Here is a 270,555-nt window from a genome sequence, read left to right on the forward strand (position 1 = left end):
GGTTTCCAAGACTATAAATCTTTAGGTAAGCAGACTGCCACATCTTTCTCCCACAGAGGGGCTGGTTGAGTTGGAACCACCAACTTTTCAGTTAGCAGCCGAGTACTTTAACCAGTGCGCCACCAGGTCTCCTCCATTCTTTACTCAGCAACAGTTGTTTTAAATATCTTAGCCTTTGTATATGAAGATGCTTTTCTGACCTGTCAAAGGGGCGTGTGGATTTTTCTTCCCTTTGGCAAGAATACAATTCGTCATGGGCCAATGACATCTGTTTTGGGGTGTAGTATTGTTCATACGGAGCCCCTGGGTGGTGCAAATAGTTCATGCACTTGGCTGCTAAACAAGAGGCTGGTGCTCAAATCCACCCACAGGTACCTCGGAAGAAAGGCCTGGCAATCTACTTCCAAAAACTCAGCCATTGAAAACCCTATGGAGCATAGTTCTACTCTGGCACGAGTCAAGGTTGATTCAACAGCAAGTGGCTTATTGTTAGTATAACCCTTCAGTGGGATATGGCAAGACTGTTATGTTTATAAAGGTTCTGCAAATGAATAATAATAAAATCCCAGTCACATTTTGCAACCAGGAGGGCTTGTGGGCACTTGGTGTCCCCAAATGCTACCCAATGTCCCACATGGATGTGGAGGACAGTTCAGGGCAGCCGGAGCTGGACTCTGAGCCCGTAGCTGCAGCAGGGTGTCCAGGTGCAGCTCCCCAGCTCTGCTCCTTTCTGTACCTGTCCTACTGGCATTCTGGGAGGCACCGCCCTGGTATTGGGGGCACAATCTCTCACTCCCCAGTAAGCACGGCAGTCATGTCCTTGGGACATTCCTGAGTTTTCCTGCTTTGCTGCCTGTACACTGACATGACAACCACATTCTCCATTCAGGCAGCGGTGACGTCAGCTCGGTTAGTAATTCATCACGCATTCTGGAGAGCCCCCCGTCCTTCGCGCTGTGTCAGTGCTTGGATGAGCCCCAAGGATGATGAAAACACAGCCCAGTCTAACCCCAGGAAGCCTGCTGTCAAGCGTTGGTCCCAGACACACCACACCCACGAATGGGTGAGAGGAGGGGTTGCAGAAGGGGACACAGTTCAGGGGAGCCCGGAGCTCCAGAAGTGACGGACACAAGGATCGTCAAGCCCAGCACAAGCACGGCTCCGCCACCACTGAATCGCCTCCCAACCCCAGAACGCTCCAGCTTTAACATCCCAGGGGTCCACGGGATCCTTCACGGGCTCGCTCACCAGCACATCCATCACCCAACGTTCTGTCAGATACATGATGTCTCACGTTTGCAAAGATGTTTGACAGTGCACTTGAAGTTTTTTTTAAAAATAGGACAGTCCTATAAATATTTTGCTAATATTTTTGAGTAGATGAATGTAATCTTCAAAAGTTGGTGGGCAAGTTTTCTTCTGTCTTACCAGCACTTTGGTTTTATTTACGCCCCAATGATTCAAAAGGTACTTTATTAATATGAACATCCTTACAACAGGTAGAAATAATATAAGGTACCTGTATCTCTCTTTTATATTTTTCCAAGTATTTTCAGACTTTTTTTTTTTCTTAATGTAATCCTATCACAAGAAACTTACCCATTATACGGATAAGAAACTAAAGAAGGAGTAGGCTATTTATTTAAGGTCATAAAATGAATTAATGAGGAAATGGATGAAGAACCTAACTATTTTAGTCTAGAATTCTCCCCAGTACATGATTTGTTTTATTTAAAACAAATTAGAGTAGTATTAGATAGTAAACGCCCAAAAGTAAAGTGTTTTTCCCTGATGATCTTAGAATGATAACACGGTCTTAGTTTTTAGTTCATGAGATTAAATTTGTTGAATGCAACGGATTGTCACTTGAGCAGGACATTTGGGAAAGAGGGGCACTTTGATTTACTGGATACGTAATATGTGTGGATAGCCAATTCTGAACAAGTAAAATAAATGGCATTGAACACCGAAATGTGACTGACTGTGCGGACGCTGTTTGATCCAGCTCATGACTTGGATGTGTTCACTCTGCGTCTGCCGAGAGCCACGTGCTGTGCCGGGTACCACCGGGAGGCCGGGAACATATCTCTGGCTCTTCCTGGGCCACACAGCTGTGTTCTAAGCTCAGCTGGGCACCTGCCACTTACCTTTGTTGAGAATGCTCAATAAACCCAGGTGTTGAGTTCCCTAACTGTGTGGCCCTTTTGGGTTCAGATTAAGAGTAGCTGGCAATACATTTTAAAATCTCACTTCATCTATGCTTTTCACGTCATCTCAATAAATACACCCTTTCCATTTACTTGTGTTTTCTGAAATATTGAAAAGTGAGTGTCTTGGTGTCCTACGTTGGCAGTAACAAAATGCCACAAAGCAGGTGGCTTTAAAGATCAGAAACTTGTTTTCTCACAGTTCTGGAGGCTAGGAGACCCAATTCAGGATGTGGGACCAAATTCAGCAGAGCAATGCTCTCTCTGTGTGGGCTCTAGGAGAAAATCCTTCCTTGTCTCTTCCAGCTTCTGTAGCCCTGGGCATTTCTTGGCATTCCTTGGCTTGTAGGCTGATCCTCACGTGCTGTTTCTCCCCGTCTGTGACTCTGTCTCGTGTCTGTCCTCTTTTATAGGATACCACTGAGAAGGGATTCGGAACGGGACCCATTTTACTGTGATATGACTTCCTTAATTTAACTGATAACAGCTGCAAAGTAAAACCTTATTTCCCCAAGTAGGTCACACTCTCAGGAGTTAGGACTTCAGCATAGCTTTTGTTGTTGCTGTTGTTAGGGGCCATCAAGTTGGTTCTAATTCATAGCCACCCCATGAACAACAGAACAAAACACTGCCTGGTCCTGCACCATCCTCACAATCGTTGATATGTGTGAGCTCACTGTTGCAGCCACTGTTGTCAATACATTTCGTTCTGGGTCTTCCTCTTTTTTGCTGACCCTCTACTTTACCAAGCATGATGTCCATCTCCAGGGACTGATCCCTCCTGATAACATGTCCAAAGTATGTGAGATGAAGTCTCGCCATCCTTGCTTCTAAGGAGCATTCTGGCTGTAATTCTTCCAAGACAGATTTATTCATTCTTTTGGCAGTCCGTGGTATATCAATAGTCTTCACCAACACCGTAATTCAAAGGCATCAATTCTTCTTCAGTCTTCCTTATTCATTGTCCAGCTTTCACATGCATGTGAGGTGACTGAAAATGTCATAGCGTGGGTCAGGCGCACCTTAGTCCTCAAAGTGACGTCTTTGCTTTTTGACACTTTAAAGAGGTCTTTTGCAGCAGATCTGCCCAACACAAAAGTGCGTGAGGGGCAGGCCTCGTGCTTTTCTTCCCTTGACGTTACTGGGGTCCTCCTTAAGGGACCACTGCTCATGACAGGAAGTCAGATGCCCTAGGCCCAGGGAGGATTACCCAGTAAGCAAAGCTTACTTGTACTTACTTATTAATCTGTGGTGCACAATTTCCCATGGGTTTCACCACATCTTGGTGGCAGAGGCCTCCCGGCAGACTCTGGATCAAGGCTGCAGCAGCTTTCCCACCATCCTGCTCTGGCTGCTCCTTGGCTTCGAAGCTCTGCCCACCTGCCCGGGCTGGCCCCACCCTGTGGGGGGAGATTTTGTTGTCCCAGGAGGCACTGTGCCCAGAAAATGCCTTCACCGTGACTTGAGGCTTCATAATTTAATATGTAATTTATAAAGGTTATTTTAATAAATATTTTATTGTATTTTTGGTGACAGTATACACAGCAAAATCGGTTCCTGTTCAATAATTTCTACACATGATGTTCAGGGACATTGGTTACATTCTGCATTGTGTCACCATTCTCCTTATTTCCATTCTACTTGTTTCATTCCTATTAACTTAGTCTCACCACCCCCCTCCACCCCCCACCTACCATCCATGCTTTAGAGTAACTGTTGTCCATCTGGCCTCATACAGATAATTGTTTAAAAGAGTGCAGTACAAGAGAGTGACATTCTTTACTTTTTGAGTTAAAAGGTGACTTCAGGGGATACTTTTGGTTCAAGGTTTAAAGAATATCTCAGAGCAATAGTCTCGGGAATTCCTCCAGCCTCAACGGGTTCAATAATTCTGTATTCTTTGAGAATTTGAAGTTCTGTTCCACATTCGCCTCCCTTTCTTCCAGGATCCATCTATTGTGATCCAAGGCATTGTGCCTAGAAAACACCTTCACCGTGACTTGAGGCTTTATAATTTAATATGTAATTTATTAAGATTAAGACTGATTTTTAAAATTAGTTTTCCTCAAGTAAAATTAACTTGTGGATCTTTTTCTTTTGTTGACTGTAATCTTTATGGAAGCAGATCGCCAGGCCTTTCTCTCTGTTTTTTTAAAAAATTTGCATATATTTGGTAACTTTTAACCATCACTCTTTTTATTGTGGTAAAATACATATACATAAAATCTGTCATTTTAGCCACTTTTAAATACACTTCAGTGGCATTAGTTACATTCACCATGCTGTACAACCATCATCACTATTTCCGAAACATTTTAGCACCCCACACAGAAACTCTACAGCCCTTAAGCAATAACTCCCATTTCCCGTACCCACCACCCCCCCCCACCCCGCCCCACCAACCCCCTGGCAACCACTAATCTATTTTCTGTTTCTTTGCATTTGCCTATTTCAAATATTTCACGTAAGTGGCATCACACAATGTCCTTTCGGGTCTGACATTTCACTCAGCATAACGTTTTCAAGGTTCATCTACATCATAGCATGTGTTAGAGCTTCATTTCTTTTTATGACAGAGTAACATTCCATGTTTGGACAGACCACGTTTTGCTTGTCCAGTCATCTGTTGATGAAGACTTGGGTTGTTCCTACATTTTGGTTACTGTGACTAATGCTGCAGTGGACACTGATACACACATATCTGACTTTAACAATCACTTTTAAGGAGGCCTTTCTCTGATTAATGTTGGATGAACTCAAGCGACCCAAACCCCTTCAAGAATCGGTCCTATTTACAACCTAGTTAATTAGATTCTCTCGACCATTTTAAACTGTATTTATAAATGTATGCATTTGATTTTCTTTTTAAGGCACTTCAACTGTCTAATCCAACAAGCAATACTTTCCCAAGTACTTTAAAAAAACTCTAGTAAAGCCAATAAAAACTTAAAACTTATAAACACAGTGAGGTAACAGTAAACATTCTGATCCTGTTTACAAATTTAACCCGATCGTCACCGAATTATTTTATGTTTGTAATTTTTTTGGTGACGTCATGTTTTTCCACTAATTGGATGCATGCTGAATCCCTGAGTGTTGGTAATTTTTTGTTATGTATTATGGATTTTAAGAAATACTATGTGGGATACATATGTCCCTCTGGAGGTGGGATATTTGGAATGAGGCAGGGAAAAATCGTTCTTTCTTAGTAATTTTATTTTGAATGAAAATTCTAAAAACACAGGGTAATACATAAAGACACCTTCCACTGGCTGCACGTGCCTTGTTCAAGCCAGCTGCTTCTTAGTGCTGCCTTCTCTGCCTCGCCTTCTGGTTGACTTTACAGGTAAATGGTTTCCAACCTGTAGGAGCCAGACGTCATCTGGCACCCCGCTGGCTCCTTGCTTGTTCCTGACAAGATATGAGGGTCTTCCTTCCTCTGCTTTTGGTTTCCCGGCCCACGCTAAGCTGTCTAACGAGGCGAGTTGGTCACATCTACCCCCATGGGTCACAGTTCCACATTGTAAAACTGTCTAGAAGGCGGAGGAGCGAAAAATAAAAATGGCACGTATCTCTACCATTGGGAACCAAGAACGTCAAGAACGTGTGCTTACTGCTTTGAGCCATAAAAGAACTTACTTGAATATTGCCTAATCCTGGGAACCGCACCTTCCCAACAACACAAGGAAAGAATAAATAAGCTTACAAGTCCTATCTCGCTGTTTAGAATGACAAGAGACGAAAAATAAAAATGACACTTATCTGTAAAACAGGAAACGACGTACGTCAAATATGCGCCCTTGCACAGTTCTGAGCCTGTAAATAACTCCTTAGTTTGAATATTATCGAATCACGGAAGCCGTACCTTCCCACTAACACACGGGAAATAGGGAAGGTACTTACAAGCCTTATCTCATGGTACAGAACCCCCAAAAGTCACCAAACTTTCACAAAACCGCTCTTCCACGACGCACCCCCTCATACAACTGCCTCCCACCACTTAAACGTGGCGCCGACCTACTTCCTGGGTTTTTACGTAATTACGTATTACGTATCTCCGTAAGCCCCAGCCCACACCGGCACGTAGTTAACGCCTGCCAATTAGCCTCCCGAGACAGGAAACGTGCTTCATGTGTGTCGTTTGTTATGAAAGTTAAATTTCTATTACGTCTTTCAACTCGAAACCATTAGCCCAAAACAATAGGCACATTTTAAACTAGAATCACAAAGGTATTCTATTGGTGCCTCTAATACGCTTCATTCTCATGAACGTTACATTTTAAAACACGTATGCATTTTGGGTGTGTATTTTCACCACAATTAAAAAAAAATTTTAAACGTGATTGTAAAATACACATGCAGACAATTCTTAAACTTAATAGGAAAGTGTTAATACAATCAGTTTGATGTACTTTATCCTCATTTGATCCTAAGCCTTCCTGGAGTTAAAAAAGAGTCTTCACCATGGAAACAATTTCTCCGTATCAAAAAGGAAGGAGGCTCCCCTCTCTAGGTGTGAGAGCTTCTGGTCCGAGACTGCAGATATTCAATATGTTTCTATCATGCCACTGATCAGACCTTGTAAGAGTCACACTGATGGATCCAGGACTCCAGTCCTACAGATGATCTCCCAGTCCGTGCCCTTCTCTGGGGTGGCTTCACCACTGATTAGATTCAATTTCTCTACTTCTTTCCCGGGTAGTATAAAGGGTTAAGCACTCAACTACTGGCCAAAAGAGTGGCAGTTTGAACCCCCCCCAGAGGCACCACGGAAGAAAGGCCTGGCAATCTGCTTCTGAAAGGTCACAGTCTTAAAAACCCTACGGACTAATTCTACTCTGCACACATAGGGTCACCATGAGTTAGAATCGACTTGATGGCAACTAACAACAATAACTTCTTCCCTGATCTGAATCTAAATTATTTTCAAGTCCTTCCCATCTGGAGGGGTCGCAGCTCTTACAGTCAGATGGACATATCAGTATCTTTGGCTGGTTCTGTGGTTCCTGAGTTGACATCATGGTAACCATACTCCCTGATCCTTTGATGCACCTGGTGGGCTACCCCTGACTCCACAACCGTCTCCAGATCCTCTGCTGCTCTCCCAGGTTTATTCATGCTTCTGGAAAGAACACCGGCCCATCCATTCTAAACCAAAACCCAACTGCCTGGTCAATCCATGTGAGCATACAGTCCAGCACAACTTGTGGTTTGCGTAGTACTTTAGACTTTTGAGACCTTGTTACGGTCTGTGCCTCACCCCCCAGCCCCACCCCACGATTATGTATTGAAATCCTAACCCCTGTACCTATAAAGGACCCCTGGTGGCACAGCGGTTAAGAGCTTGATTGCTAACCAAAAGGTCAGCCGTTTGAATCTACCAGCTGCTCCTTAGAAACCCTATGGGGCAGTTCTACTCTGTCCTACTGGGTTGCCATGAGTTGGAATCCACTCGATGGCAACAGGTTTTTTTTTGTAACAAACCCCACTGCCGTTGAGTCGATTCTGACTCATAGAGTCGATTCCTACTCATAGCATGGGCACCTATAAATATGACCCTGTTTGGAAATAGGGGTTTTCCTTTTGTTATGTTAATGAGGCCATACCACTGTAGGGTGGATACTAAACCTAATCACTTCTGAGTTATCAAAGGACCAGGATAGACACAGAGACACACAAAGGGAAAGAGGAAGAAAGATAATGGAGGCTGATGTGTCTACAAGCCCAGGAATGCCAAGGATGGCTGGCAGCTACTAGAAGCTGAAGTAGACAAGAAAGGACCCTCCCCTAGAGCCATGCCCTGTATTTGGACTTCTGGCCTCCTGATCTGTGAAACAATATACTTCTGTTCCTTAAAGCCACCCACTTGTGGTATTTCTTGTTACAGCAGCACTGAGAAACTGAGGCAGACCTCTGCTCACAGTATGTCATTAAAAAACCAAACCAAACCAAACCCATTGCCGTGAGTTGATTCTGACTCATAGTGACCCTGTAGGACAGAGTAGATCTGCCCCATAGGGTTTCCAAGGAGTGGCTCATGGATTTGAACTGCCAACCTTTTGATCAGCAGCCAAATTCTTAACCACTGTGCCACCAAGGGTACATTATGTCATTGGATCCTCACAAAAACCTTGTAGGTAGTTGGCATTTTGCCAGTGACATAGATGAGGAAATTGATGCTAAGACCTGTTAAGGGACCTAATCAAGGTCACATAACTAGCGCCTTGTAGGACTTTGATAGTCACATGGATATTTATGGGCTACATTGTGCTGGAGGCTGGTTAGGAAGTTTACACATTTATTTCAATCCTGCCCCCAACAACCCTGTGCTGTAGGAGCTGTTACTATCACATCCTGCAGATGGACAATCAGGGGCTTGCAGAGATTAAGTACTTGGGTGACATTGTGATCCCAGCTCAGACCTCCTCTCTCAGAGCCCAAGCCATCTCGTGGCACTGCCGTCCTCTGACATCAGCCCAGTCGGTACCAGTTGATGTGACTTAAGACATGGTTATGGGTAGCTTGGTTAGCCACAGCTGGAGGAGACCATATCAGGAAGGACCCTGGGGGTGGTCCCAGCTGCAGGTGCTAGGCAGATGTCCCCCTCCAGCAGGCAGACCTCAGTCCTCAGTGGGAGTGGCCACAGCACGGAAGATAACAAGACAGAGGGAGCATAGTGGCACTGTGGTGGGGGCGGGGGGCGGTGCATGCAGCATCAAGGCCACCCCACTTTGCAGGACAGGTGGGCGGGTAGCTTGGAGACACTTTCCAGAGGCAGCAAGGCATCAGATGCCAGCCTTGGTGATTAGGTTGCAGGAATGGGACTCGAGTCTCTGATATGAGTGTACTGAACTTTTACTAGGTGCCATGTACTGTGCCATGCACTTCTCATAGGTGGTACTGCTTAATCCTTTGAGACAGGAACCATCACCCTCGTCCTTCAGCCAGAGACATTGAGCACAGAGAGGATGTGAAGGTTAAGGCTGTGTGTCAACTTGCTGGGCCACGATTTTCAGTGTTTATATGTGATCACTCCCATGAGGGAATCTGCTATGAGTAGCCAGTCAGCTGAAACGGAGTTTCTTTGGGGGTGTGGCCTGCATCCAAATATAAGCAGAGGTTCTGGCTTCTTTGCTCATTCTGGATTCTGTGCTGCCTCCTCTTCGTCTGACCTCCAGCTCTTGGGACTTGAGCTATTAGCTTATCTGCAGATCTTGGAATTCATCGATCTTCACAGCTTGAGAGTGGGAACCCCACTCTCCGACCTGCCAATCTTCGGTTTGCCAGCCCTTGTGGCTACCTGAATTGAGAGAAGCCTCTATCCTGATATGGTCGTTTCAGCCTCTAGAATCGTGTGAGCTGCTTCCTTGATATAAATTTCTCTACATATATTCATACTCTTTACTGGTTTTCTTCTCTAGAGAACCCAGCCTAAGGCAGAGGGTGTCTTAGTACTGAGTGCTGCCATAACAAAAAATACCTTGAGTGAGTGGCTTTAAAGAACAATAACTTATTGTTTCACAGTTCAGGAGGCTGTTGTTGTTAGGTGCCGTCAAGTCAGTTCCAACTCATAGTGACCTTATGCACAACAGAAAGAAACATTGTCTGGTCCTCCGCCATCCTTAAAATTGCTGTTATACTTGAGCCCATTGTTGCAGCCGCTGTGTCAATCCACCTCGTTGAGGGTCTTCCTCTTTTCCACTGACCCTGTACTCTGCCAAGCATGATGTCCTTCTCCAGGGACTGATCCCTCCTGACAACATGTCCAAAGTATGTAAGACGCAGTCTTGACATCCTTGCTTCTAAGGAGCATTCTGGTTGTACTTCTTCCTAGACAGATTTGTTCATTCTTCTGGCAGTCCATGGTATATTCATTATTCTTTGCCAACACCACAATTCAAAGGCATCAATTCTTCTTCAGTCTTCCTTATTCATTGTCCAGCTTTCACATGCATATTAATGCGATTGAAAATACCATGGCTCGGGTCAGGCGCACCTTAGTCTTCAAGGTGACATCTTTGCTTTTCATCACTTTAAAGAGGTCTTTTGCAGCAGATTTACCCAATGCAGTGCGTCGTTTGATCTCTTGGCTGCTGCTTCCATGGCTGTTGATTGTGGGTGGATCCAAGTAAAATGAAATCCTTGAGTTCAGGAGGCTAGATGTCCAAATTTAGGGTGTGGTCAAGGGAAGGTCCTTGTTCATCTATTTCAGCTTCCAGTATCCTGGCAATCCTTGAAGTTCCTGAGCTTGTAAATGCATCTGGCATGAGTACCTGTCTTCATATAGTGTCTTCTCCGCGTGTATCTCTGTATCTGTTCTGCTCTTGTTATAACACAGAAGTGATTAGGTTTAGGACCCAACCGCTTGGATATGACCTTATTAACATAACAAAAGAAAACCCCTATTTCCAAACAGGATCACATCTACAGGTACAGGAATGGAACACTTTAATACATAATTTTGAGGTGACACAATTCAATCCATAAGAGAGGGAGAGTAATTTGCCCAAGGTTGTTCATGAACATTAGTGGGGTCAGGCTTCTAACTCAGTACTCAATGCCTATAGGACTGCTACCAAGGAAAGTTTAGTGGAAACCTAGGATTGAGAGTAAGACCCAGCCATTATCAGAACCAGCATCAGGCTGCTCAGGATAAGCCCTGAAACACAGGGCACCCTCTTTTTCTTGGGGATGATCATGGGGATTGGAGCTGGTCTGAATCTGCCTGGAAACTCAAGGAGCCTTGGCAGAGGTGAGAGGAGGCAGAGGAGACTGGAGCACTCTGTTCTTCTCCTCACCTCCCTACAGCTACCCGACCTACTCTGTTGTTACCTTAAGCCAAAACAAACACACAAACCAGTTGCCATGGAGCCAATTCCAACTCATGGCAGCCTCATGTGTGTCAGGGTAGAACTGCTCCATAGGGTTTTTTTGGCTGTAATCTTTATAGAAACAGATTGCAGACCTTTCTTCTGTGATGCCACTGGGTGGGTTTGATCCATCAACCTTCAGGTTAGTAGTGAAGCACAAACCGTTTGTGCCACCCATGGACCTTATTGGTAACGAATACCTTTCTCTCATAAAGGAGCAGGAAGCATTAATCCTGTTCCAAATGAGGCATCAGTCAGGGACTTTTTTGGGAGGGAGAAGGTGTGTCATAGGTCCCCAAGACCACCCTCGGGTTTGATGATTTACTAGAAGGACTCACAGAATGCAGAGATTATGGATTATCATGGCAAAAGTATACAGACTAAGGTCAGCCAAGGAAAAAGGTGCACAGGCCAGAGTCCAGGGGAACCAGGCATGAGCTTCCAGTTGTCCTCTCCCAATAGAATTGTATGCACAGCCTTTAATTCTCCCAGCAACAACGCATGACAAATATGCATGAAGTATTGCCAACCAGGAAAGCTCACCCAAACCTCGGAGTCCAGGATTTTTATGGGGATTGATGCCCTAGGCATGGAACACCTGTATGACTAATGTTAACTACTCTGTCTCCAGTCCCCAGAGGTCAACCTGATACAGCATAGTCTCACCATAAGTCACACTGTGGGCATAGGCTATCTACACGGCCCAAGGCCCCAGGTGTGTAAACTCTTATTATTTCAAGAGATATTTCAAGAGATTAGAGGTTATCTCCCAGGAGCCAGAATAGGCTAGTACCAGCTTTAGAATGTGCAGGGTCTGAGCAGCTCAGGTCTGCGGCATTAACCCTTTACTGCACAGAGGACTTATGGCACAGAAAGGAAAAGAGCAAGCGTTTGATAGTGCCCATTGAATGTCCCACAGAGTACTGAATTTTCATATAAGACACATCCTGGCTGCCAGGCAAGTCATCCCAATCCAGAGACACAGACAGAGTTGACTGAGGAAACAAGGGATACTTCTGCTCAGGATTTCCCTGTTTTTAGCTATGTAAAAACTAAGTGCCAGCTGGCGGAGACAAGAGCGAAATTGGGAAGAGGCTTTCCTAAGTCCTTTTTGGCTGTATCATATTTTACACATCTCTAAAAGTGCTTATAAATATTCTTTTTAAAGTAGCAGAAATCACTGTCAGCCTAGCAGAAAGGAGCTCCACAGGAACCACGGCTGACTTATACATTGACACCAGGCAGGAAGGACCTCAGGCTATTCAGGGGAATTGCCACTTCAGCATTTTGGAGTCAATCACAGAGATCCTGGTTTTCTGGTAAACATTTACTGAGCACCTAGTATATACAAAGCAAAGGAGGACATTCTGAGGAGAGAAAGGAACGAGACACACAGCCCTGTCCCCAAAGAACTTCTGATGGAGTAGGGAGGATGAGAGAGACATGATGTTAGAATTCAGGTCAGAGCATGATACCTGCTGAGGAGTGGCAGGAATAACAGTTAGGGAGGGCAGAAGAAGAGGAGGCTCCTAGTCTGAGTCCCCCAAACCAAACTAAAACAAAGCCAATTGCTGTTGAGTTGATTCTGACTCATGGAGACCCTGCATGTGTCAGAGTAGAGCTGTGCTCCATAGTGTTTTCAATGACTGATTTTTTGAAAGTAGATTGCCAGGCCTTTCTTCCAAGGTGCCTCCGGGTAGACCTTTCAGTTAATAGCTAAGCAATTAACTGTTTGTGCCACCTAGGAAGGGCTCTGAGCCCCAAAGTGTGTAGCATGTTAGCAAGTGGTCCTGAACTCTCTCTCTCCCACGGCATACAGCATACTCTCAGAGTACTTTGAGAAGTGGCAGTCTGAGGTTTCTCCTCCCTGACTGCCTTGTAATTAGAATTCCCTGCACAGTCATGGCTACCTATTCCATGGGCAAGAACAAGGCAGCACGACTCTTCTTTTCTGCAGTGAGCATCTGTGCCCTTGGTGAGACCGTAGCTGTGGGTCCCCTGTGACTTTGGACAACATGGACACTGTGCTGCTGGGCCCATGAACACACCCCAAACCCTGCTCCCCTGGACAGTCTATCCATTGCCCGACCCACAGTTGCCAGGGTCTGACCTATGCTAGGAACTCTCCAGATGGCTTCACCAAAGAAAGCTTTCATTTCCCCCTAAGGCCTAAACCTTCCCCTGGGGGAGGAAGAGCCATTTTGGACCAGAGCTGGCACAGCAGACAAGGCTCCCAGCTTAAGGGCCACCCTCTGGCTCTGGATCTGCCTGGGTGTGGATTAGGCTGGGAAGGTGAGCAGGTGGGAGACACCAGACCTTGAGTGGGAGGAGGAGGGGCCAAGAGGAAGAGTAGAAAGGGGAGCCTCAGCCCCAAAGGTGATATCCCCCAACTTTTCACTTTGTCTAAGTTGGCCCTGCTGGCAGCAAGGTTCATGATGTGGATTTTTCCAGACTTTGAGGACTGTATCTTGAAACTCCACCACCTGTCTGTTAGTTTATCATACTGTGGTGTCTTGTGTGTTGCTGTGATGCTGGAAGCTATGTCATCAATATTTCAAAACTCAGCAGGGTCGCCCATGGTGGACAGGTTTCAGGGGAGCTTCCAGACTAAGACAGACTAGAAAGGCCTGGTGCTCTACTTCTGAAAATTAGCCAATGAAAACCCTATGGATCACAACAGAATACTGTCCAGTACAGTGCTGGAAGATGAGCCCCCTAGACAGGAAAAAAAAAAAAAAAAATTTTTTTTTTTTTTTTGAAGGCACTCAAAATATACAGTGGCCAAAACAATGGACTTGAGCATACCAACCATCATGAAGATGGCACAGGACTGGGCAACATTTCATTCTGTTGTACATGGGATTGCCATGAGATGGCACCACAGTAACCAACAACAACCACTTTGAAGCTGAAAGGACTCAGAGACTTGGCAAGGACTAGAGGGAGAAGGAGGAGCCCTGGTGGTGCAGTGGTTAAGTGCTCGGCTGCTAACCGAAAGGCCTGTGGTTCGAATCCACCAGCTGCTCCTCGGGAGAAAAGACCTGGTGGTCTGCTCCTGTAAAGATTTCAGCCTAGGAAACCCTGCGGGGGCAGTTCTACTCTATCCTATAGTGTTGCTATGAGTTGGAATTGACTCAATGGCACACAACAAAAACAGAAGAAGAAGAAGGAAGTCTGTGGAGGTGAGGAAATAGGAGGAGCTGCCCCTGAAACAGTCATCCTGGTTTCTGATCTTTATCCCTCACACTCCTAGCAGGTGATTTGTGAACCTCAGTTCTGATTGTCCATGTCCCCTTTCTGCCTCTGGGGCTCAAGGGCAGTTATAACTGCCTTTCCTTGTCCCCACCCTCTCTCCAGTGGACGTCAACACAAGGCTGGAAAGAAGCTTCTAGAGGCTTCTCCTAGAGGCTCACACCACACATTCAAGGCCAATTCACCTGGAACCTTGAGATGCCAGCTCCATGGATTGGGGGTGGGGGCATTGATATCCCCTGTCCAGCTGTGGCCAAGAAAAGGGGCATTTTCTGCTTTGTGACCTGCCTGAAAGGAATAGCGCCCAGCGATGGCTTTCTCCCAAGTCATTAAGGGACAAAGACACAAACAAAAACACCAGTGGCCTTGCCAGCTCTGGGCTGTGACCGCTGGGAATTAAGCAGATTACAAGGGTGGCATCTGGTGAGACTGAATGCAAGTAGCCTTTGTCCTGAGGATTTGGGCTGTTTTCAACCACTGCTGCTTCTGGAAACACAGAACTTAGGCTTCCATGAGGACCCGGCTTGACATGGACTCAGCCCTTCATGCCGTTCTCTTCTGTAGCAGTGATAACAACCATAGCTCTCATCTATGTAATCCTGGACCCTGGAGTAGGCACTTCCTGTGTATGATCTTACTTAATCTTTGTACAAACCTGATGAGGTAAATACTGCTGTGGCACAAATAGCTGAAAGGTTGGCTGTTCAAACCCACCCAGAGGTGCCTTAGAAGACAGGCCTGGCAATCTACTTCTGAAGGTCCCAGCCATTGAGAACCTGATGGAGCAGTTCAATTCTACATGCATGGTTTCACCGTGAGTCAGAATAACTACAGTGAAGCTACATAACTGCCCACAGAGTAGTTCAGTGTAGGGCTGGGTCAATCCACCCAAGTCTCCCAACTGTTATTCCTTGCAGCCCAGTGATGGTGGTGAAGGAATGTAGTTGTTAGGTGCCATCTGGTTGCCTCTGGCTCACAGCAACCCTAGGTATAACAGAGTGAAAACTTGTCTGATCCTGTGCCATTCTCACAACTGTTGGTATTTCTGAGCTCATTGTTGCAGCTATTGTGTCAATCTATCTCATGGAAGGTTTCCTCACTTTCTCTGACCCTCTACCAAACATGACGTCCTTCTCTAGCAATAAATGTGGAGGGTTTGTGTATTTGCTTCCTGTTGCTGCTGTAACAAGTAAGTACAATATGGTGGCTTAAGACAACACAAATTTATTATCCTAGAATCCTGGAGGTCAGAGGTTCAACCCGGGTCTCACGGGGCAGCATTCCTTCTGAAGGCTTCAGGGCAGATCCATTTCCTTGACTTTTCCAGCTTCTGGAGGCTGCTCTGTTTTTTAGCTGGTAGCTCCCTCCTCCATCTTCAAAGCTAGTGATGGTGATCTGGCCCTTCTCATGTTGCATCACTCTGACGCTGGCACTCCTGCCTCCCTGGTGATCACATTGTGGCCACCTGGATAACCCAATTGCTGTCCAGTCAGCTCTGACTCATGGCAACCCCATGTGTGCAGAGTAGAACTGCGCTCCGTAGGGTTTTCGAAGGTTGATATTTTGAAAATAGATCACCAGGCTTTCTTCCAAGGTGCCTTTGGGTAGACTCAACTGCCAACCTTCCGGTAAGCAGCAGAGCATGTTAACTGTTTGCACCGCCCAGTAGGGACTCATTAACCCAGGATACTCTCCCTGTTTTAACAGCAGTCAATCAGCAGCTTTAATTCCATCTGCTACGTGAATTACCCTTTGCCACGTAATGTAGCATATTCATAGGTTCCGGGGATTAGGACATGGACATCTTTGGGGGAGGGTCATTATCCTGCCTACCACAGTTTATTTCCCCTTCAGCTCACAAATTTGCTGTTCAGAGATTCTTATAAGGTAGAGAAATGTTATCTTCCTTCTGCTTTAGCACAGCCATCTCTCTAAGCGTCCATGTTTACACACCCGACTGCCACCGGACATGCCATCTGATGGTCCACGCCTTTCCCTGCTCCCTTTGCCTCCTCCCACCTTCCTTCTCACCCCCCTTTCCTGCTGCTCCTCTGGGATTTATTACTGCAGAGATACAGAGGTCTCTAATCCGCCTCCCTTTCCCCCCCTCCCCGACCATTTTCTCCAGGGCCAGGAGGCTGCCTGACCCCAGGGTGGGTGAAGCACCCATCTTATCGCCGCACCCTGCAGCTTCTCCCCATCACAGCACCTGTTATTCTCCTCTGTGTTTACACAAGGTGGTGACTGCACATGGGCAAGACGGGGTGCTTGTTCCTCTTTTGCCCCAGAATCCAACACAATTCTACATAGTAGGTGCTCAATAAACACTTAACTCAGAGAAAAGTGCAGAATATTTTATGTAAGGAGTTGGAATTTGTCTCCACTAGATAAAGCCTCTCTTAGAGCACAAAAGGAAATGAAGGCATCTATACCTATGTCTTTATCTATCTATCTGTCTGTCTGTCTGTCTCAGGCTGTGTTCTCTAGAGGAGCAAAACCAGTGAAGCGTATATATAAAAATATATTAAAAACCAAATCCATTGCCATTGAGTCAATCCTGACTCATAGAGATCCTACAGGACAGAGTAGAACTTCCCTATGGGGTTTCCAAGGAGTGGTTGGTGGATTCGAACTACTGACCTTTTGGTTAGCAGCTGAGCTCTAAACCACTGCACCACCAGTGCTCTGTAAATATATAGAAAGAGATTTGTTTCAAGCAAATGGCTCACGCAATTGTGGAGGCTGGCAAGCACCAAATCTGTGCATCAGGTAACAGGCTGGAGGCTTCTCCTTACTCATGTGGTTGCAGGGGCTGAAGAGCCCAAAACCTGCTGGTCAGGGGGTTGCTGGAGCTGGAAAATCCAAAATCTGCAGGTCGGACAGCAGGCTGAAGGCTTCTCACGTCCCAAGAACCAGAGGTCAAAGGATGATGAAATGAATGCAGGTTCGAGAAAGCACCAATGTTGCTAGAACATCCATATATATTGGATGCAGACCACACCCCCAAAGAAGCTCCCCTGCCAACTGATTGGCTGCTTGCATTAGATAACAAAACGGAGGATGATTACATAATGTTTACCAAACACTGAGAATCATGGCCTAGTCAAGTTGACCCATAACCTTAACCGTCTATCTGTCTGTCTATCTATCTATCTATCCTTGTCTACCTATTTAATTCTGAAGAGGGCCATGTTCCTGGCAGGTGAGGTCTTCTGGGCACATGAGAGTCCATCCGGGAATCCCACATATCAGCCCCCCAAGTGGTGGGGTTGCTGTCCTGGCCTAGTCCCAACCCCACCAAGGTGCGAATGCCTACATGCTGGGAGGCTGCCATGGAGTTTTGCATCAGGGGAGACCACCCTGGAGACAGAATTCAGCATTGTCACCTGCACCCATGTATTCTGTGAGCACAGTGGGTGGGGGGGGCAGGATAACTGAGGCCCTCAGACTTAGCAGGCCTGTGTGTCTCCTCCAAGTTGTGTGGCTGGGAGCAAACCATTAACCTTCCAGCCTGCACTCACAGCAGCAGAACACGCGTGATAAGACCTGCGACAGGGAATGCAGCAACCAGGTAAAATGCCCAACATTAATGGGTGAAGTATCGGGTGTATTTGTAACGGTTCTCAGACCTGGGGGTTTTAAATTAGCACTAGCCACTGGAGAACGTGGAACAGCTTGGCTGGGAACTTCACCAGAGTTTTCAACAATTTTGCAAACAGTCAGAGAGGCAACAGGTTTGAGGAGGCAGCAACCCTGGGCAAGAGTCACGGCTTGTTTGTTTATTTTTCCTAAGCTGCTTACACACATGTGCATGTACACACATATGCACACATGCACACACCCATACTCACACACAAACACACACAGCCACATGCACACATGAACATGTGTACACACAGCCACACATACGAACACATACACACATACACACATGCCCACACACAACCACATGTACAAACATGCACATGCACACACACACGTGTACACACACACAGAGCCCAGTGACCATGACAGGGGCATGCTGTTTAACACCATCCTCCTCACAGGCTGCTCTCCTTTGGGCAAGCACTACCTAACACAAATTCTTGTGGCTCTAATAGTGTCACTCCAACCATCTCTTGAGGAAGGCTCTGTTATCCCCAGTTTATTTTCCAGATGAAGAAATACAGATTCAAGGAGACCCCTGAGAGGAGCGGGTTGGGGAAAGAAGACAGTGAGTGGCAGAAGCAGGTGGGAGGGAGACAGGACGGTCAAGCACCTCAGAGATGGTGGGAAGAGGTGAGAGGATGGAGAGGTTGATGTGAAGGCTGCAGAGAGGCCAGCAAGGGCGAGAGCAGAGGAACAGCCACCGAATCCAGCAGCCGGACTTGTGAGGACAGTGGCCAGCTGAACTAAGGGGGCACCATTCCGCAGGCTGGGCGAGGAGTGAGCTGGTAAGGGGGGAATGAGGCCCAGGAACAGAATGGCCCTGAGGGAGAGTTGGTGCTGGACAGTAGAGCAAAGCCAGCTGCTGATGAAAAAGACTTGTCTAGAGTAAAGGTTTGTTTTACCCTTGAACAGATAAGCAGGTTTGGAGGCAGTGGGAAGGAGCCAACGGGGCCAGCAAGATGGAGAAGGAGGAGAGAGGGGCTGAGGGAAGAGATGCTGGAGACACGTAATGGGGCAGGGGCATATTCCTGGAGGAATCGGGATCTCCAAGAGCAGAGGGGGCACCTTCAACTCCAGAATGGAGAAGACATAGGTAAAGGAGGGAGGTAAGTGGAGATACAGAAACCTTTGGATTCACTGGGGAAGGTGTGTGCCAGGTGGAAAGGTAGAAATCGGCTAAGGAGCTTGAGCCAGGTGGGGTGAGGTCATGAGCTCAGAATGGGGCAGAGCCTGGGGGGTATGATGGGCAGTTAATGATTTGGAGATAATTGTAGGTTCACTTTGGAAACCCTGGTGGCATAGTGGTTAAGAGCTACAGCTTCTAACGATAAAGGTCGGCAGTTTGAATCCACCAGGTGCTCCTTGGAAACCCTATGGGGCAGTTCTACTCCGTCCTATAGGGTCGCTATAAGTCGGAATCTGCTCGACAGCAACAGGTTATTTTTGGTAGATTCACATGCAGTTGTAAGAAACAACACAGAGAGGCCTCATGTACCCTTCACCCAGTTTCCCCCAATGGGAACAAGTATAACCAGAATGACCCTCAGAAGCAAGGATGGCAAGATTACATCTCCCACACTTTGGGCATGTTGTCAGGAGGGATCAGTCCTTGGAGAAGGACATCGTGCTTGGTAAAGTAGAGGGTCAGCGAGAAAGAGGAAGACCCTCAGTGAGATGGATTGACACAGTGGCTGTAACAATGGTTTTAGGCATAACGATTGTGAGGATGGCACAGGACCAGGCAGAGTTTTGTTCCGTTGTACATAGGGTTGCTATGAGTGGGAACTGACTGGATGGCACCTAACAACAACGTGGGAACATCTTGCCATGTTTTGTTGGTATCTGGGCTCTCCCGGCCCTTCCCCATCCTACCTTTCCTGCTGGTGGCCATGCTTCCAACCTTCTTGCCCTGGATTTCTAAGCCATTTTTAGCTTAATTAGAAAACCTGGCTGGCCTACTTGTTGTCTCACCTGGGAGGATCCTTTATGGCCTAACTTGGTGTTTGTTATGGACCTCTGGGTACTAGGATGGGACTTGCAATTGGCTGAGCCAATCAGGGGTCTTTGGTTGCAAGCAGCAGAACTGAATCTGGCTCAGAAGCCAAACATGAACTGGAGAAAAAAGGCCCTTTCTAGGGTGGTTACCAGGGCAGCTGTGGGGATCCAGGTACTTGAGTCTCCCCAGAACACCGCCCCTGGGAAGAATTGATTCTAGCCGTTTCCCCCATCCCTATATCGCCCTGATCAAGGTTCCAGGATAGAAAGTTAGATTGGCCTGGCTTGGGTCCAAGCCCCATCCTTGGCCAGAGTGTTGGGGATCCTGATTGACAGCCCCTAAGCCTGCCCACAGGAGTCCCTGGGTGGCACACTTGGCTAAGCATTTGGCTACTAACTGGAAGGTTGGTGGTTCAAATTCACCCAAGACACTTCAGAAGAAAGCCTTGGAGATGTATTTCCGAAATGTCAGCTACTGAAAATGCCATAGAGCACAGTTCTACCCTGGCACACATGGGGTCACCAGAGTCAAAGTCAACTCAATGGCAATCTTTTTTTTTTCCCCCTAAGCTTACCCACAGTGGGCAACAGAACTATCACCAGAAGAAGGGGATAAAAACAGACAAATCTGACACCCCCCGACCTTGATTCAGTGTTGGGTAAAATTATAGCCAGAACCAGGTGGACATGATGACAGGATGAACATGATCCGATGGTGTACAGATAAGCAGCGAGTGCTAAAAACATGTACAAATCAAGCACGCAGAAGAAAAAGAACTTTAGCTACCCGGTGACTGTATTTAAAGTTAAATCTGCATTTGGTTGGTATCTTGCTGCCATAAAACTGAGACAGTTGTTAGAATTTCCTCAGATATTCTGTTTCAACTACTGTAGTTTGTTTTAAAACCAACCAAACCAAACTCATTGCCGTTGAGTCAATTCCAACCCATAGTGACCCTATAGGACAGAGTAGAACTACTCCATAGGATTTCCAAGGAGCGGCTGCTGGATTCAAACTGCTTACTTTTTGGTTAACAGCCAAACTCTTAACCACTATGCCACCAGAGTTTCCTGGTTTGTTTTATGTAACTCTGTTGTTTTTTATAAAATAATATTTTACTGTGTTTTTGGTGGAAGTTTACATGGTAAATTAGGTTTCCATATGACGTTTCTATACAAATTGTTTGGTGACATTAGTTACATTTTTCACAATGTGTCGACATTCTCTTTAATTGTGTTCTGGTTGCACCGTTTCCATTACTGTAGTTTCCGTGCCCCCTTACTGTCTCATCTTTGCTTTAGAGTAGATGTTGAACTCATGGTCTCATATAGATGGTCGTTTTTAATATAGCACTGTACTTCTGGGTAATATCTTTTATTTTGTGTGCCACTTTATTTTGCTAAAAGGTGAATTCAGGGGATAGTTTGAATTCAGGGCTTGAAGAATATCTCAGGGCAATAGTCTTAGGGAGTCCTCTGGTCTCCCCAGTCCAGTTAGTCTGGATTTTTTTTTTTTTTTAAGAATATGAGTTTTGGGCAGGGCCAAGATGGCTGATTAGGTAGATGCTACCTCGGATCCCTCTTGCAACAAAGACTCGGAAAAACAAGTGAATCGATCACATACATGACAATCTACGAACCCTGACCATAAAATACAGATCTAAAGAGTTGACCCGAGTGACAGGTGAGTGAAAAGCTGCACCCTGAACCAGCGACCGCTTCTGGAACCCGCGACCCACTCCACAGCCTTGAGCCCTCGCGGTTCCCTGGTGCCGAGTGGCAGGGCTGATAGCGGCTTGCTGAGGCAGGGCAGGCACAGGACACAGCCCTAACCCCTAGCCCCCTGGGGTAACCTCCGTATATTCTCAGCAATCATAAGCAGGCTGCACACTGACGGGGCTAATGAGAGAACGAACGAACAACCACAGGGAAGCAGAGACTGTTTTCGGAGCCTAAAGCCAGCGTCCCAGTCAGAAATCCTTGGCACCAGGTTTTGGACTGGGCGCAGGAGAGCGGAGCACGGAATCCTTAGACGGCGCAAACACGGGACGCAGCCCTAGCCCCCAGAAGTGACCTTGGGGGAAGCTCAGCCAGTCCACGCAGGCAGCACAGTGACACGGCTGACAAGAGGAGAAGTCACTGGGAGGCAGCGACTGGTTTTGGAGCCCGGAGTGTGGCATCCCAGCCAGGGAACCTTGGCACTGGGCTTTGGACTGGGAGTGGAGGAACTGACCACGGCCTCTGAGACAGCACAAGCACAGGATGCGGGCCTGGCCCTCAGGGGCAATCTCAACCCAGCCAACACACACAGGCTACACACTCCTCAGGAATCTCAGATAAAACAGTCCTCACCAAGCAAGATAAGTAACTTTGTCTATATTCCTGGGTGCTACTCTCTTCTATCTGATCCCTCCCCTCCCCTTCCCAGGTGGCTTCATTAACATTGGAATTTCCTGGGCCAGAGAGTGAAGTGCTCTGCGGTTTGTTTTTTTGTTTGTTTGTTAGGTCTTTTCCTAACCCATTCTCCTGGCCTGAGAGAAGCAGCTACAAAAAACCCAGGGACAAAAAATCTTTCCCTGACTTCCCAAAATTAGACTGAAAATACACAACCAGCTCCAGCCAAGCATATGAGATCCACAGTCTTGGGCTTTCATCCCTACAGTGAGCATGATGGCTATTATAACGCAAAGGCAATTCTGATAGTGATCTGACTGTAATTGTTTTAGCCGATTACTGGAAAGACAAGTTTCCCAGGTCTGATATATCTACCTATTAAACAGAGCCCTTACTGACCCACAATGGGGAACTGAGGGCTGAAGCTCCACCCAAACCACCTAACCTCCTGCCATAGGGGTCTTAGGATAGTGACTTCCACCAATCTGTAGAGGTACATGCATTGGGTGCCTAAGGTACAGCTGCAGAGCCCAACCACCAAAGTGCTTTAGGACTAGAGACACATCTACCTCACTGGCACTTGGGGGAAGCCTGTGAGCATCCTGCCCGCCCCCCCCGGAATATGACCCCCTGCTGCTACTAGGATCTGGTGCACACAACTATCACCACTACTCCTCTAAGTGAATAGGTGACAGTCTACCCCACACATTTGGTGACCCAAAATCAGATTCTACTCAAGAATAGTGAATGGACTCTTAGGCTTATATTTCTGGTAATGGCCTAAACCAGCTGGTAAGAGGACATAAGTGATTCAAAGGCTACAACCATCAAGACAGCACAATCTAGTAGCCCATCTACGTATATTGAAAGAAAACAAAACAAGATAAGACTCAGTGAACAAATATAAAATAAATCACTACAATATCTTATAGATGGCTCGGAGACTGCAGTTGATATCAGACCACATAAAGAAGCAGACCATGATTGCTTCTACAACTCCCCAAATTAAAGAATCAAAATCTTTCCCAAATGAAGATACAATCCTGGAATTGCCAGATGCAGAATATAAAAAACTAATTTACAGAATGCTTCAAGACATCAGGGATGACCTGGAAAATGAAATAAGGCAATCTACAGAAAAAGCCAAGGAACACACTGATAAAGCAGTTGAAGAAATAAAAAAGATTATTCAAGAACATAGTGGAAAAATTACTAAGCTACAAGAATCCATAGAGAGACAGCATTCAGAAACCCAAAAGATTAACAGTAAAATTACAGAATTAGACAACTCAGTAGGAAGTCAGAGGAGCGGAATCGAGCAATTGGAATGCAGAGTGGGGGAGGGGGAGGATAAGGCAATTGACATCAATATAGCTGAAGAAAAATCAGATAAAAGAATTTAAAAAAGGGAAGAAACCCTAAGAATCATGTGGGACTCTATCAAGAAGAATAACTTGCGTGGGATTGGGGTTCCAGAACAGGGAGGGATAACAGAAAACACAGAGAGAATAGTTGAAGATCTGTTGGCAGAAAACCTCCCTGACATCATGAAAGACGAAAGGATATCTATCCAAGATGCTCATCGAACCCCATTTAAGATTGATCCAAAAAGAAAGTCACCAAGACATATTATCATCAAACTTGCCAAAACCAAAGATAAAGGAGAAAATTTTAAAAGCAGCCAGGGATAAAAGAAAGGTCTCTTACAAAGGAGAATCAATAAGAATAAGTTCAGACTACTCAGCAGAAACCATGCAGGCAAGAAGGCAATGGGATGACATATACAGAGCACTGAAGGAGAAAAACTGCCAGCCAACGATCATTTATCCAGCAAAACTCTGTCTCAAATATGAAGGCGAAATTAAAACATTTACAGATAAACACAAGCTTAGAGAATTTGCAAAAACCAAACCAAAGCTACAAGAAATACTAAAGGAAATTGTTTGGTCAGAAAATCAATAACATCAAATAACGACAAAACACAAAGTCACAGAACAGAACATCCTGATATCATCTCAAATAAGGAAATCACAAAAACAAATTAAGATTAATTTTAAAAAGAAAAAAATGCTCAAAACAGGGAATCACTGAAGTCATTATGTAAAAGATCACAATAATCAAAAAGAGGGACTAAATACAGGTGGCATAGAACTGCCATATGGAGAGGAAAACAACGCGATATAAGACGATACAAGTTAGGTTTTTGCGTAGAAAAATAGGGGTAAATATTAAGGTAACCACAAAGAGGTCTAACAATTCCATAACTCAAAATAAAAACCAAGAAAAACATAACGACTCAGCAAACATAAATTTGACTACTATGAAAATGAGGAACACACAATTTACAAAGAAAAACATCTCAGCACAAAAAAGTAAGTGGAAAAATGAAATTGTCAACAACACACACAAAAAGGCATCAAAATGACAGCACTAAACACATACTTATCTATAATTACACTGAATGTAAATGGACTAAATGCACCAATAAAGAGACAGAGAGTCTTAGACTGGATAAAGAAACACAATCTGTCTATATGCTGCCTACAAGAGACACACCTTAGACTTAGAGACACAAACAAGCTAAAACTCAAAGGATGGAAAAAAATATATCAAGCAAACAAAAATCAAAAAAGAGCAGGAGTAGCAATATTAATTTCTGACAAAATAGACTTCAAAGTTAAATCCACCACAAAGGATAAAGAAGCACACTACATAATGATTAAAGGGACAATTGATCAGGAAGACATAACCATATTAAATATTTATGCACCCAATGACAGGGCTGCAAGATACATAAAACAAACTTTAGCAGAACTGAAAAGTGAGGTAGACACCTCCACATTTATAGTAGGAGACTTCAACACACCCCTTTAGGAGAAGGATAGGACTTCCAGTAAGAAGCTCAATAGAGACACGGAAGACCTAATTGCTACAATCAACCAACCTGACCTCATAGACCTACACAGAACACTCCACCCAACAGCTGCAAAATATACTTTTTTTTCTAGCACACATAGAACATTCTCTAGAATAGATCACATATAAGGTCATAAAACAAACCTTTGCAGAATCCAAAACATCGAAATATTACAAAGCATCTTCTCAGACCGCAAGGCCATAAAAGTGGAAATCAATAGGGAAAATTAGGGAAAAGAAATCAAATACTCGGAAACTGAACAATATCCTGCTCAAAAAAGACTGGGTTATAGAAGACATTAAGGAGGCAATAAAGAAATTCATAGAATGCAATGAGAATGAAAACACTTCCTATCAAAACCTCTGGGACACAGCAAAAGCAGAGCTCAGAGGTCAATTTATATGGATAAATGCACACATTCAAAGAGAAGAAAGAGCCAAAATCAGAGAACTGTCCCTACAACTTGAACAAATAGAAAGAGAGCAGCAAAAGAATCCATCAGGCACTAGAAGAAGACAAATAATAAAAATTAGAGCTGAACTAAATGAAATAGAGAACAGAAAAACAATTAAAAGAATTAACAAAGCCAAAAGCTGGTTCTTTGAAAAAATTAACAAAATTGATAAACTAGAGAAATACAAGAAAGGAAACAAATAACCTGAATAAGAAACGAGATGGGCCATATCACAACAGACCCAACTGAAATTAAAAGAATCATATCAGATTATTACAAAAAATTGTACTCTAACAAATTTGCATTTCCATTGTGTGAATATACCATAATTTGTTTATTCATTCGTCCATTGATGGACACCTAGGATGTTTCCATCTTTTTGCTATTGTGAACAGTGCTGCAATGAACATGGGTGTGAATATATCTATTTGTGTGATACTCTTATTTCTCTAGGATGTATTTCAAGGAGTGGGATTACTAGATCGTGTGATACTTCCATTTCTAGCTTTTGAAGGAGGTGTCAAATCGATTTCCAAAGTGGTTGTACCATTTTACATTCCCACCAGCTGCGTATAAGTGTTCCAGTCTCTCCAACATTTATTATTTCGTTTTTCGGATTAATGCCAGCCTTGTTGGGGTGAGATGGTATCTCATTGTAGTTTTGATTTGCATTTCCCTAATGATCATGAGCATTTCCTCATGTATCTGTTAGCTACCTGAATGCCTTCTTTAGTGAAGTGCCTCTTCATATCCTTTGCGCATTTTTCAGTTGTGTTATCTGTGTTTTTGTTGTTGAAGTTTTGCCGTATCTTGTAGATTTCAGAGAGCAGACCCTGGTTAGATTAGTTGTAGCTAAAAATTTTTTCCCAGTCTGTAGGTTCTCTTTTTATTCCTTTGGTGAAGTCTTTGGATGAGTATAAGTGTTTGATTTTTAGGAGCTTGCCGTTATCTAGCTTCTTTTCTGGTGTTTGTGCATTGTTAGTAATGTTTTGTATTCTGTTTATGCCATGTCTTAGGGCTCCTAGTGTTGTCCCTATTTTTTCTTCCATGATCTTTATCATTTTAGATTTTATATTATTTAGGTCTTTGATCCATTTCGAGTTAGTTTTTGTGCATGGTGTGAGGTATTGCTCTTGTTTCTTTTCTTTTTTTTTTTTTTGCAGATGGATATCCAGCTATGCCAGCACCATTTGTTAAAGAGATTCTCTTTTCCCCACTTAAGAGGCTCTGGACCTTTGTCAAATATCAGCTGCTCATAGGTGGCTGGATTTACATCTGGATTCTCAATTCTGTTCCATTGGTCTATGCCTCTGTTATTGTTCCAGTACCAGGCTGTTTTGACTACTGTAGCAGTATAATAGGTTCTAAAATCAGGTCATGTGAGGCCTCCCACTTTGTTCTTCTTCTTCAGTAATGCTTTACTTATCCAGGGCCTTTTCCCTTTCCATATGATGTTGGTGATTTGTTTCTCCATCAAAAAAATGTCTTTGGAATTTGGATAGGGATTGCATTGTATATGTAGATCACTTTGAGTAGAATTGACATGTTCGCAATGTTGAATCTTCCTATCCAAAATGAGCAAGTATATTTTTCCACTTATGTGGTCTCTTTCGGTTACTTGCAGTAGTGTCTTGTATTTTTCTTTGTATAGGTCTTTTACTCCTCTGGTTAGATTTATTCCTAAGTATTGCATCTTCTTGGGGGTTATTGTAAGTGGCATTGATTTAGTGACTTTCTCTTTGACACTCTCTTTGTTGGTGTAGAGGAATCCAACCGATTTTTTTATGTTTATCTTGTATCCTGATACTTTGCTGAAATCTCCTATTTGTTCCAGTAGTTTTCTTGTGTATTCTCTGGAGTTTTCTGTGTATAAGATCATTTCATCTGCAAATAGGGATACTTTTACTTCTTCCTTACCAATTTGGATGCTCTTAATTTCTTTTTCTTGCCTAATTGCTACGGCTAGGACTTCAGCACAATGTTGAATAAGAGCAGTGATAAAAGACATCCTTGTCTGGTTTCCATTCTCAAGGGGAATGCTTTCAGACTTTCTTCATTTAGGATGATGTTGGCTGTTGGCTTTGTATAAATGCCCTTTATTATGTTGAGGAATTTCCCTTCTATTCCCATTTTGCTGAGTGTTTTTTTATCATGAATGGGTGTTGGACTTCGTCAAATACCTTTTCTGCATCAATTGATGAGATCATATGGTTCTTGTCTTTTATTTAAGCGATGGATTACATTGATTGTTTTTCTAATGTTGAACCATCTCTGCATACCTGGTATGAATCCCATTTGGTCATGGTGATTATTTTTTTGATATGTTGTTGAATTCTACTTCCTAGAATTTTGTTGAGGGTTTTCGTGTCTATGTTTATGAGGGATATTGGACTGTAATTTTCTTTCTTTTCTTTTTTTTTTTTTTGGTAGTGTCTTTACCTGGTTTTTGTATCAGGGTTATGCTGGCTTCAGAGAATGAGTTTGGGAGTATTCCATCCTTTTATATGCTCTGAAATACCTTTAGTAGTAGTGGTGTTAACTCTTTGAAAGTTTGGTAGAATTCTCCAGTGAAGTCATCAGGGCCAGGGCTTTTTTTTGTTGGTAGTTTTTAAATTACCTCTTCAATCTCTTCTTTTGTTATAGGTTTATTTAGTTGTTCTACCTTTGTTTGTGTTAGTTTAGGTTGGCAGTGTGTTTCTAGAAATTTGTCCATTTCTGCTAGGTTTTCAAATTAGTTGGAGTATAATTTTTTGTAGTATTCTATTATGATTCTTTTAATTTTAGTGGAGTCTGTTCTGATATTGCCCATCTCATTTCTTACTCAGGTTATTTTCTTCCTCTCCAGTTTTTCTTTTGTCGGTTTGTCCAGAGGTTTATCAATTTTGTTGATCTTTTCAAAGAACCTGCTTTTGGTCTTGCTCACTCTTTCAATTGTTTTTCTATTCTCTATTTCATTTATTTCCCCTTTAAGTATTATTATTTCCTTTCTTCTGGTGCCCAAGGGCTCCTTTTGCAGCTCTTTTTTCTTTTTGTTCGAGTTGCACGGCTAATGTTTTGATTTTGGCCCTTTCTTCCTTTTGAATGTGTGCATTTATTGCTATAAATTGACCTCTGAATACCACCTTTGCTGTGTCCCAAAGGTTCTGGTAGAATGTCTTTTCATTTTCATTTGATTCTGTGAATTTCTTTATTTCATCCTTGATTTCTTCTATAACCTAGTAGTTTTTGAGCAAGGTGTTGTTCAGTTTCCGTATATTTGATTTTTTTTCCCCTTGCTTTTTCTGTTATTGATTTCTACTCTTATGGCTTTATGGTCAGAAGAGATGCTTTGTAATATTTTGATGTACTGGATTTTTTTAAGGCTTGCTTTCTGGCCTAACATGTGGTCTATTCTGGAGAATTTTCCATTTACATTGGAAAAGAAGGTATACTTGGCTGCTGTTGGTTGGAGTGTTCTGTATATGTCTGTGAGATCAAGTTGGTTGATTGTGGCATTTAGATCTTACGTGTCTTTACGGAGCTTCTTTCTGGATGTTCTGTCCTTCACTGGAAGTGGTGTGTTGAAGTCCCCTACTATTATTGTGGAGCTGTCTATTTCTCTTTTCAATGCTGTTAGAGTTTGCTTTATGTATTTAGAAACACTGTGTTCTAGTCTTGGGTTGTTATCTGATGTTATGGATTTTCTAATCAGAGGACAGTCTTTTAAATGGACAGTTCAATGACTATCATGTGAGGTAAGATTTTTTTCTTCCCCGTATGGACATCCTGCTTTTCTAGCACCATTTGTTGAGAAGACAATCTTTTCCCTCACTGAATTTCTTTGGCCCCTTTGTCAAAAATTAATTGGCCATATACGTGAAGGTCTGTTTCTGGACTCTCCATTCTGTTCCATGGATCTACCTGTATGTCTATCTTTACAGCAATACCACAATGTCTTGCTTACTGTGGCTTTATAGTAATTCTTAAAATCTAGTAGCATAAGTCCTTTAATTTTGTCATTTTCAAAATTGTTTTTGGTGGTTACTTTGCATTTCCATGTTAAATTTTAGAATCAGTTTATCAGTTACTACAAAAAAGACTGCTAGGATTTGGGGGAAGAGTTTGTATAGAATTGATATTATTTCTTCCTAAAATGTTTAGTAGAATTCACAAATGAAGCCATCTGGGACTAGAGCTTTCTGTGAGGGGAGGTTTTTAAACTGTAAATTAGATGTATTTAATAGATATAAGGATATTCAGGCTATTTATTTTTCCAGAGTGAGCTTTGATTGTTTTTCAAGAGATTTATTCATTTCAAATAGGTTGTCAAATTTATTAGCACATAATAATTCCTTATTATTCACATTCTTTTAATGTTGATAGAATCTATAGTGATGCCTTCTTTATAATGCCTGTATTCATAATTTATATCTTCTCTCATTTTCCCCCATGCTTATTATGTATTTTGAAACCCTGTAATTAGGTCTATACACATTTAGGATTGTTATGTCCCCTTGATAAAGAAACTTATTCCTTTATCATTCTGAAATGTCCCTCTTTATCCCTGGTAACCTTCCTTTTTCTGGAATTCACTGATATTAATACAGCCACTCCAGATATCTTATAATTAGTGTTTGCATGAAGTATCATTTTCCATTCTATACTTTTAACCTATTTTTGTATTTATGTTTAACTTGGGTTCCTTGTAGACAGTATATACTTGGGTTCTGGTTTTTTTTTTTTTTTTTTTTTGTCCACTCTGACAAGTTCTGCCACTTAGCTACAATGTTCACCTCATTTAATTTTGAATGTGGGGGAGTTGAAACCCATCATCTTGCTACTTGCTTTCTGTTTGTCCCATGTATTTTTTGTTTGTTTTCCCTGCTTTATTTTGATCAACTGAGTTTTTTTTTTTTTTTTTCAGTATTCTGTTTTATCTCCGCTGTTGGCTTATTAATGGTACTGCTTTGGTTTTTTAGTGGTTGCTCTGTGGGTTTTTTTTTTTTTTGGTATTATGCTGTAAGGCATTTTTAACTTCTCACAGTCTGCTTTCAAAGAAGCATCACACCACCTGACCTGCACAATAAGAACCTTACAATTGCAACTATATATTTTTGTTTCCCCCACCTTTTCCTTTGAGCTATTACTTTCAAATATTTTATATATGTCAAAATGCCACAAAACAGGGCCATCATTTTTAAGCAGGCCTTTTCAAATCACAATTTAAAGGAGAAATAATTTTCACATAAAAATACCGCTAACATAAAAGGCCAAAATGATGTAGCAAATGTATTGCTTCTGCCTCTTGCTTCCAGAGTGTACTCTTTGTACTTTGATTGTAGCAGTTTTTTTTATGCTGTTTTTTTATTTGCCTTTTTCTTGCCTTAGACAATAAGATCCTTGAAAACAGAAACAATATCTATTCATCTTGGAACCTTAGCACAATGCCTGGCACTCGGCAGGAGGTCAACAATTGTGGTCCACTCACTGATTTCCTGAGACCGAGACTGACTGCCTCAGGGAATAAGGAAAGATGAGGCAATTGAGATACAAACACTGAACACAGGCTGGAGCATGCTTTAGCAGAGAGAACCAGAGACGCACACTGCCCCTCAGCTACATGTATGTATTCCTCTTCCCCTCTGTCCTCACCTCTCAGCATCAACTTCCCTTTCAAAATCTGGCATGAAGGAAAAAGAATACATAGACCATCAAAGCATGCTTCCAAGAGACCTGATTTTAAAAGGTCACAAGTCAGGACACCAGGTTGAACCTGCGGGGGTCCTTTTGGACCAGACTCCACCCAGTATCATCGGAGAAACTGAGGCAGCTTAGCAGCTTCATCAAATGCAAGGTGTTCTCTGAAACTGAACTAAAGAATGGAATGCTTAATAACGTGGGTGATATTAAGAATTTGGGATGTGGAAATTTCGTCGCTAAAACTTTAAAATTATATATCGAATGTTTTCTAAAGTGTCGGGTGGCAGGGGGATGGTTAAAGCTAGTTTACAATAGGGGACAGTGTTCTCAGTTTTGAAAATGACGGTGTGGAAATATTTCTCTTCTGGTGTTTTGAATTTAGAACAATCACAGCGTTATGACTTTTGCTCTGCTTTGCTGAACTTTCTCTAATTTTCTAGTCCTTGAAATGTTGGGAGGGCTATAAAAATGTTCACAATGTGCTTTAACAAACATTTCTACATAAATGAACAAAACACTAAAAATAATATTTCTCTCTCCCAGCTAGCTTTAACTATCTATGACAGAAGAGAACTTCCTTATTTCAAAGAGGGATCTTTAAGGCATTCATACATTTCAAAAAATCTAAGACATTTTATTTCAAACTTATAATTAAGTCCAGCAATCTTCCTGTTTTATATTTTATTTATTTAGCACTTAATTATTAAGCACGGTAAGGCAGACATGCCCATACAGAGGGATGGGACAATTCCTGCCAAATGCTCACTGGTTTGCCCCATGTTTGTTTTTGTCTTTCTGACACATTTATGGATTAGTCATTAGTTTCCTCATGCACTGAATCACAGAACTAGAAGGTCTTCCATGTGGTGTTTTTTAAGTGTTCTTTTTTAGCCAAGGAACCCACTGTGAACAGTGATTCTTATGGAAATGGAATGGCCCCATTTGGAGAGGAAGTGGGGGCTTGCAGCTCTGCCCACCACCACCACCATCCCTCTAGAGTGCATACAGTAGACAGTTGGAAGACCACTGACCTAGTGTAATCACTTCAATTATACACGGGAAGATTGTGGCCCAGAGAAATTAAGCGACTTGCCCAAGGTCCCATACCGTCCAGTGGCAGAACTGGCCTAGATATTGGCCTCCTGACTCCTAGACTAGTACTACCTCCACAACAACCTGCATTCTTGAAGTTTGTCCCTCTGTGACCTGTTGGGCCACAGTTCCACAGAACTCTAGTGGTGAGGGGTAGGAATGAGAAGAGAAGCAACTGGTCTGACGGTTAAAGTTATGTGTCACCCTGGCTGGACCATGATTCTCAGTGGTTTGGCAGTTACATAATGAGGTAGTTTAGCTTTTATGTAATGATGTAATTTGGCAGTTATGTAACAGTAATGATGTAGTCATCCTCCATGATGTGATCTGATATGATCAGCCAGTCAGATGTAAGGGGAGGTTCCTCAGGAGTGTAGCCTATATCCAATATACATGAATATTGTGAAAAAGCTTGGTGACTTTTGCTCATTCTGGACCCTGCATCTGGCTTGTCATAATCTGACCTTCGGTTATAGGGACTGGAGCCAGTGGCCTGCCATATTGCCTTTCAGTCTTGGGATTCATCTGCCTCCACATCCTATGAGCCAGTGGTCTGCCGTCTTACCTGCTGATCTTAAGTTTGTCAGCCCTTGCAGCTACACGAGTCAAGGGAAGCCCCTAGCCTGATGCCTAACCCACAGACTTGGAACTTGCCAAACTCTACAGCTGTGTGTACCATTTCCTTGAGATAAATCTCTCTCTCTCTATGTGTGTGTGTATATATATATATACATATATATATATATGTATATATATATATATATATTGTTGTTAGGTGCTGTGAAGTCGGTTCTGACTCACAGCCACCCTATGCACAACAGAACGAAACACCGCCCAGTTCTGAGCCATCCTTTCAATCGTTGTTATGCTTGAGTTCATCATTGCAGCCACTGTGTCAATCCACCTTGTTGAGGGTCTTCCTCTTTTCCGCTGACCCTGTACTCTGCCAAGCATGATGTCCTTCTCCAGGGACTCATCCCTCCTGACAACATGTCCAAAGTATGTATGACGCAGTCTCACCATCCTTGCCTCTAAGGAGCATTCTGGCTGTACTTCTTCTAAGACAGGTTTGTTCGTTCTTTTGGCAGTCCATGGTATATTCAATATTCTTTGCCAACACCACAATTCAAAGGTGTCAATTCTTCTTCAGTCTTCCTTATTCATTGTCCAGCTTTCACATGCATATGATGCCATTGATAATACCATAGCTTGGGTCAGGCACACTTTAGTCTTCAAGGTGACATCTTTGCTCTTCAACACTTTGAAGAGGTCTTTTGCAGCAGATTTGCCCAATGCAATGCATCTTTTGATTTCTTGACAGCTTCTTCCATGGCTGTTGATTATGGATCCAAGTAAAATGAAATCCTTGACAACTTCAATCTTTTCTCCATTTATCATGATGTTGCTCATTGGTCCAGTTGTGAGGATTTTTGTTTTCTTTATGTTGAGGTGTAATCCATACTGAAGGCTGTCATCTTTGATCTTCATTAGTAAGTGGTTCAAGTCCTCTTCACTTTCAGCAAGCAAGGTTGTGTCATCTGCATAATACAGGTTGTTAATGAGTCTTCCTTCCATCCTGATGCCCATTCTTCTTCATATAGTCCAGCTTATAGTATTATTTGCTCAGCATACAGATTAAATAGGTATGGTGAAAGAACACAACCCTGACGCACACCTTTCCTGACTTTAAACCATGCAGTATCCCCTTGTTCTGTCCGAACAACCGCCTCTTGATCTATGTAAAGGTTTCTCATGAGCACAATTAAGTGTTCTGGAATTCTCATTCTTTGCAAAGTTATCTATAGTTTGTTATGATCCACACAGTCGAATGCTTTAGCATAGTCAATAAAACACAGGTAAACATCCTTCTGGTATGCTCTGCTTTCAGCCAGGATCCATCTGACATCACCAATGATATCCCTGGTTCCACGTCCTCTTCTGAAACCTGCCTGAATTTCTGGGAGTTCCCTGTCGATATACGGCTGCAGCCGTTTTTGGATATATATACATATACACACTTCACTGGCTTTGCTTCTCTAGAGAATCCAGCCTAAGACATCTGGTACTGAGAGTGGTTTTAGAGAAACAAAATTGTAAGGATGACTTTTCTAAATTGGTTTTCAAATCTGACTAGTCTTAAAGGCACTCACGACTCAGCCTCCAGTAGTAAAGAGGGTGCTGCTAAGCCATGGCATAAGGTAACTATATTAATACACAAAATATCACCACAAATAGATCAAGAATTGGTAAGAAGGTGGTAACATGTTTAATAATTTTCTACAATTTTGTCACAAATAAGAAGTATAGGGAAGTCGTTTGGTTGGTCCTGCTTTTGCTAGACAAAGTAACTGGAGAAAGAGATGAGCTCAGGTGCCACATAAAAGACCTCAAGGTTTCCACTTGTCCCCTGAAAGAAAGTCTTGTTTCTTGTAGTAACAGAGCTGATATTGCTGAAAACCAAACCCAGAGTCTTATCATAAGAGTGGCTGAATTACAACGCCAACTGAACTCCCAACCTGAAATGGTGTTAAAGTTAAAGTGAGGGCAGTGATTGGGAAAAACTGGAATTTTCAAACTTGAGATGAGAACATATGGGGAGAAAATCAGGAAGCTGGGGACACTGAACCCCTAAATTCCATTGAATCACTCCTGCCAACAGAACCAGTCCTCTTACTCCCATCTGAAGAGATCACTCCATCTTTGTCTGCTGAGCCACCCTCCCCGGTAAAACCATTATCCCTTCTACCCCCATCTGATGAAGTTAACTCAGCTGTGCCTGAAGACTCTGTCTAAGAAATCACCTGAGGTGGCATGTGGGGCGTTGCTTGAGGTAGATGCCTTACAAAACACTGCTGAATGTTCCCAGGACTCACCCCACCACCCATTTTTGCTTATAGACCTATAACTAAACTTATGTCCCAGTGAACTCCAAAAGGTGAAGTACAATATGTGACCCAGGATGAGGTATGCTACACTCCAAAAGAACTGCTTGACTTTTCTAATATGTATAAACAGAAACCTGGGAAATGTATGTGGGAATGGCTATTAAGGGTGTGAGATAATGGTGTAAGGAACATAAAGTTGGATCAGTCTGAGTTTATTGATATGGGCCCACTAAGCACAGACTCTTCATTCAGTGTTTCAGCTTGAGAGGTTAGGAAAAGATCTAATAGTTTATTAGGTTAGTTAGCTAAAGCATGGATTATATGGTGGCCTACACTAAATCAAGTTGCAGTACCAGACCTGCCTTGCTATACTGTAGAAGAAAGTATCCAAAGGCTTAGGGAAATTGGCATGTTAGAATGATTTATCAGGTGAAACCCACAGACCCACACATGGTGTACACAAAGGACACACCTTTTACCATAACAATGAGGAACAAATTTGTGAAGGGCACCCCAGCACCCTTGAAAACTGCTGTGATTGCTATTTTATGTAGGTCAGATTTAACACTGGGAACAGCCCTAACAGAATTAAGACACCTAACTACAATGGGGTGGTCATGATAGTAGGGGCCAATTGGCAGCACTTAATCAACAAAGACAAGGTGGGTGTGATTACTGTAAAGGACAACAGAGTTAGAGCAGTAATTCAAAGTCTAATTCATCTGGACTTATGACATTGGCCACTTAGTCATGATGTCCTCAGCAGTGAAATAAATGGGAAATCTACTAAATACTTATTTAATCTGTGCAAGCAGAAAATTCTAGGTCAAGTGAATTCCAGTCTAACTTGAATCTCCAGAATAGTTATGGCTCCTCAATTATTCCCAGATTTGAGGCAGTTTACAGAGTATCAATGACCCTGAACTTACTGGTAAAACATTTGGGTGCTTTTTTTGTTGTTGTTAGGTGCCATCAAGTCAGTTCATTTGAGTTCTAGGGGGTGGAATTCAGGCCCCTTCCACCTAGGTGAAATTTCTAGGAGTTCGGTTGAGATAGTCCTTCTAAAATGAGGGATACATTGTTACATCTGGCCCCTCCTACACTAAAAAAAAGGGGCACAATGCCTGGTGGACTCTTTGGATTTTTGAGGCAGCACATCCTTCATTTGGGTGAGCTACTCTGGCCTATTTATCAAGTGACTCAAAAAGCTGCTGGTTTTGACTGGAAACCTGATCAAGAAAAGGCTATGCAACAGGTTGAAGCTGCTGTGCAAGCCGCTCTGTCACTTTGGCCATATGCTCCAGCTGAAGTGTCAGTGGCAGATAGAGATGTTGTTTGGAGCCTTTGGCAGGCCCCTATTGGTGAATCACAGCACAGACCCTTAGGATTTTGAAGTAAAGTCCTGCCATCCTCTGCAGATAACTGTTCTCCTTTTGAGAAACAGCTTTTTTCTTATTATTTGGCCTTAGTAGAGACTGAACACTTACCCATGGGCCACCAAGTCACCATGTGGCCTGAGCTGCCCATCTTGAATTGGGTGTTGTCTGACTCACAAAGCCATAAAGTCAGATGTGCACAGCAGCACTCTATCACTAAATGAGAGTGGCATATACGAGATCTGGCCCAAGCGGGACCTGAAGGCACAAGTAAGTTGCATGAGAAAGTGCCCCAAATGCCCCTGCTGTCCACTCCTGTCACATTACCTTCTTTCTCCCAGTCTGCACCTATGGCCTTGTGGGGAGTTCCTTATGATCAGTTAACTGAAGAAGAGAAAACTCAGTGCCTGGTTTACAGATGGTTCTGTGCAATATGCACCACTCAAAAATGGACAGCAGCAACAATATAGCCCCTTTCTGGGACCTCCCTGAAGGACAATGGTGAAGGTACATCCTCCTGATGGGCAGAACTTTGAACAGTGCACCTGGTTGTTCATTTTGCTTGTAAGGAGAGATGGCCTGATGTGTAACTGTATACTGATATATGGGCTGTGGCCAATTGTTTGGCTGAATGGTCAGGGAAGGAACATGATTGGAAATTTGGTGACGAGGAGGTATGGGGAAGGATTATGTGGATAGACCTCTCTGAATGGGCCAAAGAAGTGAAGATATTTGTGTCTCATGTGTATGATCACCAAAGGGTGACCTCAGCAGAGGAAGATTTTAACAATCAAGTGCATAGGATGACATGTTCTGTGGATAACAGTTAGCCTCTTTCCCTAGCCACTCCTGTCAATTGCTCAATGGGCTCTTGAAAAAAGTTGCCGTGGTGCAGGGATGGAGGTTATGCATGGGCTCTGCGATATGGACTTCCACTCACCAAGGCCGACTTGGCCACAGCCATTACTGAGTGCCCAATCTATCAGCAGCAGAAACCAACACTGAGTCTCCAGTATGGCATCATCCCGAGGGGTGATCAGCCATCAACCTAGTGGCAGACTGATTACATTAGACCATTTTCATCATGGAAAGGGCAGCATTTCCTTTTTACCGGAATAGATACTTACTCTGGATACAGATTTGCTTTCCCTGCACTCAATGTCTCTGCCAAAACTACCATCTGTGGACTCACTGAATACCTTATCCACCGTCATGGTATCCCACACAGCATAGCTTCGGGTCTAGGAACTCACTTCACAGCAAATGCAATACCATAATAGGCACATGCTCATGTAATTCGCTGGTCTTACCACGTTCCCATCATCGTGAAGCAGCTGGCTTGATAGAGTGGTGGGATGGGATACTGTAATTGTGTCTTCTAAAGATACAATTACAGTATCAGCTAGGTGGCAACACTTTGCAGTGTTGGGACAGTGTTCTCTGGGAGACTGTATATGCTCTAAAAAAAAAAAAAAAATGCTCTAAACTAGCATCCAATATATGGTGCTGTTTCTCCCAGAGCCAAGATTCACAGGTCCAGGTATCAAGGGGTAAATTTGGGAGTGGCATCTCTCACTAGTACTCCTAGTGACCCACTGACAAAATTTTTACTTCCCACCCCCACGACCCTATGCTTTGTTGAGTCTTGAGGCCTTAGTTCCAAAGGGAGGAATGCTTCCACCTGCACAGATTCCATTGAACTAGAAGTTGAGAATGTCACCTGGCCCCCTTGGGCTCCTCACGCCTCTGATCATCAGGAAAAGAAGGGAGTTACCATATTGGCTGGCGTGATTTACTCTGACTACCAATGGGAAATCAGATTGATGTTGTATAATCGAGATTAAGAAGAGTGTGCCTGGAATATAGAAGATCCCTTAGGGTGTCTCTTAGTACCACAGTGCCCTGTGATTAAAGTCAGTGAAAATTACAGCAACCAAATTCTGAAATGACTACTAATGGACCAGACCCTTAATAAAAGAAGTTTTTGGTCACCCCACCAGGCAAAGAACCATGGCAAGCTGAGGTGCTTGCTGAGGGTAAAGGGAATATGGAATAGGTGGTGGAAGAAGGTAGTTCTAAATACCAGTTATGACCACGTGACCAGTTTCAGAAATGAGGGCTGTAATTGTTATGAGTATTTCTTCCTTGTATGTGTGCATTGAATATTTTTGTTTTCTTCACTTGTAAAAATAAGATGCAAATGAGGCTAGTGTGTTTTATGTTGTACACGTATTAGGACAGGTATGATTTTGTAGTTGTCTTTATTTAGAGATTGTGTATAGATGCCAAGTTGACAAGGGGTGCACTGTGATGGTTAAGACTGTATTACAGTTAAGGTTGGCTGGGCCATGAATCTCAGTGGTTTGGCCATTAGGTAATGATGTAATTTGGCAGTTATATAATAATGTAGCCATCCTCCATGATGTGATCTCAAGTTATCAACCAATCAGCTGTAAGGGAAGTTTCTTTGAGGGTATGGCCTGTGTCCCGTATATATGTGGGTGTTCTGGCAAAGCTCGCTTGCTTGCTCTGGGTCTTCGTCCTGTTCAACATCATCTGACCTCTGGTTCTTGGGACTTGAGCCAGCAGCCTGCCGTCTGATCTGCTGATCTTGCTTTCATCAGCCTCTGCAGCTATGTGAGTGAGGAGAAGCCTCCAGCTTGACATCTGACTCATGGACTTGGTACTTGCCAGTCTCTACCATTGTGTGAGCCATTTCCTTGAGATAAATCTCTCTCTATATATGTATAGGCTTCACTGATTTCGCTTCTTTTGAGAACCCAGCCTAAGGCAGCTGGGCAACAGAGCAATAGCCTAGTGAAGAACAACAGTGATGAGTGGCTGAATCAGTGACCAGGACTCCAAGCATCCAGGTGGCCTTGGAACTGGGCCTCTCTCTGAGTCTGAAGGATGATGCTAGGATTCAATGAAAAAGCCCATTCTGGGTTTGTTTGGACCCTTCCCAGTAGGGAGAGCTGCGAGGTGTGACTGGAAGGGGCAAGGAGGCCTCTAATTTAGAGGACCTACAGGGATGTCCCAAAAGCAGAATCTAGGCTGGATTTTTTCCTCAGGAAATGTTCCATATGGCTCATCAGGGAGAAGAGGCAGTGTGTCTGCTCTGGACAAACTTTCCATATTGTCACCTGAGACCCCAATAAATCTTCCATACGAAATAGTGTCATTCTCTCTTTTGCATTTAAAGTGGCAGTCTACCCACAGAGCTTAGAGTTTTCTGGAAGTATGCAGCCTGATTCAAAAACTGGTACACAACGTGAGCCAGGTATTGTTTTAGAAGTTCCATTAACTCTTCCAAAATGATGAGGTACCATCCAGTAAATTACTACTCTGGGGTACTTAATGACATTCTAGCACTTGGGAAAATCGACTTCATCTTGTTATGCTCTTTAAAGCGTATGTGTATGTGTGTGAAAGAGAAAATTTAACAGTATGCAAATGCAAAAGTTTATGTGTAACTCTAGAATCTAGATCATTCCTCTCTCAATGGGCTGAATTAAAGCTAGTTTTATTTCCCTTTGAGGGAATTATCAGCTATGATCCATTTAGAATGCCATTTTAAAATCCATTAAAATAAAAGGCTGTATTATTCAGCTCTCTCTCTGAGCTGCAACCACCTCTAACTAGATCAAGCAAACTAAGGAGTTTATTAGCTCCATAAATGGAAATTTCTGGCCCCAGGCCAGGCTAGAAGGACATCACTGGTCTTCTGTCATCCCTCTCACACCTTCCCCACCTCTCAGCCTGGAGATAATACCAGCCTGGAGAGATGGTAGCAGAACGACATGGAGAGAGCAACTTCCACCAGCTCCAGCTGCGGTTGCCCAGGAGGGACTCGGATTAGTTCAACTCGAGTAACATGAGCATGCTCAGAGCAATCACTGCAGTAGGGAGGTAGGGTGCACTGACTGGTCAGGGATAGACCACAAGGCTGGAGAGAAGTTGGCCCTATTCGGACCACATGGAAAGGATTCCTCCCAGGAAAGAAGGTCTTGGTTAACTGAAGAAAGGCAGGATAGGGTGCTGGACAAACAAAAATTACGATGGTCCATCCAGAGTTAGACCCTGTGTTTCTGGCCCCTAATTGTGGTCATTGGAATCTCTGGGTGGTACAAATGGTTAACACGCTCACTGCTAATCAAAAGGTTGGCAGTTAAGTCCACCTAGGGGCATCTCAGAAGAAGTCCTGGTGATCTACTTCTGTAAAAGCAGCCAACTGAAAACCTTATGGAGCACAGCTCTACTCTGACACAAATGGAATTGCCATGAGTTAGGGTAGGAGTTGGCAACTGGTTAGTCATGGATATTGCTGGTTCAGTGGTATCATTCCCACCTTCCGTGTGAGAGATCTGGATCCAATTCCCAGCCCATGTACTTCATGCGCAGCCAGCACCCATCTGTCAGTGGAGGGTAATGTCTTTCTGTGATGCTGAACAGGTTTAAGCAGAGCTTCCAGACTAAGACAGATTAGGAAGAAAGGCCTGGTGGTCTACTTCTGAAAATAAGCCAATGGCAATCGTATGGTTCACTACTATCTGACCCACAACTGATCCTGGTGATGGCACAGGACCAGGCAGTATTTTGTTCCATTGAGCATGAGGTTGCCATGAATCAAGCATCGGCTCAATGGCAGCTAAAAACAACAATTTATCTTTTAAATTATATTGATGTTGATAATGTACATACAACACATATTATACCACCCTAATCCTTTCTGGAACAAAGCTAGGTATCAATACATAAATGTATCATGTATTATTTTTAAATCTCAGTGCCTGCTGTCTTTGTTGCTGGTGCATGAATTGTATTTGATTTGTAGCCCTGCTGCATTTTTTCATAGATAGGCCATTTGTCTAGCTCTACACTTCAACTTGGATTTCAAGAATTCAGATAGATGTAGCAAAGCTCTCCCCTCTAAGTAATGAGTTTTAACTCTGAAACATCTTTCCATTTTGTATTTTTCCACCTCCTGTCCTTGACTACCTGGATCTCTGTCTTAGGCTGTGTTCTCTAGAGGAGCAAAACCAGTGAAACATATATATATATAAACAAAAAGCAAACTCTATTGCAGTTGAGTCGATTCTGACAGAGTGGAACTACATCATAAGATTTCCATGGAGTGGCTGGTGGATTCAAACTGCCAACATTTTGGTTAGCAGCTGAGCTCTTAACCACTGTGCCACTAGGGCTCCTATGTATGTGTATATCTATATTTATCTGTCTATATCTATATATATCAAGGAAATGGCTCCACACAGTTGTGGAGGCTGACAAGTCCCAAATCTGTGGATCAGATGTCAGGCTGGAATTTCTTCAGACTCACATCGTTGCAGGGGCTGACAACCCCAAACTGGCAGGTAAAATGGCAGGCTGCTGGCTCACAGGGCTGCAGAAACTGGCAAATCCAAATATCTGCAGGTCAGATGGTAGGCTACTGGCTCACATCCCAAGAACCATAAATCAGAGAACGATGAGTTGGATGCAGGATCCAGAGAGAGAGAGCACTTTGCCAGAACATTCATATATATTGGATGCAGGCCACACCCACATGGAAACAAACTACCCTTACACCAGATCACAAAATGGAGGATAATTACATAATACTGAAAATCATGGCCTAGCCAAGTTGACACATAACATTAACCATCACAGTCCACCCCTTTTCAACTTGGCGTCTATACACATCTCCTTAAACCATGCATAATCTCTAAATAAAGACAATTATAAAGTAATATTTGTGCTTAACATGATACAGCTAGTCTGCATACAACCAAAAATGCACTAGCCCTGTTTACATCTTATATTTTATAATATGTAATAGAATGAGCGAGGCAAGAAAACAAAGACATTTGCAGTATATATACATACATATTAGGCAGGTTTGGGGATTCTGGTTTCTGGTCATCAAAGACTTTTTTAACTCGTGAAAAATATTCCTTAGAGTATTGGACTGAAGATTGACAATATTTCAGTAATTCTGTTTCAACTGTATTGAAGTCAACACAAGCAACATGAAGGAGGGCTATGGGCCTTCCGGAAACTATTTTGTATAGGTTAAGCTTATGGAATCCAAATGGGGTAGACCTTAAATTTAAAAGGACCAAGTGAAAGACCTTGGTCCAAGATAAATTCAGGGCTTCGCAAAGCTTGGCTGTATGAGTTTTTATTATCCCATTATTTCTTTCTACTAGGCCAGAAGATTGAGGGTCTTACGGAAAATGTAGTCTTTGAACTATGGGGAAATTTTGGCATATTTCTTGAATAACCTGACCAATAAAGTGAGTCCTCCTATCACTACAAAGAATCTTTGGTGTTCCAAAAGTAGTGGTGATATTTTCAAGAAATTTCTTTGGGAGAATGTTTGTTTCATTTCTCTCTGCCCCACTGTCCCCACTCCTCATTGATTAGTAGTTCTGTGATCACCTGCCATGCCCACTCACTCCCACCCCTGTGTTTACCCCAGGCCAGTCTTGCTTCTTTCCCAGTGGGTTGGGGCTCCTGTCCAGCAGGGCTATCGGGGGTTCCCATGGTGCCATTTTCTGTCCATTCATTACCTTCCTAGGCCCAGGTATCCTCCTCTTAGAAACCAAAGCCCAGCAAAACAGGCAGCAGCGGCCTTTTCCCAGGTGCATTTCATTGCAAGGGGGGTCTAATCTATACCCTGGCTCTAGGCAGTGACCCTGGCTCCACTACCTCACCTTACTCTTGGCCTTTAGCACAGACTTCAACCCCAGAGCCCCACTCAAGCTGTGGAGAGCTCAGGTCTGGCTTTGGCTGTGGTTTTCTCTTTTAGATTCTATTTTTGGAGCAGCAGGGAGGACATCACTACATCAGACTCCTGCTCCCTCTTCCTGGAAATCCCCTCTCCTTGTAGCTGAAGGCACTGAGGTCCACGGGAATGAAGCACTTGTCCAAGAAGACATGTTTGTGGTTCTTGGGACAAGCACAGGAATCCAGGTTTTTCCACACCCACCCTTAGAGTTCTCTTCACTCTGCCCTGTAACTCAATGGCATTAAATATGGGCTTTATAATAGTCACAGAGTAAGCTGACAACTGCAAAACCTTATATAAATCATTATGAAACTGCTTAATAAATAAGCTAGTCAAGGTCAATGATTTGTTTATCAGAGAAGGTGAAAATGTGTGTACGTGTGTGTGCATGTGTGTATGTGAGATAGAGATATTGAGAGAAAGAAGAGAGAGGGTTGGAGGGAGGGAGAGAGACTATAAAAGAAAAGAGTTAACTTCTTGAGTTAATTAATATATATCAGAGCTCACTGAAAAATTTAACCTAGAGTTTTCTTTTAAACCTTAATAGCTAGGAGTTTGGAAAATAGTTATTCAAAACTATGTATTGTGCCCAGAAGTGAGGAATTCCTTGGGCAGCTATTTCATTGTGCCAGTAGATGTCCCATTTACAACTGTTGTACATTTGGCCAGCGGGGGCAAGAAGAGCATACAATCAAGCTGCATACAATCAAGCTGCTGGGGACACAAATCCAGTAATGTTGGAGTTGACTACTTCCTGACAGCAAGAAACAATTGTTAAATACAATCATTATTTAAAATTAAATTATTTTAAAACCACAGGTGATTTCCAGTCTTACCACTTCCTAATTATTTTACCACATTACCTATGCTCTTGAGGCTATTTATATCAATTGTACCTCTGATGGAAATCACTCCATCATGGTGTGCTATTGCACATCTCTTTCTAACTCTGTGTTCAGTGATTTGTGTTGGTACCTTGAAATCAAATAATGGAGGGAGTATTTACACCATGGAAATTGGCAAGCTCTACTACAAGTTAGGACTCTTTCCGCCAAGAGCCAGTTGTTAAACATTTATCAGCTGTTGTTGTTAGGTGCCGTCGAGTCAGTTCTGACTCATAGCAACCCTATGCACAACAGAACGAAACACTGCCCGGTCCTGCACCATCCTTACAATCGTTGTTATGCCTGAGCTCATTGTTGCAGCCACTGTGTCAATCCACCTTGTTGAGGGTCTTCCTCTTTTCCGCTGACCCTGTACTCTGCCAAGCATGATGTGCTTCTCCAGGGATTGATCCCTCCTCACAACATGTCCAAAATATGTAAGACGCAGTCTCGCCATCCTTGCCTCTAAGGAGCATTCTGGCTGCACTTCTTCCAAGACAGATTTATTCATTCTTTTGGCAGTCCGTGGCATACTTAATATTCTTTGCCAATGCCAGAATTCAAAAGCTTCAACTCTTCTTCGGTCTTCCTTATTCATTGTCCAGCTTTCACATGCATATGATGCGATCGAAAATACCATGGCTTGGGTCAGACACACCTTAGTCTTCAGGGTGACATCTTTGCTCTTCAACACTTTGAAGAGGTCCTTTGCAGCACATTTGCCCAGTGCAATGCGTCTTTTGATTTCTTGACTGCTGCTTCCATGGCTGTTGATTGTGGATCCAAGTAAAATGAAATCCTTAACAACTTCAATCTTTTCTCCATTTATCATGATGTTGCTCATTGGTCCAGTTGTGAGGATTTTTGTTTTCTTTATGTTGAGGTGTAATCCATACTGAAGGCCGTGGTCTTTGCTCTTCATTAGTAAGTGCTTCAGGTCCTCTCCACTTTCAGCAAGCAAGGTTGTGTCATCTGCATAACGCAGGTTGTTAATGAGTCTTCCTCCAATCCTGATGCCCCGTTCTTCTTCATATAGTCCAGCTTCTCGGATTATTTGCTCAGCATACAGATTAAATAGGTATGGTGAAAGAATACAACCCTGATGCACACCTTTCCTGACTTTAAACCAATCAGTATCCCCTTGTTCTGTCTGAACAACTGCCTCTTGATCTGTGTAAAGGTTCCTCACGAGCACAATTAAGTGTTCTGGAATTCCCATCTTCGCAGTGTTATCCATAGTTTGTTATGATCCACACAGTCGAATGCTTTAGCATAGTCAATAAAACACAGGTAAACATCCTTCTGGTATTCTCTGCTTTCAGCCAGGATCCATCTGACATCACCAATGATATCCCTGGTTCCACGTCCTCTTTATCATTTATCAGCAACCACTGTATAATGCTTTGGCTTATTGGGTGGTGAGGCCTCACTAATCACTCATACCTATGCCATCTGGGTCAGAATAGGAGCTTAGCCATGTAGGTAATTACTCTCTTATTAAAAGGTGAATGTCTCAGCATCTTAGGTGAACTTGGGATAAACAGGCTATCCTTCAAAAATAAAAACAAGCCAAACTGTTTCAAATGTAAGGGGAAAAATCGATGTAAAAGAAAAACTTTAATTTCTTCAAAAGAAACTACTAAGGCAAGGAATAAACCATGGCTGACAGAGAAATAATACAATATGATTGATCATTTTCAGAACCAAGCTAGGATGTAAGTGACGTTTAGGTTGGCTGAGAAAACGAGAAGAAAAAAGAAGTAGCTGGGACTGCCTGTATTAGCAAAATCTTGGCAGCAAATTTCGTGTTCATCCATCAGAGAATGGCTGAATAAATTAGGGCATTTATGTACAAGGGAAGATTATGTGTCTGAGAAAACAATGGATTAGATTTCTATACACTGCTGTGGGATGCCTTTCATGGTGGAGAAAAAGGTAACATGCCTAGTATAATTCCATTTTTATTTAAAAGTAAACAAACCTACCTTTTAAACATCATATGCACATACACACACACAAGCACACACACAATTGCTTATGTTTTATGACTAAAGAGAATATTATGGAAGAATATACACCAAATTTTTAACATTCGTTAGCTCAACATTGTGTGTTGGGGATAAAGAAAGCTATAAACCTTTTTTTTCTTTCATATATCTTAATCTTGTTACAATAAGCGTGCATGATTTATTGTATTTTTTAAAAAAGAATCTTCCTCTTACTTTCCGTTTTTGAGCAATTTGGTCCTAAAGTCATTAAGTGGGCTGAGCAAGGTAGGTATCTGCACCAGTGATGGGCTGGGGATGGGGGGACAGCCAGGGTTCAGAGCCTGGTGAGGGGTTCTCTACATAGAGGGAGGCCAGGCCTGGGTGTCAGAGTCTGTGCAAGGTAAGGAAATGTCCATGTTGGGGCAGTCTGGCACAGTCATCGGTGGGTATTCAAGCAGGATGAGGAGATGTCCCCAGTGGAGGCTGCACGGTGTGCCTTGTCTCCTGGCAAGTCTATTATGCTTTCTTATCCTTTTATCTTCTGGATTAATTTAAGACTTGAAAGAGACGTTCTTGGTACACTCTCCGTTTGTGTCTGGACCGTGAGCAAAGATGATTTGATAGTCTGTCTAAATATGTGTGGGGTATGGAATTTAACTTCACCCTCCAAAATTTGGTCTTTGTCCTTGGTTCCTGTGAAATAACTTCTAAAACTTTTGCGCCCAGTGATTGGAGAGTCTTTGATGAGGCTCCAGACATACCTGAGAGTTTATACAAATGAAGAGCCTCTTGGGTGTGGGCTGGCCAGTTCAGCCAGAGTTCAGGGGAGGTGGGCTGACTCAATTAATCATACCTATTTTTTTTTTTTTTTTTTTTATGTGATGAAGCCCCAGTAAAGCCTCTGGACATGGAAGCTCCAGGGGCTTCCTGACTGGTAAAAGAAGTTTGTGCACAGGAGGGAGTAGCACACTTTTTGGGACACAGAAGCTCTCTTCTGGTAATCCTTCCAGAGCTCTACGTGTCTCTTCATTTGTATATTTTTTGCTGTAATAACATTGTAATTGTAAGTATAATGCCTTTCTAAGTTTTGTGAGTTGTTCTAGCAACTTATCAAATCCAAGGGAGTAGTGGGAGCCAGTAGATCAGAAGTTGGGGGACCCCTGGGGACTCCCAAGCCTGTAGCTAGCATATGAAGTCTTGGGCAGACTTGGCAGTCTGGAGGACTGTGCCCTTTAACTTGTGAAGTCTGACCTATCTCTGGGTGATTAGGGTCAGAGGAAGAAACATTGCAAGTGTAGTTGAACTGGAATTGATCTGAGAAGTGGAATTTGGTTTTCCCAGAAATAAGCAGTAGTAGGAAGAAGTCTGGGCTTCTAGACTCAAAATCAACTGGGTAAGGATCCAATTTACCCACTTGCTGTGTGTCCTGGTCAAGCTACTGATTTCTTTTGCCTCAGTTGCCTCATCTGTAAAGTGAGGTAACATTAAGGTGACCAACTCAGCCTGTTTTCAGCATTAAAAGTCCCATGTTCCAGGGACTTTCTCTGTCCTGGGCAAACCCTGACAGTTGGTCACTCTAAATAAGACCCACATCTGTAGGTCATTCTGAAGACTGAAGTGCATGACACACCAAACAACCAGGTTAAATCCTTCATCCTGGTGGGGAGCACTGTCTGTGTTCACATCACCAGCCCTTGCTTGTGTAGGAGGTTGGAAACTTTAGCACAGTGCTCAGGACTACAGGAACCCCCACCTTTGGAAATTACTGTACTAATTTTTTTTTTTTTAACATGTTATGTATGAGAGGCTGTCTCAGCCTAGGACTCAGCTCCTCCTATCCCTTCCTTCCCCCTTCTCCTCCTTCATTCCTGGGGTTGCCATGGCGGCCCTGGACCCCCCTCCAGGTGATGCTGGACCACCCTCCAGGTGATGCTGGGCCACCCTCCAGGTGATGCTGGACCACCCTCCAGGTGATGCTGGGCTGCAGCAGTCCCTGTGCAACCCCACCTGGACCCACCTGAACCCCTGGGGCCTGGGATGCTGGACCTTTGTGCAGAGGAGGACCAAGCCCTCTACCCCACTCCCTGGAGACCGGGGGCTAATCTGGGAATATTTCCAACAAACGCAGGGTTGTCTGTGATGATCTGTGTGGTAGAGCTCAGTATACTGCATTTGAAGAACAATGAAGAACCACAATGAAATAATTTCTATACAAAGGAAACAAAAACGGACTTTTAGGGACTGGCCTGGGAACCTGACCCCTGTGTCTATGGGAAAATGCACTGCAAATTCCCCACAATAGGCCCACGGAAATGCTGGCACACCCAGCCTGAGGCCTGCCAGCACTCCAGAGAGGGTGCGCTGCTATGAGCCAGGAGCCCGGAGTGGGGATGCGGGGGAGCTGGTATTGCCCATGCGGATGAGCACTGGGTCTTACATTGCAGAGTGGAATGAGGGCAGAGCGAGAGAGCTGAGTGTCCACTGACAGCAATTTAAAAAGTCCTTTCTCTTTAACAAATGGTGCTGGCATAACTGGATATCCATCTGCAAAAAATGAAACAAGACCCGTACCTCACTCCATGCACAAAGACGAGCTCAAAATGGATCAAAGACCTAAATATAAAATCTAAAACGATAAAGATCAGGGAAGAAAAAACAGGGACAACGTTAGGAGCTCTAATACATGGCATAAACAGTATTAAAAACAAACAAACAAAAATAAATGGTATACAAAACATTATTAAGAATGCAGAAGAAAAACTAGATAACTGGGAGCTCCTAAAAATCAAACACCTATGCTCATCCAAAGACTTCTCCAAAAGAGTAAAAAGACTACCTACAGACTGGGAAAAAGTTTTTAGCTATGACATTTCCGATCAGTGCCTGATTGCTAAAATCTGCATAAGACCGCAAAAACTCAACTACAAAAAGACAACCCAATTAAGAAATGGGCAAAAGATATGAACAGACACTTGATTAAAGAAGACATTCAGGTAGCTAACAGATACATGAGGGAACGCTCATGATCATTAGACATTAGAGAAATGCAAATCAAAACTACAATGAGATTTCATCTCACTCCAACAAGGCTGGCATTAATCCAAAAAACACAAAATTGTAAATGTTGGAGAGGCTGTGGAGAGATTGGAACACTTATACACTGATGGTGGGAATGTAAAATGGTACAACCACTTTGGAAATCAATTTGGTGCTTCCTTAAAAAGCTAGAAATAGAAATACCATATGATCCAGTCATCCCACTCCTCAGAATATATCCTAGGCAAATAAGAGCCTTTACACGAACAGATATATGCACACCCATGTTTATTGCAGCACTATTTACAATAGCAAATCGTTAGAAGCAACCAAGGTGCCCATCAACAGATGAATGGATAAATGAATTATGGTATATTCACACAATGGAATACTATGCATCGATAAAGAACAGGGATGAATCTGTGAAACATTTTATAACATGGAGAAATCTGGAAGGCATTATGGTGAGTAAAATTAGTCAGTTGCAAAAGGACAAATATTGTATAAGGCCACTATTATAAGAACTTGAGAAATAGTTTACACTGAGAAGAAAACATTCTTTTGTGGTTATGAGAGGGGGGAGGGAGGGTGGGAGAGGGGCATTCACTAATTAGATAGTAGATAAGAAGTACTTTAGGTGAAGGGAGAGACAGCACACAATACAGGGGAGGTCAGCACACTGTACTAAACCAAAAGCAGTTTCCTGAATAAACTGAATGCTTCGAAGGTCAGTGTAGCAGGGGCAGGGGTCTGGGGACCATGGTTTCAGGGGAGATCTAAGTCAATTGGCATAATAAAATCTATTAAGAAAACATTCTGCATCCCACTTTGAAGAGTGGCGTCTGGGGTCTTAAACACTAGCAAACGGCCATCTAAGATGCATCAATGAGTCTCGACCCACCTAGATCAAAGGAGAATGAAGAACACCAAGGACACAAGGTAATTATGAGCCCAAGGGACAGAAAGGGCCACATAAACCAGAGACTACATCATCCTGAGACCAGAAGAACTAGATGGTGCCTGGCTACAACTGATGACTACCCTGACAGGGAACACAACAGGGAACCCCTGAGGGAGCAGGAGAGCAGTGGGATGCAGACCCCAAATTCTTGTAAAAAGACAAGACTTAATGGTCTAACTGAGACTAGAAGGGCCCTGGTGGTCATGGCCCCCAGACCTTCTGTTGGCCCAGGACAGGAACCATTCCCAAAGCCAACTCTTCAGACAGGGATTGGATTGGACAATGGGTTGGAGAGGGATGCTGGTGAGGAGTGAGCTTCTTGGATCAGGTGGACGCTTGAGACTATGTTGGCATCTCCTGCCTGGAGGGGAGATGAGAGGGTAGAGGGGGTTAGAAGCTGGCAAAATGGACACGAAAAGAGAGAGTGGAGGGAGGGAGCGGGCTGTCTCATTACGGGGAGAGCAATTGGGAGTATGTAGCAAGGTGTATATAATTTTGTGTGAGAGACTGACTTGATTTGTAAACTAACACTTAAAGCACAATAAAAATTATATGTATATTTTAAAAAGTCCTTTCTCCCGTGCTCCAGCATGATTTTATAGACAGAGTATAATATTCAAATATTTTAAGGTTTCTATGATTTCAAATGACAAAAGCCACTGGAAGCTGCTGTTTTGATAACGAGGCATAATTTCAACCAGGATCCAATTGGGTTCTTAAAGAGCAACCTGGGAGAACATACAGCTGACTTTGAATCACATGGTTTAGTCCTTTGGCTTTGGTGGGCAGCAGAACAATGGTCTCCAAAGACAACCATGTCCTAATCCTCAGAACCTGTGAATACATTATCTTATATGACTAAAGGGGCTTTGCAGATGCAATCAAGTTAAGGATCTTGAGATGGGAGATTGCCCTGGATTATCCAGCTGGTGATCACATGGATCCTATAAGAGGGAGACAGGAGCATCAGAGTCAGAGAAGTCCATGTGACAACAGAAGCAGAATCAGACAGAGGAGATGCTACCACACCGGCTTTTAAGATAGAGGAGGGGCCACGAGCCAAGGCATATGGGGCCTCTAGAACCTGGAAAAGGAAAGGATTCTCCCTTAGAGTATCCAGAAGGAACCAACTTGATTTTTGGATTTCTGACCTCCATAATTTGCACTGTTTTAAAGCAGCAAGTTGGTGGTCATTTGTTACAGCAGCAACAGGAAGCTCATACAGCGCATTCCCAGCTCTGTTGCTGTTAGAACTGTCTGCTGACCTGGTGGAATTTTCTTATAGACTCACCAGTCATGGTTCTCAGAAGCTCTAGAAGTCAGGCCAGCTTTCCATGGGCCCGTCCACAAGCTGTTGCATACACTATGCCACCTTGTGTGACCTACCCCACTTGGCTCAGCTCTCCCCTATGGACACTGCAGTCATCATTTGGGGACCTGGCTGTGACAGGATGCTGCCCAGCATGGAGAGCACAGCACACTGGGTGAGGAACACTCCTCCACACCCCTGGCCTTCTGACATCACTGACTTCAGAATCCTCCTGGCCCGTGAGAGGTACCTGATAGCTTTGGTTTTGTCTTTCCTCTTGGCACTGGGCCTTTCCTCTAGCCATTGGGACTCTCCTGGCCTAGTAATTAGGACCTGGACTACCTTGTGAGCATATCTGAGATTTGGCCAACATCCTTGCGATTTATATCAAATTGCAGCTACCATGCTCAGCCACTGACTGAAAGTCTGGTGTTTCAAGTCCACCCAGAGGCAACTTGGAAGAAAGGCCTGGTGATCTACTTCTGAAAAAAATTGGCCACTGAAAACCCTATGGACTGTGAGCAGCCATCTAAGATACTCCACTGGTCTCAACCCTTTGGGAGCAAGGGAGAACGAAGAAAACTAAAGACACAAGGAAAAGATTAGCCCAAAGGACTAATGGGCCACAACTACCACAGCCTCCACCAGACTGAGTCCAGTACATCTAGATGGTGCCCAGCTACCACCACTGACTGCTCTGACAGGAATTAAAATAGAGGGTCCCAAGCAGAGCTGGAGAAAAATGTAGAACAAACTTCTAACTCACAAAAAAAGATCAGGCTTAGTGGCCTGACAGAGACTGGAGAAACCCAAGGCTATTGCCCCTGGACACCCTTTTAGCTCAGTAATGAAGTCACTCTTGAAGTTCAGCCTCCATCACAAGATAAGCAGGCCCATAAAACAAAATGAGACTGAAGGGGCACACCAGCCCAGGGGCAAGGACTAGAAGGTAGGAGAGGACAGGAAAGCTGGTAATAGGGAACCCAGGGTTGAGAAGGGAAAGTGTTTACATGTCGTGGGGTTGTTACCAGTGAAGAAAAAAAAAAGAGAGAGAGAGAGAAAGAAAACCCTTTGGAGCACAGTTCTACTCTGACACACATGGGGTCGCCATGAGTCGGAGTTGACTCGATGGCAACTGGTTTTTTATACATATGTATATATTTCCCTCCCAACCATGTGAGATATCCTTATGCGGTTTTCCACATCCTGAAACCCTTCAGTAGATCAAAGTGGCTGTGAGAATCCGCAGCTGTCAGTTGGGAACCCCTACGGCCCTTCTTCTCTTGTCAAAAAACCAAATGTTCTGCTTATTGTTTTGATGGTCGTTGTTTTTCTTTCTTTGTAGCCCGTAGCTACTTTGCCTGCTCTGGACAGGTTTAGCTGTGTGGCTGCTTCTCTATAGAAGATAAAATATAAGACATACAGTAAATATCCCGCTGCCAACAATATTGTCAGGAGATAATGAGTTCAGAGACATTTGTTCCCACCCTGGGACGAGGAAACAGCACTGCCAGAAAGCTAACCCATGCAAAAGCAGGGTTTGCTTGTCTTCACTTCAGCTCAGTGCTGACCTGCTCTGAATTCCTCAAAAGTACACAAATGAACTAATGCGGAGGCCTTATTCTTTCTCATTCTCTGGCTCCAGGAGGCTCCTAAAGGGACTACATTGAAAGGGAACCGTTGTTGATACACCTGAATTCACCCAAGGTTTCCAGTAGCTCCGAGGCAAAATCCAGGCTTCGTTGCACACGTCTGTTCACTGCCAAGGCTGTATGTTATATTTACTGGAGAGGCTGCCTGGGCAGGTTCTCCGGAGAGTGGAGTGTGGCAGGCCAGGAGAGCTGGCCTCAGGAAAAATTGGTGAAGCCACTGGATTCGATTTCAGTCCCCTGCTGTCCTCTCCTCCCCCTCTCTTGCTGTCTCTTCTTCTCTCCCTATATCTGTTTTAAAGCAATAGTAATGTGCATCAATTCTATTATGGCAGATGGTGTGGCCCTATAACTTCCCCATTCCTATACCACCCTCTCTGCCTCCTCCCCATAGATGCCAATTCTTCATTTCCTCCTTTCTATTCCTCTAGCTTGCTTTCCTCTTTTTTATAACACCTTCGCAATTTCTGTTTTCTTGAGGAGGGACAGATTCAGAGACTTTGGAGCTCTCTTTGTGAATTAAAAAGGAATGGTGGGTCAAGCCAGGAGCTGACCTCCTAAATTCCAGTAGGGTCCTTCTCTGGCTTTTCCTTACTAATGAGAAAAAAACAGAACCCCCAAATTGCAAGCTCTCTTCTTGCCAGCTTCGGCAAAATCTCCCGTCCCCCCCCCCCATCAAGGCATTTATAATTATCTTGTTCTCTGTTAGGCCTCCTCTTGCCTAGAATATTCCAGGATGTAGACTGAAGGAGAACTATGGACAATAATCCAACAGAATTTTTTGTGCTAAAAACACTAATTGTCATTAACCAAATTATTCTCTATTCATCTGAACTCTTTGTATTGGGAGGACCATGTTTGTTCCAGGGCTTGTTCCCTGGCATGTTAGCAAAGTGATGCCCCTGCTTAAGACAGCTTCCCCACTGTTTCTGGTTCCCAATGCCTTTACATGGAAGACCTCAGCTGACAACAGACAGCACAACTGAAATGCAAATGTCCCTGAGAGAACTGAGGGCCAAACAGCAGATCTCAGATGCCCAGAGCAAGTTCTGGAAGGCAGAGGGAGAGGGTGAGCCTAGGGACAACAGAGAGAGTGGGTAACTGGAGCAGACTGCCACAGAAGGGTTGGGAGAGAGCCCCATGAAGAAACAGTCCCTCCCCTTGGTGGTCCTTGGCCACCACTGATGTGCGATGGCTCCAACAGGGAAGCCACTGGGCAGCGTGTCCTTCCATCAGGCCCCTGGCTGCCAAGCTGCCAACTGCCTTATTTATTTGGAGACCCTGGAGTTCTTGAGCCCATTGAGCCTTTGGCATAAGAAGAAAATATTCCAGGACACTCTTTCAGAAGAGCAAATAAGGCAGTTGGCTTGAGATCCTGCATTTCTTCTCACTTATTATCCTATGGTTTACTAAGGGAGAGCCCTGGTGGTACAGTGGTTAAAGCCCTCAGCTGCTAACTAAAAGGTCAGCAGTTCGAACCCTCCAGCCACTCCAAGGGAGAAAGATTTGGCGGTCTGCTTCAGTAAAGATTCACAGCCTTGCAAACCCTATGGGGCAGTTCTAATCTGTCTTATAGTGTCACTATGATTTGGAATTGACTGATGGCAGTGGGTGGGGTTGGGTTTATCAGGGAAAAACTCTCATGCTCACGTCCTCGCGCGGCTAACCCACATAAACCACAGTCCTGCCCAGCAGTAACCTATGACCACACTGCCATGTGGGCCGGGCCCCGAGGGCCGGGCAGTTGGACAAATGCGGAACAAGGTCAAGTGAAGAAGGAAGGAAGGTTACTTGCAGCAGGGGTGCAAAGCTACTAGGGATCTGCGTGGTGGGGACTGATAAAGGGTTGTGAAAGAGATGGGGTGGGCAAGAGTGCACCTGGGTCCTCAGCTGGGCCATCTCCAATGGCCCAGGAAAAGCTCTGGGTATTGTCCCCTAGATCCTACACCTAGAGTCCTGATTCAGTGGGTCTGGGTTGGTGTGTAGGTAGGCAGGTGATTCTAATGGGCAGCCTGGGTTTAGAACTACTTACTGCATTGTCTTTAGTTACCCATGCAAGGGGGAAGAGAGACCTGGTCATGTTGAGTATATGTTAGGGTTGGGCTGCCAGGTTAGATATAAATGAAGAAACCAGAGAAAGGAGTCAGCAAATTCCCTACCAGGTAAGACTTTAAAACCACTCCATACTCAAAGGGCATATATTAGTGCTACAGACACTTAACATACCAACAATCACGAAGATGGCTCAGGGGGTCACTATGAGTTGGAGTCAACTTGATGGCAACTAACAAAACAAGTGGCACTTAGATCTGAGAAGCTAGTTAAAAACACACAGTCCTGCACACACAGAATCAGAATGTGGGACAGTCTTTGGCAAGCTTCCAGGTGATTCTTAAGAATGTTCAAGTCTGGGAGTTGGTATAGGGCCGAGTTCTCTGTTTTGGAGGTATAGTTGAATCACCTGGGGAACTATTCAAACTCCTGATGCCCAGGCCACACCCCAGACCAAGCACATCCAAGTCTCTAATCCGGGATCCAGTGAGTCCAGTGCACAGCCCAGATGTGGCCACTGATAGAGGGCAGAAGGGAGGGAGTAGAGTTCGCGGAGTGGAGGAGCCATTGGGGCGGTGGGGACATCATGGGACTGGATTCTGGCAGTGAGACGGGAAGCAGGTTGGCATGCTTTGCAAAGATGGCAGCAGCACATGTGGAGCTCCATCAAAGAGGAGGGAGTATGGAGTCCTGGAGAATTCAGTTCCTCTCTAGTGAGTCCCCAGACTATGAGGCCTTCATGTTTCTGCGACTGGGCTCACAAATGTCTACCAATACTCCCTGTCCCCAAATTCAGCGACCACACCAGAGGGGACAGCAGCAGAAACTGAGAGTGGCCCTACGTTTTCTGACTCTCTGCCTCTCTCAGGAGAAAATTGACAAGTCCCTAAAGTGAGTTAATATGTCGGGTCATTCCCAGACAGAGTTACACACGTGGTCCTCTATGGGTCAAGACACTGGTTAGAGCCATTAGCAACCGCTACTATCCCAGCTCGGAGAGGAGAGGTAATGGGCTGGAGGAAGGCCAAGATCCACAGCTACAAGGGGCCAACAATCAAGTGATGAACTTGACCTTGACACCCAGAGCTAAAGCCAGCTGCTAAAGGAGCCAATTTGATATCAGGCTTCAAAAATGGTGTCCACCTCAGAGAAGGAGTCCAGGGCCCATAGGGAGAGCACTGTGTGGACGCAGCTTCTTGACTGGGAGGTGGGGAACCCATTCAAATCTGCAGGAAGGTGGCCAGAGAATAATGGGTCTGAGGCCACACCCTGTGAGGGATGAACGAAGGCACCAAGAATTTTAAGCTGGAGCTGTGTGAAGGGCAGCATGAGGACAATGATGGTTGCTGGTCAGGGAAGGGGATGAGATTGGCAGGTAGAAAAACCTTATGCTGATGCGTTTATTCCAACTCATGGTGACACCATATGTGCCAGAGTAGATCTGTGCTCCACAGGGTTTTCAATTGCTGATTTTTTGGAACTAGATTGCCAGCCTTTCTTTTGGTGGGTTCGAACCACCAACTTTTTGGTTAGTAGTAGAGTACTCAACCATTTGCACCACCAGGGACTCTGCGGGCCCAAAAAGGCCTGGGGTTCACTAAGCATTGCAAACCACTCCCCATGGAGTCCTTGGGTCTACAGGGCCTGCAGGCCATTTCCGATGGCCTCTGCTCCCAGGTCTAAATCCTTGATTGGCTTTGAGTTTTTCCTTTTCTTCCACTTCCTGGACATGGCCACCTGATATCCAGGCATTTCCTCTTATCTTTCATGTGTAAGAACTAAAAACTTGGTACAATTGAAATAGTAAAATATCTACACTGTCAAATTCTAAATGGTACAGTGGTTAAATAGACATAAAGCCCCCTCAAGTTCTTTGATAGCAGGTATTGATCACACATCTCTCAATTGCACACCCTGAGGCTTGTTCTTAATTTCTCAGAAACTTGACAGAATCCCTTGAAGTCCTCCACCAGTAAAAACAGACACAAATCCCGATGAACCAGTAGTAGTTTTATGCCTCAGAATCCCAGTTGACTTTAATATGAACAACTCTTTATGACTAACATACATTGTTTTCCATCATGATGTTACTTTTGCAACACACACAACATGCTATTTTAATGAAATTATCAGGCAAGCCATTTAGGCCGTTTTTTACAAAATAAAGGGCCTTTCACTCAAATTGTGGATTATAATTGGGTGAGGTTGGCAATCTTCAATGTGGATTGGGCAATTCAAGGAAAAAGGTGAAACTTATTTTTGTATATAGATCAGGTGTTGCCCAAGACAGCTTTCCAAATTGTTTGTGGGAAAGGAAAGATGTCTCCTTGACTTCTAGTCATAAGGCAATGGACTCATGACAGTCTGGGTTATTGCCTTGGTGTTATTACTAAAAGGTCCCTGTATGGTGCAAGCAGCTTGTGCTTGACTACTGACCTAAAGGTTGGGGCAATGTTTATCTACTGGCTTGTTTCCTGGCAGAGTAATAGAACTCTAAGAAATTGTGCACACATGAAAGACAAAACCAACCCAAATAGCAACACATCATAGTGAGGGGTAACGCAATTGTAGAAGCAGCAGAAGTCAGGGGATGGGATGCATCTCATTTCCTCAGTGGAAGTGGCCTGCATGTCTAGAAGCCAAACTTCAGAGAATTAGATCTAGGTAATGGAATTAGCTGGTTAAGAGCTACGGCTGCTAACCTCTAGGTCGGCAGCTCGAATCTACCAGGCAGTCCTTGGAAACTCTATGGGGCAGTTCTACTCTGTCCTATGGGGTCGCTATGAGTCGATTTCTACTTGAACGGCAACGAGTTTGGTTTTTGGCTTTGGAATGGAATTAGCAGCCAAAGACTTCAAAATAACATGATAAATATGTTTTCTAAAAATAAAAAAGAGTAAATGATAAATGAAATGTACGCAAAGGGGGAGTGCTTCAGTGGAGAATTGGAATCTACAAAAATAATCAAATGGACATCCTAGAAGTGTAAATAAATATCTGAAAATTTGGATATTTCAGATGACTTGAGCAGCAAGCTAGACACAGCAGAACACAAGGTTAATAGACTTGAGGACAGATCAGTAGGTAATATTCAAATAGAATCACAGAGAGAAGAAAATGCTAAAACAGAATAAAGTATAAGACATGTAGAACATGATCAACCTAGGTATATCAGTCTTAGAAGAAATACAACCAGACTTAGAAGTGAAGATGGCAAAACTTTGGCTCTCTTTGGGCACATCATCAATACCAATCGTTAGAAAAGGACATCATAGTTGGTAAAGTAGAGGGTCATCAAAAATGAGGGAAACTCTTTGGAGCTCTGGTGGTATAGTGATTGAGAGCTTGGCTATTAACCAAAAGGCTGGCAGTTCGAATCCACCAGCTGCTCCTTGGAAACCACATGGGGCAGTTCTACTCTGTCCTATAGGGTTTCTATGAGTCTGAACTGACTTAATGACAAAGGGTTCTTTTTTTTTTCTTTTTCTTCTTGATGAGATAGATTAACACAATAGTCACAACAATGGACTCAAACATGCCAATGATCATGAAGATGGCACAGGATCAGGCAATGTTTCATTCTGTTACAAAGTTGCCATGAATTAAAGCCAATGCAACAGCAATGAACAGTAACAACAATAAAGAGAGAAGTGAGAGGTAATATTTGAAGAAATAATTGCCACATATTTCCTAAGTTTTATGAAAGAGCAACCCACAGACTCAAGAAACTAACTGAATAGAAGCAGGACGTGTAATTAAGAAAATGTCATTCATAGCACATCATAATCAAACTATAAGCTACTATCATTTCTAAATGATTTTAGGAAATCCACAAGTATGTGGAAATTTAACAACCCACTCCTAAATAATCAATAGGCTATAGAAGAAAATCACAAGGGAAATTACAAAATGCTTTGGGATGAATTAAAATAAAAACACAACATGCCAAAACTTATGGGATACAGAGAAAACAGTGCTGAGAGGAAAATTTATAGCAGTAAATGCCAACATTAAAAAAGAAGATCTCAAATAAATAACCTAACATTTCACCTTAAGAAACTAGAAAAAGAAGAACAAATTAAATCTAAAGCAAGCAGAGGGAAATAATAAAGATTAGAGTGATTTTAGCAAGATTGCAGGATACAAAGTCAATATACAAAAATCAATTATATTTTTATGTACTAGCAACCAATGAATAAGGAAGACTGAAAAAGAATTGACACCTTTTAATTGTGGTGTTGGTGAAGAATATTGGATATACCATGGACTGCCAAAAGAACGAACAAATCTGTCTTGGAAGAAGTACAACCAGAATGCTCTTTAGAAGCAAGGATGGGGAGACTGAGTCTTACATATTTTGGACATGTTGTCAGGAGGGATCAGGCCCTGGAGAAGGACATTATGTTTGGTAAAGTACAGGGTCAACGGAAAAGAGGAAGACCCTCAACGAGGTGGATTGACACAGTGGCTGCAACAATGGGCTCAAGTAGAACGATTGTGAGGATGGCGCAGGACTGGGCAGTGTTTCATTCTGTGGTATACAGGGTCACTATGAGTCGGAACTGACTCGAGGGCACCTAACAACAACAGCAACAACAACAACAGCAACCAACAATTGGACATGATCTTAAAATGTATCGTTTATAATAATATTAAAAATATATAACACTTAAGAATAAATTTAACTAAAGATGAGTAAGAACTCTACACTGATAACTTTCTAACACTACTGAGAGAAATTAAAAAGGACCTGAATAAATGGACACAGTCCATATTCATAGATTAGAATATTTAATGTTGTTAAAATGTCTGTTCTCCCCAAATTGATCTTGAGATTCAAGGTAATCACAGTCACATCTGCAATGGGCTTCTTTCTTTCTCTCCCTCCCCCTTTTTTGGTGACTACTGTCAAGGTGATTCTAAAATTTGTATGACAGTACAAAGGACTCAAAGAGCTAAGATGCTCTTGATGAAAAACAAGGTTGGAGGTCTTACACTATCAGACTTTAAAGACTTGTTTTTAAGCAACAGTAATTAAGATGGTGTGGTATTGATGCAAGGCCAGACTAGTAGACCAACAGAAAAGGATAGTCCAGAAATATATCTCCATACTTCTTCACTCGATTTACATCATGGTACCAATGCAATTCAATGGAGAAAGGATGCTGTTTCCAATAAATAGCTGGAGGAATTGAATAGGCATATGGAAACATAAAAATTAATCCTATCTGGAGAACAGATTTACATGTGAAAACTAAAACCATCAAGCTTCTAGAATAAAACATAGAATATTTCCATGTTCTTGAGGTAGGCAGAGATTTCTTGTAGAGGACATATATGCAAAACACACATACATACAACCTACTAACAAAAGAATACATTGATAAATTGAATTTCATTAAAACTAAGAACTTTCATTGCCAACAATCACCATTAAGAAAGTGAATGACAAGCTATAGACTGGAAAAAAATATTCACAATACATATATGTGGCAGAGAACTTATATTTGGAATACCTCAAAAAATCCTACAAATCAATACTAGAAATAAAGCAGTTCAATTAAAAGCAGGGAAAAATTAAACCGGCACATCATTAGTCAGTACAGAAAGGCAAATTAAAACCCTGATGCTGTCTACAATCAGCACACACCTATCAGAATGGCTAAATTAAAACAAACAAACAAACAAAAACTGACAGTATGAAGTGATGGCAAAGATGTAGAGCAACTGAAATTGGTATAAATCTGGGAAACTGGTTGATAGTATTTAACAAAGATTAATACATACCTATCCCATGATCCAGCAATTTCATTGTTAGGTATATATTAAAAAAAAAAAAAAAGAAGGGTGTATATGTGTCCAGTAAAAGACGTACAAGAATGTTGATAGCAGCTCTATTCAAAATAGCCAAAAGCTGGAAACAACTCAAATGTCTATCAATAATAAAAAATGGAAAAATAAACCGTGGCATAAAATAATGAACTAGTGATACATTGACAATATGGATGAATCTCAAAAACAAAATGTTGAGTGAAAGAAGCCAGTACAAAGTAATATATACTGTAGTCCTTTGAAATGAAGATCAAGATTAAATAAAACTAATAGAAGCCAGAAGAGCATTTACTTCTAGAGATAGGAATTGATTGGGAGAGCACTCAAGAAACATTTTCACATGATGGAAATGTTCTATATCATTATCTGCATGGTGAATGTGCAGGTGGGTAGAGAGAGAGAGAGAGAGAGATAGAAAGATGGGTAGGTGGATGCATGGGTGGATGGGTGGATGGGTGGATGGGTGGTTGGGTGGATGGGTGGATGGGTGGATGGGTGGATGGGTGGATGGGTGGATGGGTGGATGGGTGGATGGGTGGATGGGTGGATGGGTGGATGGATGGATGGATGGATGGATGGGTAGGTAGGTAGATAGATGGACAGACAGACAGATAGATTGATAGATAAGTAGGTAGGTGGTTAAGTAGATAGATAGCTGCCATCAAGTGAACTCTGACTCATCTTGACCTTACGTACAGCAGAAGGAAACGTTTCCTTGATCCTGCATCATTCTCACAATTGCCAGCACATTTGAGTACGTCATTACAGCTATTGTGCCAATTCATTTCACGAGGGTCTCCCTTCCCCTCTCTGGCCCTCTACTTCGCCAAACATGATACCCTCCCCCAGCTATTGAGCCCTCCTGATGACCTGTCCAAAGCAAGCAAGCTGGACAAACTTCTGTTGTGATCCAAAGGTTTTCATTGGCTAATTTGCAGAAGTAGATTGCCAGGCCTTTCTTCTTGGCCTCCTTAGTCTGGAAGTTCTGGTGAAACCTGTCCACCATGGATGATCTTGCTGGTATTTGAGATAATGGTGGCTGGTATTTGAGATACTGGTGGCATAGTTTCCAGCATCACAGCAACATGCAAGCTACCACAGGACATCACACTGATAGATGAGGGGGTGGACACAGGTGTATACATATGTAAAATCAATCAAACTTTGCATTAAAATTTGTGCACTTTAATTAAAAAAAAAAATCCTTGCAGTCTTCGGAGCCAGGTCTGCCTGTTTGGAATCCCAATTACGTACTGTCTTGCTATGTGACCTTGGGCAAGTTACATAACCTCTCTGTGCCTTGCTGCCCCATTGTGGATAATGAAAGTGAAGATTAAGTGAAGTAACGAATCTAAAGGTCTCAGGATGGTGCCAGGCACCTCACACGCACTCCGTATCTATTAGTCCTTGTTACCAGGTAATGGCTAAGTGTCCTTCCATCCCTGAGCCTTCAGATGCTTCTCCAACTCACTTTCCCACTTTGCAACAACAATCATTGGCTAGAAATACCATTCAAACCCGTGGTCGTCGAGCTGATTCCAACTCATAGCAACCCTAGAGGACAGAGCAGAGCTGCCCCATAGGGTTTCCAAGAGTGGCTGGTGGATTCAAACTGCCAACCTTTCAGTTAGCAGCTGAACTCTTAACCACTACGTCACCAGGGCTCGAGAAATACTATTAGATGATGCTATTTAACTTATTCTAAACCTTCCTCCAGAAAATAATTTACCCTTAAGTACTATCTAATAGATCCTGACGAATTTCAGCTTTTGCCATCATTGTTTTCCTCGTGTGCTATAGAATATAAACGTCAAAAGACACACTCAAGAAAGGCAAAAGCTGGGAGGGGATAGGAAAGCCGGTAATAGGGAACCCAAGGTCAATAAGGGAGAGTGTTGACACGTTGTGGGGTTGTTAACCAACGTCATAAAACAGTCTTGTACTAACTGTTTAAGGAGAAGGTAGTTGGTTCTGTAAATCTTCATCTACAGTACACTAATTAAAAAAAAATTAAAAGAATAACAAAGAAAAAAAAAAACAAGCAAAACCAAAAGCTGATCAAAAGTGGGAAACGGGTAGATTTTTGGTATTCATGTCAATCTGTGGATAGGTAGTCAGTGCCTAGTAGCCTCAGAGGGAACACAACTGCCCTTTAGTAACCTCACTCACTTCCTGGTTTCTGCAGTAACAATTACATGGGGCATTATTGTTACACACGAGATTGCATCATGCTTATTTTAAAACAATTCTCCTTGTGGCATAGGGCACAAAGCAATTCATCCTTAGTGGTGTGTGTGTGTGTGTGGTTTTTTTTTTTTTACCACTCTGCGGTGGTGAAAGCTTAAATGCTGCCCCACCTAAGAAGGGTCTTCTTCCTTTATTAATTGCAGAATAAACATACTTCGTTGCTGATTATGGTAGGGGTGGATCTCTCTTGTGTGACTGTTTTGCAGCAGAAGGGGTCCTTGAGAGCTGTGTACCCTAAAGTTTGTGGGTGAGTCATTGACAAAATGCCTTTTAGTGAAAGTATATGTTTTAAATATAAATGTATGTTGTGTGCCATCAAGTAGATTCCGACTCGTGGGGTAAATGTAACTAATTAAATGCGGATCAAGCAAGGTGTAAGTTATTTCCCCTTGCTGAAACAGCAAATGATTTGTGACTTATCCTGTGACTTAAAGTATCTTAAATGTCTTGTGATTTAAAGGGGAGTCGCTGCGTGGCACAGATGGTTAAGTGCTCCACTACTAACCTAACGGTTTGAACCCACCTGAGGCACTTTGGAAGAAAGACCTGGAGATCTACTTTCAAAAGCTCACAGTCTTGAAAACCCTATGGAGCACAGTTCTCTGACCCATGGGTCACCATGATTAGGGATCAGCTCAATGACAATGGATTTGGTTTGGTTTTAGTGATTTGAATCAGTTTGCCAACAAATATTTGAAAGCCAGGCATTTGCTAGATGCTAGGGATCAAGTGGAAACCCTGGTGGCATGGTGATTAAGTGCTATGGATGCTAACCAAAAAGTCAGCGGTTCAAACCCACCAGCTGCTCCTTGGAAACCCTATGGGGCAGTTCTACTCTGTCTTATGGGGTCGCTATGAGCCGGAATCAACTCAACAGCTACGGGTTTGGTTTTTTTTTATTTGAGGGATCAAGTGAGAAGGAATCGGAGCCTTCTCTGTCCTCCTGGAGCCCAGAGACTAGTGAGGGCAAGCAAATACATAGCTTCAGATGGGTTGAGTGTCACTGAAAAGTAAGAAGCTTTATTGTTTTGTATTGGGATGTTGTACAATCTGAAGTTGGTGGCCGAGGAGTTCCTTTGCACATTTATGCACCCATTTCCCCTTGCAGAAGTACCTACACTTGCTGAACTAGGGGGAGTGACGAAGAGAAAAGCCATTTCATTAGCAGTGAGCAGTAGAAATAATTGCGGAGGGGGGTGGGAGGAGGGCCGTGGTCGTCTCATGACATGGAAGAAATCTGTTAGATGCGTACAAGTTTCCCTTTCTTCTCTCTTCTTGGCTCCCGGGCATCTTAAAAGCCTCATTCTCATTAAAAAAAAAAAAAAAATTGCCGTAGAGATGATACCAACTCATGGCGACCCCATACGTTACAGAGTAAAACTGTTCCATAGGGTTTTCTTGGCTCTAATCTTTATGGAAGCAGATTGGCAGGCCTTTTCTTCCATGGTACTGCTGGAAGGGCTCGAAGTGCCAACCTTTAGGTTAGCAGCTGAGCACTAACTGTTCGTGCCACCCGGGGACATTACCCTCACAATAACCCGTTGCCGTTGAGTCAAATCCAACTCACAGTGACCCTATAGGACACAGTAGAACTGCCCCGTAGGATTTCCAAGGAGTGGCTGATGGATTTGAGCAGCCAACCTCTTGGTTAGCTGCCATCACTCTTAACCACTGTGCCACCAGGGCTCCACCATCATAATAAACCAACAACAACAAAAAAAAGACCATTCTTCTCAAGTCAATTCCGACTTATAGCAACCCTAGAGGACAGAGTAGAACTGCTCGATATGGTTTCCAAGGAGTGGCTGATGGATTCGGACTGCCGACCGTTTTTTTTGGGGGGAGGATCTTTTTTTTAAATTTTTATAGTGCTTTAAGTGAAAGTTTACAAATCAAGTCAGTCTCTCACACAAAACTTATATACACCTTGCTACATACTCCCAATTGCTCTCCCCGTAATGAGACAGCCCGCTCCCTCCCTCCACTCTCTCTTTTCGTGTCCATTTTGCCAGCTTCTAAACCCCTCTGCCCTCTCATCTCCCCTCCAGGTAGGAGATGCCAACATAGTCTCAAGTGTCCACCTGATCCAAGAAGCTCACTCCTCACCAGCATCCCTCTCCAACCCATTGTCCAGTCCAATCCATGTCTAAAGAGTTGGCTTTGGGAATAGCTTCTGTCCTGGGGCAACAGAAGGTCTGGGGGCCATGACCACCAGGGTCCTTCTAGCCTCAGTCAGACCATTAACCCTGGTCTTCTTATGAGAATTTGGGGTCTGCATCCCACTGCTCTCCTGCTCCCTCAGGAGTTCTGTGTTGTGTTCCCTGTCATGGCAGTCATCAGTTGTAGCTGGGCACCATCTAGTTCTTCTGGTCTCAGGCTGATGTAGCCTCTGGTTTATGTGGCCCTTTCTGTCTCTTGGACTCGTAATTACCTTGTGTCCTTGGTGTTCTTCATTCTCCTCTGATCCAGGTGGGTTGAGACCAATTGATGCATCTTAGATGGCCGATTGCTAGCATTTAAGACCCCATATGCCTCTCTCTGAGGTGGGATGTTGAATGCTTTCTTAATAGATTTTATTCTGCCAATTGACTTAGAAGTCGCCTGAAACCATGGCCCCCAAACCTCTGCCCCTGCTACGCTGGCCTTCGAAGTATTCAGTTTATTCAGGAAGCTTCTTTGCTTTTGGTTTAGTCCAGTTGTGCTGACCTTGCCTATATTGTGTGTTGTCTTTCCGTCTCCTAAAGTAGTTCTTATCAACTATCTAATTAGTGAATACCCCTCTCCCATCCTCCCTCCCTCTCCCCTCTCATAACCATCAAAGAATATTTTCTGCTCTGTTTAAACTATTTGTTTTCTTATAATAGTGGTCTTATACAATTTGTCCTTTTGCAACTGACTAATTTTACTCAGCATAATGCCTTCCAGGTTCCTCCATGTTATGAAATGTTTTACAGATTCATCCCTGTTCTTTATCGATGTATAGTATTCCATTGTGTGAATATACCATAATTTATTTACCCATTCATCCATTGATGGGCACCTTGGTTTCTTCCATCTTTTTGCTTACAGTGCTGCACAAACTGCCGACCTTTTGATTAGCAGCTGAGCTTTTAACCCCTATGATGCCACGGTTCCTCTTTTATTCCATTTTATCAATGAAGACTGAGGCTTTGAGAGTTTAAGCAACTTGCCCAGTGTCACAGGTAGCTAGTGATGGGAGCTGACATCCCACCCATTGCTGTGTGCCAACAGATGTCTTGGGAGCAAATTTTGTGCTATGGTTTGAATTGTGTCCCCCCCTCCACAGACACCTCCCCCTCCCACACACACACACAAGTTATGTTGAAGCTCTAAGCCCTGTTACCTGTGAATGTGTCCTTATTTGGAAATAGGATCTTTGAAGACGTTATCAGTCAAATTCACAGGAGGTCATACTGGTGCAGGTTGGGCTCTAATCCAATATGAGTGATGTCCTTATGAAAAGAGAAGAGACAGGGAGAAGGAAGACAGAAGGTGGCGATGGAGGCAGGGGTTGGGGTTACATCTACAAGCCAAGGAACGCCGAGGGCTGCCAGGAACTGCCAGAGGCTAAGCAGTGGCAGGAAGGGTGTTTCTCTAGAGACTTCAGGAGAGCGTGGCCCCGCTGACATCTTGGTTTTGGACTTCCAGCCTCTGAAAGTGTGAGAGAATAGACTGCTGTTGCTTTAAGCCCTCCAGTTTGCGGCATGTGAAGGCAGCCCTGGAAATGTAACATACTTTGCTTACACACACATACGTCTACTGAGTACACAAAGCATCTTGATTTTACTTTGTGTTCTCCTGTTTTGATTTTGGGGCCACTCTCTCTCCTCCGGAAGCCCTGGTGGTGTAGGGGTTAAGTGCTATGGCTGCTAACCAAAAGGTTGGCAGTTCAAATCCACCAGGCACTTCTTGGAAACTCCATGGGGCAGTTCTACTCTGTCCTATAGGGTCGCTGTGAGTCGGAATCGACTCAACGGCAATGAGTTTGGTTTTTTTTTTTTTTTTTTTTTTTTTGTTTCTCTCTCCTCCTTCCTTACACAGCTGTGTCTGCTTTTGTGTCCTTCTTATCAAAAGAGAGTCCTGTCCTCACCTTACCAAGTGGACATTTGACAAAGGCGGTCACAGATGCTCTCTTGCTTGGCAGGCCGGTATGCGTTTGTTCCTGGGGCTCTGGTACTCTCCAGTTCCCTGTCCTCTCCCCACTTCCCCTCCACCCCCCTCAACACTCCCCACGCTCTCTGTGACATCTCCCTGCCACCCATTTGACCCAAGACAGCTGCATCCAAAGTGGCCTCACTCAGAACTGTCTGGTGACTTTTTTAATGAAACTCTGTTTTGAAATAAAATAAGTTTTTTTATGCAGTTGTAAGAGAGATCTAGTGTATCCTGTACCCAGTTTTCCCAATGGTAACATCTTCTGGAACTATAGTACAATATCACAACCAGGATATTGACATTAATATCGCCAAGATACAGAATGGAATGTTTCCTTCCACCCGTACAGGGACCTTTTGTGTGGCCCTTTTACAGCCGCAGCGACTTCGCTCCTGCCCTCACCTCCTCCTTTACACCTGTTGTTGTTAGGTGCCCTTAAGTCGGCTCTGACTCATAGCGACCCCATGTACAACAGAATGGGAAGTCGCCCTGTCCTGAGCCATCCTTACAATTGTTGCTATGTTCGAGCCCATTGTTGCAGCCACTGTGTCACTCCATCTCGTTGAGGGTCTTCCTCTTTTCTGCTGACCCTCTACTTTACCAAGCATGATGTCCTTCTCCAGGGACTGATCCATCCTGATAACATGTCCAAAGTATGTAGATAAAGTCTCGCCATCCTCGCTTCTAAGAAGCATTCTGGTTGTACTTCCTCCAAAACAGACTGGTTCGTTCTTCTGGCATTTTATGGTATATTCAATATTCTTTGCCAATACTATAATTCAAATGCATCAATTCTTCTTTAGTCTTCCTTATTCATTGTCCATATTTTCATGCATATGAGGCAATTGAAAATACCATGGCTTGGGTCAGGTGCACCTTAGTCCTCAAAATGACATCCTTGCCTTTTGAGATTTTGAAGAAGCCTTTTGCAACAGATTTGCCCAATGCACTAAGTCATTTGATTTCTTGACTGCTGCTTCCATAGACATTGATTGTTGATCCAAGTAAAATGAAATCCTTGATAACTTCAATATTTTGTCCCTGTATCATTCATTTATGCCTAGTAACCACTGTTCTTTAGTCCAATGATTTTGCCATTTCATAATGTTAAAGAAGTTCAATCATACAGTATGTACCTTCTTGGGATTGGGTTTTCTCAGCATAACTCTCTGGAGATCCATCCAGGTTGTAGTGGGTATCAATAGTTCATTCTTTTTTTATTGCTGAGTAATATTCCATGTATGGATGGACCACAACTTTTTTAACCACTCACTCATTGAAGGAAATCTGAGTTGTCTCCGGTTTTTGGACTATTATGAATACAGCAGCTTTAAATATTCATGTACAGGTTTTTGTGTGAACCTACGTCTGTGAGTCAGAATTGACTTGACGGCAATGGGCTTGTTTCTTTCTTTAAAAAAAATGATCAGCAGTGCAATTGCTGGGTCGTATAATAGTTGCATGTTTAGTTTTGTAAGAAACTGCCAATTTTCCAGAGAGTCAGCACCATTACACATCCCCACCAGCAATGTCTGAGTTACCCAGTTCCTCCACAGCCTCGTCAGCATTTGTGTTTTAGCCATTCTGATGGTGTGTAGTGAGATCTCACTGTGGTTTTAATTTGCATTTCCCTGATGGCTAATGATGTTGAACATCATTTCACGTGCTCATTTACCATCTGTGGTGAAATGTCTGTTTGTGTCTTTTGACCATATTCTAATTGTTTTTTGTTTTTTAACTGTTGAGTTTTGAGAGTTCTTTATACATTCTAGATATTAGTATTTTGTTGGGTGTGTAATTTGAAAGCATTTCCTCCCAGTATGTAGCTTGTCTTTTCATTTTCTTAAGAGAGTCTTTCTCAAAGCCAAAGTTTTTAATTTTTTTTCAACTATATATATATTTTTTCTTTTTTATTGTGGTGAAAATATACACACCGAAACATTCACCGGCACAACACAAAGTTTTTAATTTTGATGAAGACTGATGTAGCAATTATGGATTTTACTTTTGCTGTCAAGTCTAGGAGCTCTTTACCTGCCCTAGATCCCAAAGATTTGCTCCCGTGTTTTCTTTTCTAAAAGTTTTATTATTTTACATTTAAGTCTGCAATCCATTTTGAGTTAGTTTTGTATAAAGTGTGAGACTTAGGTCATAATTCATTTTTTTCTTTGCCTATGGATTTCCAGCTGCTCTCCATTTGTTGAAAAGACTACCCCTTCTTCCACTGAATTGCTTTTGCACCTATGTAAATAATCATGTGGGCTATCAGAGTGGCTCTATTTCTGGGTTCTATGTTCTGTTCTATTGATCTATGTAGTTATCCCTCTGCCAATACCACACAATCTTGATTACTGTATCTATATATAATAAGTCTTCAAAACTGGTAGAGTGATTCCTTCCACTTAATCTTCTTTTTCAAAAGAGTTTTAACTCTTCTAGTTCCTTTTCATTTCCATGTAAATTATAGAATAATCTTGTATGAATCTAGAAAAAATCTTGCTGGGATTTTGATATAATTTTTGCTAAGTTGTATATCAATTTGGGGGAGAATTGACACCTTCACTATGTTTAGCCCTCCAATCCATGAACATGGTATGTCTCTCCATTTATTTAGGTCTTCGATTTCTTTCATCAGCATTTTACAGTTTTCAGTATATAAGTCCTATACATGTTTTGTTGAATTTACATATTAGTATTTCATTTTGTTTGAGCAATTATAAATGGTTGTTGTTGTTAGGTGCTGTCTAGTTAGGATCTATCTTCCCTCTATTTATGCTTCCTTCTGTGTCTTATCTTTTATTTTTATAAAGCAAGAGTTATTAGGGTTAGGACACACCCTACATTGGAAATGACTCATTAACATAACAAAGAAAGCCCTGTTTCCAAAAGGCATGCCAGATAATGCATGCCTTCTATGTTTGTTTGCCAGCTGCACACTCCCCAGTCAGGTATTTTCACAAGCCTTGCTATGTCAATTTTTTTACATGTTCCTGCAAAAAAAAAAAAAAAAAAAATTAGCATAGTGTGCTTATGAAAATATCTCATATGGTGAGGGCACAACTGGCAAGCAAACATAGAAGGCATTTGTTATTTGTGTAAAAATAAAATATATCCACAGGTACAGGGTTTAGAATTCCAGCTCAAATTTTGGGGGGACATGATTCAATCCATAATAGGGATCATCCTCATTATGGCAGCAGGAGTTGGAAGGGGCTCTTCATTACTTCCTGGTGGGGATGGGAGTTCAGACTCCCTACTTAGCCTTCTCTGGCACCACTTTGGCTGGAGGGGAGAGTGTTTCGAATGCCTCATTACAGCCTGATGGGGATGGAAATCTAGGCTCCCCACTCATTCTTTGCTGACATAGGTGGTGAGGTAGCCATGTTTTTTTCTGTGGTGTTTGGCCATAGTGGAGAAATTATTTTCTAAAAATTTTCTATCCCGATGTGTTGTTTCTTTTTTTGGCCTTTGGCTAGAGAAAGCAGGCTTTTGTTAAGGCTTTTTTTTTTAATGGTCTGCACCTGTTGATGTTTCTGAGTTATCGGCTTATTCAGGCTCCAAGTCTGGGATACCAAGACAAAAAGAAAACCCAGGGAACTCACTACTGTGTCACTCCTCAGGTCCAGAGATCTCTAGTCAGTCTACCTTCTTCTATCCACTTTTTGGAGTCTTCTTATGTTTGTACTACATGTAATTTCTGGGGTTTTTAGTTGTATTTAGTGGGAGGAATAAGAAAAAGTGCACTCACTCTATCTTCTCAGAAGCATGTCCCATGACTTTTAACAGATTGAACTTGGGCTTCTCGTAGGTCTCTTTCCCCTCTCTTGAAATAAGTCTGGCCTATTTACTCAACAAATATTTGACAATGGTGGGATAGTGAAAAGTGTGCTCAGCCAGGAGTCAGAAGACTTGGGTCCTTGTCTGGGCATTGTGATCCTAAGCATGTTATATACCCCATGGATCCTCCATTTCCTTATTTTTATGGGTCAGGATAGCTTGCTGAGATAATTTCTGATTTTAAGTTTCCTTGCTCAAAATAGTTTCCCCTCCCCTCCCTTAAAAAGTAGCCAAGTCTTTTTTTTTTTTTTTTAATTGAGTTAGTTTTCTTTCCTTGGAGACTCTGAGTTACAGAAGATTCCAGGCATAGAACATAGGAAAATAATCTCCCTAACAAGACCTTTGTTTTCAAGTCTGGACTCTGAGGGGACTGCCCCAGGTCTTCATGGAGGGAAGGGAATGGAGAACTGGGGTTCTGGAGGATGGGGACAAGAGGCTCAGGCATATTTTCCCAGAACCTCGTGAGGGGAGACATGGAGTGTATTAGACTCCTAGTTCTGCCATAACAAATACTACAGCCCGGTGGCTTACAGGAACAGAAATTTGTCTTACAGTTCTGGGAGCTACGAGTCTGCCATCAGGGTGTCGGCTGTGTTGATTCCTTCTGAGTACTCTGAGGGAGAATACGTTCCATGCCTCTCTCCTGGCTTCTGGTGACAGCTAGCAATCCTTGATGTTCCTTGGCTTGTAGATGCATCACTCCAATCTTCCTCCTTCATTGTCACATTGTCATCTTCCCTCTGTGTCTTTGTGTGTCTGTTTATCTTCTTTTTTTATAAGGGCACTGCTCTGATAGAATTGGAACCCATCCTACTGCAGCATGGCCTCATATTATCTAACTAATCGCATCTTTAAAGACGCTATTTACAAACAAGGTCACATCCCCAGGTACGGGGGTTATGACTTCAACATATCTTTTTAGGGGACAGAATTCTACCCATAACATGGGATTTAGAGATTCTGGGAACACTCAGGCGTCTCAGGAGGCAAGAGAACTTCTGCTGGGGTGGATCAGGATGCTGAGTATGCTAAAGACTTGAGCTTTGTTCTCTGGAGCCAGAGACAGTCTGATTCGTGCCCACCTGGGTGTGGCAGGGAGAAGCTGCCTTCAGAGGACAGCCAATTGCTGTCGAGTCATCCCTGACTCATACCAAACCCAAGTGTGTCATAGTAGAACTGTGCTCCATAGGGTTTTCAATGGCTGATTTTTCAGAAGTAGATCACCAAGCCTTTCTTCTAAAGTGCCTCTAAGAGCACTACAACCTCCAAGCTTTTGTTTAGCAGCCAAGTGTGTTAACCATTTGTATCACCCAGGGACTCCTTCAAAGTACTAGAGGTGAATTACCTGACAGACAAAAAGATAAAGAAGTGTGGCCTGCCCTGCACGTGGTGCTGAGGAGTAACATTCATACGCCAGCAACGCACCTTCCCTCCTCCCCTGCAGGAGTGTTCGGAGAGACACATATGATAATGCCCATTACAGCATTTTCCAACCCATTAGAGGTTGTTCAAAGATAACCAATGATTTTTGTTGAGCACCTAACCTGGCTGGAGTGATGCTCATGCTAACAATGATGTGGAGAATAAGAGATACAGATACACTAGGGAAGCAGAAGATTAGACAACACAGCTTCACGGGGTTGATCTGTTAAGGACTCATAAGGATGTTCTTGTCAACTGGGTTTGGGCCCTTGACTTTCAACTCTTTTGTCAGACTGTTTATCCTAGCTTGGACTTTCTAGACTGCAAGTGACTGTAATCTTATTCATGCTAGATCATGTAAGCAAAACCCAAAACAAAATCCATTACTGTCGAGTTGATTCCAATTCATAGGGACCTCATGTGTGTCAGGGTAGAGCTGCACTCCTTGGGGTTTTCTTTGCTGTGACCATTACAAAGAAGGTTGCCAGGCTTTTTTTGTGAGACACCTCTTGGTGGGTTCGAACAGCCGATACTTTCAGTTGGTAGCTCAGTGTTCCAACAGGGAATAATAATAATAGTCATAACCAACATGTATAAAATGCACAGTGTGTGCCAGACACTGTTCTAAGTACTCTTAAATATGGACTCATTTGACTCTCAGAACAATCCCATGAGGGGTGCAATCATGACCCTGCTTTATAGCTAAGGGTGCAAGACCCTGAGATATGCAGGCTTGCTCAGGGAGCTCAAGCTAATAAGGGACAACGCTGAGTCCAGACCCTACAGACTGCATCAGCACTGTGCTTCCTAGCCTCTTGGGAAGAGCCGATGACAAATTGAAACTAAGGAAGGCTGGATGTAGGAGGTCAGGCAATGAAAAAAAAAGAAAGAAAGAAAGAAAGAAAGGGCTCCATCAATTCCTCCATCTCTCATTTCTCATTCTCAGTTGGGCACTCTTCTGATGGCAAGGAAAACGCTCACTCCATGGCTTATCAACCCCGAAAGCAAAAAAACTCCCTGGGTCCAGACATGCCCCAGAGAGAACTCTTAGGGCACCTTTGGGTCCATAAGTCCTTCCCGGAACCAATGACAGTAGCCAGAAGGATGGAGTATTCTGGTTGGTCCTGGTGGGGGATTGAGTCTTGTGGTTGACTGCACAGACCTGGGGGAGGGAAGCTCTGCAGAGGAAGTGGGGTGCCCCATGGCCCACGGATTACCAGTCATTCCTGAAATGGGACCTTTTGTGGGGGTGACAAGAGACTCAATTTTGCATGGGAGGGAGGCCTCCAGTAATTTTCCAGTGTCTGTCTCTGAGACTTCTGTCCAGATTTTCACCGCGGAAGGTCATCCATTGCCAGATGTGAATTTATTCATTCTTACCTGGAGGGGACTGTTTCTTAGATCTTTCCCAACTATTCTTTGTTACATGGTAGTGGAAAAAAAAAAAAAAAAAAAAAAAAAACAGAAACAACCTGTCTATAATACTTAACATACTTTAGGAAAGATTTGTTTGCATTTTTTTCCCCCTGAAAACATCCGTCACTGGTCTCATCTTTCCATCTCCCTTCTGGGCAAACCTCCTCTCCTCCCCTCCACCCTCCACCCTCCACCACCCTCCCCTCTTTTCTTTTCCCACCTCATGGCTCCTTCTTTGCCCCAACCTCCTGTTGGGAGTCTGAGTGCTGGGGAGGACCAAGGTCAGCCTTCTGGTCCACTGGTCTTCTCTGAGGCTCCTCTCTGGAGACGGTGAGCTGGAGAGGATGTGATGGTGGCATATCTGAACACTGGGGACAGAACTGCGTCTAAGTCAAGAGGGCTGGCAAAGCGAACTGAAATTAAAGAAATATGTTTCTTTAAATGAAGCAAGTAACAGTGTTCCCATTTGGTGTGCTCCCGACCTTTGCTGTCACTCTGTGTGACACAATTTATCTCTGTGTTTGTGTCCCTTTCCCATTAAGGGCTAAGGTGCATTTTCCTCTACATGTATTCCTGCCTTTTAAGGTTCTTTCTCTCCGTTCTTTTACTTCCCCCCCCTTTCCTCTCTTTCTTTCTTTCTCTTCCTTCCTTTCCTTTCTCTCTCCCTCCCTCCCTTCCTTACTTCCTTTCTCTCTCTCCCTCTTCCTTCCTTCTGTTCTTTCTTCCTTCCTTTTTTTCTTTCTCTTCCTTCCTTCTTCTCTCTCTTCTCTCCTCCCCCCCGCCCCCCACTCTCTTCCTATCTCTTTCTCTTTCTTTTTTAATGGAAGCCACACCTTGTGTGAACAGAGGTAGAAGAGAGCTGGTGACCTTTGCTTTCTGCTAGCACCACGTGGAGGGCTCAGGGAAGATGCTAACAAGGCCAGGGGCCACCTGACCAGTGGGCTGGTCTCCAGGCCTGGCCCAGGTCAAGATTAGCAATAGGGCTGCCTTTGATAATGAGCAGCTGCTGTTTGCAGCCTGTTGCCTTAAGCTCTGGGGGTAAAACAGGTGCCTTACTCCCCCTCTCCACAAGTCTGCTTCCTGTTTCTCACCCACTGCCAACCAGGGAGCAAGGACCCACTGCCAGCCAGGGAGATAGGTCAGCCCCTCTTTCCCATTACCTGTGGCAGCACCATATTCTGCTTTTATCTGACTGGAAATTTTTACCTTCAGAGTCAGAGCTTTCGGTTGTAAAAATCCGACAAATGAATATACACATCACCTCACTTGCCCTCCAAAAACCAGTTTGGTTGAGGCTTTGGGGGCAGAAATCCCATAAACCTCATATTGCCACTAGGTAGCCCTGGGCATGGAGGAAAGGGAGTTGAGGGTGAGGAGCAGAGGGGCCAGTCTTCACCTTAGTTTTGTTTTCTTCTGTGAAACGGGGACTTCTCCAATGGGCGAGATGTTCCCTCAGCCACTGTGGATGCACAAGAACCTGAGGGTGCAGCCGGCAGGACAGGTGTTTCCCATACTGGGAGACCATGTGTACACTGGGAAAAGGCCAGGGCAGTGGAGCCTGAGGGAGTTGGTGTGCGACCTTGGCTCACCAAGTTTATAGCTGAGAGAGTCTGGACAAAATCCTCCCCTAGGCACTGTTCCTGGTGCTGGACGTTTGTATTTGGATAAATGCTCCTGCCTGCATGGAGCTCCTCCTAGAGGGGCATGATGGGCAGTAAGAATACTAAACAGTTCCTTATGTGGTGCTCAGACTTCAAGACAGCACATTGTTGAGGACAAGGTGGTCTGGGAGGACGTAACTGCAGAGATCAGGTCCCTAAGGTGGAGCACCTGAATGGTTGATTCCAAAAAAGCAGGAGCAGCTTGAAGGCCATGCAACTTGTGTTCCCTGTTTGCCTCTGGCTCACGGTCCCCCTAAACACACAGCCTGAGTTGCTGCAACCTGAGCAAAGAATCCACCACCCGTCTGTCAGTTTGTCATACAGTGGTGGCTTCTGTGTTGCTGTGATGCTGGAAGCTATGCTACCAGTATTTCAAATACCAACAGGGTCACCCATGGTGGACATGTTTCAGCAGAGCTTCCAGACTAAGACAGACTAGGAAAAAAGGCCTAGTGACCTATTTCTGAAAGTTAGCCAGTGAGTGTCCTATGGATTACAGCAGAACATTGTCTGACTCACTTGCTTTGGACACGTCTTCAGGAGGCATCATACTGCGAGAGCGGACATCATGCTTGGTGAACTAGAGGGCTAGCGAGGGCCAAGGGAAACTTTGGTGAGATGGAAGGGCACGATAGCTGCAAAGATGGACTCAAATATGCCAGTTATCAAAAAGATGACGCAGGCCTGGGTGATGATTTGTTCTCTTGCACATAAGGTCATCATGAGTTGGAGATGACTTGATGGTAGCTATCTACCTATCTGGAGTGCATGAGTGTTGTTAAGAGCTTGACTACTAACTGAAAGGTTGGTGCTTTGAAATAAAGGCCTGGCAATCTGTTTATAAAAGATCACATCCTTGAAAATCCTATGGAACAGGTCTATTCTGCAACACATGAGTTGTAATTGACTCACTGGCAACTATTTTTGTTTTTTATTTATCTATCTATCTATCTGTCTGTCTGTCTGTCTGTCTGTCTGTCTGTCTAAGCAAAGATTATCTCTAAAATAGGTTAAGCTATGGAACAAGTTAAGACACACCCAGTCTGTTTTAGAGCATTACCTTTCAAATCTTCCCCAGCCCTTGGCTCCTTAGTTAGCCAGGGGAGGGAATACAATGACCAGTCAGTGCCCAGACTGGGAGGATGGAGTGACTCAGGAATAAAATTAACAGAGAGAAATGTGAAGCCTGAAGCAAGGTTCTGAAAAAACAGTTTAATATGTATGCAACGGGGAGACCAGGCAGAGTAGTAGGTCTTTACAAAGACCTAGATTTTGAATTGGCAAAAACATCAATCTACATCAGCTGGGTGCGCTGCTACAGGAAAAATGAATGCCAACTTGGGCTGCACTAACAGAAGCAGAGTGTCCAGAATGAGGGAGCCAATTATCTCTCCCTGCTCTGCCCTGATCAGACGTACATTGAGTAGGTGTTCAGCTTTGGACTCCAAATTGTACACTAAGGAACTGGAACTCCTCCAGAGAAGAGTAAGCAGGGTGGAGGGGCATCTTCTAGGAAGAGATGATGGAGGGACTGGGGATATATGGTCCAGGGAAGAGAGATTTGGAGAGGAACATAGTCCCCTGACTGAAGAGCTAAAGGTGTATCCTGCAGAAGAGGAACAAATGATTTTGTTGCTCCAGAACACAGAGCAGTCAGAGTAACAGGGAGTCCGATTAGGCACAGGAATAACTTGCTAACAATTATAACTATTTAGTGATGGATGAGCTGCCTACTGAAGAAGGGAGTGGCTTCCCACTGGAAGTTCTCAAGCTTCTCCTGGCTGACCACCTGCCAGTGAAGTCTCAGCAGAAATTCCAGTTGGGATTGGAGTCTGGATTGGATAGTCCTGTGATGAGTTCCTCTGGGGTTTGCCTGCTCTGAGCACTTCAAAATGGCCTTGGTGAAGCACCCATGCCCCAATCTTTCCTCCTGGTTTCATTTGGGCTGACTTTCCCATTGGCCTGTTTGAGCCATTTGACCCAGGCAGGGCCAATCAGGGCACAAGCAGTTAAGTACTCAGCTACTAACCGAAAGGTTGGTGGCTTGAGTCCCCCCAGAGGTGCCTCAGAAGAGAGGCCTGGCGATCTACCTCCAAAAACATCAGCCACTGAGAACCGTATGGAGCACAGTTCTACTCTGATATACATGGGATTACCATGAGTTGGTGTCAACTGGACAGCAACTGGTTGTGGTTTTTGTGTGTGTGTGCCAGTCAGTGTTTGGCACCCCCCCTGGGCAGAATGGTTCGCTGCCAGCTGATAGGATGCAAGCCTCGCAGGGAGAGCCATGTGGAGATAGCCCACCTGTGGGGAAGTCATCTTTTGGAAAGCAGAGCCATGGCCAGAGCAGGAGAACAAGGTCTGAGGACATCTGTTAGGCTCTAGGTTCCCTCAGGCCTGAAACCAGCATACCTTGAACCTGTTACCTAAGACAATACCTTCCCTTCTAGCTTAAAGATATGGATTGGACAAGAAGGGGGTTGAGACTGTAGGGTGTCCTTCCTGGACAGAAAATGGAGGGGAAAGATGAGAGAGTCAAGGGTCAGTATTAAGCTCTGCAGTGTTATCTCTGTAAAAAAGTGTTGACCACTGGACTTCATTCCCAAAAGAGAAAATAGACTCATCAGTTTCCTCATCAGTAAATAGGGATAATAAAAGTATCTGCCTTATAGATTTTTCTTTGTGACGATAATGTAAGGTAACATATACAAAGCAGAGGCAGAGCCAACTTGGCATCATCCCATCCCGCCACAGCAAAGACCCAAAACACTAAGTAAACGGAGACAAACATCAATCCTGGAACCCTAAGTGTCAAATGAAGAGATAAAGAACTCAACCAAGCACCAAATGGAATAAGAAACTGACAGGCAACAGAGAGAGAGGAGAGATACGAGCAGAGGTCCCCTATCAGCTAATGCAGTACAGATTCACCATCTTGGACTTCTGTTGGAGATTGGTGGGCGGGGAGTACAGGAAAGCAGCTTCCCGGAGCTCCCAGCAGGAGACAGAGAAGCTGGTAGCCAGCAATATATGCATTACCACCCCCCATCCTCTCCCTGCTGCTCTACCTCTGCCGCTTCTCGGCTGGCCAAGTGACTGCAGCCCAGGAGACACCAGCTTCATGCTGCTTGGATTCACCCCACCCACACTGCGGGCTCCTTCAATGCCATTTCATTGTTGCTGGTGTTGCTTTTTTTGGCTTCTTTTGGTTTCTTCCCTGCCTCTCACTTCCTGCCCCTGCTTTCTCTTGAACACCTTGCTCCATGTGCCATTTTTGCTTCTTCTTGACAGGCTGTGAAGTGCTGCTCGGCTGGGGAACTGCTTCCCTGGTCTAAGCTGCCACTCTGGTAGAGTCCCCAGGCCTTTTGTTTGTTTGTTTTCTTTTTGTGGCTAGAAAGCCCCTTCTAGCTGGGCTGTACTGCGCAGCTTGGAATCTACTTCCCCAGTCTGCGAATCCATGCCAGTGGGATCCCTGGGGGCATTTCTTTTCTTTTCTTTCTTTTTTCCTTTTTGTCTTTCTTCATTTCTCAGTTTCTTATCTCTCTCTACTTACCTTCTTTTCCTGGTTCCTGAATACCTGGTGCTGTGTGCCATCTCTGCCCCTTATAGCCAGGCTGTACTGCAAGGCTTGGGAGCCACTTACCCGGACTGCGAAGGCATGAGAGTGGGGGTCCCTGGGGACTTTCCTGTGGGCTTTTCTTTTTTCAGAGCATTTTTTACCAATCTATTCTGTTTTATTTTATTTTTAATTTTTATTGTGCTTTAAGTGAAAATTTACAAATCAAGTCAGTCTCTCACACAAAACTTATACACGCCTTGCTACATATTCCCAATTGCTCTCTCCCTAATGAGACAGCCCCCTTCCTCCCTCCACTCTCTCTTTTTGTGTCCATTTTGCCAGCTTCTAACCCCCTCTACCCTCTCATCCCCCCTCCAGGCAGGAGATGCCAACATAGTCTCAAGTGTTCACCTGATCCAAGAAGCTCACTCCTCACCAGCATCCCTCTCCATTCCACTGTCCAGTCCAATCCCTGTCTGGGAATGTTTCCTGTCCTGGGCCAACAGAAGATCTGGGGGCCATGACCACCAGGGTCCTTCTAGCCTCAGTCAGACCATTAAGTCTGGTCTTTTTAAGAGAATATGGGGTCTGCATCCCACTGCTCTCCTGCTCCCTCAGGGGTTCCCTGTTGTGTCCCCTGTCATGGCAGTCATCAGTTGTAGCCGGGCACCATCTAGTTCTTCTGGTCTCAGGCTGATGTAGTCTCTGGTTTATATGGCCCTTTCTGTCTCTTGGGCTCATAATTGCCTTGTGTCCTTGGTGTTCTTCATTCTCCTTTGGTCCAGGTGAGTTGAGACCAATTGAAGCATCTTAGATGGCTGCTTGCTAGCATTTAGGGGCTTTTCTTATTTATTTGTTTTTTCTTTTCTCTTTTCCTTTTTGTTTTTCTTCATTTCTCAGTTTCTTACCTCTTTCTGCTTTCCTTCTTTTCCTGTCTCCTGAAAACCTTGTGCTAGGTGCCATCTTCACTCCTTCTAGATGGGCTGTGCCCCAAGGACTGGGAGCTACTTCCGTGGTTGTCGGTGGGATTCCTGGAGGAACTTCTTTCATTTTTTGAAAAATTAAATTTTTTTCCCTTTTTCTTGTGTTTTTCTTCATTTCTTAGTTTCTCATCTCTCCACTCCAATGGCAAGCTCCCTCAGCACTTTTTGTTTGTTTGGCTCCTGTTTCTCTTTCCTTTCTCTCTTCTTTCCTATACCCATTTTAGCTCCACACATCACAACCTCCCTCCTTGCTCCTGGCAACCTGCACCACATGCTGAACATTACACCCCCGAGCAGCACAGGCATGGCCTACCAGAACCCGCCCTGCAACAACCACTGGCCTGCCCTGTGGACCCCAGTACATGCCACAAACAACCCATCCCAGCCCCTCCCCTTCAGCTGTGCCTGTCTTGCTGCACCACAGCTGAGCGACTGGCCCAGCCCATTGGACAAGGAGGTGAAAATTATCGTTCCCACAGAGGAGCAAACAACAGAAAATGCATAGCCCGCCTGCTCAGACATAACCAAATAAAACAAAAAATCAGGACAAAACAAACAAATCTAGAGTCATTAAATGAAGCAAATAACTACTGAATGTCCCTAAGACAGCAGACAATATCCGAACATATTTTTTAAAAAATGATAGGATGGTTCCAGTAGCCATCCAACATAAAACACTAGATGACTTTTCAGTAGGAAAAAAGGCACTAGAACTACCTGATAGGGAATTCAAATGTCTAATACTCAGAGCTATCCAAGAGTTGAAGCAAAAAGCAGACAGAAATGAGAAAAAATAGACAAATTCATGGAAAATACGGACAAAAAAAAGGGGAGGAATTCAGGAAAATAATACAGGAACAAAATGCCAAAATAAATTCACAACTAGAAATCATACAAAAACAACTAGAAATCCAAAAGATAAACAAGATTTCAGAAATGGACTGTATCATAGAAGGTCTGAGGAGCAAGTTTGAAGCAATGGAAGACAGAATCAGGAAAATTGATGACAAATACTTGGATTTAATTTTGTTTCAGAAAGAATGAAAAAAAAAATGAAGAAACCCTGCAAATACATGGGATGCAATCAAAAGCAAAAATTTGCAAGTGATCGGAGTTCCAGAAAAGGAGAGAAAATAGAAAACAGAGAGGATCATTGAAGAATTGCTGACAAAAAACTTCCCTAATACCATGAAAGATGAAAAGCTGACCATCGAAGAAGCTCAACAAACCTCACATAGGATAGACCCCAAAGGAAATCACCAAGGCATATCATAATCACACTCACTAAAACCAAAGACAAAGAATCCTGAGAGCAGCTTGAGAAAAATGAAAAGTCACCCCCAAATGACAGGGCTCCAAAATACATAAAACAAACTGTAACAGCACTGAAAAGGGAAATTGACGGTTCCACAATAATAGTAGGAGACTTGAACACACCACTCTTGGTAAAGGACAGAACATCTAGAAAGAAACTCAACAAATAGGGAAGATCTAAAGGACACAATCAGCCAACGTGACCCCACAGACATATATAGGACACTCCACCCAACAGCTGCAAAGTACACATTCTTTTCCAATGCACATGGAATGTTCTCCAGAATAGACCACATCATAGGCCACAGAACAACCCTCAACAAAATCCAAAACACTGAGAAATACAAAGTACCTTCTCTGACCAAAACACATCAAAGTAGAAATTAACAATAGGAAGAACAAGGAAAAAAAAAATGAATTACATGGAAACTGAATAACACCCTTTTTAAAAACCAGTGGGTAATAGAAGAAATCAAAGATGAAATCTAAAAATTTCTAGAAGCAAACAAGAATGAAAACACATCGTACCAAAACCTTGGGACACAGCAAAGGCAGCATTCAGGGGTCAATATATAGCAATAGATGCACACATCAAAAAAGAAGAAAGGGACAAAATCAAAACATTAGCTACACAACTTGAACAAATAGAGAACAGCAAAAGAAGCCCACAGCCTCCAGAAAACAGGGAAATAATAAAAATCAGAGCAGAAATAAATGAAATAGAGAATAGAAAAACAATAGAGAGAATCAACAATACCAAAAGTTGTTTCTTTGAAAAGATCAACAAAATCGATAAACCACTGGCCAAATTGACAAAAGAAAAATAGGAGAGAATGCAAATAGCCCAAATAAGGAATTAAATGGGGGACATTACAACAGACCCAACTGAGATAAAAAGGATCATAACAGAGTATTATGAAAAACTATACTGAAACAAATTTGAAAACCTAGAGGAAATGAACTAATTTCTAGAAACATACTACCTACCCAACCTAACACAAAATGATGTTGAAAATATGAACAGACCCATAACAACAGCAGAGAATGAAAAGGCAATTAAAAAAACCCTCAACAAAGTAAAGCCCTGACCCAGATGGATTCACTGGAGAATTCTATCAAACATTCAGAGAAGAGCTTACTCCACTACTACTCAAACTATTTCAGAACATAGAAAAGGAAGCAATACTCCTGAATTCATCCTATGAAGCCAACATAACCCTGATACCAAAACCAGGCAAAGAAACCACAAAAAAATAAAATAAAAATTACAGACCAATATCTCTCATGAATACAGATGCAAAAATTCTGGCCAATAGATTCAGCATCATATCAAAAACAAACCAAAAATATATACCATGACCAAGGAGGATTCATACCAGGTATGGAAGGATGGTTCAACATTAGCAAATCAATCAACGTAATCCACCACATAAATAAAAGAATCACATGATTGTCTCAATTGATGCAGAAAAGGCATTCCGCAAAGTCGAACACCCATTCCTGATAAAAACTCTCAATAAAATAGGTATAGAAGGACAATTCCTCAACATAATAAAGGCCATCTATACAAAACCAACAACCAACGTCATTCTTAATGGAGAGAGGCTGAAAACATTCCCCTTAAGAAAAGGAATAAGACAAGGATGCCCTTTGTCACTACTCCTATTTAACATTATGCTGGAAGTCCTATCTAGAGCAATAAGGCAAAAAAAAAAAAAAAAAAAAAAAGGAATAAAGGGCATCCAAATTAGTAATGAAGAAGTTAGACTGTCCCTATTTGTGGATGATACGATAGTATACATAGAAAACCCAAAAGGCTCCGTGAGAAAACTAGTGGAACTAATAGAAAGTTTCAGCAGAGTAGTGGGATACAAGATAAACATACAAAAATAAGTTGGATTCCTGTATACCAATAAAGAGAATTATGAAAAGGAAATCAGAAAACAATATTATTTATATTAGCTCCTAAAAAAATAAAATACCTGGAAATAAATCTAACCAGGGATGTAAAAGACCTATACCAAGGAAACCACAAAACACTACTGCAAGAAATCAAAAGAGAACTACATAAATGGAAAAACATACTGTATTCATGGATACAATGTTCACTCAACATTGTGAAAATGACAATTCTACTCAAAGGAATCTACAAATATAATGCAATCCCGATCCAAAGACCAACAGTATTCTTTAAAGAGATGGAAAAACTAATCATTAACTTTATATGGAAAGGGAAGAAGCCCCAGATAAGTAAAGTACTACTGAAGAAGAATAAAGTAGGAGGGCTCGCACTATCTGACCTCAGAACCCACTATACCACTATAGTAGTCAAAACAGCCTAGTACTGGTACAACAACAGCTATATTGACCAATGGAATAGAATTCAGAACCCAGATGTAAATTCATCCACCTTTGATCATCTGATCTTCGACAAGGGACCAAAGTCCATCAAATGAGGAAAAGATAGTCTTTTTAACAAATGGTGCTGGAAAAACTGGATGTCCATCTGCAAAAAAATGAAACACGACCCATACACACCCAACCACACCATACCCAAAAACTAATTCAAAATGGATCAAAGACCTAAATATAAAGCCAAAAACTATAAAGATCATAGAAGAAAAAATAGGATCAATGCTAGAGGCCCTAACAGACAGTATTAACAGGATACAAAACATAACTAACAACACACAAACTCCAGAAGATAAGCTAGGTAACTGGGATCTTCTAAAATTTAAACACTTATGCTCATCAAAGGCTTCACCAGAAGAGTAAAAAGAGAACCTAGAGACTGGAAAAAAAAAAAATTGAGTATTACAAATCTGACAAAGGTCTAATCTCTAAAATCTACAGAAAAGTCCAACACCTCTACAACAAAAAGACAAGTAACCCAATTAAAAAACGGGCAAAGGAAATGAACAGACAGTTCACCAAAGAACACATTTAAGCAGCTAATAGACACACAAGGAAATGATTGAGATCACTAGCCATTAAAGGAATGCAAATCAAAACCACAATGAGATACCAACTCACTCCAGCATTACTGGCATAAAAAAAAAAATAAATAACAAATGTTGGAGAGGCTGCAGGGAGATAAGAACTATTATGCACTGCTGGCGGGGATGCAAAATGATACAACCATTTTGGAATTTGATATGGTGCTTCCTTAGAAAGCTAGAAATAGAAATATCATATGATCCAGCAATTCCACTCCTAGGCCTATATCCTAGAGAAATAAGAGCCGTCACATGAATAGACATACACACACCCATGTTCATTGCAGCATTGTTCACAAGAGCAAAAAGATGGAAACAACCAGGATGCCCATCAACAGATGAACGGGTAAATAAACTATGGTACATACACACAATGGAGTACTACACAATGCTAAAGAAGAATGATGAATCTGTGAAGTGTCTCACAACATGGATGAATCTGGAGGGCATCATGCTTAATGAAACCAGTCATTCACTAAAGGACAAATACTGCATGAGATCACTGCTATAAAAATTCATGAAAAGGTTTACACACGAAAAGAAAAAATCTTTGAGGGAGAGGAGGGATGTGGATGGAAAAACACTAGACAATAGATAAGTGGTAACTTTGGTGAAGGGTAAGACAGCATGCAATACTGGGGAAGCCAGCACAACTTGTCCAAGGCAAGGTCATGGAAGCTCCATAGACACATCCAAACTCTCTGAGGGACCTAATTGCTGGGCTGAGGGCTGTGGGGACTATCTTCTCGGGGAACATCTAGCTCAACTGGCATAACACAGTTTATAAAGAAAATGTTCTACACTCTACTTTGGTGAGTAGCATCTGGGGTCTTAAAAGCCTGTGAGCAGCCATCTAAAATACTCCACTGGTCTCACCCACTTGGGAGCAAGAGAGAATGAAGAAAACTAAAGACACAAGGGAAAGATTAGTCCAAAGGTCTAATGGACCACAACTACCATGGCCTTCACCAGACAGTCCAGTAAAGCTAGATGGTGCCCGACTACCACCACTGACTGCTCTGACAGGGATCATGATAGAGGGTCCCAGACAGAGCTGGAGAAAAATGTGGAACAAAATTCTAACTCACAAAAAAAGATCAGGTTTACTGGCCTGACAGAGACTGGGGAAAACCGGAGAGTTTGGGCCCCGGACGCCCTTTTAGCTCAGTAATGAAGTCACTCCTGAGGTTCATCCTCCAGCCAAAGACTGGACAGGCCCATAAAACAAAACGAGACTAAAGGGGCACAGCAGCCCAGGGGCAAGGACTAAAAGGCAGGAGGGGACAGGAAAGCCGAGGTCGAGAAGGAAGAATGTTGACATGTCGTGGGGTTGTTAGCCAATGTCATAAAACAGTATGTGTACTAAGTGTTTAAGGAGAAGCTAGTTTGTTCTGTAAACTTTCATCTGAAGTACAATAAAAAAAAATATGTGTATATATACATATATATATACATACACAAAGCACCTAGAATATTACCTGGCACATAGTGGGTGCTCTGTGTTTGTTCTCACTCAAAGGACCAGTTTATTACTTTACCACCAGGTTCCCATTGGATGGAGCACTGTTTGAGCCTCAGGAGGGCATACAAAAGAAGAGAAGGCAGAACCTCCAGGATCTTAGGGTTTATTAGTGTTGGGAAGGGTGAATTAAAGGGTGGAAGATGAGACAGTCAAGAACGAAACAATACAAGAAATAAAATACAATGAACATAGGCAAATCCATAGATAAAGTAGATCAGAGGTTGTCAGGCTCTCTTTCCATTAGCAACTGCTAATGGCTACAGGGTTCCTTTTTAGGGTGATGAAATGTTCTAAAATTAGATTGTCGTGGTGGTTGCACAACTCTGTGGACATACTAAAAAGCATTGTATTGTATACTTTAAATGGATGAAATGTTTGGTGTATGAATTATATCACAACAAAACTATTTTTAAAAAGGAAAATGCAATGGATAAATAACTTCGTAATGCAGAAATGAGAGTTAATGACGGCTAACACTTACATGGTGCTTCCTAGAGGCTAGGGGCTGTTCCAAGAGCTTTGCTTAAATTAACTCATTTAATTCTCACAACTCCAAGAGGTAGGTACTATTATTATAACGCCCATTTTATAGAGAAGAAAACAGGTTCAGCAAGGTTTCTTGAAGAAGGTCACACAGCTAGTTCATGTGACAGTTGGGATTTGAATTCACCTCATCTGGTTTCTGGGGCTGAGCTCGTAACCACAACACTACACTGTATTTTAAGGTGCCACAACTTAGTATAGGACTAAATAACTCTTAACTGAATAGGCAGATAAATCGACTTTACCTGTTAACCACTGCTGTCAAGTTAATTCCAACTCGTAGTGACCCTATAGAACAGAGTAGAATTGCCCCATAGGTTTTCCAAGGAGCAGGTGATGGATTCTAACTGCCAACGTTTTGGTTAGCAGCTGAGCTCTTAACCACTGTGCCACCCTGGCCTCAGCCACAGAGGAGGGATGTGAGCTGGGTGTTGAAGAATGCATTGCCCTAAACTAAGCAGAAAGGAGAGTATTGGGCATTTCCTTCTATTCCATCAATGTCTTAGTTCCTTAGTGCTGCCCTAACAGAAATGCTACAAGTGGGTGGCTTTAAAGAAGAGAATTTATTTTCTCACGGTTCTAGAGGCTCAAAGTCCAAATCAGGTCTTAGCCATGTGGATTCCTTCTGTGGGCCTCTTTCCTAGTTTCTGGTGTCTGCTGGTGATCCCGAGAGTTCCTTTACTTGTAGAAAATGATCGCACATTATCTATCTTCTCCCTGTGAATGTGTGTGTGTCTATTATGGTCCTTTTATATCTCAGAAGTGATTATGTTTAGGATCCACCCTACACTGGTAAGACTCAAACTGACTGACTGATTACCTTATATTACATTATGGAAAGTGATTACATTAAACTAGATACAAGGTTGTTGTTGGTAGCTGCCATCAAGTTGGCTCTGACTCATGGCAACCTTATGTATAACAGAATGAAACATTGCCCGGTTTTGCACCATCCTCACAATCATTGCTATGTTCGAGCCCATATAAGGAAATTACATTACGTTAGATTGCATTATGGAAGGTAAACTCCTCTACCCAAGGCTACCTGATTTAATCACATGCTAACAGCAACTAGACTAGTGTTTGATCAAACCACTGGGAGCCATAGCCTAGCCAAGTTGACACACAAAAAATTAACCATCACGATCAGCATAAAGCTCTTAAGCCCTGTTCTAGGCACAGGGGACATAGTAGTAACAAAATACCCAAATCCTTACCCTCATAGAACTACATTCTAGTGTGGGGAAACAGACAATAAACACATAAATGAATGTGGGGAGTGGCTAAAGCCTTACTTGCATCATACTTCAAATTTTTTATCAAGTATTAGTTGCAATTTCCCTGAGTCTGCCATGCTGGGAGGAAGCCCAAAGTAACCCATATGGAGAGACTTAATGGAGAGAGATGTCCAGCTACCCTCAGTTACTCCAGTCCCCACTATTTCAGTGCCAATCGCCATCCTACTTGAACCACATGAGAAATCTCAACCAGAATTGCCCAGCCAAGCCCTTCACAAGTTATTGACCCACAGAAACTATAAGGGGTAAAAATTACTGTTGTTTTAACCACTAAGTTTGTTGCTGATTTGTTATGCAACAACAGTAATCAGAAGAGTTGTTTAATTAAAAATAATCTGAAGATAAAAGTAAAGATCACCCTGGTAGAATGGGTCTAAGAGAAAAACTTCTTAAAGCAGGGTGACCCCTTAGGAAGCTTCTGGAATTTTCTAGCTGGAAGAGGACTTGGGCCAGCACTGTGAGGTGGTAGAAAGGAGTCAGGTTCCAGGCAGGTTTAGAAGGTTAAGCTGGTTGGAGTTGGTTTCTGTCACTTACAACCAGAAGAGCCCTGATACAGACCCCACAGATCTGCCCTATTTCCACATTATCTCTTATTCTGTGATTGGACACAAGAGGAATAGCAATAACAAGGACTAAAGTTGAAACCCTTGCTTTGTGCTGGGCACCAGGAACAGTGCTTTCTGTGATTTACGTCATATTCTCCCCAACAACCACACATGGTTGAGTTTATTACTGCTCATTGCACTTATGTATCAGTGAGAACTCTGTCAGTGGCAGGAAATCCAGCAGCTCCAGTCACACCACCAAGGGCCCACTTTATCACTGTGTTTCCTCTCTGGCTTCATCCTCAAGCTCCACACAAGACTCCTGGCCACTCCTAGAAGCCCAGCAAGTAACATCCATCTCCCATTCCTGGCCAACCACCGTGGCCAGGCTGAATGGGAGATCCAAATTGGGTGAAACCAGTTGGCCTCCCCTGGAGCTGGAGATTGGTCAATCCTGCACTAATCACAGGGCAGAGAGCTGGGGGGTGGCTAACTCCAGACGGACATTCTGGGCCCATTCACAGAAATGAGGAGAGTGGATATTGAGCAGAAAATAGATGCCCATGACAACAGGCTGTGTCTTCCTCTCCTCGCTTATGCCCGTTCTGCTTGTCTTAGTCTCCTAGAGCTGCCGTAACACAAATACCACAAGTGGGTGGATTTAAAGAAGAACAATTTATTTTTTTACAGTTTTGGAGGCTAAATGTCCAAATCAGGGTCTCAGCCTTGTCAATTCCTACCTTGTCGGTAGCTCTGGGCATTCCTTGGTTCCTTGGCTCGTAGACAACTCTCAAATGTCACCTGTCTTCCCCCACGTATGTGTGTCTCTGTGTCCATTCTTTTCTTCTTGTGGTTAGGTTTAGGTTTAGAATTCATCTTACTTGGGTATGACCTCATTAACATAACAAAGAAAACCATATTTCCAAACAGGATTACATCCACAGGTAGAGGGCTTAGGATTCCAACACATGTTTTGGGGGGACACAATTCACTCCATAACACTGCCCCTGGAGCCAGTGGCAGAGTGGCAGGGCTGGGTAGCAATCCTGGTCCCCAGAGGTGAGGCACCTCTTCCCTCTGCCTTTTGCCCTAAACCCTCCCCAGAGGTTTGTGAATTTCAATCCTCCTTCTGGAACACATGGTCTTTGCTATTGTTTCTGTTCAGTACCTTCAAGGCCCTCTACACACCACCCTGTGCCTGGCACCCACAAAGTGGCACCTAGAACTACAGCTGTTTTATGTCCCTTGCCACAGCCAAGGGTAAAATAGAGGTAATTGATCAACTCTTCAAGCAAAACTGTTCAGAACACACAAGGTGAGTTCCTCCGCAAACTCAAAATGAGTTTGAACTCAAAAAGAGATCATACCCCATTTTTCTCTTTGAGTTGAGGGGGAGAATTTGGCTATGGTCTTCAGGCCTGTGGGTGTGAAGTTCACCTGTCTGGTGTGAAAAGCCTAGTGTGAGGAGGAGGGGTGAGGCTTTGATCATCTGAGGTGTGGTGGGAACAGTGACCCAGGTGTGGCAGAGGTGAGAAGAAACACATTTGTGTCTGTGGTTCCAAATCACTGAACACAAGCCTTTGAGTCTGAGACTGGGAGTCCGGAAGGCCTGTCACCATGGTTACCAAGAAATGAGATTCTATGGAGAAAAAAATGAATGACGCAGGAAACGTCAAAAGAAAATGGACGGAATATACAGAGTCACTGTACCAAGAAGAATTCGTCAACATTCAACAATTTCAGGAGATAGCATATGATCAAGAATTGATGCTGCTAAAGGAAGAAGTCCAAGCTGCACTGAAGGCATTGGTGAAAAACAAGGCTCCAGGAATTAGTGGAACACCAACTGAAATGTTTCAACAAATGGATGCAATGCTGGAAGCTCTCACACATCTATGCCAAGAAATTTGGGAGACAGCTACCTGGCCAACTGACTGGAAGAGATCCATATTTTTGCCCATTCCAAAGAAAAGTGATCCAACGGAATGCAGAAAATTATCAAATAATATCATTAATATTACATGCAAGTAAAATTACGCTGAAGATCATTCAAAAACAGTTGCAGCAGTACATTGATAGGGAACTTAGAGAAATTCAAGCCAGATTCAGAAGAGAAAGTGGAAAGAGGGATATCAGTGCTGATGTCAGATGGATCTTGGCTAAAAGCAGAGAATACCATGAAGATGTTTACCTATATTTTATTGATTATGTGAAGACACTACACTGTGTGAATCATAACAAATTATGAATAACATTGAGAAGAATGAGAATTCCAGAACACTTAATTACGCTCATGGGGAAGCCTTACATAGACCTAGACCAACAGACAGTCATTTGAACAGATCAAGAGGATACTTGGTGATTTAAAATCAGGAAAGGTGGGCGTTAGGGTTGTATCTTGTCACCAGATTTATTCAGGCTCTATGCTGAGCAAATAATCCGAGAAACTGGACTATAGGAAGAAGAACGCAGCATCAGGATTGGAGGAAGACTCATTAACAACTTGCATTATACAGATGCCACAACCTTGTTTACTTAAGTGAAGAGGGCTTGAAGCACTTACTGATGAAGATCAAAAACTACAGCCTTCAGCAGGGATTACACCTCAACATGAAGAAAACAAAAATCCTCACAACTGGATCAATAAGCAACATCATGATAAATGAGAAAATACTGAAGTTGTCAAGGATTTCAGTTTATTTGGATCCACAATCAACACCCGTGGAAGCAGCAGTCAAGAAACTGAACGTTGTATTGCATTGGGCAAATCTGCTGCAAAAGACCGTTTTAAAGTGTTAAAAGGCAAAGATGTCACTTTGAGGACTAAGGTGTGCCTGATGGTATTTTCAGTCATCTCATATGCATGCAAAAGCTGGATAATGGAAAACTGAAGAAGAAATGATGCATTTGAATTATGGTGTTGGTGAAAATACTGAATATACACCATGGACTGTCAGAAGAATGAACAAATCTGTCTTGGAAGAAGTACAGTCAGAGTGCTCCTTAGAAGCAAGGGTAGTGAGACTTAGCCTTGCTTACTTTGGACATGTTATCAGGAGGGACCAGTCCATGAAGACGGACATCACGTCTGATAGTAGAGGGTCAGTGAAAAAGAGGAAGACCCTGCATGAGATGGATTGACACAGTGGCTGCAACGATGGGCTCAAACATAGCAGCGTTGTGAGTATCACGCAGGGCCAGGCAGTGTCTAGCTGTGTGTGGGGTGGCTATGAGTTGGAACCTACTCTACCGCCCCTAACAACAACAACAATATATAATAAGGGCTTTAGCAGATGTCAGGCCACCTGATATTCCCTTCTGGGGCAAAAAGGGTGGGTACCTGAGGCCCACTGCTTATGCAGGTACAATGAACACAGGTATGGGCTGGGTACTGAGCCGGGTACTGGCACAAGCGCTGGAGAAACACCTCAGTCTACAAAAATAAGCCTTTTCTTTGGTGGCGGTGGGGTGGAAGGCAGAGGCTTGGCCATCTTTACCTAGCACCCCTTGCTCCCCAGCACTTAATACTCTGGTGTGCAGATAATGTTGCACGTATGAGTGCCTGCGTAGCCTTGAGGAGGGTGGGGACCCCACATATGGCTCTGCCTCAGCTCATCTGGTGGCACAGTAGTTAAGAGTTTGGCTGCTAACCAAAAGATCAGCAGTTCGAATCCACCAGCCGCTTCTTGGAAAACCTATGGGGCAGTTTCACTCTGTCTTATAGGGTCGCTATGAGTCAGAATTGGCTAGAGAGCAACGTTTTTTTGTTTTTGTTTTTCCCCTCGTCTTTAGTCCTAGCAGCAGTAAGGCCTCAAGCTGCTACATGGCAGAGAGGTGCCCAGGAACTAAAAAAGAAAAGAAAAAAGAAAGCCCTGCCCCTCCCCGCTTCCCACCAGGACGCCCCTCTGGCTCCATCTACACAACCCTCCGGACTTGGAGGCGGTGGTCCTGAGTCCTGGGAACTGCGTGTCTGTCCAGACGCCCTGCGGTCTCGTCCGAGGCGCTCTGGCCAGCCCCCGCGGTTTTCTGAACTGTAGGGGCAATGGCTTTCCGGAAAACCGCAGCTAGAGGCGGCCGAGCCCCTGGTCTCCCCGCAGGAGCACAACAAGAGCACGCGCACCTGCCCGCGGCCCCACCCCCTGGGCGCCGGCCAATCGCGGGCGTGGGGCGGAGCCGGAGCCCGAGCCCGAGCCCGAGCCCGAGCTGGAGCCCCAGCGGTGCGGGCGCCGCAGCTGAGCCAGGCCGAGCGCAGCCTCGTCCCCGCCGCCCGTGCCCGCCGTTTCTTCCCCGGCGCCCGCAGCTCCATCCCTGCCGCCGCCGCCGCCCCCGGGGCATGGCCTGTCTGATGGCCGCTTTCTCGGTCGGCACCGCCATGGTGAGTGCGCGGATCCTTCGCCCGCGAGCTTGGCTTTCTTGTCCAGGAGAGCAAGAAACCTACAAAGACCCTCGCCGTAAACCCGCTCCGCACTCGCTCTGCGGCTCCCGGGAGCGCGTCCTCCGGCGGTGACCTAGGCGCCCCGCCCGGCTTCTATAGCGTTTTCCCTGGCCACCTGGCATCTCAGGATGTTCCTGGGCCGACCGGGGACAGGAGGGGCGGGAGGCAGCCGGACAGCCCCGCGAGTGGACTGATGGCCTTGACCTTGTCCGCGTGCAGAAGAGGGGCTTGCAGCCTGGGGTGCCCTGAGCGCGCTGGGAGTGGCCGCAGCCTGCGCCGGAGGGAAGGGAGGTCCGATCCCTCTGCCGGCTGGCTCGGCCAGGGCGCGGGGAGCAGAGACTCCTTGTGCCACCTCCGGAGCGCCGATCAAGGGAACAAAAAGAGGGAGCTGCTCCCTGAGAGCTGGAGCCTGCGCTCCCCCTGCGCTCTGGTGGGGGGCAGGGGAACAGACAGCTTTTGCCAGACCTAATGGGGGACAGGGCGGCGGAGTTCCCAGGGAGGCAGACATGGGGCGAGGTGGATGCCTGCTGGCCCCCTTTCTGCACCCTGGAGAGAGATGGGGTGTAAAGAGAGGCGCACACCTCACTTCTTCTGAGGGTGCTAGCTCCGGAGTGGTTTGTGGCTAGACACAATGAAAGCAAGCGCTTTTCCAAGCGAAAGGTAAGAGACGCCTCTTGCGCGTTTGTAACATCTCCATAAACTCATATTGGAGAAACAAAAACAAAACTAATCATGCTTGCTTTACTGTCAACCCCGCACCCACCCCACCCCGCCTGGGGCCTTTCATTTCCATGGTTAGCACATTAACGTTGCCGTTAGTTAGTTACGGACTAGATTTTAGGTTGTCTGAAGTACCCGCAGGAGCCCTGGTGGCGCAGTGGTTAAAGCCCTCAGTTGCTAACCGAGAGGTCGGCGGTTCGAACTCACCAGCCGCTCCGCTCCGAGGGAGAAAGATTTCCATAAAGATTATAATTTGGAAACCCTGGGGCAGTTCTTCTCTGCCCTGCAGGGTCGCTATGAGTAGGAATAACTCCATGGCAACTTTTTTTTTTAAGTACCCATAGAAAGTATTCGGTATTTCTGTTGGTATCGCACTATCCATCCATCCATCTTTCTTTTTGTATTTACTATCCTGCTAGTTACTTCCCTTAGGCTGTGCGCCCACAGTGCACAGCACGCACTGGGTTTTCATCGTCTCCGCCCCCCTCCCCCTTTATTTCATTTTTAGCAGGATGCTATTTGAAGTCAGCTGGGCTCAGCAGGGTTTGACCGACAGTTACCTCTTGCCTTATGCTCAAGGAAAAAAAAAAAAAAAACACACTGTAGCCGGGTTTCTGCGCATGCTCTGTTCTGACAACTGCATCCTAGGATTCCAAACAGGTTAGTGTAGAACATACCGAGCCTCGCCAGCTCATTATGTAATGATTTTGTGTAAACTGATAGAATGCGGCCGCCAGAACCCTTAAGTCCGTTGGCAGAGGAGGGGAAGCCCAGGGGCAGAGGGAACTCGCCGGCCAGCCCCCATCTCTGGGAGTACTCTGTCTTTGTTACTTAAGAGACAATGAAAAACTTAGAAGCCAGTCTCCTCAGATTATTTGCTTTTATCTGGTTGGATGTTTGGGTAACATTTCCTTGGAAGTCTTCCTTTTACACTGGTTTATTTGGAAATCCTAAATGATGTGGAGAATGGAAGATTAAGGAGATCATTGATGCTCGTTTTACGTAAGGAAAATTTCAGATCTTTTCGTTGCTGAATGGCCACTGAAATCCTTTTAGGGAGGCAAAGGAGGCTTGTACACATGGAAAAGAAAAAAAAAAACGAATGAATCCAAATATTTTCAGATGTAGATCGTTCTTGTAGGTCAAGTAATGTTGGGTTTTGCTACAGCCCTGGAACTCAAGTGTTTTGTCCTTGCTTGTAGACAGTTTAGGGCTGGGCTCATTCTTTTCATTTCAGAGAACAATCTTTTGTTTGAAAGTCATTCCCCTTCCTGAAAACCTTGTACTTTGTTTATCAAAAAATATTTTACCCAAATTATAAACAAAGAGCCCTTGAAAGATACTCAGGATCTTGAGCTTGGTGTTTTCACCTTCCACACCCTTCCTCCTTCAGGTCCAGCTGTGTAGTGGCCCCAGGAAGTGTGTGTCTGGAGAAGGCGTTCTGGAGAATGAGAGAAGCATCTAGAAGAGGTGCTGGAATCCCCGAGCTGGGGGCCTAGAAGGGTGGGCACAGGTTTCCCAGTGGGATGGTGGGATTTAGGGCTGCTTGAAGAGCACTCTTGTTGATGGTGAGATTGGTGTTCTGAGTGGCAACCCAAGTGGAATCTGCCCTTGTCGCTTAGTTAAAGGGGCGATATTTTGGTGATTTTCCCATGGGCAGTCACATGGAAGATACTTGGTCAGACACTATGGACCCAGTGCTGCGGAATGCCAGGGAGGGATCTGCCCATCAAATAGCAAAGCCCACTGTCTAAGTGGACACCAAAGCTGGCAGTGATGAAGTAGACATGCCGAGCCCCCAGTGCCCACTTGTTTGTCTTCCTTTTGCCTCTTTTCCCCATGATGCTAAGGAAAGAGTTTCTGTCTCTAACTCTGCTTCCTGGACTCAACAGAGCAAACTAGTGTCCAAATGGAAACCCTGGTGGCGTAGTGGTTAAGAGCTACGGCTGCTGACCAAGAGGTCAGCAGTTCAAACTCACCAGGTGCTCCTTGGAAACCCTACAGGGCAGTTCTACTCTGTCCTACAGGGCCGCTATGAGTCAGAATCTACTTGATGGCAACTTTTTTTTTTAGTCTCCAAATGGCCTGGGGGTGGCTAACTGATCCTGAGAGATCCCTCTCTATATGTCCAGCATTGAAACAGAAATTCTGGGTCACTCTGCTTCATGCCCACGAAAATATTCTCATGACCAGCAGCCAGGAAAGCTCCAAACAGGGTCTCTGCATTCAACCTCCATGAATGAACCTACTATTATTTGCAATGTATTATGCAGCACAAAGTGTGTGTGGAGGGGGAAGGTCATAGACGACAGGGAAACAGAGCAATGAAAGGAAATAAATGAGAAGGGAAGTGGTACTTGTTTTCTTTTTAATGAGCTCAGGAGGCAAAGCAAAAGCTAGCTGCAACCTGCATTGCTGGCAGCTCTCGTCTGAGGGTGTTCTTCCAGAGAACGAGTCCATTTCAGAGTGACGGGCCCCTGCCCCACATCATACCGATTTTTCTGATTTTATTAATTGAGCAAGGCTCTCTGGCACCTAGGTGGAAAGGCAGGAAAGGCAGGAACCTATGTGCATAGCTTGGGGTTGGTTTCTTTGGAGGTGGGGACGGATGATTTCCTAAGTGTGTTGTGGCTTTCCCTATAATGGTCATCCTGTAAAGGGCTGACCCAGGGTCACCTACAACTTGCCTATAGAAAGCTCAGCAATGTTCAGACCATTGGACAGGAGCTGAGAAGGCTTCTGTTGTTAGGGAGGTCAGGTGGAAGGAGGGGATATAGAGTTGGAAGCCCCACTGGAGCTGGACCCCAGGGAGCCAGGATGCCTGGCTACTCACCAACTGGGGGATCTTATGCCAGTCCAGCAGTCTCTCCATTCCTTTGAGTCCTTCTCGGAAATGGAGATGGTAATACCCACCTTCTAGAGTTGGGGAGAGAATTAGAGGTATGGTTTATACACTATGGAGTTTTCAATGGGTACATTGTAATTGCTGAATCAGTAGTAGCTGTTGTTTATAATCATTTATCTAGGATACATGAGGTGTTATTATTTAATATTTCAAATAGTAAGTGCTTGACTCTATGGCTTCTCTCTCTCTCACTCCTGAATCAGTTTAGTCACCTAACTTTGTCCTACTGACCTGCCCACTTGTCTCCGTCTCGACAGCCACCATTGCCCCTCTGCCAAAGCAGCAGCCACCTGTCTGTCCCCCACCACTCCCTCTCCACGGCACTGCAGGAGCCACCATTCACAGCTGCAAATCTGGTTCTCTTACTCCCTGGCATTAGACCCAGTCCTGGCTGCTTGGAGACCACCAGATGAAGTCCAAAATCCTTAACACGGTTGGCCAGTGGGGGAAGTCAGACCCTCATCAGAATATAGGTCAGACTGGTATATCTGCCAGTCAGTAGATCAATGGAGTAATGCTGTCATCCCTACACATTATTTTGGGTTTCTTCAATGAGGAAAGAAATGACCCGACAGATGCCTGAGGTGGGTTCCTGGGGGGAGGGTATGGATGTCCATGGCACCTGGAACGCTGAGTGTAGAGCTTGAGGGGGTCCTACGACTGGAGAGGAGCTTGCTGGATCATCTCCACCCCCTGCCTCCACAACTGAGCGCACAGCCATTGGGGATCTCCAGAGTTAGAGCCCCAAGCCTATGGCAGAATATGGGTTTGGAACCAGCCCTTTTTGCCTTTCCATTTCTGTGGCCAAGAGCTAATTGTCTTGTCCCACTGCTCCCTCCCCCACTCCCCAAAGCCAGGATTTGGAGTTCCCAGGGCTCCTTTGAAGTCAAAGTGGGTTATAAGCCTGTGATAGCAGCATGTGGTCTCCAGAGAGCAGGGTGAATGGGCAAAGGGGTGGCATTCGGTGCCCTGCTCTGTTGCCAGAGCCAAGGGTATACCTGAGCAGGAGTGGGATTGTCTATTAATCCTCCAAGTTGCCCAACACAGAAGGCAGAGGCTGCACCGTAACCCTCTGTCCAGGATCCTTTAGCCACACGGTCACCCCAAGGCTATGGGGAGTCCTGTTGACAAACAAAGACAAATCTTCACTAACTTCGTTTCAGGAATTGATGAGCCTACTTACTTTTGTGTCTGAAGCGTTTCATATCCTCTGTGCCGGCAGGCAGCTGAGCCTCATTTTGTCAGCGTTGTATTCTGCACCTTTATTTTTATCCACAGAATGTTACAGTCCATGAGCTAGTTTTTTATTTGGTTCAGGTTTTCAGAAGCAGGCAACGCCCGTGAGGAGTGCATGTGCGTGTGTGCCTGTGTGTGTGCGCATGCATGCATTTGTGTGTGTCCATGTATTTGTGCATTGTGTACGTGTGTGTTTGCATGTCTTTTTCTTAAAATGGCAAAACTACATTTTCAACTATCAAAAGAATCTGTGCCCACTTCTCCTCAGCCCCGCATTTGAAACCTTCAAGCTTAGACATGGATTTTTGAGTCCTTAAACACCATAAGGGAAATCATGCCAGCTCTTCAGTGATACAGTTGTCTGCCCTAAAGAAGGCATTCTAATAGGGAAGTTGTTTTTGATCCCTTGAGTTGCTGGGGTTTGTGGGCTCTCTTTGTTTGTTTGTTTTTTCTTGGGTGATTCATTCTTTGTTTTGGTTTTGGCTTTTTGATTAGATACACTAGTGACCAAAGCTAGCAACTCTAAAAGAAATAGTTACCAAAGCTATGGAAAAACCCAGTGCATTGTGGCTCCTCTTCAGGACAAACAGCGACCTGGTGGTGTCTCTTCAGTCCCCAGGGCAGTCAGAATAGCTTGATTTATCCAAGATGGCTTTTGATGGGCTCTTCTGTTGGGGGAAAAAAAAAAATTTTTTTTTTTTTTTTCTGTTGAGGCCTTCAACAGTATGGTGGACTGATGCAGAAGGCCCATGCTTTTAGAACCGTGGACCTGTGGAGGCAGCTAGAAAAAGTACAACATAATATTTGTCTACCCCAGGGTTCTTCTGTGTTTAGGAGATACCTGGGCATATTGATTGGTTCGGAGTGCCAAGCCATTAGAAGAGGATATTCCTTTCTTTGCATAAATACTTTCGGTTCTTGGCACATCTGTTACAGTTCATTTGACTCCCAATGGAATCGTTAAAAGCCAATGCTAGCTACAAAATATTAGGCACTCTTACGATGCAGTAGAAAGAACACCTATTTTCTGATGACTCAAACTCTTGGAACAACCCTTACTTGTTTGTAGGGCATGGGGTGGGTTCCTTAAATTGTCTGTGCCCCAGTTCCCTTGTCCATATAATGGAGAAAAAAATACCAACATTTCTGACTTTTCAGTGCTATTGTGAAGATACAATGAAAGAGTAGAGTTGTAAGTGATTTGGAAAATTTAAAAGTAAAATGCAAAAACCAACCCCCACAAAACCCGGGAGCTCAGTGGTGTTATTTCTCTTGAGAATTTTTATGAGATCATGGAGGAAAGCATTAAAATAGCTCATTTTAAGGAAGACTTTTTCAGTTATACATTTCTCAGGAGCTAGTCTCATGCCTCCATACTGAGTATTTTATAAGTGGACTGCAAATCCACTACCACCACTAGTTGCCTTCAAGTCGACTCTGACTCATGGAGACGTTGTGTCAGAATAGAGCTGTGCTCCAAAGGGTTGGTTTCCAGTGGCTTATTTTTTGGAAGTAGAACACCAGGCCTTTCTCCTGAGGTGCCTCTGGGTGGGTTCATACCTCCAACTAGGAGGCTGCTTCAAGAGCTGAGTGCTTACAAGGGAAAGATTAGTCCAAAGGACTAAAGGACCGCATCTACCACGGCCTCCACGAGACTGAGTCCAGTACAACTAGATGGTGCCTGACTACCACCACTGACTGCCCTGTCAGGGATCACGATAGAGGGTCCCAGACAAGCTGGAGAAAAATGTAGAACTAAATTCTAACTCAAAAAGAAAGAGCAGACTTGCTGGCCTGACAGAGGCTTGAGAAACCCTGAGAGTATGGCCCCCGGCCACCCTTTCAGCTCAGTAATGAGGTCGCTCCCAAGGTTTACCCTTCAGCCAAAGATTAAACAGACCCACGGACCAAAACAGGACTAAAGGGGCACACCAACCCTGGGGCAGGGACTGGAAGGCAGGAGATAACAGGAAAGCTGGTAATGGGGAAGCCAGGGTTGAGAAGGGAGAGTGTTGACATCTCATGGTGTTGTTAACCAGTGTCATACAACAATGTGTATACTGTTTCATGAGAAACTAGTTTGTTCTGTAAACCTTCATCTAAAGTACAATTAAAGAAAAAAAAAAGAGCCGAGTGCTTAACCATTTGAACTGCCCAGGGACTGCAAATAATCATTTTTGATGGTGGCCCTTGTTATTTTCTTTGAGGCAAAAAAGCAAATAATTACTTTATTACAGTTTTGTGATTAGATTTTATGATTCCCGTGTAAGACTGGTAGATCAGCTTAACATTTTATCTTCAGCATTTTTTGAATAGAAGATAAAATGTCAGACAGAGATGACAGATTCCTTTAAGTAAGCACCTTTGTTCTTGTGCCAAAGGCACTCTCGTAGTTGCGGAAGTGTCGTAATTAATAATCAGTGACCTTGGGCCTGATGGTGGATCTCTTGATGTAGCTGATAACATATCGTGTTGCTCCCTCCCTGTTTTTAGAACGCCAGCAGTTACTCTGCAGCAATGATGGAGCCAAAGTCGGTGTGCGTCTCAGTGGACGAGGTGGTCTCCAGCAGCATGGATGCTAGTGAGACAGAGCTGCTGAATGGGCACCTGAAAAAAGTGGACAACAACCTCACTGAGGCCCAGCGCCTCTCCTCCTTGCCTCGGAGGGCAGCTGTGAACATTGAATTCAAGGACCTCTCCTACTCCGTTCCTGAAGGTCCCTGGTGGAGGAAGAAAGGTAGGGAGGGAGGCCACTTTGTTCATTAAGAGATGGGAGGGTCCTGTGAAGGAAACAACAGGTTGTTTGAGGAAAATCTTGGGTCTGGAAGCTGAGAGGCCAAGAGTCTTTTCCCAAGTTTGTTACTGCTAAGGCAACTTATTTAATTCTTCAGGCCCTATTTTTCTCAGCTATAAAATGAAGAAGTTGGATTAGGTGACCTCAAAGTTCACGGTGATGCTAAAATTCTGTGATGTTGTTACAAATGACCTGTAGTTGGAAAAAAAAAAAAAAAGAACAGCACCAAGGTTGACCATAGTCAATGTGTGCTTGTTTCCGTTTGTGCTCCAAGGGTCAACTTCTGTGAATGCTGTTTATGTTAGTCTTTCAAGATGGAACTATTCTTTAACACTTCAGATCAAATGGAAAATGGCACTACCTCCTGAGTTCGAAGTGTTCAAAAGTAGCCTGTGACCTAGAGTGGCATCCCTGGAAACCAATTATTTGTGTTAAGGATCTTGTAAGGACTTTTTAGTGGTTGGTGTTGGTATGCACTAAATATAAATAAACTGTATTAAAAGGAGTCATATAGACACAAATGGAAGAAACAGAGAGGGCTGGAATTTAGGAGGTCTCTGAAAAAACACACAGTACAGGAATTTGCCATAGGCATGTTGCACGTTATAGGGAATTGACAACTGGCTTGTATTTTGAGTTTTCTCAGCAACTTGGTTGCTTCCTTTCCCAGCTGTATATTTTCACAACGTCTAGAGTTAATCTCTCCTTAGGTTGACACTTCTTCTTCCAGCCAGACCTAGCTCTTCCTATGGGATATATTCCTCATCTCCCTCTGGTCTGTGTGACCATAATCTGTCCAGGAGTGCTCTGTCTTTCAGGTGGGAGGGAGAGCTGATGGGAAGACAACTTGTTGGCCATCACCAAGATATGAGGGTCCCTAGTTTCTAATGAATCAATTAAAACAACTTGAACATATATGAGGAATTCTGAACAATGAAAGTGACTCCGGTACCACTGGAAAATTGTTAATTTTTTAAGACTCTCAACTTAAATCTAGATTCAATCCTACTTTCTTTTTGAAGAAGAATGATCAACCAAGACTTGCTTTGTTTATTTTTAATTTTTCTTTTTTTTTCTGTTACCTTCATTTTGTTTGCCTACTCTCTTGACACCTAAACCTCTAAGACCACAGATGCAGGCACTGGAGGTAATTTAGAAACTAGATGGACTTGTCTCTGGGATCTGCCAGCCCGGGTTGGTTGTGGATGATTTTATGTCTATGTAAGGATTAGGAACAGCTCCCATACCTTCTCAACGGTCAATTGTACAGTATTGTTATCTGATACATTTTTAGAGAATGCCAGGCTGTTTTGTGAAGAAAGAAATTCTGTGGCTGGCTTAGGGCTGGGTCCATGTGTTTATAGAGGGACAGCCTTTTCCTTCTCAACTTAAGAAAGATTTTATAGAAAAATGCACTGATAAGTCAGGAGGACAATTTTTTTTTTTGGCTCCATGTGTGTTTATAAATCTATGCACTGTGGCAAACCTGTGAATGACATGGAGTGATTTCTGTCTATCTGTCAGGTGTGACCTGGAAAACATTGTCCTGGTGGTTGAAAATGCCTGCACAGGTATCCTGTAAGTGGAAGGTGGTTTGCAATGCAGAAACACAAACACTTGAAAACTGTAGCAGAATCTTGGTTTGAAATCCAACACTTAAGCTGTGGCATAAAACAGGTGCTCAGTCAATGTTTGCAAAGGGAAAAAACTCATTCTCAGCCATGCATGTGGTTGGCAAACCATATATTCTCTAAGAGTTAAAATCTGTCAGGGTAGTAGTCAAAAAGTTAACGAATGGGTGATGGTCTCTTATCAGCACGGGAGGGGCCATAACCAGTTTGTTCTAGGTGACTCTCTAGGAAGCTCAGCCCAGGTGGCCACCAGATAAACACTTGCCCTGCAGTAACCCTGTGTGGGCTCAGGAGGGGGAGGAGTAGGAAATGGGCATGAGGGACCTGCCCATGAGTCAGAGATGGTTACAGCCAGAGGGGATTACAGACATGATCGGTCTGGTGTGTCACAGCTGCTGGTTTCTCAATCTGTGGCCGGCTTCCTGCCCAGCTCTCATTCTCAGCAGCAACAGCAGCTGTGTCTGAGTTCTCACCTTTTGCCACCTCCTCTTTACATCCCATCCCCTTTGTTTCCCTGTTCCTGAAATTGAGAACTTAGGTGATTTCTCACTCCAGTGTGAACTTAGGGTGGAAAATACTTGCCCACCTCCTTGTGGGATAGAAAGGAAACTGAGACTGAGTGGTTTAGGGGCTTGTCCATGCTCCGGATCTGGTGAGAGGCAAGCCTGAGACTAGAGCGGAGGTCTCTACCTCTTTGTAGCCCAACAGAGTGACCCTGCCTTGCCTCGAGCAGGGCCTTCAAGGGTCCCAGTGTCCCTGAGTCCACGTGGCCACTGGGGAAGCAGGGCTCTTCCTGGAGGCTTGGTTGCCCATAATGCCCTGTCCTGCTGTTGTGGCCACATCGGGTTGGAGGCTGCAGCCAGGAAAATCTAGAATTATCCCTGCTGAGGGAGTTAGCTGCAGAAGCTCCTCTCAGAGCTCACCACTCTCTCATGACCACCATGTTCTTGGGTGCTACCTCCAGTTGACTCTGAACTTGAATAATGCATCTTCCCAACTAATAGCCACCCCTAGGCTGAAGAATAAAGCATGTATTAGGTATGGGCCCCACAGCAGGGCTGCTCACTTGGAGTTCCTCCATGGCCCTGGTCCAACATGCAAATTCCATTTATGCCTTTCCACAGTTGACTGGTCTCTTTGTCTGCTTCTGTTCTGGCTGATTCTGGAAGTCTCCTTTGGTCCAACATGGGTTCTTCCCTTTCCCGTTTTTGTCCCTCTGATAGTTGGTGAGTGTCTCAGTCCTCACGGATGATTAGGTCAAGCTGAGCGGTTGAATCCCCGTCACTGTCTGCATTTTCCTTTTCTTACTGTGGCGATTTTATAGTTGGCATCATCTCTGTGTGACTCCAAGTACAGCCTTTGAGACGGAGGTGGCTTCTCTTCTTGCTTCTTTCATCCTAGTAGTTTTACTATCTACGGAAAGCTGATTGTTCTTAATTTTTTTAATTCAGCTTTATGTGTTGAGATAATTATGATGATCATGCTGGAATTGGGCACCGTGGCATCGCTTAGGGGCAGAGCATCTCCAAGTAAAATAGCTGAAGGAGTTTTTCAAGCTCCTGGTCCAACCCCGTCATTGAATAGCTAAGGAAACAGGAGCCTGCAAGCAGAAGTGATTTACTCAAGGTGAAAGCCAATGCTGGCACCCAGCTGTTCTGAGTTACAGTCTAGATTTCTTTCCATTATAAAGATGTTGGACCACTCACCATAAATTCCAGGAAAGCCCTTTCCCACACTCTTTTACTCAGAACATGGTGCTAGGACACAAACTCAACACAGAATATTCTAGCAAAGTTCGGCATTGTGACTAGAATAGCATTATAAACTCCTACGTAATTATTTTAAAAAAGGAAGACAAGATGAAGAGGACTTCACAATCCTTAGAAAAAAGGTGACGAGTGAATAAACAGTATTTCTGAGCAAAAGATGCCAAAGACAGATTCTCTAAATCAGTCTTTGAGCTTGATGATTGCCAAGCACTGAATATGGTGTTTCACAAAACATCTTGTGTTTTCAATTGTAGTCACATTTTCACCATATGATTAATGATGTCTTTGGAGGAGAAACTAGATCATGTAATAGATTCCTAGTAGAGAACATAATTCTGAAAGGAGCTATTCTCAGGGGAGAGAAGTATACCCCAAGGATAATTTCACATGCTTCTGATACAGTAATTACTTTCCCTCAAGGAATTCCCTCTTGTAGCATAAGTTTGGTGGGACGAAGGACTTGGAACAGTAGTGGCTTCAGTGCTGCCCCAAAACAAACTCTTATGTCAGGGGACGTACTAGAAAAATATGCTTTAGCTGTTCTCCCTCACCCCCTCCGTGTAACTTTCTTTTGAAAGCAGCTTTCGCTTCCTGTAAGGTAGATATTGGGTTGGTGACTCTGAAAACTTCTTCTTAAAAAGAGAATCCACATAATGAAATACTTCTTAGGTGAAGATGATGGTGATGAGGAGAAGACGTTATGTTTAAATAGTGCAATCTGGCTTTCAGCTCCCATTCACCCAGGAATCTCGTTTACTAGGGGGTGATGAGTCTCAATTAATAAATGGAGCACGTGGGGGTATTCTGTATACTGTCCCCTCCTCAAAGAGATCTGAACAGTTTCCGAGTACAGTTGACCAAACCTAAAGCAGTTCTTTGGTCCACTTGGCTCATAGGGTTGATTCGGGGGGAAGGGGAGTATGCCTACTTTACCAGTGGAAAACTGTGACGTGAGGCTCAGGGACATGCCCAAGGTCATAGTGGTGGACAAGATGGGACTTGAAATCAAGGCTACAGGATCTCAGGCCAAGATAAGTCACCAGCAGGGTTTACAAGGAAATTGGTTAAGTGCTTAGCCCAGATGTGGGCACACCAGTAGACCGCCCAGGCCATGGATGTGCCTTATCCTTTTTTTACAGAATGGTTAGGGGTTGCCTTGAATGTTAACTCTGACTTATTTTTCTTTCCGTTGGTCTTCTTCAATGCCTGTTACCTTTTGTCATTCATAAGTTTGCATAAAGGAATTTTACAGTCCTTGGGAGGCAGACACTCTAGCCATCCTGTTCCCTTACCAGTGTGGCAGGGCTGATATGTACGGTGTGACTGCTCTCACACAAGTGACACGTTCTTAGAAATTAAATACACCTCCCAAGATTACCTTGTGATGAAGTTCAGGTTGAGAACAAAAGTAATCATATCTGGGGCTTTACAGAGTTCTCTTTACTATTCTTCAGTTAGGCCCTTGTCTCAAAGTGGTAACACCCCTCGTGGAATGGAATATCATCTTCTGCTCTGAAATCCAATTCTTCAGCCTCATGCTTGCCAAAACCCAGGAAGGAGTTAAACATTCTGTGCAGCTTCAAGCCAGATTATCTTTATTGGTTTGCTTCTAAGCTATAAAAACGTGTTTAACACCCTTTTCAAATTAGTGTTCGCTTTCTCTTAGTTTCCATAACTATTTCACAAGGCAGGTGCCTGTAATGACAGGTTGGCCAAAATGAATGGAATGTGTTATTAATAAATCCCTTTCAGGAATTCCATTAAGGGAAGACTGGATCCCAACCAAGTGCTGGGTGACTTGATCCAATCCTCTGGAACAGAGACAGGAAGTGAAGTCCAGTTACAGGAAGACTGCAAAGATCCTGAGAGAGCTATGGGTTTTCAGAGAGGCAGGTTGCTCAGGTTTGAAGGGGATTTGTAGTCCCTTAGAATGAATTTTTTTTTTTAATGCGTTTTTTGGGTTTAGAATGAATGAGTCCCTGAGTAATGCAGACGATTAATGTGCTTGGCTGCTAACTGAAAGGTTGGAGCTTAGAGTCCACTCAGAGACACCTCAAAAGAAAGGCCCAGCAATCTGCTTTAGAAAAATCGACCATTGAAAACCCTATGAAGCACAGTTCTGTTCTGACACACGGGGTCTCCAGGAGTCAGAATCTACTCAGTGGCAACTGGTTATTTATTTTTAGAATAATGAATTACTTTTGTGCTTCTTGGGAGCTATCACAGGTCCAAAAAGAAATTGCTTTTAATCCTTTTGTCTTTGTCTTCATCTCAGGTGTAGCTCATGTTTTAGTGCAGTGTGGTGGCCCCAGTCTGCTTGCACGGACTCATGGCTTGGGGCTGGGGGGTTGACAAAGGGGAGCCAAATGGCCCTAGGTTGCCTTGGTGGAATCCAGAGGACTGGATAGCTCCTCTCTCCCCGCAGGGGTTCTCAGTACTTGGGGCTCCCTAGGGCAGGCAGATAGGCAGGCCACCTACTTGGGCCCCCAGGTCAGCATCCCTTTGGGTGAGGAGGTTTTCCAAGCTGATTCTGATCCTCTTCCCTATAGGTTTAAAAACAGGCCTTGCAAAAATCTTTAGCGTGGACCAGTTCTCAGGGCTGACTGCATGTCAGATGAACTCATTTTGACTGATATACAAAACCAAGAGAGTAGTTTGCTAGTGTACGGAGAGAATGTGAACATCCAGAGGGGCAGCCAGCACATCCTCTCCCCACTGGCACACTGCTTCAGAAGCCAAACCCTCATCATCTGGGATTGGATCGGAGCTCCATGATCCAAACGTGTGGCACCATCAGGCTCAACTGCCCACGCTCTCCCTGGACATGGCTTAGATGGCCCTTCCAACATTGGCCTTGGGTCTTTATTCACCATGCTACTACTTTATCATTTTCCCCAGGGGGTCCTCCTATTCTTGGAACTCTGGCCTCTTCAGTGCGATCTTGCAGAACTATGCTCTGCTCAGTGGGACGGTTGGCTTCACTAACTTTCTGAGGTCAGTCTTGCCACATTCATTTTCACTCACCTGGAAGGTGCCCTCCTGCCTTCCTTTAACACCTCAAATGTACTTGTCTCTTGAAAACTGCCCATTCTTGAACAAAGCTCCTCCCTCTAAACCAGAACCGAATTCACTACACCCAAGAAATAAGGTGACATTTTACTGAACATGATGCCATTTCTTTTGTTTTTAAATTGGCAGAAAAAAATGTCGAGTAACCATATACCTGCTCTGTTCCTGTTCGGTTCTAGAATCAACAGATTAGTTTATTTAAGGAACAAAGGTAACCATGTGGGTCAGATCAAATACATTTAGAAAGACTTAACTGTGCAAAATAAGAGTTGGTAATAGGGGTGCCTTCTCAATCAAATCCATGCTGATGAACTTCCAAAACCTGTACAGAAAAGGTTACCTTCAAATCGAATATATCTCAGTGCTTTGGCCAATGTCGTGAGAAAAGGCATCACAAAGTGTTTTGGAGGTCAGGAGGATTGCTGATCCCCCTTCATGCTCCAGCCCGATGCAGAACCATTAGTTTCTCTTCTCACCTCATCAGCTGTGTTATTAGTCACCTTTGTGCTCCGCAGGGTAAATGGCATGTGGTGTCAAAAATAAAGACATGCCAGGGTGACTTCAAGACTGTGATTACATCCAACTGACACCTATGTTTAGAGCCTGAGTCTTGGGGCTTTAAGGGAACTTGGCGCTCCCCTTTCTGACCGCCCACCCTGGGGAAGAATCCCTCTTGCCCTACTCCTCTCAGCCAGCAGTCAGTCTCCATCTGAGCACTTCTAGCAACCAGGAATTGACACCTCCAGGCAGGCAGTCTATGTTTGCACAATTCTAATTCTTAGAAAATGCTACTGGATGGGGAGCTGAAATCCGAATTTGAGTAATGTTCATTTGTGGATCCAAGGTCTGATTTCTGGAACTCCACAGAACAAGTATAATCATTGTCTTGAACAGACAAATTGAGGAGGATAGGGAACCTAACCAAGTGCAAAAAAACAATAAGGGGATCAAAATCCAGGGCTACCTGGAAAGGAAGAAATAAGATGCAAGCCTGTGGCCCCTGGAGGACACGGGGCCAGAGTCCTGCTTTGGGAGGTGGGCATCACAGTGGCATCCATAGGGGGGGGGGGCGGGGCAGTGAGCAGGAGCCCTTGCTGGAACATTCTTGCTGTCTGTAAACTGGTAAGGGTGGAGCCCCATACAAGAGCAGAATGAGTCACTCTGTTTCTTTTACTGTCAAATGGCAAACTGATGTGCTTAGACCAAAAGTCCCCTCAGCTGTCTATCTTGAAAGTGGACCTTATTGCAGAAGTTTCATGGGATTTCTCAGTTGGTATCTCTCCCCCATCTCCCTTTTTTGGAGAAGTGTTTATTTTTAAATTGAAAACAACTGATGTTCACTGAGCAAATGCTGTTTGTGTTAGCGCATTGTCTCATTAAGTCCTCGCAGGAACCCCGTGGTTGGGGGAACGTTATCAGTAGGGCCATCATACACAGGAGGGAAGGAGGTTTGGAGAAAGAGGGACTTGCCCAGCACCACTCGCAGGTAAGGGCAGATCTAGGACTCAGATGTCAACCTCAGTTCTCTAACTACCTGCCTCTCAAGAAGCTCCACTGAGAATTCATCTTGGTTGGGTATTTCCCAGACCCTCGTAAAATGAGCTATTCGATTTACTTCCAACACAAGTTTTCTTTGCCTGGGAAATAAACCACTATCCGCTTCCAGCCTGGTCTAAACCACCACTGCTAGACAGTAAGGGGCTTTAAAATGCCTCGCTACCTTCTGGGATTTCAACTTTGGCCGTGGCTGAGTCCCTGAACTACCCGCACCAGGCTGGGAGTTGCACTGGGCACCTGGGCCCGCCCTGGCTCTGCAGGAATGGGGTTATTAGGCCGTCTGTCTTCCACCCAAAAGAAGCTGCAAAGGCGATACACTGGTTTGTCACCAAGAAGCGAGTTCATTCCGTCCAGTTGTTACCTCACCCTCGGGAAGGTGAGCTCTGGCCGGCTGAGAGGTAGGTCTTTCAGCTTTAAATCTTGAGTAAACCACGGATCCTGTCTCTGGCTGGTGCAGGTGCTGCCTTGAGCTGTCGGGGGCTCAGACGGGGATCCAGGGCGAGGTTTCCGCCGTTCCCGGCCAGGCTCAGGCGAAGGGACACACTCGCTGCGACATCGTTGCCTTTTGCTCCGCTGCAGATCTGGCTGTAGGCTGGGTGGAGGTTGCCTGGAGGATTTCTGTGCTCCTTGGAACTTTAAATTCTGAAGGACTGGGAGAATTAACTGGAAGAAATCCCAGTCCTGCCGGTCCCTCTCCTGTGGTCAGGTGCGGGCGGGGCTGGTGCGGCGCCTGGCGCGTGCGCAGTGCCCGCCTGCCCGTCGGCGGCCGCCGCCGCGCGCCCGCGCTAGGGTTACTGTCGGTCAACGCTCGCTGGTAACCTCGGCGCCGCTTCTGCTTTAGCGGCGGCGCGGCGGCGGCGGGGAGCGACCTGATTGGCTGCGCGCGCGGGCGCTGTTGCTAAGATGAAGAGGAGAGGATGCTGAGCAGCGGGAGGCAGCCCCTCCCGTCTGGCGGCGGCACGTTCCGGGTTGCCGGTTAGGGACCGCCCTGTGCACACGGGGTCACAGACGGGTTCAAATCTCACAGCTCCGCGGGTGTGAGCATGTTGGCAAACCTGGGTCTAGTGAACAGCCAGGACCCAGAAATGGCGAGAACCGTTCCAGTAGCATAATTTCGCTCTGGAAGACTTGACTAAAATGGATCTGAGGGAGCCCTTTATTACTCGATTATTACTATTTTTATGTCCCAGTTTGCTCAGACTTAATTGGAAGACTTCCTTGGAATGGAAATAACAGACAAATATTTAGAATTACCACCATCCTCAGGAAAAAGGCTGGTGTTCCCTATAGTAGCTGTATCTTGGCAGCTCTCAACCCAGTACAGACCAGTCATGAATTTTCCAGACTTCTATTTAAAGTAGGAGACCCTGGGTGGCGCAAATGGTTAAGTGCTCAACTCCTAACCGAAGGTTGAAGGTTGGAGTCCACCCAGAGACATCTCAGAAATAAAGGCCTGGCAATCTACTTTTGAAAAAATCAGCCACCGAAAATCCTGCGGAGCACAGTTCTACTCTGACACGCACATGGGGTTGCCGTCAGTTGGAGCCAACTCCACAGCTACTGGGTTGGGTTTTTTTTGGTTTTCTATTTAAAATGACTTCAGTCACACAGATCTGCTGAGATAATTGATTTCTGATTCCATATAAAATCTTGCTTCACTATAGGGTGAGGTGCTCAGAGGGTTGGGCCAGGCAGGTGTGGGAGGAAGCAACCAGCCATTCTTCGTGGTCAGCATTTAAAAATGTCCAGGGTGTTTTTGCAGCCCTAGGATTCCCTTGGGAATCTGCGGTGGTGGATCTAGTAAGCCAGCTGTAATTCAGAGGGGTCATGCTGCCAGATTAGAGCCTCCCAGACTGCCTGCTGAGTCACCTCCATCATGGGTGTGTTTGATGAGGTAAGGATAAATGATAGCTGAGCTGTAAGGTGTGTTTTCCGTAGCATCTATTACATGAATTATTGTGAACTGCCACATGTGATAATAAACATGCTTTCTGCCAATTGTGCTTCCTTCAAATATTTTAAGGCCTGGGAACACCTTGGTGGACCTGAAGGTGCCACATTTTTCCCTCCATGGGGACCATCGCCTTCTCTAGACACCTGGATTGACTCATTCCTTTGGGCTTAATTTAGGTGTGTCGTGAAGGGTTAAACACGATCATTCAAATGCTTGGCTCACCCTTTTGGGCTCCTGACCAAAAGGCTCTTAATTTTTCTCATCACCTTGGGTTTTAGTTGTTTGCTTGCTTATTTGGTTTTGTGATTGTGAGTTCTCTGTAAGTCTGTGTACAGAGTGTGGAGCCCTGGTGGCACAGTGGTTAAGACCTCAGCTGCTAACCAAAAGGTTGGTGGTTCGCGCCCACCAGCTGCTCCTTTGAAGCCCTATGGGGCAGGTCTACTCTGTCCTCTTGGAATCGACTAGATGGTTTGGTTTATTGGGTTTTATGTACAGATTTTAGTTTTCATGTCTAAACTCAGTGAGCTAAAGGTAAGTATGGGAAGCCAGAGATGATGGTGGATAACTTTTATGCAGGAGATTTCCTTTTATTTTGTCCTGGGGTTTTCCTGGTGAGTTGGGTGAAAAGCTTTGTAAAAAGAAGGAAGTATACATTTCTGGTAGCTGTGATGTTACATTACTAAAGGCAATTACAATGCATATTGCTAACATGAAAACGTACTCTATGCAAAAGTTTGGCTAAAAAGTAGAGAGTTCTGAGTTTCATATTTTATCAACGTTTCCATTAAAAACTGGAGAGGAAGCTTGTGGGTTTCCTGTTTCTAAAGACCTGCATATCAGTTTGCTCAGAATGGTTCCTTCTTCAATGGTTTGAGCAGAGAACTGTTGTCACAGATGCGCCATGTGCCCTGGGCCAAAGTGCAACCTTTCCTCACTGTGGATTTTTATCTGCTTTAGAGATGTTGATGGCCATTGTCATCTGGTCACTTTCTCTCTTCCTGGCGTTCTGTGGTTTTTTGAGAACCATACATGGGTTTCTGAATTGTATATATCCCTGTCTGTTTAAAACTGCTTAAAAAAAAGATTTTAAAAAATCTCTCTTAGCCTAGACAAAAGAGCTCTTCATGGTCCTCGCCCTGCCGTTCTCCCAGCCTCCTCTCTTCCCTGCAGCCTCTCCCATGTGCTAGCCGGATCGAAATGCCTCCTGGGAGAGGGGTCTGCTCACTCAAGCATTTCTGTTTTCTTTACCTGGGCCATACCCTCTGCAAGGATCCCACCTCTCCTCCCCTGACTGGGAACAGGGCTCTGTCTATTCTCTCTGTATCCCTGTTGCGAGCCCAGTACCTGGCTCAGAGCAGGTGCTCAATAGGTGTTTGCCAAATGAATGAATAAAATAAGAAAAACCCAAATCACTGTAGAAGAGCATGCCTTTACTCCAGAAGAGATCTTAGGAAAAGTGGGGAGAAAAACAAGAACCCTGAGGAGATGGAGTGCCCTGATCTTCCCTACTAAGTCAGAAACATGAGCCACCTCTGATTAACCATCAGGGAGGGGGCTTCTAGGTGCCATTTCCTGGCGTCATCCCCAGCCACTGGGCTCACCTACACCATCATGGATGGGTGGACAGGCTATTGAGTGGTGGCGAGAGCCTAGATTCTGGGTCAGGCAGCAACGTGCTCTTGAACCCTGGCTCTGCCTTTTATTAACCATATGACCTTGAGCCTTGGTGTGTGCATCTGCAGAGTGGGAGTGAAAAGAATGCCAACCTCAGAGGGCCAGAGTGAGAACAGTGGCTGGTGCGAAGTGGTGTGCAATGCATTTTTTATAGTTGTAGGTCAGATTTTGCTCAAGGGTTGGTTATTGAGTTGTTGGCTTTATTAAAGATTAAACTTATGGAAAAAAGTCATCCCTGGTGGTTCAACAGTTAAATGCCCAGCTGCTAACTGAAAGGGTGGCTGTTTGAACCCACTCAGCGGTCTGGCAAGCTGCCTCTGTAAGGATTACAGTTGAGAAAACCCTATGGGGCAGTTCTACTCTGTCACATGGGGTTGCTAAGAGTCAGAATCAACTCAACAGCACTCAACAACAACAACATACTTATAAACAATAATAATAATAACAATGGTAATACTAACTTGATGTTTATTAGCTAATGAACAGTTAAGTTATCCAGTCCTCCCAAAAACCCTGTAGGAAGATTTTCTTACTCTTCTCATGTGAGGGACAAGGATCGTGTGGCTCAGAGCAGTGAACTATCTTGCCCAGGCTGCACAGAGAGGGAGAGATGGCACCAGCATTTCACCCTGGTCTTCTCTTACTGAGAGCCTGGGATTTCTAATCTTGCTGCCCTGAGTCCCCAGCTCTCCCCAGATAAGACAGTTTATATGCTTCCTGGAATTGTTTTTATACGGTTCCTTCTCTAAGCCTTCCCTGGATTCTTGCTCATAGCTAATATTAGGACTAAACCAATCCCTAACATTACAAAGACATTCATGTTTCTGATTTAAGACTTGTGCACTTACGTGTACAACACAGATAGAGTTTTCATTATTTTGGGGAGGCCGTAAAGAACTTTGAGATCGCTGGATGATGAGTTTTTCAACTTTGAGACTATTTATATTTAAGCATCTACATTCGTTAGTTATTGGATGGAAATTTCCACCTTTGAAACAAAGCCTTGCAGCAACATCACACTTCACAGTTTGGCTCACGAGAGAGGTTACTCCAGGGTATCTCAGGAGGATGTGAGATTTTATCCGGTCCTGTGTATTTTGGTCTCGTGGCTAGATCTTCATGACTGAAAATTAAAGATGTGGTACCCACTGCTCCCACTGGAAGGCTGTGATGGGGAGCGGCTGTGGCCCAGGTGCAGGTGGTCAGCCCTGTATAAGCTAGGGGAGGAGACACCATAGCCGTGTCACTGGTGTATGGATGTTGCTCTTGGATTTATAAATACTTATGAAATCTACTCATGCTGTAGTTTTGGATTAAATAGGTTAATACATATGAAGCACTGTGCCTGGTATGCAGTGTTTAATAAATAATAACTAGAGAGCCCTGGTGGCTGAGTGGTTAAGTGCTCAGCTGCTAACCAAAAGGTCAGCGGTTCGAATCCACCAGCTGCTCCTTGGAAACCCTATGGGGCAGTTCTCCTCTGTCCTGTAGGGTCACTATGGATCAGAATCAACTCAACAGCAATGGGTTTTGGTTTTTATGGAGTCCTAGTGGCGCAGTGTTAAGTGCTCCACTGCTAACCAAAGGTCAGTGGTTCAAACCCACCGGCTGCTCCATGGGACAAAGATGTGGCAGTCTGCTTCCGTAAAAATTACAGCCTGGAAAACCCTATGGGGCAGTTGTACTCTGTCTTATAGGGTTGCATTGAGTCAGAATAGACCCAATGACAATGGGTTTTTTTTGTTTGCTTATTTTATAATTCATATGAATGATATGATTTGTATATATAATGAAATAATAATAACCTAGGATCAACAGAATGAATCTAAGCCTTTTCATTAACATTCTAAAAGTAAGTTTGGGGCAAAACTCGAAGCTTTAAAAATAAAAGGGAATAAGCTGGCATACAGTTTATGGTGCAAGTTGACTTACTGGGTGTTTCCTAGGCACCAGGTGTTCTTCTAAATGCCTCACACGTATGTGATCACACCAAACTCACTACAGCCTGTGAAGGAGAAAAGGGACGGAGCAGAGGCCTACAGAACTCAGGGAGGTCGCACAGTGGGAGGGGGCTGGGCAGCCTATCTCCAGAGCTGGGGTCGGTCCCCCAGCCCAGCTGCATCCCGCCTCTGTACGTTTGGGTAGCATGTGCTCCTAGAGTACCTTCTGAGGCTAGAGGAGAAGAGCCACAGGGCCCCTGCCATGGTTAACCAGCTGTCTGCTATTTACTCCCCGTGTGGCTGATTTTAGGTAGATGTTGAAGGACACTCTTGACATTAAAGTGATGAGGCCCTTGTTACCTGGTGTCATGGATTGAATTGTGCTCCTCAAAAATGTGTATGAACTTGGCTAGGCCATAATTCCGAGTATTGTATGGTTGTCCTTCATTTTGTGATCTGATGTAATTTTCCTGTGTATTGTAAGTCCTACCTCGATGATGTTAATGAGGCAGGATTAGAGGCAGTTATGTTAATGAGGCAGGACACAATCTACAGGATTAGGTTGTATCTTGAGTCAGTGTCTTTTGAGACACAGAAGAGAGAATGGAGGAGAGGGACCTCTTACCACCAAGAAAGAAGAGCCAGGGAAATGACACATCCTTTGGACCCGGGGTCCCTGAGTTGATAAGCTCCCAGACCAGGGAAAGATTGATGACAAGGACCTTCCCTCAGAGCCAACAAGAGAGAGAAAGCCTTCCTCTGGAGTTGCCACCCTGAATTCTGACTTCTAGCCTCCTAAACTGTGAGAGACTAAGCTTCTTTTTGTTAACAACATCCACGGTGGTATTTTCTGTTATAGCAGCGCTAGATAACTAAGACACATGGTATCTTAAAAATGAGGGAGTTAGGTGAGGGTCATTAGACCCAGAAGATTCCTCTTTGGTCATTTTTGGGGTGTCTGGTGATTGCAGGCTGCCAATATTTGACCCTCCAAATGTGAACCAAAAGAGGGAAGCCTGATGTCATGTCAGTTACCTGCACTGGGGTCTTGGGAGCCAGTGGGCCTTCTGGAGGGTGCTGAGCCTTATGAAGGAGGGGACCAACCCTGTGTGTGTTGATCCTGGGCTGTGCAGGCTTCCTGAACAGATAGGAGAGGAGGTGGGGACACAACCTGTAAGTCCTGCTCTATTGCAAAGGCGGTCACGCCTACCCTGCCACATTCTTGCTTGTCCTAGTGCCCAGCACCAGCATGGGGCCTTGTTCCCATGCTGTCAAAGAGGAAACCATGGCTTGGAGAGGTGGAGAGGTGTAAGCAACATGTTCAGAGTCACTGTCAGGACCAGAAACGGAACCTGGGACCACTCCAGTCCGAGTGACCCCAGCTCCATCCTCTCTGCCTTGGTAATGTGAAATGAATCCAGGGACCTTCTAAGTCCACATTTTGTTTTTAGTAAAATGAAGACATTAAAGTTTTTACTTCTTGCATGCTTGTGCCTTAAAAAGCTATTTTCTATGTTCTACATCCCACTTTGTTCAGTGGCATCTGGGGTCTTAAAAGATAGCAAGTGGCCATCTAAAATTCATCAATTGGTCTCAACCCACCTGGAGCAGAGGAGCATGAAGAACACCAAAGACACAAGGGAAATAAGAACCCAAGAGACAGAAAGGGCCACATAAACCAGAGACTCCATCAGCCTGAGACCGGAAGAAGTAGATGGTACCCGGCCACCACCAGTGACTGCCATGATAGGGAACACAACAGAGAATCCATGATGGAGCAGGAGAAAAGTGGGATGCAGACCTCAAATTCTAGTAGAAAGACCAGACTTAATGGTCTGACTGAGACTGGAGGGACCTCAAGGGTCATGGCCCCCGGACCCTCTGTTAGCCCCAAACTTAAAACCATTCCCAAAGCCAACTCTTCAGACAAAGATTAGATTGGACTTTAAGACATAAAATGACACTGGTGAGGTATGTGCTTCTTGGGTTAAGTAGACACATGAGACTAAGGGGCCAGCTCCTGTCTGGAGGTGAGATGAGAAGGCAGAGAGGGACAGGAGCTGGTCGAATGGACACAGGAAATACAGGGCGGAGAGGAGGAGTGTGCCGTCACATTGTAGGGAGAGCAGCTAGGGTCATATAACCATGTGTGTGTGAGTGTTTGTATGAGAAACTGACTTGAGTTGTAAACTTTCACTCAAAGCACAATAAAAAAAAAAAAAAGCTGTTTCCTGGGAGAGGGAGCAGTGGTAGAGAGGAATAGGGTAAGTGTGGAAGGCTGTGGAGTGGTGGAGGCTGCCTGCCAAGTGGGCCTTAGGTCCTGACCCAGATTAAACTCTGCTTCCCATCTTCAAGATGAACGGCAGCCATGACTAACACACACCACTGTCGCTTATGCGGCTGCTGGTGCCCTCAGTGCCCCGCTGAGCCTGCCCTGCTTGACTGAGGGGCACACATGGGCATTTAAGAGTGACCGCAGCTGCTTAAGAGGGGACGTGGGCAGGTTCTCCAGAGGGAAACAGGGCTGGACTCTACCACTCCTGTGGTCTTCAGTCCCAGGTATTTAACATTGTTGGTCGTTGGGCTGTTATACTGACTTCAGCGGACATATTGGGAGAACATTGCCCATGCTCAAAGGTGGTTGCCTCTCAGGACGATGACCGAGGCAGCGCAAGCTGGCCACCAGCTCTCAGTAGGATCTAATGAAAACCAATGTCTGTCTGGCGGAAACTCTTCTTTGACCATGAACTCAATAAAAACTGAAAGAGGAGAATGCGAGGAGCCTAAAAATCCATAGGCCATTAATTATTTCCTGCTATTTCTTAAAAACTCAGTTGTGTGAAGAATTACCCCATTGTTCGCTGGGTTACTCTTTTACAACTGTGCCTGCCATTGAAAATGTAGAAGAATGAGATCCATTTCTAAGGACCACCTGGAAGGGAGACTCGCCTGAAGAGTTATCAAAGCACACGCAGTTTTACTGCTGTGTTCTGACAAGTTTCCATTAGGGAATACTGGCTTTTATTTTTTCTTTTAACCATGCAATGAGGGGAACAAGGGGGTGCTGTAGCAATTAACAACATAGATTTCTGATATCCAGAGCCAAATGGTAAGTCCAGGGATGGAGGAATGACTACAGATAAATGAAGTGAATTTGCTGAGAAAAGAATACTGACCTTCTAGGGGCTCATTTACTTTGGTCTCACTTGTCAGTTACTTTTTCATACTGTGTGGCACGTGTGTTGCTATGATGCTGGAAGCTATGCCACTAGCATTTCAAATACCAGCAGGGTCACCTGTGATAGACAGGTTTCAGCAGACTAGGAAGAAAGGCCTGGTGATCTACATCTGAAAATATGGCGGTGAAAACCCTATGGATCATAACAGAATATTGTCCAATATGATTCTAGAAGATCAGCCGCCTAGGTTGGAGGGCACTCAAAATACGCAATGGCCACAACAATGGACTCAAGCAGACCAACGATCGTGAAGATGGTCCAGGATGGGGCAGCATTTCATTCTGTTGTATGTGGGGTCGCCATGAGTCAGAGCCGAGTCCACAACAACTAACTCATGAGCTAATGAACTGAGTACCTAACTTGTTATCTCACACCTGCCACATCTACAGTTCCTCTTAGAACTGATCATCCAAGCAGGGCAGTACACCAGAGAGTTGTTTCCTGTTGTTTGCTTGTGGTGCTTTCAGAAGCTGAGGTGAAATGAAGCAATCGGTGCAGCGGTCCCAAACCTGGGTGTACATCCAAATCACCCAGAAGGCTGGGAGAACAGAGTTGGATGGCCCCACCCCAGAGTTCCTGATTCAGTAGGCCTCCAAGGGTCTGAAATTTGCATTTCCAACAAGGGCCCAGCTGATGCTAATGCTGCTGGTCTGGGGACCCCACTTTGAGAACTGCTGGATTAGAGCAAAGGGGAGCTGATGGCCACTTGAGAGCCTCACTTGACCCTGTACAAGCTGGGGCAGGAAAGGGCTTGTGCACAGGCCCTGGGAGGTAGGAGGCATTGGCAGGTGTCTTGCTGGGGAGAGGAGGGCTGTTCTCCGAGGCCAGGGGTCTCAGAGTCTCAGCAGCTCCCCGGACCTCAAAGTCAGCTTTCACTGTGAGTCTGGGACAGTTGAACAAATATGCAGACCGTAGCTCTGTGCAAGGGTAGCAGGGCCAGGACACAGTCTATGAGCCCCACTGTGGATTTTGGGGTGCTTGTCTGCCCCTTCCATCTTCAAGGACCCTCGTAAGATCTCACTCTCCTCCAGGACACCTGTGTGGGGAGAGCGAGCTTTTGATTGTGGGATGTAAGGGTTGTTAGTTGCCGTTGAGTTGATTCCAAGCAGAACTGTGCTCCATAGGGTTTTCAAGGCGGTGATCTCTCAGAAGCAGATTGCCAGGCCTGTCTTCTGAGGCACCTCCGGGTGGGTTCAAACCACCAACCTTTAGGCTAGCTGTCGAGTGCTTAACCATTTGTACCACTTGGGGATGCCACAATAGGGTAGAAATGCCTGGATTCAGCAGCTTGCACTTATCTAAGAGAGTGCAGGTTTTATTTTGATCTGACCCAGAGAACCACATTTTTAGATAGCCCCACGTGTATGTTGACGTGTGTAGGTTTGCAGTCTGACCTGTATGGGATAAAGAAAATAATGTTTCCTTCTGCTTATTTGTAAACCTGTTCAAACCCCCAATAAGGCAGTGTGATCTCCATCACCATATGACGTATCCACTGGCCAGCTGCTCTGTAAATTCTAGAAAGAGAGCTCAGAGTCAGGGGCTGCCACAGAGCATCATAGTGTAATTAGAGATGTGTCTGTTGAGGCCTCCTTTGGGTCCTGTCGAGACAGAGGGGGCGAGAGAGAGGCTGAGAGAGGTACAGTTCTCACCCGGTACTTGCTTTCCTTGTCTGTAAACCCCCTGGGAACCCGAGTGGTACAAATGGTTAGTGCTCTTGGCTGCTGACCAAAGATTGGAGATTCACATCCACTCAAAGGCACCTCAGAAGAAAGGCCTGGCAATCACTTTCCAAAAAATCAGCCACTGAAAACCATATAGAGCACAGTTCTACTCTGACATACAGGGGGTCGCCATGAATTCAGTCAACTTAACAGCACCTGGTAACAAGTAAACCTTCCTTATCTTTGCTCTTTCCTGGCTAAGAAAGTGTAAGCAACATTGTTTGCGTTGGCTGGAGGGTGAGGTTGGTCTGGGTTGAGGAGAGCATGGCCAAAGTGGACGCGGGCACTCGCGGAGGATGGGGGCAGCTGGACTCTGGGCTCCCCTTGCCCCTTCCCAGTGCCAGGTTCTATTATGAGCCCATTTCATTTTCTCAGTCTTTATGAACATGTGATTGTAAGAGAATAAGGCCAGACATTTCCACATCCTCTGCACCTGCCCTAGAGACGAGATAAGAAACACAGGCAGGAAACAGTCCCTGCTTTGCCATTAAATCCGTGCTTCTAAGAGACCGCACGCAGCCTTGGTCCTCTTCCACACAGCCTTCCCAAAGCCCAAGTTTCACTGTCCTTGGATATTGCAATCCCTACTCTGTTTTTGGTACAGCAAAGAACTTGAGGTTCTTCCTTGTCTAAACAATGGCAGATTCCCGAACGGGAGGACCGTAATGAATGAATTTTAACAATTATGCCTGGAACATGGGTGTGGTCATAATTGTTAGAGGGAGAGCTGGGTGATGTATTCTTGCCAATGCTGTTGAAAGGGAAGGGCTGTTTGCATAATATCCATTTCCCTGCCACAAAGGGCTGGGAAAACACCCACATAGAGCTGAGAGTGCCCTATGGCCAGGGAAACTCCCACAGAGAACCACGGCAGGCCAACACAGTCCCCCAGCTGCTGCAGAGCTTCCAGTTCAGAGAGGCCTGTGGATTTGGCTGGAGTCACACAGTGACATGGACTCCCCCTGTGATCCCACCATTTCCTGACTGGCCGTACTGAGCATGACCCCAGAGTAAGATGACTCCAGGCCTGGCAGTGTCCTGGGTCCCGCAGTCATCACCCCAACTCTGCCTTCCAGGCACTACTTAAGGCCCTGAGGTGGGAGCCGAGCATCTGAAATGGAGTGCGGTGTTTGCCCTGGGTAGTGCAAACTGTAACACGTTTGGCTGCTAACTGAAAGGTTGGAGGTTCAAGTCTACTCAGAGCCTCCTCAGAATAAAGGCCTGGTGATCTACTTCCAAAAAGTCAGCCATTGAAAACCCTATGAAGCAGGTATACTCTGACACACATGGGGTTGCCATGAGGCAAAATCAACTGGATAGCATCTGCTCATTGTTTCTGGTTTTCTGTGTTCCCTGGTGTTATGGATTGAATTGTATCCCCCCAAAATCACTTGGCTAGGCCATGATTCCCAGTATTGTGCCTACCATTTTGTCATCTGATGTGATTTTCCTATGTGTTATAAGTCCTACCTCTGTGATGTTGATGAGGCAGGATTAGAGGCAGTTATGTTAATAAGGCAGGACTCAATTACAGGATTAGGTTGTGTTTTAAGCCAAGCTCTTTTGAGATAGAGAAGTGAGCAGGGAGACGGGGGACCTCATACCACCAAGAAAGCAGCACTAGGAGCAAAGTACATCCTTTGGACCTGGGGTCCCTGTGCTGGGAAGCTCCTCAACTGGGGAAGATTGATGACAAGGACCTTCCCCCAGAGGCAACAGAAAGAGAAAGCCTTCCCCTGGAGCTGGCACCTTGAGTTCGGACTTCTAGCCTCCTAGACTGTGAGAGAATAAATTTCTGTTTGCTACTGCCATCCACTTGTGGTATTTCTGTTACAGCAGCACCGGATGACTAAGACACCTGGGGCTGCTTCTGCAGCCTCCCCCAGTGAATTCTGGATGTCCTCTCTTTGCACCAGAGTGTGGGTAGGATGGAGGAAATGTCGGGATCTGAGGGCTTTTGGCAATCAACACATACCAGAGCCAAAGAAAGTGGGATTATTTAAAAAATGTGAGCTTGTCCATTGGATGGGGAATAAGTCCGATTTGTCTGGAAACTCTTGGGTTGAGGCTTTTGTAGTCATAAGAACTATTGTTGTTAGTTGCTGTCGAGTTGGCTTTGACTCCTGGTGACCCACACACAACAGAACGAAAAGTCGCTCAGTCCTGTGCCATCCTCAGGGTCGTTGGTATGCTGGAGCCCGTTGTTGGGCCGTTGTATATTTTGAGGGCCTTCCAACCTAGGTGTGCCATCTTCCAGCACTGTATTGGACAATATTCCGTTGAGTTCCTTGGGCTTTTCAATGGCTAATTTTTGAAAGTGGATCGCCAGGCCTTTCTTCCTAGTCTGAGCCTGGAAGCTTCACTGAAACCTGTCTACCATGAGTGATCCTACTGGTATCTAAAATACAGGAGGCATAGCTCCCAGCATCAGAGCAACACACAAGCCACCACAGTGTGACAGACTGACAGACGGGTGGTGGATAAGAACTACTAAGGAACCATAAAACTATCTTGCTGCCGTTGGCTTTAGGCATTCAGTCTAAATTAAAAGAAATACGAAGCATGTGAAACAGAGTGTTTTAACCCCAACATGCCTTCTGATGCTGCCTGGTTAGATGGCTTTCCTGGAGAGCGGGCCGTTTGATTTGGAGAAGGGCCTTACATCACATCCTGAAATCCAGTGCCTTCGAGGTGGTCTCCCCAGCCAATCAGTGGGGCAGGGCAACGACAGGACAGATGGCCAAGGGCAGAGACTCCGACAGTGCCGAGTTTGCGTTTGTGTGAGGGAAGCAGGGAGAGGTCCTGCAGGCTGGATATGCCAACAGGAGTTGCAGTAGGGGCAGAGGGAGAGCAGCTGGTGGGTCAGAGCCGAGATGAGACAAGGGAAGTTTGGGTGAGTCATGAGTTCATAGGCCAAGCCTCTGTGGGGAAAACCAAGGAACTCAAACTTTCCCCATATCTGCCCCTGAGGCCCACTCCTTTCTTGAAGTCCTCTTTACATTGGATTGTATGGGAGGGGCCCTGATAAAGGAGCAGACAGGGGCACGAGCCAGGTGCACATGCCATGTCAGCTGCTCAGGGCAACAGTCTCTGCTCTCTTCTTCCACCGAATGTTCTGGAATTAGATCTCAAACAGCGGTCCTCAGCAGGAGAGCCCTTGAGAGGCCAGGGGCAGGCGGGTGGAGATAGTGTATGTATGGGAGAGGGTGGGAGGTTACTTCTCCTCCAGTTAGCTCTGACATCTGGACAACTCATGTAAGTTGTTGTGAAATGGCTTTAATTGAATTTGCTGTCCAAACACTGCAAGGAGGCAAATGTGGGGTTTTTACAGAGGCTGGATATATAAAGCAGTTTCCTGCCCTGGTGGTGCAGTGGTTAAGAGCTACGGCTGCTAACCAAAAGATCGGCAGTTCACATCCACCAGGCGCTCCCTGGAAACTCTATGGGACGGTTCTACTCTCATATCGGGTTGCTGTGAGTCGGAATCAGCTCGACGGCAGCGAGTTTGGTCTTGTGTTTGAAGATAGGTACAGGGCAAGTGCCACCATGTGCAGGGAGGAAGATAAATGGACTTTCAGGGAGCTGCCGGAGGCCAGTATGTAGGATGCTGTGAAGGAAGAGGCTGGAAGCCTGGCAAAGAACATTTTGGAACAATTTGGGTGAAGATCTTAGACTAGGATACTGATAATGGTACAGCCGCTTGAGTGCTGACCCTCCGAAAATATGTCCAGGTCCTAGCCCCTAAAAAAAAAAGAAAACCCCTTGCCGTTAGTCAATTCTGACTCGTAGACAACCTAGAGGACAGAGTAGAACTATCCCCACAGAGTTTCCAACGCTGCAGTCTTTACGGAACCAGACTGCCACACCTTTCTCCTGTGGAGCGGCTGGTGAGTTCGAACCGCTGACCTTTCCGTTCTCAGGAGAGTGCTTAAACGCTGCACCACCAGGGCTCCTAGCCCCTGTAAATATGACCTAATTTAGCAAAAGGGGCTTTGCAGATGTTAAATTAAGGGTCTTGAGCTGTGATCATCTTGGATTAGAGTGGGCCCTAAATCCAGTGACAAGTCCTGATAAGATAAGGGGAAACACACACATACACAGAGGGAAGATAACCTTGTGAAGACGGAGGCAGAGCGTGGAGAGAAGCACCACAAGCCAAGAAAAGCCTGGGGCCACCAGATGCTGGAAGAGACAAGGAAAGATTCTCCCCTGGAGCCTGCGGAGGGAGCATGGCCCTGCTGACACCTTGATTTCAGACTTACAGCCTCCAGAACTTTGAGAGAATAAACTTTTGTTGTTTTACGCCACTAAAATTTTGGGGTCATTTTTTTTTTTTTACAGTAGCCCTAGGAAACTAATAAAAATGAGAATAAAGGATCAATATGAGAATATATCAATAAGACATTGTGGAAAAAGAACTGTAGTACTAAGTCTTGGCAAGGATACGGGTGACAGACTTATGCACTGCTGATGAGAGTGTACCTGGTACAAACATTTAAAACATATTTCGGCTTCATTAAGACAAGCTAAAGATGCATGCATTCCATGGTCCAGCAGTTTCACTCTTGAAAGTGCTGTTTACAACAGTGAAGAGACTGGAAACAACCCAGATGATCATAAGAAGAAGAACAGGTTAGCACACTGCACCTAGGCGCACAGTGAAACGTCATAGAGCTGTGAAAACGAATGAAGCACAGTTAGAGGTATTGAGAAGAATGAGTCTCACAGACAAAATGAAAGAGAGTGAAACAAAGCAACTCTTGGGAGAATACATACATTATGATGCCATTTATATAAGTTTCAGAAACACGCAAGACTTAACCAAAACTGTTGAAGGATAAACAGAAATGTGATACAATTGGAAGAAAAACCAGGAAATGATAAAATCCAAGACTGGTGATGTCTAGGGTGGAGAGAGGGGACTGACATCAAGGAGGGCACGGGTGCTCGGAGTATTGCTGAGGTTCCGTTTCTTAGGCTGGGTGGTGGGCACTTGCATTTTCATTTATTTTTCTTCTGTAAATATCACAGGTATTAAATATTAAAGTCACTATAGTGTTATGTATGCAGTCTGGAGTCAGATTGCTTGGTTCAAGCCTTGGCTTTCCCACTTACTAGCTACGGTACCTTGGGCAAGTTATTTTAGCTGTCTGTGCCTCACTTTTCTCATCTATAAAATGGGAGTGTTAAAAGTAGGAACTTCCTTGGCTTGTGGTGAAAATTAAATTAATTACTACATGTAAGAGCTAAGAATAGTGCCAGAGCCAGAAAAACAAAACCAGTAAGTACTATATAAGCATTAGCTGTTATTGTTGTCGTTATGGTTGTTATCTTCATCATTATCATTTGGTAAGTGTAAAGTAGTTTGAGATCAAAAAGAAGGAAAGATGGAACTGTAAAGAAAAGAGGCAGAATGACGAGTTTTTGTTAAGTGATGCCAGACACACGTACAGGTACATGACATGGTATACAATGCAGGTACACACAGGGAGAGGAGGGCCAGCTTTAAAGGAATTCTGAGATATAAGCCTGAGTGACTGAGGACAAGATGAAACTGAGACTATATGAAGATGGAAGGAAAAACAAGAAGCAGAAGGAGCTGATGATTTGTGTTTGGGCATGTTGACTTTCTCTTGAGACAAATTCCACCACTCACCTGGTAGTGAAGGATGGCCTATTGAAGCCATATTCCCAGGGGGGAAAGCAGGGACCTAGGCTACAGTTGATCTGGGACTTTGGGGAGCTTGGCGCCTCTCGTCACATTCTGAACCCATTATAAATGGGCAGGAGCCAAACTGGTTTGCAGTGTGTGAGAATATGAGAGAAAGTACAAAACTTGAACTGCCTGTTCAGTGTGTAATGCAAATCTAGCCTGGCTGATTTAGAGTTCGTCCTGTAGGGAGACAGTGGGGACCCACTTGGAACAGCAGAAAGGGCATGACAGATAACCCAAAGATAGCTGAGAGATGCTCAGAATCCCACTGGTCCGGAATGCACCATGTCAGAATTCCTTCTGGAGAAGAGCGGTTCACCTGAGTCGTGCTTTGACCCGAGATATTTATTTTACAAGATAAATCAAGAAGCCACACTTGGTGGTGGTATCCTTTCCATGTTTGTCTAATCTACAAAACCAGGGAAAATTCACAAGGCAGGTGCGGGAGGGGAAGGATTTGTTGCGTCCTTTAACTTGGGGGCCACCTTGGTCATGCCACTGGGTTGTCAGAAATCCCAACTGGGGACATACAGCAATCCCTGGGCCAGTTCTTCTGAAGCTTCTCCAAAATGCTTCTTGGGTGTGGCCATGCATGGTGGTGAGTGGCTGATGAGAGTATCTCCAGTTCTCCATGGTTTGACCCAGCTGTTGACTGCTATTTTCTGTTTGAGGAACTTCATTAATGTAAATATCCAAGGAGAGCGATAAAGCCCAGTCAGTGATTTTCAGCCAATCCTGCTTCTGGGAGCCATCCAAAGCTCCCTGCACTTAAAATTATGCATGTGTGAGGGTTTTTTTTTTGCCTTGTTTTTTCTTTTTCTTTCAGAGTTTAAATTTAGGCTTGGGAACACAGTGATTTAATAGTGACCATGGTTTTCATCACTGTCCTTGTATGGATGTATTAAGTACCAATAAGCCAAATCAGTTTGTAAAGCCTGAAAGCACAAGAGAAGCACAGAGGTTGGGCTGCTTGTTAAGTGTTTTATTCAAGTCTAGGTAGAATTCTCACCTCCCATGTGGGAGATCTGGGTTTGATTCCAGCCAGTGCACCTCATATGTAGCCGCTTCCTGTGTGTCACCGGAGGCTTGCATGTTGCTGTGATGCTGAACAGGTTTCAGCAGAGCTTCCAGACTAAGATGGACTAGGAAGAAAGGCCGTCAGTCTACTTCTGAAAATCAACCAATGAAAATAACATTTGGATTCCCAAGCGATCATGAGGAGGTCACAGGACTTGGCAGTGTTTTGTTGCAGGGGGTACCATGAGTCAGGCCAACCGGACAGCAGCTAACAACAACAACAGCCTGGCTGATGGGGCAGCTTAACTAAATTTCTTTTTGGTGTTTGAGAGTCTCTCTCGGGCCTTTTTGAGGGATTATAGCTTCTGATAAGTGTTGTACTGTGATCTTAGCAGAGGGTGGCTCTGAGGTCATCCAGCTTTAAAATGTGTCCTAAGACAAACCTCCATCCTGGAAAAGCTGCTTGGAAGAACATAGGGGCAACTTCCTGGCACAAGGGACTGCAATTTAGGGGTGACCTGCTGTGAGATTTACAATGAATTCTCCCCAAAGAACTTGGTCTTTGTCCTTGATTCCTGAGAGATAACTCTAAAACCTTGGAATTTTCCTGGTAATTGGAGCCTGTTTTTCATGAGGGCTTCCAGCCACACCTGAGAATCGATGCTAATGAAGTGACTCTTGGGTGGGGGCTGGCCAGGCCAGAAAGACCCACCACATAATACCAGTTCAACTTCAGGGGAGGTAGATAGAGGTTGCATTCAACCATGTGGACAATGAGTCCATCATTTGTGCCTGTGTTAGGAGACTCCAGTGTAAACACTCTGGACACAGAAGCTCCATGAGCTTCCTGGTTGGTGATGGAAATTGACTCAGCAGGAGGGTAGCTCCTCCTCTGGGACATGGACTCTCCACTTTGAGAGTTCTCCCAGGCCTCCCCTGACGCTTCTCTTCATTGTATTCATTTTGCTATAATAAAGCTATAATTGTATAGTGTTTTCCCGAGATCTGAGTCATTCTAGTGAAGTTTTAAATCCGAGGGGTACCAGGAGCCAGCAGGTCAGAAGTGAGGGGGCCCTAGGAATCCCCAGGCTTACAGCTGGCATCCTGGGTTGGGGGGTTAGAGGGAACCCCTGAATTTGTAGCCAGCAGGTCAGGAGTCAGGGTGTCATGGGGACCCCAAGACTTGCAGCTGCCATCTGACATCTGGGCTGACTTGGCATCTGGAGGACTGTGCCCTTTGATTGGTGAGCTCTGATCCAGCTCTGGTGGTTCAGGTCAGAGGAAGAAGGAGTGCATTCTCAGTTGGTGCCAGAACAGAACTGAAATGAGTCATTCATTCTTCCTTCTCTTCAACTTTCCCTCCCTAATTCCAGGGCAGCTGCCTCCTCTTCATTGCCCTGAGGGCCCTTCTTCTGGAGTTGGGTGTCCCACACTTGGATATTAATCCCGCTTTCGTGATGAGTTGGAGCCTTGGTAGCACAGTGGTTAAGAGCTTAGCTGCTCACCAAAAGGCTAGCAGATCAAATCCACCAGTCACTCCTGGGAAACCTTATGGGGCAGTTCTGCTCCGTCCTATAGGGTCCTTATGAGTCAGAATCTACTCGACAGCAACAGGTTTTTTTTTTTTGGTGATGGGCTTAGGAAAGGTATCAGAGGGAAACCCTCCTCCTGGATGACATCCTAGGCCCAGGTGGTCCTAGGAGTGAGTAAGTTTCTGAAACCTGCAGAAGCTGCTTCTTGGGTGTGGTAGGCAAAAGGAGAAATTTGTGCTAGAGGCTGCCACTGGCCTGACCTGTACAAGTAAGGAGCGTCTCACCTTCCAAAATCCTTGCATCTGCCAGGATATGAGAGTTAGTGCAAGGGCGTGGACATAGCTGGAGCTTCAGCAATGCAGTGAACGAGGTGTCTGAAATTCAGATTCCATCCTTGGAACAACTGGTGAGCCTGAGGCTGCTCCCCCGGGAAGTGCACCTGCTCTGGCTCAAGGGAGGCTGCTTCGGTGGGAGATGCTGTAGGCGGGCATGGGGCGTGTGGTCCGAAGCAGGGAGCACATGAGGAAGGGGCGACAATGACAAAGACCAGGTCCAAAATTGTATCAGCAAGGGCCCATGTCCCAAGTAGATCTCAAGTCATACGAGGAACCAGCGGGTGCTGGCCTGGTGCGGGTGTCATCATAGCTGCCGTGGAGGGGCCAGGAGTAAGCCCGAACCATGCTGGCTCCAATCCTGCAAGGTGTGGAATGATGTTTATTCCACCCGGTGCATTTTCTCTCCTGTGTCTTCCATTAAAAGATCCTGTTTGGCTGATGTCAGGGAGAAACGCTTTTGTGTGACCAGATCCTCCTGGCAGTTGCAGTCCAAATCCCAGTGGCTGCTAGGATGACTATTATCAGAAAAATGGAAAATAACAAGTATCTGCAAGGATGGGTAGAAATTGGAACTCTTGTCCATTGCTGCCGGGAATGTAAACTAGTGTGGCCACTGTGGAAAAGAGTTGGGCTCTTCCTCAGAAGGTTAAACATAGAACTACCAGATGACCCAGCAATTCCACTCCAGGTATACCCAAAAGAATTGAAAGCAGGGACTCAGATACTTATACACCAATGTTCACTGCAGCGTTATTCACAACAACAAAAAAGTGGAAACAACCCAGGTGTCCATCAACAGACGAACTGGTCAACAAAAAGTGGTATATACACACGATGGGATATTATTCAGACATAAAAAGAAGAGAAGTTCTGATACGTGCTACGACATGGGTGAACCTTGAAAGTATCATGCTGAGTGAAATAAGTCAGACGCAAAAGGAAAAATATTGTAAGATCCCACTTACATGAAACATCTAGAATAAGCAAATGCATGAAGACAAAAGTTTATTAGTGGTTTCCAGGCGCTGGGAAAAGGGAGGAATGGGGAGTTATTGCTTAAGGGGTACAGAATTTCTGTTTAGGATGATAAAAACTTTTGGAAACCAATAGTGGTGACGGTTGTAAAACATGGTGAATGTTACCACTGAAAAATGGTTAAAATGGCAAATGTGTTGTTATAGATATTTTTCCCCAATAAAGTTCATTTTTAAAGTTCCATCGGGCCCCACAGGCAAGGAGCTGCTCATTGAGAGGTGCTTGGAAGGGTTGTGGGTGCCTGGGCACGACACCCAGGGCACCATGATGGGTCCCTGGGGAAAGCAGGAGGGAAGCTGCATCTTTGTGCCTCTGCGGAGTGGCCCCTGTGGTTGCTCTGCCACTGTCCTCTGTCCTCCTAGCCTGCAGAGTAGCTCTGCTTTGAACCCTGGGTTCACCGTGTGTGTATGTGTGTGTGTGTGTTGATGTAAGTGGATTTGCCAATTAACATGCTGGGATTAGAGGCAAGAGAAGAGATTGTGTACAGCTCCCTGGGGCCCGTAAGGGAGATGGAATGTCATTCTGCATTGTGCTTATTGATGTGATCAGTCCCCGTTACTTCTTGGGATATTGACCTGTGCATTAAAAAAAAAAAACAAACACCACCTGTCGTGGAGTTGACCCTGACTCACGGTAACCCCACGCGCGTCAGAGCAGAACGCCGCCCCGGACCGCTCGTCGTGGAGTTGACCCTGACTCACGGTAACCCCACGCGCGTCAGAGCAGGACGCCGCCCCGCAGGACAAAACACCGCCTGTCGTGGAGTTGACCCTGATTCACGGTAACCCCACAGGCGTCAGAGCAGAACGCCGCCCCGGAGGACAAAACACCGCTTGTTGTGGAGTTGACCCTGACTTACGGTAACCCCACGCGCGTCAGAGCAGGACGCTGCCCCACAGGGTTTTCACTGGCTGGTGTTTTTGGAGTACGTCTCCAGGACTTTCTTCTGCGGCACCTCTGGGTGGGCTCAAACAGCCAACCTTTCAGTTAGCAGCTGAACGTGTTAGCTGTTTGCACCACCCAGGGACTCCAAAACCCATTACCACTGAGTCAATTCCAACCCTGTAGGACAGAGTAGAACTGTCCCAGAGGGCTTCCAGGGGGCTGCTGGTGGATTTGAACTCTCGACCTTTGGGTTAGCAGCCGAGCCCTTAACCACTGCACCAGCAGGGCTCCCAGCCTATACACAGCACAGTTCAAAGTACTTGGATCCTAGCAGGAGAGGAACAATGAGCTTCTGCTTAGAGTTAGGGGCAGAAATGAAACCCAGGAGGCGGAGGAGGTGGGAGCAAGCCAGGTGGGAGGTTTGGGAGTGGTGGACAGGCTGCCTGACAGACAGGGAACACCAAACGCGAAGGACACCAGCAAACCAGAATGGTGAGGCAGGGAGAAGCTCAAAAGGCAAAGGATGGAGAGTAACCCTTGAGCTGTGGCCAGGTGACCATTTAGGTCCGTTAAGCCGGGGCCTAGAGAAGATGCTTGCCGCTTTGTCAGTTATCACACTGACTTCCAGAGTGATGCACCTGGTAAAAATCCACTAGTAGATTTTCACAGTCCGAGAAATTAAATCAGCTGTCCTCCTGAAGCCAGCCCGGACTTCCTGCCCCAAGCACTCACTCAGCTGAGGGCAGATGAGAGGCGATGTGTTATTTGCACAGTTTGCGCACAAATAATTAGAACGTCTGCGTTTTACAAGGAGTTGTCTTCCTGTGGCTTAGAAGCCTTCACATTATTTTCAGGTTCATCTTGATCTTATTAAACCCTGTTTGCCAACTCGAAAGCCACCTTACTATTTCAGAAGTTGCAGAAAAACCAGAAGAAAGGGGTTTGACCAGTGGGTGTTGGCTTTGTCCTATAATGTGGAAGACTGGGCTGGTTAGTCAGAAGGCTGTTGGGCATCAGCTGAAGAAGCAGGTAGGGTAAATGACATGTCACCGGCACTTGCAGGAATATGGACTTTGGTCCTTTTTACTTGAGGCTACCATTGGGGAGAGGAGGAAGAAGGGGTCGAGAGGAAAAAGACAGTCTGTTCTGACCGGGAGCCTCTTTCAGCTCTGAGTCTGACACTGGTGGCTCGAGAGAACGAGAGACAGACAGACAGACAGATAGACAGACAGGAGGGGGAACTCATCTTCTAGATGTCGGCATCCGGGAAAAATCACTGCTTTGGTGCAGAAACTGGGTACTGTTGCGCAGTTTTCAAATTGAGGTTGACGTGATATTTAAAGATCGCCCAGCAGCTTGATTGGTACTGTTGATTTAATTTAAATAAGCAAAAGGATTTTTTTTAAATTGCTCTAGCTGGGTTTAGAAGCCTGTGAAAAAGACCAGTTCTGCTTTTAGATGTATAAAAATACTGCAGTGAGAGAAAATCCCTTCATGCCTGACAGGCAGATGTAGATGGTTTTCATCTGTGTGTTAGTGGATACACTGGGGCAGAACTCCACAGGCACGGATTTGATGAACTGGCCAGCCCGTGGGCTATGCTGTGAGTGTACGTGGTGTGTATACATGTGCGTGAATGTACATGGTGTGTGTGCATGCATAGTATGTGTGCATGTGGTGTGTGCGTGCCCATACGTGGTGTGTATGTGTGTGTACATTGTGTGTGTGTGTGGTGTGTGCATGCCCATACATGGTGTGTATGTGTGTGCACATGGAGTGTGTGCATGTGGAGCATGGGCATGTGTGTACATGGGGTGTGCATGTATGTACTTGGTGTTATATGTATGCACATGGAGCATGTGCATGCGTGTACATGCTGTGTGTACATGGTGTGTGCATGTATGTGCATGGTGTGTATGTGTGCACATGGAGCGTGTGCATGTGTATACATAGTATATGTGTACATGGTGTGTGCATGCGTGTACATGGTGTGTATGTGTGTGCACATGGAGCGTGTGCATGTGTACATGCTCTGCACATGTGTGTGCATGTATATAACTGATGTGTATGTGTGTGTATATGTGCACTTGGAGTGTGCTTGTGTGCACATGGTGTGTGTGTGTGTACATGGTGTGCACATGTGTGTACATGGTGTGTATGTGTGTGCACATGTACAGAGGCAGATTTTTATAGTCTGAGAGCTCTTTCAAATGTAAATTACAGAAGAGGCATGAACACTTTGAAATGGAAGTCAGAATGTAATTTGTGAGGATTTCTGTTCTCCACTTAGGGCTGGAGTGTTGTTATAGAAATCATGGAGCGACTCCCTGGGAACAGAAAATTTGTTTCTGTTTGTTTTATTTGTGAGTTGTTTCTTTTTTTCCTTTTTAGTGGAGGGTCAATCCTTCTTCTAGGGAAGAAGTAACCCTCCTGTCACTAAGGTTCTTCCATGTGCTCCCGAGCCCTGCCCTCAGTGTCACTAAAACGACACTTCTGAATTGACCGTTTCCTTCTTAAGGGATGAATGTATGCCCTGACTGATTCTAGAAAGTACTTGGGGCAGGATTCATAATTTTGTTTTTGAGATGCGTGCCGCTTTGTTTTCTGGCCCATCTCCCTGCCTCCCCCAGAGCAAGCCTCCTGGACCAGGCTGGCCCGGTTGTTACCTCACGGGCTTCTGAAGAAGTAGCTGCCGCTGGGAGGGGCAGGGCCTGGGTGTCAAGAGTCCCTGATTTGGATCTGGGTGTGGCCCCTTCCTCCCTGCAGGACTCTGGGAGAGTCCCTCGGCTTCCCTAGCCCTGGGCCCCTCCTCTGAAACATGAGCACAACATTGTCTTTCGCTTAGGGCTGTTGTGATCATTAAGGTAGATTAAATCAGTACACAGGAATCCCTGGGGGATGCAGACGTACTCAGCTGCTAACCAGAAGGTTGGCGGTATGAGCTCACCCCAAGGTACCTCAGAAGAAAGGCCTGGTGATCTATTTCCGAAAAGTCAGCCACTGAAAACCCTACGGAGCACAGTCCTACGCTGACACACACAGGGTTGCCATGAGTCGGAGTTGATTCGACAGCAGCTGGTTGGTAAATTAGCACGTAGAGGGCCCATAAATGGCTCCTCACACAGGAAAGATGCTAACAGTGTCACCAGAAGCCAAAAAAAAAAAAAAAGAGAAAAACCTGTTGGCATCGAGGCAATTCTGATTCATAGCCACCCTATGGGGCAGAGTAGAACTGCCTCATAGAGTTTCCAAAGAGCGGCTGGGGGATTTGAACTGCCGACCTTTTGGTTGGCAGCCAAGCTCTTAACCACAACACCTGCTGCCAGGGCTCCACAGTATCACCAGCAGCACACATACCTGCCTTCCCTATCACCAGGGAAGATGGGTTTTCTACCTGCCGAGCAGGCTATCCTTGGATGGCTCAATGACAGTGGCCTGGAGAGGCCAGTCTGTGCTTCGTCATCCTCTTGTCCCAGTGGTCGTGTCTGTGCCCTCGTCCCACTCGCACCTGCCTGCTGGGGTCCCCAGAGGCACCATGGGTTTCAGCATCAGCATCAGAGCAGCTTGGAGCACATGCCCAAGGAGTGGTGGCTTCCGGTGGCTGTGCTTCCAGGTGATCCACGTACCTGGACGACAACGAGTAATGTCACAGCCAATGTACCGTCAGTGTTCTCTGACCCACTGAGAGACAGCAGTTCTCACAGTGGAACAGACAAAAGTAGGCTGGGAAGAGGACTCTCCAAGACTGACCAGGTCGAGTATCTTTGCACAGAGAAACAGTGGGAGGAATCCAGAAGTGGGCCAAGAGCAGGTTCAGTAGATTTGCGAACAATCACAGGTTTAAGTATCTAGATCTGCAATGTTAAAAGTTGGTCCACACTCCTAGCGGTGCCTCATTCGCTCCATACACACCGGGACACAGCAGGATTCTGTGTGCACATTCAGCTGTCCGTCCCGGAAACAGCGTTCACCTGTTTATCACATTGCTTGCATTTCCAGGGTGTGTTTTGCTGTAATGTTTTGTCTCAACTCGAAAGGTGTAATGTAGTAGCGTCAAAAGTTACTTTTGGCAGGAGAGAAGAGAATCAAGATCAGCCCACAGCTGATTCCCATGAGGTGGAGGTCGGGCATACCTCTTCTCTGCAACCTTTTTACCACTTCTGACACCAGCCGTCCCTCCCGCTGCACGCCACTTCTCTGCTGGGGTTGCTAATTCATCGCAGTGGGCCACACAGAACTCACAGACCATATTCACAGTTATGGGTTTATTAGGGAAGTATTAGGCTACAGCTCAGAATCAGGATTAACTTGGAAGTAACAGGATGCAACTCAGAATATAGTTGGTAAATCAGGATAGCTTCCGACCAAGACAGCTCTCAGCTCCTACTTGGCCATGTTAGCCAACAGGCCACACTTGGGCCTCTGCTGCCAGCCCCCAGCTTGGACCTGGGCTCTGCTACTGGCCCTCACTCCGGCAAGTGTTACAGCTCTTTTGGCTTTGCTGTCAAATACGTGGCGGCACCTCACTCTGCCAGCAAGCCTCCTGCCCAAAAGCCCTCAGCTCTCTTTCTCCATGGGTCAGCCAGTGGGCCCACTACAGCCACCTTGCTTTGTGGGCTGGGAAGCCTACCACAGCCATCTCTCGAGGGTCTCCTGGTTCATACTGTCTTGCACCAACCCATGCCATCTCCGGCGTTACAACTCTTTCTGTCTCCTGGGTCTAGGAGGCTCTCAGCACGGGGACCCCAGGCTCAAATGACGTGCTCAGCTCCAGGTTCTTCTTCTTGATGGTAGTGAGGTCCCCTCAACATGTGTGGGACTAGCCCTTTTAAGCCCTTTTAAACCTAGTGGGATGGCAAAACTGACCAATCTCAGTTGGCCACAGTCACCTAGTTTGCATAGTAATTGACCAATCCCTGCAAAGATTTTATGTACCTTATGTGCATAGTAAACTGTCCAATCCCTTTGCAAGATTATGGTCTAGCAAATCATCTTGGGAGAACTACATACAAACCCAGGGCCAGAAAGGCCATATTTAAAGAGAAACCCATTGACCTGCAGAAGGCCAACCATCACCACTAATTAAGCATATTCTATGTTGCCAAGGTCCCTGGGTGACAAACAATTTGGGCTTGACGACTAACCTGCCAGAAATTCAAGCCTGATTCAGAAGAGAACATGTAATCAGGTTTATCATTGCTGATGTCAGATGGATGCTGGCTGGAAGCAGAGAATACTAGAAGGATGTTTACCTGTGTTTTATTGACTATGCAAAGGCATTCGACTGTGTGGATCATAACAAATTATGGACAACATTGCAAAGAATGGAAATTTGAGAACACTTAATTGTGCTCATGAGAAACCTGTGCATAGATCAAGAGGCAGTCGTTCAAACAGAACAAGAGGATACTTCGTGGTTTAAAGTCAGGAAAGATGTGCATCAGGGTTGTATCCTTTCACCATACTTATTCAATCTGTATGCTGAGCAGATAATCCCAGACGCTGGACTATATGAAGAACAGGGCATCAGAATTGGAGGAAGACTCATTAGCAACCTTCGTTATGCAGATGACACAACCTTCCTTGCTGAAAGTGAAGAGGACTTGAAGCACTTACTGATAAAGATCAAAGACCACAGCCTTCAGTATGGATTACACCTCAACATAAAGAAAACAAAAATCTTCACAAATGGGCCAATAACCAATATCATGGTAAACAGAGGAAAGATTGAAGTTGTTAAGGATTTCATTTTACTTGGATCCACAATTAATACCCACGGAAGCAGCAGTCAAGAAATCGAAAGATGCATTGCATAGGACAAATCTGCTACAAAAGATCTCTTTGAAGTATTGAAAAACAAAGATGTCACCTTGGAGACTAAGGTGCACCTGAGGTAAGCCATGGCGTTTTCAGTCTCCTCATATGCATGCGGAAGCTGGACAATGAGTAAGGAAGACTGAAGAACTGATACCTTTAAATTGTGGTGTTGGCAAATAATATTAAATATACCATGGACTGCCAAAAGAATGAACAAATCTGTCTTGGAAGAAGTACAACCAGAATGCTCCTTAGTAGCAAGGACGATGAGACTATATCTCACATACTTTGGTTCTGTTACCAGGAGAGAACAGTACCTGGAGAAGGACATCATGCTGGGTAAAGTAGAGGTCATTGAAAAAAAGGAAGACCTTCAATGAGATGGAGTGACACCGTGCTTGCAACAGTGGGCTCAAGCATAACAATGATTCTGAGGATGGCGCAGGACCGGGCAGTGTTTGGTTCTGTTGTCCATAGGGTTGCTATGAGTCAGAACTGACTTGACAGCACCTAACAACAACAAACTAACCTAAAGATTGGCGGTTCAAACCCATTCAGTGCCACAGAAGAAAGGCCTGGTGATCTGCTTTTGTGACAATTACAGCCAAGAAAACCCTATGGAGCAGTTCTACTCTGACACACACAGGGTCGCCATGCTTCAGAACCCACTCAATGGCAACGGGTTTGATTTTTTGGTTTTTATGTTGCCAGGCTCCACACGAGGTGTCTCATATACATTATCTCACTTTGTCTTCACAAACACCGTTAGGGGTGTTTACTAGTTTATTCCTACTACCAGATGAGAAAAATGGATTTAGAAACTTGCCCAAGGTCACACAGCTAATTAAAAGCGGAAGTCTAGGGCCCTGATTGGGAACGTTAGGTCCCCATTCAAATCCCCTGGGCCAAACCCCAGACCAACTCCATCAGAATTGTTTTTAGATCTTCCTAGGAGACTCCAATGTGTAGGCAAGGTTGGGAACCACTGGGCTGGAGGCTGTTTAGTTTGATGTACGGCATCTCGTCTGTTACCAGTTCTTGTTGCTTAGCTGTGCAAGTGTTAAAGAGGTGGTGGTGTTGACTGCCATCAAGTCAGGTCCTGATTCACGCCAACCTCATCCATGCACAATGGAAGGAAATTCTTCCTGGTCCTGTGCCATCCGCATGATTGGCTGTGGATCAGACTGCTGGTGATCACTGGGTTTTCATGGGCTGATTTTTGGAAGTAGAGGGCCAGGCCTTTCTCCCTACTCTTTCTTATTCTTGAACCTCCACTGAAACCTGTTCAGCATCATAGCAACACTGAAACCACCCCTGGCAGACAGGTAGTAGCTGTGCATGAGGTACATTGACTAGGAATAAAACCCGGGTCTCCCACCTGGAAGGGGAGAATTCTACCACAGAATCACCACTGCTTCACAGAAGGCATTAGAACTGGTGAATACAAACACAGCAGCAGCAGGGTGTGTACCTGGAGTCCCTTTGGTGGTTAAGGTGGATATGCCGGGACCTGCCCACCCTCCTCCCTAAAGGCTCTTGTCCCAAAGGCGTGTTGCTGAGACAGCTGTGGAGGGGATGGTCAGAGACCTTGGGAAGGGACATGCTGTTGGGTTCAGCCTTTAGCCAACCCCCTTATTTTGACCACATCCCAGCCTTGCTCACCATGAATGGAATCCTCCAGAAATTGGAATGCACTTAAATTAGTGGCAAAACACTTGAGGAGCCTCTGCAGAATTCCACACCCTTCAGGATGCGGTTCAACTGGCCACTGAAATGCATCGAGGAGTCTCAGCCCGCATGGTGGGAAAGGCATCCTTCAGGCACAGAGTGAGACTTAATAAAGACGGCGTGTGCACACAGGACTAAGCCAGGCTCGGTGCAATCTGATTCAAAGTGGAGGACGTTGGCATGCCCAGAGGATATTTACACGTCGACTGGTGACGTGAAGAGTCAGAACATGACTTGCTGTCACATGTATGACAGAGGCAGCCCCTCCAGATCTGCACATGCCCCCCCAGCTCCCCATCTTTGCCATCATGCAAATGATTTGCCGTATGTTCCTGTTTCCAACCATTGAGAAGGATTTGGAATCTGTGTGCCAACCAGATGAGATTGTCTTCTGAGGGCTATACTTTTTTGCATCCTGTGATCTTGGCATTAATATTTTTTCCAGTAGGGTGGGAAAGTTTGACTGCCTGTCTACCTTGGGGCAAAGAAAGTGTCAGTAAAATCCAGTTCCAGGTAATGGAGGGTCACTGATGGATGTGGTACAAGGAATAACCTGTTGGGTTTGGCCAAGTCTTGCCTGGTAGAACCAAAAAATTTCTAGCTCAAGAATTCCATGAAAGTGTCGTACAAAATTTTACCACTTAAAAAACAATTAAAGAGATATCCATTTTAAAGTAGTCAATGACCTGTGTTTTTTTACCTCACTCTATAATTTGCTTGGAGTTCTTCTGTTTTGTCATGGTTGTCATTGATTAGAAACAACTGAAAAACACGTATGTGAAATGAAAGACTGACTTCAGATGGAGGGGAGAATTCTGTCGAGTAAACTTGGGTCTGGTCTCAGTCGCCACAGGCATGGCACATGCTGTGGGAATTTTCTGTCTCTGGCCCTTATGTCAGGATCCCTTGGACGTTTCAGTAGTAACCTGGGCAGTAACCTCAGCTACTGTTTGGTTGTCTTGCAAATGAAACTCGAGCCCAATGTGACTGAAATCTCCTGAATTCCGGTGCTAGAAGGGGCTTTGGAAAGTAGACTTCTTCCATTGTAATGAGGAAACTGAGGCTAAGATGGGTAAAACGGCTTGTCTGTGGCCATGGCTGGGATTCAGCCCCAAGGCTGCCTCTGTCTCCTACCGCGTTGCTCTTTCTGCTCCATGGGGCTCTCTGGGAAACTCGAAGCCCATTTTTCTTCTCACATTTAAGAGCACAGATCTGAATCTGCTTCTTTAACCTCATTATAAAGCTTATTCACTGAGGATGCATCCTAAAGTAAACTTTGTGCCCCTGTAGAGAATCTCCCTGGGTCAGAGTAGGACTCCAGGGAAAATTGCAAGATGGCAGTTCTCATCTCTTCCAGGACAACATGGGGTTTCCTCTCTCAGAATAATGGGCAGTCACGTAGAACCTCTCCCTGGGAAGGTTTGCTGGTGAAGACAGCATAACTTTTACAAAATATTTATATATGAGAAAGGGAAATGGATCCCTCAAGGAGGAACAGGAAGGCAACACTGAGTTGACTCCAGGTTAGCAGCGCTGAGCCTCTGCCTGTGGGGTTGGGCTGTCAGGTCAGGGTGTTGGGGGGAGCAGAGCTGGCTGCTGAGAGGAACTGCTGCAGGCACTGCGTGCTCAAGGGCAGGAGCTCACACCCAGAGCCTTGGCTAGCTCCATTGGCCAGCTTGAATAAATGTCTTCTGGTGTCTTCATTTCCTTGTTGTTGTTGCCAGTTGCTGTCAAGTCAGCCCCAACTCCTGGCAACCACATGCAAGTCCCAAAGTCATCCTCACAATTGTTGGCAGGCTGGAGTCTGTCGTTGTGGTCACTGTGTATTTCCGAGTAACTTCTAACCTAGGGGGCTCATCTTCCAGCACTACAGTGGACGATATTCTGTTGTGACCCATAGGGTTTTCGTTGGCTGGTTTTCAGAAGTAGACTGCCAGGCCTTTCTGCCTAGTCCATTTTAGTCTGCAGGCTCCAGTGAAACCTGTTCAGCATCATAGCAGCATGCACAACGTCCACAGACAGACGCGTGGTGGCTGTGCCTGAGGTGCAGTGGCTGGGAAGCTAACCCAGGTCTCCCGCGTGGAATGTGAGAGCTCTACCATGGACCCACCACTGCCCCTGGTTGTGCTGTTGGAGACAGTGGCTGCACTCAGCCAGCATTCTGCTGCAGTGTGCGTAGCAAGCTGGTCATTTAGGAATTGGTTGTGTTGGGGAGATGAGGGAGCCAGAGGCGACCACAGTGCCTAGAAGAAGGAGATGCAGGCATCACCTTCTCTGCTTGCGATGACCCTCTCTTGGTGGTTAGCTCAGGTGGCCCCCCTTGACCTTCCTCATCCATGGGGCAGATGGACACACTGTGGGCTCCATGAGCCCAGGGTAGAAACAGCTTATATTCTTGGGACTCCCAGTGCCCAGCACATAGTAGGTACACGTTGATCTTTATGGAAAGAATTGGTGTGTTTAAAAAAGAAAGGGTCGATGTTAATATCTGGCTAAAGATTGGCTTAGTCCTGTGAGGCACGGCCGGACTGGGCTCTCATTTGTTCATCGTGTATTTCCAGGTACCGACAGCACCCAGTGACAGCAGACGAGACACAGGGCCCACATTCAAGGCACACACAGGGGAGGGGAGAACCCAGCCATCCACGAGGGGATCACGGGGTGTGCCCAGCTGCAGGTGCTGGGAGGAGCCCCCCTGCAGCAGCCTGGTATCTGCAGAGCAGGCTGGTGCATGACAGAGAATCCACGAGGTGGCCTGGGTCCCCCAGGCCAGCCGCTGCCCGGACTGTGGTTGGGGTGGTCCCAAGACTGCCCGAGCTGAATCAGGTTCGTGCAGCTTTTGAGGAGCTGGCGCTGTCCTGCTTTTCTAAGCGTCACTCTTTATATTAAAATGCAGGACCGTTAAAGAACAAACTAAACCTGTTGCCATGGAGTCAATTCTGACTCAGAGTGGCCCTATAGAACAGAGTAGAACTGCCCCATAGGGTTTCCAAGCCTGTAATCTTTGTAGAAGCAGACTGCCACACCCTTCTGTCATGGAGCGGCTGGTGGGTTCGAACCACTGACCTCTTGGTTAGCACCTGAGCGCTTAACCACTGTGCCACCAGGGCTCCTGCAGGACCATTAGAATCATCTATGTGCAGACCCTCAAGCACCCATTTGATCCTGTACACATAACCCAGTGAGGGGCATTCTCAGAGAGCAGTGTGGCTCAATGATTTGTCACTGCCCCAGGTCACAGGGCTGGTCAGAGCAGATTTGGGGTGATTTCCCTGAGACATTGGTGGATAGATTAAAGGAGAAGACAAAAGGAGAGCAGGGGGGGAGGTCAAAGGGGTGGAGACAGAAGGAGGGAGACAGAGGTCCTCAGCCACGTGCGGGGTCCCCAGGAAGCTTTGCGGCTGTGGGTTGGCCCGTGGCATTTGCTTCGCTCATTCTCCTTTTCTGTTGGCATCTCCAGTTGTTGCTGCCTCTGCACGGGGTCAGCCCCGACAGAGAGAGAGTCCTTGTCTCCTGGGTGTGCTGTTCTATCACCAGCAACAGCATGTCAGTGGCTTAAGGGGCTGGAAGGGCAAAGGGCTTGGAGGGAGGTGAGGGTTCTTCCAGTGGCCTCTTGGTTAAGGTCAGTAACATGGCCTGGAGAGCAGATTTTGCCTCAGCCCTGTGGGTGGGATTAGGAATCTGATCATTCCCAGGACCTGCTGTAAGCCCCATAGCTCAGCAGTGGCTAAGCTGGGACGGGGACCCTTATGAGGGACCTGAGATACTGAGATTTGTTAGCATTGCTGCTCCGCCAGGTACCGTAAAGCCCAGGGAGGGTCACCCTTGACGACTTGAGCTGTGCAGAACCAGGAGGAGATCTTGAGCAGTGACTGTTCTTTCTTCCCAGAATTCCCTCTAAGTGAATTTGTTTGGGTTCTTTGCAATTGAAAAGAATGCCAAAAAGCTCCCCTGTATCTCTATAACCATATTATGTACCAGGAGAAGAGGAGAGCAGGGATGCTCACGAACAGCCTCCCGGGACAACGGCTTGCGTTAGAGATCACACGGGAACCTGGTCACCTGAAGCAGGGCAGCTTTCTCATTTCCCCTCCAGTTCCTGTTCTCATCCCATCCCAACTTCTGCCCCACAGATGCCAAGGAGTCAGATGTATCCATCGGCAAGAACAACAAAATAAAGGGACATTCCAGAACCTGGAAAAGTACCCAGAAAGTTAACCCTCCATCTGTCAGCTGTGAAATACCAGGTCTTCCCCACAGTTATGGCCTCCTTCCCCCTCCTTTCTCCTGCCCTCACTCGCGCATTCCATTGTGGATTCTGAACAACCGTCTTTCTCGGGAGAGTTAGGCACACCCACATAGCCAACCTCAGGTCGTTCACTGAACCTCAGCATGTTTGCCAAACAAGGATTCTGTTGGTTACCTACAGCTGCCGTAGCAAAAGATGCCACAAGTGGGTGGCTTTAAAGAATAGAAATCTATTGTCTCACAGCTCAGGAGGCCAGAAATTCAAATTCAGGGCATGGCTCTAGGGGAAGGTCCTTCCTTATCTCTTTCAGTTTATAGTAGCTGCCAGCAATCCTTGGCATTCCTTTGCTTGTAAACGATTCTCACATAGAGTCTGCTTTCTCCTGTCTGGGTGTCCCTATGTCTAGTCTGTTCTTTTTATAAGACTTCCTCAGAAGGGATTAAGGAGCCCTGGTGGCGAAGTGGTTAAGTGCTCGGCTGCTAACCGAAAGGTCAGTGGTTTGAACCCACCAGCTGTTCATGGAGAAAGATATGACGGCCTGTTTCTGTAAAGATTACAGCCTTGGAAGCCCTATGGGGCAGTTCTACAGTCTCCTATAGAGTCGCTGTGAGTTGGAATCGACTCAACGGTAACGGGTTGGAAAAAGAAATATGGCAGTCCTAATCCCTGTGCCTGTGAATATGACCCTGTTTGGAAATAGGTTTTGTGTTATGTTAATTAGGTCATGCTCAAGCTGAGTGAGTCTTAATCCCTCTGGAAAAACCAAAGCCAAACCCTTTGCTCTCCAGTCGATTCTGACTCATAGCAACCCCAAAGGACAGCATAAAACTATCCCACAGAGCGGCTGGTGGGCTCGAACTGCTGACCTTTCGGTTAGCAGCTGAGTGTTTAACCACTGTGCCACCAGAGCTCCTCATTTCTTTTTGTGGAGACACAAATCAATCTACAACGAGGAGGCATTTGCTAATGTAAACTTGGCTATCCATATGCGGCCAGGTGTGCAGGTAGTATTTTGGTGTTTGTAGTTGGAAAGCCTACCGAAGGGTATAACGTGACAGGAGAGGGGCCAGAGACGTTGTACAATCAGTGTGTTATGGTTTCTACATGAGACAGGGTCTCCTACTAGAAGGTGAAAGGGCAGGATCTGAAACCAGCCTCAATCCTCCTGGCCCTTAGGGTGGGTGAAAGGGGAACAGCCCAGGACCAGAGGGGAATTGGGAAAGTTCCTCTCACCCTCTCTCCACTGAAGACAGGAGCTTCTCTCACCTGCTGTGGACTCCTTGGTTGTAACAAGACACACCTCTTTGCAATTAGCCTAGAAGGGGAATAATTACCTCTGACCCAGCTTCTTTTGAAAGCTCTTAGCAGTGTGAACAAAATGAAGATTGTACCACATTTGTGGGCTCTGCCTACAGAGCTCTGTAAACACGGGGTGGCTTTTTGTCCTATTGTTTATCAACAATGATTTTTATGGCATTCTCGAAGCCCTGGAGGGGTCAGAGCACTGAGTCACTGACGAGGCATTTGGCTTGTGATCAACCACACACAGGGCCCCACATTTAGTGGGGGGACCCACTTCACCTGGTCACAGCCCTGCTCAGCACGGACAGACAACACGGCTTTGTTGTGTTCAGCTGGGAAACAAAACCCAGTGGCTCCTTAACCCTGGGACAGCACGAGAAACGCCAGCTCCTTTCGAAACCGCAGCTTGTTAAATGAAACCTGAGCAAGGGAATCGTTAGCTGGGTTTTGAGGGACAAGCTGTTTATTATTTTCTGCAGGTAAACAGGATCGGGAGCCTGAGGGTCTCCAAGGAGCTCCATCACCAGGCTCTTCTCTGCTGTCGAGGGCTGCTATGCAGATTGAAACATCTGCTCCAATCCCGCTTTGTTGCTCGGCTGCCTGCAGTGGCTGGAGGCAGCAGATGCTTTTATAACAAGTTGCTCTAGAACGGGTCCATTTGAGTCAGAAGATGTGAATTTCCTAGTGGATGCGCCAGAAATTCATCAGTGAAACAGAACTCGAGTCTTCCCCAAATGATAGAAGAGCTTCTGACACCCTGGCAAAAAATTTTTTTCTTTAATTGAGAATGTTTCATAGGATGAAAAAGAAATTGAAGGATGAGGGACAATTGGACAAATTAAGAGCTCTTTGGATGAACACAGAGGATTGTCAAAGCCTTAACTTCCTGAACGTCACCCCCGTCAGCTTTCAGAACTGCTCTGACTGCTATTCGGTGACAGCCTCAACTTGGTGACCTAGTGGGCCTCTTCTCTTTGGGGGAAGGGTATGTCGTTTCTGCCCCACTTTTCTGCATTTGTTTTGTAGAGCTTCCATAATAAAATACCACACACTGGATGGATGGCTATGAGAATAGAAGTTTATTGTCTCTCAGTTTTGGAGGCTTGATGTCTGAGTTTGAGGTGTTGGTAGGGCCGTGTTCTCTCCGAAGGCTCTAGAGGAAGATCCTTTATCTTTTCTCACAGCTTCTGGTAGCTCCAGGAATTTCTTGGCTTGTAGATGCATCTTTAAATGGCTGTCGTTGCCTTGTGTGTGTCTCTGTGTCTCTTCTCCTTTATAAGGACACCATTTAGATGGGATTAGTCTCCACCTCTCTTAGTCATCTAGTGCTGCTATAACAGAAATACCACAGGTAGATGGCTTTAACAAACAGAAATTTATTCTCTCACAGTTTAGGAGGCTAGAAGTCCAAATCCAGGGTGCCAGCTCCAGGGGAAGGCTTTCTTTCTCTGTCGGTCTGGGGGAAGGTCCTTGTCTGCTTTGAACATCTGTGGGTCCAGCATTCCTTGGGGATCTCCATGTGTCTTGGCATCAATCTTACCCTGGGTCTAGAAGGTTCTCAGTACAGGGACCCCTGGGTTCAATGGATGTGCTCTGCTCCTGGGTCTTCTTTCTTGATGGTAGTCAGGCCCTTATCTCAGCTAGCTTGTTTTCTGCTTTATCTCATGTAAGATAAAAGGTGTGACTGAAGTAAGGGCATGACTTGAGTAAGGGTGGTAACTGGGGTAAGGGTGGTGACTTGTGTCACACCGTCTAGTAAGGAGGTGACTCAAGATACATCCCACCCTAATCCTGCCTCATTAACATAACGGACAGCTCACTCCCAAATAGGACCATAACCACAGGCATAGAGGCTAGGATTTACAACACATCACAAAATGGAGGATAATTACATCAGATCGCAAAATGAAGGACAGCCACACAGTACTGGGAATCATGGCCTAGCCAAGTTGACACATATTTAGGGGGGACACAATTCAATCCATAACACCACCCTACTTCAGTATAACCTCACATTAACATGTAACATATTCAGAGACCCTCTTTCCAAACAGGAGCATATCCATAGGTGCTGGGGGTTAGGACTTAAACGTATTTTTTGGGAGACACAGTCCAAACCATAAAACACTCTTAACCATTTTATTAACCACACACTCCTGAATCATAAGACTGGGGGGTTCACCGGGAACCTGCCAACAGATAGGAGGAGGTAGGGAAGGAAGGGAAGCTGGTGTGGGCTGGGCTGGGCTGGGTTGGCAAGGGTGCACGTGACCGTGAGGGTAAGAACCCACCTCTTCAGTCCACAGAAGTGGTTAGAATCTTAACTCCTCTGCTGACCAGCCATGTGGCCTTGGACAGATCATTAACCCTCTCTGAGCCCTTGTTTCTCATCTGAAAAACATGGAAAAGAACCCGGTGCTCCCCTTGCTGAGAGGGTTAAACGGAACAATGTGAACAAGGCTGGTGCCCTGCTGCCTTTCAGGGAGTGCCTGCCCAGCACTGGTGGTTCCTGGAACCCACACCCTGCCATCCTGGGCCTCTGCCCAAGTGCTGACCTCTCTGACCTTCCCCCTTCAAGGGAAGATTTCTACAAAATTAGAAAAACTGCTTCCCTCATCTGAGACTGAAGCTGCACTGCTGCGCGTCCCCTGTAGGTTGGTAATAGTGTTTCTCTTTGTAAGATGCCTTTAGCTGATACGTTGTTGTTGTTAGTTGCCATCAAGTTTGCTCCAACTCATGGCAACCGGATGGACAACAGAATGAAACCTTCCTAGTCCTGCACCATCTTCATGATTGCTGGTATGCTCCAGTCCATTTTTGTGGCCACTGGGCCACTGTGCATTTTGAGTGCCTTCCAACCTAGGTAGCTCACCTTTTAGTGCTATATGGGACAACATTCTGTTGTGATCCATTAAGGTTTTCATTGGCTAATTTTCTCAAGTAGATTGCCAGGCCTTTCTTCCTAGTCTTTCTTAGTCTGGATGCTCCACTGAAACCTGTCCAACACGAGTGACCCTGCTGCTTTTGAAATACTGGTGACATAGCTTCCAGCATCATAGCAACATGCAAGCCAGCACAGTACGACAGGCTGATAGGTGCAAAGGGGCGTAGCTTATATAGCAAATGTAAACAGTGGATACATACTCTTTATCCCTGGATTCCTGAAATACATCCGGCTTAAGAATCATCTCATCCCAGGAGCTGCTGAGTGGAGGAGGTTGTAGTCTGTCCTGGGGGCAGAATCACACAGCAGGCAACAAGTGCTCATGGGATTACTGGGGAGCAATTCACATCAAATGGGGGCTCCCTAATTTTTCCCAGGAGCAAAGGAGTGTTGTCTTGATTTCCAAAGGAGGGCAAGACTCCCCCCCCCCCCCCCGCTTTGGGAAAGGATTTATTCCTCTGTCTAAAAATCATCACCCCTGGGCTTCTGTGTACGATTCAAAGCAATTACCTACTGAAGTGACAGGAAGGGGGCACGAGGGGTTTCTAGGGCTGGTTGCACCCCGTTTCTTTGTCTGGGCGCAGGTTACAAGGGTTTGTTCTGTCTGGGAAAGTTCATCAAGCTGAGCGGCATGGCTTACGCCATGTGCACTTTTCTCTGCCCTAAACTTCAGTCAAAATTGCATTGAAGGGTGATCACTCTCAAATAAATAATATGCACACCTTGATTCACGGCTTCAGACCAGTTCTTCCTAGTCCAGTCATGGCTGAGGAAGTGAAATCAGAACAGACCCAAATTTTCAAAATTTGAGTGATCTGGAACTTTAACCGGAACAGGAAAAGTTACAGGTCAAAACTTAATCTCCCTCTTAGAAACCAAGGGCAGTGTAAATGCATAGCAACCAGTTGTCATTCCCTTTGGATTCTAAGCAGAGTCAGAAACAGTGGTGCCCCGCTCAAAGATGGCGGCAGACCACACCGCTTTGAATGTGTGTTGCTCTCCACAGTCCTGCCAGTAGCCCAATCTCCCACATCAGGCTCCTGAAAGGGCTCACTAAGCCTCTTCCGAGTCTCACATTCCATTTTTCCCATTCTGGTTATCGTTTCACATCAACCAAATTTTAAAACTTTGGGTCTGGCTTCACTTTGTCAGCCATGACTGAACTGGTTCAAGCCAGTTGGAAGCCCTGCTTTGATTGTTGTTATATAAAGGTTTACCTGTGATTTTGTGCCATCTGCCTAGGGATGGGTTTATGCTTACATACGGGAAGACAGAGAGGCACCTGTGGCCCCTCTACAAGCTCAATGCCCAGAAGTCAGTCCATCCTGTGAGTAGACTTTAGGGGAGCCCAGGCAGCGGGTCCTCCAGGGGCCGTTCAGAATTTCTTCTGGTTCAGTATGCCATGAGTGGCTTCCCCAAGGGATGGTGGGTGTCACTCTGAATCCACTTATGCAAAGTGGTAACCTTCAGCTCCTTAACTCCATAAACATTTATTTTTTAGTAACCAACGTGTGCCAAGCACAGTTATAGGCACACGGGACGTGGTGATTAAGAAGACAGACAATCCTGGTCACATCATTATGCAGTGAATTAATTCCTCAGACCAGGGCCACAGCTCAGAGCCCACACTCACCTCTGGTTCTGGTTCCTCCTTTTCTTTCCGTTTCTCAGAGGATGGAATTAACACATCCTGCCTAACCGAACTAACAGCTTTTCTTTTGATCTTCGTGATTAACCAAAACCGGGTTCATGTCCCCTAAAAAGGCATTAAATTGTATGCGCCATTACTCCTTAGCAGGCAGCATTCAGAGGGACACAGCAGTTGATAAAGACCTTGGGGTTAGTGGAGGGAAGGGAGGAAATGGCAGCAATATAGTTAAATGGAGCATTCTTCCTCCTCCCATCTGGACCTGCAGAGGCCCCGCATGTGGCCTGGGTCTCTGGGGCTTTGGTCTGGCTGTGGTGGTCTGGGTTTTGGTGGCTGTGGTGGTCTGGGTTTGGTCTGGCTGTGGAGGTCTGGGTTTTGGTGGCTGTGGTGGTCTGGGTTTTGGTAGCTGCGATGGTCTAGGTTTTGGTCTGGCTGCGGTGCTCTGAATTTGGTCTAGTTGTTATAAAGACAGAACACCAGCACCTTGTGTGGACCGATAATGAGCCTCTGATGGCCCTGCCTCTTGGGTGATTCTGGGCTTGTCATCTGGGAACTTGCTGTCCCAACCACAAAGACAGTGGAGCACATGCAGGATTGTGAACAGGAGTGGAGAAGTATGTGAAGGCAGGCAGTGTGTCCAGCATGCCAAAAACCAGCCTGAGCAGGCCTCGTTGGCAGGAAAGCAGGGCAGAGAGCCCTGAGACGTTGCGTCTTCATTTTATTTTTCTGTAAGAGGAACAAAACCTGGGGCTCTGTAAAGGATGATTTCATTACATAAATAGATACATGTGTTTGTGGAGACACAAAATATGGCTATAACAGGAAAGCCTCTAACAGGTGTTTATCTCATCCCTCCACATCCCACTGAGACCTACAAAACCCCTTCTAAGTATGCACTGTCCCACCGGGATCGGCTCTGGTTGTCAAGGAGTTGGGCAAATCACTCTTTACTTGACTTCTGTTTCAAAGGTCACTTTTAAGATTTTTCACTCCCTAACGTGTGTGTGTAAACCCTGGTGACACAGTGGTCAAGAGCTACAGCTGCTAACCAAAAGGTCAGCAGTTCGGATCCCCCAGGAGCTCCTTGGAAACCCTATGGGGCAATTCTATTCTGTCCTATAGGGTCGCTATGAGTCGGAATCGACTTGACAGCAGTGGGTTTGGTTTTTTGGTTTAATGTGTGGGCGTTGCTTTTTAAAGAAAAGTGGGTTTCTAGCATTATAGGTTCCAGCCCTCAGTTAAGCCTAATGTTTTCTCCACTGCAGGATCCACATAGGTCTCACACAAAGAGAACCCCGGGTACGGCTCCACGGCACCTTACCCACACTCCCCAGTCTCCCCCATAAACTTGGGGCCAACGTCTCTCTTCCTTCTGGGTCATCCACCTTATCAGGCAAAGTAACTGCTTGCTGGAGCCTCAGTTCAGCACTGGGGTTCACATGCCGATCTCCAGATTCCAGTGTGGTGGTCCAAACAGCGAGACCATGGTCGATAGCATGCCCTCAACCATTCCGCCTTTTCCCTTGAAAAGGCTGAGTGCTCCCCCTGCTCCCACCCCATATCCTGTTCCTAGCGCCCTGGAATCCCAGCCCCTTGAGCTTCCTCCAGCTAGTCCTATTATCTCGTGCCCCAATGGACCTCAACATCCAAGGGCCAGCACCAGGTCCTGTCAAAGTGGAGAGCCTTGCCCTGCAGTGATTGTACCTGAGGAGGACCATTGGGCTCTCCTTCTGGTGCCCAAGGGAAAGAACCTTCCAGAGCCCCAAAGAGGTGCAAGGAGGTTTTCCTCATGAGCTTCATGACTCCAGTGTGTAGACTGTGCTTGGGGCCCAAGGGGCCAGTGATCACCTAAGCCACCCTCTGTGTCCTCAGGCAGCTCTGTTGATGGGGTCAGCCTGGAGTCATCTCTGAGCTTCGGGAGGGAACAACTCACAGAAGGGTTTGCTCGGGAGTAACCCAGACTCTGACTGAGTCAGCAGGAGACCCGTAATGAGCAGCACCCGGAAAACAGCGCTCCCTTGTTGATGTCATCCAGGTGCTCATGGGGCTGAAGTCCCCAACGTGCCTGGTCCTAAGGCCGGGAGCGCCGTCCTGAGGGGCCTGCCAGCTGTGGGGCAAGTGGCTATACTTAGGAATGGTCTCCGCTGCCCGTGGTTCTTCTGTCCGCCTGTCTGCTGAGGGAAGACTCAGCCCCTGATGGATGGAGGGGTTTGGGGCTCCCTGTCCCCTTCTCTGGACTAGTCTTCTTTGGCTCTCGTGTGTCCTGTGTTTGCTAACCTCCTTCATCACATCCTGACCCCAGGACTCTCATCCATTTGCGGTTCCACGCTGCTCTCCTAGACTGAGCTCCATCTTCTCTCTTGCCCTTTCCTCATGGGAGGACTCTCCACCCTCCCCAGGCGACAGGTGCTGTCCATAATGAGTCAGAATCACAGAGCTGCAGGCTTCCTGCCTCTGGCTTCCTCTTCTCTCTGCCTCACTTAAACAAGGCCTCAGGGACTCCCAGTCCAAATTAAGGAGGCACCTGGTGACAGCTTGGAAATGTCCTTGTGTCCTACCTGTGGGAGGTGAGAGAATGGCAGGTAGAGAACTCCCCAGAATCTGGCCAGGGTCCTGTGCACACACTGGTATGGGGCTTCAGGGAGGGGCCGGTCAACGATGAGGGAGACAGTACAAGCCAAGCAAGTTTGTACAGCAGCCTGATAGCCCTTTTCCCATCAAATCCCTTTGAACATCAAGTCTGGGAGCTTAAATATTATATTTGATGATTCTTGATCACCCAGGGGTACTTTCTGATCTGATACTGCACTGAGAGGTGTTTCTGAATTAGGAGTCATTAAACCAAACCAGTTGCCGTTGCGTTGATCCTGACTCCTGGCGACCCCACGTGTGTCAGAGTAGAACTGCGCTCCACGGGGTTTTCAATAGTTGATTTTTTTGGATGTAGATCACCAGGCCTTTCTTCTGAGGTGCCTCTGGGTAGGCTTGAAACTCCAACCTTTTGGTTAGCAGCTGAGTGTGTTAACCATTTGCACCAAACAGGGACTCCTTTATGAACCTGGTTGCTTCTATTCTATTATTTATTGCACATTTAAACAGTTTACTTGGGGGAAAAAAAATGACCATAGTTTTGCTTGGGATGTCTACTTTTTTTTTCTTTTTTTAAGATGCTGTCAAGTGGAGACTTGTCAGAAATCCTGAAGCGATTTTATGTGGCTTCAAATGATAAACTCTTGTAGGAATACATTGGTAATGCACATGTTTGCCATGGTAGGGGCAGTGTAAGATGGGCAGTGGTGGGGTGTGGGGCTAGGACCCACTCACACGGGCTGCCAGGCCTGGTCAAGCCACCCAGCCCTTCCAGATAACCATTGTTGTTGTTAGTTGCTACTGAATAGACGCTGACTCATGGCAACCTTATATATACAACAGAACAAAATGTTGCCTGATAATACAATCTATTAAGAAAACATTCTGCATCACACTTTGGAGAGTGGCTTCTGGGATCTTAAACACTAGCAAGCGGCCATCTAAGATGCATCAATTGGTCTCAACCCACCTGGGCCAAAGGAGAATGAAGACTACTAAAGACACAAGGTAATCACAAGACCCAGAGACAGAAAGGACCATATAAACCGGAACTACATCAGCCTGAGGCCAGAAGAACTAGATGGTGCCCGGCTACAACCAATGAATGCTCTGGTAGGAAACACAACAGAGAACCCCTGCGGGAGCAGGAGACAGTGGGGTGCAGACCCCAAATTCTCATAAAAAGACCAGACTTAATGGTCTGACTGAGACTAGACGGACCCGGAGGTCATGGTCCCCAGACCTTCTGTTAGCCCAAGACAGGAACCATTCCCAAAGCCAACTCTTCAGACAGGGATTGGTTTGGACTATGGGATAGAAAATGATACTGGTGAAGAATGAGCTTCTTGGATCAAGTAGATGCATGATTCTATGTGGCAGCTCCTGTCCAGAGGGTTGATGAGAGGGCAGTGGGGGCCAGAAGCTGGCCGAATGGACACGCAGATAGAGAGTGGAGGGAAGGAGTGTGCTGTCTCATTAGGGGGAGAGCAGTTAGGAGTATATAGTAAGGTGTGTATAAATTTTTGTATGAGAGACACACTTGATTTGTAAACTTTCACTTAAAGCACAATAAAAATTAAAAAAAAAAAAAAAAGGTTGCCTGATCCTGCACCATCTTCATGATTGCTGGTATATTTGCGTCCATTGTTGTGGCCACTGTATACTGTCAGTGCCTTCCAGCCCAGGGGCCTCATCTCCCAGCACTATATCAGATAATGTTTTGTTGTGTTCCATAGGGTTTTCATTGGCTAATTTTTGGAAGTAGATTGCCAGGCCTTTCCTCCTAGTCTGTCTTAGTCTGGAAACTCTGCTGAAACCTGTCCACCATGGATGACACTGCTGGTATTTGAAATACTGGTGGCATAGCTTCCAGCATCACAGAAACATGCAGGCCACCACCAACTGACAGATGGGTGGTGGACAACCATTCCCTCATTCCAAATGGGCATGGGAGATTCTTTGCCCATCCAGTAATGAATGCAAAAGTGCTTTGCAAACTCGAAAGTATTATAGATGTCCTGGTAATTATCATCATTATACATCATGAAATGCAATTAAGAAAGTAGATAAAGGCATGAAGAAGATGCTAGGTCCATTTTCTTGACTAGAACTTCTCATTTTATAACGTGGCAAGAAAAGTGTTGCCTTTTGACACAGTTTTGCAGCCAAGCATACCTGTGTGAGACAAAATGAATCCTGTGATCATTACAAAATTAATACGGTCTGCTTTTTGTAGGATACAAGACCCTCCTGAAGGGAATTTCTGGAAAATTCAACAGTGGTGAACTGGTGGCGATCATGGGCCCTTCTGGGGCTGGAAAATCCACACTCATGAACATCCTGGCTGGGTACAGGTGAGCAAACAGACGGGTAAGCAAGGTTTTCACCCAGGTGTGTTGGCTGGTCGGGAACAGTGATGCTACTTCAGTCGGTCACCTGGGAATGTTCTTGTCCACAGGAGGTAACTTCCTACGGTTCAGGATGGCTCCAGTGGAACATGAGGGGGATTTTTACCGTCAAGGAGCTATGAAATCTGTGAGGGAAACAGCTCAGGGAAGAGAATAACATTGAAGTATGACAAGGCGGTTGTTGTTAGCTGCCATTCCGCTGGCTCTGATTCACAGTGACCTTATGTATAACAGATTGAGACATTGCCAGGTCCTGCGCCACCTTCATGATAGTCGGCATGTTTGCTGCAGAATGGGTGGAGAACGGATACAGGCTCAGGGGAGAGGGGTCCCTGGGGCAGGATGAACAGGTGTGGTATCCTGAAGGAGCTCAGCCTTTGGCTAGGTCTTCTGGAACAAGAAGCAGCAGAAAGGTCAAGGTCGGGAGGAGGAGATTGTACGAGAACAAGTATGACTGAGTGTCGAAGAGTAAGACAAAGCATTTTCCGAAGACAATGAGGAGAACCATTTGGCTGAGGCCCAGAGTTCCTGAACCTTTTGCTGGGATTACGTTAGTTGTTTGGCATTTTGGAAACCACAATTTCATGCCCAATGTGATTCATTGTGAATGGTTAGAAAACAGGATCTTTAGAAGTGTTTGAAAAAAAAAAACAAAACTCTCTTGCGCCAGCTCTTTTCAGTTACCATGAGTTATACTTGTTATCTTTAGAAAAGAGTAAACGATAATTAGAAATTTACAAAAAAAACAACAAAAAAAGATAACTATCACCCCTTTCCTTAGGACTTTTAAATTACTCTTTAATAATGGAAATTAAGAACTTAAGACATCTCAGTTACGACAGTTTCCTTCCTGTTGCCATCACCTCTAAAGGTTCAAGTCAAGTTCCCACTCCCCAAGGTCATGACAGGGCATAGGAGAAGGGAGTCTTTCCTGCGGGTCAGCTGTTTTCCAGCCGTGGAGCCCCTGAATTGTGCTTGTATATTCCAGCGTTCCAGATGGCAGCCTAGGGCCTGGTACCCAGGGCGCAGCCCTGGATCCCAGCCCAATCCGTGGAGGAAAGAAGAGACCCACCAACCAGGTCCTCAGTCAACAGTGATGGGCTGAATGAAGGGGGAAACCAGAATGTACATTCATTCATTGGTCTCTGTGGACTCTTCTATGCTTCTGCTCTCCCTAGCACCTGGGAGACAGGGCTGGAAAAGATGAATCCAAAGTGGGAGATGAGGGTAGAGAGGCTAAGACATCCACTTCTCAGGGCGAGGCCACTGCACTCAGAAGAGTGTCAGGCAGTGTGGACACCCAGTAAAGGGTCTTTGAGTGAATAAATGAATGAACAAATGAGCGAGTCTGGCTGGTGAGGCCATGTCCTTTCCATCTTCACATTTCCACATGGGATGCTCCCAAGTTGTACACGGTGGTCAGAAAGAACAGCCCCGCCTGGTAGAGAAGGACCGTTGCTTGGCTGAGCTGGACCAGGGCCCAGGCCCTCTTCTCTCTGAGCCACCTGAGCCCGAAGACTAAGCTGGGCGCTCCTTCCCAGTTGGTGTCAGAGTAGGGTCTTCGGAAATAGGCTCTGACATACTGGCCATCCCGACTGCAGAAGTCTTTGGCCTTTGGGGCCATTGCTCAGAAGCCAGTCTTACAAACCCTTGCACAACCAGGAGGTGCACCTCCCAGCTCGTGGCTGCGCGTGGAGGAGCATCCATGAATGTCTTTGTTGTGTGTTAACAGGCAAAGAAAACGTAGCTGCTACCACTGTCTATAAATAGACCATCCCTGGGGAGGCCGGGTACTGGGCTTCTCTTTCCCCTGCCGGACATCTTCTCTGTGTGACTCCTTCCTCCAGGTTGCTGGGGTTCTCTTCCCAGGGCTCCCCTCAGTGTTTCTATGGCAGATGGTTCACCTGGAAAGATGCTGGGAGGGGGTGGAGGAGCAGGAGGAGCTGGCGACTGGATGATGACACTTCTCTTCCTGTCGCCCTGCAGGGAGACTGGCATGAAAGGGGCAGTCCTCATCAACGGCATGCCCCGGGACCTGCGCTGCTTCCGAAAGGTGTCCTGCTACATCATGCAGGATGATATGCTGCTGCCGCACCTCACCGTCCAGGAGGCCATGATGGTGAGTCCCCCTGCCGACCTGCTGCTCCAGCCACCTGGCTGCTCACCTCTCACCTCCACGTTAGACAGAGGCATTGTCAAGTACCCAGCAACACAGGGGGCTGGCGGCTCTGCCAGGCCACCTGCAAGTGGTCAGCAACCCCTCCTTCTAGCATTGTTCTAATACCCAAGAGGCATGCTGTTTGGACAGCGTCATTGAAAACCAACGCCCAAGACCCTGCTTTCTCATAGTCCTTGGATGGTCAAATCGTGCTCAAGTTTCTGAGAAGAGCTGATCATTCCCTGGGAAGCCACAGTACTATTCCCCCAGTGGGCCAAGGCCCTTGCCTTCCCCGTCAGTCCGTCCTTGAGTCGTTCTGTGACATGGGGGCCAAGTCCTGGTGAACCTGCTTCCTTAGTTTGGGCTCCAAGGGTCATAATCACCAACTCGCCCATTTTTCAGGTAGGGGAATGAATCCAGCATTAGCTACACCCTGCCAGACCCAGGCCCTGCATGCACACAGCTCTATGCGGCCATCATACCCACTCTGCCAAGAGCTATTATAACCTCTGAAAGCAGAATAGAAATGGAGCCCCAGAGAGTAAGCCATTAGCCCAAAGTCACACAGCTGCTGATGATGGTTGCACTGGGACTCAGAGACAGGTCTCTCTGACTTCAAGGTGTTGCCTTTAACTGCTAAGCTTGACTTCCTTGCCAGGCACTTGCTTTACCTCTTATATCCTCAGGTTCCCCCTCGGTAAGACCATGCAAGGTTGCCTTGAATATTGCATGGGATAATGCAGGTAATACAGAAGGAGAGTCCCAGCATACAGTTGGTGCTCAGTTAATGCTCATTGCTACTGTGGGATAATGCAGGTAACACAGAGATACCATCCCAGCGTATAGTCAATGCTCAGTCAATGCCCATTGCTATTAAAACTCAGTCACCATTTCTTCTCACTCCTAATAAGGTTCTCTGTAATGTCTTCACTTAAGCCCTCGGTGGATGAGGTCAGCATTTGTGAAAGTTTAAAAATGGCTTCACCCTTTTGGGGTCACAGAAGTGTCCAGGTGGCTTTCTATACGAGAAGTTTCCAGAACAGCCTGGCTGTGCTTTTTGAACAGACCATGATCCAGTCTGGTGCTATGACCCTGGGCTTCCAGAGCCATGTTTTTAAAAAGGTCCAACTCACGCTGACCTATGCCACACTGACTTAACTCTGGGCAGCAGAATTCTCTGGAAGGGCCCCCAAGAGTTGAAAGTTAGTGGGCAGCCTTGGTTGCTTATCAGGGTTCTTTTGGGTGGGGGTGGGGGGTGGCTCTTTGTTTTTCTGCTTTGCCCTCACACGATTCTCAGCCTGGCCTGCTCTGTACCCTCGGTTAGGAGATAGGTGTTTGCCTTGGTTTTCCCAGCTTGCAAGGACGGGTCCTGAGCGCCTGGCTTTGATACTGCCTGGCGGTGTCAGAGCATGGCAGCTGTAGAGCATTTTGTCTGAAGGGCGATTCCAAGAGGCTTTGAGCTGAGTTCAGAGAAGCAGGTTCATTTTTCAGTTACATGATCTGTTCCCTAAGCTGCTTTGTGGGGAACCAGAAAGGGAGGTTCCCGTAGGGCTGTTCTCATTCACCTTTCCTGAGTACTGAGTGTTCTGGGAGGCGGGAGATACCTCCCCACAAGGCTCGGCCTTTGAGGCAGGCCTGTGTGCTGGGCAGACCAGATGTTTATCCGGCCTCTAGATGGGCACAGTGATGGGAGCAGGGGAGTTTTGGGGAAGTTTGCAAGTAGCTAGGTGAAGCAGCCCCTTGGGATGTTTCTCTTCACCAGGACGTTCCCTGTTCTGTGTATTTGGTAAGTGCAAGCTTTATACATACCTCGTTGGTTCCTGAACTGCTGCTTCACCTTGGGCTGAGCTGCTCAGCCACCTGATGAATTAAGCACATCGTTTCGTGCTGAGAAACGTGGCTTTAATATCCAGCTCAGTCACTGCTTTTGTTTGCAGGCAAGATTGGTGGCTTCTGTTGTCATCTCTGCCCTCCCCCTAACCTTGTCACCAGGCTCTGCCATGTGAAGTATTTTTAGGTTCAAAATGGCATTCAATTGGATCTTGATTCTGGGAGTTTCACAGTACCTCTGCATACTACTTTTAACTTGAGACTAGAGTACCCTTTACTTCTCAAGGCACCATGACATGCGTAGAATAGAGTGGCTGCCAATCTTCCTGAAGCCCACTCACCTATCAGACACAAGTGCACATGTGTGTGTCACCTGGGATCCCCATCACCACGTGGCAGACAGAGCGGTGACATCAGGTGCTACACAGCAGGTGGCTGTCCTCTGCCCTGCTGGCTTGGGCCTGGCGCTGTCTCGGGCTGGCATCCTGACCGCACCGCCACTCACCTCAGCTTCTCAGGGACTCTTGTTTGGTGCTTACAGCAACTTCACTAGCTCCTGAGGTGAGAATATTTTAATCTCCTGTTGTGCCGATGAGGAAGCTAAGGCTCCTTATTTGCTTGCCCAAGGCCACAGAAGTCAGTGGAGCAAAACCAAGGCAGATATGCCAGGCACGATGAATTATACCTCAGGGTTTTATCGTGCCAGATCAGGGGCCCAGTGGTGTGCTGATAAACAAGACCTTAAAAAAAAAAAAGAAAAAGCTGCCCTGATATGTAGCATCTGCCAACTTCTGTGGTGTTAATATTCCACTGTGGGCGGGAATATACCAATGGCTTAACAGCTGGCTTGTGGTCGGTCATCAAGCCCTGATGCCTGGTGACTCCTTATCTCTGAATTGCCAGCATTCAACTTGCCTCGTTGCCACAGCTGAGAATTCTTCTGAGATAAAAGGAAGTGTCCAAGGCACCTAGTGCTCCCCTATGGCCCTGCCGTTATTAAGCCAAGGGAAGCAGGAAGCCAAGACCTCCCCCAGGCTTTCCTCAGTCATCCAGGTGATGCAGAAAGCCCCTCGGGTTCAGGGCTCAGAGTGCGGCCGTGTGAGGCTCCTAAGGGAACTTCATCCCATAGCTTCTGTGGCCCTGCCGGGAGCCATGCCTTCTGCTTCGACACAGCTGTTCTTGTCCCCTGCAGGTGTCTGCACATCTGAAGCTTCAGGAGAAGGACGAAGGCAGAAGAGAGATGGTGAGTGCAATGCTTTGGGGCTGCAAAGGGTCCTTGTCGTTTGGTTGTTACTAGCTGCTGTCGAGTCAGCCCCGACTCACGGTGACCCCATGCACAACAGAAGGAAATGCTGCCCAGTCCAGCACCATCCCCATGGTTGGTTATGGATTAGACCATTGCGATTCATAGGGTTTTCACTGGCTGATTTTCAGAAGTAGATTGCCAGGCCTTTCTTCCTAGTCCGTCTTAGTCTGGAAGCTCCACTGAAACCTGTCCAGCATCATAGCAACTCACAAGCCTCCAATGACAGATGGCCGGTGGCTGTGCAAAAGGTGTGTACATGGCTGGGAATCACACCCAGGTCTGTAGTATGAAAGGCAAGAATTTTACCACAGAACCATTAAAGCAAAACAAAACAAAAAAGACCTAGCTGTTGTCGAGCTGACTCTGGCTCCCGGTGATCCCAAGTGTGTCAGAGTAGCACTGTGCTCCATCGAGTTTTCCAGGCTGTGATCTTTCGGAAATAGATCGCCAGGCCTTTCTTCTGAAGCAGCTCTGGGTGGATTTGAACTGTCAACCTTTTAGTCAGTAGCCGAGCTACACTTAACTTTTTGCGCCACGGTTCTAGACTGAAAACATGCACAGGAGGGTTCTTTTGAGTCTCTGTTGATTTGTTTTCGCCTAGTCTTTCACCGCTTTCTGCGTGTGGGAGAGGGCTGTGGCCGAGCAGGCGGGGCCCAGAGAGGTGGCTCTGGAGAGAGTCACAGCGCCGATTCTCCACGCCAGAAGCCATGGCACAAGAGTAGCCAGGACGTGGTGGGTCAGTGGTCTGAAAGTGGAGGTGGCCAGAACCAGCATCAGGGTTGGGCCAAGTGCTTGGCTTGTTTCTGTATGTAATACCCTTTCGATTAATTTTTTTTTATATATATATAAAATACTAACAATGATGGTGCTTAGCCACTTATTTAAAAATAGCCACCCTCCACCCACCCACCCACACAAGAAGAAATTTGGTTCTTGCCTGCTATTAACAAGGCTTTTTAAAAAAAATAAGCAAGTTTCTATGATGTCTGGGACCTCGTAACTCCTTTGACTGATTGTTGACAGTTCCTTCCCCCGGGAGCCAATTGCTGTGGTCAGCTCCACCTCACGGTGGCCCCATGTGTATCCAAGTAGAACGTACTCCTTAGGGTTTTCAGTGGCTGCATTTTTGGAAGTAGATGGCCAGCCCTTTTTTCTGAGGAGCCTCTGGGTAGACTCCATCATGCTCGGTAGCTAACTGAAAGGTTAGCAGTTCAAGTCCACTCAGAGGCACTTCAGAAGAAAGGCCTGGCCTCCTACTTCCAAAAAATCTGCCACTGAAAACCCTAGGCAGCACGGTTCTACTCTGACACACCTCGGGTCAGCGCGAATTGGATTCGACTCCATGGCAGCTGGTTAGAACGGAAACCCGTCCTGTGTCCTCTCCCAGGTGTTACGGGTCAGTGATGGGCCCCTGGCAGGCAAATGTTCGTGTAATCTTCAGCCTAAGAGCAGGATTTGATGGACTCCATTTATAAAATATTATTTTTGCCTTTTAACACCCTTAAAGGATGACAATGCTGCCAGCTGAAAGCGTAGGATTTGCAGGGTTAATATCAGTGGTATAACTTGGCTCCTTGTGTTTTGATATCAAACGGAATGATTAATAGAATATGGTCCAATATGCTAAGGAAATATCAATAGCAGTTCTAGTCATGGCATTTGTGCCCTCTCCTCTTACACGGAATAGTTTGTATAAAGTAAATTAAACCACTTTGGTATGAGACAAGTGGTGGGCTCCCTTTGGACTGCTTGTTCTCCCTCCACGTTCTCCACTCCTCACCCCACCGCCCCTTCAGAACTCTTCTGATTCAGCCCATGACATTTGGAGGGGGCGGTTGGAGTGCGTGGTGCAGGTAGAACCTGATTTATGTGAGAAGTAAGGGGCCTCTCGTTGCTACTCCAGATGTTTCGCGTGGAGCGCCTCTGAGTTCCTATTCTGAGATTGGAAGCAGTAAGGTGGCGTCTCGTTAGTTGCCGTGGAGCTGATTCTAACTTAGGGCGACCCCATGTGTGCACTGTAGAACTCTGCTCCCTACAGTTTTCAAGGGTGTGACTTTTTGGAAGCAGATTGCCAGGCCTGTCTTCCGAGGCACGCCTCTGGATGGATTCAAGCCGCCAAGCTTCCGGTTAGTAGTCGAGGGCTTAATGGTTTGCACCACCCGGGGACTCCTTAAAATGGATTTCTGGAAGCCAGAACAACAAGATGTGGAAACCACATGCATTTCTGTCACTTGATGGAGGCAGAAAGGTCTCGTGACTTCATTGTTTGGGTTAAAGGAGAGGGCTGCTTTGACGGCTGATCTTTTCTAAATGGCGTACCTTGAACACCTGCGTACAATACACACACCACCTCCCAGGCCTTCGGCAGCTGCACCCGAGAATCTTTATTATGCCAACTTACAGAAGACAAGTGTCGATAACAAAGGATTGGTTTTAGTCACGGGGTTGAACGGAGGAGAAACCAAGTGTCAGAACACAGTCCAAGGAGAAACCTGGCTCTGGCTAGGCTGAAAACCAAACGCCAAACGTGTTGCCACTGAGTCGATTCCAACTCATAGCGACCCTACATGACAGAGTAGAATTTCCCCATAGGGTTTCCCAGGCTTTACAGGAGCAGATGGCCAGGCCTTTCCTCTGTGGCACCACTGGGTAGGTTCGAGCCACCAACCTTTAGGTTAGTAGTTGGGCGCAAACCATTTACACCACCCGGAGACCTCTGGGTAAGCCTGAAGATGAACTTATATCAAAAAAAGGATGGGACCGTGCTTGGCTGGAGAGAAATGGAGTGAGTGCCCCACCTCTCCTCCCACCTCAGGCTCAGGGTCCCCACTGCTAGGCAGGAGAAAGCTGTCCACTGCAGGGCTGGGAGAGAGGGGTTGTCAGGAGCTCAAGATGGCACCGTGAAGAAAGGCCAGGAGAGGAGAGTGGTGTCCTCTGGCCCCTCTCAAGCCATGTCATGTTCCTCTTCCAGTCTCCTGGGCCTGAAGATACATGAGAAGCATCCACAGAATGTAGGAGCTTCAATCCAGTCTGTTCACTCAACTAGCCCCAGCAGGTTTCCACAGGGCCATCAGATAGCTGCCTCCACAATAAGTAACTGGATTCTGAGATTCCAAGAGACACTGCAGAAACAGCACTGATCCTGACTTGGAGGAGAAGGGTGAGGAGCTGGAGAGGGAATTCTGTCTCTTAGAACCAAAGGACTAATGACAGGGGTGACGGCAGAGAAGATCAGCTTGGGAGTCACACCCTGTGGGCTGAGCAAATGAGGGAGGTCCTCAAGGGTCTTGGTAACACAGAGAAGACCCTGTAGGTATACAGAGCCACCTCCAGCCCTGGCCTCCTGGAACCCACTGTTGGCCTCGAATGCCTGCCCCCAGTCCTCTGGGCTTCCCGGCAGTCATGTGAGGTCGTAAGACCAGCCCCACCTGCCTTTTGGAGCTAATGCGAAGCTGAGTTAGATGATGTCTTCACAGTCTTTGAACTCATCAGAGCAGATGTGGTCCATGTATAGGCTGTGGTAGGGCCTCAGTGCAGCCCTAGCCTAACTCAATCAGGCTTTTCAAATGCAATTTGTAGTTAGTTGCCATCAAATAGCCTCCAACTCACGGCATCCCCACACACAACAGAAAGAAATGTTGCCCAGTCCTGCACCATCTTTATAGTCGTTGGTATGCTCGAGTCCATTGTTGCAGCCAGTGTTTATTTTGAGTGTCTTCCTACCTACGGGCTCATCTTCCAGCACTATATCAGACAGTGTTCTCTTGTGACCCATGGGGTTTTCATTGGCTAATTTTAGGAAGCAGATCACCAGGCCTCTTAGTCTGGAAGCGTCACTGAAACCTCTCCACCATGTGTGACCCTGCTGGTATTTATAATACTGGTGGCATAGCTCCCAGCATCATACCAAAAGGAAAGCCATCACAGTATGCCAAAGTTGATCTTGTAAAGGGCTGGGTGGACCAGTGAGCATGTCCTGGCAGGCATTCTGCACTGAGGAACACAACAGCCGGGCTTATTCAGCTTTGTCCATGACTCTAAGCTATTCACCTTCAGAGTCCAGCGTGCAGCCCTTTATCTGGCGAGGCTGGTGAGGGTCCTAGCAGTGGGCCACAAGAGCCTGCTGTGCCTGCTCGACCAGAAGGGATGGGACAGGGGAAAGATGGCACCCATGGTGGGAGTGGGGGCCATCTCCTGGGAGGAGCCACAGTGCAGTCCCTCAGGTGGATAGGGGCTTACCACTGTGGGCGTCCCCTGTACACCTGGCCTATGAAAAAGGCTTAAGAAAGCCTCGTGCTCTTCTCAGCAGGGTTTATAAGAGCAAAAATGTGGACTGGGTAAGGGTTCTCAGTGCTGCTCTGTGGTGAAACCGTCTCTGAGAGGGTAAAACACTTTCGCCTCCCTTCAGGTTCATCTTCTCTGGGTTGAGCAGCACACCAAGCTGTCGCTGCAGGATCTGCAGGTACCAAACGGTCCTGCACACGTCTCTCACCAGAAGCCCCCAGCCCGGGATGGCCTGGGGCTGCCCCGTAACTCACTGGCCCTCTTGTTTCTCATCTGGACTGCGGGCCCCACCTCCCTGAGAACTCATCCATGGGGCTGCTTCCAGGACAAAATAGGATTTCATGCCCTGACTCATTTCCCTCCAGCTCCTGTGTGTACATGGGTGCAAAGTTCTTCATATCTTGTGGAAGCACAATGGAATGGAATGTTCTAGTAGGTGGTGGAATGTGTTATCCATGGCCTTTCCTGTTTCCTGGAAAAGCAGCCCTGGCCCTTGGGAGCTCTCCAACGAGTAAGGTGGCTTCATCAGGAGCAGGGTCTTCAGAGGCTGGCCTGAGGCTGCAGAGACAGACTCCCAGAGGAAGGAGCATACAAGAGGGGCCCCGGGTGGCTCAGGTGGACTCTGGTGGAGTGCTTTGTTTAGGGAGGATATAAAAAATAAATAATCTCATTGTTTGCAAAACCAATCTTTGTACCCGCCCTGACTTACAGCGACCCCATGCCCAAGGAAACGAAAACACTGCCTGGTCCTGCGCTGTCTCAGTGATGGGTCGTGGATCAGACTCTTATGATCCATAGTGATTTCATGGGCTGAATTTTGGAAGTAGATCTCCTTCTGAGAGAATGCTGGAAAAAAAGGGTGGTAGGCCCCTTGGCGGTGAAGACAGGAGCCAGGGAGAGGGAAATGGCCCACTGTGTGGTCCCTATCTCCAACGCCCTCTTTGGAGGGATGAGGGGGTGGGCCCAGGAGACCCTCAGCGAGCACGAGGAGCTGCCTAAGAAGAAAGCATCGGGCCAAACCAAAAAACCAAACCAGCTGCCATCGAGTCAACCCCGACTCACGATGACCCCGTGTGTGTCAGAGCAGAACTGTGCTCCATAGGGTTTTCAATGGCTGATTTTTCAGAAGTAGATCACCAGGCCTTTCTTTCAAGGTACCTCTGGGTGGACTCAAACCTCCAGGCTTTCAGTTAGCAGCTGAGCTCGTTAACGATGTGCACCATCTCAGGCTCCTGACCTGTTGCTGTTGTTGCCATTCGCCAACACTGAGTCAGCTGCCAACACATGGCGACCCCATGCACAATGGGATCCGACAGTTGTGACACATAGGGTTTTCGTTGGCCGATTTTCAGATGTAGGTTGCCAGGCCTTTTTTCTGAGGCACCTCGTGATGAATAAGAACCCCAGCTTTTCAGCCAGCAACCAAGTGCATTAACTGTTTGCACTACCGGGGACTCCGAAGTATTTAGAGTCGGTCTTGAACCTTGTCCGACTATGAGGACTAAAGGACAGTGGGGGGGGAAAGGGGTGTGCTATTTTTGTGGAGTGCCACAGAAGCAAGCTGTAGCAACCAGAGGTCCTGCAACTTGGGCCAGTGTTGAAGAGGACCACACGAGCCTCTCTGTGGGAAAACCAGCAGCTGGGGTCTGCACGAGATAGAGAGCGACCAGGGATCAGGAGAAACCGTCCTCCCCCCTCCACCCCACCTGATAAGCCTTTTCCAGAAGAAGCTCACTGAAGTTCTTTCCAGGTTCGTATCACTCAAAGGCAACATGTTCTAGAAGGAGGTGATGGAGTTGGGTTAAGGGGAGCATCCAGAGTGAGGCCACAGCAGGATTTGAACATGGCTCCTTCTGACCCCAGGTGCCCACTCCACCACCTGCTTCCCAGCCATTGAGCAGCACTGCCCTCTTTCTTTCTCTACCAAAGCTGCATTTTGTACTGACCGTGCATACACAATTCAAGAGCTGGAGTAAAAATTTTCTTCCTTGCAAGCTCTTCCTCCTTCTGGATGACCTCATCTCCCCAGAGAGCCTGCTGGGTGGGGGTCGCCCTCTGTGGCCACAAGGGGCTGGCACCCAGGGCTGGCCTGCCAGGGACAGGGACTGGGGTGGGTGAATTCTGGCTGGAGCCCCGAGGTGGGCTGCCCCCAGGAGGGGAGCCTGGTGTGGAGGCAGGGAAGGGACTGCTGCCCAGCCCCACCTTCCTGTGGGCCTGCCTTGGAGGCGGATTCTGAACACTGCTGCTGAAACCAGCCCCACAGCCCGCGTGGAAGCTGGCTGACCTTCCCCTTCCGGAGTCTCTCCTGGATCAATCATCAAAGCAGACAGGGAGGGCTCGTCCACGGTGCACCGTTTCTATCTTGGTGTCCAGCTTGCTTCCCTGTGGCGGGGAGCCAGCACTGATGCTTGCTTGGGTTGCACTGACTGCTTTAATCAGACGCCCTCATCCTTGCAAGTCAGCTTCAAGGTCTGGTTGCTGTTCAAAGACCTGGATTCTTATTTATAAGTGCACAAATGACTTCCTTCCCTCCTGAGAGGACTGGCCTGTAGCTTTGTGTGTCTCCGGGAGCTCCATTCACGTTCTCCTCATTTGTTGCTGCTGTTAGCTGCCATCACGTAGGCCTCCGGCTCATGGCAATCCCAGGAATAAAATGCTGCCCAGTGCTGTGCCACTTCATGATCGGCTGGGGCTTGGACCATTGTGATCCACTTGGTTTTCATGAACTGATTTTCGAAAGTAGGTTGCCAGGCCTTTCTTCCTAGTCTGCCTGTGTCTGAAGCTCTGTTGAAACCTGTTCAGCATCATAGCAACACACAAACCTCTACTGACAGATGGGTGGTGGCTGCACATGAGATGCATTGGCCGGGAATCAAACCCGGGTCTCCCACAAGAGAGGAGAGAATTCTACCACTGAACCACCATTGCTCTGCTTCCTGTTAGCGGGAAGAGTATTAACGTCATTCATAGTTGGCCTTGGCTTGAATGCTTGCTGTGTGCCCAGCATCATGGCAAACACTTGGCATTCATTTTCTCGTTTAATCATCACAGCAACCCTGTGATACCATCATGACCCCCTTTGTGCTGATCAGAAACCTGATCACCCATCTGTTTGTTTATCCTTTAGTCCATCCACCCAACAGAAATATTTAGATCCCTGGATGGTGCAGACGGTTAAACACTTGACTACTAGCTGAAAGGTTGACGTTTCGAATCCACCCAGAGGTGCCTGGGAAGATAGGCCTGGTGATCTGCTTCCAAAAGGTCACAGCCTTGAAAATCCTATGGAGCAGTTCTACTCTGCACACGTGGGGTCACCATGAGTTGGAATTGACTCGATGCCCTCTGTGCAGCGCTGCCTAGAGGAATGGAGCATGCCCCCTTGGTAATGGGCAGCCTGGCTGAGTCCCAATTTGGGCATCTATGTGAGAAAATGAGGGTTGTCTCCAGCTGGAGGAGGGCAGGTGGTCTTTCTCCTCCGGGCCCTTGCGGGGTGGATTGGGCAGGCAGTCTTCACAGTCTTCATGATGACCCTAGATGCATTGCTCCTCCAGGTCAAGGAGATCCTGACGGCGCTGGGCCTGCTATCCTGTGCCAACACGCGGACGGGCAGCCTCTCAGGTGGCCAGCGGAAGCGCCTGGCCATTGCACTGGAGCTGGTCAACAATCCACCCGTCATGTTCTTTGATGAACCGACCAGGTGAGTCAGTGCAGGGGAGCATCTGGGAGGGGCTGTGCCTCCTTGCTTGGTGGTACCCCCAGCTCGGCAGTTTCTGGGGGGCCCCTAACACTAAGTTCTGTCACGTGACCTCCCAGGGGGAGGCATGCTATGCTGCTCCCCTCTTTCTGCTTGTGTTCTGGGGTCATAGGGCCGAGAACCAACTTCCACCTCCTTCCCTTTTCCTCAAGAGACATCAAGTTCTCGGCTTATATGGGGAGACCCCCACAGGGTGCTTTCTGTATGTGAGTGGGCCCTGTGATAAAGTGGGCCCCGAAGTAGCACAACCGCTCTGAGGGCCAGTGCGCTGCAGTGCCCTGGAGAAGGGTCCTGGGGTCAGATGTGTTCTGGGAACGCTGGATCCTAATACACCGTGCTCCTCAGCACATTAGAGGCTCAGAGAAGGCTGGAGGAAGACTCTGGTCTCACCTTGCTCACCTGGGCTCTCTGTGGCTAACCAAGCCCAGCCCCTTCTCCCCAAGATGCCTGTTCACCTCCTGTGGGTGTACGCTGGGATGATACTCCAAGACCCTGGCTCTACGCCCACGGGCAGTAACTCGGCCATGCCTGTTCCTAACTGTATGATACTCACTTGCCCCTTGCAGCAAGTGCAGGACAGCCAGCGATGGGCAGGCAGGGTCGGAGATCCTCTTAACTGCCTCTGTCTAGTCTCCATGTTGCCCAGTTTATGCCCACTTGCCTCCCCCACCCCCCCGCCCAGTTAGATTTCGGGAGGGGTCTGTGCCTTCTGTGCCCAGGCCCTGCACAGTGCCCAGCCCACGGTGGGCGGAACTAAGACAGCCCTGTAAAGATACTTCAAAACAAGTGACTGCAGTGAGCCCTTAAAATAGCACCTTTGGGCAGAACATTGGTGTCGCTGGCGAGGGAGGCGTGGGCTGCGGGGGGCTGCCTGTCACATACTCAGTCACCTTATCTATCACAGGGAATGGAGGGTACAGAGCCTAAGGGGGTCAGGAGGTGCTGGGGGGAGTGAGGGAAGAGGAAAGGGCACCCTGGGCCCCAGCAAGAGCCCTCAGTGAGCTCCGGTAGAACACCTGCTGGAGAAAGCCCTGGCCTGCAGTTGCGTGGACAGCTACCCTCTCTGCCCCAGCCCTTGGTATGGGGAGGGACCAGGGCTGCGGTGGCCAACCCCCTCCATCACTTGGGAGGCCCAGCCAGCTGCTAGGACAGTGCTGAGTCCTCTCCTGCCAGGACAGGTGGGACTCCTCCACCATTTTCATCCTGGGTCCCTTTGGCAAGAACTACTGGGCATTTTCCCTGTCCTTGTCAAGCATTAAATACCATATGCACAGGCCCCACTGGGAGCAGGTGAAGCAGAGGGGGACCTCGGGGAGGGGCTGTGTAGCTGTAAGTCTCTGCTCTCAAGCCCTTCTGGGGCGCAGGGTTCCTGGGCCAGTGGGCTTGGTCCCACTGCCCACTGGGTCTCAACAGTGCCTTTGACTTGCAGCGGCCTGGACAGTGCCTCCTGCTTCCAGGTGGTCTCCCTGATGAAAGGGTTGGCCCAAGGAGGCCGCTCCATCATCTGCACCATCCACCAGCCCAGCGCCAAGCTCTTCGAACTGTTTGACCAGGTATGCCAGCCTGACCCCACCTGCCTAGTCCTGCTGTGATTTAAAAAAAAAAAAAGAATCCGTTGCCATCCAGTTGACCCCTACTCCTGGTGACCCCCTGTGTGTCAGAGTAGAACTGTGCTGTGTAGGGTTTTCACGGCTGATTTTTTTGGAAGTAGATCACCAGCCCTTTCTTCCAGGGCACTTCTGAGTGGACTCGAACTGCCAACCTTTTGGTTAGCAGCCAAGTGCATGGACTATTTGCACCAAATTGACGGCAATTTTTTTTTTTTTTTAACTTTTTGGCTTAGTAGCCTAATTTAAAATGTTAAGCACTGCGCCACCAGGGCTCTTTAGCAGGTGGTTAGTGACCAAAAAAAAAAGAGCAATATGGTAGCATGATCCTTGGGTACACAGCATCTTCCGTCTTCCCTGTCGCATTGTGGATTTCCCTTTGAGCTTTAACAGGGTGCTGGGGAGGTAGCTTAAAGATCTAATGAGAGGAAGAGAAAGCAAGAGAGAGACTGAGAGATGAAAGGAGACAGAGACAGACACAGAACAAGAGAGACAGAGAGGCTGGGATTGACTGAGAGTGCCCGTTGCTCTCGAAACAGGAAGGCAGGGGTTGATGTTTTTCCGCTCATTTTTTTTTTTCCAGCTTTACGTCCTAAGTCAAGGACAGTGTGTGTATCGGGGGAAAGTCTCCAATCTGGTCCCTTATCTGAGGGATTTAGGTCTGAACTGCCCGACCTACCACAATCCAGCAGATTTTGGTAAGTAGGACCTTGACCAGCAGGAAGGAGAAGGTTGGGGCTCTTCCCCACTCTGTGTGGGTCTCCACTTGTCCCTGGGCTCAGAATCAGGAATTACTTGAATCTCCCACAAATGGCTCAAGTTTCATTCTGTGGTGGACCTTCAAAACCCATTGCCGTTGAGTTGCTTCCGACTCATAGTGACCCTACAGGACAGATTAGAACCGCCCCACAGAGTTACCAAGGCTGTAATCTTTACAAAAGCAGACTGTCACATCTTTCTCCCGTGGAGCTGCTGATGGTTGGAACCGCTGACCTTTCAGTTGGGAGCCAAATGCTTAACTGCTGCACCACCAAGGCTCCTTAGCTACATGTTAGGAGCAGTGTTTCCTAACACATTTCCTTATTAGTCCTCTGGTTTAATGAAAGTGATTTCTCAAAAAACCCTTGCCATCGAGTCGATTCTGACTCATAGCGACCCTGTAGGACGGAGTAGAACTGCCCCAGAGGGTTTCCAAGGAGCAGCTGGTGGATTCGAACTGTTGACCTTTTGATTAACAGCCGAGCTCTGAACCACTGTGCTGTCCGGGCTCCATTTCTAAAAAAGAAAAAAAACAAAAGATTACGTTTGTTGTCGTTGTTAGGTGCCGTCAAGTTGGTTCCAACTCATAGCGACTACACGTACGACAGAACTAAACACGGCCCAGTCCTGCGCCATCCTTAAAGTTGTTGTCAGGCTTAAGCCCACTGTTGCAGCACTGTGTCGGTCCACCCTGTTGGGGGTCTTCCTCTTTTTTGATGAGCCTCTAGTTCACCAAGCATGTCCTTCTCCAGGGACTGACCCCTCCTGATAACACGTCCAAAGTATGTGAGACGTAGTCTCGCCATCCTTGGTTCTTAGGAGCATTCTGGCTGTACTTGTCCAAGACAGACTTGTTGGGTCTCTGGCAGTCCCTGATACGGTCAATACTCTTCTCCAGTACAATTCAAAGGCATCAATTCTTCTTCAGTCTTCCCCATTCGTAGTCCAGCTTTCACATGCATATCAGGCGATTAAAAATACCATGGCTTGGGTCAGGTGTACCTCAGTCTTCAAGGTGCCGGTCTTTGCTTTTTAACACTTTAAAGAGATCTGTTGCAGCAGATTTACCCAATACAATGCGTCTTTTGATTTCTTGACTGCTGCTTCCGTGGGTGTTGATTGTGGATCCAAGTAAAATGAAATCCTTGACAGCTTCAGTCTTTTCTGTTCGTAATGGTGTTGCTTATTGGTCCAGTTGTGAGGATTTTTGCTTTCTTTATGTTGAGGTGCAATCCATACTGAAGGCTGTGGTCTTTGGGCTTCATCAGTAAGTACTTCAAGTCCTCTTTACTTTCAGCAAGCAAGGTTGTATCATCTACATAACACAGGTTGTTAATGAGTCTTCCTTCAATTCTGATGCCCCGTTCTTCTTCATATAGTCCAGCTTATTGATTATTTGCTCAGCATACAGATTGAATAGGTATGGTGGAAGGATACGACCCTGACACACACCTTTCCCGACTTTAAACCATGCAGTATCCCCTTGTTCTGTTCGAATGACTGCCTCTTGATCTACGTACAGGTTCCCCATGAGCACAATTAAGTGTTCTGGAATTCCCATTCTTCGCAATGTTATCCATCATTTGTTATGATCCACACAGTCGAATGCCTCTGCATAGTCAGTAAGACACAGGTGAGCATCCTTCTGGTATTCTCTGCTTTCAGCCAGGAGCCATCTGACCTCAGCACTGATATCTTTGGTTTCACTTCCTCTTCTGAATCAGGCTTGAATTCACATTTAGGCAGCCTTTTTTGCATTAATTAACAGACACACGGAAAGTGGTGATTTAAATTTTGACAGAGCATTTAACAAACAAACAAAAAAACTGACCTTTGCAGTCCAGAGCTTGAGTTAATTGTCTGAGCTCCCATCTCTTAAAAGAGGCCTGGAAACTGGCTGGCCTCGCTGCCTGGCAATAAAAAAACCACTTGCGGTGGGGTCGACGCCAACTCCTGGTGACGCCATGTGTATCAGAGTAGAACTGTACTCCACAGGGTCTTCAGTGGCTGATTTTTCAGAAGTAGATTGCCAGTCCTGTCTTCCGAAGTACATCTGGGTGAACTTAAGCCTTCAGCTCGCGGTTAGCAGCCCGGCGTGTTAACTGTTTGCACCACCAAAGGATCCTGTTGCTTGTATAGTGCTCGCCGTATTTACAGCTCAAATACCCAACGCCATCAACGTGGTTCAAGGTTCCATCTTTGGTGTCTTCTCTTCCTGGCCCTAACCCACCAGGGCATTCACTCCACCATCAGACATCACTTATACCGGTGCCCACCCAATCCCTGTCCCCGGCACCCACTTCTCTGCTTCATATTCCCCAACACATCTATCAACATAATCTACAGTCTCTTCAAATTCAGGGTCTCCAAGACCAAGCTCGCTCTTTTCCTCCCATCACATCTGCTCCTGCTCCTTTTGTGCCCCTGGTCTCAGTTAGTGTTGTTAGCTGCCATCGGTTTGGCCCCCATCTCATGGCGACCCCGTGCACAACAGAAGGAAATACTGCCCCGTCTGGCACCATCCCTGTGATCAGTTGTGAATCAGACTGTTGTGATCCTTAGAGTTTTTATTGGCTGATTTTCAGCAATAGATCACCAGGCCTTTCTTCCTAGTCCATCTCAGTCTGGAAGCTCCCATGAAACCTGTTCAGCATCGTAGCAACACACAAGCCTCCACCAACAGTTGGGTGTTGGCTGTGCCTGAGGTGCACTGGCTGGGAATCAAACCTGGGTCTCCCACACGGAAGGCAAAAATTCTACCACTGAACCACCAGCTCCTTGATCTTGTTCTCAGTTAATAGCATCCTCTTTTGCCCAGCTCTCTGAGCAGGAGCCCTTGGCGTCCCTCCTGACTTCTCATATTTGGAGATAGCCAGTGCTTTCACTCCCCAGGGCCCCCTTGGCCATTGTGCTTGGAATCTAAGCCTTTGTCGTTGTCATCCCCTCCTCCTTGCTTTTTCTGCCATTAGCCTTTCCTGTTCAGTTGTTTTTCTTAAAAACATCTGGATATGCCACTCCCACGAGTCCTTATTTTCTACACTGTTCCCCAGCTGGCGTCACCCAAGACATTGTTCCAGGGGATGCTTCTCACTAGCAAGAAGTAGGCTGTGAGGGAAGGACACGAGGCAGTCAGCTGGAAGGAGGTGAGGCTGAGGGAGAGCCTTGCTTAAAGGGAAGACTTGAGCGTGTGGAAACGCCACTGGGAAGGATCTGCTCGATAGTTGCCTGTTGATCCAGAAGAGAAGAAGGGACAGTTGGTGACGGGGTGCTCCTGAGCAGGTGGAGGCAGAGACCCTAAGCCTGAGAAGAGATGAGACCTTAGAGGGAGAACAAACAGGCAGGAAGAGACAGCGCACAAGGAAATGGGGAGAGACCCTGGAAAGATGAGGGTGCTCCCTTCTGGGGGCCTCCATTTCCTCTGTGAGGACAGGAGTCCAGGGCATCTGAAAAGAGGGCAGGAGGCAAGGGGATGTGGCAGGTGTGAGTGTCAGGGCAGCAGGCAGAGATGGCCTGGAGTGGTGAGGGTGTTGTTGATGTCATTGATGATGAGTTTCTAGTGGGCAAGGCATCTTGGGTTGTGACTTTCTCGGGCGTGCTTGGCTGCCCCGATGCAGAGAGCTGATTTTGCCAGAGAGCTGTGACAAAAAGGCGAGGGGACAAGGGAGATTGGAGGTGAGCAAGAAATGTTATTGGAGGGAAGGGTGCTGCACAAGGAGGGACGTGGGGAAAGGAGAGGGCAGACCAGATGGCTGACTGGAAGAGCCGGCATCATGGGAGTGGCTGAACATGCCAGCTGGCCGGAGAGGATGTGATGGCACCGGCAGAGGTAGTGATCCTGGAGGGCCTTTAAGCTGGGTGATGCCCAGGGTGAAGGGGTGATGGTGGGAGCAAGTGGTGGAAGTGGAGAGAAGGAGGGGATACTCCGTGGGGATCTGAGAGGTGCTGGCAGATCATTCTACGACCTGAAAGCCACTGGGTGGCAAGCACCCCATCTGGCCCCAGGTACTCTGTGTCCCTGTAGAACGGTCACTGCCCTCATCACTCACACCTGCTAAACTTCGAGCTCTTCTAACAGAAGGGCTGCTTGGTCCCGCTTATCTCCCAGCACCAACTGTCACGTTGCCATAGTAGGTCATAAATGCCAGGTGGTGAATACATTCCTAGGTGCTTGAGCGGATGGCTCCTCAGAGTCTCCGACTTCACAGTACACCTTTGCATCTTCCACTTCCCAGTGGCCTCGCTCCAGGTTTTAGAGTCTAACGCTGATCGATACATGATTTTGCCATCGTTCCCCTCACTGTGTGGCACCTGCGTAATCATTTTAAATGATTTCCACTCGCATCCTTTCCTCGACAATAAGGACTTTGTAGTTGCACAATCAGGAGTCCTTGGGTAATGCAGACAGTTCACACACTCGTGCTCGGCTGCTAATCGAAAGGTTGGAGGTTCAAGTCCAGCCAGAGGTGCTTCAGAAGAAAGGCCTGGCGATCTACTTCCCAAACAATCAGCCATTGAAAACGCTATGAAGCGAAGTCCTGCTCCAACACATGTGGGTCACCACGGGTCAGGGTCAGCTCGATGGCAGCTGGGTTTGGTCAGTCATAAAACCAAGGCGACCCACAATGCGTATGAGCAGTATTCAGGCACCCACCTTGCCGACGCCGGGGCCTAAGCGGTGTCTGTGTTCTGTGCAGTCATGGAGGTTGCATCCGGCGAGTATGGGGACCAGAACAGCCGCCTGGTGAGAGCTGTCCGGGAGGGCACGAGCAACGCCGCCTACAGGAAAGACCTTGAGGGTGACGCCGAGGCGAACCCTTTTCTTTGGCACCGGCCCTCTGAAGAGGTAAAGCAGGCAAAACGATTAAAGGGGTGGAGAAAGGTAACGCAGACCCCTTAACGCCTGGGGGAGAGCTGCATGCTGCTCTAAGCACCTGGCTGCACGGGACTCTTCGCCGAGATGCAGTGGACCTGGGGGTGGGGTTTCACCTCGTTTTCCCTCTTGGATATGCCCGTAGGACTCCGCGTCCGTGGAAGGCTGCCACAGCTTCTCAGCCAGCTGCCTCACCCAGTTCTGCATCCTCTTCAAAAGAACGTTCCTCAGCATCATGAGAGACTCGGTAAGGGTGCTTCAGACTACTCTCATGGCCAAGGAAGCTCGTCCTGCCCAAACTGCTGGACTGTTTTTCCTCTTTTTTTATCAGTCAGCTTTTACTCTGGTATGCTGCAGTAACAAACAACCCTGCACACCAGTGTCCACAACAGTAACTATTTGTGTCTTGCTCGTGTTACATGTTGGCAGCTGGGGGCTGGTTGTGCCTCTGCTCATGTGTCTTCTCCTTCTGGGACCCAGAATAAAGGAGCACCTCCTTTCTGGACTGTGCCTGTCCCATGGTGAAGGGAAAGGGCAAGAGAAAAACCAAGTGGCCGTCCTGAAGCCTTCTGCTCAAAGGTGGCCAGTTGTCACTTGGCTCATGTTCCACTGGTCAAAACAAGTCATATGGCTACTCCTGACGCCAGGGGAAATGGGGGACTATATTCTTCCTTCAGTAAACCACTGTAGGTCACAAGGCAATGGACTGAATATATAATCCCTTGCAGGAAAGGAGGCATACTTGATAATGGGGAACCATAATAGTACCCACATTGAAAGTGGACAATCTGGCCACCAGCCTAGGAGGGTCTGAGCGCTCAGTGGGGCCTCCAGGACCTAATTTGAAGACTGTAGGGCTCTTCAAGCGTGAGCCTTTGGTCTCTCCGTTCTTTGCCTCCCTCCCCACCATCCTTTTTGCTTCTCTGAAGGTAGACTGCCCTTGTTGGTTTGTCATTTTTGGAAGGACTTTAACAAAGGATAACAATGACTTCTGTTGTGACAGGAACAAAATCCTGCCCTGTGTGTGTATGTGTGTCCATGCATGTGTTGGAAGTGGTTTAGGGTTTGGGGATTGTTTTTCTGGAGGAGAGGGGCAGGATGAAGCAGGATGGAGCCAGGTTCCAGTGCTTCTGAAGGCCTTGGCCTCGTTGCTCTCGGGGAACGCCCAGTCCCAACTTCCATGCACGCTGGGTAAGAGCTGTGTTTGCCCCCCAGGTCCTGACACACCTGCGGATCACCTCACACATTGGAATTGGCCTTCTCATTGGCCTGCTCTACTTGGGGATTGGGAACGAAGCCAAGAAAGTCCTCAGCAACTCCGGCTTCCTCTTCTTCTCCATGCTGTTCCTCATGTTCGCTGCCCTCATGCCCACCGTCCTCACCTGTGAGTGACCACCCCAGACCCTCTGCTTTGTTACCTGTGTTTCCTCCCTAAGAATGGGGACTGAGGTCACGGCTTGACCAATAGGTGAATTTCCTGCAAGCATGGTGTCTTCTTTTATGAAGACCATCTCTTTTGTGGACAGATACAGATATTATTATCTTTGCTATTAGTCAAGAAAATGCATTGTTTAAGCCAAAGGAATGAATTGCTAATGAAGGCTTTGAAGCATGGTGGAAAGGCTGATGGGGAGATATTTCCAAAAGGTGCACTCATCAGGAGCCCCTCAAATTCTACTACTTAAGCATTACCTGGTTAGGTTATGAGGGCACCGATGGTTCAGTGGTGGACTTCTCGCCTTCCATACAGGAAGCCCAGGTTCAGCTCTTGGCCAGTGCACCTCTTGTGCAGCTGTCACTGATCTATCGGTGAAAGCTTGTCTATTGCTATGGTGCTGAATAGGTTTCAGCAGAGCTTCCAGACTATGATGGACTAGGAAGAAAGGCCTGGCAATCTACTTTCAAAAACCAGCCAGCGAAAATGCTACGGATCCCAAGGGTCTGATCCGCAACCCGTCATTGAGATGGCGCAAGAACGGACAGCATTTTGTTTCCATTGTGCATGGGGTTGCCGAGTCGGGGGCAAACCAAAACAACAACAGTTCAGCTATTAAAATAGCCCTTGTATGGCCAACTTTGTGAGTGGGTAATGCTCTTACAGACAGATTTCCATGTAATTCTAATTTGCTCTCAAAGTAGGCTTCCCTAAGTCACTTGAAGCTGATAGAGTGGAGAGATGTTGTTTTAGCAGCGCTCCAGTATAAGCACCCCCTCCCTGCTGTGACCCCTCTTGAAATTGCCCTGACTTTCTGAGACCAGCTTGGGAAGACTTGCCCGTGAGAAGGAGCCACATTGTGGCAGAGTTTCAGGAGAGGCAGATTCGATGAGAATAAGATTAGCGGTGGATACTTGGATTAATAACTAAAATAATGCTCATCGCTCTCGTAGATGTTGTTCACCCATGACGCCCCACTCAGTGACTCTTCAGGCTATAAGATGGTTGACAGTCCTTCCAGGCTGGTGGTGGTGGTGTTGTGTGCTGATAAGTTAATTCTGATTCATAGCAACCCCATAGGACTGAGTAGAACTGCCCCATGGGGATTCCTAGGCTGAAGTCTTTACGGAAACAGATGGCCAGGTCTTTTCTCCCATGGAGCAGCCGGTGGGTTTGAACCACTGATCTTTTTGTTAGCAGCTGAGCGCTTAACCATTGCACCACCAGGACTCCTTTCCAGGCTGGTAAAATGTTTCCCATCGCCTTGCTCAAACTGTAAGTGCTTAAAGCATTGTAAGGCCTACGTAGAATGGGGTTAGAAGCCGTTCAGCACAAGACCGCCGTACTTAAACATTTGGCACACTAGACCTGTCTGCTTGAACCCATTTTTCTCCATTTTCCTATTCTCCCAGTTCCCCTTGAGATGGGAGTATTCCTTCGGGAACACCTGAATTACTGGTACAGCCTGAAGGCCTATTACCTGGCCAAGACCATGGCTGACGTCCCCTTCCAGGTAGGTGGTAAAAGAGGGTGTCACTTGAAGGGTTCTTCATTTGTACCCTACAGAGCAGGGTGAGGGACCTTGAATCCCATAAGAGGGATCAGCTGGGGCACACAGCAGGGTGACAGGGCTTTCTCAATGGTGGACCTTCCCTGGAACCTAGGGGTTTATAGGGCAGTGGTGCTCTGCCTGTTCTGAGTGCTGCCATGACGCTCTGTGTCTGTCCCCAGATCATGTTCCCAGTGGCCTACTGCAGTATTGTGTACTGGATGACCTCACAGCCCTGTGATGCCGTGCGCTTTGTCCTGTTTGCTGCTCTGGGCACCATGACGTCGCTCGTGGCCCAGTCCCTGGGCCTGCTTATCGGGGCCGCATCCACATCCTTGCAGGTACTGTCCAAGGGACACTGCAGGCTAGACCCTCCTCCCGCGGCCCCTCCTCCCCTTCTGCCCTGACTTCCTAGCCTGGCTTTCCGAGGCTGTTCCCATGGGAGACAATCACGTGGCCATGGACCATCAGTGTTGGCACAAAGAGAAACTGCAGGTGCCCTTGATGCCAGTTGACATCGAGTCAACTCAGACTCATGGTGACCCCATGTTTGTCAGAGTAGAACTCTGCTCCAAAGGGTTTTCAATGGCCAATTTTTCAGAAGTAGATTGCCAGACCGTTCATCCGAGGCACCCCTGGGTGGACTTGAATGTCCAACCCAAGCGCCTTAACCGTTTGCACCAGCCAGGGACTTCCCAAACCAAGAAACCAACTGCCATCAAGTCATTTGCAACTCATGGCGACCCCTTGTGTTACAGAGTAGAACTACTCCATAGGGTTTTCTTGGCATATCTCTGGGGCTTCCTTCTGTGGTAACCACTGGGTGGGTCCTAACCACTGACCTTTATGTTAGTCCCCCACCCAAAAAAAACCAAACCCGTTGCCATGAAGTCAATTCCAACTCATAGCGACCATGTAGGACAGAGTAGAACTGTCCCAATAGGGTTTCCAATGAGTGCCTGGTGGATTCAAACGCCAGCCTTTTGGTTTGCAGCTGAACTCTTTAACCACTATGCTATGTACAAACCATTTGTGCCAACTAGGGACCTCCAGAACTCCCTTACATGGCACTTACTGTAGACCAGGTGCTGTTTCCTGGGCTTTGCATATATTAACTCGCATAGTCCTGACCACATCCCATGAGTTAGATGCTGTACTAGCCCCAGTTCACAGGTGGGAGGACTGAGGCCCAGAGTGCTGACATGATTTGGTCAGGGTCACACACCTGTGTTTTGCTGCCACTGTGTGATCCACTCAGCCATCCTCAGACCTGCCCTGTGGCACTCACACACTCCACACACATACCCCACCACTGGCCTCACATGCCCGTTCCTCCTCCCCCTCGCCTCCAAGACTCCTGGAACCACTCCTGCCCCCCCAGCATCCCAAACCCACATGGGTTTCCAACTCTTCACCTCTGTGCTCCTTCCTCTTTAACTCGAGTGCTATCCTTTTAAACAAAAACTAAAGAACTCCTTGGTCAGTGAGGATACCTGGGGCCCTCTGCCCCTCCCTTGCTTGTATGCTGGTAGTCCTGTTTCACCTCCACAATCCATTCTGAATGAGCTTCTGAACCTCCAGGGCCTCAGCCTCCCATGCATAAATGGGAATCACAGTGATACTGATCCTGTAGGATTGTCATGAGGTCCTCGATGGCACAAACAGTATTCACTCGAATAGTAGCATAAAGGTTGGCAGTTTGAGCTCACCCAGTGGCACTGTGAAGAATGGCCTGGTGATCTGCTTTCATAAAGATTACAGCCAAGAAAACCCTATGGAACAGTTCTATTCCATAACACATGGGGTCACCATGAGTTAGAATCACCCCTATAGCAACAGGTTTGGTTTTGGGGTTGTGGTGAGGCTAAATATGACACTCCATGTCAGGTGCTTGGGCCCACAGTCAGCACCCAAGAAATGGTGCTAGTTACTCCTTCCATAATCCCCACTGTTCCCCTCACCATGGCCTCCCTTGCAGAGTCTCCTCAGCATCTTGCACAAAGGAAAACCTCATTGCATCTTTGTGAGGAGTCAGGTACCAAGTGGCTTTTAAAGGAGAAGTAGGGCTGGGCTCTCCTGTGTGGTTTGCGCTGGTCTCAGCAAGCCAGCTGGGAGGTGGATTTTCCTCCCTGGGTCTGATATGCTCTCACAGCACGGTTGCTACCCCAGGCCCTGGCCCTGAGTCAGGGCCTCCTTGCTTGCTCCCCTGCCCCCCATCTCTGCCCTTGAACTTGCCTTGTGGTTGAAGATTGCTGGTTTCATGTCTTAGGGACAGGCGCTTTATCTAGTTTAACCCTGTCTCCAAGGCCCAGCACAGTGCCAGGCACATCCCAGGCATTTCACAAGCGTTTGTTGCCCAGACTGTACAGGCATTTATCTCCAGGGTTCCTAACCCTTCTCCACACAGCCGCCCTTGGGACACCCCATGGGACACCACCACAGGACATAGTCCTCACTATGAGCACAGTGTACCACATGCGCCATCCTCTGGCCCTCAGAACCACTCGGCTCACTCAGCCCTGTGCTTCACCACCAGCTACCCTGGAAATACCTGCTGACAGGGGCACCTTGTGTCTGCAGTCCTTTGTTGTCTCTGCTCCCTCAGTCTGGCATGCCCGGGACTGCCTGGAGAGCCACCACCCACCACAAAAGCTCAACCCCTCCTCACCTGCCCAGTGACACCCCCCAAAGAGCCAGCCCCACTGGCCCTAGGGAGACTCCCCAGCCCTCCTTTGGGGCTTCAAGTATACCCATAGCACCATTTGTGATGTTCCTGTTTACAAGTGTGCACACCCACAAACCACACACAGACACACACAACACTTAGACCCGCCTACAAAACACACACACAGTTACACACATGCACACACACTCATACATACACTCACATACACACACTACACACTCACACTCAAACACACACACACACACACACACTCACACACATACACACCACAACGTCTCACTGGATTTTTGTTTCACTTTAAAGACAAGAGTTGTGTGGCACTGGTGGTGGGGATTTATCTGTGGCTACTGGTACTACAGAGGTGGTCACACAGAGGAAGCTGAAGTTGGTTTAATCCATTCGTTCTGGAACTATTGGCTGAGAGCCTACCATGTGCCAAGCACTGGTCTTTGAAACCTGGGGCCCAGTGCCAAGAAGTCCTACCTTTGACGCGTGGCCTCCCTCCCCATGGGTCTACAATGGGAAGGACACTCAGCCTGGCTAAAGGACAGCGTCCAAGGGCTCTCCCACCCGCTCCTCTGGGGTCTAAAGGAGGCTCACTGGGGACTTGCGATGGATGTCACAGCAGACAGCCGTGTGTCTGACTCCAGGTGGGGGCGGAGCCTTCAGATACGCCACTTAATTGTCAGCTCCTCAGGGAGACCCCGTCCCCTGTGCTTAATTAAACGTGCCTAATTACCGTTCCCAGAAGACACCTGCCTCTGCTCTTCAGTGGAAGCTGTATTTTATTTTATTTTTGGTTTTTAAACCATAGGCATAAAACACAGTCCCTGTCTAAGTATAAAAACACAGTCCTTGTCTAGGCATAAAAACATAGTCCCTTCCCCATGCATGGACCAGGGCACCGGCTCCTCACAAGATGGAAACAAGGTGCTTTTCGGCCACCATCTTGGTTCTTGTACCAACCCATCCTTAACACCGTGGTGCTTGGGGGAGTCATCCTATCCATGGTCTCACCTGCCTATCACTTGAGGAGGAAGTAGGCAAGACTTCCTGCCTGTCCCCAGAGTAAGTTCTCCTGTGTCCCTGCTTCACTCCCAGGTGGCGACCTTTGTGGGCCCTGTGACTGCCATCCCTGTCCTCCTCTTCTCGGGATTCTTCGTCAGCTTCGACACCATCCCCACATACCTGCAGTGGATGTCCTACATTTCTTACGTCAGGTAGTGTGGGAGGGGACTTCATCATGACAGAGGGGAGGGCCTGGGGCCAATGTGTACTTGTTCACAAAAGCCACTTCTTGGCCGTCAGCTAAATGCTGGTCATGAATCCGAAGATATCGATGACTTATTTTTTTCCTTCTTGTCTGTGGCCCCACCCTCACCAGCACACACACAAAACAAGGGTAAAATAAACACAAGGAATTCATACTCAGAAGAAACCATGGTATATTCCCATATTCTGGGTATTTGAAAGCTGCCTTAGCAAGAGAGTGTTTTCATCTTTTAGAAACTTCACCCCTCTAAGTAAGCTTCATGTTCCTCTCTGAAATGAACAATGCTTATAATACGGCTCCAGGTATTTGTAAACTGTAATAAGGAATCCAGGGGAAAATAAAATAAGTCATGTTTTAAATCTCCTAATAGGGTCACTATGAGTTGGAATCGACTCAACGGCAGCGGGTTTGGTTTTTTTGTTTTCTAATATCTTTGATTAAGAATAGCCTACCTAGGAATATACCCTAGAGAAATAAGAGCCATCACACGCCTAGACATACGCACATTACAGCATTATTCACAATAGCAAAAAGATGGAAACAACCTAAGTGCCCCCAACAGATGAATGGATAAACAAATTATGGTACATGTACACAGTGGAATACCACGCAACAGTAGAGAACTATGATGGACTTGAGAAACATTTCACAACATGGATGAATCTGGAGGGCACTATACTGAGTGAAGTAAGTCAATCACAAAAGGACAAATATTGTATAAGACCACTATTATAAAAACCCAAGAAAAAGTTTACACACAGGAAGAAAAAATCTTTGGTGGTTATGAGGGAGTTGGAGGAGTGGGGAGGGGAAAATGTTAACTTTGATGAAGGGAAAGACAATACACAATATAGGGGAAATCAGCACAACTTGACCAAGGCAAAGTCACAGAAACTTCCTAGACACATCCACACATCCCGAGGGACTGAGTTACTGGTGCTGAGGGCTGGGAACCATGGTCTCAGGACATCTAAGTCAACTGACATAACATAGTTCATAAAGAAAATGTTCTACATCCTACTTTGGTGACTGGTGTCTGGGACCTTAAAAGCTTTTGAGCGGCCATCTAAAATACATCAATCACGTTAAGAGCAAAGGAGAACAAAGAAAACCAAAGACAGGAGGAAAATATTAGTCCAAAGGACTAGTGGACCACATGAACCACAGTCTCCACCAGGCTGAGTCCAGAAGAACTAGATGGTGCCCAGCTACCACCGCTGACGGCTCTGACAGGGATCACAATAGTGGGTTCCGGACAGAGTGAGAGAAAAATGTAGATCAAAATTCACATTCACAAAAAAAGACCAGACTTACCGGTCTGACAGAGACTGGAGAAACCCCTGAGACTGTGGCCCCCAGACACCCTGCTAACTCAGAGCTGAGGCCCTTCCCAAAGTCTACCTTTCAGCCAAAGATTAGACAGGCCTATGAAACAAGTAACGCACATGAAGAACGTGCTTCTTAGGTCAGTCAAGTATACGAGACCAAATGGGCAACACTTGCCCAAAAGCAAAGCTAAGAAGGCAGAAAGGGACAGAAACCTGGCTGAATGGACACTGGGAACCTGGGATGTAAAAAGGAAGGGGGAGACTGCTGATACATTGTGAGGATTGCAACCAGTGTCACAAAACAATTTGTGTACGCATTTTTGAATGAGAAACTTACTTGTGCTGTAAGCTTTCATCTAAAACACAATAAAAAAAAAAAAAAAAGAATATTCTAGCACCTCAGACATTTAGGTTATCAGGTTCCAACCTCCCTGCCCAGTGGTTCCTTGGCACGTTGGCCCTTCAGTCACCAATGCCTGTCTTTAGAACCTTTCTCCCTCATCTGTAGTGGTTCCACATGACACAAAAGATGCAAAGCTGGGACCAAGTTCTGCTTTTCTAGCAAGTCAATCCAAACCCAGGTATATTGTTCAGAAAAACAAAGTCAAAACAAAGCTGTTGTACAGAGTATCAGCGATCTGTATGCTCTCCAATACTAAGAAATCAAAAACCAGTGTTTTTGTTCTAACAATGTAGGGCTGGAACAGAATAATATAGGGTACCAAAAGGTCTTATTTAAATGCTCCAAAGTCCTTGGAAAGCTATCTGAGCCTTTGTGATAGCTACCTGTTAAAAATTATGTAACATCAGAAGCAATCAATGTATTTTTCTGTTTATTTCACCACTGAAGCCATACCTACTCTTAGTTCAGGTTGAGTTTTTGTTGTGGTGGTGGTAGTTGGAGGCTCTGGAGGAAGCAACATTTGGAAAAACATAGTCAAGCTGTTGGATGGGTTTACCTTAGGAAGTTGTTGAAAGGCTAAAATGTGTTTTGGTGAAGAAAGCCCTTTAGGGAGGGAGGAAAGTCAGGCAGAGTCACAGGAGTGTTTTCCTCTGGCAAATGGCAGCAGGAATCGGGGAGCAGGGGCGAGTCAGCTTGGCTGGCTGGTCTGAGTCCTGCTTCATTCTCTCCCTTTCCGTGGTAGGTACGGGTTTGAAGGTGTCATTCTCTCCATCTATGGCCTTGACCGGGAAGACCTGCACTGCGACATTGATGAGACGTGCCACTTTCAGAAGTCGGAGGCCATCCTGAGAGAACTAGATGTGGAAAATGCCAAGCTGTACCTGGACTTTATTGTCCTTGGGATTTTCTTCATCTCCCTGCGCCTCATTGCCTATTTTGTTCTGAGGTACAAAATCCGGGCAGAGAGGTAAAATGCCTGGATGCCCATCGAGAGAAAAATTAGACACGGTGGCCAAGGGCACTTCTAGAACTGTGGTGGCAGGCCTGCGCCCGGTGACACAGAGACTATTGTGACCCAGCTCCTAGAAACCACGCTTGGTTTGTGGGTATCTAGTGCTCAACTTCTCCGCCCAGTGGGGTTGGGTCTTCTCTCCATTACCCTTTCTAGCTTTAACTAGGAAGAAGATAGAGGAAGGTTTTTTGTTTTTGTTTTTTACACGCAGAATGTAAAGCCACAATTGGGGCAGAATTTAAAACTGCGAAACAGCTTGTGACAAGAGGTCTCCTTGGTAAAATCCATCCTTATGACCAGATAACTTTAGTCCTGGGCAGGGGATTGCAAACAGCTTGGTTGCTCGCTGAGCAGCCACGTGGGTGTCTTGTGGGAGAAAGTTGAAACGCTGAGTGATTCCATTTTATGACTGTTGTTTTTCATAGTTACGTCTTTTTAAGGTTGTCTCTTTTCCAGTGAGAAGCCGCTTTCCAAGCCAAAAGTCTATAAATTTCATGCCTTTTAAGAAATTGTATCTTTTTAGTACTTGTTGAAGAGAATTCTTCAGGATAAATGACATACTTTGTTTCAAGATACAGGGGTTTAACTCAATCACGGAGCTGGTCTGGTTTACAGACAGGACTTGGCAAAGAGTCAAACGCAAGCTCCAGGTTAAGTGAGGACTTTGAAACCGTGGGCACTAAACAGTGCAGAATATTTAAAAAAAAAAAGTTGTAGAATGATATTGGCCAACTCTTTCAAAATCTCTTATTCTTCATGTGTTTCTTATTTTAAGCAAAAAAATATATATTTTTTTCTGTCTAACTTTCTGAGCACCTTAATTTTGCCTAAAAAAAGATTTCTAGAAGATCAACCTTGTTGATTTTTTAAAAACATTTTCTCTCTCCTCACATCTCACATCAACTACCTCCAGTGAACCTAGGGAAGCTGGGCTTCGGGCAATTTCAGGGGTAAACATGGCCGGTCGGATGTCAGTAAAAGATAAGCTAGCTCTGCGAGAGGGGAAGATGCTGACCCAATTTAACGAGAATCCAAGACCTTCAAAGAGCTTGAGGAAGATGCCGAGTATGGTGGAAGTGATTGTAGCTTGAACGAACAATGCATTCAGAGTTGTGGGTAACGTCATCTCCTAGGTTTGGGGTTTACAGCATCTTGGCTACAAAAATCTAAAGTATGACTTGTATGAGGTACAAGTTATCCCTTTTATAGGCATTTAGTTTCTCAGATGTTGGGCTTGTGTAAACTTGGCCTATCCTCAGACCGGAAGCCCCTTAATGTCACTAAAATCGCTCTAGGGCGGGAACAATGAGCATCCTTTAAAGGACCTTTGAATTCATAACAGGGCTGCTCATGTATTCATCAGTTGTCCCAAAGGCAGTTTGACTGCAGGGGTGGAAGGTGATGCTAGCCGGAGAAAGCCATCTTTAGGAAAATGCAATTATTTTTCCCTTCTAGAATGCCATTATCCTGGCATCAGGGTCTCCTCATGAAAGATTGTAATTCTGTGGGCAAATGAATTAACCTCTCTGAGCCTCAGTTTCCTCATCTGTTAAACAGTTACACTAGACCACCTTCAAGGCCATTTCAAGTCTAAAAGGGTCTGAGATTCCCCAGTTGTGTTCCAAAGCTCTTATTTCCTACTTGGAGAGAATGAAATGGATGAAAAAAATTCCACATACACACTGATTCGGTCTGCAAATGCTTAGAGATTCCTTTTTCACCCCTAGATCTTTTTGCGTGAACTCAGTTGAGATATATTAAAATTTAATTTTAAGCCTGTTTGTCATGTAGAAACATGGCATTGCCTTCCAGATTGTTGTTTAACCAGGGGCAAACTTAGCCTTTATAGAAAAAAAGTCTTCATCTTATTTCAAGATAGATTTGCCTAGAAGACATCACATATCCGGGGGGACCTAAAGAGGAACCAAACCCATTGTCATCGAGTCGTTTCCGACTCATAGCGACCCTATAGGATTGAGTAGACATATGGTTTCCAAGGAGTGGCTGGTGGATTTGAACTGTGGAATATAGAATTGGAAAGAGGGAAAAGTCAGTGATCACTCCCAGAATTATCTTGGATGAGGTAAATATTTAAAGAGCCATTTCCCTCCAGGTGTGCCTTCCCAATCATAGATTTGTGTAGTGCGTCCGTGACCCTAATAAGGACGTGTCATGCCAGGAACTGCTGTGTCCAGACGACCATCTCTGCCCCAAAGGCAACTTCATCTCACTTGCTGAAACCACAGTGTTGTGAAATGGTTTCCAAAAGCACTGAAGCCCTCCCGGGCATTATTCCCCAGGTGCTCGTGCTCCCTTATATTTCAATTCTCCTCTGTTAAAAGATTCTATCCATTCCTTAGTAGATGAGGAACCAATTGGGGTCCCCTGAAGGGGTGGATCTTGGGGGATGCTAGGGCTATTAGGGTGCTAGAAGGGAAATGTATATGCAGAGCAACTCCAGATGTTCATTAGAGTACAGCAAGCCTTCTGAAGGCCACCACCACAGGGTACTTTGGCTTATAACTCCACTGTAGACTTGAGGAGGATCTAAAGCCATGATAGGTGAGGGTGTGTCGGCCCTGGGAGGCTGCCTGTGTCCCTCTGCAAGCATCAGCAAGTGCCCTTGTGGGATCATGCTCATTATAAACCTCTCCCAGTCTTTATTTAAGTGAAATATCTCCTCCCTCTTTCATTTGAATTTCCAGATATGTTCCCTCTGCTTTCTGTTTTAGGGTAGATTCATAAAATGCCTTATTCCAGTGGCCTAATATCCAAGCAACTTATTGAATTTTTTTTCTAAATAGTGAGGTACTTGATGACATGTTGTCTTTCATACATTGGAGTTCAAACCCAGACCGACTTCCCAAATATAATTCATCTGAGTTCTGGATGGAATGATCCAAATATTCCTTTTTTCCTCTGGTTGAGTTTCTTCATTTGGAAGGAAGGATTAAACCTTGGATAAAAGATGTGCAGCCTCATTAGTTGTTAGTAGCAATAAAAAAGTCCCAAGAAAATCACTTTTAAATGGAACTTTTCAGGAGATGGCGGAGCAGCACTGGATTCTAACACTGCTTCAAGAAAGCTTCAGATCTTCCCGGGGAATGTTGCTAACCAATCCCATACATAAAACCTTTCACCTGTATCCACAGGAAAGTACTTTGTACCTCCCTTCCTTCTATTCTTGCTGAATGAGTATCAACCAGGGAATTTAATTCTTCAAAAGTTCCTGCATGGGTGGAGTGGGAAACTCTCCTCAGAAGAGGGAGAAAGAGAAGTAATACAAGAAAACATTTTATGTCGTAGATACTGGGATCTGATGAAATGATCTTTGGAGAAATGTCTTCAGTCCAGGAAATTGGATGTAGAGCTGTTAGGTAAAAACTCAGAGACCCACAGACAGGCTGTGTGCATGGGGCAAAATACACCTTGGGCTATTTCAATGAGAAGATAAAACAATGAGCTTCAGTTTGTTGAGCACCCTTTCTTGTTGAGTGTCCAGGGACTGTGTTGAATCCCTTAGGAATCCCTTATTAATTTACTCACTCCACAGAGGTTTACTGACCATCCCATGTACATGGGACTCCCCCAGGCACTGGGGGTTCAGTGGGGGTTCAATTCAGACATGGGCCTGCCCTCACAGTGCTCTCTGGTGCAGGCTGGAAGGTGACCAGATGGCTGCTTCAATAGCAGCCATCACACGGTAAGTGCTAGAGCTGCACTGGGTGTGGGGTCAGAGAACCTCCTCTGAGGTGGTGTTTGATCTGCTTTAGGTCATTGGACAACCCTTCAAGGTGGATAAAGCGCCTACAAGTTGCAGACGTGGAACACTGAGGATGGGAAAGGCTTAGTGATGTACCCAGAATCCCAGAGCTAGGAAAGGCAGAGTTGGAATTTGAGCCCAGGTCTGATCCCAGCATCCCTATTTGTTTGCTTCACCGCACTGTCTCTGGCTCATGATGTACAAACGTACCTGAAATTACTTTGTAAGATAGAATGTGCAATACTAGCTTAGATGTTGTTAGTTTGGCTATTTGTTCTGGACAAACAGATGGCTGAGACGGGAGAGAGGTTCTCCCTTCTCACCCCTGCAATTGCCATGCATCCGAGAGCACCCCAGGAGTATCACTGGCTGGTTTGGGGGACTTGTCTCACTCCTTGTCTTAGTGGAGAGGTACCTTCTTCTGCCCTTGCCCTGGTCTTAGCTTCCGACTGCAACACACCTGAGAACTAGCTCAGTGTGAAGAGGGACTGGTATGCATGTGTGTGTGTGTACATACATACCAGTGCATAAACACGCATGTGTGCACACATATACCCATACACATGCGTACGCACACGCAGGCTTGCTTCCGGTGTGTGTTCACTAGTATTATTCTGTGGTCTTTTCTTAGTCTTAGTAGAATATGAGCCTTAAATCTTCACTCAATTTTCCTTTACCCCAGGAAGGAAAGAGAAAATTCTCTCATTGCCTGTGGTGCAGATGATAAAAGTGTAATCAAACCCATTAAGACTTCCATCAAATGCCAGGTAAACTAGAATGTGACAAAAAGCAAAAGAAAACCACCCAGTGGGGGAAGGACACGGAGTGTATGACTACACATGCTAGATTCTTTTAAGACATAGACTGCTAATAAAATATTTTCTGTGAAACTTTTTGTGTTCAGTGTTAAATGCTTCAAATGACTTGCTGGAATTTCACTAAGTAAAATGGATGTTTCGGTTGTATTTTGGGTAGACCTTGTAGGTCTAGTAAGAGTTTCGATTTATTACTTAGTGTTGCGGGCTGACCCCGCTGGTAAATAATAACCTTTCTCTATCAGTAAGTTGTATGTTTTATGTGCAACTGTTTTAAAGTTTTGTATTTTCCCTCCATTCACCCGATTCCTCACCCATTTCTCCCTGCCTCCTTAGTAGTGGTGGCTGTGACCTCAAAAGTTGCCAAGAAAATACTTGTTGTAATGGAAATGTTGCCGAAGCCCCAAATGCCTGAGCCACGCCTTTCCTCCTGGTCTTCTCCACCATTGCAAAGGTCACTACCGAGGCTGACACTTGGGTGGTAGTCACAGAAGAGGGAGACCCTTATTCCTTGCTCTAGTTTGCGGGAATCCATTTCTCAGGCCCTGGCATTCACTAATGGGGAAAGCCCTCCCGCCCGAGGCCCTGGCTCCCAAAGCCCACTTGTGCAGGGCCTGGAAGAAGCCTGGTGTCAAATGCCGCAGTCAGTTCCCTAGCTTGCTGAGCTCTGGCCGTGTGAACACATGGACACAGCAGGCCTTCCAACGGGCAGTCACAGTGGCAGAGCTTAGGGCAGGGCCTCCCAGACTGGGTTTCCTTCCCACCTCTAGAGCAGAAAGCTGGGCAGGCGCAGTCCCCAGGGCGACCAGGATAGCCCCTGCAGTCCTCCTGGTCCTGGGAGAGATGCGTGCTGTGCATAATCAGAGGGTGCACAGGTGGACAAACAAGATGGCAGTGGCAGTGCCTGCCGACCAGCTCACTTTGCTTCCTGGGTGCAGCTTAGATTAAAGCCATGGTCCTTCTGGGTCCCTGGCTTTCTTTAAGGAGCTCGCTTTCCCGGAGATTCTCCCGAAGCATTGCCATCTGCAGAGACTGGAGTTGTTTGCTTCCAGTGATTTGGGCTTCAGATGATTTGCTTGAATTTTACTAAGTAAAATGGATTTTTAGCTTGTATTTTGGAGATTACCTTGTATGTCTAGGAACTACTGTGGGACCCTCCCTGAGACGAGAAGCAGAGAAGAGAGCCCCACGCCCCACTGCAAGTTGGCTCTTGCAAGCGCCATTCACCCTGTACTTAAAACCCATGCCTTCTGGCAGGAGGGAGCGTGAAGATGACACATGCATGCTCTCATTTGTGATAACTGTTCTAGATTCTTCCCCATTCCTTTTCTTTCTCTTTTTTAATCTTTGAGGAAAAAGAAGGGCTTAGCCTAAGCCCAATATTTTATGTTATCTCTCAACAAGGGCACTGCCTGTCATGCCAAGTTGAAATCATTCCTCAGAATACACATTTTGGGGCCTACCCTGGTCAGTCCTGAGAGCAAGCAAGGAAACCTGCTTTGCACACAGTTTATGTAAATAATGCATGTCAGCAGAGGTCAGGGTGAAGTACTTTGATGTCTCCTTAGTCTCAAAAATAGTGCACTCAACTGATCACCTAAAGTGGTTCAAAGCCACCCAGTGGCACCACTGGAGAAAGGTCTGGTGATCTGCTTCTGTAAAGATTACAGTCAAGAAAACCCTGTGGAGCTCAGTTCTACTCTGAACACATGGGGTCTCCATGAGTTGGAATCCACTCAAATGCAGTGGGTTTGGTTTGATTTGGTTGTGCATTGAAAAGGAGAAAACAATTGAAATCCTTGTGCCCTGGTCACCACATTCCAGCCCTGTCCAGTGGTTGCCATCTGGAGGGGCACAGCACTGGGGCTTTCCCAGGATAGAATGACCATGTAAAGCTGGAGAGAAAGGAGAGGAAGTGCAAAGCGCTCTCTTTGTCACAAACACAGTGGGGCTGCCAAACTGGCTCTGGGCTCTGCTTTGTGCAGGTGTACAGCTCCCTGGGGGGACAGTCACCTCTTCTGAGGTTCTGCCAAGGCTATAGGTTTGAGATGGTGTGGTCTGTTCCTCTTTCCCTGGGGAGAAACATCATTGGCCACCATCCTTCCAGACCCAAGTCCAGGACGTGGGTACAGGCACATGTGGGTTTGTTTCATTGTTTTGGGCCAGCCTTTCAGACCTTAAGGGGGAAGACCAGATCTTGAGATAGGTGTTATCCCGAGTCATGTAAATAAAATATAGCAAAACTCACAATTACTACATTCAGCTGAGGTTTTCTCTCATTGGGGCAGCACCATCCTCAGTTTGACATGTCTGACTGAATAAATACAGAATCCAGCTGGTCACTTTTGGGTGCCTTTGGCTTTTACCTTGCCCATGAATTTAAAACAGGGCCATGTGATTGTATACAGGTAGAGATGGCATTGATTTTTACACTAACTGATGTTATGGTGAGATCTGATTTCTGAGTACTTCTAACCCACCTGCTGCTCCCTCTGTCCAGCATGCCAGTCACTGGGGTTTGACGTGCTAGAAGGAATCGTTCCTCACCTGTGCAGGGGCTCAGGTGAGCTGGGACACAGATACTGAAGCTCTGCCGCTGGCATCCAGGTGGTGTGATGTGGCATGGCCTTCCATGGGTGACCTGCTTGGAAGCCAGTTCCCACGTCCCCAGATGAGCCCTTCATCCTTGGAGGAGACTTCATGAGGCTTCACCCTCAGGACTTCACCTTTGCACTTTACCTGCCCAAGGGCAGTACACCCCTGAGGCCCTGGTCCACCCCTGAGCCCCTTCCAAAAGGATCTTCTCTTTGCATAGTGGGTTACATGGAGCTTATGAGAAAACCATAAGTTTGCCAAATGGGAGTTAGCAGCTTGGGTGGTAGATACGGCAGTCTCATCCATTTCTGAACCTTCTTGGGGAGAAGCCACCAAGGCCATTTTCCCTCTTTGGAGGACCCTGAATTTGTCCTTGCCTGCTGGTTAAAGCATGTTGGACCTTGAAGGGAAGCGTGTTTCACCTGCCATACTGTTAGGAAGTCATGGATTCCAGGGGCTTAAGACTGGGAACCCTGAACTCGTGGCTTCCTCGAGACCCCAGGGTGGCCCTAATCTGAACAGTACCATGCCCTGGTTTTTCTCAAAGTATTTTAATGGCCACAGTGGCTATTTTGTTTCTGAACCTTTGGATTTTTTCCAATTCTGTCACTGTGTTGGTGGTCCCTTTTCTCTGATGTTTGGAACATGAGCTGCCCAAGTTTAATAAGCACGTGTCTCGTTTTTAAGTCCCTGGCCAATTACAAATCGGAGCAAAACATCCTCTCATCCAAACTGCTGATAAAATAGACCACGAAACCCACCTCATGGGTTTCCCATTTTTATAGTTGCATGTTCCCTCGTGGAAGGAGGTGACTGGGGATAGTTTTGTTTTCCTTTCGTTAGAACACACATGTTTAAACATTCATCTATGTTGCTGATCAACTTGCCCTAGTTTTCTTTTTTAGATATATTGGTGCAAGACCTGATGTTAGTTGAATCTGTCGTGGACTGTTAATTTTTATTTGGTTAGGCACTATTTAATGTTTTTCCTGTTATTCTTTCCAAAGCAAGACTCAATGCAAGTGACATTTTTAATCAGCGTGCAAACATGTGTATAGATCTGTATATCTAATAGGTAATGATATAATATCTGTTTTTATAATGCTGTATGGAGAACTTGACATTGATTTAACTTTGTTACTTTAGGAAATACAGTTGCTTGCACGCTGGGAGAGATTTGCACTGTTGTAGATAAACAGGACACATATACATACGTACATATATATATATATATATTTAAAAATCATATCGGCTCTTTGAGGTACTTGTTTCCTGTTTTCCTCCATTGGAACACCACCTGAACAGACCCTAGGATGTGAGCATTCTAACTCAAAGACCTTGGTCCTGCTTTGTATATTTCTGTAGAGTTTCCTCCTTAGACGATTTGTATGTGTGTTTTTTGCAGACTTGAACTTTGTTTTCTGAAATTAGATGACATTTATGAAAATGTGACATAAATCAAATAAAGCATCGTTATTTTCAGATTTCTACTTCTCTCTGTGTTTGCTTTCAGCGACATCCACTCTCTGACCTGCTGGTGAAATTAGGCCTGGGATATTTCTCCTTCTTACACTGCACTCTCTTTCTCTCTTTTGTTTTTTTTTTTTAAGGAAAACATACACAACAAAGCATACATCATTTCAACATTTTCTACATGTGCAATTCAGGGACACCAGTTACATTCTTCAAGTTGTGCTACCTTTCTAGGTAACCTTTTCCAGACCATTTCATCATCGTTAACACAAACTCACTGCCCCCCAAGATTCTCGTCTATCCTTTTGAAATGTTGTCACTTTGATGGCCTAAGATAATTCTTTAAGAGAGTATAATGCTTCATGCAGGCATTCTTTTCTTATCAGGCTAAACTGTTGTTTGGTTCAAAGGTGACTTCAGGGGATGGTTTTTGTTCAAGGTTTAAAGATTTCCTCAGGGTAATAGTTCTGGGCAGTCTTTCAGCCTCAGTGGCTCCAGAAAATCTGGATTCCATGAGAATTTAGAATTCTGCTCCTCATTTTTCCCCTTTTTGATCAGGATTCTACTCCAGAATCCCTGATCTAAATGTTGAGTAATGGTAGCCAGGCACCATCCTGTTCTGGTCTAATGGCAAAGGAGGCAGTTGTTCACGGAGGGAATTAGCCACCCATTTCGTGTCCTCCATCAATTCCTGACCCTTCTTCTTCTTCTGGTGCTCCTAGCAAATAGAGACCAATTGTTGTGACTTGGATGGCCGTTCCTAAGCTTTTAAGACCCCAAGCACTACACAACGAACTAGGCGTTAAGGCAGAAGCACCCGGATCAATATCAGGCCAATGGACTGGAATATCTCACGAAACCATGACCCTAAGCCTCCAAACTGAGAAAACAGATCCCACAAGACGCCCACCCCTCAGTACTAACACAGCGATTCCCTTGTGGTTAGCTGCCATCTAGTCGGCCCTGACTCATGGTGAGCCCATGCCTAACAGGATTGGACAACTGTGATCCGTAGGATTTTCTTGGGCTGATTTTTGGAAGTAGATTGCCAGACCTTTCTTCCTAGTCTGTCTTAGCCTGGAAGCTCCACTGAAAACTATTCAGCGTCATAGCGACATGCAAGACTCCACTGTTGGATGGTTGTGTGTGTGGTGCCTTGGCCAGGAATCGAACCCACGTCTCCGTCACGAAACTGCACAAATTCTATCTACCACTGGACACCAGTGCCCTCATCCCCTTGTTAGATACTATACTGGATTTAGAAGAAACATCAGTGTGATGCTGATGATAACCACAGCACCAGCACTTACTGAGCACTTGCCCTGCAATAGCATAATGTCACGGCCTTTTCATATGTTATCCCCCTAACCATCAACCTTGGAGGGACAGAGCCACCACTGTACCCATTTTGTAGATGAGGGAACTGAGGCTTGGGGAGATTAGACAACTGGCCCAAGGCCACAGAGCTGCCCTGTGGTGGAGACAGAGTTCAGATGGTGGTAGTCTAGCTGAACAGCCAGAGCTCCTGCCACTTGGCATACTCCCTTCCCTGGGAAGCAGACACGTAGTGGAAACTCCTTCTTCCAGACACTTGCAAGGCTAAGATGGTAGGTGGATGTCCCCAGGAATCGGCTGTGGGGTTCTTAGTGCTACATGGCCCTCTGTGTCAGCAGCTGGAGCTTGGGGTGAGCATGAGTCCAGATATGTTCCTTTTGATTTCTTCATATGTCAACAACCTAGTTGTCAGATGTGAGAGCAGGCCTCAGAAGGAAAAGGCATTTCCCCATATCTCAATACTAAAGAATTTCCCTGGGTTGGTGAGGGCTGGGGTGGGAAGCAGAGAAGCAACGGATGGATAAATGTCCAAGGGCTCCCTCCAGTGGGCACTGGAGCTGTGCACAGTGGGGGCAAGGAGCCAGTCAGCTCCTTCCCTGGAGAATGGAGCACCCGGTAGGGGGTGTGTGGGATCAGGGCATCTGTGACCCACTCCTGGAGCCTGCACCCTGAAAAACCCAAGGGGGGAAGATTGCAGCACCCAGGCCAACAGAAGGAAAGACAGGAAGAACACAATCTCTTGTGTGCCCAAGTATGGTCCAGAAAAGGGAGAGAGAGCTATTGAGTCTGAGGGGCCACCCAGAAGGAGACAAGGCCACCTCAGAGGTCACCTGGCAGGACCAATGACATCGAGGACCCGATGAGTCAGCCCACATCTTGGCGCTTGGTGTGCCCTTGAAGGTAAACCCTCAATTCTCTGAGCAGAAGGTCAAAGACGCACTCTAAAAATTGGCAAACCAGCAGAGAGCACATTTAGATTTGTATATATTTTTTAATTGAGACATAACTCATATGCCACAAAAATTCACCCTTTTAGAGTGTACAAATCAGTGCTTTGTGATATATTCAGAGTTATTGGGTATCCATGAAATAGAATCAACGGCAGTGGCTTTGGGTTTTTTGGTTAGGGTTGTACAACCATTTATCCTGTTCCGTTGAGTTGACTCTGACTTATGGCAACCCCACACGTGTAAGAGAAGAATTGTACTCCATAGGGTTTTCAATGGCTGATTTTTCTAAAGCAGAACATCAGACCTTTCTTCTGAGGTGCCTCTGGGTGGACTTGAACCTCCAACCATTTGGTCAACAGCTGAGTGCGTTAACTGTTTGAACCACCCAGGGAATTCTGTGCAGTCATCACTGCTATCTAAATCCGGAATATTTTCATCACTCCAAAAGGAAAACTCCAACCCCGTTAGCAATGATTCCTCTATTCTCCCCTCCTCCCAGCCCTTGGCAACCACAAATCTTCTTTCTGTCTCCACGAATTTGCCTGTTTAGGACATTTCATATAAATGGAATTACACAATATGTTCCCTTTCATGTCTGGTTTAAAAGCAAAAAGATTGAGAATGCTGTGCTAAAGCATAATTGCTGGCCTAGGTTTGCTGGCTCTGACTGACCCCTGCCCACCAGAGTATGACCACATGTGAATAGCATTTTTTTTAGCCTGCATCTCGTTGAATTCAGTGAGCCATCAACAACCCTCCAATTCAGCTATTGTAATTGTTCCATTCTCCTAGTTGGGACTTCAAGGCTCAGAGGGCTCCGACTCTTTCCAGTACATGGCAGAGCCTCTTTAACCCTAAAGAACAGAGGTTGAAGGGGGTCATGGCTGAGCATTCCTAGGGTCTCAGAGCGGATGCTCCGAAGGAGGGCAGAGGCTCTGTGGAAGCCCTGGAGATGTGCCATACCCTCAGATGTCCCTCCAAGAAGACCTGCTGCTGGAGCAGTTGACCAATGCCCCAGCTGCCATGCCTTCAATCCACCACCATCACACCACACCAGACCACACTGCACTGACTGCCCCCGGCCAGGCCCTTCCTGCACAACACAGGATTCCTCAGAGCCTTGATGGGGCACATGTTTGAGCCTTCTCCATGGCCAGTCCAAACTGTGTGTTATAGATTGAATTGTGTCCCCCCAAAATGTGTATCAACTTGGCTAGGCCATGATTCCCAGTTTTGTGTGGTTGTCCACCATTTGGTGATCTGATGTGATTATCCTATGTGTTGTAAAGCCTACCTTCTATGGCATTAATGAGGTAGGATCAGAGGCAGTTGTGTTAATGAGGCAGGACTCAATCTACAAGATTAGTTTTTATCTTCAGTCAATCTCTTTTGAGATATAAAAGAGAGAATCAAGCAGAGAGGAAAGGAACCTCACGCTACCAAGAATGAAGAACCAGGAGGGGAACACATCCTTTGGACCCAGGGTTCCTGTGCTGTGAAGCTCCTAGACCAGGGGAATATTGTTGAATGGGATCTTCCCCCAGAGCTGACAGGGAGACAAAGCCTTCCCCTGGAGCTGGTGCACTGGATTCTGACTTCTAGCCTCCCAGACTGTGAGAAAATAAATTTCTGTCTGTTAAAACCATCCACTTGGGTTATTTCTGTTACAGCAGCACTAGATAACTAAGACACTGAGCTATGATCTGAACCTCTTCCCCCCAGCCTTCCTTCCCCCTCCTCTTTCCCAGGTGCCATGTCTGAATCCAGGCCTGGAGACTTCCAGCTGTTCCTGCCTCCTTTATCTTTCACAGGTGTCCCCCAGTGAAACTCTGCTCCTCTGATCATGTTTTAGTGTCCAAGTTTGAAGCAAAAATCCTCCTTTCTAAACCATTAAGAGACTAAGAATTCTTGGACTAGAGTGGTGTCCCAAGTGAATATCAAAGACGCTCTGGAGAGGGCGGGGCAAGATGGCAAATGAGTAGTCACTCCCATTTATCCCCAGCAACTAACCCACTGAACAACAGATGAAAACAAGCACAGACTGAGATCTCAGGACTCCGGGTGGCACCTGGAACATTCAAGAGTTGAGGTGAGACCAGAAACAGGGGAAGGAAAAGCTGGGGTAACACAGAAGATGGGAGAGACAAGCTGCTGGCACCTAGAGGACTAGGCTCACCATGGTCATTTAGGGACAGGGATGGATAACTCCCTGAACAAAGAACATAGGATGGGAGCTAAACCGAGGAAGCCATAGCCAGTTTTTAAGGTGCACAGGTTGGCTGTGGGAATTCACAGACCACACACTTGGGAGAGAGTGAAGAGAGGCCTAGGCACTGTGAGCGAGTACTGTAGAATCTCGCTGAGTCCTAAGGCAGATGGGCTCTAGAAATTGACATATTGGGAGTCCACAGAACCCAGCCTTCAGCCAGGGTGGGGAAAAAAAAAAAAACATCAGACAGGCAACTCAGAAGGAAACAACTAACTCCCTGTCCACAGCAGGGCACTGTGGGAGAGGCTGTAGAAGGGCTCCCGTGCAGGAAAGACATAAAGCGCTCTCCACCTTTGCCTCAGGAAAGCCAAGCCCCACTGATTTATGTCAGGTCTTAGGCCAGGAAAATAAACACACACACACAAAAGCTAAGCCATCCCAAACTCAGCATAAAGGGGGAAAGGAAACCAACTCCTGGGATACACCCAGGGCCACAACCAAGACCTTGGAAGACAGAAAGAGTTAACACACCAGCAAAGTTAGCCACCTCAGGGAGAGCCAGCCAGAATAAACACACAGAGACTTAAGCATCCACATAAAAACCAGTGGTTAAGAGCTACAGCTGCTAACGAAAAGGTCAGCAGTTCGAATCCACCAGGTGCTCCATGGAAACTCTATGGGGCAGTTTTACTCTGTCCCATAGAGTCGCTCTGAGTTGGAACTGACTCCATGGCAACAAGTTTGTTTCTTTGTTTTTGGTAAGAACGTGTCACTCAGCGCTGAAAAACCCTGAGGACAAGAGTGCCCTCTAGCAGTTCGTAGGAGAAGATGTTGTCAGGTGCCTTCAAGATGGTTCCAACTCACAGCAACCCTGTGAAAAACAGAACAAAACACTGCTTGGTCCTGCACCATACTCACAATCGTTGTTATGCTTGGGCCAGCTGGTGCAGTCACTGTGTCGATCCAACTCGTTGAAGGTCTTCCTCTTCTTTGTTCACCATCCTTCTCCAGGGATTGATCCCTCTGATAACATGTCCAAAGTAAGTAAGACAGTCTCTCTATCCTTGTTTCCAAGGAGCATTCTGGCTGTACTTCTTCCAAGACAGATATATTCCTTCTGGAAGTTCATGGTATATTCTATATTCTTCGCCAACACCATAGTTCAAAGACGTCATTCCTTCTTTGGTCTTTTTTATTCGTTGTCTAGCTTTCACACGCATATGAGGTTATTGAAAATACCATGGCTTGGGTTACGCTAATTCTCAAAGTGATGTCTTCGCTTCTTAACACTTTAAAGGGTCCTTTTGCAGCAGATTTGTCTGATGCGGTACTTCATTTGATTTCTCGACTGCTGCTTCCATGGGCATTGCTTGAGAATCCAAGTAAAATGAAATCTTTGACAATGTCAATGTTTTCTTCATGTATCATGATGCTGCTCATTGGCCCTGTTGCCAGGGTTTTTGTTTTCTTTGTGTTGAAGTGTAATCCATACCAAAGACTGTCATCTTTGATCTTCATCAGTAAGTGCTTCAAGTCCTCTTTCACTTTCGGCAAGCAAGCTTACGTCATCACATAATACAGGTTGTTAATGAGTCTTCCTCCAATCCTGATGCCCTGTTCTTCTTCATATAGTCCAGCTTCTTGGATTATTTGCTCAGCATACAGATGGAATGAGTATGGTGAAAGGATACAACTCTGATGCACACCTTTCCTGATTTTAAACCACACAGTGTCCCCTTGTTTAGTTCAAATGGCTGCCTCTTTGTCTAAGTACAGGTTCCTCATGAGCACAATTAAGTGTTCTGGAATTCTCATTCTTTGCAATGTTATCCATAATTTGTTATGATCCACATAGTCGAATGCCTTTGTGTAGTCAATAAAACACAAGTAAACATCTTTCTGGTATTCTCTGCTTTCAGCCGAGATAGATGTGACATCAGCAATGATATCCCTCCATCCACACCCTCTTCTGAATCTGACTTGGATTTCTGGCAGTTCCCTGCTGATGTACTACTGCAACCGTGTTTTTAATTTCTTCAGCAAAACTTTACTTGTGTGTGATATTAATGATATTGTTTGCTAATTTCTGCATTCCACTGGATCGTCTTTCTCTGGAATAGGCATGTACATTAATCTTTTCCAGTCGGTTGGCCAGGTTGCTGTTTTCCAAATTTCTTGGCATAGAGGAGCGAGCACTTCCAGTGTTGCATTCATTTGTTGAAACATCTCAACGGGTGTTCCGTCAGTTCCTGGAGCCTTGTTTTGCACCAATGCCTTCAGGGCAGCTTGGACTTCTTCCTTCAGTACCATTAGTTGCTGTGATGCTTGAAGCTATGCTGCCATTATTTCAAATACCAGCAGGGTCACCCATGGTGGGCAGGTTTCAGAGGAGCTTCCAGACTGACACAGACGAGGAGAAGTTAGCAGAGATAAATATAATAAGTATAACTGCCATGAAAATCAGGAAGCTTAGAATTCAAGTATATATATATATGAGCTGGTGGCATAGTAGTTAAGAGCTACAGCTGCACACCAAAATGTTGGCAGTTCAAATCTACCAGACACTCTTTAGAAACTCTATGGGACAGTTCTACTCTGTACTATAGGGTCATTATCAGTCTTCAAAAGAAAAACAAAGAAGAGGAAATTTCTCCCATGGAGATCAGGATTATGGAAAAAATAGAAAAGCTTCAGACAGTGGGGCTAAACATGTTTAAAGAAAGCAAAAAAGCATACAGAAAACAAACTAACAGAGATCAGGAAACAAATTGAGAAACAAAATGAGAAACTCAATAAGCGAAATTGAAAACATAAAAAAACAAAAAGAATTACTGGAACTGAAGAATAAAGCAACTGAATTTGAAAATGCAAGAGAAACACTCAACAGAGTCAAAAAGAATAGAGATGATAGAATTAGTGAACTAGAAGAGTAACTGAACTTATCAAGTTTCAAGGAAAACAAGAGAAAAAAAAAAGTGAACAAAGCCAAATGGAAATATGGGACTCACTTAAAAAATCTAACATCAGAATTACTGAAATTCCAGAGTGCCAAGACAATAATAACAGAATAGAAAGAATTTTCCAAGAGATAATCATAGAGAATTTCCTAGCACTACATAGAGAATCAAGCCTGCAAATACAGGAAGCTACAGTGACTCCAATTAGAAGAAACACAAAAAGATCAACCCCGTACCACATTCTAATAAAATTCCTCAAAACTAAAGACAAGGAGGGGGGTGGAGCCAGGACGGTGGAACAGACAGACGCTTCCAGCGAGCCCTCTTTACAACAAAGACCAGAAAAAACAAGTGAAACAAGTATATTTGTGACAAGCTGGGAGCACTGAGCATCAAAGGCAAGCTTAGACAGCGAACTGAGGGGCAGGGGGACGAAGAGACCATTCAGAAACAGAGAGGAGTTACCAGACCTGAATCATGGGGAGCCCTCAGGCATCATTCCCGGAGCGGGGGCAGCGGGCTGGTCCTAGTGTTCGGCCTCAGGTTCCTCAGGGAGAAGCAGCCAGCCACACAGCCTGCTCACACCTCCGGAACCTGAGAAGAACGGCGCTCTCAGCAAAAGCTAAGGACTTGCGTATATTTTACTGCACCTCCTGACCCCCAAGCCGGCTTCAGCGGCTGAATCCCTGGGCCTGAGATAGGCCCTGTTGAGCACCTAGAGCCATCCTCCTGGCCTTGGGGAAGGAAAAAAATTGCATTTGGGTGAAAAGATAATTTGCTAGCTTCATTAACCGTGGGAGCTCAGGACAGAAGCGGCTTCTGTCCAGGCATAAACTGTGCGTGGACCTTGAGCACCTTTCCCTTCTGCATGGACCTGTGTGGGCCTATTTCAGGAGAATAGGCCCTTGTTGGCAAACTCCAACCATTTCAACTGTGTGGTGGAGAGGTGTGTGTTTGACGTTTGACATTGCTTTGCCTATTAAACAAGGTCTTCACCTACCCACATCAGGGACCTAAGGACTGGTAGCTCCACTCAGGTCACCCAGCCACCCACGACAGGGGTCCAAAGATAACTGGTACCTCCCAGTCCTTACAACCAAAAATTTTGGGTGCCCATGGTAGGTCTGCAGAACCCACCCACCAGCACGCTCTAGGGAACAGGGACATGTTTTCCTCAGAGACACTTGGGGGTTGGTTCTCAGCCCCATGCCTTGTTCAGAGCATGACTCCCTGCTGCAATCAGATACCGGTATATATGGCAATCACCCCTGCCCCTCTAAGACTGTGGGGCAGAGCCTGTACCACACACTTGATGATCAACTACCTGGAAACCTGAGCTGAATTCATACAAGAAAACTGAATGGAATCCTAGACTCATATACCTGATAACAGCTCTAGCCAGCTGGGGACAGGACAGCAGAGCCCCAAACGTGAAAATAATCAAGCTAGCTCACTCAAGCAACCCATAGGGGTATACCAGAACAAAACAAAGCAAGCAGCTACAACACAGTAAAAAAAAAAAAAAAAGTAAGCAAGCATAAACTAATACAATAACTTCTAGATGGCTCGGAGACAATAGTCAATATCAAGTCACATAAAGAAACAGGCCATGATCACCTCAACAGGCTCTCATTATAAAGAATCCAGGGATCTTTTAGATGAAAGTGCATTCCTGGAATTACCAGATGCAGAATACAAAAGTTTAATATACAGAACCCTTCAAGACATCAGGAAGGAAATGAGGCAATACGCCGAACAAGTCAAGGAACACACAGATAAAGCAACTGAAGAAATTAGAAAGATTATTCAGAAACATAATGAAAAATTTAATAAGCTGGAAAAATCCATAGATGACAGCAATCAGAAATTCAAAAGATTAACAATAAAATTACAGAATTAGACAGCTCAATAGAAGGAGGAGCAGAACTGAGCAAGTAGAAGCTAGAATTTCTGAACTTGAAGATAAATCACTTGGCACTAATATATTTGAAGAAAAATCAGGTAAAAGAATTTAAAACAATGACGAAACCTTAAGAATCATGTGGGACTCTATCAAGAGAAATAACCTACGAGTGATTGGAGTACCAGAACAGGGAGGGATAACAGAAAATACAGAGAAAATTGTTGAAGATTTGTTGGCAGAAAACTTCCCTGATATTGTGAAAGGTGAGAAGCTATCTACCCAAGATTCTCATCGAACTGCACATAAGGCAGATCTTAAAAGAAAGCCACCAAGACATATTATAATCAAACTTGCCAAAACCAAAGGTAAAGAGCAAATTATAAGAGCAGCAAGGGATAAACAAAAAGTCACCTACAAAGGAGAGCCAATAAGAATAAGCTCGGACTACTCGGCAGAAACCATGCAAGCAAGAAGGCAATGGGATGAAATATTTTAAAAATTACAGGAAAAAAATAACCTCCCAAGAATCATCTATCCAGCAAAACTGTCTCTTAAATATGAAGGTGAAATTAAGACCTTTCCAGATAAACACAAGTTGAGGGGATTCGTAAAAACCAAACCAAAACTACAAGACATACTAAAGGGAGCTCTTTGGTTAGAAAATCAATAATATCAGGTATCAAACCAAGACTAGAACACTGAGCAGAGCAACCAGAAATCAAACCAGACAGGGAAATAAAAAAAACAAAGCAAGATTATAAAAAAAAAAAAAAGCTCATAACAGGGTAACAGCAATATTATTATATAAAAGAAGACAACATTAAAATAATAAACAGAGACTAAGAAATGTAATCATACAACTTCCATATGGAGAGGAAGATACGGCGATACAAAGAAATAAAAGTTAGTTTTAAATTCAGAAAAATGGGGTAAATAATAAGGTAACCACAAAGGAGGCAAACTATCCTACTCATCAACATAAAATACAAGGGGAAAATACAGTTTCAGCAGAAACGAAATCAACAACAACAAATATGAGGAAAAGACAATATGTAAAGAAAATCTACTCAGCACATAAAATCAAGTGGGAAAAAGAAACTTGCAACAACACACAAAAAAAGACATCAAAATGACAGCACTAAACTCATACTCATCTGTAATTATGCTGAATGTAAATGGACTAAATGCACCAATAAAGAGACAGAGAGTCTCAGACTGGATAAAGAAACATGATCTGTCTATATGCTGCCTACAAGAGACACACCTTAGACTTAAACACACAAACGAAAACTCAAAGGATGGAAAAAAATATATCAAGCAAACAATCAAAAGAGAGCAAGAGTGGCAATATTAATTTCTGACAAAACAGACTTTAAAGTTAAATCCATCAGAAAGGATAAGGAAGGACACTGTACAATGATTAAAGGGACAATACACCAAGAAGATATACCATTTTAAATATTTATGCACCGATGACAGGGCTGCAAGATACATAAAGCAAACTCTATCAGCACTGAATGTGAGATAGACAGCTCCACAATAATAATAGGAGACTTCAACACACCACTTTCAGTGAAGGACAGGACATCCAGAAAGAAGCTCAATAAAAACACGGAAGATCTAAATGCCACAATCAACCAACTTGACCTCATAGACGTATACAGAACACTCCACCCAACAGCAGCCAAGTATACTTCCTTTTCCTGCACACATGAAACATTCTCCAGAATAGAGCACATATTAGGTCATAAAGCAAGCCTTAGCAGAATCCAAAAAACTGAAATATTACAAAGCATCTTCTCTGACCATAAGGCCATAAAAGTGGAAATCAGTAACAGGAGAAGCAGGGAAAAGAAATCAAACACTTGGAAACTGAACAATACCCTGCTCAAAAAAGACTGGATTATAGAAGACATTAAGGATGGAATAAAGAAATTCAGAGAATCCAATGAGAATGAAAACACTTCCTATCAGAACCTTTGGGACACAGCAAAAGCGGTGCTCAGAGGTCAATTTATATCAATAAATGCACACATCCAAAAAGAAGAAAGGGCCAAAATCAAAGAATTATCCCTACCGCTTGAACAAACAGAAAGAGAGCAACAACAACAACAAAAACCCACAGGAACCAGAAGAAAACAAATAATAAAAATTAGAGCTGAACTAAATGAAACAGAAAACAGAAAAACAATGGGAAGAATTAACAAGACCAAAAGTTGGTTTTTTGAAAAAATCAACAAAATTGATAACCGCTGGCCAAAATGACAAAAGAAAAACAGGAGAGGAAGCAAATACCCTAATAAGAAATGAGATGGGCAATATTACAACGGACCCAACTGAAATGAAAAGAATCATAACAGATTACTATGAAAAACTGTACTCAAACAAATTTGAAAACCTAGAAGAAATGGATGAATTCCTAGAAACACACTACCTACCTAAACTAACACAAACAGAGGTAGAAAAACTAAATAGACCCATAACAAAAGAAGAGATTGGAAAGGTAATCAAAAAACTCCCAACAAAAAAAGAGCCCTGGTCCGGACAGCTTCACTGCAGAGTTCTACCAAACTTTCAGAGAAGACTTAACACCACTACTACTAAAGGTATTTCAGAGCATAGAAAAGGATGGAATATTACCAAACTCATTCTATGAAGCCATCATATCCCTGATACCAAAACCAGGTAAAGACACCACAAGAAAAGAAAATCATAGACTTATATCCGTGATGAGCTTAGATGCAAAAATCCTCAACAAAATTCTGGCCAATAGAATTCAATAACATATCAAAAAAATAATTCACCATGACCAAGTGGGATTCATACCAGGCATGCAGGGATGGTTCAACATTAGAAAAACAATTAATGTAATCTACTACATAAATAAAACAAAAGACAAGAATCACATGATTTTTTCAGTTGGTGCAGCAAAGGCATTTGACAAAGTTCAACACCCATTCATGATAAAAACTCTCAGCAAAATAAGAATAGAAGGAAAATTCCTCAACATAATAAAGGACATTTATACAAAGCCAACAGCCAACATCACCCTAAATGGAGAGAGTCTGAAAGCATTCCCATTGAGATAGGGAACCAGACAAGGATGCCATTTATCACCGCTCTTATTTAACATTGTGTTGGAGGTTCTAGCCAGAGCAATTAGGCTAGATAAAGAAATAAAGCTCATCCAGATTGGCAAGGAAGAAGTAAAAGTATCTCTATTTGCAGATGACATGATCTTATACACAGAAAACCCTAAGGAATCCTCAAGAAAACTACTGAAACTAATAGAAGAGTTCAGCAGAGTATCAGGATACAAAATAAACATACAAAAATCAGTTGGATTCCTCTACACCAACAACAAGAACATTGAAGAGAAAATCACCAAATCAATGCCATTTACGGTAACCCCCAAGAAGATAAAATACTTAGGAATAAATCTTACCAGAGATGTAAAAGACTTATACAAAGAAAACTACAGTACGCTTCTGCAAGAAACCAAAAGAGACTTGCATAAGTGGAAAAACATACCTTGCTCATGGATAGGAAGACTTAACATTATAAAAATGTCTATTCTACCAAAAGCGATCTATACATTTAATGCAACTCCAATCCAAATACCAATGACATTCCTTAATGATATGGAGAAACAAATCACCAACTTCATATGGAAGGGAATGAGGCTCCAGATAAATAAGGCAGTACTGGAAAAGAACAAAGTGGGAGGCCTTACTTTACCTGATTTTAGAACCTATTATACCACCACAGTAGTCAAAACAGCCCGGGGCTGGTACAACAACAGATACACAGACCAATGGAACAGAATTGAGAATCCAGACATAAATCCATTCACATATGAGCAGGTGATATTTGACAAAGGCTCCAAAACAGTTAAATGGGGAAAAGACAGTCTTTTTAACAAATGGTGCTGGCATAACTTGATATCCATCTGCAAAAAAATGAAACAAGACCCATACCTCACTCCATGCACAAAAACTAACTCAAAATGGATCAAAGACCTAAATATAAAATCTAAAATGATAAACATCATGGAAGAAAAAATAGGGACAATGTTAGGAGCCCTAATACATGGCATAAACAGTATACAAAACATTATTAAGAATGCGGAAGAAAAACTAGATAACTGGGAGCTCCTAAAAATCAAACACCTATGCTCATCCAAGGACTTCACCAAAAGAGTAAAAAGACTACCTACAGACTAGGGGAAAAAGTTTTTAGCAATGACGTTTCTGATCAGTGCCTGATCTCTAAAATCTACATGATACTGCAAAAACTCAACTACAAAAAAGACAAATAACCCTATTAAAAAACGGGCAAAAGATATGAATAGACACTTCACTAAAGAAGACATTCAGGTAGCTAACAGATACATGAGGAAATGTTCATGGTCATTAGCCATTAGAGAAATGCAGATCAAAACTACAATGAGATTTCATCTCACTCCAAGAAGGCTGGCATTAATCTAAAAAACACAAAATAATAAACGTTGGAGAGGCTGTGGAGAGATTGGAACACTTATACACTGCTGGTGGGAATGTAAAATGGTACAATCACTTTGGAAATCAATTTGGCGCTTCCTCAAAAAGCTATAAATAGAACTACCATACAACCCAACAATCCCACTCCTTGGAATATATCCTAGAGAAATAAAAGCCTTACACGAACAGAAACATGCACACCCATGTTTGTTACAGCACTGTTTACAATAGCAAAAAGATGGAAGCAACCAAGGTGCTCATCAATGGATGAACGGATAAATAAATTACGGTATATTCACACAATGAAATACTACACATTGATAAAGAACAGTGAGGAATCTGTGAAACATTTCATAACATGGAGGAATCTGGAAGGCATTATGCTGAGTGAAATTAGCCAGTTGCAAAAGGACAAATATTGTATAAGACCACTATTATAAGAACTTGAGAAATAGTTTACACTGAGAAGAAAACATTCTTTTGTGGTTACGAGAGGGTGGAGGGAGGAAGGGTGGGAGAGGGGTATTCACTAATTAGATAAAAAAATTAGATACTAGATAAGAAATACTTCAGGTGAGGAGAAAGACAACACACAATACAGGGGAGGTCAGCACAACTGGACTAAACCAAAAGCAAAGAAGTTTCCTGAATAAACTGAATGCTTTGAAGGCCAGCGTAGCAGGGGGTGGGGTCTGGGGACCATGGTTTCAGGGGACATCTAAGTCAATTGGCATAATAAAATCTATTAAGAAAACATTCTGCATCCCACTTTGAAGAGTGGCGTCTGGGGTCTTAAACACTAGCAAGCAGGCATCTAAGATGCATCAATTGGTCTCAACCCACCTGGATCAAAGGAGAATGAAGAATACCAAGGACACAAGGTAATTTTGAGCCTAAGAGACAGAAAGGGCCACATAAACCAGAGAATACATCATCCTGAGACCAGAAGAGCTAGATAGTGCCCAGCTACAACCAATGACTGCTCTGACAGGGAACACAACAGAGAACCCCTGAGGGAGCAAGAGAGCAGTGGGATACAGACCCCAAATTCTCATGAGGCCAGACTTAATGGTCTTACTGAGACTAGAAGGACCTTGGTGGTCATGGCTCCCAGACCTTCTGTTGGCCCAGAACAGGAACCATTCCCAAAGCCAGCTCTTCAGACATGGGTTGAACTGGACAATGGGTTGGACAGGATGCTGGTGAGGAGCGAGCTTCTTGGATCAGGTGGACACTTGAGGCTGTGTTGGCATCTCCTGGCTGGAGGGGAGGTGAGAGGGTAGAGGGGGTTAGAAGCTGGCAAAATGGACAGGAAAAGAGAGAGTGGAGGGAGAGAGCAGGCTGCCTCATTAGGGGGAGAGTAATTGGGAGTGTGTTGACTTGATTTGTAAACTTTCACTTAAAGCACAATAAAAATTATATTAAAAAAAAACTAAAGACAAGGAGAGAATTTTGAAAGCAAAAAGAGAAAAACATAATATATCATACAAAGGGTCTTTCATAAGAATCAGTGCAGATTTCAGTTCCAGAAATTCTAGAGGTGAGAAGACAATGGAGCAACATATATAAAATATTGAACAAAAATAACTGCCAAGACTTCTTTTTTTTTTTAATTCCTGCTAATCAGATGAGTGAAAAGTTTAAAAACTCTTTGTATTTCTTCTCCTGTTTGCATCCTGATAATCTTTTTTTCTTATTAATTAAAAAAAAATTTTTTTTATTGTACTTTAGGTGAAAGTTTACAGCCCAAATTAATTTCCTGTCATAGTTACCTAGTGCTGCTATAACAGAAATACCACAAGTGGATGGCTTCAACAAACAGTTTATTCTGTCACAATCTAGTAGGCTAGAAGTCTGAATTCAGAGTGCCAGCTCCAGGGGAAGGCTTTCTCTCCCTGTCAGCCTTGGAGGAAGGTCCTTTTCATCAATCTTCCCCTGGTCAAGGATCTTCTCAGAACAGGAACCCCGGGTCCAAAGGATGTGAACTCCTGCTCTTCTCTCTTGGTGGTATGAGGTCTCCCTCTCTCTGTGCTCACTTCTCTCCTTTATATCTCAAAAGAGATTGGCTTAAGACACTATCTAATCTTGTAGATCTCATCAGTATAACTGACACTAATCCATCTCATTAACATCATATTGATAGGATTTACAACACATAGGAAAATCAAGTTAGATTACAAAATGGTAGACAATCACACAGCACTGGGAATCATGACCTAGCCAAGTTGACAGATATTCTGGGGGGACACAATTCAATCCATGACATTTCTCGAACAAAAATTTATATGCATATTGTTACATGACACTATTTGTAATCCCTATAATGTGACAACACACTCCCCTCTCTGCTCCAGGTTTCCCATGTCCCTCCAACCAGCTCCTGTCCCTTCCTGCCTTCTCAACCTGCCTTTGTACAGGAGCTGCCCGTCTGGTCTCATGTATGTGCTTGAACTAAGAAACACACTCTTCACGAGCATTATTTTATATTTTATAGTTTGGTCTAATCTTTATCTGAAGAGTGGGCTTTGGGAATGATTTTAGTTCTGGGTTAACAGAGTTTCAGGGGACCAAGGCTTTGGGGGTTACTCCAGTCTCAATCAGAGCATTAAGTCTGGTCTTTTTACACAAATCCGAGTTCTGCAACCCACTTTTCTCCCGCTCCATCAGGGACTCTGTGTTGTGCTCCCTGCCAGGGCAGTCATTGGTGGTAACCAGGCACCCTCTAGTTCTTCTGGTCTGAGGCTCATGGGAGTCTTTGGTTTATGTGGCCCCAACCAAGACTTTACCTGGCAAAGTTGTCATTCAAGAATGAGGAAATCAAGATATTCCCAAGTGGACAGAAGCTCTGGGAATTTGTCACTGCTGGACCAGCTCTGCAAATATTACTCAAGGGAGTACTCCAAATGGAAATGTAAGAACATTAAACAAATACTCAAATCCATACAGGAGGAAAATATATATATATGGGCTATCATAAGAACCAAGTACACAATATATTCAGGGGATAAACTCGATAATTTAATCCTGCAAGCAGTACAACATCAAGTGAACAAGAAGTAAGTACAAAATGAACCTATGGGATATAGAACATAGAATGATGCTAATGGAGACTCACCAACAAAAATGGGGGAGGAAAGAGCAAATCAGGAGTACATTTAATATGTTAATGTTGTATTTCATCTGTTGTTCATATATTAAATGTCATAGTTGCAAGTTGTGTAATGTAATATGTGGGGTAACCAATAAGAAATCACCAAGAAAAAATACACGGGAGAAATTAAAGAGGCTCATCACAAGAAAGCAGCAAACACAAATAATAACAGAACAATGAGAATAAAAAGACAAACCAAACCCAGTGCCGTCGAGTTGATTCTGACTCATAGCAGCCCTATAGGACAGAGTAGAACTGCCCTATAGGATTTCCAAGGAGTGCATGGAGGATTCGAACTGCCTACCCTTTGTTAGCAGCCATAGCACTTAACCACTACTCCACCAGGGTTTCCATTAAAAGACAAAGAAGGTACAAAACACCCAAAAACCAAATAGCCCTAAGAATAAGGTAGACATTTTGTTTGCAGTAATGACCTTAAATGTAAATGGTCTGACCTCCCCATGCAAAAAACAGAGTGGCAGAATGGATTAAAAAAAAAAAAAAAAAGCAGTAGCCATCCTTTTGCTGTCCTCAAGAAACATACCTTAGATACAAGGACACAAACAGACTGAAAATAAAAGGATGGAAAAAATATTCCATACAACCAGTAAACAAAAAAAAAGCAGCGGTGGCCATACTGATAGCATATAAAATAGACTTTAAATCAGAATCTACTACAAGAGATAAAGAAGGACATTACATAATAATAAAAGGGTCAATCCAGCAAGAAAACATAACAATTATATATGCACCTAATAGCAAATCCCCAAATATATAAAACAAATACTGACTAATATGAAAAGAGAAATAGACAATTCCACAATAACAATTGGGGAATGTCATGGATTGAATTGTGTCCCCCCAAAATATTTGTCAATTTGGTTAGGCCATGATTCCTGGTATTGTATGATTGTCCATTTTGTCATCTGATGTGATTTTCCTTTGTGTTGTATATCTTACCTCTATGATGTGTTGTATATCTTACCTCTATGATGTAAATGAGGCAGGATTAAAGACAGTATGTTAATGAGACAGGACTCAATCTACAAGATTTGGTTTTATCTTAAGTCAGTCTCTTTTGAGATACCACCAAGAAACAAGAGCCAAGAAAATACTGTGCTTTTTGGGCCCAGGGTCCTTGCACTGAGAAGCTCCTCAACCAGGGGAAGATTGATGACAAGGACCTTCCCCCAGAGCTGATTGAGAAAGAAAGCTTTCCCCTGGAGCTGGCACCCTGAATTCAGACTTCTAGCCTCCTAGACTGTGAGAGAATAAATTCCTCTTTGTTAAAGCCATCCACTTGTATTTCTTTTATAGCAGCACTAGATAACTAAGACAGGGACTTCGAAACCACTTTCAATTCTAGACAGAACAACTAAGAAGAAGATCACTAAGGACATTGAAATCTAAAATAACATCATAAAAAAATTTGACCTAACTGACATATATAGAACACTCCACCCAGCATCATAACAGTGCACTTTTTTCTCCAGCACACATGGATCATTTTTCAGAATAGACCTAATGCTAGGGCACAAAATGAGTCTCAACAAATTTAGAAAGACTGAAATCATGCAAAGCATCTTCTCAGACCATAACAGTATGAAGCTAGAAATCAATGATAAAAAAAAAAAACATGGAAACTAAACAATACACTATTAAAAAAACTATTGGGTCATAGAAGAAATGAAAAGTGAAATTAAAAAAAATTTTGAATCAAAGGAAATTGAAAACACAACGTGTCAAAATCTCTGGGACCCAGCAAAGCTGTTCTCAAAGGAAAATTCATAGCAATAAATGGCCACATAAAAAAGAAAGATCCAAAACCAATAACTTAAACGAATAATTTGAACAACTCGAAAAGGAAGAACAAAAGGAGGCCTAAAGCTACCAGAAAAGAGGAAATAATAATGATCAGGCAGAAATAAATGAAATAGAAGAACAATAAAAAGAATCAACAAAACCAGAAGTAGTTCTTTGAAAGGATCAAGACTAGACAAACCACTAGCTAGATTGAGAAAAGAAAAGAAAAAAAAAAATGAGAAGAGGCAAATAGCCAAATTAAGAAATGAAACTGGAGACATTACAACAGATCCAAATGAGGTAAAGAGGACCATAACAGATTACTACCAAAAAATTGTACTCCAACAAATTTGAAAATCTAGATGAAATGGATAAATTCCTGGAAACACACAACCTACCTAAACTAACACAAACAGAGGTAGAAAATCTAAACAGACCTGTTACAAAGGAAGAGATTGAAAATGTCATCAAAAAACTGCCAATAACAACAACAAAAATCCAGGACTGGGTAATTCCATCAAACATTCAGAGAAGAGTTGACACCAATTCTGCTCAAACTCATCAAAAACATAAAAGAGGAAGGAACACTCCCTAGCTTTTTCTATAAAGCCAGCATAGTCCTGGTACCTAAACCCTGCAAAAACATCATGAAAAAAAGAAGAAAAAAATGTTACAAATTAATATCCCTCATGAACCTAGATGCAAAAATTTTTGGCAAAATTCTAGCCAACAGAATTCAGCAATATATTGAAAAAATTTTACATCATGATCAACTGAGATTCATACCAGGACTACAAGGGTAGTTCAACGTTAGAAAATCAATGAGTGTAATCCACCACACAAATAAAACAAAGGGAAAGAACCATGTGATCACATCAATTGAAGCAAAAAGGCTTTTGATAAAATTGAACACACTTTCCTAATAAAAACCCTGAGCAAACTAGGAATAGACGGGAAATTTCTCAACGAAATCAAGGGCATATACAAAGACCAACAGTCAACATTATACTCAATGGAGAAAAACTGAGAGCCTTCACCCTGAGAACGGGAACTAGACAAGGATGCCCATTATCGCCCTTCTTATTCAACATTGTTCTGGGAGTTCTAGTCAGCAATAAGGCAAGAAAGGGAAATAAAAGAAATCTAAATCAGAAAGGAAGAAGTAAAACTATCTCTCTTTGCAGATGACATGATTCTACAAGTAGAAGACCCTAAAGATTTCACAAGAAAACTACTGGAATCAATAGAAGAATTCAGCAATGTTGCAGGGTATGAGATCAACACACAAAAGTCAGTTGGTTCCTTTACACTAACAAGGAGTATTCCAAAAAAGAAATCAAGAAAACAATACCATTTACAATACCCCCCGCCCCAAACAATAAAATACCTGGGAATTAACCAAACCAGGAACATAAAAGATTTATACAACGAAAATTATAAAACCCTACTACAAGAGACTGAAAGAGACCTACATAAATGGAATGACGTTCCGTGCTCCCGGATTGGAAGACTTAATATAGTGAAAATGTCAGTTCTATCTAAATTGATCTACAGATACAATGCACTCCTGATACAAATCCTAACAACATTCTTTACTGAAATAGAAAAATTAATGACCAACTTCATATGGAAAAGAGAGAAACCCCGAATAGCCAAAGCAATATTGAAGAAGAACAAAGCAGGAGGCTTCACTCCCTGAGAGCAAAGCATACTGTACAGACACTGTAATCAAAAACCTGGTATTGGCTCAATGATAGACATGTAAACAAGTGGAAAAGAACTGAGAACTCAGAAATAAATCCAGCCATTTAGGGACAACTGATTTTTGACAAGGGATCAAAGCCCATTCAATGGGGGCAGAAACAGTCTCTTCAATAAATGGTGCTGGCAAAACTAGATATCCACTTGCAAAAAAGTGAAAGGAGACCCATGCCTCACTATATACAAATATATATATATATATATATATATACACAAAAACTAACTCAAAATGGATCAAAGTTAAATGTTAAACCTAAAACTATAAAATTCCTGAGAGAAAACTATGGGACCTAATCTTCTTTAAAAATAGGATAACAAACATAACAACAAATGTAAAAATAGAAGAAGACAAAATAGATAAATGGAACCTCATAAAAATTAAAAACTTAGGCTCATCAAAAGAGTTCATCAAAAGAGTAAAAAGAGAACCTACAGACTTGGAAAAAAATCTTCAGAAATTATATACCCTATATTTTTTTTATAAGGGTCTAAGTTCCAAAATGCATAGAAAACTTCAATGACTCAAGGACAAAAAGACAAACGACCCAACTATAAAATGGGCAAAGGGTATGAACAGGCCCTTCACCAAAGAGGACATTCGAGCAGCCAACAAACCCATGAAAAGATGCTCACGATCATTAACCATCAGGGAGATGCAAATCAAAACTACAACGAGACTCCATCTCGCCCTGGCTAAAATCGCACCGATTAAAAACAAAAAAAGATAACAAATGTTGGCGAGGATGTGGGGAGATTGGAATGACCCATTGCTGGTGGGACTGTAAAATGTGCAATGAAAAATGGTACGGCACTTTCCCCAAAATACTAGAAATAGAACTACACAGTAATCCGGCAGCCGCACTCCTGGGTGTATACCTTACAGACCTAAAGTAGTGACAGGAACAGCCATATGCACACCCATGTTCACTGCAGCTTTATTCACAATAGCAAAAAAAAAAAATGAAAATAACCAAAGTGTCCATCAACAGATGGGTGGATAAGCAAAATGTGGTACATATATAAACAGAATAGTATACAACTGTAAAGAATAATGAGGAGTTCATGAGACATAACATGGATGGACCTGGAGGGCATGTGAATTGGACACATATAAGATGGCAACAACTCCAACAAAGACCAAAAAATGAGTCTAGGATCACAGATGGATGGGTATAGCATACAGGTATATGGGTAGGTACAAGTGTATACATAGGTGAGAACTGACAGAAGTTTTTATATACGTGTAAATACATACACGTGGGTAAGCAGATATATTCATTGAAGACACAACTACAGATACTCCTCAGACATAAGCCAACAACTTCTGAGACTGGATTTCTAGGTTTGAAACCTTAGGACCGTAGTCTCATGGGACAACTCAGTCAATTGGCTTAATATAGTTCACAAAGTTCATGTTCTGCATCCTAATGAAGTAAGTAGTGTCTGGGGTCCTAAAGGCTTGTCTCTATTGGTCTCTACTAGTCAGCAAAAGAGTATGAAGGTAACCAAAACCTCAGAGACGAAACAATCTACGAGGCTAATAGCCTACACACAAGCCATGACCTTAACTACACTGAGACCAGAAGAACTAGATGGTTCCTGGCTACAACCACTGACCTATCTGACTAGGGACACAAAAGCTGATCCCAGATAGAATGGGAGAAAAATGAAGAACAAAACTCAGATTCTTAAAAAAGCCCAGACTAACTGGACCACCTGAGACCAGAGGACACCCTGAGACACTCTTTAAACCTTGAACCCTAATGATCCCCTGAGATCACCTTTTAGCAGAAAAGCACAGTGACATATAAAATAAAGGTCATTGCCCATTAGATCAGTGCTCTACTAAAAAACAACATTCTTATGAGCTCAAAAGGATGATATTTAATCTAAGTCAAAGATGAGAAGATAAGGGGGCAGGGAAACTAGAGTACTAGAAACGGAACAGCCAGAACACAGTTAAAGAGATTGTTGACACGTTATGAAAAATGTAACTAATGTAATTAATCAATTTGTGTGGAAATTGTCAAATGGCAACCTAACTTGCTGTGTAAACTTTCACCAAAAACACAATGAAATATTATTTTTTTAAAAAGCCAACACAGTAGCTACTCAAATAAATATTGTTATTGGTTTTGGACCTTTCTTTTTTACATAGCCATTTATTGTTATGTTGTGTAGTAGCGTGTATAAAGGGCTTCATTTCTCTTTATGGCTGAGTAGTATTCCACTGCATAGATACACCACCTGTTGTTTATCCATTCATCTGTTGACGGACATTTTGGTTGTTTCTAACCTTTGTCTGTTGTGAACTGTGCTCCAGGGAACATCGATGCACAGGTTTCTGTTTGCATTTCTACTTTCAATGCTGTGAGTATATACCCGGGATTGGGAATGTTGGGTCGTATGATAGTTCTATGTTCAGCTTTTTGAGGCAGAGGCTATACTCTTAATTATCAACTGTAATTAAACTCAAGAGGAAGAGAAAGAGACATACGAATGCCACAGGACACAGTCAGCAGGCTCCATGGCCACAGCGGGGGTGGGTAGGGTTTATCCTCCCTGGCCACCAAACAGCAAACGCCAGCAGCAAGGGGAGGGCCTCACACGTTCCCCCTTTTTCTGGGCAATTAAAAGCTCTCCTTCCATCGCTCCTCAAGGTTCTGGAAACTTGTACCATTTCCAAGTCGGTGATGAAGGTATTTGATATGAAAATAATCCCAGGATGTTAAAGAACCCAATTCGCTATTTAAATACGCCTTGAGAGCTCCAGGCAAATGCAAACTTTAGAGGCTTACTCCCCAGTGGGTGGGAAGGTTTTAACCCGCAGTTCTGAAGAGTCATCTGGGCTCTGGATGGTCAGGTTAATTGAGGAGCAGGGTGCTCTGAAGTCCGTCCACTTTTGTGGGTAGAATTGTGTTTCCCGCAAAAGATATGTTGAAGTCTTAACCTCGGTACCTGTGAACCTGACCTTGTTTGAAAATAAAGTTTTTGAAGATGTCATCGTTAAGTTCACATGAGGTCATGCTGGAGTCGGGCGGGTCCTAACCCAATCTGAGTATTTTCTTATAAAAGAGAAGGAAGGCGGCCGTGTGAGGACGGAAGCAGAGCCTGGAGTGATGCAACTACAAGCTGAGGAACGCCAGGAGCCGCCAGAAACCTGGAAAGACAAGGAGGAATTCTCCCCTAGAGCCTTCGGAGAGAGCACGGCCCCACTGACACCTTGGTTTTGGACCTCTAGCCTCCAGAACTGTGGGACAATGAATTTCTGTTGTTTTAAGGCACGATGGCACTGGGTTTTTTTTTTTTTTTAAGTTTGTGGTACTTTCTTAGCCATGAATATTAAATTGCATGCAGCCCTGTGAACATGGCCAGCCTGTCCTGGGTTTGAACCTCAGCAAAGCCACCTGCTAGCTGTATGTTCTTGAGCAAATTTCTCTCCATTTCTTCATCAGTAAAATAAGAATAAATATAAAATTACTCACTGCACTTTAGGTAAAAGACAAAAAAAAAAAAAAGTTTCCAGTCCGCTCTTCAGCACTCCCTCAGCAAAAGTTAAAAAAAATTGAGTTGGAATCTGCTCAATGGCAAAAGGTTTTTTTGGGGAGAGGGGGGCAGGGATCGACAACAGCAGATTCGTCTGTTTGTTTTGGGGGGTACTTAATTAACATCAGCTGCCCAGACTCTCTGTGACGCAAAAGGTCTGTGCTCAACAACCTAAAGTTCGGCTGTTCGAATCCACCCAGCAGCAATTTGCTAGTGATCTGCTTCTGTTAACACTGTAGCTGAGAAAACCCTATGGAGCAGTTGTACTCTGTAACACATGGGGTCACCAAGAGTCCGAATGGACTAGACAGCAACAGGTTTTGGCTTTTTGGTCCAAAACCAAGAATGGTGTTTAAATTTCCTGAGGAATACCATACACCCCTTGGTGATACTCTCCTGTGAATCGTACCTCCCGGGGGCTCTCAGAGAACACAAGTGCTGAGTTAGCAATAGGATTTTCTGCTGACTCATGGTAAGCAAGTTATTAGAATTAATTGGAATTAATTATTCAAATTCAGCTTGTCAGTGTGTCAAACCCTAGAGGGGACCGGGTGTGAGGGAACCCAGAAGCAGGTTTGGAGAGAGGAAAGAAGAATCTTTGGGCCTGTGTCCTGTCACTGCCATCCAGCTACAGACCACTAGGGACAACCCTGTAGTCGAACGAAGTTAGGTTTATGGCACCACACACCATGGGGGGATCTTAGTAAGAGGGTATTAGGATTTATTATAGGATTGAAGCAGTGGTAGGTGATTTGGGGGAGGTTCAAGGAAATGGGGTTTTGCTTTGGGTTGGATGCTGTTGGGAAAGAGGAATACATTCTAGGGTTGTTGTTGTTGTTAGGTGCCGTTGAGTTGGTTCGGACCCATAGCGACCCTGTGCACAACAGAACGAAACACTGCCTGGTCCTGCGCCATCCTTACAATCGTTGTTATGCTTGAGCTCATTGTTGCAGCCACTGTGTCAATCCACCTCGTTGAGGGTCTTCCTCTTTTCCGCTGACCCTGTACTCTGCCAAGCATGATGTCCTTCTCCAGGGACTGATCCCTCCTGACAATATGTCCAAAGTATGTAAGACGTAGTCTCGCCATCCTTACCTCTAAGGAGCATTCTGGCCGCACTTCTTCCAAGACAGATTTGTTCGTTCGTTTGGAAGTCCATGGTATCTTCAATATTCTTCGCCAACACCACAATTCATAGGCAACAACTCTTCTTTGGTCTTCCTTATTCACTGTCCAGCTTTCACATGCATATGATGCGACTGAAAATACCACGGCTTGGGTCAGGCACACCTTAGTCTTCAGGGTGACGTCTTTGCTCTTCAACACTTTGAAGAGGTCCTTTGCAGCAGATTTGCCCAATGCAATGCGTCTTTTGATTTCTTGACTGCTGCTTCCATGGCTGTTGATTGTGGATCCAAGTAAAATGAAATCCTTGACAACTGCAATCTTTTCTTCGTTTATCATGATGTTGCTCATTGGTCCAGTTGTGAGGATTTTTGTTTTCTTTATGTTGAAGTGCAATCCGTACTGAAGGCTGTGGTCTTTGATCTTCATTAGTAAGTGCTTCAAGTCCTCTTCACTTTCAGCAAGCAAGGTTGTGTCATCTGCATAACGCAGGTTGTTAATGAGTCTTCCTCCAATCCTGATGCCCTGTTCTTCTTCATATAGTCCAGCTTTTCGGATTATTTGTTCAGCATACAGATTAAATAGGTATGGTGAAAGAATACAACCCTGAAGCACACCTTTCCTGACTTTAAACCAATCAGTATCCCCTTGTTCTGTCCGAAAAACTGACTCTTGATCTATGCAAAGGTTTCTCATGAGCACAATTAAGTGTTCTGGATTCCCATTCTTCACAGTGTTATCCATAGTTTGTTATGATCCACACAGTTGAATGCCTTTGCATAGTCAATAAAACACAGGTAAACATCCTTCTGGTATTCTCTGCTTTCATCCAGGATCCATCTGACATCAGCGATGATATCCCTGGTTCCACGTCCTCTTCTGAAACCGGCCTGAATTTCTGGCAATTCCCTGTCAATATACTGCTGCAGCCGTTTTTGAATGATCTTCAGCAAAATTTTGCTTGCATGTGTTGTTAATGATATTGTTCTATAATTTCCACATTCGGTTGGATCACCTTTCATGGGAATAGGCATAAATATAGATCTCTTCCAGTCAGCTGGCCAGGAAGCTGTCTTCCATATCTTTTGGCATAGATGAGTGAGCACCTCCAGCGCTGCATCTGTTTGTTGGAACACCTCAATTGATATTCCATCAATTCCTGGAGCCTTGTTTTTCGCCAATGCCTTCAGAGCAGCTTGCACTTTAACAGTACCATCAGTTCCTGATCATATGCCACCTCTTGAAATGGTTGAATATCGACTAATTCTTTTTGGTATGATGACTCTGTGTATTCCTTCCATCTTCTTTTGATGCTTCCTACATCATTTAATATTTTCCCCATAGAATCCTTCACTATTGCAACTCGAAGCTTGAGTTTTTTCTTCAGTTCTTTCAGGTTGAGAAATGCCGAGCATGTTCTTCCCTTTTGGTTTTCCATCTGCAGCTCTTTGCACATGTCATTATAATACTTTACTTTGTCTTCTCGAGAGGCCCTTTGAAATCCTCTGTTCAGTTCTTTTACTTCATCAATTCTTCCTTTTGCTTTAGCTGCTCGATGCTCAAGAGCAAGTTTCAGAGTCTCCTCCGACATCCATCTTGGTCTTCTCTTTCTTTCCTGTCTTTTCAATGACCTCTTGCTTTCTTCATGTATGATGTCCTTGATGTCATTCCACAACTCCACTGGTCTTCAGTCACTAGCATTCGATGCGTCAAATCTATTCTTCAGATGGTCTCCAAATTCAGGTGGGATATACTCAAGGTCATCTTTTGGCTCTCGTGTACTTGCTCTGATTTTCTTCAGTTTCAGCTTCAACTTGCATATGAGCAATGGATGATCTGTTCCACAGTCAGCCCCTGGCCTTGTTCTGACTGATGATATTGAGCTTTTCCATCGTCTCTTTCCACAGATGTAGTCAGTTTGATTTCTGCGTGTTCCATCTGGCGAGGTCCATGTGTATAGTCGCCGTTTATGTTGGTTAAGTATGCTAAATCTCATCTAGAAAGTGGGAGGGTCAAGGGGTGTAAAGCTGGGATTGGTAAGGAGCAGCAATTCCCCATTATGGCCAGCAGACGGCGCTGTGCAGTTCCATCTGTGTCCATGTTTCCTCTGTGCAAGCAGGCTTTTTTTGTCTTGACCCATCTTGGTCACATTGTTAGAGTTCTGTGGAATCGTTAATGCTCAACAGAACACCGTGGCTTGACTGTGAGTATTGTCAGGGGCTGCGCCACCCCCACCCACTCGCTTGCCGACCATCCCAGTTTCCCTAAGCCAAGAGGTCTCTAAATGAGACTTCTGTGCTGCGGAAGGTGTTGGTGTCCGCGTTTCAGTCTGACCCTGGGTGGTCTTTCCAGGCTCCTAGGAAACAGCTTCTCAAGACGGGGCCTGTGAACAGCCAACAAAGTGGGGCGAGGACTGTTTCCCCCTTGGGGGTAGCAGTGGCCTTGACCAGTCCAGTAGTACCAGAGATGCACTGACTCTGACCAAGTGACCAGCAGACAGTGTCTGCAGCATCTCAGAAATGCTGAGAGGCCCACCAGGACCACCGGGCCCCACCTGAAAGAGAGAGGTATCCTGGAGCCTTGGAACCTGGTGCTTCTCCTGGGGAACTTGTTCCTGCCTGGGGCCTTGGCTCTCACAAACACACACCCCGTTATTACCAGGATGTTGAGCCCTCCTTGAGACCCCCTGGTGGGCTGTAGAGCATGCAAACCCAGTGGCTATTTGGGCCACCCCGGGACACTCCCTCAGAGCCCTGTAGCCCAGTCATGGCAGTGTGTCTCTGGCTGTCACACACAAGACACACAGGACAAAAAGACTGACAAAGTGAAATGGAGCCTCGTTGTGGGTGCCCTAAATGGGTGTGGGGTGCTACCATGCCCCCCTTCCCTTCCTCCAAGGCAACAATGACCCTCTATGGCCTGCTGCATGTCCTCCCCTGGTGGCTGTGGGTCAGCATGGAGAAGCCCACCCAGCAGAATACAAACTCAGGGGTTGAGACCAGCAGGAATTAAGCACCACGCAGTCTCAGGGTGGGTGGGGATGGAGCTTCCAAGAGATGAAACTCAGGAATGCTGGAGGGAGAGGGGCACAAAGAGACAGGAAGAGCATGTTTGGAATGGTTTCTGGAAGGGTGGGGGTTGAGGAGCTCACCTTGGACCAGCAGCTGAGGCTGGAGGGGCTGGGCATGGCCTGGGAGGACAGGGGTACAGAGGCAGAACTAGGAAGATGTCTGGCCCAGAGCTGCTCTGGGTGACAAGGACCTGAGTAAGGGACCATGCTTCCCTTGATCTGAGGTCTCACTGCAAAGACTCAATCCATGGCCTGGGAGGTGACCCTGCTGAGCTTTAGAAGTGACACGCAGGGCTTTGGAGTTAGAGACCAGGAAGTCCTGATATTGTCCTCTCTCAGCAGGGAGCTATTGGACCATTTACTGACAGACTTTTTCCTGTAAGACAAGGGTAATGACAGCTCACTTCCTGGGATGGTGGAGGCCCCTGGGTGGTACAAATGGTTACTGCGCTTGGCTGCTAACCTTAAGGTTAACGGCTGGAGTCTCCTCATAGGCACCTTGGGAGAAAGTCCTGGGGATCTACTTCCAAAAAGCCAGCCACTGAACACCGTGTGGAGCACAGTTGTACTCCGACACATGTGGGGCTGCCCGCAGGAGGAGTCTGCGGGGTGACAACTGGGATTGGTGCTACTCTAGGGATGCTGTCAGGTGACCACTGTTTTGAAGGGAGCCATTGCATCTTTTCCAGTGGGGAGAAAGGGCTCAGGTCAGGAAATCCCTCCCCCAGAAGGTGCATAATTTCGGCTGCTCTGGGACGTGACAGGAGCTGGGTGGGATGGTGGGTGGGATTGTGGGTCTGTGTTTGGCCTGAATAAGGTCCCATGAATGGACGCAGTGCATGGAGCTCAGGCTGGGCAAGTGTGGAAAACCAGTCAGGGCCTGTTCAGCTTCCCACACTCAAACCTTCCTGTTGTTCCAGAAAGTGCAGAAGGGAGAGTAGGGGGCGGGGGGGAGGAAGCAACATGGGAACCTAAAGGTTGCCAAGGCTTGTGGAGACATGAAACCGGATCCTCCCTGACCCTAAAAACCAGTTACCATCAAGTCGACCCTGACTTGTGGCGACCCCACGTGTGTCAGAGCAGCACCGTGTTCCGTAGGGTTTTCTATGGCTGATTTTTTGGCTGTAGATTGCCAGGCCCTTCTTCTGAGGCCTCTGGATGGACTCAAACCTCCAACCTTTTGGCTAGCTGCCGAGCGTGTTAACCGTTTGCACCACCCAGAGGTTCCTCCACGGTACTCGTCCATTTATTCTCATAGCTGCGTCCGTTTTCGCAAGAAAACCAAAACGTGGCCGCCCAAAGTGTCACAGCCGTTCACTCTGACTTGCAAAGAAATACCACAAAGGTAACAGCCCCTGAGAAGGCTTTATTGGCTTGTTCTCTTCACCAAGGAAGACATTAATAATCTTTTTCTTTGTTTTAAATTGCATTTGAAATGCCTTTTGTCAGCTCGCCTTTCTTACGCCAGCCCTAGGCTGGAGAGTAGTGATATCCTCACAGTAATGCAGCTACTTGGGAATTATCATCCAAGCCATGAGGCCCGAGACCTGGAGTGGACCCTCTCCACAGAGAAGCCGACCACCTCCCCACCTTGCCGCAGCCAGAAACGGTGAGAAAGAAGAGAGAGCGGCTTTGCAGAAATAAAACACAACAGCACTGAGTCTCAGGAATGGAGAAGGGTCCTTGTGCTGAGCAGGGATCTTTATTCTTTTAAGCCATCACCTCCACATGGAGGGTCAAGCGGTCAGTGGAAGTACTTGGCAGGAGCAGGGTGGGTAGCCATGACATCCCGTGGGGAACTGGGGGCAGGACACCCAGAGGGTGAAGGTTCACATCCAAGCAAGTCTGGAGCGTGGTGTCACAGTTTCAAAACGTGCATTCTGAAAGCAAACAAAGGGGTCACTGTGAGCAGGCTCCTCTCCAGCTGCCAGTAGCTGGCTTCTCAAGACAGGTTCAAGGTCAGTGTCCCACGCTGGGGGAACATTGCATCCCCCGCCAAGGGAGAGAGGAACCACAGACCCCCACTTATACAGGTCAGCGAGAAAGCAGGCCCCACGTGGCTGGGCAGAACATAAATGAGGTGGACCTAGGCAGGGCCACCACCAGTGCTCAAGGTAGCTGTGTCCCAGAACGAGGAGCCCAAGGAATGTCCGGGGACAGCCAGTCAAGAGGTAGCAGACCGGCTCTCTCCTTGCCCCAAAGCCCATCGGGAACTCCTCCCTCTGTTTGCTGGGAAGGGGGAAGAGTCCTTGGGGCAGGGCGGGACCTCCCTGACCAGTGCCTAAGGAGTCAGGACCAGCTGGGATCCTGGGACATGTGGGCATGAGGCGTATCCTAGAAGGTGAGCTGTCACTGAGACACGCCAGATGGCTTACAGCCCCAAGCCCCAGATGAGGTGGGCGGGCCTGGTTGACACCAGGGCGGCGAACCACCCATGCTGGGCCATCTGTTGTTTGCACAGGTACATGACTGCCCAGGGAGGGGTCCCCAGGATGACTGCCCCGTAGCCCACTGCACAACCAGCTGAGGGATGGAGGGGGAGAAAGGGGAAAAGGAAGGGAATGAGTAGGGGACAGAGTGGGCGAGGGTGGCGGAAAGGTGTGTAGGGGCCCTGGGGATAAAGCCAGGGAAAGGAAGGCACCATCAGAGGTACCTGCAGACTGCCTGGCCGCAGCTCACCGAGGCTCTGCGCCTGGCTTGGTGGGCAAGACCAGAATCAGCGACATAGTTTCGGGAGCCCAACGTAGAATGGGGAAAAAATTGTTAAGAATTTCAAGGTGGCAGCAGCAGTGCTTTGGACCAAGTGTGGGCCATTCTGAGCAAGAGGCCCTGGACAGATGCATACTGGGGAGATCACTGCTCCCCAGTGTTAACCAGTCACCCCACTATATGGCCCAGCCCATGGGGGTAGGGGGGGCTCCTGCCCAGCACTGCCTCTGTCTGCTATCTGATGACATGAGTCCACCACAAATGCCAAGGGGCTCTGGGTTAATTTCTTTGCTTGAAATGGCCTTAGAAGACAGCCCAGCTTTCCAAGTCTACATATTTCCTGTTTCTCTCTAGAATTGTTTTTAAATTATTTCCATCAACTTAATGCCTTAACTTTGAGCACCTGTTTAAAATAATTGCTTATGGAGTAAGGGGAGAGAAGGGGGCAGTCGCTGGCCACTGGCTGCCCTGCGCATCAAGCCTTCGACATGAGCCTCCTCCAGCAGACGGCAACAGTGCTGGAGGTCCTCCTGGGGGACCAAATGCACACAGCTTCCCAGAGACCTCGCTTTATCACCTCAGGGCCCAGAAAGGAAGAGGCTGCCCTTGGGCATGGCACTGCATGGGGCTGCCCAAGGACCAGGCGCAGTCATCTGTCCTCAGGGCTCACCTGTTTCCTGGAGAGGCTTGAAGCACCAGGGCACACCACGGATGCTGGAGTCGAAGCAACAGCCTCTGCTGTTGCACTGCTCTGGGGTGACCTGGGGGTAGCCGCAGTCCACCCTATCCTTGGCCGGAACAGCACACTGGTTCGCCGCTGCTCCAGACAAAGCCCAGTCAGTGTCCGGAGTACTTACAAGTTTGGGTTGCTTTGTTCCCTCCCTTTTGCCACTTTCCACTTTCCACCATCTCTCTCCCACCACCCACCAGCCCTGAGTTCAAATGATGGTGATACCTTCTGCCCCTCAATATTGTCTTTCCCTGTAAATAAACCAAGCCCATGGCCATCAAGTCCGTTCTGACTCATGGTGACCCCTTGTGTGACAGAGTAGAATTGTGCTCCACAGGGTTTTCTTGGCTTTAATCTTTACAGAAGTAGTTCATAGGCCTTTCTTCCACAGCACCACTAGGTAAGTGCAAGCCACGAATCTTTTGGTAGTTGCTGAGCACAAAACTTTTGCGCCACCCAGGGACCATGTAAATGGTTAAAGGAAAGTATCTGTGAATGCTAAGTTCAGCAGCCTCAGTGACCCAGGAAGTCTGGCAAGTTGCCTAGTGACTGTCTCACTCAACGTGTTCCATATCACTTTCTCAGGAAATCAGATACAGCCTGGGTACCCTCCAGCTGGGAGGGGCTTGTGCAAACCTGGGGTCCCCTGAACCAGGAAACAAAGTTTCCTTTCACTGCTCTACCAAACAGAACTTGCCCTGACTTTTTTATGACAAATATTTATACACTCGCTAGAGAACATCACCAAGTATGCTGAGCCTGGTTAACTTCTCCTGTCCGTTCTCCCATCCCCAGATTGTTCAGCTTCTCACAGCTTCTCCATACAACTTTCAGCCTCCAATATTCACTTTTCAGGTAAGTCTAATACACCCGTGTGTTCAGCAAAGTTCACTTCATCTCATCAACTCACTGGGTTTTCCTTCAGGAAAACAGAAATCCCACGAAATCTCTTAAATCTTCTATTGCTGCAGTTCAGAATTTCTTATGCCGGTGTGTTCCCAAACTGGGTTGCACATTGGACCACTCGTGAATCTTTCATAACACCACCCCTGTCTGGCTCCCACCAAAACATTCTGGTGTAATCCATCTACTGTGGCTTAAGCATTGGGATTTTTCAAAATTCTCAGGTGATTCTTAAGTTAGGGACAACTACCTGTGGTCCTGCTCAGTGATAACTGGATAAAGCCACACCATAATCTCATCAAACTTGGGTAAGGGGACAGCCACACCTCCACCTGGAGTTCAGTGCAAGTGCTCAATGAAAACTGTTCTTTCTTCTAATTTCTCATGTAGGCTTTGAAAATGTTCCAGAAATAATCATTTTCACTTGTCTTTCTTTCTTTTTTGTAAATGTGCTCAAAGGATGCCCAAAGATGGATTGCACTGCAGAAACCCTTGGCAAAAAAGGCCTTGGAATAGTGGGCAGGGAGGGACCACTGGGGGCTGGCTGCGACACTGACTGGGAGGGCTGCCTTAGGTAAGTTCTGAATCTTCCCTGAGCCTTAGTTTCCTTGTCTGCAAAATGGGACAGTAAGACCCTCTCTGTAAGTTCATGGTGGGAAAACGTGCAGATCTCACAATGATCATCATTAAATGAGGGCATCCTCCTGGCTCTCAAGCCACGGAAAGCCCCCTGAGCCTAGAGTTTCTGCATGTCTTTTTCCTTCACTGTACGTCCCCCATGCCCATCAGCGACCCTCTTTCCAGAGGCGGTACTCACACAGGCCGATATACTCTCCAGCTGATCTGTAAAACCCCAAGGCCAGGACCATGGCTAGCAGCCAGAGCGCTCGGGCCTCCATGGTGCCGCAGGCTCAGGACCAAAGCTGAGGAGACTGCGCACACCTGCCCTGAGACACCTTTATACCCCTGTGTTTGCACAGGCTCCAGTGGTGTTTGCTGGTGGGTTTCCTCCTGTGGCCTCCGGCTCCGCCTACTTGGCTCTTACACTGGATTTTAAAGTCTCCAGAAGGACAGAAAGATTGGGCAAGATTTCACTCCCTGCAGGGTTATCACGCCTCTCTGTGTCAACCACCACCTGGAAGACGGGGAGAAGATGATAAGGGCTCCACTTGGGGCTGGAGCGTGCAGTCGACAGGTGCTGAGACATTCCGTATTCAACAACAAGAGCTCCCACAGTCACTTAAGGCCAGTTCAGTCTCTGATACTTGAAAAGCAACAACTACATGTCCGCAGGCTGGGTACGTGGGATTTCATTTCTCTCTTACAACACTTAGAAGGCTGTCATGGATTGACTTGTGTCCCCCCAAAATATCTGTCAACTTGGCTAGGTCTTGATTCCCTTGTATGATTGTCTACCATTTTGTCATCCTATGAGATTTTCCTATGTGTTGTAAATCCCATCACTATGATGTAAGAAGATGAAGTAGCGGCAGTTTTATATATAAATACTATTATATACACTGATGAGGTCTATGACATTAGTAGTGTCTTAAGCCGATCTCTTTTGAGATATAAAAGAGAGAAGCGAGCAGAGAGACATGGGAACCTCATGCCGCCAAGAAAGCAGTGCCAGGAGCAGAGCACGTCCTTTGGACCTGAGGTTCCTGCACTGAGATGCTCCCAGACCGAGGGAAGACTGACGAAAAGGACCTTCCTCCAGAGCCAACAGAGAGAGAAGGTCTTCTCCTGGAGCTGAAGCCCTGAATTTGGACTCGTAGCCTACTTGACTATGAGAGAATAAATTTCTCTTTGTTAAGCCATCCACTCGTGGCATTTCTGTTATAGCAGCACTAAATGACTAAGACAAAGGCAGAAATTCCTCTTTTTTCTTTTTTCCAGAAAAAATTATTTATGTTCTTAACCGTATCTTAATAAATGTATTAAATAAACTTATTAACACCAGTTGGCACCCCGTTGACTCCCTACCCCTGGCAGCCTCGTGTGTGTCAGAGCAGAACTGTGCCCCACAGGGTTTTCAGCGGGTGATTCAGCAGAAGTAGATCACCAGGCCTGTCTTCTGAGGCACCTCTGGGAAGACTTGAACCACCAACCTTTCGGTCAGCTGCTGTGTGCATTAACTATTTGTACCACCCAGGGACTCTAAAAAATAAACTTATTAGGTACATTTTAATTAAAGTATAACACACCCACTTGGTTTTTGTAAATCCAACAGTTCAAAAGACCCCCTGTCCAGAGATATCCATTTTTACCACCATCTTAGCTAGCCTTCCAGAAATCTTTTATCTAGATTCGGGTACATTTTTGGAGCCCTGGTGGCACAGCGGTTAAGAGCTCAGCTGTCAACCAAAAGGTCAGCAGTTCGAATTCACCATTCGCTCCTTGGAAACCTGTAGGGTCATTATAGGGTCACTATGGGTTGGAATCGAGACAATGGCAATTTTTTGTTTGTTTGTTTAGGTACATTTTTAACACAAATGGAACCTTACTATACACCTTCCCCTAATTTGCATTTTTAAATTGCATATCTATATTGGAAATTGTTTCCCAGCGGCATATCTAGATGAGACGGAAATAATTATACCCATTTTCTGAAGGGAGAAACTGAGGCTCAAAATTTAAGTTTACCCAGTAGATTCATAAGAGTTGGGATTCAACTCTCTTCTGTCTTAACTCTTTCTGTTCATAGTCCTGTACCACCTACGCACTGGGCAGAACGGGGGACCTCATTCCCAGGAAACTGTGGAACCCTAGTTATCATTGTGTTCTCTGTGTTTCTCTACTGCTTGGGGACTCTTACCTATGTGCAGGAAACCTGCGAAAGGCAGAACCTGTCTAAGGTAGAAACCTGTCAGAAAAGGAAACCTAGAATATTTTCCATTAATGCAGAGAGATAGAAAAGTGGTTAATTGAACCCTGTCAGAGGCAGAAGCCTTTTGAGTCCTGGAAGAAAACAAGGCAGTCCCGTCGAGTTCTGGCTCTCACAGGTTTCTCTGTATTCGCTTAATCAGGTTGCTCAGGGACTCCTCCGGGAACCTCACTGGAAAATCCCCCAGGTAGGTTTTGTACATCATCCCAGGAACTGGAGCACCTGGCAGCTCCTGCTTAGACTCCTGGTACATTGTAGGGGAGTGGGGAGAATCTGAGCTACCCAGGTTGGACCACAGAGCCGTCCTTCACTGAATGATGGTTGGGAGCCAGACTGTAAATGCTTCGGGAACAGGGACATGTCCCACCTCATGTAGCCTGTGTCTGCCCTCACACTCAGTAAGCCCTTAGGGAGCCATGCCTGCCCCTGACACTCAGTAAGTACTCAGGGAGCCACGCCTGCCCCCAGCACTCAGTAAGCCCTCGGGGACCCACGCCCACCCCTGACACTAAGTAAGCCCTCGGGGACCCACACCCACCTCTGACACTCAATAAGTCCTCAGGGACTCACGCCTACCCTGGCACTTACTAAACCCTCGGGGACCCACACCCACCTCTGACACTCAATAAGTCCTCAGGGACCCACGCCTACCCTGGCACCCGGTAAGTACTCAGAGATCCACGCCCACCCCTGACACTCGGTAAGCCTTCCGTGAATTGATATGAGTCAACACTCACCACCTGGTTCACCACTCCTCTTAGGGCAAGTGAAGTAGAGAAGAAAGGAAGAGTGATTTCTGCGCTGTTTTCGGGCATTTTCTTTGTCCCCAAGGGAAGATAGTGAACTGAGGCTAAGATCTAACATGGTTTTATGTTATTAGAAAGATCCTCACAGGGGAGATTTCCTGGGTGCTTTTTCTTACCAGACCCCTGCCATCCCCGTCCCTCAATACTCAGAGGCCAGGCAACAGGTGGGCCTGGACCTGGTCCCAGGAAAACATCAGTACCAGAAACCGGCTGGTGCACCTACAGCCCTTGTTGTCGGGGGAGCAGGTGGAAGGTTGTTTTCAGGCTGCGAAGCAGAGAATGTCTCCAGGAGCGGTGTCCCTTCCCCCTGCGCCCACTGCTTAGAGTCACCAGGAGAGCTGGAACACCTGGTTCTGAGGCCAGGTACCTCAGAGTCCCTGAAGGGGGGCCCAGCCCATTGCCCACCCAGCCTGAGGGCCACTGCCCCGGTGTATGCTTCTGGTAACTCAGGATATGTTGACTGAGCACCTACTTGGCAATGCCTGGAGCTTGGGGCTGGGGAAGGAATAACAGAGGTGACACACTCCTGTCCTCAAAGCCACAGCAGCGGAGACAGTGTCATGTCATAACTGCGATCATGATACTGGGAGACTTGGTTCCAAGCCCTGGACTGCATGCCCTTGGGCAAGTCACATCATCACCTGCCTGTGCCTCAGTTTCCTTGCCTGTGGACTAGTCCCTCCCCACAGGACTGTGGTGAGATCTCTGGAGCCAGGGTGGGCTGGAGACACACACCGACCACTTGTCAGGACAGGGGTGACAGCGAAGACAGAGACAGCGTCACTGACACACCACACACGGCTCTGGCAGACTAACACACGGTGGGCGTGGGGAGGATGGAGATGAACCCCACCAGGTGGAAACAGCACAGGATTCGTAGAGGAAAGGTGCTCGAGCTGGGCTTTTGGAGACTGAGGCAAGTGAGTAAGTGTTCATGGGTGCAGCAGTCCCTGGGTGGTACCAACGGTTAAGCACTCAGCTGCTAACTGAAAGGTTGGGGGTTTGAGTCCATCCAGAGATACCTCAGAAGAAAGGCCTGGAGGTCTACTTCCAAAAAATCAGCCATGAAAACTCTCTGGAGCCCAGTTCTACTCTGACGCACATGCGGTTGCCATGAGTTGGAGTCAACTCAATGGCAACAATTTGTTTTTCTTCCTGTCTGTGTGTTCAGTCTTTTAGGTTCCAGTGAGGCCTTATCAGGGGCCCAGGCCCTGCCAGTCACCAGCAGCAGAAACCAGGGGTAAGGACAGCCCTGCCTTCAGGGGCCCAAAGTCTGGAGCCTTCCTGGCCTTCCTGCTCTCCTGGGGGAACTGAAGCTCCAGGGAGGAAGTAAAGCTGGAGGCCTGAGGAGTATTGGACCTCGGGCCCCATCCGACAGGTGGCTGTGTAGGTGCCCTGAGATCTGGGGTGAGCAAACACAGGCTCCTTCCTCCCCCTGAGCAAGGCGTCTCTCCAGCAATCTCCCAGCTGTGAGCATGGACTACCCAGGAACCTAGCCTTGAAAACCCTCCCACCTTAGGCTTCATGAGCTGGTACCTGGGGGAAGGGAGTCTCCTGGAGGGGCTCAAAAAGCAGGCTGTGAGGTCCCAAATGCCACAGCTGCAACTCTCTTCCCAGGAAAAGCATGGTGTCGGCTCGTGTGTGTGACAAGCATGGACTGACTGTGGACCTCAGGCCAGGCATTCTGCCTGGAGTGCTGAGGCCTTTAGGCCACCAGGCAGAGCCGCCTGCCTCACGGAGCCACTGCCCTGCAAAGGAGAAAACCAAAACCAAACCAAACTCAGTGCTGCCGAGTTGATTCCGACTCATAGTGACCCTATAGGACAGAGTGGAACTGCCCCATAGAGTTTCCAAGGAGCGCCTGGCAGATTCGAACTGCCGACATTTTGGTTAGCAGCTGTAGCACTTAACCATTGCAAAGGAGAACAAACCTTAAATTGCAGATTGGGATGCAATGTGATAAGAGCCAGCAGGATTCTACACACCAAGCTTCTCATGGGAGGGGAAACCTGAACTGGGTTTTGAGGCATGAGTAGGAGTTCACCAGATGGGTGAGAGTCAAAGGAACACTCCAGGCAAGGCAGTTGCACTGCCTACTTTGCGTTAAATCACTACTCACAGAAGATCTAAGCTAATGTTTAGGGTCAATGCGGCACACATAGGGTTACATATTCCGTGTCATCTCTCAGTTCTGTTGCTCTTGGTTGCACAAGCCAGCAGAGAGCCGGGTGGAGGAAGAATGTATGAAGTCATGCTCAGCCCTGGGTTGATCCCGGCCACACCCTTCCCCTTCCTGCTGACCAGCTGTCTTAGTTATCTAGTGCTGCTATAACAGAAATACCACAAGAGGGTGGCTTTAGCAAACAAAATTTATTCTCTCACAGTCTAAGAAGCTTAGAAGTCTGAATTCAGGGTGCCAGCTCCAGGGAAGGATTTCTCTCCCTGTTGGCTCTGGGGGAAGGCCCTTGTTATCAATCTTTCCCTGGTCTAGGAGCTTCTCAGTGCAGGGACCCCAGGTCCAAAGGATGCGCTCCACCCCTGGCACTTCCTTCTTGGTATGAAGACTGGCTTCTCCCTTTTATATCTCAAAAGAGATTGACTCAAGATACAACCTAATCCTGAGTCTTGTCTTATTATCACAAATGCCTCTAATCTGCCTCATTAACATCACAGAAGCTAGGTTTACAACACATAGGAAAATCGCATCAGATCACAAAATGGTGGACAACCACACAATACTGGGATTCGTGGCCTGGCCAAGCTGACACACTTTTTGGGGGGACGCAATTCAATCTGTAACATTAGCTGTCACATTGTTCTGCAGCTTCCTGGGGTGCGGCTCCTTCCTCTGCACAGAATTTCCTCCTGCCTCCTGGAGAGGGCCTTCCAGACTCTTCCAGGGTAATCAGAGCCTGAATGTAGATGTTTTTGGAAAATAATCACAGTGACTGATTGAGGATGAATGGAAAGGATGGAGGGATAAGAGCCATGCAAATATGTCACACACTGAGGGAGAGGAGGTAAAAGACAGAGGTCCCAGTGAGCCCACAACCAAGAGTGTTAGCTCTCAGGTGCCCCTCATGGACCCTGGGTCTCCTGCCCAAATGCTGGAGCAGTTCTCATCTACCCTGTATGATGATGTATGGCGGTGTCTGAAAAACAATATCCAGCCGCAGGTATATTTCATGTTGTAGCCACTCATCTTGAAAAAGGGCCCCTAAGTTCATGGCTCCTCTGGGTCTGGAAGAATCATTGCATCAGTCCCACGTACTGTTAAAACAAGGAGAGGTTCCCAGCAGTGTGTCAGCTGATGACGAGGAAATGCATAGGAGCAGAGATAAGCCAGAAATAAACACACTGATAACCAGGTAGCAGATGTGGATGACAGGCACAAGGCCCCATGACTGGCCACCCACCCTGGACCAGGAGCTCCAACAGGAAGTGGAGCCCTGAGTCCTAGGTCCTCGCCCAGATGTAGGCCTGAGAGGGAGCTGTGGATGCCACAGGCATGTCTGTGATGATGAGGACCAGCCATAGCCAATGCCCTGAGCGCTGTCCCAGGAGGACAGCCAGGGAAGGCTCCCATCTCAGAAAGCCAGAAGGTCAAGGTAACAAAGTACAGTGAGCCCTAGACAGTGTCCGGGGACCCCAGGTAGAACAGACCCTCCCTCCCTCCAGGTTGGACAAGCCACCACTCCTCTTCTGGCTCCAGGTTTCTTGTCTGTAAATCAAGCCATTATCACTCAGTGATTCCCAAGGAATGTCTGACTCTAAGAGCCATTTTAACCCGTTCTCGCTCATGAAGTGGACGGAAGTTGTTAGAGACCTCAGCCACTTGTCCCTCTGTGACGCTGCGCTTGCTGCGCTGACCCAGCCCCAGGAAGCTGACGAGGTCCACCTGATCCCCATTCTTTCCCATTTAGGACCATATATCTGTTCTGTTCCCTGCTGCCTTTGATTCTTCACCCTTCCCTGGCCTCAACAAGGGGTCCAGCTGGAGCCCTTTGTCTTCCTTGGACATTGGATTGTTGGCCTCTATGAATTACTGACTGTAATCCACCTCCAAATATTTGCTGAATCCGTTCCCATGCTCCCAGAAGTCACCGTATTAATTCCCATGGGGTCTTTCATTCTAATTTCCTTGTTGACAGAAGGCTAAGACAACAGTGGTTGAGAGGTACGTGCAGAACTTTTACATCCTGATGACGTGGAGGCTGGGGCTCTGCCCAGTGGAGGGCGGGGCAATTAGCTGTTTGTTCCCAGGGTACAGCCTTAATAGGAAGACGGCTATAGAATTAATTGGCCAAATCAGAGTGTCCAAGGGTGTTATTTTTTTTCTTGTTAATTTTTTTTATTTCTAATTAAACAAAGATTATTGATTATTACATTCAAGTATCTGACAAATTTTTTTTTTAATTTTAGATAAAAATACTTTAGAGTAAAATGGCTTTATGTTATCTTTTTTTAAATTAATTTTTATTGTGCTTTAAGTGAAAGTTTAAAAAACAGGTCAGTCTCTCATACAAAAATTTACATACACCTTGCTATCCACCCCTAATTGCTCTCCCTCTAATAAGATAGCACAGTTCTTCCCTCTACCCTGTCTCCTCGTGTCCATTTGGGTAGCTTCTGGCCCCCTCTGCCGTCTCCTCTCCCCTCCAGACAGGAGATGCCAACATGGTCTCATGTGTCTACTTGATCCAAGAAGCTCGTTCTTCACCAATATCATTTTCCATCCCATATTCCAGTCCAACCCCTGTCTGAAGAGTTGGCTTCGGGCAAGATTCCTGTCTTGGGCTAACAGAAGGTGTGGGGACCATGGCCTCCTGGGTCCTTCTAGTCTCAGTCAGACCATTAAGTCTGGTCTTTTTAGGAGAATTTGGGGTCTGCATCTCACTGCTTTCCTGCTCCCTCAGGGGTTCTCTGTTGTGTTCCCCATCAGGGCAGTCATCATATGTGGCCAGGCACCATCTAGTTCTTCTGGTCTCAGGCTGATGTAGTCTCTGGTTTATGTGGTCCTTTCTGTCTCTTAGGGTCATAATTACCTTGTGTCTTCAGTGTTCTTCATTCTTCCTTGCTCCAGGTGGGTTGAGACCAATTGATGCATCTTTGATGGCCGCGTGCTCCCAGACACCACTCTCCAAAGTGGGATGCAGAAAGTTTTCTTAATAGATTTTATTATGCCAATTGACTTAGATGGCCCCTGAAACCATGGTCCCCAAACCCCTGCCCCTGCTACGCTGGCCTTTGAAGCATTCAGTTTATTCAAGAAGCTTCTTTCCTTTTGGTTTAGTCCAGTTGTGTTGACCTCTCCTGTAGAGTGTATTGTCTTTCCCTTCACCTAAAACAAAACTTATCTACTATGTAATTAGTGAATACCCCCTTCCTCCCTCACTAACTCCCCCCCAGAGGGTGATTTTAATGATTATGCTAGGACAATAGGCATGAACCGGGATGATCCCCCCCTACCAAGCTCTCCTCTTGGGCAAAAGTCACCCCCTCAGCCTGGTGGTAGAGCTGGGTGACTTTGATGGATGGCAGGTACAGGTGCTCTCTAAAGCTCTAGAAACAAAGATCCAAGCCAAGTCATTCAAACATGAGTCTGCCATGTTCCAATAGATGTTGTTGTGCACTGATGGAAAATGTATACACATATATCTATGTGTGTGTATGTATAGATACAAATACAGATACACCCACACATATACTTACACATATATTGTTGTTATCGTTAGGTGCCCTCAAGTCAATTTCAACTCAGAATGACCCCATGTGACAGAGCAGAACTGCCCCATAGGGTTTTCTAGGCCATAATCTTTAGGAAAGCGGATCAACCAGTCTTTCTCCCATGGAGTCGCTGGATGGGTTCGAACAAGCAACCTTTCGGCTGGCATTTGAGTACTTACCATTTGCACCACCAGGGCTCCTTATACATATGTACATATTCATGTGCATATATACATACCTACAGATATATATATGCGTAGGTATACTTATAGATATAATGATGGCACTTGTGGGAAAGCACCAGAATGCCTTCCATCTTATTCCCCAGCGTCAGGGTCTCTCGACACCATCCACCTAAGAAAGGTCAGATTGCTCTTCCATGTACATTGGATAGTCTCTTAGCCATGACCATAGGCTTTGGGCTTTGACCTAAATTGTTATTTGGGAGCTGCCTGGTCTGTGTGGATAAGGCAGCCATTTTCGTAGAGCTGACCATATAGGTCTCTGGCCCATAACGTAGTGTGAGGGTTCTGGAGGTAAACTAACTCATTGCCATAGATTCTGACTCATAACAAGCCCATAGGCCAGGGTGGAACCGCCCCATAGGGTTTCCAAGGCTGTAATCTTTACGGAAGCAGGCTGCCACATCTTTCTTCTGTGGAGTGGCTGGTAGGTTCAAACTGCTGACCTTTTGGTTAGCAGCCAAGTGCTTAACCACTATACCACCGGGCTCCTTGGAGGCAGACTGTCAAACTTTAAATTCCAGCACCTAATTTTGCAACAACAACCAAAAAAAAAAAGGAAGTGGTTACACAGGCATGAATATGTGCATATGTAAGTGTGTGGGTGTACATACCTGTGCACATATCTATATTTATATACACATGTTTGTGTGTGCATGTACATATGTTCATATATATATAATAAACTTCATGGGGAGCACAGTTATAAGTACCTCTTAGACATAATCAAACACCTGACAGGGTTGGTTTTTTGGCTTTGAAGACTCAGGACCATAGTTTTGGGGGACAACTTGGTCAATTGGAATAATATAGCTCATAAAGTTTATGTTCTACATCCTAGTTTAGCGAGTAGTTTCTGGAGTCTTAAAAGCTGGAGAATAGCCACCTAAAACACAACTATTGGTCTCTACTTGTCCAGGGCAAAAGAGGAGGAAGGAAATCAAAGACTCAGAGAAGAAGCGAATTCACAGGACTAACAGTCCAGACGAAACATTACCTCATCTACCCTGAGATCTCTTCTGATCAGATGGTGCCCGGCTACCACTAATGACCATTCTGATCAGGGCCACAATAGACAGATCCTGATAGAATGGGAGAAACATGTGGAACAGAACTCAAACTCTTTTAAGTCCAGACTTATTGAACCTGCTGAGACTAGAGGACTCCCTGAGACTATTGCCCTGAGATATTCTTCAAACCTTGAACCGAAACTGTCCCGAGGTCACCTTTTAGCAAAATAACAGACTGGCTCATAAAACAAAGAATATCACCTATGAATACTGCACACTTTTAAAAAATCATCTATATAAGACCAATGGTCATCAATTACTCTAAAGCAAATCTGGAAGTGTTAGGGGACAAGGGAACTAGAGTACTGGAAATGGAACATCTAGAATGGAATTAATGACAATGTTGACACATTGTGAAAAATGTAACCAATGTCACTGAACAACTTGTGCAGAAATTGTTGAATGGGAACCTAGTGTATAAACATTAACTAAAAACATAATAAAATATTGTTTTTTTAAAAAAATCCCAGCACCACCATTGACCTTGGGAAAGTTCCTTACTTTCTCTGGCCTCCATTTGCTCATCAGCGTAAAGGATGCAATAATGACACCCACCCACTGCATGGACTTGCACTAAGAAGCAAGTCCCAGAATCCAGGAAATCACCCAGTTTAGCGCCTGGACTTCGTAAGCAGTCGGTGAATTGAGGACCCAGATAGGACCCAGGGGATTTCCTCATGAACATCTTCGTTTTCATCTCCTGCCTGATTGAAACTGGTAAAGAACTTTGTTTGGATTAAAAGTCAAGTTTTTTAGATCATTCTAGGGTTTTAGGTCAAAGCCCGGTTTGGACAAATCCCAAGGCCACTGCCATGGTTAACAGGTCAGTCAGTGCAAACGGAGAAGCAATCTGACCTCCCGTAGGTGGTCCATAGCTTTTTATGAATCCTGTGATTGCTGAAGTCACAGAACATAGCTGAACTCAGAAACCGATATGTCCAGTTCCATAAAAAAAAATCAAAATCTGAACTTAAAGCTAAATGTTTTCATTGATGCTATAAAGTCATTATTGGAAATTTTTTTAGACATGATAATGGTGTTATGGGTATATGTGTGTGGAGTATGTGTATCTGGATATGTGTGTGTGTGTATGCGTGTATATATACGTGTTGTTGTTAGGTGCCATTGAGTCGGTTCCAACTCCTAGCAACCCTATTCACAACGGAACGAAACACCGCCTGCAGCATCCTCACAACTCCTGCTGTGCCTGAGCCCCTTTGTTGCATTAAGATTGACTCTACTTTGAGGAGGCAGTCCTTCCCCAGTCTTCTTTTGAGTTCCTTCCAACCTGAGGGGCTCATCTGCCAACACTGTATCAAACAATGCTTTGGTGCTATGCGTAAGGTTTTCACTGGCTAATTCTTTTCAGAAGCAGACCGCTAGGTCCTTCTTCCTAGTCTGTCTCAGTACAGAAGCTCAGCTGAAACCTGTCCACCATGGTGACACTGCTGGTATTTACATATCGGTGGCAAAGCTTCCAGCATCATAGCAACACACAAGCCCCCACAGTACAATGGACAGAAGAATGGGGAATATATATGTATATACTCACAGTAGTGTGTGTATATATAGAGAGAGCGAGAGAATAGCCCTCTTTCGCATATCAAATCTCAAGAAGCTACTAAATGCAAAAGTTCATTAATAGATTACTTATATTTATGTAGCGCACATACAGCATTTTGTTTTTAAATGTCTTAAGTAGTTTTATGAAATAGTTAATATTTGTTGAGCTCCTATAGGTGGAAACATTATCAAAGAACAGTCAATATTTAATAACCCTATATATGTGTATATATTCCTGTATCTTAGAGATATATACTGAAGTATTTATGATATGATATGTGATATGATATGACATGACATGACATGACATGACATGATATGATACTTGGGATTACCTTTGAAATAATCCAAGATGAAAAAGTAGAGGTGGTGAGTATAGATAAAACAACATTGGTCATAAATTGATGATAGTTAAAACTATTCATGGAGGGTCATTATACTATCACCTCTACTTTAATATATCTTTTAAATTTTCCATAACTTAAAAAAATTGTTAGGTGTTCTCCCCTCTCCTAGCTTGCTACTACAAGGGTGGGAACTCTGGACTGGGTAGGGCGAGGTAAGGGGAAGGGGAAGTTCTTCCAGGACTGGTGTTTTACTGGGCTGGAACTACTCTATCTCAGGCCATCCAGTGTTTAAAACATACTTCTCACCTCATGGGCTTCTTTTGAGGGTTCTTCAGGGACATCCATTCCTAGAGATTCCTCACCTGAAGTTCCTTGATGCTAGGGATGCACTTCCCTCCAGCTCATCAGTTACTCCTTGCCCACCCCCCTGGAAACACTGATGTCTTCAGATTCTCTGGGATGAGGTCTACCCACCCTTCAAGTGCTTTTCTTGTACAAGGCCTAGAATGACCCGCAGAGCTCTCTGGGGTGCCACTGTCTATCTCTGCTTCACTGGAAACATTTTTTTATCCTTTACACAACAACTCTGGGATGCAGGCAGATTCCAATGGCTCTTCCTATTCTTTGCTAGTTGTTAGGATTCTGTAACTCCCAAACTGTGGAAGACATGTACCAAGCTCTCTTGGTAGCCTCTTGAAGACTATTTACTGGGAGAAAAATGCAGAATCCAAATCACATTCTTAAAAATGGCCATACTAACTAGGCCACTGAGACAAAGGATTCCCTGAGACTTTTGCCCTGAGACGCTGTATAACCTTGAACCAAAACTATGCCCTGAGATCACCTTTTAACAAAAAAGCTGAGTGACCCACAAAATAAAGGATATTATCCATTAAATCGGTGCTCTACTAAAAAACATCTGGCTCTTATTTATAAAGGTGCTTATACATTCTCAAGACACCCAGTAGCCATCTTTTGCATATCAATGCAATAGAATTTAGTAGATGCTACTAAATACCAAAGTTCATTAATAGATTACTTATGTTTACATAGCACTTTTTTTTTTAATAATATTTTGCTTTTGAATGTCTTAAGGAGTTTTACAAAACAGTTAATGTTTGTTGAGCTCCTATACATGGAAACATTATCAAAGAATAAAAAAAAAAATTTTTTTTTTTTTGAATAGTCAATATTTATTAAGCTTCCATTGTATGCGTAGCCTTTAACCCAGGTGCTGCGGGAGGTTGCAAAGGAAGAGGACAATATGGTCTCTATTGATAAGAAAGCTGTGGTTATAGAGGAAGCAGCATAAACTCAAACTTGGGAGGCCCCAGTTATGGAATCCATGCAGCGTTCATGGCTATAGCTACTGCCCTCTACAGGCTCAACAGGTTAGGAGGAATGGAGTCGGTGAATATGATGATTTCAAAAACAAATTCTCAGATACGCATGCGGTTGTCAGGGAGGAAAAGATATGTGGGTGTTTGGGCTTCTACATTAGGATGTTTAGGCTCCCTTTTAACAAAAGAAGTCTTAAAGGAAAAAGAAACTCTGCAAGACAAAAGCGATATAATTGAGTCGGTGGGGATATATTGCCTGAGAAGTGAGAAAGAGAAAGATGAATGGAAATGCAAAGAGAAAATGCCTCCCTCCAAGGTAGCAAGGAGGGGCCAGACAATCCTGAGATGCAAAGCTTATGTGGTAGAAGGACCCCGGAGACTCCTCATGCAGAAGTGCTTGGCTTCCAGGTGGCAGCTGCTCCAAGGACCAAGGGCCAGTGGTCACGACTTGGTCCTTCGTCTTCATCTTTGTCACCATGCAGGAAGGTTAATAGGGGAGATCCCTGTGGGATCTGAAGATTGAAGACTGAAGTTCAAGCTTTTGTGGGTCCTTGGACAATGGAGCCATGATTTCTTGAGAATATTAGGTATGTCTTCCTTGCCCACCCTCCCAAGATAGATGTGAGGCTCAAAGTGCGATGCACATGGCAGTGCAACCTAAAATATAAAGCACTCTCCACGTGTTAGTAGCTAATGTGGTTGCTGCTATGATACGAGATCCATATGCAACTACTTTACTAGGGTTGTATGATCTTGGGATGCAAATGCCATAGACATTCTCATGATTCAGTTCAGTTTAACTTGCTCTAATGCACTCACCAGCCTCCTAGGTTGTCTCACACTCTGTTTCATACCCAGAACAATTCTCCAGTCCTGGAGCAGATCCTTGACTTCATCAGTCCTTCCAGCTCTTCTCCTGGACTTCCTCTTCTTAGGTGGTAACTGCTCTCTGTTCAGTTCCTTAGTACACTGACTCAGAGGATGGAAGCCATTACGGTAGGCTGTCTGTGGACTTGGAATATATAAACAAAGATGATAAAAGGATGTTGATCCTGGCTTGAACTTTACAGGAAGGAACCCTGAGATGGTGCTGCACCCTGAGGCCGGAAGTTAGTTACCTAGTATGTTGCAAGGCTCTGGGCAAGGGCTCAACGGCTAGTGGATGAATGGAAAACCAACAACCAGAGGCTGAACACTGAATTATCACCAAATTTTTATAGATCTCTGGCAAAGCAAACTAAGACAGGCAGGAAGGCAGAAGCCCTGTGCTTCTTTTATTTACTTAAATGAAGATCATTTGGATCATAATTCAGTACTGCCAGTGTGCCAGTTTACATTTTGCAAAACAATGTAGTCATAAAGCATGAGTTCAGAAAATTCTGAAGCTAATAAATAACTCATGGGGTTACTACAAGGCTCAAATGTGATAAGGTACATAAAAGCCAGCATTACAACAGTGTCTCCCAAACATTTTTGATTTTTGAACGCCTTTCACAGCAAAAAAAAAAACAAAACAAAACTCAAAAACCCTGTTAGGAGTCACAAAAAATTATTTGTAGCACTTTGTATGATATAAGGTAAAGTACATCGGTATAAAATAATTTTATTTTAGATAAGTATTTCATTAAAAATGGAGCCCTCGTGGTGCAGTGGGTAAGAGCTACGGTGAGCAAAAAGGTCAGCAGTTTCAATCCACCAGTCACTCCTTGGAAACCCCATGGGGCAATTCTACTGTGTCCTATAGGGTTGCTATGAGTCAGAATCGACTTGACAGCAACAGGTTTGGTTTGTTTGATTTTTCATTAAAAATACAATAATTTATAATGTCAAGTCTTCCTATCCAGGAGCAAGGTATGTTCTTCCAATTATGTAAGTCTCTTTTGGTTTCTTGCAGAGGCGTACTGTAGTTTTCTTTGTATAAGTCTTTTACATCTCTGGTAAGATTTATTCCTAAGTATTTTATGTTCTTGGGGGCTACTGTAAATGGCATTGATTTGGTGATTTCCTCTTCGATGTTCTTTTTGTTGGTGTAGAGGAATCCAACTGATTTTTGTATGTTTATCTTATATCCTGATGCTCTGCTGAACTCTTCTATTAGTTTCAGTAGTTTTCTTGAGGATTCCTTAGGGTTTTCTGTATATAAGATCATGTCATCTGCAAATAGAGATACTTTTACTTCTTCCTTACCAATCTGGATGCCCTTTGTTTCTTTATCTAGCCTTATTGCTCTGGCTAGGACTTCCAGCACAATGTTGAATAAGAGTGGTGATAAACGGCATCCCTGTCTGGTTCCCGATCTCAATGGGAATGTTTTCAGGGTCTCTCCACTTAGGGTGATGTTGGCTGTTGGCTTTGTATAAATGCCCTTTATTGTGTTGAGGAATTTTTCTTCTATTCTTACTTTGCTGAGAGTTTTTATCATGAATGGGTGTTGAACTTTGTCAAATGTCTTTCAGCATCAGTTGATAAAATCATGTGATTATCGTCTTTTGTTTTATTTACGTGGTGTATTACATTAATTGTTTTTCCAATGTTGAACCATCCCTGCATAACTGGTATGACTCCCACTTGGTCATGGTGGATTATGTTTTTGATACATTATGGAATTCTATTGGCTAGAATTTTTTTGAGGATTTTTGCATTTACATTCTTGCTCATGGATATGAAGACTTAACAATAAAAATGTCTATTCTACCAAAAGTGATCTATACATTTAATGCAATTCTGATCCAAATCCCAACGACATTTTTAATGAGATGGAGAAACAAATCACCAATTTCATACGGAAAGGAAAGGGGCCCCGGATAAATAAGGCATTACTGAAAAAGAAGAACAAAGTGGGAGGCCTTACTTTACCCGATTTTAGAACCTATTATACCGCCACAGTAGTCAAAAAAGCCTGGTACTGGCACAACAACAGATACATAGACCAATGGAACAGAATTGAGAATCCAGACATAAATCCATCCACATATGAGCAGTTGATACTTGACAAAGGCCCCAAAACAGTTAAATGGGGAAAAGACAGTCTTTTTAACAAATGGTGCCGGCATAACTGGATATCCATCTACAAAAAAATGAAACAAGACCCATACCTCACTCCATGCACAAAAACTAACTCAAAATGGATCAAAGACCTAAATATAAAATCTAAAATGATAAAGATCATGGAAGAAAAAATAGGGACAACATCAGGAGCCCTAATACATGGCATAAACAGTACACAAAACATTATAATGAATGTAGAAGAAAAACTAGATAACTGGGAGCTCCTAAAAATCAAACACCTATGCTCATCCAAGGACTTCACCAAAAGAGTAAAAAGACTACCTACAGACTGGGAAAAAGTTTTTAGCAATGACATTTCTGACCAGTGCCTGATCTCTAAAATCTACATGATACTGCAAAAACTCAACTGCAAAAAGACAAATAACCCTATTAAAAAATGGGCAAAAGATATGAATAGACACTTCACTAAAGAAGACATTCAGGTAGCTAACAGATATATGAGGAAATGTTCACGATCATCAGCCATTAGAGAAATGCAGATCAAAACTACAATGAGATTTCATCTCACTCCAAGAAGGCTGGCATTAATCCAAAGAACACAAAGTAATAAATGTTGGAGAGGCTGTGGAGAGACTGGAACACTTATACACTGCTGGTGGGAATGTAAAATGGTACAACTGCTTTGGAAATCAATTTGGTGTTTCCTTAAAAAGCTAGAGATAGAACTACCATATGATCCAGCAATCCCACTACTTGGAATATATCCTAGAGAAATAAGAGCCTTTACATGACCAGATATATGCACACCCATGTTTATTGTAGCACTGTTTACAACAGCAAAAAGATGGAAGCAACCAAGGTGCCCATCAACAGATGAATGGATAAATAAATTATGGCATATTCACACAATGGAATACTACGCATCGATAAAGAACAGTGAGGAATCTGTGAAACATTTCATAACATGGAGGAACCTGGAAGGCATTATGCTAAGTGAAATTAGTCAGTTGAAAAAAGACACATATTGTATAAGACCACTATTACAAGAACTTGAGAAATAGTTTAAACAGCGAAGAAAACATTCTTTTGTGGTTAGGAGAGGGGAGAAGGAGGAAGGGTGGGAGAGGGGCATTCACTAATTAGATAGTAGATAAGAACTACTTTAGGTGAAGGCAAAGACACAGCACACAATACAGGGGAGTTCAGCACAATTGGACTAAACCAAAAGCAAAGAAGTTTCCTGAATAAACTGAATGCTTCAAAGGCCAGCGTAGCAGGGGCAGGGGTTTGGGGACCGTGGTTTCAGGGGACATCTAAGTCAATTGGCATAATAAAATCTATTAAGAAAACATTCTGCATCCCACTTTGAAGAGTGGCATCTGGGGTCTTAAACACTAGCAAGCAGCCATCTAAGATGCATCAATTGGTTTCAACCCACCTGGATCAAAGGAGAATGAAGAACACCAAGGCCACAAGGTGATTACGAGCCTAAGAGACAGACAGGGACACATGAACCAGCGACTACATCATCCTGAGACCAGAAGAATTAGATGGTGCCCAGCTACAACTGATGACTGCCCTGACAGGGAGCACAACAGAGAACCCCTGAGGGAGCAGGAGATCAGTGAGATGCAGACCCCAAATTCTCATAAGACCAGACTTAATGGTCTGACTGAGGCTAGAAGGACCTCAGTGGTCATGGGCCCCAGATCTTCTGTTGTCCCAGGACAGGAACCATTCCCGAAGCCAACTCTTCAGACATGGATTGGAGTGGACAATGGGTTGCAGAGGGATACTGGTGAGGAGAGAGCTTCTTGGATCAGGGAGACACTTGGGACTGTGTTGGCATCTCCTGCCTGGAGGGGAGATGAGAGGGTGGAGGGGGTTAGAAGCTGGCAAAAAGGACACAAAAAGAGAGAGTAGAGGGAGAGAGCAGGCTGTCTTGTTAGGGGGAGAGTAATTGGGAGTGTGTAGCAAGGTGTATATAAGTTTTTGTGTGAGAGACTGACTTGATTTGTAAACTTTCACTTAAAGCACAATAAAAATTATTTTAAAAAAGGCAAAGAAATACAATAATTTATATTGTCATTGTACTTTTTATTTTAATTTTTGGAGGAATTTTGTTGTGCTATATAAAATTTTTATCAATTTATCAAATAATTTATCTGTTGAAGATCTCAAGATGAATTTGCAGAATTTTTGTTATCATTCTCATTATCCGTTGCCGTCGAGTCGATTCCAACTCATTAGCATCTGGTATTTCTTGATCAGTATCATTTTTGCTTTCTGTTCTTAAACAATAGCCCATTCTGATTAAAAAGTAATATGTTATTACAAATGCAGAACTTTGAAAGCGTCATATGATCAAAATCACAAATGAGAAAAAGTAACTTGACTACTAAGACACTAAGTTGTGAGCATATTTGTTACAACTCCACTCCTGGGCTTCAGGCTCACTTGAGGTAGTCACAGATAACTTACCTTCAAATCTTTCAGTTTTAAATGGAAAACAAACCAACCAATGATTTTTTTTTTAAGGGAAACTGGGGACTTCCTGATTAAAAAAAAAAAAAAAACTGATTGGGTAACTGATATTTCTATACATCCTCAAAAAAAAAAAAAAAGATTAATAGAGGGAGCAAATGAAATCACTTAGAACTGTGCTTTCAACATAACTAGGAGACAGAGGACACCAACACTACCATTTATTCAGAAGTAAGTAAATAAATAAAAAAAATTTTTTTTTTTTTTTAAGTAAATAAATAGATACCAAATTCTTACAACACTATGTCTGGAGCTCTTACCACAATCCTGGGTAGAGAGCGGGAGGAGTCTGAAGAGACCGTGGATAAAGGAAGGGAGAAGAGGAGCAGAGGGCCCAAGGATAATGGAAAATGGACAAAATCTGCAAATAGAAAGACCACTCCAAGAACAAAGTACTGAAACGGGGCTGAGGCCTGGTGCCTGAGACTACTGACTACAGGAAACAAATTTAAGTGTGTGGGACTGATGGTGGCATCCTAAGAAAGGCATTTCTTTCCAGGGTAGAAAAGTTGGAATAAGTAGGGAGAGATGCTCTATTGAGACTTGATGATGAGGTAAAATAAAAGCAAATTAAAATCCTGCAAGAAAAAACGACAGCAAAAAAGAGCCACAAATCAGAAGATGTACCAAACTTTCTCCTCAGCCCTAATGCCAAAAGCCATCCACTAAAGAAACCGTGCTTCAGTGTGTAGACAGGAGAGGGAGCACTTCCGCTGGGAATCCTGTAATGACCTAAAGCCCTTGCCTTTAAACTTGTTCATATAATAATTACTGTGAGATTACAAAATGATCAGGAAATACAGTCTATAGTCATACAAAGCTACTGTAAAAAGACAACAGAAAAGTATAACAAAGAGATTTCACCTGACAAAAATTTTCCCACTCAAAACCAACATAATAATGCTGAATGTAACACTTTCCTCTAAATTAAACATCCTTGAACAAGCATTTTCAGATATAAAAGAGCACCTAGAAGAAATGCAAAACCTCAGAGAAGAAAGGATCAACAAAAAGGAAGATTAAAATCAAGAAGTAACCAAACTCACACAGAAATTTAAGAAAAAGACAACTCCATCTCAGAAATGCAGATTAAATTACATAATGCCCAGTGGAGAGTAAATTGAATTCAAAATTCAATAGGGGGCATTGGAGAAAATCAGGAAGACCACCAAGAAAATGAAAATGATTCTAGAAAAAATGAAGCACGTAGAATCAAAAATCAGTGGTTAAAATGAAACGCAAAGATGGGCCCACACGTGTGTAACTGAAATACCCAAAGGGAAAACAAAACAACGGAATAGAACCAAGATGAAAAACTCTAACTCAAGAAAATGGTCTGTAAAAAAAAACCTAAATATACATAGTGAAAGGGCTTACCACGTACCTGGGGCCATCAACTTTGAGGCATATCTTAGTAAAACAATTAGACTTTAAAGAAAAAGAAAAACGGTTCAGGGCCTCTGGGCAGAAAGAATAAATCACTTAAGAAGACAAGATAATTAGGCTGACATTAGTTTTCAAATGGAACATCATTTTCAAGACATTCAAGAAAAGAAAGTGTTGGCCAATGATTTTGTATCCAGCTAAACTGTCTTTCTAGTATAACCCATAGGAAAAGTTTTAAACATGCAATCGCTTAGCAAATACTGTGCATACACATTCTTCTTGAGGACTCTACTAGATTAAAGCTCCATTCAATGAAGAAATAAATGGGGAAACTCATCAAAAGAATTGATGGAGAACATGTAATATAGTTAATTGTAGCTCAAAAGCTAAAACAAAGGCAGTGACAAGGGATAAGGAAAAATAAGTAAATGCATGTTCTGAGACACAAGAAACAATGCATCTAAAAAATGGAACAAGAAGAGATAAAGAAAAGGGAAACAGAAAAAGCTCATTGTCACAGAGATAATATGTGGAATTCAAACTACACCATTTAAAACCAACAAACTAGTGAGAAGGCTAGGTAAGAAAAGGGGCAACTGAGGGTGTTGTTAAATATATTGGTATAAGGCTAATCACTGAAACATAAATGCAAACATTACTAAATACCAAAAGGAATACGTAAAAAGAGACTGCATAAACATAGTTGCATATAAACTAATCTGACATAGCTGAGACCAACTAACAAGTTACCCCCAGTAGATTCTGGATTGTGGTGACCATAAGTGTTGCATGGTAGAATTATGCTCCATAGGGTTTTCAATGTCTGATTTTTTTGGAACTAGATCACCTGGCCTTTCTTCTGAGGTGCCTCTAAGTCGATTCGAACCACCAATCTTTCAGTTAGTAGCTGAGTGCTTAACTGTTTGCACCACCCAGGGACTCCATTAAGACCAACCAATTAACATATGTGAATGGGCTTAATTTTCTATTAAAAAAAAGATTTTTGAATTGATTTATAAAGCAGGCTCTACCTCTATGCTACGAACAAGAGATACACCTAAAACAAAATGATTGAGAAAGGCTACAAATAAAGGGATGGGCAAAGTTTTATCAGGCAAATGGAAACATGGTTTTGATATCAGAAAAAATAAAAATCAGGCCAAAAAGTATTAAACATGATACGGAAGAACATTCTATAAACCACAAGTCACGATGAAAATATAAGTATCTTTGTACTATTAAAGTCATGCTGTTGTTGTTAGGTGCCAATGAGTCAATTCGGACTCATAGTGACCCTATGTACAACAGAACTAAGCGCTGCCCGGTCCTGCACCATCCTCAATTGTTTTTGTGCTTGAGCCCATCCTTGCAGCAACTGTGTCAACCCATCTCGTTAAGGGTCTTCCTTTTCGCTGATCCTCTACTTTATCAAGCATGATGTTCTTCTCTAGGGACTGATCTCTCTAGATAACATGTCCAAAGTATGTGAGATGTAGGCTTACCATCCTTGCTTCTAAGGAGCATTCTGGCTGTACTTCTTCCAAGGCAGATTTGTTCATTCTTTGGCAGTCCATGGTATATTCAATATTCTTCATCAATGCCATAATTCAAAGGCGTCAATTCTCCTTTAGTCTTCCTTATTCATTGTCCAGCTTTTACATGCATATGAGGCGATTGAAAACACCTTGGATTGGGCCAGGTGCACCTCAGTCCTTAAAGTGACATCTTTGCTTTTTAACACCTTAAAAAGTCTTTTGCAGCATATTTGCCTAATGCAAACCGTTGTTGTCAGTGCTGCTTCTGTGGGCATTGACTGTTGATGCAATCAAAATGAAATCTTTGACAACTTCAATCTTTTCTCCTTTTATCATGATGTTGCTTATTGGTCCAGTCGTGAGAATTTTTGTTTTCTTTATATTGAGGTGTAATCCATACTGAAGGTTGTAATCTTCGATCTTCTTCAATAAGGGCTTCAAGTCCTCTTCACCTTCAGCAAGTAAAGTTGTGTTATCTGCATATTGCAGGTTGTTAATGAGTCTTCCTCCAATCCTGATGCCCTGTTCTTCTTCATAAATCCAGCTTCTTGGATTATTTGCTCAGCATACAGATTGAATAAGTACAGTGAAATAATACAACCCTGACGCACACCTTTCCTGATTTTAAACCACACAGTATCTGCTTGTTCTGTTTGAACTACTGCCTCCTGTTTTACACACAGGCTCCACATGAACACAATTAAGTGTTCTAGAATTCCCATTCTTCATGATGTTATCCATAATTTGTTATGATCCTCACAGTTGAACGCCTATGCATAGTTAATAAAACACAGGTAAACATCTTTCTGATACTCTGCTTTTAGCCAAGATCCATCTGACATCAGCACTGAAGTCCCTGGTTCCACATCCTCTTCTGAATCCTGTTGAGTTTCTGGCAGTTCCCTGTCAATGTACTACTGCAACCGCTTTTGAATGATCTTCAGCAAAATTTTACTTGTGTGCGATATTAATGATATTGTTTGATAATTTCCACATTCTGTTGGATCACCTTTCTTTGTCATGGGTACAGATGTGTATCTCTTCCAGTTGGTTGGCCTGGTAGCTGTCTTCCAAATTTCTTGGCATAGACAAGTGAGCGCTTCCAGTACCACGTCTGTTCGTTGAAACATCTCAATTGGTATTCCGTCAATTCCTGGAGCCATGTTTTTCACCAATGTCTTCAGTGCAGCTCGAAATTCCTCCTTCAGTACCAACAGTTCTTGATCATATGTTACCTTCTGAAATAGTTGAACATCAACCAATTCTTTTTGGTACAGTGACTGTATATTCCTTCCATTTTCTTTTCATGCTTCCTTTGTTGTTAAATATTTTCCGCATAGAATCCTTCAGTATTGCAACAGGAGGCTTGAATTTTTCCTTCATTTCTTTCATCTTGAAAAATGCTGAGTGTGTTCTTCCCTTTTGGTTTTCTAGCTCTAGGTCTTTGCACATTTCATTATAATACTTTACTTTGTTTTCTCTAGCTGCTCTTTGAAATCTTCTGTTCAGCTCTTTTACCTTGTCATTTCTTCCATTCACATTAGCTACTCTACGTTCAACAGCAAGTTTCAGAGTCTCTTCTGGCATCCATTTTGGTCTTTTCTTTCTTTCCTGTCTTTTTAATAACCTTTTGCTTTCTTCATTTATGACATCCTAGATGTCATTCCACAACTCATCTGGTCTTTGGTCATTAGCGTTCTATGCGTCAAATCTATTTTTGAGGTGATCTCTAAATTCAGGTGGAATATACTCAAGGTCATATTTTGGCTCTTGTGGACTTGTTCTAATTTTCTTCAGCTTCAACTTGAACTTGCATATGAGCAACTGATGGACTATTCCACAGTCAGCTGCTGGCCTTGTTCCGACTGATGATATTGAGCTTTTCCATCATCTCTTTCCACAGATGTACTCAGTTTGATTCCTGTGTATTCTACCTGGCAAAGTCCATGTGTATTTTGTTGTTATTGTCAGGTGCCGTCAAGTGGGTTCTGACTCCTAGTGACCCTAGGTACAACAGAATGAAAAACTGTGCAGTCCCACGCCATTCTCGCAATCGTTGTTATGCATAAGCCCATTGTTGCAGCCACTGTGTCAATCCATCTTGTTGAGGGTCTTTCTCTTTTACACTGAGGAAGAGCTGTCCTTTTCCAGCGAGAGATCCCTCCTGATAACACGTCCGAAGTATGTGAGATGAAGTCTCGCCATCCTGGCTTCTAATGAGCATTCTGGCTATACTTCTTCCAAAATAGATTTGTTAATTCTTTTGGTAGTTCATGGTGTATCCAGTATTCTCCACCAACACCATAATTCAAAGGTGTCAATTCTTCTTTGGTCTTCCTTATTCATTGTCCAGCTTTTGCATGCATATGAGGAATTGAAAACACCTTGGCTTTGGACAGACACACCTTAGTCTTCAAGGTGACATCGTTGGTTTTTAACATTTTAAAGAGGTCTTTGGCAGCAGGTTTGCCCAGTTCAATGCGTCTTTTGATTTCTTGACTGCTGTTTCCATGAGTGTTGATTGTGGATCCAAGTAAAATGAAATCCTTGACAACTTCAATCTTTTCTCTTTTTATCATGATGTTGCTTATTGGTCCAGTTGTGAGGATTTTTGTTTTCCGCATATATAGTCACCATTTACATTGGTGAAAAAAGTATTGGCAATGAAGAAGTTGTTGGTATTGCAAAATTCTATCATGCAATCTCTGACTTCATTTCTATCACCAAAGCCATGTTTTCCAACTACTGATTCTTCTTTCTTGTTTTCAGCTTTCACATTCCAATCACCAGTGATTATCAATGCATCTTGATTTCATGTTTGATCAATTTCAGACTGCAGAAGTTGGTAAAAATCTTTGATTTCCTCATCTTTGGTATTAGTAATTGGTGCATAAATATGAATAATATTCATATTAACTGGTCTTCCTTGTAGGTGCATGGATATTATCCTATCACTGACAGGGTTGTACTTCAGGATGTTGTTTTTGATGACATACACAACACCATTCCTTTTCAATTTTTCATTCCCAGTATGATAGACCATATGATAGTTCAATTCACATTGGCCAGTACCAGTCAATTTCAGCTCACTAATGCTTAGGATTTTTATCTTTATGTGTCCCATTTCATTTTTGATGACCTCCAATTTTCCTAGATTCATAGTTCATGTATTTCATATTCCTACCATTAATGGATGTTTGTAGTTGTTTCTTCTCATTTTGAGTGGTGCCACATCAGCAAATGAAAGTCCTGAAAGCTTGATTCCACCCACATCATTAAGGCTGACTCTACTTTGAGGAGGTAGCTCTTCCGCAGTCATATTTTGAATGCCTTCCAATTGAAAGGCTCATCTTCCAACACTGTATCAGTCAATGCTCTGCGGCTATTCATAAGGTTTCCACTAGCTAATTTTTCAGAAGTACACCCCCAGGCCCTTCTTCCTAGACTGTGTTAATCTGGAAGCTCAGCTGAAACCTGTTCACCATGGGTGACTCTGCTGGCATTTGAAGTATCGGTGGCATAGCTTCCAGCATCATAGCAACTGGCAAGCCACCATAGTACAACAAACTGACAGACGTGTGAGGATTAAAGGAATAGGCAAAGGTATAGCTTTTTACAAACCAGAAACAATAGAAGATGCAAGCAGAAATACATAAAAACACAACTAATAAGGGGAGATACACCATTCTCCATGCAACACAAATCAAGTGAACAAATAAATAAGAAAATAGAAGTCTTAGGCAGTATAATGAATAAGGTAGATCTTGTGTGTGTGCATCTGTGTGCGTATGTATATATAGATGTGTATGTGTGTGTATACATATATAACTTTAAATCCTGGTAATAAAGAATATAACTTCTCAAGTGCACATGAAAGATTCAGAAAAATAAATCGTATATTTGTTTACAAAGAAAGCAATAAATTTCATAAAGCAGAGATATTACAACCCACAATGTATGATCAAATGCAGCAAAACTATAAAATAATAACTTTTTAAAATTATTTATTGTGCTTTAAGTGAAAGTTTACAAGTCAAGTCAGTCTCTCATACAAAAACTTACACACACCTTGCTGTTTTCCTAGCCACTCTCCCCCAGATGAGACAGCACACTCCTCTCCACCCTGTATTCTCCATGTCCATTCAGCCAGCTTCTGTCCCCCTCTGCCTTCTCATCTCACCTCCAGAAAGGAGCTACCCACGTAGTCTCAAGTGTCTACTTGAACCAAGAAGCTCACTCCTCACCAGTATCATTTTCTGTCCTATAGTCCAGTCCAAGAAGAGTTGGCTTTGGGAATGGTTCCAGTTTAGGTCTGGGAACCATGACCTCTGGGGTCCTTCTAATCTCAGTCAGACCATTAAGCCTGGAGTTTTATGAGAACTCGAGGTCTGCATCCCACTGCTCTCCTGCTCCATCAGGGATTCTCTGTTGTGTTCCCCGTCAGGGCAGTCATCAGTGGGAGCCAGGCACCATCTAGTTCTTCTGGTCTCAGGCTGGTGTAGTCTCAGGTTTATGTGGCCCTTTCACAACAACATTTTTCAAAAGCCTTTTGCACCCTGGGTATTTAAACATCTATTATATAATTGTTGATGAAAGATAAACTGAAAACTCAAATCTTGGAATTTCTTAAAAATCATAGTAATAAAAATACCATATGTCTGAATCTATAAGGCATATTTAAAATAATGATCAAAATTTTACAGTCTTAAATACTTATCAGTAATAAGCAAATTGAATTCCAAACTCAACAACTAGGAAAAGAATAGCAACATAAACCAAAATAAAACAAAGTGAAGGAAATCGATGATGTAGAGTATAGAAAAAAGAGTAGAATTCAGTAGTAAATCGAAATTCCAGTTCTTAAAAAAAGTGAACAAAATATACACATCACTAGCAAATCTAATCAAGAAACAAGGTAGAAAATAACCAAATATACCAAGTAAGAATAAACAAAGAGAAAATAACTATTGAAACTAAGAAAATCTTAAAAATCATAGCTGTGCTGAATAACTTTAAGCAACTGAATTTTAAAATCTAGATGAAGTGGGTAAGTTCCTAGGAAAATGGCAGTTTGCTCCAGTAAACTACTCCAGTAGAGACAGACAGATTAAATAGACCACAGAAAAAGTAGAGACGGTTATCAAGGAAATCGCCATTAAAAAAAGCACTATGCCCAGATGTTCTCAAGGGAAATTCTAACAAATCTTCAAACACCAAATAGTCCCAATGCCGCAAAAATTGTCCTCGAGAATAGAAAGCGAAGGAAAACGTCCAAGTTCTTTTTACAGAGCAAATATAACATGAATAGAAAACCTGAGAAGATGCCACGAAAAATTTACAGGTGTATTTCACTTGTGCATATCAATGGGAAAATTCTCATGAAAATATTAGCAAACAGAATTTGAATCCACATTAAGAAAATAATACACTATGTTGAAGCATAATGTATTCCAGGAACACAACTTGAGTCTCACCACTTGTCTGCAAGTTTGTCATACTGAGGTGGCTTGCATGTTGCTGGGATGCTGGAAGCTATGCCACTGGTATTTCATATACCAGTAGGGTCACTCATGAAGGACAGGTTTCAGAAGAAATTCCAAACTAAAACAGACCAGGAAGAAAGGTCTGGTAATCTACTTCCTAAAATCAGTCAATAAAAACCCAATATATAACAACAGAATATTGTCTGATATAGTGCTGGAAGATGAGCTCTTTAGGTTGGAAGACACTAAAAATATTACTGGGGAAGAGCTACCATCTCAAAGTAGAGTGGACCTTAACAATGTGGGTAGAGTAAAACCTTCAGGACCTTCATTTGATGATATGGCACAACTCAAAATGAGAAGTAACAGCTGCAGACATCCCTTAGTAATTGGAACGTAGAATGTATGAAGTATGAATCAAGAAAAACTGGAAGTCATCAAAATAAAATAGACTCAAATATATCAGTGATCTTGAATATGGCGCAGGACCAGGCAATATTCCATTATGCATAAGTTGCCATGAGTCCAAGCCAACTAAACTGCAACTAACAATAGTAACAAATGATTCAATATTAGGAAAAACAGTAATACAATTCATAATACTAGTAGGTACGTCATTGATGTCGTTAGGTGCCATCGAGTCATTTCTGACTCATAGAGACAGAACAAAACACTGCCAGGTCCTGCGCCATTTTCACAAATCAGGCTGTGTTTGAGGCAATTGTTTCAGCCACCGTGTCAATACCTCTCCTCAAGGGTCTTCCTCTTTTTCTCTGACCCTCTACCTTACCAAGCACAATGCCCTTCTCCAGGAACTGGTCCCTTCTAATAACTTGTCCAAAGTACATAAGAAGTCTCGCCATCCTCGATTCCAAGGAGCACTCTGGCTGTGCTTCTTCCAAGACAGACTTGTTTGTTCAGAGTATATTCAATACTCTTCACCAGCATCATAATTCAGCTCTTCTTGGATCTTCCTTATTCTTTGCCCGGCTTTCACACACATATGAGGAGACTGAAAATATCATTGCTTGGGTCAGGCACGCCTTAGCCCTCAAAATGACATCTTTACTTTTCAACACTTTAAAGAAGTCTTTTGCAGCAGATTTGCCCAGTGGAATACATCATTTGATTTCTTGACTGCTGCTTCCACAGGCGCTGATTGTGGAGCCCAGGAAAATGAAATCCTTGGCAACTCCAGTATTTTCCCGGTTTATCATGATGTTGCGTGTTGGTTCAATTGCAAGGATTTTTGTTTTCTTTATGTTGAGGTGTAATCCATAATGAAGGCTGTAGTCTTTCATCTTCATTAATAAGTGCTTCAAGTCCTCTTAGATTTCAGCAAGCAAGGTTGTGTCATCTGCACGTTGCAGGTTATTAATGAGTCTTCCTCCAATCCTGATGCCCTGTTCTTCTTCATACAGTCCAGCTTCTCAGATTATTTGACCAGCGACAGATGGAATAAGTATAGTGAAAGGACAGAGCCTTGATGCACACCTTTCCTGGTTTTAAACCATGTAGTATACCCTTGTTATGTTTGAACAACTTTCTCTTGGTCTATGTACAGGTTCTGCATGAGCACAATTAAGTGTTCTGGAATTCCCATTCTTCCCAATGTTATTCATAATTTGTTATGATCCACACAGTTAAATGCCTATGCATAGTCAAGAAAACACAGGTAAACATCTTTCTGATATTCTCTGCTTTTAGCTGGGATCCATCTGACATCAACAATGATATCTCATTCCAGGTCCTCTTCTGAATCAGGTTGAATTTCTGGCAGTTCACTGTTGATATGCCGCTGCAACCGATTTTGAATGATCTTTAGCAAAATTTTACTTGTGTGTGATATTAATATTGTTTGATAATTTCCACATTCTGTTGGATCACCCTTCTTTGGAATGGGCACAAATATGGATCTCTTCCAGTCAGTTGGCAGGTAAGCTGTCTTCCAAATTTCTCAGCGTAGATGAATAAGTATTTCCAGCTCTGCATCCATTTGTTGAAATGTCTCAGTCATTATTCCTAAAGCCTTGTATTTCACCAATGCCTTCAGTGCAGCTTGGACTTCTTCCTTCAATATCATCAGTTCTTGATCATATGCTGCCTCCTGAAACGGTTGAACATCAACCAATTCTTTTTGGTACAGTGATTCTGTGTATTCCTTCCATCTTCTTTTGAGGCTCCCTGGGTCATTCAGTATTTTGCCCAAAGAACCCTTCAAAATTGCAACTTCAGGCTTGAATTTTTTCTTCATTTCTTTTTGCTTGAGAAATGCCAAGTGTTTTCTTCCCTTTTGATTTTCTAACTCCAAGTCTTTGCGCATTTCATTACAATACTTTGTCTTCTGAGCCACTTTTTAAGATTTTCTGTTTAGCTCTTTTACTTCATCATTTTATTCATTTGCTTTAGCTACTCTACATTCGAAAGCAACTTTCAGAGCCTCTTCTCACATTCATTTTGGTCTTTTCTTTCTTTCCTGTCTTTGTAGTAATCTTTTGCTTTTTTCGGGTATGATGTCCTTGATGTCATGCCTGGTCTTCAATCATTAGCGTTTAATGTATCAAATCTATTCTTGAGATGGTCTCCAAATTCAGGTGTGATCTACTCAAGGTTGTATTTTGGTTCTCATGGTCTTGTTTTAATTTTCTTCAGCTTCAACTTAAACTTGCATATGAGCAATTGATGGTCTGTTCTGCAGTCATCCCCTGGCCTTGTCCTGACTGATGATATTGAGATTTGTCATCATCATTTTCCACAGATGCTGTCAATTTGATTCCTATGTTTTCCATCCAGTGAGGTCCACATGTATAGTTGTCATTTATGTTGTTGAAAAATTGTATTTGCAATGAATAAGTCATTGGTGTTTGCAAAATTCCATCATGTGATCTCTGGTGTCTTTTCTGTCACCAAGGCCATAATTTCCAACTACAGATCCTTCTTTGTTTCCAGCTTTCCCATTCTGATCATCAGTAATTATCAATGCATCTTGATTGCATGTTTGATCAATTCCAGACTGCAGAAGTTGGTAAAAATCTTCAATTTCTTCATCTTTGCTATTAGTGGTTGGTGTGTAAATTTGAGTAATGGTCATATTAACTGGTCTTCCTTGTAGGTGTGTGGATATTATCCTATCACTGACATCATTGTACTTCAGTGTAGATGTTGAAATGTTCTTTTGCCAATGAATGCAACGACGTTCCCTTCCAATTGTCATTCCCCGCATAGTAGCCCATATGATTGTCCAATTCAAAATGGCCATTACCAGTTCATTTCAGTTCACTAATGCCTAGGATATCAATCTTTATGCATTCCATTTCATTTCTGACAACTTTTAATTTTCCTAGGTTCATACTTCATACATTTCATGTTCCAATTATTAATGGATGTTTGCACCTGTTTCTTCTCATTTTGAGTGGAGCCACATCAGCAAATCCAGGTCCCAAAAGCTTGACTTCATCCATGTCATTAAGGTTGACTCTACCTTGAGGGGGCAGCTCTTCCATAGTTTCCCAAGTCATATTTTGAGTGCCTTCTAGTTGAGGGGCTCATCTTTTGGCACTATATGAGACAATGTTCTGTTGCTCTTTATAAGGTTTTCACTGGCCAACTCTTTCAGAAGTAGACCTCTAGGTCCTTCTTCCTAGCCTGTCTCGGTTTGGTATAAGGAGAAAAATCATATGATTGTCTCCATAACCAAAACAAAACCTGTTGCCATTGAGTAGTCAATTCTGACTCATGGCGACACCATGTAGAGATGCTCCATAGGGTTTCTTGGCTGTAACCTTTATGGAAGCAGATTGCCAGGCCTTTCTTCTTTGGTGCTGCTGGGTGAGTTGGAACCACCACCCTTTAAGTTAGCTGTCAAGGGCAAACTATTTGCACCACCGAGGTACCTATGAGAGAATATGAAAAAAAAAAATTTAGTGCAATTCAGTATTCATTCTTGATTTTAAAAATTCTTAAGGAAACACAAATGGACAAATATTTACTTAACATGATTATATTCTTTGCCAACACCACAAATCAAAGCCATTGATTCTTTTTCGGTCTTCCTTATTCATTGTCCAGCTTTTGCACGCATATGAGGTGATTAAAAACACCATGGCTTGGTTTAGGCACACCTTAGTCCTCCAAGTGACATCTTTGCTTTCTAATACTTTAAAGAGGTCTTTTGCAGCAGTTTTGCCCAATGCAACGGGTCTTTTGATTTCTTGACTGCTGCTTCCGTGGGTATTGATTGTAGATCCAAGCAAAATGACATCCTTGACAACATCGATCTTTTCTCCACTTATCATGGTGTTGCTTATTGGTTCATTTGTGAGAATTTTTGTTTTCTTTATGTTCAGATGTAATCCGTACTGAAGGATGTGGTCTTTGATCTTCAACAGTAAATACTTCAAGTCTTCTTTGCTTTCATCAAGCAAGTTTGTGTCATCTGCATATTCCGGGTTGTTAATAAGCCTTCCTCCAATTCTGATGCCACATTCTTCTTCATATAATGCAGCTCCTCAGATTATATGCTCAGCATGCAGATTGAATAAATATGGTGAAATATTACAACTGTGAAGACAGTAAACTGATTAAATAAAAGGACGATTATAGAGGTCAATCTCTTGACATTAGTAGCTACTAAGCATCAGATGCCAAAAGCATCATTCCACCTGTGGAAACAACTCACCCAATAGGCTGCAGAACAAGGTTGGGGAAGCCTGTTCCCATGTTGGCCAGCAGAGGGCACTAGAGAGTACACTTGAAGCTCATAAACCATGTGCCCTAAGTGGGACCCTCCCCGCCCCGCAAAAACCCAAACCTGTTGCCGTCAAGTCGATTCTGACTTATAGTGGGACCAACAGAGTTGTCCTTTCTTCCTCTGAGCCACAATTCTCACTGTGCTAAATTGTTTTTGTCAGTTGCCATGGATTCGGCTCCGACTCTTGGTGACTGCATGCAAACGGAATGATACATTGCCCTCTCCTGTGCCATCTTTACGATTGTTGGTGTGCTCCAGTCCATTGTTGTAATCACTGTCTATTATGAGTGTCTTCCAGCCTGTGGGGTTCATCTTCCAGCACTATATCGGACAATATTTTGTTGTGGTCCATAGGATTTTCATTGGCTGGTTTTTGGAACTAGATTGCCAGCCCTTTCTTCCTAGTCTGTCTTAGTCTAGGAGCTAGGCAGAAATCGGTCCACCATCGGTGACCCTGCGGGTATTCGAAATACTGTTGGCACAGCTTCCAGCATCATAGCAATGCATGAACCAACACAAACTGACAGATGAGTGGTGGGCCATGTTAAATTAAAGCCCAACATTTAATAAGTGCTCAGTACTCTCTGATTCACAAAAAATAGATGTGGGATCTGCAACCATTGGACCTTGTAAAGACTCTTCATCCAGTCCTGGATCAGCGACGTCAGCACACCCAGGTCTGAGCCGCCAGGCACCCTATTGGGCTGGTGCTGGGGTCCCGCTCGTGCTGTGAAATGAGGCAACCACTCCTTTCCCATTCCACCTGGTTTACATGGAAGCCAACAAAGCTCCAAGGAAAAGTATCTAGTGCCCACACAACGCAGACAAAGCTTAGGAAACGAGAGGGGGCAGAGGATGTGAAACAAAAGCTAAATTAGGGGGAAGGGCATGTGGGGCTGATAAGGATGAATAGACCATGGAGGTCAGTGAGGAGTCTGGGACATGAGGCAACACTGGCGCTGGCGTGGGAGTCAGTCCCTAGCCAGCTGCCTGGAGGCCTGTGGTCTCTGCTGGTAATTGAGAGAGCACAACATGCCCCTCCCTAAGATGCGGCCCCCCTCATTAGCCTGAGGAAAGAAGGGCTGCTCAGTGGCTGCAGACGAAGAGAACAACACCACATATTCTGTGAGCAAGGCCTTCCAGTATGTGGCTTTGTGGCTTGCAGAGGGCTCTCTTTGCTTCAGCCAGGGAGAGAAAGCTACTTTCTAAATGCCGAGGGGCCCTAAGGCTTAAGGCCCCCGCCAGGGGCCACAACCAAGTGTAACAAGAGGGAAGCACCTCTGACTGGGCAGACTCCCAGGTCCAGCAGGCGATAGGGAGAGCTGGGCTGTAGGACCACAGTGTTAGCAAAAGTCACAGCAAGGCCAATGCACAGACATCTGTAAGAAACCTCTGAGATGGAGCTCCCTGTTTGCAGGAAGGGACTCAGCAGGTCTCAGCCTTCCTGAACGAACTGGTGGGATCTTGGAGCTTCTGACATCTGGATATTGAAGTAAACAAGATTACATTTGTCTTTCCGGAATAATGGGACCTGGGAGGTTGGGATATGCATATGTATGTCATGAATAGTGCTAAGATGGGGTTGCTATGAGTTGGAATTGACTCGACAGCAACGGGTTTGGTTTTTTGGGGCTTATGTGCCAGAAGTTAAGCACTCGGCTGTTAACCAATAGGTTGGCAGTTTGAATCCACCAGCCACTCCTCGGAAACCTTACGGGGCAACTCTTCTCTTTCCTATAGGGTTCCTATGAGTTGGAATCGACTCAACGGCAATGTGTCAATGGGTATGTGCCAGATGAGGTCCCGGGGTGGTGCAAAGAGTTAAAGCACGAGGCTGCTAAGTGAATAGGAAAAGGGTTAGATGCTTGGGTTCAATAGATGTTTGTCAGATGAATGAGTGAAGGTATGCAGCAATGAAAACCCATAAGATGTGATCTAGTGAACTGTGGTTGAAGGCCCAGAATTTAAAGTTAGACCATAGGAGTCCCTGTGTGGTGCAAACAGTTAATGTGCTCAGCTGCTAACCACAACTTGCCTCAGAAAAAAGGCCTGGTAATCTACGTTTGAAAAACTAGCCGTTGAAAACCCTGTGGGTCAGAGTTCTACCCTGACACACACAGGGTGACCACGAGTCAGAAGAGACTAGAAGGCAACGGGACTGGTATGGGCCAGACACCATCCTAAGCACATTGAGTCCTCACAACAAGCCTGTAAGAAAGTGATATTAATATCCCCACTCTCAACATGAGTGAAACTAGGCACAAATGTGTAACTACCTTGTCCAAGGTCACTCAGTTACCGAATGACCTTGAGATAAAAATTGTTAAAGGACACATGTGCAATATATATTTTGGAGACCTGATACATTCTTATTACAATATCCCTAATTGTAGTTAATTGAATGGCATCTCATGGAGGCTCAGATGGGCTGTCATCTTTCCTCTTCCTCCTTCAGGCAAAGGGGCGGGGGACCATAGAGCAGTTGGTCCTTTGTAGCAACAGCTAGTGGTAATTTGCATGTACTCCATCTCCAAAATAGATATAATGCATATATAATACATATAATGAATACATGTTTATGCTCAATATAGGTAATATATATACTCATATATAGTGGAGCCCTGGTGGCACAGTGGTTAAGAACTTGACTGCTAACCAAAAGGCCTGCAGTTCAAATCCACCAGCTGCTCTTTGGGAAACTTATGGGGCCGTTCTACTCTGTTCTATAGGGTCACCATAAGTCAGAATTGACGGCAAGTTTTTGTGTGAGTATGTGTGTGTGTGTGTGTGTGTATATATATGTGTGTATATATATATACATATATTTTTATATATATATAGGTTCACCCACATTCTTGAAGCAGAGCTATAATACTTCCCATAGTCTGTGGAGAAGGCTGCCTTGGGGAAGACTTTTATATAAAGACCTCTGAGTGTCCCTGCTTGGTTCAAGGACAAGAGCAGACCGTCACCTCTTCCCAGACTCTCCTGGTACAAGCAGTGCCCTTTAGTGAGGGCACACTATATACCAGGCAGCTCACAAACATTATTTTAATTCCGTCTGCAACCTGGCTAGAGATGTAATTATTGGTGGTATTTTAAAAATGGAAAACCTGAGAATCTGTGAGACAAAAGAACCTACTTTTATGGATTGTTATGTGCCCCCCAAAAAAGATATGTTGAAGTCCTACCCCCTGTACTTACGAATGTGACCTTGTTTGGAAATAGGGTCTTTGATGATGTTAACTGAGGCTGTGTTCTTGGTTCAGGCATCTTTTTTGAAACCAAAATAAACTCTATAGAATTGATTCGGTCAGAATATTTTTTTACCAGGCGTGGACCATGGGGGAACACATTTACTAAGCCAGTTGCCCGTGCTCTGTGAGGCGTTGGGGAGAAGGGGAAGCTACTGGAAGACTGACCTGGTGCCGTTTGCCCCATACTCCTGCCCACTGAGCTAAACGGTGCCGGGCTCCTTTAGAGTGCCCACATTCGGTGCCTTTAACACAATAGTCATCACTGTGCTGTTACCGCCTACATGAAAGGCTGTCCGCTGCCTTCCTAAATCCACCTGTTATTGAAGCTGCTGTCAGGTCAAAAGAAGAAACATGGATGAGCAGAGTTGGGAGGGCTCCTCTACTCACATCAGGAATAGGGTCAGTGTCTGCTCAGGGGAGGAGATGACACGCTGCCTTGCAAGTCATCTGTGGTACATTTTGTAAATCTGAAGGAATCATGTATTTGTGATCTGAAATGACGTTACTCTGAGTTTTTTAGGGCTAAAATCATTTGAACTTTTATAAAAATGACTGGGTGTGGGGAATTACGGGAGCCCTGGCAGCACAGTGGTTAAGTGTTGGGCTGTTAACCAAAAGGCCGGCGGTTCGAACCCAGTAGCTGCTCTGCAGGAGAAAGATGTGGCAGTCTGCTTCCGGAAAGATTATAGCTTTAGAAACACTATGGGGCATTTCTACTCTGTCCTTATAGGGGCGCTGTGAATCGGAATCATCTTGACAGCCATGAGTTTAACAGACGGGGAGTTAAAATCCACTGACATGGAGTCCTTTATTGCTGCTACAATAGCCTGTATTTGATGAATAGGTTGCTTTTACAGTAAACGAAAAAATTGTTAAAACTGCACACATACATACTCACACATTCTTACAGACACACTATCACCACTGCCATGCCCATGAAGCCAAAAAGAAATTTAGCCAATTTGAAGGGTTTTCTTTATTTGAAGAAATTATATGTTAAATCATTGAGGAGAATAAAAAGAAGACGAGGAAAGCACAGGAATTCATGAAACGTGAAATGTGAAGCTGATGAGATGGTGGATCTTCTTTTTTTTTTTTTTTTAAGAGCATCCAGTGAGCCAGGTCAATTCTCCAAGGCCAGCACTTCTTAATAATGACAGTCTAGAAATTTAAAATGCAAGATGGCCAGTAAGAGCATCATGGGAACAAGGGTACCCACGCCAAGAAGGGCAGGTGCATTTATTTAACAGGTCATTTTGACCAGCAGCTTCCTACTGAAAAGGTAAGCTCCCCTCCCACCGGGGTTAAGGGAAGGGACAAAATCCCCCAGAGCAAGATTGTCCTCCGTAGCGTCCATTCTCCCCAAACTATTAGAAAGCTTCCAGGTGGACCCTTAGGTACATTTGGAAATTTCCGAAAATTGAAGGTTGTACTCTTTAGAGTACTTTTTGATATCCTAAGGATCTGTGTATATTCTCTTCTCACGTTTTGAATAGGCCGTGTATTTTTCTTTGTCTTCCCAAACTCATTGGAAAGAGACGCATTATAACTGGTGGGCAAAATTCACGTCTCAGACTGGACCCTCCTTGAGCTGTCATCAGAGCAGAATGTTGTGGGCAGAATCTGTCTCATGTGGTCACGTGTGGGAGAAGGGTGAGGTCCCCAAGAAGAGGGACCATGCTCATTCTGTTCTAGGCCTCCTCCCTGGTACCCAACCCAGCGCCCAGCACTTAGTAGCATCTAAAATTGGTGATTGAATGGCAGTCAAATAGGTAACCCAGCACTCTGTGCAGACACCTGGGGGCGTGGCTGAGAATGAAAATGCTATTTTTACAGCCATCACAAAGCATACAACCAGGATGCTGGAGGCTCTATGCTTAACGAAGAGGGGCTGTCACTGCCAAGAACAATTGCCTTCAGATTGGTTCAGTACCATGTTTCTTGTTACGCATTTTTTCCTGAAATGGCCACCCACTGGAGTCACGGGCCTGGCCCCAGACAGCATTTAGGCAGTGACTCCCGCCTCCCCAGTTCCCACTGACCTTGAGGAACGAGGTAGTGGGGTGACTCCTACAGCTGCATTACCTTGCACAGAGAGAGGGAAGAAACACCAAGGCACTTGAGGGATGGTGTCGGAAAAGCAGCAGTTTCGGGAGGCACACTCTTCCGGGCTGATGCCGGGGTACCCGCAGTTCTTGCGGGCCTCCACTTCCATGACACACTGCTCCACGTCTGCTCACGGGTCACCAGATTCGGGGGCAAGGACAGCACAGAGAGTCAATGAAGCCAGAGGCTGACTAGAAACACCCATTCCTATCCTCCCTTTAGGAATAACATTGGATTTACAGCCTCAGCATATCTGAGGTACCTGAGGGGCTGTGACTTCTGGGACTGTAAAATCCAGGAATTATTTAAGTGTTCGAGACCCTGGCCGGTGCAAAGGGTTAACATGATAGGCTGCTAACCAAAGGTTGGTGGTTTGAGTCCACCCAGCGGTGCCTTGGAAGAAAGGCTTGGTGATCTACTTCCAAAAAAATCAGCCATGAACACCATGTGGCACATGGTTCTATGCTGACACACATAGGGCTGCCAGGAGTCAGAATGGTCTCAATGGCAACTTGTTTTATTTTGTTTTTGTTTCTTTTAAGTGCTGGAGCCTGGGAAGGGCTGGCTCTGTCCTCTCTATCCATATGAACCAGCCTGGGGTGGTAGCCAGAAGACTGAAGACTGGGGCCTTGGGAAAAGCATTTTGCCTCTCTGGACTCAATATAAACCAAACCCATCACTGTGGAGTTGATTCTGACTTGTAGCAACCCTATAGGACAGAGTAGAACTGCCCCTTAGGGTTTCCAAGGAGCGGCTGGTGGATTCGAACTTCCAACCCTTTCAGTTGGCAGCCAAGTTCTTAACCTTTGTGCCACCAGGCCTCCAGACTCAACATACCCCTCTGTAAAATAGGGATGGTCAGCTGTACCAAGATGACAAAATGTTTCTGAATGCCCTTTAAGGTTTGGTCAAGGTGTGGATATCACAACAACACTTCCACTAGGGTGGAACCCCTCACTAACAATCAGCTGTCTGTCTTGTTTCACTTCCACAGCCAAATGAGCCCCTGACTGATGGTCCTGGGGAGCAAAACCCTTCCTGAGAGTGTGGATGAGGGGCCAGGGGCGCCGGGCTCCGTGCCCACGGGGATGATCCTCCTGGGCAGTTTTCTTTCATTCATGTCTTGGCGTGAACAACTTGGCATTTTGATAATATGAACTGGCATAAAACTCATTCTCAACAGATAACCCTAGAATTCTTAACTTAATTTCCTAACACCTGAGCTTTGTTAGCAGCTTAATGTTATGGTAAATGGTTTCATTTCCCTTATAAGTTTCTTCGGAAGTCATACTTTCAGAGCTACAAGGGAGTTGAGTTTTTTTTGGCTCTTCAAATAAAGTCAAATATATGGTTCAAATGACTGTTTGCCAGAAGGGCATGCAGCTGGCAAGGTACCGGGAGGGGTAGACACTGTGGTAGGTTTGCGAATGTCCCTTTCCTTTTGGCCTGGGCCAGGGCTGGACTAAGGCTGGGCAGCCACAGCACTGGCAGATGGAGGGTAAGGTAGAGCCTGGCCCTGCTGCTGTGGACACAGCCCCTGGAGGAGGGTCCCCTTTCCCAGGCAGATTACCTTGCACCGGAAGGGGATTGAAACACCAGGGGACGCCACGGACACTGGAGTTGAAACAGCACCCGGAGTCGAAGCACTGGTTGCTGGTAATGCCAGGGAAGCCACAGTTCTTCCTTTTCTCTGGGCTTGTCCTTGAGCACCGGCAGGGGGCTGGGAAAGAAGCCTCGTCAGCCAGCCCCAGTGCCAGGCGCACGCTCCCGCCTGGCTCATGGGGCTTCACCTTCACCAAAAAACCCAGAGTCTTATCCTGCCCATATTTGAATGATGCAATTCTCTCCTGAGAAACTAACGAGGTCTTGCTGAAATTGTTTTATGAATTAAAAAGGAAAGAAAGAATAACCTTCTGGAAAGAGCATGAACAGAGGACCAGGAGATGGTCAAAGTAGGAGATGAGGAGATGGGACTCAGAGGAGCCCTCAGTGGGCTGGCCCTCCTGACCTGGCCCCTTCCCCACCTGGCTACCACAGCTTTCCCTGGATGGAGGCCTTCTTAGAGGTCTCCCGTAGCCCCCTCCTGTCCTGCCTGAGCAATGGCAAAGCCAGTGCAAACACCCACAGGAGACTGGTTTACATGGCCAGAACTTCACAGATGGTTTCAACTTCTTCCCTCTGGAATGATCATTCGCCCTCTTTTTCCTTCAGAGAAACATAAAAGAAACTGTGGACTAAGAGACCCACTGAGAGAGGCACTACTAACAGCAGACTTATCCCTACATCCTGGGGGACGACTAGTGGGGGCTCCGGGCTCACCCAGCCTGAAGCACGTCATTTCACAGATGAAGAAACTAAACTGCAAAGGGTTACTTTTGGGGCTTTCACTTACAAGGCTTCTCGCTGACTGCCAGGGCGCACAGCCCCAGGACGAGAAGAGCCACCAGGAACCCAAAACCTCGAGGTCCCATGTTGTAGGTATACAGCTTCTCCCAGGAGCTGCCTACAAAATGCACTGTCCACACTCCGCAGTGTGTTTTATAATCTCCTCTCTGTTTGCTCAACACGGGCGGATAATCTTTCTGCTCTCCTCTGTGTCACCACCCTTTGAGTCCTTTGTTAGGAAAGGAATTTGAGAGCATAGGTGAGGGACGGCCATGCCCTCCAGAGGTGAGGCTTCCTGCCCAGGAACCAGCTCCCTGCAGCCATCGAGGCCTCCCCTACCCTGGGCGGAGAGCCTGGTCGTGTCAGGCTAACAGCCAGGTTGCCAACGTGGAAAGCTGGCCATGTGGATATCCGGTGCCGGGCAGAGTGTGGACACACAGAGGCTCACACCCCGCAGGGGATAAGCCATGCATTTCTTCTGATAAAGTGCAAGCCACCACTGGAATCTTAAAAATTGTTGTGGCCAACGCTATTGGGAAAAGTGGACGGGCCTGCTGCTGACATAGAGAAGACCCTTCCCCAAGGGATGGGAGAACCTTCGAGGACCCCAGGAAACTCATCCAAGGCCCCACAGTTAGACACCTCTCCCAGGCTCGGTGCTGTCAACCTTGTCTGAATTCCCTTGTCTCCATCTTCAAGAACATAGGCTTCTCTCCGTGGAGATGAAGCTGACCAGGTAAACGGAGAAGCCAAGATGGGTGGTTGGTAATAACAAGTTCATTTTCAGCAAACCCCTGAAGTTCATTGCTATTTCCTCCGTGGGGACTCTGTTCTTGTTAGCTGCCATTGAGTTGGCCCCCAGCTTATGGTGATCCCATGAGCGATACCATGAAACACTCACTACCTGGTTCTGGTTCTGCCCCGTCCCCACGATCAGCTGTGGATCGGACTTTTGTGATCCAATGATTTTCAGAAGTAGGTCACGAGAACTTTCTTCCTAGTCTGTCTTAGTCTGGAAGCTCGGCTGAAACCTGTTCAGCATCGTAGCAACACTCAAACCTCCACTGATAAACAGGTGGTGGCTGTATGCAAGGGAAGTCCACACCTGTCCTACAAGATGGCACTGGGTACAAAGACCTGCCGGGGGTATGATATATGAGTATGATATATGAGGATAGGAAACCCTGGTGGCGTACTGATTAAGTGCTATGGCTGCTAACCAAAGGGTTGGCAGTTCGAATCCACAAGGCGCTCCTTGGAAACTCTATGGGGCAGTTCTACTCTGCCCTACAGGGTCACTATGAATCGAATCGACTCAGTGGCACTGGGTTTGGTCTTTTTTTTTTTTTTTTTTTGGTATATGAGGATAAGAGAGAAAGCCCAGAGGAAAAAGAGGGAGATATGGTGGGGAGAAAGGAAGGTCCTAAGTTCTTCACTGCACAAGAAATTAGCAGGAGGTTGGCAATCTGTAAACCATGAATTGAGCAGCCAGTGACCCACAGATTCATGGAATCTAAAAACTTTGACCCAAGAGCAGGCTCTGTCTTCAGAGTCGAGAGAACTGACCTCTATTTTCCAGGGCTTCTTCCAGGTTAAGCCTGAGCTATACCAGACCAGAACCCTGACCATTCACTCATCAAGTGACCACTGGGACTTAGTCTTTTGGAAACCTTGGAAAGGTAAAACTTTCCCCATCCCACATCCCTATTACCTTAGTCACCACCAAGACAAAAGTGCTCTGATTTGTCCATTGTCTCTTATATTCTCATCCCCAGTATCCTCTATGCTTTCTCCCCCTTGACCCAACTTCCCACCACCAGCCCCACCTGAACCTTCCAGCATTCCTGCTGAATCAGCCTGATCCAGGACAAACAAACCCCTCATCATCCTCAAGCTCTTAGGCCTCTTGTCCCCTCCTGGCTGTAAGAGAAGCTTGCATCTTACCTGAGATGCTTCTCTAAGTTCTGTCTCACGTGGAGAAGCACTGGTCCCCACCTAGAACCACCTCTAGCCCATACAGTACTTTTGTGCACATTAGAAAAAGGCACATTTTCTTCAAGACAAGCTACTTCCACCTGTTGGGAAATTATCATAATAAATGTGATGTCTATAATGCAAGGGGTATCCTACTTGATTGGGGAGCTGGTAGACACAACATGACTTCCACAACTGTACTTTGTGGCCACGCCCTCACCACATGGGCTCAGGCTGAGAGGCTGGGCACTGACCTTGAACTTCATGTCTCCATCCTCATGTAAGAACCATGCTCCTTAGAGACCCAGGCTTTAAATTGTAGTCCTCCCAATGCCCAACCCTACTGTCGCCTACTGACTTCAGTCAGCCTGTCTCCTTTGTTAAGTATTTTAGTGCCCAGTTCTCTGTATTCCTTGTCACACTGAGACTTGCCAACATCCTAGGCAGTTTCAGCATTCCAATGGGCTTCTCATCAAAATTCCTAGTCACTTATATTTTTATTTCCTCCTCATCTATAGGGCCCTCCACACCTACTCCACTTATGCCACCCTTCTCCATGACCATATTCAGAGTCGGTTTGTAACCCAGAACTTGTGTTCTACCTCTGAAAGTTAAGATGCAAATGTCTTTTCTGTTCTAATATTCTAAGAGTCTCTCTTTAACTCCCACCACACTTGTTCTCTAAATCCTAAGACCTTCTAATCCCCAACCTCTTTGCTTTCACTCTGGTAGCACCATCCTGGCTATTCTTCCTTCCTTCTCCTGCCTGATTTCCATGGACCCCACTTCACCAACTCCTCTGTACACCACCAGGCACACACGATTTGTTTACTGTCTACAGGCCTGCCCTGTCCACTGAGCTTGGCTGGTGTATGCCATTCATTGCTGCCACTATAAATTCATTGCCTCAGACCTATCTGGGCACTCAATGGTGGCTTGATTCTTCTTCATGTTTAGCCTTCTCCATTCCCTTTGAACTTTCATTTTGCACATTCTGGGGATGACATTGTATACCAGATCACATAGAAAACAGAAGCCAACAAATGGGAACTCTTTGCAAATCACCCATGTGGATTTCCACTTCTGATTATGTTGGAGTAACTAGTCCTCCCATCATAAATCACTCTAAAACTGGACAAAATATATGAACAATAGGCAGTATCAGACTGTGATTCCTGAGAGAAAGGAAATAATGAGGTGAGTCCAACTATTGCCTTGTTTCCTGGAGGCACTTTCTGGACTACAGCACAGACAGGAGGAAGCCCAAACAGAACACAGCAGTCTCTGAGGTTAGGAGACAGAGATGGAATTGGGAGCCACTGAGGCAGGTGAAGGGTAGGCTACCAGAGAAGAGGGAGCTCCATAAGTCTGAATGGGGATCTCTTGGGTTTTTGGCCAGATCCTCAGGTGCCCATGCCACAAGGCCAGGCAAAGTACAGCTATGTGATAAAAACAACCTCTGAGGAGATGTAAACTGAATAACTACTAGAGTTCTCGCCGAAATGGGAGACAATTGAGTCTGACTTGAGTGGAGAAAATTGCTCATCACCTCAGGCATTCAGTAGAAGCACAGAAAGGCCATTCCATAAGAGTAGGACTAATCTAGTGCTAGATGAAAGCTCTGCTCTAGACCCACCCTAACAAAACCTGCCCTGAAAGAATCAAGCTAGTCTTCAAGTAAATTAACTGCCAGACAGGACAAAACCCAACACTTTATTAAAGAAGAAGACAAAATCCAGACACAAAACAACACAGCATACACGATGTCTAAAGCAAAATCAAAAGTTCCTAAACATGTGACAAGCAGCACATCACAACCCATAAGCAACAGGAAGAAAGTCTATATTTTTATAGAAACGCACCCAGAAATAAAAGATAATGGAATTAGCAGATAAAGAATTGCAAAAATCTATTATAAATATGTTCAAAGGTTTAAAGAAAAACACAAATACAATGTGGTAGCAAATAAAGAATCTCAATAGGGAAATGGAAATTCTAAAAGTGAACTAAGTGGAAATTCTAGAAATAAAAATTAAAACATCTGAAATGAAAAATTCGCTGGATAGGCTTTAGGGTATAGAACATTAAGAAAAAAAAACTGTAAAATAAATGACCAGTTTACCTAAAGCAGGACAACATAAGCTACCCAAACTGGAAAATAGGAAAGGAGCTGAAAAAAAAATGAACAGATCATTAATGACCTGTCAGACAATATCAAGCAGTTTATAGTACACATAATTGATGTACCAGAAGTAGAGAACAGATAAAATGGGCAAGAAAAAAAAACTGTATGAAGAAATACGGTCAATTTTTTTCTTGAAACTTGATTTGAAAAATATATATATACCTACAGAATCTAGGAGTTCAACAAACTCCACACAAGAAATACATAGAAAACCACACCAAACTATACCATGATCTTTTGTCAAAAATCAGTAATAAAAGCAATTCTTAGAGACACGCTGCTTACAAGGGAACAACAATAACAGCTGACTTTTCATCTGAGACAATGCAAACCAGGAGGCAACGGAATGGCATCTTTAAGGTGCTGAAGGTGGGAAAAAAACTTTTCGAATCACAATTTCATAATCCTGTACTCAATGAAAATTATGTTCAAAAACGAAGACAAAATATTTTCTTAGATTACAAAAGCTGAGAGAATCTGTCATTGACATGCCTGTTCTCCAAGGAATTTTAAAGGGAGATCTTCAAGTTGAAGTTATGACATTCCCTAATACAGGGCACGCACTCCAAGTTGCCACTGTTCCCACTTATCTGGATGTACTCGATTATGGCATCTGCTTGGTCTCTGTAACCATTTGAGGTTACAACCCAAACCTTTTGCCATCCAATCAATTCCAACTCATAGCGACCCTATAGGACAGAGTAGAACTGCCCCATAGGGTTTCCAAGGAGCAGCTGGTAGATTTGGACAGCTGACCTTTTGGTTAGCAGCTGAGCTGTTAACCACTGTGCCACCAGGATCTAGTCCTTCTCACTTGGTTTACTACAACTACCTCCTCACTGGTCCCTCAGCTATCAACAGTTTTTTCCCCATCTAGACAGTAATCTGGTGCCATAATTATCTTATTAAAATCTATCAGTGTCACTCCACTGCCACTCCCTGGCTCCTCACAGCCTGTAGGATAAAGACCAAACTCCTGAGAATGAAAAGCAAGATCCTTTATGAACTGGACCGCACATACTTCTTTACCCTATTTTATTGGTAGGTTCTTCTCATAATACAAGCACTTTTGGCTTCTCTAAACACACCCTGGTCTGTGAACCTTTGCTTAAACCTTATCTCTATGCAATGCCCGTTCTTCTCTCTTTGTCTTGCTGATTCCTGTTCATCCTCCAGATCTTAATTCAGGAATTGCTTTTTCTAGTAAGGCCTCCCTGCTCCCCCCAGAATAAAGTTAGATGTCCTTCATCCTTTCACCCACAGCAATCTTCTTTTAATCTGAATCATAACACTTAGCACACCACACTGTAAAAAAAATTTACTTTTCTGGCTTTTTTGTTAATTATACCAAGGACGACAGCTAACACTTAATGTAGGATTACTTTGTGCCAGGCAATATTTTAAGGGTTTTACATGTTATCTACTGTTTAATCCTTACAATAATCCAAAAAAAAAAAAAAATTGGGGGGGGAAGGGGCTAAATTTATTTTCCCCATTTTAGAGTCTAGATAGGTGACATAGCTGCCCAGATCAGACAGCAAGTAAGTATAGGGTGAAGATCCAGGGCCAGACCCGTGTCTCATTCATTTTCTAGTCCTAGAACCTATCCCAGTGTCTAGCACACAGTAGACTCTTAATGAGAGAGAATTGAGTGGAGAAGTGTTTAACTGACATCACAGAAATTCAGGGGATTAAGAGTTCCCCAACCAGTATTGCCCATTACCCAAACTACCTTCTGAAATTCATAAATAATATCTGGATATGGATATA

General features: G+C 45.1%; 3 protein-coding genes across 3 annotated transcripts; 1 reads left to right on the forward strand and 2 right to left on the reverse strand.

Moving 5' to 3' along the window:
• Positions 1 to 92,984: 92,984 nt before the first annotated feature.
• ABCG1 (ATP binding cassette subfamily G member 1) lies at positions 92,985 to 187,545 on the forward strand. The gene is made up of 15 exons (XM_049874929.1): positions 92,985 to 93,161; positions 100,576 to 100,819; positions 152,464 to 152,581; positions 154,622 to 154,754; positions 157,816 to 157,866; positions 165,768 to 165,913; positions 167,400 to 167,523; positions 168,161 to 168,275; positions 173,031 to 173,179; positions 173,352 to 173,453; positions 174,422 to 174,590; positions 176,054 to 176,154; positions 176,373 to 176,531; positions 179,978 to 180,096; positions 182,623 to 187,545. The coding sequence occupies exons 1-15, from the start codon at positions 93,120 to 93,122 to the stop codon at positions 182,849 to 182,851; spliced, it is 2,001 nt and encodes a 666-aa protein (XP_049730886.1). The 5' UTR covers positions 92,985 to 93,119; the 3' UTR covers positions 182,852 to 187,545.
• A 33,633-nt stretch (positions 187,546 to 221,178) lies between these two features.
• On the reverse strand, positions 221,179 to 225,108 carry TFF3 (trefoil factor 3). Its single transcript, XM_049874940.1, has 3 exons — positions 225,007 to 225,108; positions 223,227 to 223,373; positions 221,179 to 221,727 (listed from the first exon to the last, which is right to left on the reverse strand). The coding sequence occupies exons 1-3, from the start codon at positions 225,086 to 225,088 to the stop codon at positions 221,714 to 221,716; spliced, it is 243 nt and encodes an 80-aa protein (XP_049730897.1). The 5' UTR covers positions 225,089 to 225,108; the 3' UTR covers positions 221,179 to 221,713.
• A 36,103-nt stretch (positions 225,109 to 261,211) lies between these two features.
• TFF2 (trefoil factor 2) lies at positions 261,212 to 264,732 on the reverse strand. Its single transcript, XM_049874937.1, has 4 exons — positions 264,634 to 264,732; positions 263,812 to 263,961; positions 262,221 to 262,367; positions 261,212 to 261,296 (listed from the first exon to the last, which is right to left on the reverse strand). Exons 1-4 carry the CDS (start codon positions 264,710 to 264,712, stop codon positions 261,283 to 261,285), a joined length of 390 nt encoding a protein of 129 aa, XP_049730894.1. The 5' UTR covers positions 264,713 to 264,732; the 3' UTR covers positions 261,212 to 261,282.
• Positions 264,733 to 270,555: the final 5,823 nt, after the last annotated feature.

This window comes from Elephas maximus, chromosome 2 (assembly GCF_024166365.1).
Source record: "Elephas maximus indicus isolate mEleMax1 chromosome 2, mEleMax1 primary haplotype, whole genome shotgun sequence".
Lineage (NCBI taxonomy): Eukaryota > Metazoa > Chordata > Mammalia > Proboscidea > Elephantidae > Elephas > Elephas maximus.

Bases quoted from the DNA above. Each gene is read 5' to 3' on its own strand.
- TFF2 (XM_049874937.1), bottom strand. From the start codon at position 264,712: ATGGGACCTCGAGGTTTTGGGTTCCTGGTGGCTCTTCTCGTCCTGGGG. The intron at 263,962-264,633 runs GTAAGTGAAAGC...CTTCTTTCCCAG, and splicing joins GGCAGTCAGCGAGAAGCCTT to CCCCCTGCCGGTGCTCAAGG. The intron at 262,368-263,811 runs GTAATCTGCCTG...ACCCGTGAGCAG, and splicing joins CAATCCCCTTCCGGTGCAAG to ACGTGGAGCAGTGTGTCATG.
- ABCG1 (XM_049874929.1), top strand. From the start codon at position 93,120: ATGGCCTGTCTGATGGCCGCTTTCTCGGTCGGCACCGCCATG. The intron at 165,914-167,399 runs GTGAGTCAGTGC...TTTGACTTGCAG, and splicing joins TTCTTTGATGAACCGACCAG to CGGCCTGGACAGTGCCTCCT. The intron at 167,524-168,160 runs GTATGCCAGCCT...TTTTTTTTCCAG, and splicing joins TCTTCGAACTGTTTGACCAG to CTTTACGTCCTAAGTCAAGG.
- TFF3 (XM_049874940.1), bottom strand. From the start codon at position 225,088: ATGGAGGCCCGAGCGCTCTGGCTGCTAGCCATGGTCCTGGCCTTGGGG. The intron at 223,374-225,006 runs GTGAGTACCGCC...TGTCTGGAGCAG, and splicing joins TGGAGAGTATATCGGCCTGT to CGGCGAACCAGTGTGCTGTT.